General features: G+C 39.1%; 16 protein-coding genes, 3 long non-coding RNA genes and 7 other non-coding genes across 108 annotated transcripts in view; 3 read left to right on the top strand and 23 right to left on the bottom strand.

Annotated features, from left to right (window-relative positions):
- The window catches only part of elavl4 (ELAV like neuron-specific RNA binding protein 4), a 78,338-nt gene extending 38,620 nt beyond the window's left edge, over window positions 1-39,718 (top strand). For 6 of the 9 annotated variants that reach the window (XM_077716541.1, XM_077716539.1, XM_077716537.1 and 3 more), the window contains 6 exons: window positions 1-102; window positions 10,645-10,748; window positions 14,591-14,745; window positions 26,199-26,432; window positions 32,602-32,640; window positions 35,956-39,718. The exon at window positions 1-102 is cut by the window's left edge and continues 145 nt beyond it. In XM_077716541.1, coding sequence (XP_077572667.1) covers window positions 1-102; window positions 10,645-10,748; window positions 14,591-14,745; window positions 26,199-26,432; window positions 32,602-32,640; window positions 35,956-36,283 — 962 coding nt within the window. In that variant the 3' untranslated portion in view covers window positions 36,284-39,718. The remainder of the gene's footprint in view (window positions 103-10,644; window positions 10,749-14,590; window positions 14,746-26,198; window positions 26,433-32,601; window positions 32,641-35,955) is intronic. The other 3 variants (XM_077716533.1, XM_077716536.1, XM_077716535.1) reach the window with 3 other exon arrangements.
- Window positions 39,719-54,251: 14,533 nt separating this feature from the next.
- LOC144197285 (uncharacterized) lies at window positions 54,252-92,340 on the top strand. 11 transcript variants are annotated; one of them, XR_013326514.1, is made up of 9 exons: window positions 54,252-54,335; window positions 72,731-72,946; window positions 75,993-76,399; window positions 78,034-78,174; window positions 91,417-91,484; window positions 91,558-91,625; window positions 91,699-91,766; window positions 91,840-91,907; window positions 92,263-92,324. XR_013326514.1 is itself a non-coding variant. In XM_077717983.1 (8 exons), the coding sequence occupies exon 1, from the start codon at window positions 74,214-74,216 to the stop codon at window positions 74,733-74,735; it is 522 nt and encodes a 173-aa protein (XP_077574109.1). In that variant the 5' UTR covers window positions 73,054-74,213; the 3' UTR covers window positions 74,736-76,399; window positions 78,034-78,174; window positions 91,417-91,484; window positions 91,558-91,625; window positions 91,699-91,766; window positions 91,840-91,907; window positions 91,981-92,048; window positions 92,263-92,340. The 11 variants fall into 11 exon arrangements, 6 of the variants coding, with proteins under 6 accessions (XP_077574109.1, XP_077574112.1, XP_077574108.1 ...); XR_013326513.1 differs by lacking the exon at window positions 54,252-54,335 and adding an exon at window positions 62,035-62,199; XR_013326512.1 differs by lacking the exon at window positions 54,252-54,335 and adding an exon at window positions 62,035-62,439 and having other exon boundaries at window positions 72,731-72,818.
- Window positions 92,341-93,235: 895 nt separating this feature from the next.
- On the bottom strand, window positions 93,236-93,738 carry LOC144196669 (uncharacterized). Its single transcript, XR_013326366.1, has 3 exons — window positions 93,617-93,738; window positions 93,464-93,537; window positions 93,236-93,374 (listed from the first exon to the last, which is right to left on the bottom strand). It is a non-coding gene; the product is annotated as an uncharacterized LOC144196669 (long non-coding RNA).
- Window positions 93,739-99,102: 5,364 nt separating this feature from the next.
- On the bottom strand, window positions 99,103-103,145 carry dmrta2 (DMRT-like family A2). Its single transcript, XM_077717709.1, has 2 exons — window positions 101,331-103,145; window positions 99,103-100,635 (listed from the first exon to the last, which is right to left on the bottom strand). Exons 1-2 carry the CDS (start codon window positions 101,776-101,778, stop codon window positions 99,659-99,661), a joined length of 1,425 nt encoding a protein of 474 aa, XP_077573835.1. The 5' UTR covers window positions 101,779-103,145; the 3' UTR covers window positions 99,103-99,658.
- Window positions 103,146-110,493: 7,348 nt separating this feature from the next.
- On the bottom strand, window positions 110,494-152,883 carry faf1 (Fas (TNFRSF6) associated factor 1). The gene is made up of 19 exons (XM_077718004.1): window positions 152,585-152,883; window positions 151,743-151,811; window positions 150,472-150,518; window positions 148,646-148,908; window positions 148,455-148,546; window positions 148,036-148,145; window positions 142,181-142,286; window positions 137,472-137,558; window positions 131,739-131,834; window positions 131,453-131,573; window positions 131,279-131,342; window positions 131,116-131,197; window positions 126,208-126,362; window positions 123,223-123,359; window positions 122,934-123,022; window positions 120,611-120,691; window positions 120,146-120,223; window positions 117,811-118,026; window positions 110,494-111,117 (listed from the first exon to the last, which is right to left on the bottom strand). Exons 1-19 carry the CDS (start codon window positions 152,642-152,644, stop codon window positions 111,034-111,036), a joined length of 2,037 nt encoding a protein of 678 aa, XP_077574130.1. The 5' UTR covers window positions 152,645-152,883; the 3' UTR covers window positions 110,494-111,033.
- cdkn2c (cyclin-dependent kinase inhibitor 2C (p18, inhibits CDK4)) lies at window positions 152,236-155,843 on the top strand. Its single transcript, XM_077718005.1, has 2 exons — window positions 152,236-154,178; window positions 155,353-155,843. Exons 1-2 carry the CDS (start codon window positions 154,002-154,004, stop codon window positions 155,716-155,718), a joined length of 543 nt encoding a protein of 180 aa, XP_077574131.1. The 5' UTR covers window positions 152,236-154,001; the 3' UTR covers window positions 155,719-155,843.
- A 3,304-nt stretch (window positions 155,844-159,147) lies between these two features.
- On the bottom strand, window positions 159,148-167,941 carry rnf11b (ring finger protein 11b). Of its 3 annotated transcripts, none has more exons than XR_013326520.1 (4): window positions 167,327-167,940; window positions 162,557-162,726; window positions 161,205-162,336; window positions 159,148-161,144 (listed from the first exon to the last, which is right to left on the bottom strand). XR_013326520.1 is itself a non-coding variant. In XM_077718008.1 (4 exons), the coding sequence occupies exons 1-3, from the start codon at window positions 167,447-167,449 to the stop codon at window positions 162,165-162,167; spliced, it is 465 nt and encodes a 154-aa protein (XP_077574134.1). In that variant the 5' UTR covers window positions 167,450-167,941; the 3' UTR covers window positions 159,148-162,108; window positions 162,139-162,164. The 3 variants fall into 3 exon arrangements, 2 of the variants coding, with proteins under 2 accessions (XP_077574134.1, XP_077574132.1); XM_077718008.1 differs by having other exon boundaries at window positions 159,148-162,108; window positions 162,139-162,336; window positions 167,327-167,941; XM_077718006.1 differs by having other exon boundaries at window positions 159,148-162,336.
- A 486-nt stretch (window positions 167,942-168,427) lies between these two features.
- Window positions 168,428-181,558, bottom strand: ttc39a (tetratricopeptide repeat domain 39A). The gene is made up of 21 exons (XM_077718003.1): window positions 181,318-181,558; window positions 180,501-180,551; window positions 180,282-180,332; window positions 179,723-179,779; window positions 176,399-176,503; window positions 174,795-174,926; window positions 174,506-174,546; window positions 174,369-174,436; window positions 174,222-174,286; window positions 174,043-174,142; window positions 173,756-173,821; window positions 173,569-173,677; window positions 173,415-173,482; window positions 173,283-173,342; window positions 173,046-173,207; window positions 172,160-172,251; window positions 171,490-171,610; window positions 170,932-171,043; window positions 170,713-170,827; window positions 170,502-170,618; window positions 168,428-170,144 (listed from the first exon to the last, which is right to left on the bottom strand). Exons 1-21 carry the CDS (start codon window positions 181,365-181,367, stop codon window positions 170,030-170,032), a joined length of 1,857 nt encoding a protein of 618 aa, XP_077574129.1. The 5' UTR covers window positions 181,368-181,558; the 3' UTR covers window positions 168,428-170,029.
- Window positions 181,559-182,327: 769 nt separating this feature from the next.
- Window positions 182,328-196,800, bottom strand: eps15 (epidermal growth factor receptor pathway substrate 15). 4 transcript variants are annotated; one of them, XM_077717287.1, is made up of 25 exons: window positions 196,594-196,800; window positions 194,094-194,135; window positions 193,558-193,647; window positions 193,450-193,497; window positions 193,267-193,362; window positions 192,982-193,044; window positions 192,750-192,875; window positions 192,481-192,540; window positions 191,556-191,786; window positions 191,176-191,321; window positions 190,749-190,905; window positions 189,659-189,741; window positions 188,799-188,871; window positions 187,801-187,962; window positions 187,375-187,572; window positions 186,897-187,298; window positions 186,735-186,815; window positions 186,500-186,665; window positions 186,381-186,428; window positions 185,910-186,301; window positions 185,758-185,830; window positions 185,602-185,672; window positions 184,945-185,080; window positions 184,284-184,533; window positions 182,328-183,658 (listed from the first exon to the last, which is right to left on the bottom strand). In XM_077717287.1, the coding sequence occupies exons 1-25, from the start codon at window positions 196,618-196,620 to the stop codon at window positions 183,637-183,639; spliced, it is 3,243 nt and encodes a 1,080-aa protein (XP_077573413.1). In that variant the 5' UTR covers window positions 196,621-196,800; the 3' UTR covers window positions 182,328-183,636. The 4 variants fall into 4 exon arrangements, with proteins under 4 accessions (XP_077573413.1, XP_077573412.1, XP_077573411.1 ...); XM_077717286.1 differs by having other exon boundaries at window positions 184,337-184,533; window positions 185,758-185,827; window positions 196,594-196,798; XM_077717285.1 differs by having other exon boundaries at window positions 184,337-184,533; window positions 196,594-196,797.
- Window positions 196,801-197,622: 822 nt separating this feature from the next.
- Window positions 197,623-201,776, bottom strand: calr (calreticulin). Its single transcript, XM_077717457.1, has 9 exons — window positions 201,508-201,776; window positions 200,610-200,711; window positions 200,149-200,352; window positions 199,968-200,062; window positions 199,616-199,825; window positions 199,426-199,539; window positions 199,057-199,200; window positions 198,616-198,708; window positions 197,623-198,543 (listed from the first exon to the last, which is right to left on the bottom strand). The coding sequence occupies exons 1-9, from the start codon at window positions 201,599-201,601 to the stop codon at window positions 198,325-198,327; spliced, it is 1,275 nt and encodes a 424-aa protein (XP_077573583.1). The 5' UTR covers window positions 201,602-201,776; the 3' UTR covers window positions 197,623-198,324.
- Window positions 201,777-202,105: 329 nt separating this feature from the next.
- tor3a (torsin family 3, member A) lies at window positions 202,106-206,496 on the bottom strand. The gene is made up of 6 exons (XM_077717825.1): window positions 206,188-206,496; window positions 205,987-206,109; window positions 204,954-205,219; window positions 204,150-204,325; window positions 203,887-204,011; window positions 202,106-203,552 (listed from the first exon to the last, which is right to left on the bottom strand). The coding sequence occupies exons 1-6, from the start codon at window positions 206,363-206,365 to the stop codon at window positions 203,305-203,307; spliced, it is 1,116 nt and encodes a 371-aa protein (XP_077573951.1). The 5' UTR covers window positions 206,366-206,496; the 3' UTR covers window positions 202,106-203,304.
- Window positions 206,497-206,845: 349 nt separating this feature from the next.
- On the bottom strand, window positions 206,846-220,747 carry LOC144196420 (uncharacterized). 50 transcript variants are annotated; one of them, XR_013326271.1, is made up of 47 exons: window positions 220,605-220,735; window positions 220,187-220,234; window positions 219,806-219,853; window positions 219,407-219,453; window positions 219,025-219,071; window positions 218,665-218,711; window positions 218,254-218,291; window positions 217,628-217,672; window positions 217,427-217,452; window positions 217,226-217,251; window positions 217,007-217,059; window positions 216,793-216,834; window positions 216,595-216,616; window positions 216,317-216,371; window positions 216,046-216,103; window positions 215,772-215,829; window positions 215,502-215,559; window positions 215,225-215,285; window positions 214,951-215,008; window positions 213,855-213,911; window positions 213,626-213,651; window positions 213,399-213,451; window positions 213,202-213,241; window positions 212,972-212,997; window positions 212,752-212,804; window positions 212,529-212,569; window positions 212,340-212,361; window positions 212,074-212,131; window positions 211,807-211,856; window positions 211,531-211,588; window positions 211,270-211,327; window positions 210,993-211,050; window positions 210,717-210,774; window positions 210,446-210,503; window positions 210,181-210,238; window positions 209,915-209,972; window positions 209,708-209,733; window positions 209,484-209,541; window positions 209,252-209,292; window positions 209,061-209,082; window positions 208,790-208,847; window positions 208,513-208,570; window positions 208,245-208,299; window positions 207,983-208,040; window positions 207,496-207,762; window positions 207,267-207,321; window positions 206,846-207,076 (listed from the first exon to the last, which is right to left on the bottom strand). It is a non-coding gene; the product is annotated as an uncharacterized LOC144196420 (long non-coding RNA). The 50 variants fall into 50 exon arrangements; XR_013326269.1 differs by lacking the exon at window positions 214,951-215,008 and adding an exon at window positions 214,677-214,734; XR_013326272.1 differs by lacking the exons at window positions 214,951-215,008; window positions 215,225-215,285 and adding an exon at window positions 214,127-214,185 and having other exon boundaries at window positions 207,496-207,535; window positions 207,641-207,762.
- LOC144197310 (small nucleolar RNA SNORD79) lies at window positions 209,148-209,221 on the bottom strand. Its single transcript, XR_013326530.1, has one exon. It is a non-coding gene; the product is annotated as a small nucleolar RNA SNORD79 (small nucleolar RNA).
- Window positions 216,684-216,760, bottom strand: LOC144197311 (small nucleolar RNA SNORD79). The gene has a single exon (XR_013326531.1). It is a non-coding gene; the product is annotated as a small nucleolar RNA SNORD79 (small nucleolar RNA).
- LOC144197319 (small nucleolar RNA SNORD74) lies at window positions 218,374-218,458 on the bottom strand. The gene has a single exon (XR_013326539.1). It is a non-coding gene; the product is annotated as a small nucleolar RNA SNORD74 (small nucleolar RNA).
- LOC144197316 (small nucleolar RNA SNORD74) lies at window positions 218,783-218,863 on the bottom strand. The gene has a single exon (XR_013326536.1). It is a non-coding gene; the product is annotated as a small nucleolar RNA SNORD74 (small nucleolar RNA).
- LOC144197317 (small nucleolar RNA SNORD74) lies at window positions 219,140-219,220 on the bottom strand. The gene has a single exon (XR_013326537.1). It is a non-coding gene; the product is annotated as a small nucleolar RNA SNORD74 (small nucleolar RNA).
- Window positions 219,532-219,615, bottom strand: LOC144197315 (small nucleolar RNA SNORD74). Its single transcript, XR_013326535.1, has one exon. It is a non-coding gene; the product is annotated as a small nucleolar RNA SNORD74 (small nucleolar RNA).
- Window positions 219,927-220,009, bottom strand: LOC144197318 (small nucleolar RNA SNORD74). Its single transcript, XR_013326538.1, has one exon. It is a non-coding gene; the product is annotated as a small nucleolar RNA SNORD74 (small nucleolar RNA).
- Window positions 220,748-223,590: 2,843 nt separating the features above from the next.
- On the bottom strand, window positions 223,591-244,852 carry osbpl9 (oxysterol binding protein-like 9). Of its 6 annotated transcripts, none has more exons than XM_077716922.1 (24): window positions 244,699-244,852; window positions 243,839-243,889; window positions 241,636-241,714; window positions 237,566-237,642; window positions 233,625-233,720; window positions 232,844-232,891; window positions 232,305-232,334; window positions 232,174-232,224; window positions 231,758-231,796; window positions 230,050-230,143; window positions 228,748-228,852; window positions 228,507-228,666; window positions 228,327-228,442; window positions 228,133-228,251; window positions 227,835-227,920; window positions 227,554-227,737; window positions 227,377-227,482; window positions 227,040-227,150; window positions 226,559-226,622; window positions 226,334-226,474; window positions 226,163-226,241; window positions 225,431-225,522; window positions 225,209-225,344; window positions 223,591-224,697 (listed from the first exon to the last, which is right to left on the bottom strand). In XM_077716922.1, exons 1-24 carry the CDS (start codon window positions 244,807-244,809, stop codon window positions 224,623-224,625), a joined length of 2,250 nt encoding a protein of 749 aa, XP_077573048.1. In that variant the 5' UTR covers window positions 244,810-244,852; the 3' UTR covers window positions 223,591-224,622. The 6 variants fall into 6 exon arrangements, with proteins under 6 accessions (XP_077573048.1, XP_077573050.1, XP_077573049.1 ...); XM_077716924.1 differs by lacking the exon at window positions 244,699-244,852 and adding an exon at window positions 244,230-244,447; XM_077716923.1 differs by lacking the exon at window positions 231,758-231,796.
- A 327-nt stretch (window positions 244,853-245,179) lies between these two features.
- abl2 (c-abl oncogene 2, non-receptor tyrosine kinase) lies at window positions 245,180-265,932 on the bottom strand. Of its 5 annotated transcripts, none has more exons than XM_077716917.1 (11): window positions 265,285-265,932; window positions 256,985-257,149; window positions 254,477-254,772; window positions 254,128-254,400; window positions 253,438-253,522; window positions 253,090-253,267; window positions 252,830-253,014; window positions 252,582-252,734; window positions 252,384-252,473; window positions 251,902-252,078; window positions 245,180-250,671 (listed from the first exon to the last, which is right to left on the bottom strand). In XM_077716917.1, the coding sequence occupies exons 1-11, from the start codon at window positions 265,499-265,501 to the stop codon at window positions 248,924-248,926; spliced, it is 3,567 nt and encodes a 1,188-aa protein (XP_077573043.1). In that variant the 5' UTR covers window positions 265,502-265,932; the 3' UTR covers window positions 245,180-248,923. The 5 variants fall into 5 exon arrangements, with proteins under 5 accessions (XP_077573043.1, XP_077573047.1, XP_077573044.1 ...); XM_077716921.1 differs by having other exon boundaries at window positions 245,180-250,635; window positions 251,863-252,078; window positions 256,985-257,146; XM_077716918.1 differs by having other exon boundaries at window positions 256,985-257,146.
- Window positions 265,933-267,133: 1,201 nt separating this feature from the next.
- On the bottom strand, window positions 267,134-272,033 carry soat1 (sterol O-acyltransferase 1). The gene is made up of 16 exons (XM_077717899.1): window positions 271,868-272,033; window positions 270,801-270,961; window positions 270,627-270,685; window positions 270,387-270,535; window positions 270,211-270,270; window positions 270,026-270,133; window positions 269,583-269,868; window positions 269,427-269,505; window positions 269,150-269,234; window positions 269,022-269,067; window positions 268,804-268,933; window positions 268,637-268,734; window positions 268,352-268,450; window positions 268,135-268,270; window positions 267,905-268,050; window positions 267,134-267,632 (listed from the first exon to the last, which is right to left on the bottom strand). Exons 2-16 carry the CDS (start codon window positions 270,958-270,960, stop codon window positions 267,567-267,569), a joined length of 1,707 nt encoding a protein of 568 aa, XP_077574025.1. The 5' UTR covers window position 270,961; window positions 271,868-272,033; the 3' UTR covers window positions 267,134-267,566.
- An 869-nt stretch (window positions 272,034-272,902) lies between these two features.
- LOC144196943 (collagen alpha-3(V) chain) lies at window positions 272,903-276,019 on the bottom strand. The gene is made up of 10 exons (XM_077717456.1): window positions 275,916-276,019; window positions 275,788-275,841; window positions 275,435-275,452; window positions 275,194-275,256; window positions 274,894-275,037; window positions 274,694-274,826; window positions 274,243-274,349; window positions 274,015-274,098; window positions 273,754-273,951; window positions 272,903-273,684 (listed from the first exon to the last, which is right to left on the bottom strand). The coding sequence occupies exons 2-10, from the start codon at window positions 275,788-275,790 to the stop codon at window positions 273,532-273,534; spliced, it is 903 nt and encodes a 300-aa protein (XP_077573582.1). The 5' UTR covers window positions 275,791-275,841; window positions 275,916-276,019; the 3' UTR covers window positions 272,903-273,531.
- A 144-nt stretch (window positions 276,020-276,163) lies between these two features.
- On the bottom strand, window positions 276,164-276,748 carry LOC144196942 (uncharacterized). Of its 2 annotated transcripts, XR_013326425.1 has the most exons (4): window positions 276,638-276,682; window positions 276,506-276,559; window positions 276,309-276,362; window positions 276,164-276,218 (listed from the first exon to the last, which is right to left on the bottom strand). It is a non-coding gene; the product is annotated as an uncharacterized LOC144196942 (long non-coding RNA). The 2 variants fall into 2 exon arrangements; XR_013326424.1 differs by having other exon boundaries at window positions 276,506-276,748.
- A 149-nt stretch (window positions 276,749-276,897) lies between these two features.
- Window positions 276,898-280,940, bottom strand: LOC144196668 (uncharacterized). Its single transcript, XM_077717034.1, has 20 exons — window positions 280,920-280,940; window positions 280,790-280,843; window positions 280,643-280,696; window positions 280,505-280,558; window positions 280,392-280,436; window positions 280,204-280,248; window positions 280,014-280,121; window positions 279,505-279,558; window positions 279,351-279,404; window positions 279,163-279,216; window positions 278,977-279,084; window positions 278,853-278,906; window positions 278,678-278,785; window positions 278,514-278,564; window positions 277,982-278,035; window positions 277,813-277,866; window positions 277,636-277,689; window positions 277,428-277,535; window positions 277,058-277,111; window positions 276,898-276,981 (listed from the first exon to the last, which is right to left on the bottom strand). Exons 3-20 carry the CDS (start codon window positions 280,673-280,675, stop codon window positions 276,898-276,900), a joined length of 1,176 nt encoding a protein of 391 aa, XP_077573160.1. The 5' UTR covers window positions 280,676-280,696; window positions 280,790-280,843; window positions 280,920-280,940.
- A 311-nt stretch (window positions 280,941-281,251) lies between these two features.
- Window positions 281,252-282,750, bottom strand: LOC144196667 (uncharacterized). The gene is made up of 9 exons (XM_077717033.1): window positions 282,721-282,750; window positions 282,542-282,595; window positions 282,329-282,436; window positions 282,200-282,253; window positions 282,078-282,131; window positions 281,799-281,843; window positions 281,655-281,700; window positions 281,483-281,527; window positions 281,252-281,295 (listed from the first exon to the last, which is right to left on the bottom strand). Exons 1-9 carry the CDS (start codon window positions 282,748-282,750, stop codon window positions 281,252-281,254), a joined length of 480 nt encoding a protein of 159 aa, XP_077573159.1.
- Window positions 282,751-284,549: the final 1,799 nt, after the last annotated feature.

Below are 284,549 nucleotides of genomic sequence, written 5' to 3'. Positions count from 1 at the left end.
TCAACTACCTGCCACAGAACATGACCCAGGAAGAGTTCCGCAGCCTCTTTGGTAGCATTGGAGAGATCGAATCCTGCAAACTGGTTCGTGATAAAATCACAGGTAAGCAACTCTAGACTGTCCATGCTCTATATTAGTGGTGAACACTAAGTGTCAAAAACTGGATTTGTATTTTCTTCACAAAATACCCGTTTTTGCCCTTTTTGCGGTATGTCGCGGGAAACGGGGGAATACTGTAGAACTATTTCTCACAGTAAAACCTAGTTTTGTTATGGTTTTTCATTTATTAAAAGGGGGAATACTATACAATATGCAGATACTATTGTAATTCACAGGTCTGCACCTGCCTTGAAATGCTAAAAGTCACCCAAACAAAGGCAGATGAAAAGATGTCATTGGGGAGGTACTGGAATTTGGTGTGAATTAACGTGGAATGACCCCCATCCAAAGTATTACTTTAACAAAAAGATTGACACAGCAGACAACTGCCTCTGCCTCTTGTCACATCATTTTCCTTTGTCTGGATACAAGCTCTGCGACTCGGCAATGCAGCTAAGTGCCACATGTTCTCCAGAGTTTTTTGAATGAAGCACAACCTCCTGTTGCTAATCACAGCAGTAATCTTGTCGCAGTGTCAGTGTGGGTGGTCGTACGGCAGATGGATCACGGGGGGTGGAACGGATGCATCTTTTGGATAATGCTCCATAATGCCTTTCATTTTAGATCCTACTTACTGACACTCCTTTCCTGATAATCTCATTAAAAAGCAAAAAAAATAGCAATGATCACAGAGTACTGCTTGGATGGTAGACAGGGCAAACAAGTTATCTACACTGTAATAACTACGCGTTTTGTGGATTAAATCACTGGATTTGATTTCCCCTAAAGATAAGTTTTGGGAGGTATGACGAATGTGACCAAAGTAGTCCAAGCCAAGTTTAGAGGATACACTGCTATGCCTCTTTAGAGTCATTTCCTCTTTTGCCGTAATAGGCCAAAATATAGAGTCGGCCGTTCTAGGATAATGGAGACTGTGGAGTACCAAAATAACATCGGGATACTGCACTCTGTCATCAACCATGATCTCTCTCTCTCTGCCCAGTTTTTACCTAAAGTGCGATTTTTCAAGGGATGAGAAAGTGGGTTAATGGTAGATTTGCATGGAAACTCAATTTTGGTAAAAGTGCTCTTGTTTATTATTAGGCAACTGGATACTACCTCCCTAAAACTTTGTTTCATTTATTACATCTTGCTAAATTTTATTTCCGGGTGTGATAGAAGTCAAACGGATTGGACGTCTCTCACCAAAAACTACTCTTGTACCACAACAGAGATGGGAATAATTTCTGTATAATATAGCGGAGCTAGGATTCCCAAAAGTTCCTGTGGCACAGTATGTCTGGAGTGTACATGGGGGATACTGCAGGGGTTTATCTAATTTGACTTAATACGCCTGAAAAGTAGCATGAATTAGAATAATTGTCTTTGTCGTCTGATTTCCAGAAACAAATAGTGACAAGCAGAACAATCGCATGCTCTTCCTTTAGAAGTTACAATAAATCTTTTATATCCAACATCTACTATAAATACAACAAAACGAAAGTGCCTCCTAGCGAGTCTATCCGTTTTGGCCCAGATTTTTTTTCTGAAAAAAGTATTTTTTTAAGCAAAAATAAAACAACAGCACCCAAACGACCCTGGTGATGATAAGCGGTTCGGGAAATGATTACACGCATACCATATGCCTGAAAAAGGTGCGAGCGTACAAGCCGAGAGTGGGACAGCGGGAAGTGCTGGCGTGAGGCTTGGCTGGGCGGGGACCTGTCACACTAGTTGACTTGAACTGTTTGAAATGCTGCCTCTAGGGGTATGGTTTGCTGCCCACACTACTGCCGCCTGCTTACCTCGTGCCTGTGTCTCCTTAGTGTTCTGTTATAACACGCCAGGTACTACGAGGTTAGTCTTTTTTAATGCTTCTTTGCACGCAACCTACACACTTTAAGCATTTACCTGTGAATAGGCTGTCTTGCAGAATACTCTTAAAGCAAATTGTTTTCATACTTGAATCATCAGTGCAGCCAATGATGATTATAACTGTTAGAAGATTGTCAAAAGGCATGATGCTTTCAGACTGTGTCCACTTGGCCTTGAAAATCTTCACTTATGGTTAAAATGTAAAAATACTCTCATACAGAATTGAAATTATTTACTACTACTAAACTCATTGGATTGGATTGGATAACTTTATTCATCCCGTATTCGGGAAATTTCTATGTTGCAGTAGGAAGAGGGTGAGGATGTAGAAATAGGAAAGGCATTTTACACAAATAGGTATTTCATCAGAGCCATTATGAGAACTGAAAACATGTTATAGTGACTGCAATAATGTGCATTAATATATATATGGACTAGGCTGGCTGTCTGATGCTGAAAATGGTACTTTTTTTTCCTCTGGACAAATGAAATGAAAATCGCTTTTCAAGCTGGAATAGGTATTGATTTTTTTTTCTTTTTTATGGAGGGCAATTCATGCCAAATAACTTTTTGTCAACATGAAGGATGCCATCTGTAAGAACACTTCATGAATACCTCTTTATGCCTACTACTTTAGTCACCTTCAATGTGTCTCATTTATACAAGTAATCTGGTGAGCTGATGCAAATCATAATGACACTGTAGCAAGCCCAGCAGATGTTGGTTATAAAAAATAAATAGACTGTGATGTCAGCTGCAGAGTCGTTCAAGCCAAAGCTCCTCAGCTAACAGGCAGTACGTGAAAAACTGCCGCCAACACACTTTCAGGTACACTGGATTCATCACAAGCACATCTCTGTTCCATTAACTAGTTCCCTGCCAGGCAACTCAACATGGCTCGGCACTTAAAAGCATGTTGATAGATTTTTCATGACCTACGGAACATCCAGTTCTGTAATTCTCCTTGGAGTGAGGAGACATAAGTTACACAAATGTCTCTGTCTTGACAGATTGTTTCAAGTATGAAATTCCTCCCATAACTATTACACTGAAAATCTGGTGCGGCTCTTCTGTCTCCCATTCATCTGAGCTTGAAATGGTCTGAAGGGTAAAGATAGCGTGAACGAGGCTAACCGGGAACCGGATGCAAAAGGGGTTTGACGTCTCCAAAAGTCAGGTATTAAAAGACCTGCCAGGCTCAGAAGTGCAGACACAAGCAAGCAGACACACATTAAAGTTTCAGAGTCCCACGTCCCGGCAGCATCCTGTCTCGCTCCTTTTAGCGAGCACCCTTCCCCAATTCCACCAACCCCCAACCCTCCATCCTACTCCTTAGGACACAGAATTGTACATGGTGAAAGCTTGCTCGGCTGTACTGCCCCTCCCCTGGCCCTCATTTTAGACTGCCTCTGTCCCTTCTTGTTCCCGTCTGAGTGCCCTTTACATGAAACACAGAGGATGTGGCTGTCCCTTGTGTTGGCGTCCTATCTAAAGGACGGAAGTAGCTCAGGGTTGGTTTCCTCACCCGATGTCCCTCTGGGTGCCTTGTACCCGAGAGGTAAAGAGCCAGACGGTGGATTTGCGCCCTACCCCACCAGTGTTTTGACGCTTGTGGGTGAATAACTGAGAGCTTGTGGGCCTAGCTTTCTTATCTCAGTACTCTTAGATAGATTCCAAGTAGGTGAAGGAGGACAGGTTGCGCAAGGCTGACGTAACAGGGTTATCCAAGACTCAAAGGGGGCTTCACTCTTTGCCGTGAGCTCGCCTTATAGTTCTCTGCTCCAGAGCTAACCCGCCAGCCCACACACTGCAGGCTTCAGTCCACTGGCCCCCAGCTCAGGGAGCCACCGTGAGGGGGTGGCTTGCGATTGCATTTGTGTTTTGTCCCTGAGCTTGGAGGTGGGCAATTGTGTGTCTGACTGTGTTGGTAGAAGCTAGCTAGACCTTAGGAACGGCGAGTGGGAGCCTCCTGACTGCAACGTTGGCTGCTACCTTGGCAACCCAGGAGAAAAAGACGTGTTGAATGAGTGAGTGGGAGATGGGTCCACTGTGGATTAGTGCGTGTGTGTGTGGGGGATGTTGCCCTCTTTATGAATGCAACTATTTAACCTGCCCACTGTTCAGCCAGATATTTTTGAAGGCCCAGTGATCCATTGTTTTCATGGTGTCTTGTGCAACTCGACTCAAATTGTCTCTTTTTATTTTCTATGTTGCTAAACCAAATGAACCTTTCAGAAAGAAGCCAACTAGATAATTGAAATACAATGTACATGGCAGTGGTGGAAAAAGTCAACTTTCAATAAATGGTCTATAAGTACTAATTGAAGGATCAATGTATTACATTCAAAGGGAACAACAAGAACTCCATCAGAAACTTAAAAGATCAAAATATGTTCCTCTGCTCAACCCAAAATTTGACGTCCCCATAATATGCCTATTGCAGGTCTTCATGGAGTTTTTTTTAATGACAAAAAAACAAAAACTTGGCTTATACAGAGTTAAAAAGTGGATACTCTTTTCATAAAATGCATAACTAAAATAATATTCTTAGAAATATGTATCCTGTCAACCTCTTTAGTATGAGTTACATTTAAAGATGACAGACTTAATTTAACTTTAGAGGTACCATGTGCACCTTACATTGTCCCTCCAACAATGTTTTAAACAAAAGTGGTTTCAAAACTGCCAGAGTAAAAACACGACACTTGGCAGTTGGCTCAAATTTTACCTCAGTGGAACATTTCAAGGTTGAAATATGCTTTCCCAGATTTTTAATTGTGAAACCTCTTTTTCAAATCACGAATGATGGAAAGTAAAAACGCCGTATATTACTTTATTACGTCAGAAACTTTTCCTTTGTATTAAAAAATGCCAGAGTGTTTTGCCGACACGATGAGAGTAGTTCAAGCTGTTTTGTGACGGATAACTACATATTTCCAAAGAAGGGGTAATCACACTACAAGGGAACAACGTCAACTAAAATGTTCTTCATGGGAGAAATCACTCTAGATCAAAGAGTACGTTGTGAGCCTCGCCTGATAGAAGCAGATGAGGTTGCTTTCATGTCAGCAATACGGGGGCACTTATACTCAGAACAAAAGAAAAAAACACTAAATAATTGTGACCTTCACTGTGCAACGTACGTATTGGTGCATATAAATATGTCACCATTGGAACAATGCACAGTATCCATATACCTATCTTTGAAAAAACTTTGTTTATATCTTTACCTTAACATAATTTAATACGATGTTGATGTTCAAGTGACTTTGCAGGATACAACCACACTAGGGCCAAAACTCTCATTATTATGGAATGTCGTTTATGGCTTAGCCTCACGAGCCACTCAATAGAAATAGCAGCACTTTTTACTTAGCACGCCAAATTACCTTTATACATCTTTATAAGAGTGCCAAAATAACACACTCCCACTCTCCTCTGTAAAGCAGGCAGTAAGGCTAATGCACTGTTGTTTTTGATAAACAAACATTAATGATTATCATATACATTACATTTTTTGAGAAAACCTCCATTATCATATTTACTGTATGGACAGTGATACCATACCTGATTGTATTATTAAATAACAATGTAATTGAGCTTATTAAATGTATAAATTTTTGGTAGGTAGGCAACTTTTCTTACTGCTCCACATTTTCCTAAGTGGCGAGAAGAAATGGCAAAACTGGCACAGCAAGCAAGCAGTCGTCTAATCAATGGAAAATGAAAATCTAACCTCATTAAAAGGCCATTAAGAGGAGAAATGCATCATTTGGTTTCTTGGTTTTAATTGACAATTAAAATATATATAAGTTAGTGTTTCCATTAAGCTAATTTATCAGTGAAAAGACAATTCTTTGGTGAGCTAAAATCCCATTAGAGCTTATTCATCGTGCATCTTAATAGCTTCTCTCGTTGATGCCACGTGGTGTACTTAGTGAAATTATTTTTATGTAAGTGGCGTTACCAATATACTCACACTGACTAGATGAAATCTGGCAGTGGTTCTTGAGCTAAGTGATCTAAGACGGATTACCGTTACTACAACAGATACTGTATGGCCTTTTATTTTCTTTACACAAGATAGGGCGAGACTCTATTTTCAAGTGTGTGGATCCACCTGTTGTGGCCTTGAATGAGCCCTTTTGGGAACTGAATGTGATCAGTCAATCCTTTTGACAATATATACTGCTACAGTTCATCAACGTTTGGGCAATATTTCAGTAGACGACGAGCAAAAGAGCCCTGTTCTAGGCTCTAATTAATGGTTGACAGCGAATGAATTACAATTAATTTTGAACAGTAGTGCCTGCGGCTTTAGTAACCTTCCCACTCTTTCACTTTTAGAAATTACAAATGAGCACAATTAATTTCCAGTGATTAACCCTCAAAAAACAGCTTTCGGTTATTGTTACTTTTACGTTTGAAAACAATTGAGCAAACTTGACATACAAGTTGTCATGCTATATATGAAACTTGGAAGTGAGTCACTTCGAGTTCATTCATTGATTCATTCATTCATGTTCTTGTCAGATTAAATTTATTTACAGGATATATAGCCCATTGGCAGAACATGTGTTCCAAAGGGCTTCACAGACGGTTTTCTAAAAGTTATGACTTTCCCTAATCCGATCCCCAAAAAGAGTTCCAACAGGAGAAATTTGGAAACCTTTTGAAGGCCAACATATGACTTATGTATTGCTATCTTACAACAAAGTATAAAACTGAATTATGCCATTCTTGCTTAAGAAAGATGGAATTATGTAACAATCTGGGGGCGGGGGCATATTATTGCCATTTCTATTCATTTTAATACGGAACAAAAATGTTTTAGAAATGAATGCTGTACTTTATGAGAATGCTTAAAAAATAAATTTAAGGCATGGTAAAGCAGCATTTGGCAACCCTTTCTTCAAAAACGTCATCGTTACTTTTATACAAGTTCTATGAAGATGAAACTAGAGCAGTATTTATTAACTGGTAAGTTATAAAAGGAAAAGAGACATTTTCTAACTGTCAGATATTTTTAATGGTACCACTTGATATTTAGCTATTGTTTGAGATTCAGTGACCCATTTTAAAACGGAGTCAATATCTGAGTCAACTCAAGAGTTTTGACTTGACACAGATTTGAAGTAGAGGTGGAATGAAAGACTGATCCCTCAAGGAAGTCTACCTTTGGTCTGGGCCTTGCTGATAAATCCATTGGCTTCAAGTTTTTTATTGGAAATGTAATGAAAAACAATCATTGACTATAGAATATTCAATGAAAAGAAGACTTTTTGTGTAGGCATTACTTTGGTATTTGCACAGCAAAAACAAGGAAAGAGAATAAGATTATATTCAAGACGCAAATTTTGCACTTTATTAGGCTTAAGGATGGTGAAAAATAACTGGACCTTTTTCTTTGTTTTTCCTTGATGTCCCCAACTTAATAGCTTTGTAACAGCTTCTGCTTCAGGCACACCATGAGTCATTGACTGCCATACATCTTGCTTTTTCTGTCCTGCTGCGATGACACTTTAATGCTTGTGTTGTTTGTATGTGCTCCTGTGATTGGGTGATTAAGTACGTGCCCATGTGTGCATATCTGCCAGTCTATATTGCGTTGGTGTTGCCTCTCCCACCCTTGCATGCTCAATGTGGGCAGTCTACGGGTTGTTCCCTGCTGTTCAGTGCGCCTGAGCAGCAGGGAAGGGGTGGGTGGAATCCCCTCTTGGGCCTCTCTTGGTGCTGCAGGCAGATGTAGTATGTATACTTCTGTCTTCCCAAATCTACATGCTTACATGGGATGTGATGACAGGCTGCTAGTCTGTTTTCCACACTCATCCCTCAAGCACTGAAGACCCCAAGCTTTGCTACAGCGGTAATGGAGGGAGATAGCTATAGCGATGTCAGCCTTTGTTTTGCAGGGGCGTACACAAATGTATAGTAATCTGAAATCACAAACTGAACAGGCTTAAATTGGATTTGCACAAACTTGAGTCACACGTGGTGGGTCAAGTGATACAATTTATTTGTTGTTGTTGGTGTGTTCTGACTCGCATTGGACATGAGTTTGATGATGAATAATTAATTCTGAACAAGCTGCAATTGAATTGATGAGAGGTTGCGCAACCACATTATCCAGCTTGTTTTTACATCTGCTTTTAAATCTACTTTTGATCCGTTTGGATTGTACCCGTTATCAGTCATAGTGGGCGAAAGTTTGGGAAGGTTCTTGGTTGAAATGTTTAGATAGGAATACATGGTGGAGGGATGAGTAAACATTTTGTAGTGACGGTAAATGGGGACTATGTGTAACAGTGGTAGCTTTCACATGGTATATGTAGTTGGCCCAGTTAGGTCTCTTGAATAGCTGTGTGAGTGCAAAGAGTCTCGGTAGCATTAAGCACATGTCAGCCCCTCTAGACTACCCCACACAAGTGCTCTTCACCAGAACACTTAATTTCCAGCTAACCTTCTGGTAACAGTGCTTGTCAAACCTCACATTTCTTGCTAAAGATGATGGGAAGAGGGTGAGAAAGTGGGAGGCAAGGGTGAAAGAGATGGTAAAAGCTTGACTGAAGTGTAGCAAGCAATTGATGCATCTCTAGTTGTACGTATGTGCTCATGGGATCTGTGCTTCAAGCTTTTTCTCTGCTGGTCTTGGGGGTCAAAGAGATGGCAGCAAAAAGTCAACATGCCCAGTTTTTCAGAATAAATGTATCATTTATCTGATTAAAGAAGAGTAAAGACTAAATTTGTATTATTTGCCTAAACACCATTGGCCATTTGCTAAACTGGATCATACAATAATTTTTTCATTCCATGTCATTTTACTTATTTACAAAACGTAAAATGCAAAGAATTTTTTTGGTGTTTTAGTGCCATTGGCGGCAAACATCCAATCCATTTTAGCTTGATCTTATAAAGCAATTGCTTCGTTCCAAGTTTTATCCCAATATGTAAAACACTTTAGTATTTCCATCCCGCTTGATTGCCATAAAATAAAACAAATTACAAACCGGGCTCAAAGGATCGATGTGTAAACATCCCTTGAATGTACCAACCAAATATCATTCCAATTGTTAACAAATAACGAAAGAGTAGCAATTGTAGATCGTGTCCTCGGGGGAAAAAAAATACAAATAATAATCACAGTTATGAAGTCGTACCAATCTGTCCATCATTTTTCTTTTACTAAAATCAGCCAAATTGGGGTTAGAATCCATATCCACCTGTAATTTAGGTGAAGACTATACTATAAACAGACATGGACGGTTTATTGTGGCATAGTTTAATAAAATCCTCTTGTTCTATAGAAAGGTCCTTCATCTGTACATTATGTGATTTGAAAAGCACCACTTATTAACTATAGGTGAAGGGATGTAAGTAAATGACATGTTGAATTATATTTAAAGTACCAAAGTTACCACCTGATGTCAGCCACGAGGAGGAGGATGAGGAGCTAGAAGAGCGGATGGCTAGTTATAAATAGAAAGTGTCTCTCCAGGATGTCTGTCTTTTAATTAACAATAGAGAGCCTGCGATAATCCACATTAAATCCTGAAGAAAAGAGGGAGGAGAGCAAGGGAAGAGAAAAAAAAATCATCAGCTTTTTGATGTTGGAACTACAAGTCCCACCTGGCCTCTTCAATACACACTGCTGATACCCATAGCCCAAACGTATTTATTCGGTGAAACAGCCGCACTCTCTATTTTGCAATTCACTTTGTCTCCTACAAACCGCTGTCTGTTCCCATTAACATGAATATCTGCATGCTGCCCTTCTCGCACCGACGGGGATACGTTGCGCTCGCTCGCGTTGGTGGATCGGGGCTGTTTGAGCAAAACAAGCCGAGTGAAGATCCCCCATGGCTGCGGGCGTCTGCTTAAAGTCCGACGCCTGTTGAAAGGCTTGATCTGTAGGGGGAGACGTCAGGCTTGCTTCACACTCAAATGATATCTGCTGCTGAGGACACTTTACAGCTGCTCTAAAGAGAGCCAAATATGCTCTCAAATACACTTAGTGTCATGTTTTAATTGCCGGGTTGCTTGCTTGAGTCTCACTGTCATAGTGTTCGCTCGTTGTGCTTCAGTAGTCATCCATCTTAATGTACATACTCAAACTCTACCATGGCTTTAAGTATGTGTCTGTGTTCATCAATGAAGATGAACCAAATGACAAGGTAGAATGGAAAAAAAAAACATTTGTGGTTACATTTTTGTTAACAGTATTGTGCATTTATATAACAGTTATTGAAATGAAAGGCATGAATCTCTGTTTTTGTATTTTATAACTAGCAGCAGTATTTACACCCTAACCCTAACCCTCAAAATATATTTTTTCTTTTGTTGAATTGTATTTTGTTCTTTTTGAATCAGAATTTGACGAATAAACCAAAGTATGAAAAACTACTGTTGTACTAATCATACTGAATAATCAGTCGACTCATAAAGAATGGCAATCCGAATTTAGGATCAAACTCTGGGGCAGCAATCACGTTGATTCAATGTAGCCTATTATTTTCACTGTGTATAAAGTGTGATGAAGGTTTTTCATTATGAGATGCCAGCCCTAGTTTTTCCTTTCTCAACTTGTCTATATTGACTATGTGTTGCGTCATGACGACTATAAATGGCGATGTCGATGGAGGTCTAATGGCTACTTCTTCCTGCTTCATTCAGGTCAAAGTCTGGGCTATGGCTTTGTCAACTACATTGATCCAAAGGACGCAGAGAAAGCCATCAACACGTTAAATGGACTCCGACTTCAGACCAAAACGATCAAGGTAACAAAAGACTGTGTGTGTGTCAACAGTCTCCATATGGCCATACTGCCTAATCCAATACCTTACTGTAAAGTAGCCATTGTCTACTAGATAACAATACTCTTATCAGGTGCAGATGTGCAACTTTCATTCCATTTCTAAACCGCTTATCCACACAAAGGTCGCGGGGGTGCTGGAGTCAATCCCAACTATAAATACGAGCACCGATGGAAACAAAAACAGAACCTTGATATATTGTTTTTAATAGTATTTTTATACTAGTTTACCTCAATTTGATTTTACAATATGCATAAAGCCCAAGTCCATCCCAATGATTTTGTATTGTGGAATCCTACAATAAGTTATTCATTTTCCATACTGCTTATCCTCACAAGGGTCGAGGGGGTGCCGTAGCATATGCAAGACTTTTTTGGGCAGTGTAGGGTAGGGATACCCTCAATTGGTTGCCAGCTGTTGCAAATGCTATTTAAAATAAAGGCTATAGCTATTTTGGGATGTTGTTGGTAATTTATCTTGGAGGCAGAATTGTTAATAACATGCATGAGCCTCAGAAATAATTGGCCAAAAGAAAAAGACAAGTTGATTTTTACTTTGTGGTTTTCGATTTTTCATGTTGAAATTACTGAGGCACTTGTGGGAGATAACAAGATGTCATCATGCCAGTTTCCAAATGTTTGAAGTCTCTATTGTTATATTTAATACAATTGGCATGCTTGATGACAGTTGTCATCGCACTTCCACAGACACGTCACAGTTTTGTTGCCACTACAAATGCACAATAATAAATGTATTTGTTAGATTTATTTCATTTTTTGGGGGGAAGTATTTCCCTCTGAAGATCTGTGTCTGAGCTGCTTGCTTTCAAGGCGACCAGTAATCTGTGGCTCCGGGGTAATCCCTGGATGCACATCCTTGTCAAACTGCTCTAATCTGATCCAATCTAATCAAATTCATCACATCTAATCTGATGTAATCTAATGTAATAGGATGGGATTAGCCCACAGTTGTGAAAACCCTCTGAGGATCCCAGCTCTCTCCTGCCGATGCGCTCTGCCTGGCCCGGGTTCAGCACCGCAGCCCGCCTCTGGCTGAACCTCTGCCAAAGAGACACAATTATATGTGATGTGTGCGTGTGTAATCCTGTGATGAGCCGTTGAATGTGTTTGTGCGTGTGCTTCCGCTTGTTTGAATCCGTGGCGACGTTTATGTTTGTCATCCATATGTACAACACACAGCGGTCCTTGTTGGCATATATATATAGTATTTGCATGTTAGCTCCATCGGAACTCCCCTACCTTTATCTTTTAGTGTGAGTAATAGAGCAACAATTCACTTGTAAATCTATCATTTCATTTTTATGGTTAATTTTTTGCATTTCAAACTCCCAATTATAGATGTTGTGGAATTAGAGTAATTTATGGGTTAATTCAGGTCTGGTATTAATGTTTCTGTTGGTGTGTTTTCTTAGTTTGAGGCTTGTTAGTAGTAAAATGCAAAATTACAGTGTAGTCAGTTGAGTTTTTAAGCCACTGTAGTTCATTTATCAGCTTCAATGGCAACTAACCATTACAGTGTAGTCAGTTGAATTTTTAAGGCTCTGTAGTTCGCTTATCAGCGTCAATGGCAGCCAACCATTGCGTCTATCAACCTTGCCTTATACACGTACCTTTTTCATTCCCCGTCAAAGCATACCCAAGCGCCTCTAAAGCAAAGGGGCCAATTAAGAGCCAATGTGTTCTTTTATAATAAAGATTGCACCGCCGACTTGTTGCCAGGACACTTGTGAGGAAAAGCTTCACGTGTCCTCTGGCGATGTTTTTTGCCTTTTGAGTCTTTAAATCCTTGAGTATCTTTTTGTAGCTTCCTGCATCTTGACACCTCCGATGTTGTCAGCCTGCGATACCGCGCCCCGAATGAGGTGTGAGCGGAAGCATCGTGCCAAAGGTAGAGGAGGCTCCCTGTCACACGTGTGCGCACCTTCTCCGACACATTCAAACGCCCTGTTCTTGTGCAAACGTTAATCTTAACACTTTGAGTTTTCTCCCAACTTTTCCACACACATACATGCACATTCACGCACACATACACACCACATCTTTGCACCACACTTTTACACAATAGCGCTCACAGCTTGAGGAGGTGTTGATGGATTAGACATCTGCAGTTGGCTGACAAGCAGAGAAAATGAGGGAGCACGAAAAAGAGGGGAAAGTGCTGCAGAATGTGAGGAGGAAGGGAGAAGTTTAATGAGGCAGCAAGAAGGAGAAAGAACAGAAAGGGGGAAAAGGTCCAGATAGAGAATACTTTCACCATTTAGATCAAGGACAAAATGGCGCCAGGAATGGCACAGACCAGCAAAAGTAGAAAAAAATGGATGGAAAGCCCACTGTTCATTGAGATTTAACCTGTTCAAGGATATGACATACTACATAGCCACCGTATTTGCCTGACTTTAACCTGACTTGATGGCTCATGCCCCCCTACCCGTCAGTGCTAATGAAAGCACCGCCAGGCAAAGCTGCTCCAGTCGGCGGTAGAGGTAATGGGATTTCACTTGAAACTTTGCCGGAGCATGAAGATGTTTGGGGACATGGTGTGACAACTGCAAAGTTCACTGGCAGATAGCGACGCTGGCTACCATTTGGAAACGTCTGGGGTTGACACCAGAGCGGAAGTGGCTGCCAAGAGACTCTGAAAAGCTCTGTGTGTGTCTGGACATGTGCTTTCGTGTATGGGTGATAGTATGTCAGATCTTTTAGATGTGTACCTTCCTTTTTTTGAGTCATCCTTGCAAAATCCTACGACTGTTATTCATGTACAAGTGTGTCATCGTGGGCATCTCATCTTGCTTACACGTTAACTCTTGTGATTTTGAATTAGTTTGTCACTAGCATAAAATAAATTAAAATACTAACATTGCGAGAGAACGTCAACGATCACGCTGTTCGTGTTTTATTTCTCTATCATTGGATATTGTGCTGTCACATAACAAAACATGAAGTGGACGCCTTTCGGGTGAAGGTAGAAAATATAAGTCTATACGTTGTTTCTGATGATGAAACTTAGTGAGGCAATTCCTAGCAACATCACTTTTTGTGTGTTTATTTCTTTTTCAATTCTTTTGAAGTTCTTGTTCTGACTTTGTGTATATTTACATATTGGCTGCTATTTCCTGGGAAAATGGAGAAAATGCTCTGTTGTTGGAGAACAATAATCTGGTGTTGTTTTTGCTTTGGGACCTATTTTACCCTCAGAAAGGCCATTGTTCTCAAAACAAGCAGCCGAAGGGGCATTTTTTTCAGTTGTTACTTAAAAATTGTGTAAATGGACCTCAAATCTCAGGTGGGAGAAGCACCAAAGTAGGGGGCACAGCATTTAGTTCATACTAAGGCATTTCTCAGCGGCTTGTTATTTGAGTACACTGGTAAAAGTTTAACACAGTTTGTTTTATCCTTTTCTTGAGTTTCTTTTTCTCAATTGTTTTAAACCTAAATCGGAATTCAATTTTATGTTGACAGAGAAAGCAAATATCATAATTTCTTTATTTTTTTCATGATTCAAATGGTCCACAACCTGAAGGGAGAAATATTTCTTAAATTCAACCAGAAAATGACTTAGTAAGTGTTGTATCACTATTGTTCCTAGGTGCTGAATCTATTCCTCGCTGAGCTAATCCCCAATGTGATGTCTCATTTTCCTCCCTCCGCCTCTCAGCATCCCCTAACACGTTCATCCGCTTGCCCGTAGACACATCATTGTAGTCATTACGCTTTAATCTTATCAAACGTGGAAGTGATCTCATTTGTTGGTTCACCTAAAAGACCTTTTCTTCTGCGCCGCAGGTCTCGTACGCCCGACCCAGCTCGGCCTCAATCCGTGACGCCAACCTGTATGTGAGCGGCCTGCCCAAAACAATGACCCAGAAGGAGCTGGAGCAGCTCTTCTCGCAGTATGGACGCATCATCACCTCCCGCATCCTCGTCGACCAGGTCACAGGTATCCATGGGGCTAGCAACTACTTATTTTGGTGGTAGATAAAGCTTTTATGCAACTGATTTCTCTGATTTGTATATCCGTTCATTTCTTTACATCTTATTTTGCGTAGCAGTAAAAGGAAAAGGTAAACAAAATTTGATTCGTGGTAAAATCCTGGTAGCTGACAGATTTGTACCATCAGAAAAACCCTAAAAATGTAACTTTCAAATGAAAAGCTAACACTGCAAAATAATGACAGTTTAACTGTGGTTTTACAAAAGAAAGGGACTCTACTCTTAAAAAGTATGAATGTCTGGTGACATGACTGTTCACCCAGGGCTTGAATCCATCTTTTCAGTGTGGCAGTTAAGCGTGCTGACAACTGAGTCAACACTTCAGTCTAGTTACGGCTGCCTGTCCATTCTTGTAAATCTTTAAGGTAAGGGTTTCCTTGCCTAGTGTATTACAGAGCACTTCCTCCAAACAGTATTTAGCAAGCTTGCTAGTCAGCAGACTCCACTACCAAGATGCCGGTGTGGCTTCCAATTATTTACTCTCCTATTCTCAGCATCTGAGTAGGAATTGAGCCCATAATGCTCACAGCCAAGTCAGGGTTTAGGGCAAAGAATTGAGCTTTTTTTTTAATAATGCTACTCTGTGTTTGCTCATGGATTCAGGGGTGCTGTACCCAAATTGTTGATTGTGTTGCTTTAAAAGTAAGAGATGGAAATCCGACAACAGATCTGAAGTCTGCATATGTTAGTGCAAATGCGTAAATGTCAGTCAATGAGTGCATTTTTATCTCCTGCCATGTAAATAGTAGCCTTGTAGGAGCCTGTAGGCAATGGGAGCTGTTTAGTAACTATACAAATAATTCATATTTTTCATTTGTTTTTACAAGCTGAAGGCCTGTCTAACGTCTTTGATCTGTTCATGAATGCGATAGAAAAAATATATCAACAAATGTCAGGCTTCCTACAACATGATTGCAGCTGGGTATTTCTATGTAGAGTTGAATCTTAAATCTTATCACTAAAAAATCCATTTAAAAAATGTAATTAATTCAAAACAAACCCTAATATCGTCTTCCCCGAGAGGATCTCGACGACGCAGTGATCACTTAAGAATCACAAGATTTTGAACATGCATTACATGCTCACATGATACTCCACACTAAAAATTGAACCATCTCAACCCATTGTGTTTAAGATGGATCCCTCCAGCATCTCTTAGATTCATTTCAGGTGGTGCGTACACATTCTTTTGCAAGGAAGATAGTAGGTTTCCATTGCGCATGTGCCTACAGGCTGAAACCTGCCTCAGTGTTATGTGCAATGTGTACTAATGAAGCAGAATAAATCCGTAGTGGTAGTGAAGTGTTGGACCGCCTGTAGATGGCGGAGCGAGGAGGATAAGGGCTTGTCGGAGTGGGGAAAGGAAAACAAAGGCGATGCATAGGGGAAACCAATGAGGCAAAAATAAAAGGCACACTGGGTAGGCTAGATATCATATTGTATACAGAGCCTTTCCTTACCCATTAGTTCACATGTGAAGGCGAGTACATTTCCTACTTAAAGAAACGGTCATGTCGTATAACCGCACAACCGTGATAGACCACAGGGATTTCCAACAAAGCAACGCAAGCCAAATAAAACACACGGCAAGACCATAGAAAACACATCTGTTCACACCCACACGCATGTTCATCAACCATTTTTAGCAGCTCAGCTCAGGCCACATACTATGAATAAAACAAACCTGAGGCTGGTCACGCCAAGGCAACGTTCTTTATGCATTCACCGCAGCTCTGGTTCACTTCTGACTCAATAATTCATCGTGTTGCCATTCTTGACTTACAAGAGGTCACTTTTGCAGAGAAAGAGAAGCTTTTTTTCCCACATTGGCTCCCGAATAATGTACAATAGCAGTGGGGGAAAAAAAAATCTTAATCGAGCAACTTGTAATGTGTCAGTAACCCAAACACCTGCTTTGTGTTTTCCAAGAGTTAAGATACAGTGCTGTTTCTCGACTGTTTATAACCGGAACACTTTATTTTGAATTTAGTTTTTACGATTGGAGTGAAATGATAGATTGAAATACGATTAGGTAACTCTTAGGCTACAGTTTTTATGCTGAGCAAATAGTAACTTTCTTATATTACGACTTAAGTAAACACATCAACAACCTTCCTAGCGTTGTAATATCCTTTTAATATTCCCAATAGTGCTTCATTTTTTCAACATGTCAAAGTATACTGCATAATATTGGCTGGTTTTCTCTTTCGAATGGAGTAATCAACTAGTTTATCATCTCGATTAAAACCATTTTTCATTCGCAGTGAAATAAAAGCAATCAATATAAAATAAGTTTACTCCAAAATGCTTCTGCATTATTAATATTATGGGGTCTTAATATTGTTGTTTTTGATTTGTGTACAGTGACAAATACCTCCAAATTAAACTTGAGGCATCATGAATAAAAGAGAAAAAACTATAGAGTACCCTTGCACAATTGTTTTTGTTATTTTTTAAGGAAGTTTGCATCAGTTAGGATGGGGGTAATTAATCATACATCCAAATTAAAATGAAAAGGGGTTTGGAACTCAATTTTGTCATGGCCTCCATTGTAGTATTGTTTTTTTCAGAGGGCCATTTGACAAGAAATTTGACTTTTTGGCTCAAAGTGACTAAAGTAGATGTCCAATACAAAATCAATTAGGTGTAAAGGGTCATCAGTGGCAGTGAAATGTTGAATAATTTTAATATTATTGAGACTAGTGACTTTTTAAGAGAGCCTTATGGCATACCGATGTAAAATTAGATGAAATGGTGGTGTTATTTTTCGGAGGTCTTTCAGATTTAGTCTTAATTCTTGAGCCAAAAATACTTATTTATCATAGTCATATTTCCAAATGTTTCCAAAAAGAGATATTTCATACTAATTAAAATTCTCTTTTAACTGCCAAAAGGTCTGACACCATTTAAATGATAACAAATTGATTAGCAAATGAACCCTTTGGATTAAAGATGAAACATATCATATAAACAAGAACAGTACAGCTTCTGTGGGTCATAAATTGTACATTTTCATGACCTGGTTGGGTAAAAAAAAAGTACACCTAACAATGCTCCTTCTGTGTAGGGCTGGGAAAAGGATTTGTTTGAAATGTCCCAAGTCTAAAAGTGGGTCAATGTCGTCAGTCAAGTAAATTCTAGGTTGGGGTTGTTCAGTGTATGACGAAGAGATCCAATGTGCCCATTTGCCATTATTGCTCTTGCGACTATACCACCGAGACACACGTACACGCCAGGGATGTACCTGAAGGTGTCCCCAGAAGGTTAAGGATCAGCCGGAGAAATGTTAATGATTAATTAGGCGGTAGGAGTTGGTGGTGATTAAAAACATAGAGGATTTAGGAGGGTCCCCAGGAGTAATGCTTCAGTACTATTTCCTTATTGGCACACACAGGCAAAGACGCACACACAAGCAGACACACGTTGTCATCAAGAGAGATATTTCATACTAATTAAAATTCTCTTTTAACTGCCAGAAATTTAAGTATGGTGCAAGAAATAGGACAGACAAAGAGAACGGCTGTTTTACACAGTTTTGCCGGAGTAATTTATAAATTGGTAAATAAAATAAAAGTTGATCACAGTTGGAAATGTGCAAATTGGAAAAGGTTGTTGATATATATATAGGATGAGATATTGATTTTTTTTTCCAAATGTTTCAGTTCAGGGAGCAGTAACTTTTGTCTTGTCACTTCAGTAAGAGATAATATTTGATATATAAATATTCATAGAGGAATGAAAGGCGGAAAACTAGTGACCTTCTGGAGAATGTTGAACAATTTTGGTATTATTGAAACTGGTGGCTTCTGAACGGAGCCTTTTGGCATAGCCATGGAAAATGAGATGAACTATTGGTGTTATTTTTCAGAGATCTTTCGGGTTTAGTCTTAATTCTTAAGCCAAAAATCCTTATTTGTCATAGTCATATTTCCAAATGTTCCCAAAAGTCAGTGAAAAATCAAAGTTTCCATCTCGTTATAGGCTAAAAGTAAAGCAAAATTTCTACCAATTTCAGATCAATATTTACAGTCAACATCTGTTTTCACAACTGTTGTTTTACTTCTCCGAAATGGCTCAGGTGCCTAAATTAGTCAGTTAAGAAACATGTATACTCTTTATTTGTGTTGTGTATGGGCTGGTGAGACATTTAAGAAGTGAGCAGTGCATAAATCAAAACAAGCAAGGCTGAGTGACATTATGTTTGCCATAAAAGTCTTGAGTTCAGGAAGTCATATGTCAAAGGGACCCCTGTCAACACAGGGATTGCAGAATGAGCAAAAGTGGGAAGATTGGACTGTTTTCCATTCACTGGACCGTGACTTCCCATAATACATAATCTGAGGTATCTGAAAGTAAATCCCCCTAGATTCCCCACAGAGACTCACAAGGATCATCACTTTTTCTTCCTCGGATTTCTCGTTCTCTGTCTTAATCCATGTAGTAGTAATACAAGTCGGATTTCCCCCCTTCTTGTCTTTGATTTGAGACCCAAGGGAAAAGAGTCCAAGATGGGGGCCTAGTGACAGCTTTGGATCGATACTTGCCTGGATTTGAACAGAGGTCAACGGCAAATAATCAATGATTGCTAATACATTAGAAGCATCTGCGCCTTTGTGACCGTCGATGTGAAACTAAAGTGCTGATAACTGTAGGTTGCTTGGTTGTGCTGCTTCACATCTCCATGGTAACAACTTGCAAACACAACTCGAGATGATGGTGATTGCCTCTGTTCCCACCAACGAGTGCATTTTGCACACTGAATGAATAATTAGCTGGTATTCACTTTAACTTGGATGGATGGGAGCATTGTTCCTGATCAAAATAGCAATAAATTATGATTTAGATGATGCCGCCGCTGCTGGTGAAGCGTTTTTACCCTTCCGAAATTAAACAAAGCAACTGCAGCATAACGTGCCCGGACTACAAACGGCAGTTGCTCCTAGTTTCCCCCGGAACTGAGCATTTATTGAAGTATTTTGCTGCCACGCGTTGAAATAACCTCTTATTGAGACAAATGTTAATGGGTAAATATTCATTCAAGTAATTACAGGAGAAGTTGAAAAGCCTCCTGGTGCAATGGCTGCAGCCTTGATTCGCTTTGTTTTCCTTTGGTTGCTTTTCTATTATCTCAAGAGAACACACAAATCCTGTGGTGGCCAAGGCTTAGCGCACATTCACACCCACATGCAGATATCAACTCACACAGTTACACACGTGCGAGCAGACAGATGGTTGAAGCTTCCCTCTGACAGAGGCTAAAGCACAGGGCACCTCCACTCTTCAAAGTCTATGCTTCTCTTCACTGGCTACTTTTTCAAATGCCATCTGTAGCTCGGCACTCTAATGTTACTTAAAACAAGGACAATAACCCCCCTTCCCGTTTCACTTTAATTAAAGAACTGCATCAGAAGCATTTCTTTTTTGCAGCTGCCATACCATAACTCCTTTAGAAAAGAGAGTCCAATCATTTGATTTAGTTGGCACATTGTGCTGCTATTTTAATAGCTTTGCTAGGAGTGTTCTCTGTAAAAGGGATAGGGATGGAGAAAATGCTCTAGCATAAATTATTCTTGAACATTTTGGCAGTGGTGTCTTGAAATAGGTTAAACTCATTCAATGCCATTGACTAGATCCCTGCCAGCTCTCCCAGTTAAAAGGGATTGAACTTCTTTCCATCAATTGCAGCCGACGAGTTTTTATAGATAACAGTTTGTATTTGTAATGTAATTTGGTTTTTTTTATAAAGGAAAGAATTGCAGAATATTTCGTATGTAGAGGCATTCATGAATAGAGGCATTTATAAGTAGAGGCATTCATAAGTAGAGGCATTCATAAGTAGAGGCATTCATACGTAGAGGCATTCATAAGTAGAGGCATTCATAAGTAGAGGCATTCATAAGTAGAGGCATTCATAAGTAGAGGCATTCTTAAGTAGGGAACCACTGTACTTCTTTTTTATTGTGCATAGAAATGTTCACTGGCCCTAATAACATGAAATAATATTGAGATTAATATGTAAGCCATTACACTGAAACACAGACTTGGGTCAAAAATAGGCAAATGTGATTTAAATCGGCCCTGTTATAATTTTGAAGAGCTTACCAAAACTGCATAGATTTGAAAACTCTTTTTATACCTGTTAGTCATCACATATTCTCTCCTTCAAATTTGCAAGATGAAAATGGCTACAGAACCCATGAGGCATACTTGCTATTCAGAAGTCCTTAACAATCATCCTTCAGTCAAATAAACTGACTTCTAAACCTCATTTTAATCATTCATGAAGGACCTCCGCCACTCTGGAATATTGCATTAAGCAACCCACTAACATTCATTAGAGTCGATCACTATTCTGTAATTTATATAGCCTTTTTTTTCTAAGGGAGACTACCTATGTTTGTGTTGGAGTGAACAGAAAGAGCACAGTGTCCTTTTATCATCTTTTTAATGTCACCTTCTAACATTCTCCATCACCTTCTCTCCTTTTGCCATTTCCCTCCATCCGCATCGGTTGCCTCCTGCTCCTCCCCAACCCGCCCATCTCCACCTCGAACGCTGGCTTCTGTCCTCCAACCTTCCTCTTTCTGTTCCCCCCTCCCCGGATTGAGGTAGCGTGGTATTAGTAAGGCAGGCAATGCGCCTGTCAGTGTGTGTTAGAGAGAGATAAGCACAGGTAGAAGGAGTTACATAAGCCTCTGTTGATTACCGTGTAGGAGAGGGAGAGTTAAAAAAAAAAAAAAAAGAAAGTCTAGAAGAAGTGAGAGCGCAGTGAGAAAGAGACAGATTGCAGTGGCTAAAGTAAGTACATTGTGCTCTAATGTTGGCTCTATGGCTGTCAGGTGGGTGATAAGTAGCCAAGACTTCTGGGGCTAGTTGAAAGGACGGCCATTAGGGTGGACACCCGAGACGAGCTGCTCATTTTATTCATGTGCTATACAGTGAATCTGGGGTCATAATTGAATATTTTATCATTGCAAACTTTACTTATCCAAAAAAAAAAAAAAAAAAACAATGTACCTCGAGTTAAGAAATTAATTCATTCCAGAAGACGTTTTGTACCTTGGGTTTTTCCCAAGTAGAGACATATTTTACAATGAATTAACATAATTGGTTGCACATTCTTTAATACTCCCCCTAGTCTCTTCAAAAATGATAAAAGTCTAACAATTTTATATGTAACTGTGTGCAAATGTATGTATTCATCTCTAAAATTATGAAATAACAATAAGACAATTATTTATTAAGTCATCAAAATAAGTAAGAAACGCAAAGACATTTTTCCAACGCAAACCCGTCCGTAAACACACAACCAAACTGCAAAAAAAATGTTATGCACACTCAATAAGATTAGTATTACCACTTGCTATGTTTTATGTAAGTCTATTTGTATTATACAGCCACCAGGTGGCCAAAATCCCATAACATTATCCTGAGGCAGAATCTGATATTTTAAATAGTTTTGAATTATATAATTACCAGTTGCCAAGGTTTAAAAGTTTAAATTTAACCTTTTGTTGTTAAGGTTATAAGGTAAAGCTTAAATCTAGTGTTCAAGTTAACCTTTGGCAGCCTCACAGAACCGTACACAAAACACTAAAACTAGTTATTACTCTATCTCATTATGGCCAATTATGTTTTTTTTTCTTTTTTTGTGAGGGATCTTTTAACAGATGCATTTCTTCCAGAAAAAAATGATTTGAGACACAGGTTTTGTGGGGTAAAATGGGATAATTGTTGAAAACAACTCTAGTATCTTGTTGCGCCTTTAGAGTACATGGTTCTCCTGCAAAGTCACTTTGACCTGACATTTAATGTAGTACAGAATGACAATTTCACTACACCCTGGAGGTGAACTCCCAGCACAGACCAGTGGCACCTGAGCCCAAGACAGATAGAGTATATTATTTACCATCCAGTCTTATAGGGGGTGCTGGAGCCTATCGCAGCTAACTTCAGGCACCAGGCAGTGGAGAATAGTGAGGCCAACGCGCTAACCACTCGACCGCTGGGCCGCTGAATGTAATAAAGAATAAAAATTGGTTTTGTCCAGTCGTTCAATAATGTGACACATCCCACCCACCACAAGGCAATGGATGTGGGGGATCCAACATTTTATTGTGCCATTGACCTAGGTTAGCCCATACTTCTCTAGCCTTCAAATAAAAACAGTCTTGTGAACGTCCTCTCACAGGGAGAAGCAAATAAATGACAATATTTGTTTGCGCTGGGTGGATTCATATTGAATTTTCATTTTTGTGCTTCCGACAAGCTAATTAAAATTCACGGCTTGTGCGCTGGAGCAAGTTAAGAGGAGGAAATTGTGAGAAATCGTCAGGGGACATGGAGAAGAGCGAGTAGGGGGGCTTAGGACAATGACAGTGAAAAGACATCAATACCAAAAAAGGTAAATACTTCATTCTTTTTCCAAACAGATGAGAGTATTAGGGTTCATAAAGCAGGGGGCATCCCAGAGCATACACACAGATGCAACAGCTTGTGATAACATGTTTATTAGTTGTGGTGGATGAAGACCAAAGCAAAGGTTCAAGTTGACAGCAGTAAGCAACCTGTAATCATAAAACCACGCACACCTAGTAACTTTTGGGCCAGGAAGGAGATTGTCTATAACAGGGATAGGGAACCTATGGCTCAGGAGCCTTATGTGGCTCTTTTGGTGGGTGTAAATGGCTCCCAGCAACCCTGTCAGTTAATATATGCAGTTCTAGGAGCATATTTGGTCTATACCCCTGGTCTATACATATTAATTATTGAATTAATTGATGGTTTTGACCATTTACAGGGCTCTCCTTTAAATACAGTGTAGTTTAAAACAAATATAATTAGCTTTAGGTTACATGCACGAATAAAAATTATAAATACAACAACATATGTTATGTATAATGACTCTTATGAGCATATTTGGCATTGCAGATGAATTATTGTATGTGGAACTCCCATTTTGGGTCAGGTTGGTCATACTTGTTCATCAGATGCTAATAATGTGGCCCACATAACTCAGACTGTTTTTGTTGTTGTTTTTTTAATTATAAAAAATAATCACTCGCCCTATAGAGTTAACTTAATCACTTTTTCATCCAATACATGAGGTATTAAAACTAGAATGTGTCTCCAGGGCGGAATTTAGTCTCTAAAAGGCAATGTCTACCCTAAAGTGGGTCCTACTTAATCCTAAGTAATGATTATTGTCTCAATAGACTGTGGAAATAAATAATTTAACAAATAGTGAGGCAACGACAATAAAACAAAATACACAATATTTCTCCGTCTCCTTTGTCCTTTTATAAAATGGTGACCAGTCCAGGTTGTCATTATTTTTTCACCCCCAAGTGTAGAGGAAAATGCAGGGCTAGCGTACAAATAGTGCGTTATTATGTACTTATGAAAAACAAGTTATTTGTGAGCTTGCGGGTGCATGCATGTATGAATTTATATGATAGTGAGGAATCACTCCATTTCATTATCAGCCCAAATGCACGGTTGCACTTTTATTTAATCCGCCAGTGGGGTAAAAAAAAAAAGGTTTAATGGTTAGGGTAGTATTTTTCTACCTGTTGTGAAGATGCGTTTTTTGACAGCATGCAAATGTGTTTTCATTCCATTTCATGATAGCACATTATTTGACTTGTTTTGACTATATTTTAAGAGTTTTTGAAGTAGCCAAAAAAAATCACAACCTGTTAAATACTATTCCTTAATGTAGAAAATGACTTTTAACTCTTTTGGTACACTTTTATATTAAAAAAAACAGTATTTGAGTCCAACTGAACTTCTTCTAAAGTTTACCATTCAGCACTTGAACATCAAGCTTTGTGTTGCTTTTCAAAATATTACTTTCTTTTGGGGACGCTTGCCTAGAAAATAAATAACCTTGTGGTGTCAGCATACTGTAAAGAAGCAGAGAATAAAAAAGGCCAAGTGAGGTCTTCGGGGGTTCTTCCGTAGTTGAGAATTCCGGAGAGCGAGCAGAGCAGCATGTGAGGAAGCCGAGACAAAATAAAGTGTGGAGGGGAAAAAAAGAGGAATGGAGAGGAATGACATGTACAAAAATGTGGAATAACAATAAGGTGGGCCTTTTGTGTGTGAGAAAGAGAGACTGCACACAATAATGCTCAAAGGCAAAAATTCCCCCCCTCTACCTCTCAACCTTGCCTTTATTCGCTTTCCATCCCACAGACACGCCTGTACACACACACACAAACACACACACACACAAACACACTCACACACACACACACACCACACACTATTATGTAAATAGTCTCCTTGGCACCATGTTGCTGTCACTGAGCCAGTACCCTCTGGGCCATCCAGACAGCCTCATTAAAACAAGGCACAGCATCCATTAATAGCTAGAAATGCATGTCCTGTACAAACGCACACATTCAAACAAACGTACAGTAATATACTGTATGCGCTCATTAGACAACTCATTAGGTACACAATGTTTACAAAGTTAGTAAGGCTGAGTTGTACCAGATAGGCTTTTTTTTACTTTTCGACTGAAATGAGAACTCTATGTGGGATTTCTAAACCACTCCATTTAGGTAAATGAAGGTCTGTCAGTGTCAATCAAACCTGGACATTAATATTTAAGTCAAGTCTGATTTGTTGCTACAATCGGGTGTTATATCTTGTTAGAACCTAATGAATTAATCATTTTTCTGTGCAGTTACACTGTCAGAAACAAAAGATCACCCCTAACAGTGGCTCTAAATATTTTATACGCTTGAACAAATTACCAAGTAAACAAGTCAAATGTCACGAGATAAGAATAATTGAAGACCTGTTTGCATCTATGTCTATGTGTCAAATTAACATAATGTCCAACTAGACCCTAAAACATATACGGACAGTACACACTTTTAATAGCATACATTTCTAAATGTACTGTATTTGGAGAAAAAAAACACTGTGATGAGAAATTAAAATGTCATTTGTGATTTTTATTTATGATATTTACAATAGCATTAGACAAGCTCATTTTGTTCCACCAATTTTCAAGAATTACAAAATAGGCAAAAGTTCTGAGAGGGATATCAACTTAAAGAAACAAATTTGCAAGTGAGGTGATAGCTATTAATCCTTTAAAAATGTAAAAATAATGTTGAAAGTATTGTTAAAATATACACCTAACCTCAAGAGGACCTGATTTTATTTTGACACAAGAAGAAGTTAAATTGAATGTCTCTACCTATTATTATTATTATTATACCTAGTAGAAATGATCAAAGCTTCATGCCCACTCTAAGTAAAGTATACAAGACAAGCAACATGCTTTATCTGACCATTATGTTGTGATATGTTCATCTTCTGGTGATCTATTGGCTGTCCACACACTTTGTGAAGTAAAAAGGGCCCTTGTTTGTTTGTGATGTGCTGGCCCCACAGGCGGCTCCCGAGGTGTAGGCTTCATCCGCTTTGATAAGAGGATAGAGGCTGAAGAGGCCATCAAAGGCCTCAACGGACAGAAGCCATCGGGTGCAGCTGAGCCCATTACTGTGAAATTCGCCAACAACCCAAGTCAGAAGACCAGCCAGGCTCTCCTGTCGCAACTCTATCAGTCCCCTAACCGCCGATACCCCGGGCCCCTTCACCACCAGGCTCAGAGGTTCAGGTGAGTAGTAATGGGGCTTGGGCAGGAAAGAAACCCTTGAGGAGGGAGGAGTTATAGCGGCAAAGATCAGTCTCTTGTGTCATCACATATTTTAGATATTTTTGTTTTGTCGCAGTAACTAAAAATTTCAACAAAGGATGATTCTATTCTGTTTTTAAATGGTTTTAAATGGTGGACATACTCAATGATGATTGGCAATGTAGCAGTTTTAATCCTCAACCTTGATGGTTTACTTAAAATACTGGAAAAACTGTTTCCCTAACACTCAAATTCTTATTTTTCCTGACACTGAAAAAAAAACTTTGTGGTTAATTGCATTTTTTGAAAAGGTGACTTTATCTTCACCAGTTATAACAAGGCATAATTACTTGCAAAACCTGTTCAATCAAGAAATCGCTCGAATGGAACCTCTCTGACAAAATGAAATGCGATTAAATGCCATTAGTCAAATACATTCAGGAAAAAGATGAGAAGTAACGTAATTGACATTTGGGTTCTTGAGTAACTAAAAATTTCAACAAAGGATGATTCTATTCTGTTTTTAAATGGTTTTAAATGGTGGACATACTCAATGATGATTGGCAATGTAGCAGTTTTAATCCTCAACCTTGATGGTTTACTTAAAATACTGGAAAAACTGTTTCCCTAACACTCAAATTCTTATTTTTCCTGACACTGAAAAAAAAACTTTGTTGTTAATTGCATTTTTTGAAAAGGTGACTTTATCTTCACCAGTTATAACAAGGCATAATTACTTGCAAAACCTGTTCAATCAAGAAATCGCTCGAATGGAACCTCTCTGACAAAATGAAATGCGATTAAATGCCATTAGTCAAATACATTCAGGAAAAAGATGAGAAGTAACGTAATTGACATTTGGGTTCTTGACAAAGGCATTTCTATAGCATTTGTATAACCGCAATGACCTGACATCCACATACATGGACATCACATTTCTAATTGGATTCCTTATTCATGACATTAATCATAATGCTCATTTACACTTTAAAGTTTTTCTTTGGGTTGTTATTGTATTTTTACCATTCATTTGCTAGCATTGACAAAGACAGTCATCCAATCCTTTTAAATTGGGATGACTAGCTGTGAATGTTTCAGTGGCTCTATTGATATCAATGTCAGCCAACGAGATAAATGAGTGCCAAATAAAGGGTTGAGAGCTCTTGCAAACAATTGTGAGAACTATCATCCACAAATAGCCAAAACAAAGGACAGTGATGTACCTTATTAGGACTGACCAACTGTCAAAAATTACCCACATAACACAGTAAATCAGTAGAAGAACATTATAGCAAGACATGCTACACTGACGGTCTGCCGCTGCTTTCCTTTTATAGGACCTGAATGTCTTTCTGTAATGGATAGTGCCGTGAGTTCTGCTCGTTACCAGAAAATCATGAAAAATATTTTGCCATCAGTTCACAGCCTCAAACTGAAGAGCACTTGTGTGTATTCGGTACCATTTCAGCCTTTGAATGGCTTGTTTTTTACCTGAAATGTCTCTTTTAGTGCAGTGTTTCCCAACCACTGTGCTGTGAGAGATGGTCAGGTGTGCCACGGGAAATTACAAGAACTTATACATTGTTATGTCCCGAGAGAGACATTTTAATAATGCAAGAATAAAACTTGCTAATTATGAGATCAAATTGTAAATATGACAAACAATACGTCCATGTTGGAATACTACAAGATCCAAATCGTAATTCGATGATACAAAAGTAATTTAGTTGCTTATTTTTGGTCACGTTTTTGGCTTCAAGGGATTCAACTCTTGTCAATGTAAAGTCTTTGTGACCACAATATTGCTTTTGACGTAATATTAGAAAAATTTTAGTAACACGGGGAGTAAAAGGAATAAACATATAAGATTGAAAACGTCACATTACTTTAACATTGAAACTATATGCATCAAAGAGAGGAACTTATTCTGTGAGACTGTGGGGTTCTGTCATTCACATTTGTGTTTCCCTCGATTTCATCACGCTGTCATTATGCCAGCACTTTTCTGCATCCCTGGGCAAAAAATGCATTTGTTTATAAATGCAGTTAGAAAATAATCAAATTTTCTCTCCATGGCCATAAAAAACACTTTCTGCGCCCAGATTGTTGTTGTGCAATTAAACTCCAAAACGTTTTCATGCAAAAAAAAAAACAAATGTTTTTACAGTGACATTTTTCATGAACAAACCCAACATGGAATTGGCTTGATTGTACGAACATTGACATTCATTGTCAGCCATTAACCTCATAATTCAAGGTTTAAATCAATATAATGTCACTTTCATTTTCAGTGCACTACTGTAGCTTCTCTCAGTTATAAATTGAAGAACTGTATTTAAGGCAGAAGTACAATAAACTGTCATTATCAGGGGAAAAAAGCCCTTCCATTAATAGCAAAAATAAATAGTATTTGACACCTTCTATGAAATCCCTCTCATAATAGTTTACGCAGTAAATATACCTAAAACACTTCATTCTTATGTAATACTATTAAAACATTATCCTTAATACACAGTAGATTCAGGATTCCATTAAAAAAAAAATGAAATTCCAAGGTCAAACCATTCATATATAGTATTTAGATTAACAACATCATACAAAATCACCTGCATATTCAGTTGTCATATATCTTTATGGGTGTGTGTGTGGGGGGGGGGGGGGGGGGTGCTTAAAGCTCTTAATTCCAGGTACACAGCAAAGTGCAATGCTTCTCTCCCTTAAAGTTTTCGAAATCGGTTTAATAGTTTTGCATAATCCTGCTAACAACCAAACAAACGGCAACAAAAGCATAATCTCCTTGGCAAGGTGAAAAAAATGTAGGAGAAATGTATATTTAAATATTTGTTGTAGAATGTCCTCTGCTGACTGTGCCTTGTCACCCAGGACAGTATTTTCTACATTATAATTATGTAACCTATGAGGTTATATTCCGGTGGCTCACAGTTTTAGGTGTGGTTCTTTTAAATGTGGTTTCGTAAACACTAGCAAATATTAATAAGCTCATTCCTAGAGGTTTCATTTTATCTCACCACAGGCATACAATACAAAAGATGATACTCTAGTCTATCATCCAATACAACTTGGAATCTTTTGGGATTGTCATAAAATACAGAGCCCGAAAAATTGCTCTCTTTCAATAAGACTAAGCCAGTAGTAATGCTGTTTATTCTCCGTCAAAGTCAGCAGTGGGAAGCTATTTTTCTTGCAGTAGCGCTTTCCTGGTGTGACACCTGAGCGATGTAGCGTGGCTGTGTGTCTGTGATACGCCAAGCCAATTTACAGGCACGGCAGGAGATCTGTCGCTTCCCATCACAAATCACAACCACAGGACACTTCCTTGCTGTGTCCTTGTGCTCCAAACCTCACCACGCAACACTCGGAAAGTTGCAAACGGCCTTCAAAATGTGCATTTGTTTCAGGGTTGGGGTTTTTCTTTTGCCCCCATTTTTTCTAACTCTAGTGCTCGTGATCACTATAACTTTTAATTGACATTTCTTTAGTTGGAGACCTTCACGGGCATGTCCACTTTAGAGGTTCCACTGTATCACGTATTTGTTTATTGCTGGTTACATAACGCTGGATCTACTACAAACTAGTCAATATGCAGTCCTACGTGTCATAATAAAGCAAGCCTTACAGCTCAGCTTTTTTTTTTTTTTTGGCCCTTAACTAATGGTGCTGATTAGCAAATTATCCTTATTATATCCAGAGCAGGAAGCAATTATAGCTGACCAGATTTTTGATTCAAAAAATGAAAAGACAAAAACCAAAAACGCCCCTATTCTTTCTTTAACACGCATTAAAAGGAGTAACAAAGACCCCTATTGTTAGTCTAGTTTTGAGAAGCTGTGCACAAAAAGCTGAGCATGTGCATAGTCGGTATGATGGGGTAGCGTGCTTCTTTGCTTCTGTAAGAGGACGTTAGTGGCAGGCTATTCTGTTGTGGCCCAGCGGCCACAGATGTCTTCCTGCTCTTGGCTCAATTGCTCTTTCTGAGCGTTGTTGACAATTTTCTCACACTCTATTTTACGCCAACTTAACCCACGTCATTCTTGTCATATGCCATTTTATAATGTGCTTTTGCCCACTAGAGTGCATTCATGTGTTTTTAAATTTCATTTATAAAGAGTGTTTTGATGAAGGGAAGATTGTCAAAATGTTTCATCAGAAATATTAACAACAATGTTAATATGTTAAAAGTCAAGTCAAAAACAATTTGACTTGATTTTTTTTAATTTTTACTTCACCATAAGTGTCAGGAAAAACTGCAAAGCTCTCAAATAAAAGCCTAAGGGAAATAGGCACACTGAAATAGATAAACACCTTTTAACCTGTTCTGTTATCAATACAATAAACAAAATTAATACCAGAATAGTTTTTAACACTAGTTTTGAAAAGAAAATACTGAATTGGTTTAAACTATCATGATAGTAAAGCGACTGGAATATCAGTTTATCAATGTTTTCTTGTGTGAAATGTCATGTGCCTGTTTCATAGTTGCATTTACATCCTTTACATCTGAATAGCAATGATAACATGACGTCCTTGAAAACGGTAATTAAAATGCCAAAACAGACGTGAAGTAGACAGACCCCTTGTCACCAGGTTAGGTTTTATAGGACCAAGTTGTCTCTACCCAGCTGTTGCTCGATAAACCATTCCCTTTGTCCATTAGGATCTAAGAGCTAATAAGACATGAGACAGGCAAGGAGCAAGTGAGGAATGAAGGTCATTGTATCACCTAGCAGACTGTCCCCATCCAAAAGGGCCACCATTTTACATAGCCCACAGGTTTCCCAATCCCCTCATTTACAAATGATGGGCTCTAAAGGGATGCATAAATAGATGATGCCTCAGAGCAAAGTTATAACCACACCACTTTAAAAGTACAATGAACCTTTCTGTATACTTGCAATTTGGAATTTGCCTATATGGAGATTTTTGCTGGTATTCTCTGCAATTTATGTGTGCAGACCAAAGTTATACAATATACAAATATACACTGCTTACATTTTCGGATGGGTTTCTTGTTTAGTTTCAGTTTTGTGGGAACCTGTAGTTGCTAAAACTGTATCACCAAATATGTCAAGGACACTATGTGTTTGTTCATGGCCAATTTGACACTCACTTGTGTTTATGTTGGATTATTATCATCTCTCACGAACCATCCTTCAAACTCCATAACACTGACAGAACTCTGTATCAGACAGTCATAAATTTGAAACAAAAACTGTATTTCCCTATGTGTAAACTATAATCCATATTTTCACCAAAGCACATGCAATTTATTAGTCTATAAAAATAAACCAATTAGCCACACAGAACTATAAACAGCAGAATTAAAAACATGGGCTGGTGAAGTCACAGTTTACAGTCTGCAAATTCTGCTGCATATTTTTCACTGCTATCCCAATTTAATGATTACTCCATGGAACACAATTAATGTGGTGGCGCAAAATCAATAGGCTCAAACTCTTCCTGTGTGAAGACTAAAAGCGGGTGGCCTAGCCACTTCCGCTATCCCAGTGGTTTGCTCGGCCTCTGCCTAGCATTAGTCTTTGTTCCTTCAAAGCTGATTTGCTGGTGTAGGTCAGGGGTGGCGAACACGTGGCTCTCGAGCCACATGTGGCTCCCGGCCAGAACGAATACGGCTCATATTTTGTATATACTTTGGCTCTTTACCTTGTTTCGTGTTTTTCTTATTTTTATTCTCTCCTAAAACACAGTCAAGTTCATTAAAAAATTGACACTTTTATTTAAAAAATAATTTGCCAGATCCAATTATATTTTATCTGATGTAAGATGTGGCTCTTTGACTCTAAGAGTTTCAAATTTTGGCTCTTTGTGTCTAACTTGTTCGCCACCCTTGGTTTAGGTTGATACAAAAGCAGTTTCAATTTTGGTTATGTGTTGGTGACCGTGGCAGTCGCTAATGTTACTTACCGGAGCGCTACAGCCGTAGGAATCCAGTGCCATTAACCCTTGCTTTGACTGGTCAGATTCCTCAGTATAATTGGGTCTGTAACTCGAGATGGGTTTGGGTATTGAAGAGTGAGGATCATGAAGTTCTGACAGGGACTCAACATTAGTTCCATCGAGTAAGTCAACCATCTGCCCACCATTAACCCCAGAACCCTCCTTCTCTTTACAGGCTGGACAATTTGCTTAATATGGCCTATGGCGTAAAGAGGTAATTAAAACTTCACCCAATGCCGGATGTCCATGTTGACTCAATTATTTTCCAGTATTTTCATGTTTATTTTTGGTGCAGTTTTTGTTGTCATTTACGTTAAATCAATTTTTAAGGTGGATTGCATTTTTGTTGTTTTTGGTTTGATTGTTTTTACTTGTGAGCTTGAGTGTTTTTCTAAAGCCTAAACAAGCACTTAATAGGCAGAAAACAACTCGTCTTTGTTTTTTTATTTTTATTTTTTTATTATGACAAGTGCTGGTGTTGTATGGATTGTTTTTTTTGGGTTTTTTCTGTGTACAGAATGGATTTGCTCTCGACTTCTTGATTTCTAGGTGTTGTTGTTATTTATTTCTTTTGTTTATTGGGATTCAGGTTCACTGGCTTTGTCACTTCGTCCTAGCCTTGAAACATTTGACATTAATGCATTTGCTGCCACTCACAGCGATAGATGTTCAAACCATTGGAAACGGGGTTTCTGGCAGGGAGTAACCGCTCCTCCCCCCCTCCCAGTTCAAATGAATTGGGCTTTCATCGCAGTTAATCCTACTTCCTTGCACAGATTGTTGACACGTAACGTACAGTTTGTGGCAAACGTACAGATTGGCTGGTAGTCTTTTGGTAGCGGAAGCTATGATCCGAGCAAGCTTAAAGAATACAAGTGATGAGGCCGGGTGAACCTGGATCCTAGGAAACAGGAAATGTTTCACTGCAGTTGGCTCCAGCTTTTCTCTGCATTGCTCGAATTACTTCCTTTTTGCCTCCATTCCTCATTTTCCTTTGCTTCGTTGCTACAATACAGTCGGTGTTACATAACCAGGTGTGTAGCAACCATTGTTGTGATGTGCTGCTGACAGCGGCAATCTTGCATGTTGCAGCCACTTGGGACACCATTTGGAGACAGTTTAGCTTCTTACGCAATGACAAATTAGGAATAAAAGGAAAATATGTCAGAGATGGGATTGAATCAACAGTGCATCAAGTGGTTCTGTCAATTTTGTCCCAATGCATTTTAAGGCATAATTGATCAGGTATAAATTTTGCAATCAGTTCATCAAATTATGAAGTGTTATGCCTGGCCCTGGTGGGTCTTTCTCCAGCATGCTGATTGCAGTGCATGTCGTCTGCAAGTATTAGGCTTTTCTAGGGACAAAACAAAGTGGTCAGCTGTCGTTGTTGCTATGCAACCCTTTTCCTCGCCAGTAATATTGGTTAGGGTTTATTCCCTGATTTCACCAAACGGCTTAATGCAATTTTATGCTCAAACACTCAGCGTAGCACTCGATGCAAAGTAAAGTCCCAGAAAGTCGCACGGTAACGCAGAGATACAAATTCCAACCAGATTACTTCAAAACCAGTGTTGCTCGGCGACGTATCTTGAAAAATGCCTCTTGGCTAATACGATCTGTCCCCCCCCCCCCCCTAAAGATTGATGTATATTGTCAAGTATAATCTCTTTACCTTATCCCCTGCGGCACTTAATCGATGAAGGCAAATGATTGCAGTAAGACCTTGGAGTCAATGATTCAATCGTTCCAAGCCCTCGCATTGGCCAGGAACAGACTGTGCACCATCAAAGTCGTGTAGGAAGGTCATGGTGATTGCGGGCCATATATAGTCACTGGCGAGATAAGAATAAGGGTGGGGGCCTTGAGCAGCAAGCAGCGCCATCGATCAGTGCCACAAGCACTGCAATAGTACAGAACAGAACACCCTGCAGACTCAGAGACGAGTGGGAGGAATATGCTTTGTACCTTAATGCCCACTGGGCTGTAAAGTGCTTCCACTTTCCATTTTGCTCCCTACCTCCCTCCCTCCGTTTCGCCAAGAAAGCAGCCTTCCCAGACAGCTGCAGTAAGGCGGAAATCTCAATTAAAGCATGCCCAATAATGCCTATAGTTGTTTCTTACAAGAGAGGTGGCATAAGAAATGAACCTCTTCATCTCATTTACTTTTGATTTCAAAACGGGCGCTTTCTTTCCCCCTTTTTTCGCTTTCGTTTGAGCGGAAAGGCAATTAAGTGAAGTCAACTGAGGATTCAAATCGTCTTGCATCGCAAGAAAAAGGGGAAGATTGCGGGGCGAATGAGAGGAGATTTAGTAGCTTGGTGCGTGATCTTTGATGAATTTCTAGCAAAGATTTAATTCAACAACTTTCTGTAATCTGGCTTTTGAAGGAGCCACTCAAGGGCGCCTACATCTGCATCTCTTTAGGCAGATATTCCTGACAGGAGGCATTTCACAATGGCGCCACTAGTAGAAGATGTAGGACTAGAAGTAAACCAAATATCTTAGCATGTGATGATGAGATATCGTGGTTGAAAATGTCCAATGGAAATTATATGGAACAAATGAAATTGTGCCATGCCAAAAAACTCTTTTTTTGGTTTATGTTAAATCAAAAGAACCAAAATTTCAAACAATAACCTTCGGCCTGTTGTTACATCAAACATACAGTAACCATCAGTGCATATTAACACTGAAACTTAGAAAACACATCAGCGACCTTCCCACTGTTCTTACCTCTTCAATATTATCCCATAAATTGACCTATTGGCTGCCACCGACATCCAATTCATTTAAACTGGGATGACAGGCTGTGAATGTTCATGTTTCATTAGCATTAATGGTGCTAGACGTCCAATCCATTTCAACCCAGGCCGGAGCTTTTGTTATGGACCATTTTCTTCAACTTCCACCACATTGCACTTTCCATGGTAGTCGGAGTATCAATTTCGTTGCGCTTCTGCTCAATGACACTAAAGGCATTCCGATTACGATTTAGTCATCCCAGTTGAAATGGATTTGATGTCTATGGCTGATAATGGCCGTGAATGAGTTAAGAAGGAAATTATTTTAGAGCAGTCAAAAAAAAAAAACAACCTGATAACAAACAAACTGAAAACCTGGATTCAAAAGCGTTAAATTGAGTGTGTGCAGTTCTCCACATGCCCACGGTTCTCCCTACATTGTTTGGGCTCGCTCATGATGCGACAACAGATTGGGTCCTAGGGGGATCTGCTTCCCGAGATCGGCGTTCCCATAGTGAATACAAAAATGTTTAATGGAATGGAAGAATCTTTCTGAATCTGTAATCTGTATGCACTGTCTACAATGTCTGGGCAGCCTCCCGATAAGACGACGCCTAGTCTCGGAGGGACCTCACAAATGTTCTTCTGGGTGACTGGATAAATATTCCAGCAGACACGCTCTGGCGCCTTGTGGAAATACCGGAAGCTGTTTTAGATAATTTTCTCTTCCTTTTACCATCTGTTCAAATGTCTCCGTTTTTGTCTTTGCCACTTGTTTTTCGCAGGTTCTCTCCCATTACCATCGACAGCATGACCAGCCTGGTGGGGATGAACATCCCCGGGCACACCGGCACCGGTTGGTGCATCTTTGTCTACAACCTGTCCCCAGATTCGGACGAGAGCGTGCTGTGGCAGCTCTTCGGGCCGTTTGGCGCCGTCAACAATGTCAAGGTGATCCGTGACTTCAACACCAATAAGTGCAAAGGTTTCGGCTTCGTCACCATGACAAATTACGACGAGGCGGCCATGGCCATCGCCAGTCTCAACGGCTACAGGTTGGGTGACCGTGTCTTGCAAGTTTCCTTCAAGACTAACAAGACCCATAAGTCCTGAACTCGGACAAGGTAGAATCAGTCGCCCCGCGGCCACGGCTGCGTTCTGTCCGCTCCAAAATGAACCCCCACCAACCATCCCCCTCCTCCACTCCTCCCTTTAGCCCCCTTCAGTCACCGTCACGGCCACCTCCCAAACTGGAACATTAAAGCAACCATTCAACCTGATTGAACTAGAAATGGCTTATATCATAACTTTGGACCTATAAGCCAATGTTGCCTAAGTATTACAAAAATGAAGAAAATGTTCATAGGTTTTGGGGAAGTTCCTGAGATAATGCAGGCTTCTCTTTGTTGTATATTCTTTCTGTTTGTTCTGGTTGCTAAAATGAGTTTTCTCTTCTGTGTAAACAGTAGCAAATCCCCCCTAACTTTAGAGAAGAGAATATCCTTTTTAGACCACCGTCTCAATTCGGGATTAGCTTTTTTCTTTTTGTATATCCGGTTCCACTGTCGTTAGTATCCCGTTCCTCCCAGTGACTGTAGGGAGGAGGCTCTTTTTTTTAACAATTGGTCAACCATTCATTCATTTCGAGTCGTATTAAAAGGTCCCCTTATTGATTCCGGATGGGGGTTTCCGAACTCCCACCTATTCCGATGTAGTCGGGATAAACCAACAAACAAGAACAACAACAACAAAAAAGAATTTCTAACATTGTTTTTATTTTGTATCGCAAACAAAAAAAACATAACGTCTTTCCTCACAGGGAGATGGGGTGCGAGGGTGGGGGATGGGTTAGCTTTCCTGATGAAACATTAAGTAATTTAAGAAAAAAAAAAGAAATAACACTGTTGCCAAAGAGAAGAGAATCTCTTTGCTTGGAAAAAAAATGAGTTTAGAAAAAAAACAGATAAAAATAAATAGAAAGAAGAATCTATTTTTATAAATGATCATTAAAATAATAATTATTGAGAAATTTTTACAAGAATCTGGATTTGAAAAAAGAGAAAAATATTTTGACTGGCTAACTGGGAAGGGGAGGGGAGCCACCTTGTCTTGTCGTTCTGCCATGGTACTTTCTAGGCTCAGCGCTCGTTGTTTTCCAAGGAAGCCACGCCGGCGGGGGCCATTTTCTAGGCGGAAGGTTTTGTGAAAAAGTCAAACCAAGGCGGGTGATTTTGCTAATTTTTCACACATGTACTAGTGCGTGATTATTGAATACCCACAAGGGAAGGGAGAGGGGAACCATCTTTATTGTCCAGAGCCCAAAGCAAGGAGACCCTTTGTCTGCTTCTTTTCCTGTTAAACGTCAAAAGTCCATACGGACTGTCAGTACCTACGTATACGCACATCTATCCATTTAGACGGCATACTTACTATACATGATATATTGTTTCTCTTTGCTCAGCATTTGTGTGCAAAATTCCTTTTAGAGATCAACAGTAGGTGCTATATGGCATTATTCACATATCTTAAATATCCGAGTTGGTTGTTCTATGTGTTGTTTCAAAAAAAAAAAATACTATATGTTGATGTTGGCATTGAATTGAGCTTATTTGTTTATTGTTGGCCCAAATAGTCTGGTGAGACTATTTTGTTGCAGATTTAAAAAAAAAAATTGATCAACACATTTGGGTAGTGTAAAAAAAAAGTTTAAAAAAAATCTATATAAATATATATAAAAAAATTGTTAAAAATCACTGAACAAATTTAATTTCTTTTTTTTTTTTGCTTTGGTTTTTCTGGCTTGCTGGCTTTTGCGTTAACTTGCCGAGCGTAAAGCGTTTGTCCAAACTTACCGATGATTAGCTAGTTCCTTTAGTCTAGATATTGGTTTCCTGAAAAGGTGATCTATGACTACTGTGTCTTTCTTTGCTCTGTACAAATAGATGATCTATCTATATATATATATATCTATATATACATAGTCTACATTTGTTTTACAATATCTACTGTACTATCTGAGTTGTCACTGTTCTTTAGTTGGAGCTTGTCTTTTTCATATGGCAACTTATTATGAAGTGGTGGTTCAGTTACTTAGAAAAAAACTTGTGAGGAAACTGTTCAATTGTTGTCATGTTGCTTGTGGAGAAAAAAAAAGGTTTGGATTAACTTTATGTTACCTACCGCGGCAAAAGAAACCGAACAAAAAGCTTTGAATATAAGTGTATTTGGATTTACTTATCTATTTTTTCCTTTCAATTATTTATTTTTTCTATTTATTTGTATTTATTATGTATTTATGAACCACTTAATTTATCTGTGTATTTATATATTTATTTGTTTCATTGTCTGTGTTTTTGCGTGATTCTGGTACAGGGAGGGGGGCGTTTCTGAGCTTAAAGGGAACAAAGCGACTAGTGGAGAAGCTCTTCCAGTAGTCCACTGCACTGAGAGAACTTTTAGTACGTTTGTGCTTTGTACCAATATATCAAAATGACCATTATAAAAAGAAAAAAAATCTAAAAGTCAGGAAAACTCGAAAAAAATGAAAAAAAAAAATGAAAAAAAGTGTCCGGAAGGTCAGGGAACGCTCTTCCCTTATTACTAGAAACAGTTACTCGCTATGCATAACCTAGTTATTAATAGTTCAATTTGCTATTGCTTTTTTCTTGTCTTGTTCCAAATGAAATCTTTAGATCTTTTCCAATGAAGTTTAGTCTTAATAGAATGTTATAAACAGTCGTTCTGGTTCAATATAACCTGTGATAAGTTTGTGTAGTTCTCTAAAGCCACTCCGTCCACACCCTCCCTCCACTTACTACCGCTTTGTGATGAAACCTTTATGCAAAACTGTACGTCTGGAAGCATACGTCTTGAGTATTTACCGTAACATTCAACTCACGGAGGTTCGGTCGGGCGTGTTGACGTTTTTTAACGCCCGCCTGAGGGTCGACTCAATTGGTTTTCTCTTTTCGACTTTTCAAATTGCATCATCTTTAAAAAAAAAAAATAGAAGAAGAAAAAAAAACTACTATACTGAGGGAAGTACTCCAGAGGGATGAAAAGGGATTGTACCGATTCTATATTTTATATACTCTAATATGATATATATTATATATTTTGAAAGGTAAAAGCTAGGGTTTCAGACGTATAAATATATAGAATTGGATTCTTTTGTTACAAAACAGGAGGGAAGTGCGCGTGCGTGTAAAATGTACGCATCTCGCTCATGTGACATCATTTCCAAATGCGCCATCATACACACAAACAGACCCCCTTCAGGCCTCTTGACGCCGTAGCGCCGTCGTGGGGGGGCTCGAATTTATGCAACGACCCCAGTAGAATGTTGTTCTGTGTCATTTGACTACACCGTATGACCTCCTGATATGCGTGCCTGTGTTCCGCCTATGTGTCTGTATGTTTGTCTCCTTTTGGGTGTTTGTTTACACCGTTCAGCCATAATATTATGAGCGCTTCCACAGTCTAAAGAGATTCAAGATAGGATAGAATGGATTACACCTATTTTCTTCTTTAGAAATCACAATTTCAGTCACATTTCATCTCAGACACTTTAACTTCAAGTTTTGCATTATAGAGTCGTATTTAACTGTTCTTTTGTAGAGGAATCGCGGAATGGAAGACAAATGAATGTTCTTTTGTAAACATCCATTCTAAGCATTGGACAAAAGCTGACAAATTTGCATGGTTTGAGCAAAGCTTTCACCATAATGTAGCTGCTTACTCCAATACCCCCGGCAGCCAAATGCTAGGTGGGGCCAATTGCCATAAATGATCAAAACATGTATCGCAAGTCTATTTTTGCGACCAAAGGACAGATGGTAAAGCAGTTTAAAAGGCAAACATGCCACATGGCATCATTGGCCGTTTTCTCTGACTTGTTTTTTCTTTTTAATCTTGAATATATTTTAACCCAAGTGTTGGGTTTTGGTGGAAAACCTCAAATATGAGGAACATTTGTTAGAATAATACAGTTATGAAGATTCGATTAAATTACTTGACATAATTTTGACAAAAAGAGCAGCAAAAGTTGGCTAGATTTGAAGCTAATGCAACAGTTTTGAGATTTGGGGTTTAAAAACTCTTATTTTCCAGTGTGTTTTTATGTCAGGCAGAAATTGACTGGCAGTCAAAATGGATGGAGTTTCAACATTTCCGAATATTATCACGAAAACTATGTGGTGGAGCTCTTAAATCTGATATAATGTGACTGTTCTTGCGTTCATAATTGTATGGCAATTCTAGGTGTATCCTCCTGTGTGTGTGTGTGTGTGTAAGTGTGGTGCAAGTCGTGGGGCTATGTCACCTGGCTCCACGTCCCACCCCAGTGGCTCCCACCACCATCCTTGTAGCGCCTTATAGTCGTTGAGTGGCAGGCAGGCTGCCGGTAGGAACAAGGCAGCCAGTAGTGGAGGAGGGAAGGTGAACAGAGGAACTCGGCTCTTCTTGTCAGTTCTCTTTTTTTTTTATTTCTTTATTTTTTTCACCCCTCCCGAGACGTGTTTGTTTACTATCTGAAAAAAAATCTATAAAACAAAATCCTAAAAGACAAAAAAGACGAAAAAATGTTGACGGAGCCCCACGGATTGCGGCTCTATCGTTCTTTCTTTCTCTCTCTCTCTTTCTCTCTCTGTCTCTCTCTTTTTCTCTATTCTCTACTGCTTATGTTATTACTTAACAATTATTAACGATGATGATTATTCTTATGATTATGGTTATTATTGCTATTATTCTTAGTATTCTTATTCTTATTATTAATCCAATTACTGCGATGAATGACTTCATGTTATCCTTGCTAGTTTAGGTCATTTCTGAAACTGGAAACAAAATAGAAAATCTTGCTGTAAATGTTTGTTTTTTCTTTTTCATAAAACTGTTGTGTTTGAATTATTTGTACTTTTGAATGTTGGGACAATAAAATGAGGTGTCAAGAGCTTGACGGTGTACTTGTCAAGTTGTACATGCATGAACACCCGCACACAATCATATTTTGTTGTTGCTTTTAACATTGAAATCTACTTTTTTTTTACTCATGATTAATATTTTCTTTTTACCTTCCCATTTTCTTGTTAAGAAGAAAATGGCAGGTAGAAGGAAGATCATGCCAGCAGGTTGAACATCAGTATTCAAAGAAGAACAGACAAGGCAGTAATATCCCATAATGACAGCTATAAAATCGAAATCACACCAGAGAGTATTACTGCGCTTGTGCAGGAAATGATGTCTGTTAGAGAATGATATGTCCAGACACACTTGTCTTCCCTTTCGCTTTGTTAGAAACTTAATGACCTGACAGTCTTCCCAAGGTCGACACCAAGTGAACGCGACTCAACTGATTTGAACTAACCTCGTATTTTATAGTCACTGTGCAAAAAGCATTAAAATTTCAAGCCAAATTTTGAACATGCCTGAAATGGCCAAGAATTTATTGGCCAGAGGAAAAAAAAAACACTTTTCCATGTAGTATTTTTCGTATGTATTATGCCTCTGTGGAGTCTGCTGCTGTTTGTCATTTGCTAACCACATAGTCTTTATTATTTTAAGTAAACGTGTTCATTAAAATTACTTTTGTGTAGACGATATAAGACTCAGAATTTTAAAAATATATATTTATGGCATAAGAAAAGCAGCAGTTTTCTGCTGAAACTGTCATTTCGGCTCTGAATGGTCGCCCCGATGGGAACTGGGCAAGGTTCCAGCAGACTTTAGCGATCCTAATGAGGAGAAGCTGTACAAATGGATGACCCGCAATATCAATAAACTAACACCAATATGGTTGTAAAAATATTGATGTAATTTTTACAATCATGACCCTCTGAGGGAAAAGCAGAAAATGAGTTTGTAAGCCATGCTTCAAAGGCCTCCAACTACTTTTGTTTGGTGGGTTTTTCTCTCTGCTACTAACGTGTATTACCTAACCAATTATTCTGGTTAAAGCCTTGTTATTACTTTGCGAGGATAAGCGGAATAGAAGATGAAAGAATGAAACAAGGTTTCTTCTTTCTTATTAAACCCAGTATGGATCAATAATTGTTGACAAAGGATATTTCATGACTTTGTCTTGAATATCCGAGTGCCTATATTTATATATTTTATGTGGATAGGTTTGCCTTGCCAACTTTATAATAATTAATGATAATTTGACTCAAAACGTAAATGAATACAGTGCAAAAAATATGTCATCTTAATGCATTTTTGAGATACTAGAATACCAAATGGTGACAGAAAGTTTACTGTTGAAACCAGCTCTCAAAATTATGTTCATGAGAGAGAGTTTAATATCTAAGTATTGTTTAATATCTAAGAGAGAAAGTTTAATATCTAAGTACTGTTTTATATCAAAGTACTGTTTAATATATAAGTACTGTTTTATATCTAATTACTGTTTTATATCTAAGTACTGTTTAATATTTAAGAACTGTTTAATATCCAAGTACCGTTTAATATCTAAGTACCGTTTAATATCTAAGTGCTGTTTAATATCTAACATACTGCTGATTATCTAAGTACTGTTTAATATCTAAGTACATTTGATCGGCTACCAAAAGACCGGCGACCAAAAGACCGGCGACCAAACGTCCAATCACGGATAATAAGCAAGGTCTAAATAGCATATTGGAACGTCAGTAACGAATCACGGTTTGATGAAAGCTATTCATTCCATTCCAGAGTTAGCAATTCACACGACTGCTTGTAAATGAGGAGGCCAAAATAAAACACGCAGCGCAGGAGGCTCGTCGCCTTGTTCTGTCACCTGCTGCAACCATATGATAGTGACTCTCAGCTTCTATATAAACCACTTTTCATCTGCTTTGGTGAGAGGGAATCACACCCGCTCGGCGGTGTGAATGTCAGCATCCTGCCGTGCCACGATGCAGAAGGCAGCTCAGCCAAGTGACAAGCGAGAGGCGGCACAGTCGGAAGCATATCATATCATAAGGAGCTCCTTGTCTTTGGCAAATCTTCCTTAGTCAAATCTGCACTGGGGGAGCTATTGTTTCCCTCCAGCTCCCCTGGGTACTCTCTGACGTTAACGGCGTAGATTCTTTCACCCCTTTTGTCTGCTTGACTGAAGCTAAAGACTCATAACTTCAATGCATGCTATTTATTAAAAGGTGTTCTCGAGAGCGAGGCCCCCTTTTCCTTCTGTTCAAGCGTGCACACACACACAGTGATCACACGGATTGTTATATTAGCCTTTGAGACCACATTTCCTTTGATTTGAGGCAAGCTGCTCTTTATATCTTCAACTCTCTCCCTTTAGATAACTTATGTGCTTTGTTAAATATTGCTCAGCTCACATAGGATTTGGCGGGAATTGATTTATTGTGTTGAACATACAAAAATGTATAAGCTCCTGACTACCAGGATTTTTTTTTTGTCCAATCACATTTATTTTGAAATTCCCCAATCTTTGGCAAGTCATGAGAATACTGCAAAAGAAATTTGGTATCATTGGAAAGCTCTAAATGTCCTCTATAGAGCACTTAAGGATGTAAGGGGATTGGATGCACTAGGTGGGAGATATTTAGTTTTAAAAATGTCCTCTACAGAGGACACATTTGAACTACTGGTAGTCAGGAGGGTATCATTGATCCTCTAAAGTAGTTGAAGGGAGGTTAAAAAAAAAGTTGCAATATCAAAGATGATAAGGAATACCCGCCTTTGAGTTTTGATATTTGTATATAAAAGGCCACCGAGTTTTGCAAGGGTTAGTTAGGTTGCTTCGAAAATGCCAAAATAACTAAAATATCATTAAAACTGAGTATAATGCCTTATTTTCATGTCCATTCCCACATTGCAAATGTATTCATCCTTCTTAAAACTCTTTGCAATAGTTTATTTGGATTTTTGACTTCAGGAGAAAGGGGGATTACACCCCAAAATGGTCAACAGTCAGTCTTATTGGGATAAAATGCAGGATTTTTTGTTTGTTTGTTTGTTTGTGAAAACACACTGTGACAAGAGAAAGCCCTTAAAATAACAAGAACACGACCATATGAACGACCCTTTTGAAAAGATATTGAGTCCTAAACAGCTCTAACCAACAGAAATGAATCCCTGAAACAGCAATTTGTTAGTAGGCGTTTCCTCTGGAACACACACAAACTCATTAGCAGGTGTCATCATGTAAATATGACCACGACAAAGAATGAATCACATGTGCAAGACCAAATCAGGTAAGAATACAATGTGTAGTTCACCTTGGATCATCTTGTTCTTGCTTGTTCTCACGTGAAGGCAACAGTTTGGTCTTTTACAACTACAGGGTCACCGTGTGTGGGAGTCCAAGCTGCTGCGTCAAATTCAAACCAGACACACCGGGGTGCTCTTTTGAGAGCGTATACATTATTTACGCGCCATCTGTCTCTCATGCATGCTAGCATGTATTTTGCTGCACGATCCACACACAAAAAAGTCATAACTACACCCAAACTTCACTTCCCGGGCATTTGTATGGGTTTTCTAGGGGTACTCCGGTTTCCACATACCAAAAAACATCCAAAGTGGGCTGGTTGAATACCCTAAATTGCAACTAGGTATGAGAGTGAGCATAAATGGTTGGTCATCTCCTTGGGCCCTGTGATTGGGTGCTCGGACATTTGGTCGCCGGACGTTTGGTCGCCGGTCTTTTAGTCGCCGGTCAATTGGTGACAGAGTTTACTATTGAAACCAGCTCTCAAAATTATATTCATGAGAGAGTTTAATATCTAAGAGAGAGAGTTCAATATCCAAGAAGTTTAATATCTAAGTACATTTGACCGGCAACCAAAAGGGACCAAAAAAATGGCGACCAAAAGACCGGTGACCAAAAGACCGGTGACCAAAAGACCGGCGACCAAACGTGCGGTCACGCAGTGATTGTAGTTAGTTAGCTGGGGTAGGCTCGAGCGCCCCCTGCAAACCTTTTAAGGATAAGCTGTTGGGGAAATAAATGAATAAATGTAATGAGTAGCACTACTGTATTCTGTGTGGGTAACTCGTAGGGTGCATTGTTTAAAAAATGAGTCAATTTGCAGTTTTCACTTTTGATTTCTACTCCTATTATTCCTATTATTGCTCATTCTCACTAATGATGGCATGAAATGCATCTCGGCGTGAGCAACAGACAACAGATTGTCGCCCCTAAGCAAGAACAGTGTGATTTGAGAACGCTGGAAACGTCGCGCCGGAACAATGAAAGCTCCCAGAAGTGCCATATGACAACTTCCTGAAAAAGAAGCTGAGCTGATTAGGCCAATTTGTGTCACCTGCTCACCAACACTGGTGCAAAGAAGCTCATGAGCAGAATTGGACTCTTTTTGGAATAATCTAGCAATTTAGTAGGAATTCTGCATTGTCAACATGTTAGGTAAGAAATGATTTAAATTAATGTGCATTGATTGATAATATTTGCATGAATTGATTGAAGTGTTTTTGTGATTTGTTGTTGTGTTGTGAGAGTTCAAAACAACATGTCCATTTCCTCACTAGTAGAACACATAAATACTTTTTGTGAGGGGGAAATGTTAACAAACGAGAGTTCAAAACAATTACATGTCTGTTTCCTCACTAGTAAAAGATGGAAATACTTTTTGTGAGGGGCAAATGCAGTCAGCACAAGCAAGGCATGAAGTGTATTTAGTGCAAACTCATTTACTAAAGCACTTCAGTCCAGCATAAATCTTCTTTATAGGGGGCTCTGTTAGTACAAAGTCACCGCTTGGGCCTTAAGTAGCCCATGCGAGATCTAATCCAAGGCCAGCATTCATCCTGCTCCTGTTGTCCACCGCAACAGAGAATTATTCTTTCAGTTTATGATCACATTTTCTCCCTTGCATGTTTGCTTTTGGCGTGCGCCTCCATGTCAAGCGCACGGGTGTTATTTGTCGCTTGGACGCTGATGGCTGTGATAATGGTGGCAGTGACAGTGCGAGGGTGCCGTTGTTGGCTGGTGGAGGCAGCGGACCCCCTCTCGTCAGCCCCCCTCTTGTTTGCTCAGGGAGACGCACAGCAAACCCCCCACAGTCACAGCCAAATAGTGGCAGTGCCTGGAGCGCATGCATAGTGGTTGCTTGTTAGTGTTTTAATGTGCATCTGGCAGGAATGTGAGGGCATGCAGTCTTTTTTTTAACATTTAAATTATATTTTTAGTAGTAGTGTAATGATGCTGTCTAAGAATATTTTCATTCAGTAAAAGGACAAAGCTCCTCTTTGCATTTTTTATTGAATGAAATAGAACTAAGAGCAAGGATTTGTATGATTATGATGTTGTAGGACAACTTCTATCACTGATGTTGTTTTGATCTTCTTAGAGTGACAAATAAGAGCTTTTGTTTGGTATGACAGTGGAGAGAATCATGTTTTAAATGTTAAAATTAGATTGTTTTATTATTCTGATTTAAAAAACAAGCGTCCGCCATTAACGGAGGCAGTCATTTTATTAAAACTTATATTATTCTAACCAATAAAACTCCAGTATATTAGATTGCGCGCCCTTATTCGTAATGTCATTGATAACCATTATCAAGTGGACTTGTACTTGTTTGTGAGTCCCACAAAATAGCTTGTGCTCATAAGGTGTGATATTTAGTGTTAAAAGATTAATTTTTCCATTATCAGAGGTTTATAAAATGCTTAGAATCAAGTACTTTGACCAATATTTACATATTCTTTATAATAGGTGTTGTCTGTCCCTTTTAAGATGACCTTTCCATCACTAAACTTTAATGAACTCATGAATCAAATCAAATTACTTCATTTAAACAAATACATAGGGGAATATACATGGTACTTCAGGTCAATAGAAACCAATAATGCTGTCTACTATTTACCTATTTACTATGTACAAATGGCCACTGTGAAAGAGGTCACCAAAAAAAAAAAAAAAAAGCTGATCTTGGCCTAAGAGTTTTGCCCAAAACTGTATGTCAGTACATGTGCTTAGTTTTTTTTTGTCTTCCATAGTGCACATGTGTTGTTGTGCACACGCAAGCAAGTATCAGTTAAAGCCAAATACTGCAAGTGTGTGTGAGTGGGTGCTTTCAGCTCGGCGATTCCGCCACCCAACCATCTGTCACCACGGGGCCACCGTGTTCTGAAGCCAATCATCTCCTTCCAACAGCTTCTAGCGTCCTCGCTTTTATTTTCCAGCACTGCTCTGACCACGCCAGTACCACCACACACACACACACACACACACACATACACACCCACACACGCATACAATGGCAACGTCTGCCACAGGCTGCAATCAGCAGACGCACTGACTCACGCTCGCGAACTTAACTATCGCACAAAGGCCGCCCCTTGGACCTGGCTGTTGGAGAAAATGTGTCAGTTCCAAGTTGCAGCTTGTTTTGGAAGTTCACAGCGACTAAGATGAACCAATGAGGTACTAAAGTTGAAGAGCAGTCCAATGGGGCACGTATACAGCTTTCAAAAGATTGACTCTGTCTTCTTTGGACTTCTTTCACTGAACAAGCACAGTAAATTATTGTGTTGAAGTTCTGCATGGGCTCAATTCCCGCTGGTGGCAGTATGATTGGGAGTGTGGATGGTCGTTTGTCTCTGTGTGCCCTATGACTGACTGGCGACCAGTTAAGGGTGTAGTCTGCCTTTCGCCTGAAGACAGCTGGGTTAGGCTCCGGCAAATTCCTCAACCCTTTCGAGGAAGGCCGGTATGGAAGATGAATGAATAGAGCATTCATTTAATAATATGAAAGTTTTAAAGATAATGAAATACTTTCAAATCAAATAAATAGCTGGAATTGGTTTAGATGTGGCCTTGAAATTCCCCTAACTGACCAGGAAATCAAGAGCTCGTGACCTGGAACGGAACTAATATATCTTTAAAAATGCTTCAAAATTATTAGGAAATGACATGCAAATATGTAACAAAAGAGTGATACAAAAATCAACAGGTAGTAGTAACTTGTGAATACGTTTTTAAAAAGAGGAAGTGACCCATTGATTTTTTTTTTTTTTTTTACTGGCCAGAATAATGCACCTGCATGCAAGTTTAACTAAAATTTAGTAATAAATCAAGTAAGATAAAATGTGACTATCATTAATTATATTGGTGTTATTTTTTTAAATGAGCAAAAATGCTATTTAAAAACTATCTGGCTTCCATTTTCTTTCCCTGGGGGACATTTTTATCACTCCTTGAGTTAGGAGAGCATGCAGCAGCATCAACAACTCCTCACTCCATGGTCACAATTTCTTCTAACTTCTCCCCCTCAGGCAGACGTTTTAGGCACTTAAAGCTAGAACGAAAAGACTCAGAAATAATTCTCCCTTCTCTGAATGTGGAATAACTCAAAATAAGCATTTTACAAGGTGTTATTTTCAAAGCAATGCAATAGTGCAATGTATAGGGATCTCTTACCCCAAAATTCTAGATTACTCTGACCAGTGTCTTTACCTTTTCAATCAATATCAAGTGGTCCATATGTAATGCAATATTTCCCCCATATTTGACAAAAAAAAACGTGGGAATACAGTGAAAAATACTTTGACAGTATTCCCTCGTTTTTTGTGGTTTCCACAAACAACGCAAAAATGCAAAAATAGTGAAAAAAATTACAATCCTACAAAAACTAGGGATTACTCTAATTTTACATTGACTATTAATGTCATATTCACTCCACATTGAGAAAGCACATGTTTTAAAAAATGCAGCCCTTTCACCTCATAGCATGAGATCACATATAGAAGACCTTGCTTTGAAGGATTCCAAACACACTGATGTGAACAGTCTCGTGTGAGCTGCCTGTCATCTCATGAATAGTTCAATCCTCTCCTGAAAAATAGATCTTGCCTCGCCTGTCACGGAAACTTATTCACGCACCAGATAAAAGTAGTCAGTAAGCGTTTGGTTGGCCTGTAGAAGTGGCGTGATTTTTACCGCTGTCCTGATGCGATTTAATGGATTTTACAGTGTAGGATGGAGAATTTGTTGGCTAAAGTTGGACAAAACAATATTTGCCTGACATTGCACTCTTATTTTTGTTATTTGCTTTTGGAGTGGCGTTTCATTGAGAGGCTGAGACTACTTCTCTGCAACTTTCTAGTTAGTTAGGCAGGAAGGACTCTCCTTGAAACAGAGACCTTTGGACAAACAGACCAGGTTTTATTGATCGCAAACCCAAGCTAATAAAGTTGCAGTCAGAAATTTAAGGGCTGGCACCATTTAAAGACTTTTTCCATGTAGTAAAATGTAACCCTTTTTCACACTCTCAGGATGTCAATTTGTTCCTAGTCAACATAGGAAAATAAGACTAGTCCAAAATCCTTTTTGTCCTAATCCTTAAAACCCAATATAGATGATACCTTTAAAAAAACTATCAAGGCTCTAGATATGGTTTAAAATGGAAACCTGGCATGAAGTTTAGGGATGTAATAATCCATTACTTGATCAAGATATCAGTTTGTTAACCACAATCAAAACAAAATGGGTCAAAGTGCAATTCAATAAATAGCATAATTAGTTTTGTGGCTTTGTCTCAAGTATCTAAACATTATCAAAACAGTTTTCTTTTATTTATTTGTATTTGTTTTGCCTGAGGTGAAATATAACTGATTGCTTTAAAAGCAAGCATTTGTAGAAATATATATATTTTTAAATTAGTACACAAGTGTGACCTACATGATGTGTATCGCTGCCACCTTCCCAGTCAAAACTGAATGGACAACTAGCAACATTAATGACAGCCAATTAGTAGTGACTAGGGCCCAATGAAGGATTAAATTCAATCAAAGTGTGCCAGACTTTATACCAGCAAATATAATATCCTTGTCCAATGATTCATTATCCTTTCTTCATAAAATTGGTGATTTTGTAAATATGCAAAACTTTTAAGATGTAAAGTAATCCTACCAAGCATTCGAGTGTTGGCTAGTACTATACTTCTACTAACCAACATTGTTTGGATTTTCAAAACGTTGCTCCGACGACATTTTATACTTGGTCATTCAATCCCTAATTGCCAGAAAATGTCATTTCATAAAAAGTTGTTTATTCATGTCGTAATAGTATCGACTCCTTGTCCAACAAATCAATAATATTTGTGTGATTCTTACTGACGGGCACGTCCTACTATTCTTCCTCATTCCATTTCACTGGAAGAGGTGTCCAACTCTTTAAAGCAGGTTAATTAGAATTCAACCGAGTATTGCACTTTACCGATGGAGCACACTAAAATCTTTGACCCACCTGTGTGTCCACTAACAGTATAATGGGCTAAGAGTGCGCAACTACTCATCTACTGTAAGTGCTGCCCATTAAAAGTAGAGAGAGAATACCTAAGTCAATGTGCCCTGTGAAAGACATAACAGACACTCAGAGTTTCGCTTCATTCACGACATGGCACTTTAGCAGGTGTAGTGGTAATTGATTTTTTTAGAAAGCGCACCGAACCTTTAGTACATGAAGGTTCTTTTTCTTTGATAGTAGAATAGGATGCGCTTCATACTGGGAAATGATGCTGTTAAATCATCAGTTTTGAAGGGGTGCTTTCCAGTTGAGTGGAGACTGTTGGTTACATATACTATCGGCAAAAGTAGAGTTTTGAAGGGTTAAGATGTCAGATAGATTTATTCTGAGACAATCTGCAAGTAATTTGGACATTCTTTGGCTTTGCATAGTGATTTGAGGGCCCCCTCCAAAAAAATCAAGGGATGGTGTTGAGAAATCAAAAATCCAAATGAACCCTGGTAGACCAGACCTAGATTAAATATATTAGTATTTGAATGAGATTTTTTCAAAATATCATGTTATTTTTCTTTCATACCAATTAAAACACGGTGTCCCAACTTTTTTCTTCTAAAAATTATAATCCTTCCACTTTTTTTTTGTTTGTTAAATAGATGATTGGAATCCAATTTTTCAAGGTATTTTAAACTATCAACTTGTTGACTACTGCTATTGACTCCAATAGATCCCTCAATCCATTTTGATGGGAGAACTGGTCTCAATGTAATGTTGAAGCAACTTCCCAACTCAGCAATATCCTTCCACCGCGGTGCACACTTTTGCTCTTAAGTCGACGCAGCATGTGGCATGGTAAAAATGCCACGGTGGGAGGTGGCCATGTTCTCCGTCAGCGCCACGAGAGCTCTTCAGCAGTCAGCTCGGACACCTCGGCCGGCGTCATCTGACTTGTATTGAACGACTGTGTGATTCACTGACCTTCTGGCTGCCTCATGCCTTGCTAATGTAATCTAGTGCTTCTGCTGCCGCTGCGAGTGCTGCCTCATGGATCTACCTCCCTCTTATTTTTCTTTGCTTTATCAAAATGTAAGCACAATTGCTGGCGCACACCCAGCTGCTCTTTTGATTAGACTTTCTAACCATTAGGCTAAGCTGCCCAAATGCACCAACTTTGAAATGAATTTATCAATCAAATTAGAATATGCAAATTAGTGGATCCATGTATTATAAGAGGTTGAGAAGGAGCTGGGGTTTATTTGAACTAATTTTGAGCTAGCCAAAAAGTGGATTTAGACATCTTGGGTCTTTTTTTTATTTTATCATAAAACAATAAACAGTAAAGAAACAATATTAAAAAGGAAAACAACATGCAAAGGCATCTCTTAATATGATTTGGGTTTTTTTAGGCAAAAAAACAACAACATAACATTTGGTAGGTGGTGAAAATGTGTGATTGAAAGTCTGGAAAATACAGTACAATGAATTTAAATCACTAAATACACACATTTCAGTAGGCGTTTCTTTTCTTAAAAATTGTGCTTTGACAAAACTTGCCATTCACTTTCCTTAAAAACAAGTTCACATCAGGATGTAATCGTTTATTGATTGTTAAAAAAAAGATGAATCACATCATGGCCATCTTAAAGGTTTTATTTAACTGGAAACAAAAGGTGTCGAAAGATAAGTTGTTTTTGAAAGGAAAGAAGGTACCATAGAAGAGGAACTTATGGGAAAATGGGACTTGGAATTGCATAGGATTTGTTTTTTCTCTTTTCATTTTTTTTTCTTCACCCGGACTAGACTCGCTCACACACGCATGCACGTAGAATAAATCAGTGTGACCGTGGTGGATTTACATACATAATATAAATGCACATAAACACACCTAAGCAGTGTGGATTTTGTATGCATGGTTGCGCTTCCCTTAGCTGTGGCCACGGTTGCTAGGCTACCAGTCATTCCAGTTGTTGGAGGGGACTTGACATTAGGGAGAGCAAATTGACCACGGGAGGCTTTAATCTGCCATGAAACAGCAGCTGGCGCGCACATACACACCAACACACATGCCATTTGAACTTTATTTCAACATTTTTATGCCTCACACATTAGTTGATACAATTGTCCCTTCTGTGTGTGACTCTCACTGTCTTCACTGGCCAATTTACGTCACTTTTCTGGACCGATTATGTTCTTTCACTACGTGTGGACATGCTTACTTACACACATTTAATAATCCTGTTGGATGGGGATTGAAATGTTGGTTTATGTAGTGATAAACATAGAAGCCATGACTGCAATGCTATACTGTACTGTAGGTTCATTCCAATGTATGACGACGTAAAAGAATTGAGGCCGGCCGGGCAAAGGAATGAATTAACTCGTAGTTAACTCAAAGTAATTAACTGAGTTCATTATTTTAATCGGAAGTTAACATCAGAGGCACCAGAGAATTGAAGATTTTTTCCTGCTTCATCTTTGTCTGATTATGCACAGATGTAATTTAGAAACAAGTTTGTCAATTAGAGTGGTGGCCTAAACGCACAAGTTCACATAGCAGGCATGTTTTTGATTTTACGCCAAAAATACTGTTTTTAAGTTGTAATTGGGATGTTCTTTTAATGGAACATTTAAAAAGAAATAAAGGTATGCCAGGTACTGTTTTAAATGTAATAATACTTGGCAATATTATTGGAATACTGTGATATGAGGTGACACAATACAATGTAATGAGGAGTAATAATGAATAATATTAATTCATTAATATTTTTGAGTCATTTTTCCCTCACTACGACGTAACAGGCCAATGTCATAAATATACGTTATTCTCATTTGAAGCGAACAATAGACAATAAATAAGGTATACCTTCAGTCATCTTCCCACCAGAATTTATTTTATAACTTATTTTGCAAAATCGCTCCAAGACGCAATACCCATCTCCATTTAAATTTATGTTGGTGTTTATGACAATAGTCTAATTTTTACACGCTAATAAATCCCCTTTTTAAACCTTGCGGCTTCTTGTCCAGTGTTTATAATTTATTGATTTTACAGGCTAATGAGCTGCATGTTTTTTTTTGTTTTATCTATTTTTTTTAAATAGCGCTTTATACGATGTCACATGATGCAGTAATTTATTTATTTTTTTAATTTCAACAAAATTTAAACAGGTTGCGACCTTCATTTTTTTCAGAGATGTCACTTAAAATTTAATCTATTCCTGTCCAGATGCCTGCTTTTGTTACAATTACCTTGCATTTGATTTACTTGATGTCTAAATTATAATATGGCCTGTCTTCAATGAACCTGTAACACAATCTGATATCATAGTCAGACTGCTTCTGCTTTATGAGCAATAACCCATTCACCCCAGGGGTATATCAATCCTAATGCAGCTATTAAAGTCTGCTCGGGACATTATTGTGATTAGTGGCTTTATTTTTTGGTCGTTTTTTTTTTTTTTTTTTTTAACAGCACAAAATGTGACTATGAAAAGGGAAACATTGAAATGATTACCGGCCTTTGTTAATCACGGCTAATCTTCATAATTGTGATATTAATCAGAGTCGTGCATTCATTTTTTTTTTTGGAGACTTCCTCACCTTGTTTTTGAACGGCAGATGGTGAGAGTTGACATCATTAAATGATGTTTCCTCAGAGAATGTCCTTATTGTTGCCATCATGCAAAAAAAGACACTCATATTCATTACAGTTTAGGGGGTTGTTTATTAGATGAATGAAAATAATGGCACGGTGCGACCCAAAGTGATTTCGCTCAATATGCCTGTGGTTGTTTTAAACATCATCCCCATTTCATTGTTTTATTGTTGTTGTTTTTCCCCCAAAATAATACTTTTAAATGTTTTTATTTTTTTAGGAATCACTGCCAAAATGAGACCCTCCATTGGCCTTTCACCTGGAAAATGATAGCTGGACTAACAACCCCACCCAGTGGTCAGGTGAGTCACTTCCATAGCCGGAAACTTCCTATAGGCTCATTTCCTCTTGGATTAAAGCAACAACAATTCAATATAATTAATGTTCCTTCTTAGGGAACTGGAAATTGACCAAGAGTGCATTGAGCAAGCTTTTATGTTATTGATTAATAGGTGAGGAAGGGCATTAGATTCTTGCTAGATGTGATACTAGACTAATCACTTTGTTGATTTTCTCATAAGTTTAAATGCGTATCATAAGTACCAATATTTTTTTTTTTTTTTTGGTCTGATGGTTGTTTGGGAAGTTGATGAAATTTATGATTATGTATGCTTTTCTATTCACTCAGAATGTCAAATTTTTATTCAACCTGTTATAAAAACACATTATTTATCTAATATAATTTGACTTATTCATGTTGTAATATGTATAATGCATAGCTTACATGTGTGGGTGAATTATTAATTGATTTGGTTGAATCCACGCGTTTGTTCATGGATGAATGATTGGGCATATTTTCTTTTAATGTATAGGTGGGTAGTAAATTCTAGTCACGTCCAGAAATCGTTTATTGACATTTAAGCATGCCAACTACAGTAACATTGGATATTTGAATCCATAATCTTGTATTTGTGAGGCTGACCTGCTTTAACTAGCCCAACAAAAACATATCAATAACAATGTTTTCTAATTTATTCTGCATATCCAACCACATTTATTGATTAAAATTATTACCCATCTGCCCATTGTTAGCTGGGTTCTTCTGTCCATAATATGGTTTTACAAAGAAAGCTCCATAGAGATTTGAACCATAATTGGTATTGGCAAAGGTATTTTCTTTTCTTGGCCAAAGAAGATAAAACAAGTTACTATTTAGTAACTTAGTAACTACAGGACTGCTCTTAAAAAAATTAAAAAAAACACAAAACTTTAGATTTATAACCTTAAAGTGAATGTTTCAGAGGTGAGGGTTGATTTGTAAATTAATTTCATTTAGTCCAAAATGGTGTCACTTTTTGTTGTCTAGATTTGCCAGAAATACTCTTCTATTAAATCCTTGCATTTTGATGAACATTTGAATATATTTTACTACATTACAGTTCTATAAAGATGCAAATTTTGGGCTTGTACTATTTGCGGTAACTTGTGCAAGATGCAAGTACACTAAATCCCATCGACTGTCAAGGGACTATGTGGTGTGTGGGTATTTAAGATCATAATGTAAATCGCTAGCTAGCCATGTGAAGACGAAATGAAAAATTCCTGACGCTAAAGTCGTGATTAAATTTCCCATCAACTGTGATCTGCACTTCCCTTCTTTCCTAATACCCGCAAGCCGTCAGTGCCAACAGAACTGCGCATGTCGACGTGCACAACAGGCTGCCAAAAGGCAATCATAGCCACCGCAGAGCAGCAGAATTCAATGAGATGGATCATGTGGCTGTATCAAGTGCAGTTCATGAAAAGACTTTCAATGTGAGAAGAGGAACGCATGACATGATCACTGAACTGAGTAAACACACGAAGCTCCGCCTTTAGAACAAAAGTTTGAAACTTCTCTCATCTTCTAAACTGCTTTATCCTCATTAGGGTGGTGGGGGGGGGGGGGGGTGCTGGAGTCTGAATCAGTGACCAACCGACCCACAGGACAAAGGACACTCACAACCATACGTAGGGGCAATTTAGAGTGTCCAATCGGGCTACCATGCATGCTTTTGGACCGTGGGAGGAAACCGGAGTACCCGGAGAAAACCCACGCGGGAACATGCAAACTCCACACAGGTGGACGTGACTTGGATTTGGACCCAGAACCCCAGAGCTGTGAGGCCGACGCGCTAACCACTCGCACCACCGGGCTGCCCAAGTTTGAAATTTACTTCAATATTTAATTATTGCCAATAGGTTCAAAGTTTTTTGGGGGAAATTCCTGTAATAAGGTAGCTTGATCTGTTGGGTTTCTGTCAATGGTGGATTGTTGGCTTTTAGACAAAAAGTCATTGAAAATAAACGTATGAAGCGTTCAAGTATATTTAGTGTGATTCGATTTGAAACTATGAAGGTATTGAGCGGTTGAGGTGAACTGAGACCAGATGACTCATCCGACAGCTTTTGAATACATGCTTCAAGCACCTTGATAAACCTATTTGCTGGCTAATTAATTAGTTTTCCACACTCCCACAGTGTTGATATGTTATGTGATAGGATCACAATCACAAATGGCGCATGGACAGTTGACATCTACATTTATTGCATCTACATGGAGCGCATGTCAAACTCGTTTTTTATTCTGTTACCATTTCATTTGGAAGGCCGTCTTGTCTGCCAAATAGGCTGCCGACACCAATCAACTAATACATTTCCAGCTTTTCTGATCGTTGAAAGATCGTAATGAGATTTTCCCAAAATGATCTTTTTGAGCCTCTTATTAGGAAATATCCTTGGTTTTTTTTTTTCCGTTTACAAAATCCTCATTTGAACTTTTTGTCTTAGTAAGTTAGTTCTTATACACTAGTGTGACTGTTTTCTTTTCCTCTTCACTTTGCTTTTTCTGGTTGAAGCATCTTGCGGTCAGTATGATACATTATCATGACTGTCAATATGTTCATTTTCCCCATATTTTATACGTTTATTTTTTTTGGATCATTTCAAATTGTGTATGCCGTATAACAGCTTTTGTATGGGGATTTTTTTTTATGTAAAACTGATCTCGTTTTAACGATTTCGGCTTGAATCCAGATTGTCTCAGTCGGTGGTCGCAGACGAAAACCTCATCGTCAACTGCTAATATTGTCGTGCTTTTAGCATGATATGCCCATGAGCATTCACACGTCTGACTTTTCACTATATAAATATAGCGCGTCAACAAGCAATGCAATGTCTGCGTCAAACAGAATCTTGAATTTAGTGCATAAAAAAGTGGCCTATTTGAGGAAATTTGTGCCGCATAGCATTTATATGGTTTATTGTCACTTGATAAGGGAAATTGCAATCATTAATAAGGAGAGTAATCGCCCAAGGTTGCCAGGTATGCATTAAATCTCCTGTTTATTTTTGAAACCTCAGTCACAACACTGTGAATCGGCTAACAATCGGAATTTGGTTATTTTGTGATGTATTATATTTCGTAGTGTCCACTGGAGGCAGCGTTCGGCCTCTCGATCTCCAAAGACATCACGTGAGGTCGAATCCCTGAGTGCCTGTACACAGTGTGTGCTGCAGGGACCGTGGGGTTGTTAGCCTACTAATGGGCCCATATGGTCCCAAAACAAACAAACTCTCCCCTTTATTGCTCATAATGAGGTCATGAAGACAATGGTCTCACTGCGAGCACGCCAAGGCCAGTAGGGAACGTGCCCGAGGTTGCGGGCTGAGCCGCCATGACAGAAGGTCAATAACCTGCAGCCTCTTGTCTCAACCGCATATGGGAATGATAATGATGGGATGTCCGGTGCCTTCTCAGAATGTATTATGCGTTGCCATGTAAACAATCTGCCATATAAACCGAATATGATATAAACATGCAAAATGTGTTTTACAAATTCATAGTTGCCTCAAACAAGATGAATTATTGATATTTTTTACTGCTTTTGTTTTGCTTGCTTGTATTTATTTTTAAGGTCATTTTGGATGGCATAAAACAGTAAAGAAATGACATTCCCACTGTGGTGTGAACAGCAAATACAAATGTTTTTGTCGAAGAGCTAAATCGCTTCTTATTCAAATATGCAAGAAAATTGAGGAGAAAGCAGTCTCGTGTGTACAGAACAAAAAGATCACTTTCAAATGTACCAAAGTTAAAAAGACAGACTTAATGATGTGCTACCTCATTGGTTGCCATTGGTAGCGGATGACGTCCAATCCATTTGTGTTGAACCCACAAAGATTCTAGCAATGAAATGCTATTAAACTTATAAGTGGGGTAACATTGGTTCAGGTGGTTTTGTAGAATGATCGTGAGGTTGAATCCCAGTTATGCACATTGCCATTATGTCCTTGGCCAAGCCATGCAAAACAATGCCTCACTTTTGTCAGTCAGCCCCATGTCACCTGTGCTTATCATGGCCTACTATAGAGTGAAAGAAGAATAAAGCAATGAAAAGCAGCTTTGAGTGGCCTGAAAAGTGCAACATTTATTCTTTTTTAAGTAAATGAGGAAAATATGACATTTTTAAATGTCAGTTTATCAGAATAGTTTCAACCGGTGGATTCATCTGTCCTTGTCCACCTTCTGATTCCGTCCTATGGTGATATTTAGTTGGTTAGCAAAGTTTACTTCACCGTATAGATGTGTGGTATTACCCAATGATTATTTTTTGGAACTCACATTTTGCAAGTGGAAAATTGCCACCCAACAAAACTAAACTTGTCTTGACCAATTGTATGAAATGGACAATGGAATCATTTGTTCATGACGTACATTTTAACAGCGCCACCTGATCTGTCAGATCAAGACTGATTCACAAATTCTATTTATGAATCCTACGTGAAACATTCTCACCTATTTCTATTGGGAAAGCCGTGTTGGTACCACCAGAAAATTCTGTCATTTCACAGCTAACCCTCTTTTGGGGACTCTTAACATCACATTGAACATCCCCACTCATCACGTCACATGTGATCACATTTGCTGACTGCGTGAGTTGAACGTATGTCTTATTTTTCCTGAAATGAAAGTGAGTGAGTCTGATTCACTTCAATGCTTTTGGAGGTAGCACGTTGACCAGCTGGTCTGGCTTTTTGATGTTCCTCTCCTCTTTCATTCTTCGGGCTTTTTTCTCTTTTTCCGTCAAACCCTTCTGGGTACCAATTAGAGCTCAAAGCTGCTGCTGTGTGTGTTCACGTACATGCGCAAGAGACTTGAGGTGTGTGTGTGTGTGTGTGTGTGAGGGGGTGTATTTGTGCCTGACTTCATGTGTAATACTGCCAACTCAGAAAACAAGCTATAGGCTACCTGTCAACAAGCACTTCAATGTCCACCATCTGCTCATTTAAAAAAAGTCTCCTAAATACACCAGTTTTCACAAGCCTCTAACAGTAAAAAGGAGGAATAAACAGATTAGTCGTATATTTGTCTTGTGAGAGTCAGCAAATTTGGGGTTCAACCTAAATTGTATATATGTAAGCTTCACAGAAAGTACAAAAAGGAAGAGTAAGATTAGATTAGAACGTTATTTCATCTAGGAGATTTCTTGGTTGCAGTAGCAAGACAGACACAAGACACACAAGACATTGTAGACGTAGTTAAAAAAACTGGAGTCATACACAGGAAGTCTACAAGAGCAAATGCTTATGCGCTGAAAACCTTTTAGGACGGTTTTATGCCAAAAAGGCATTTATTCTGAATTCTTTCACTTCAAATTAGAACGAATCATAAAAGGAACAGACATTATCACACTGGCTATCTTACTGTTATCTTTATGAAACAGCTACACCCCTTTCTTAGGGGTGCATTTTAAATATTTATTTAAAAGACAAAAGCAATCATTTCTCCCTCCAGTTAAAAATCAATTCTCAATCAATCCTTTTAATCAATTCTCTTCCTGACTACTGGAAACCAACATCTATCCACTTTGAAATCTGACATCTAACTTGGATTTTGGATTCTGGTGTCATTTTTATCCATTACAGATAAATACGTAGTATGTCTGAAAGTGCTCTCATTGTTATGTTAAGTGCTGTCTGCATTTTGAGGAAATTTGTGAATAATCAGCATGAATCAATGAATGAATCCATTTATGAAACCATGCTCATTCTGTGCCGGGCTTTCAGTGTCATTCAAGTCAAACTAAGTTTTTCCTCTTGTTGCTCAGATGCACTCTATTATCAGCTAACAGCGCTTACTTCTCCACTCCAGGGACAGCACGTCCCCGTGGGGGAAAGAATGACACATTTTGAAAGCGATCTTTTATTCCAGCCATCATTTCCTTCTTTTTTCCCTTGCTCAATTTCCTGCCATTATCGGCATATCATGCCTCCAAAAGGAAATTGTCATCTTCAGCCACTTTGAGTAAAGACAATCTACGTAAAACCTGGCCTGTAGAATTTGTTATTTGTATTGACTTCCTATCTAAACCGTTCACTGAATCACTGCGAGCCCTTCCAATTCAAATGGATTAGACGCCTATTCCCGTCGATACCGGCCCGATGAGTTAACGTGTCCCTTTTCAGGAGACGCTGACTCATTGTTTCTCTACAAACCTCATTTCAAGGGCTCTGAGGGTACACTAAACAACAACTTAAGCAGTCAACAGGCCGTTCTTAAAGCAACCTGTCAGCATTCCAGCACTTGATTCACTCCAACGACTTTGGCTCACTTTCTCACTTTTTTTTTTTTGCTGCGCAGACAATTTCCATCCAAGTGGGCTGCACTTGCTGTCGTTTTCCCCGAGTCCCGTGGCGGGCAAAGGGCCTTTTGGACGCCCCTCTCGGCGGACAGTGCACTCAAAGAGTGCACCTCTGTGCCCTTGTTATTGGAAACCCTTTCAGGATGAATAACGAGAGGCATCACAGTGCCAAATGTCCCAGGCAGGAGAGCGTAGGCATTTCTCTGCTTACAGGACGGAAACTACATCTGTTTGGCAGCTAAATAGCGTGCCGAGTCATCAATCTGGACAGAAGCACCTTGCTTTAAACTGGTTGGTTGGTTGGCTAAAATAAACATGGAGGCGACACACTGTTGCTGATTTTGATTGGATGGAAAAAGACTGAAATTTGGCTGAAAAATTCGAAATGATCATGTCATCTGATCCTATATATCAGGGCTAGGGAACATATGGCTCGCGAGCCACATGAGGCTCTTTTGATGAGTGCATCTGGCTCTTTGCTAACCTGCGAGCTAAAATATGGCAACCACAGAACTGAGATAATACATCTAGAACTGCTTTAGTCTTCAATTTTTTTTCACTGTAGAGTCTTCAGGAATGTATCCTCTCATTGATTGGCAACGGCATAAGAATCTTTTAAAAATATTCATTTTTTTCCACTTTAGAAGTGGTGAAATTACAAAAAATAATTGAAAAGACACTTGTTTACATGTATGTATTTTGACTTTTGAATTCATAGTATGGCTCACAAGGAATAATATTGGAAAATATGAATTGTTTGTGGCTCTCTTCGTCAAAAAGGTTGCCGACCCCTGCTATATATCAATATTTAAAGGTGAGGTAGGGAGAACATAAATACAATAAAACAGGATTGTAGATGTTAAAAAACTACTGCCAGCTGTAATATGTTCTGGTTTTGTTGTTCTTTTATGAATTTTATAACTATAAATCAAATATGCTGGTCGGCAATGCAATTACAGGCAAGATAATCTGCAATGCAGGATGCTTACAATTGTTAAAAAAAAAAATTGTTTTAATTATGCCTTATCGTCCAAAATATAAGATAACACCGATACTATTAACACTAAAATATGGAAGATGATCTTTAAAAGGAATGGAACACCCTGTTTTTTTTCTTCCCACTCCAATGAACATTTTCCTTTTTAAGAAAGAAAAAAAATGTCGCCTTCATTTAAAAGCCACAACACTCATCAAAAAGTTTTTAGTGGCATAGAGAAAACGGCTGGTACGTGACCCCCAAAGTAGAAAAACTGTGACACGTAAGGGAGGTTGTCATCGTCTTAATGGCTTCACTGCCACCCTCGTTTAGTCATTCAGTGGATTAATGTGAGCCTCTTTGCTCCGTCACTTTGTTTATCCTCGTGTGTGACGGGTCAGGTCCAGTCATGTGAGCTCAAGGCGGATGAAACGTTCTTTTTTTTTTTTTTTTTTTTTGTGCGGACCGACGTTTTCTCTTGACACCTCGCACGGATGAAGTCGCTCTCACGGGCCTTACATCCACCAAGACGGTTCATGCAAATCAAAAGTGCAAGAGGATCATTATGTGAGCCTAGCTAAGTCTGCCAGGGTGTGATTGAATGAGAATATGCACATTCTGTCTTGAGGAAAGAAGGAAGCGGGTGAAATGGGGGTTAGTCGAGGGCTGATGCAAATAAGTCACTCTTTCGTCGCCGTTTTTATTTTTATTTTTTTTCAAAGCAGCAATTTGCTCTATTTTATGAGCGGTGATGTGTTCAAATATCTTCTCATCAAGCAGGTACAAGCTCTATTGTTGTGATTCCGGGTAAGTGGATGACCTGTTAATGTCGAAAAGAATGTAAACACACTAGTCAACATTCCTGCTTTTTTTAACCCTCTCAATTGCTGGTAAAGAAGAAAACTATTTCAGGGATAGATGTGCGACAGGAGGGCTTTGATTTCATTTGATTCATCTTAGTTTAACCACTACCTTTTAATCCAAGAGTGCCTCTTTGCCTCGTGAGCTATTTTTTTGAAAGACCGCCTCCAAATCAACCAACCAAGCCATCCGGTATCTAATGTATATCACTGTGTATTATCAATCTAGTTTATTTTTTTTTTTTAAACACACAAAATAGACTTGATAATTAATATTTTTGCCCATTAAAATTGTTGGAAAGTTATTATTTACCTGGCAACCTCACAATTTGAGGGATCAAGAATTTGATCTTATTTCACATCAAGAATGTGAATGTAGCTCATAATACCAAACATATTGTACATCTCTGCTCAAAATCTAAAAACTCTACAAATTTTGCCAAAAAGACCTAAGATAACATTCACCCCTTTGTTTTCATTTGTAAAAATTCTTCTAATCATTGACTGGCGTTGATGGTGATAGGCATCCAATTCATTTGGATTTGAACTCATTCCTTGCCGCTAGCCTCCACTAGTTGGAATTGATTTGATCCACAGTACATCACATTAATGATACACGGTAACGTGAATGAATTTCTTTGTCATCTATGGGGGAATTTGGGTTTTATTACTGTAATTTAATCATCTTTCACTGGCTGTTTGATAAACAACCTGGCCTTTTGGTTTGATTTTCTCCCTCTCAGGCTCTCTTGAGCAAAGCCGGGTATGTTGTTTATTGTGTCCTTGCTCTTTTCATCATTGTAAACACTGATGGTGGACACATGATCTGTACTAAATTGAAACTCTTGTTTTCCTCCGATTCTCCTTTTGCCTCCTTCAATTTCTGTGTCCTTCTCCATGACTGTTTACGTCTGCGCCCATCTATCCAGTCATCCATCCACCCCCCGCCCCCCTTAGGCCAAGATGTCGAGGGAGAGGGCTGTTTATGAGCATCCTTACAGGAAAGCTACAGATAAATGTCACTGTCTGCGGCAGAATTAAACATTTAGTGGTAGGCCTTGGAAAGGGCTTTGGGATAAAAACGCTGCATTGCATTGCAGTGCAGTAAACTCACACATTTATGTTAGCTGTTAGCTTCAAGCAACTATCTCTGTTGGATGACTCCATCTGGAAAATGTTCCACATTGCCCTATTGTCAGGAATGCCATTTTTGAGTCGATTTAGTGGTCCTCAAACCAAATCTAGATTGCATGTTAAATATCTTTGTTCTTCTCCATTAGGTTGAACATAGTTTGCAAAACATGTTCTATTTTTAACACTTTCTCAACTTCATTTGAATTGGGATTGTAAGTAGAAGCATCCATCGTGTGCCTCTCGCAGTGTTGATCGTTTTCTTGGATAGTGAAGAAGAAGAAGAAGAACCGGACTGTCACGACTGTGTTTCTTGGCCTCGGGCTGCAGATGCATCCCGGTACCCAGAGGAGTCATTTAATGGCTCAGCCAGCGCCAGGCTTTTATGGGCTCACATCTTTTAAAAGAGTGCTTTTTTTACCCTAGAATTACAGCACATTGAGGTGTGGCGAAGAGGTACGTTGAGAGCTCTCTCTGGCGTTTTGGAAGGGGACAGGTGTTTTATGGTCTGGACCACTGAGGCGTATGTGTGTGTATGTGTGTGTGTCTCCTGACAGGGGTAATCGCTCAGAGCGACGATGAAGCCTTAAACGCCAACTCTGCGTTCGACTTGACTGCATATCCAAATAACACTTCTAGCGTGTGGAGACAAAACTAATAAGGCATATTCTTTCTCTGAGCACTTCACAGGGAAAAGAGCCTTGAACTTCGACAATGTACAGACTTGATTTGCCCCCGTCCCGAAGACAAATAGTTTTCTTCTCTTTCGGTGCAGTCAAGAAGAGAAAGGGTGCAATTCATTGCCCTCACAATGTCTTCATAGATGGCTATTTGTCAGGAACACTCACTTAATAATCCCACTGTACTGATGTAATGTCTGCTTTATCCCAGGTGTCCTCCTTCTAGCTTTAAATCCTTTAAGATTATTACATGAAATACATTATCGCTTACACTTGTTCTGCCAAATGAGCTCACTTAGTATCAAGGCCCTTTGGGGGGGAATTACAGACTTTCTCTGTTTTTCACAGAATTGCACTTCCGAACACGTTAATAGTTTGCAATAAAGTTTTAGATTAATGTATCTTTTTTCTCCTTTCCGTGTTTCGACACTGTAATTGAAGATGGAGATGAAAGATGGTCATAAATGGCACTTTTAAAGCACTCATTTTATGATTAATGTATTGTCAATCTTCAAGTTGGAAAAAAATGACCTGTCTATTAGCAGCAAATAGGCTTCCTTCTTGACGTTTTTGGGCAATTTTGTATTTGTCTCTTTTGACATTACTGCCATAGATTCAAGTAGTAGCTTTCGCACTCGGCTTTAAAAAGACAGACAACACCACTTATAAATGACCTTCATGTGAAAGAGTTGCTTAAAGCATTTAAGTGGACCAATGTTGAATTTGCTATGCCTCTAATAATAGAAAAAAATATTTCTCAAACATACACTACAACAAAAATGACAACACTACATTAACTTTTGTATTGTTGTATAAGTGCAAAAACATGAGATTGTTGATCTGTTTGTGTTAATATTCCAATGTCAGTTTGATCACCCTGAAAAAAAACTCAATTTTTGTGTTTTTATTATTGTTATTGGCACTAATTTTCTTCCACATAAAAATAGAATCCCATTTGAACCACAATGCTGCTTTAGCTGATAGTATTGTGGTATTCATAATAGGGGTTATCCTACTTTGCAGTTTTTCAATCATCTCGGCCAGGTCTGGTGTACATTATCCACGATATCCGAGGGATTACTGTATTAATGTCGCCATGGGGAATGGGGGGGAAATATGTTATACTATATGATTGTCAAAAACAGAAGCACCATTAATAAAATGTCCGCCACCTTGTTGTCATAGTGAAAAGGCATTTTATTGTTCTGATAATTCATCATCCTCTTCTACAAGTGCGTATATTTTATCACACATACACATTTAGTGTTTGTTTAAGCATTTCTCGCCTATCGGTCGGCGAATGCATTTATCTGCCTTTTTGATGACTTGCATGCCGCAGGGAAACTACGCCTCGTTCAAGGGAGGCGAGGTAGGCGCGTGATGGAGTGCTCCTTTCGGCAACCTGGCACCGATGTGAACACATTGATTTTTGTGACAGATTAAAAAACATCAAATCGACCATAAGAACAAGAAGGAAATTGCTAAATGGACCATATGTGCGCAAGACGCTTTTATATGTATTCGTTCACCACCATCCATCTTATTCATAGCTATAGATCCCAAGTCGGACCCCTCACTTGTTTTGGTATGAGATCCCGGGACCTCATGAACGCATGTTCATATATTGTGCCAAATACATCCTGTTAAGTGATCATGCAATGGTAGTTGATTCAACCCAGTTGTGATTCCAGTAATAGTTATTCTAACCTTCTAAACTATATATTGAACTTTTTTCATAGTGTGGATGATAATCAGGTGCGACTTGTGTTTTAATTTTTCATTTATTTACACCGACAGGCACAAATATGGCACTTGAAGTGAAAACTTTACACGTAAATACTGAAGATGAATGTTTTTATGGGTTGGTAGGAAATTGGAGTGAGTTTGAAAGTTTGGTAAATAATATTGTGTGGTGCGGTTGACTCCATAGTTATTGAATCAGTGTCTACATGTTGTATTAACAGTCACCAATTTAACCTGTTGCCCTTTCTTTACTGTATTGTGTAATAATTGTTCTTGGTAGTCTTGTTTCTGGTTGTACAAATTCCCCCCAAAATGCCACTTATACACTAGTGAGACTTTTTTCGGCTTATAGTGCAGAAAATACGGGCTGCTTCGTTTAATTTCATTGTATTTAAAATTCTTTCTCTTTTTTTTACTACCCATCACTCAATATACGTGGACCACATTAATCAGAGGTGAAATCGGGGCCACAAAATATTAATCAATGGGCCACAGGTCTAAGACAAAAAAAAAACATTTAAATAAAGATATCACAATGTGCAAATGGAAGGGTTAAATACAATTTCACGCATTGAATGGTAATGTTTTCATGCTCATTAGTGAATTTAAGAAATAATATTCTAGCGGGTACAACAGTAGGAAGGAAGGTTGTTGATCTGTTGTTTTAGTTTGAGTGTTTGAAGTAGCGATATAATTGAGTTGATGTGTTCAGTGGACTAATATTTTTTAGAGCAAGCCTGATTCATCTATCACCGTCAATGAGTTAATGAGGATGTGGGTGAGTTTTTGAGAAACCTATAATTAAGTTAGGCATTCTAAAGTTTAAAGGATGATTTCAGTTTTTGACCCTGCAATGATTACCTCAAGCAAAGTAGCTGAAGTTTTTCAGCAACTGCCTGTCTGCTCTAAGACTATGACCTGTGTAAAGATGTAATTAACCAGTAATTAGCCCGGGCCCAGCTTTAAAAGCCTTAATGACACGCTTTAAGTTAAGTTTAACGAAGGCTTCTGGAGTTCTCTGCACGACAAATGAAAGAATCTGTGTACTTTCCCAGCCCATTACTAGTAAGTCCCCACTTTATCCATCCATCAGACTCAAAAACAGCACATGAAAGCACCTTCTGTCTCTCAGCAGAAGATTTACGCTTCTTATTCTCTGATCTTTTCAACTTCTTGTCTGCCGTTGGATTAAGATAGAAGGAATGCAAATGAGTACAATTTTGTCACAACCGTATGTCACTATTTTATCATAGGATTTACTGAAGGAACACGCTGGACAAACGGCAGTACTGGCTATTTGCTGTAATTGGACCATCAAACATCAGTAGTGCAACTACACAACAGACAGAAACACAGATAAGGCAAGCCAAGAGCACAATGTGTGAATTTGTGTCTTGAAGCTTTACAGGCAATTTGGGAGTAAACGTCTGATCCCAAAGTTGTCGGGTACTTTTTACCACCAGAATTTCGAAAAAATGTCAGTGAAGTCCTTGCTAACAAAGTGGATGAAGGCGTGTGTGTGTTTCTTCATGTAAGTGAATATAGGCTTTGGTGAACAGATGGTACTTGGGGTATTTTTTTTCTTCTGTCCAGAGTTGCTGCATAAGGGATTTGAGTAGAGAGTTTTAGAGGTGAGTGTCAGGACTCTAGCAGAGGAAAAACTAGAATCGTCTGTGAAGAACTGTAGTATTGTATAAAAAAATGAGAATAATAATACATTATTATAATAAATTTTTACTATGAAAGACAAATACATTCTAAAAATATACTTCCAACTATGCCTGCCAGAATTTTACCATTCAAAAAAAAAAAATAAAAAAATGGGACAAGCATGAATTTTACAATCCAAAAACCAATTTGCAATTAACAACTAACTGTCATAAAAGCACTGTATTTTCATCATAGTTTTCCAGCAAACCTGTGTAGAAAGTATGTATCTGATCTGGTGGTCATGTCAGAGCATGTCTTTTCTTCTTCTTACCTGGGCATTGAATCCATGATGTCACTGAGACAGTCGAACGCACTATCTGCTGAGGCAATAGCCCGCTATAGTTATCGTCAACATGTTCTTTTAAGTTCCCAAGGTGTGAAGTTTTCCTGATCTTCTACGTACATAGTCATCAAATGCCATTTTTTTTCTTTTTTGACAATTGAGATGAGAGAGGTGTGTCGCAAAATATTTCAAATCATTGGCTACCCTTGACAGGGATAGACATCCAATTTGTTTGAACTGAGAGGATCAGTCTATCCCAGACAAGAGATTGAATGTCTATCGCCGTCAAACAATGAAAGAGCTCTAGTCTTACCATCGACCATGTCCTTGCAGAAAAATATACATTTCAAACTGTAGTTTTTCCTTCAGCTGCTCTCGAATTTTGTCCTTTGTTTGTCTTCACCATTCTGCAGCATCTTACCAGATGCCAAGAAAGTACCACACAGCAATTGCTTGAAAGCTGGATAAGTTGTGGACAAAACCTCCCAACAACAAAGCGGCAAAAGCAAAGACAAAGCGGGACACAATGTGTATTTTAGGCACTGACAGCAGCAGAATGTCAGCATTTAATCCGTCCCCAGTCCCTATTTTCCCCTTTTTATTTCTTTCTCCACCACTTTTCAGTTTGATCAATCCTCCCTTCCGAGCTCGCCGTTCCCTTTCAAGAAATGAAGCAGGCTGGCTTCCCAACAGACAACAAATCTGGGTTTGTCACTTCAGCTTGAGCGTTTCTCTGTATCTTCCTCCAATTTGCAGTCAGTTCTGGGCAAACACAACATAGTCTTATACGGAGGAAAATATTAGCGACTAGGAAAGCACATGGTGACAGGCGGAAGAGGGCGATTATGGGGGTGCGGGGGGATCCGGTCACCTCGGCTACTAAGTGCTTGTTTTGTGCGAGGACACAAAAGATTCGCACTGTTTCGGTGATCCCGCAGCATTTCTAGCTGGGCGAGAGTGTCGTCGCAGTGTGCGAGCGCCACACTCTGTCACCATGCCTCTTTGGCATGCTGCCTATCAAAACGCAGCAGCCAACACTTCCTGATGTGATGGAATCCTGCCTACTTCTTCTTTTTTTGTTAATAGTTTTTTTTCCCCTCATATTTGCCCTCTCGGGAGCATCCTGGTCAATGAGGTGTTTGTTTTTCGGATTCAGATGCGTCCAAATGCCGTCAAAAGCTATTGGCGCTGAGCCATTAAAAGTCATCAGAACATGTGATGTTTGTACTTTTGAGCTTATTTCCAGTTAAGGAAGTTCAAACTGAGTCAGGTTCACAGACATACTATGCAAATTAGGAATTGTTTGACATTTGAACATGTTTAATTTTAGGAGTAGCAGATTATTGAATCTCTTAAAGTTCAAATTTGGTGTACACAAGTGTCCACTTTTCATTGAAAATTGCCACCAGTGATGACTTCATCTAAAAATAGTGTTTATAATAAGGTCATTAGGTCAGTTTAAGGTTAAGCTTTAAAATCACATTGTACTTGTATAACAACAATGAAGGAATTTAATTCATTACAAATATTTCTCAATTGTAGCTCCAGTAAGTGTATATATCTAGATCTATCTATATATATACACACACGTACAGAATTAGTTTGTGTCTCCATCAAGAATTTAAGGACAGTGAATGTAATGTACTTTTCTTCGTGTTAAAGCTCTAAAGTAAATTGACTTGAAGTCAGCCCTTGTCCAACGTGGAAAGTCTCCTTGAACAAGGCCTTTACTCAGCCACTCCAGATAATAGCATCAGCTGCAATGCCTAAAATATAAAAGACAATTTGTCTCTGATGATTCCATTAATTTCTAAGTGCAAGGGATTAAATTGAATCACATTCCTGGACTTCAAGACAGGTGCCGGTTTTACTGTAAATGGACCCTGTAGGCAATAATGCCATTAGCGGCTGATTCTGCCGGGACAAAATAGTGTTTGCCTTCACCCCGGCTCGGCCCCCAGGACCTCCAAAAAGGGATGCACTCGTGTTGCTGTCCTTGAACCGTCGTATGTCTTGTTCCTGGGTGCTCCATCAAACACAATAAACGGTCACGTTGAGGACAACGAGGGAGCCGTTTTCCTGTCAGTGTCGTGGTGACGCTTACTGGAAGAATATCCTTTTTTTTTACAGTCAATCTATAACTTTATTTTCATCTCACTTTTATTTTAGCTCGGTGCAGTACAAATATGGGTTTAGAATTCAATCCCATTTGTTTTTGGCAGTTAAGGATATGATGGAGGAGGATTTTTTTTCCATTGTTTTCTATTTTGCTCGTGTCAATTCTCACTCAGATTTAATACGATCACAAAGTCAAAATGCGTGTCGGTGCATTCGTATTTTTTTATGCTGTCAATACCTTTGTGTGAGAATTCTTTTGTTTGTATGAGACGCTCATTTATGAGCTGTGTGTTTGCTCGTGAGTACAAATCTATTCTAGAATTGTTTTAATGCATGAATCTAAAAAGTTTAGTTTTTCTAACAGCAATTTCTTCTACTACAAGTACGATCATTGAAATCAGCTATTAGACTTAATTCAATTCTAGTACTCAGAAGCTAAATTCTAACTTTTGGGGGGTGCTGAGAAAGAATGGGTTCATATTTTCAAACCAATTGGTCAAAAACTGCCCTTAAAGTTAAAATAAAACAAATTCTCTCATGTCTCTCGTCAAGTGTCACCATCACCACAGGACGTTGTCCCTATTGATTTAAAATAAATCGTTTTCTAGTTTTGATGAGCAATTGGTACTGAAAGAAATGACCTCCAGTTAATCAAAATTGTACAGAATATGATTGTTTCCAAGGAAAATTATAAATTATTATGCAGTATGCAATTTGCAGGAGGAAAGGCGACCCTTCCGACCCAATTTGTGTCAGTGCTTTCCAGTGGAGCGTGACTCTTGTTATCTAATAATCAGGCGCTCGGACTGGAAAGGTTTGTGTGTGGTCATTATGCTGTAAGTTAGTATAAAAAAAAGATAAATAAAGACTTTCTTTAAAAAAGCATGGCATCCCTTAGGGAAACAATAGGGAAAATGAGACCAAAATCTGTTTTTTTTTTGTGGCAGTGGTCTCATTTTGTAATTGTATTGACTGTACCAAATCAAGGAAAACTACATTCCCGTATAGAAAAGTAGTTGAGAAAAACTGCCTGAGATATTGCAAAGGCACAAAAAAATCCTTTTGGAGCTGGTATCCTATTGCTTTTTTCAGACTCGGGTGAATTGTGTGTGTGAGTCACAAACTCATTTGCCGTTGAAAATCATGTGACGTAATAAGAAAAGGAGGGAGGGAGTTTACAATGAGAGAAATGATCTTTTATCAACATGCACTATGACCATCTTCTCACTCCTATATTGGTAGATGATCAATACACATAGCTTTTGCTCCATGTTGGTTTGTTTTTGTTTATCTTGAAGTGTATTCCAGGAAAACTTCCACAATCCTCTTCCATGGCAACACACCTCAAGGCAGCCCCAGGCAGTGCTTGCATAATTAGCAGCTGCCTCAAGGACAAAGCCATCTTACAACTGCTAACATTTTGGCTCCTATCTGAAGTATTCTGCGCCACATTCTGTTCCCAGTTTATATTTGGGAGATGCATTCATATCAGGGATTGGATTATGAAATGGCATGGGTGTAGATTATATCGTTGTCAATCACCTGGCGGTGATGGCGTTATGAAAACGGTGTCAATTGCTGACAATGAGTCAAGGGCTGGTGTTCATTTGTTTTAGCAAAGAACCAACTGAACTTATCAGGGTGAATATTATTCAAGCAAATATACATTTTGATTTCTTTATTTTGATTGATTACAAAACTTTCGGGCATATTGGTTTCCTGTCAGAACGCAAACACGGATTGTTTATTTGCCAAGCCATCCAGCCAGCACTAATGTAGAAATCATGTTTGACAGTCTGAAAAATGTAAAGCAAAGCACAAATAGGAAGCGAATGCCACAACTCATATCGAAAAAGCTTTTTCAATTGGGCGGGTTTCTTCGCGGACGCATTATATATATAGGTATGTATATGTATATATATAGGTATGTATATATATGTATGTATATATGTATATATATGTATGTATATATATGTATGTGTATATGTATGTATATATATATGTATTTATATGTATGTATATATGTATATATATGTATGTATAAATATGAATGTGTATGTATATATATATATATATGCATATGTATATGTGTATGTATATATATGCATATGTATGTGTGTATATATATATATATATATATATATATATATATATATATATATATATATATATATATATATATATATATATATATATATATATATATATATATATATATATATATATATATATATATATATATATATATATATATATATATATATATATATACACACATACATATGCATATATATACATACACATATACATATGCATATATATATATATATATATATATATATATATATATATATATATATATATATATATATATATATATATATGCATATGTATATATGCATATGTATATATGCATATGTATATATATGTGTATGTATATGTATGTGTATGTATCTATATATGCATGTATATGTATATATGTGAATGTATATGTATATATAATTTGCTGATGATGGATCAAATTAATTTTCTTATGCTTATTAATTTTCTGTGGGTCTTTTCATTTCCAACAGATCCCCTTATGGCTTCCTGTGGGATCGCTAGGCAGTTATGCTGTTATCCTCCCATCTGTCAAGGCAACTTTCTCCATATACATCCTAGGTATGAATTTATTTCAACACTTGCACAGCGGCAGACACGCCGAGCCACAGAAATGCCCGTTGAGATTCACACGCGCCTTTAGCAGTCACGCTTTTCTGTAGGAATCTCCTCCGGGTTCTGCGTCCAAGGTGAGCGCGTTGGCTGGCAGCTCCTGAGGAGTTGCTAGGAACAGATAGCTGAGCAAAGCTATTAAAATACGGGCAGGAATTTCCCTTATCTCGCCCACGGAGGCAGCTTGCGCCGCTTTGTGCTATTATGGAGATAAAATGCGCAGAGCTCGGAATAAGGGGGAGGCGGGGAAGGGGGGCGGCTGAGGTTGGCTTGGGAAGGCGTTAGAACGTCAGATTTATGGAGCTAGGGAAGCTTAAGGTTATTAAATTGGAAGATTACTGGACTGCGAAATTGTTGAAGTTTTGACGAGAAGTTGGGGGATTTAACCCGCATTAAACAGCACTGCATTAGAAAAGCTGCGATATACATTATTACCGATTCTGTTTTACCTATTCAAATTCTCTTTCTTGCACTTCTCTCGGTCAGAGTCAAGTTCTTGGAAATGTTCATTTAGAGGCACGCAGACAACTCCCACTCGTCCCCGCTTGCGTTCGTTTGCTCGAAATGGCGCGCTGACATTCGCCGGAGAAACTATTGTTTTTTTTAATCCAGCCGTACTCGGAGGACTGCTTCTATTATTGAGGCAGGCTTGGAATCTAACAAACGACTCTATGCGAGCATAAACAACAAGCAAAGCATTTATTGTGACAGTTCTCTTGGAAATCAATGTTGTTCTAAAGTGTATTTTGGACTCCAGAAATGTTTGCTTCAAGTTTTCTATCCACGTTGGCTTCCATTGACTAGACCTCCCTGGTAAAATGGTTTCGACGTCTAACGGAGATGAATCCATTTCAATTAACAGTAGAATGATGAAAGGAGCCACGTGATTGGATGTCTATAATTGGCAATTGGTGGCACTAATTTTCCATGATGGATAAAATGATTTTTGGGGGGGGAAACAATGCTTGCTTGGCCCTTTTGAAAGGCAAATCTATCTCATATTTGAACATTTTTTAGCTTTAATGATCCAGAGTTTTCTCAAATATCGTTTTAATGTTTCCACTCATGAACCAACTATTTTATTTCAGCCAACTAGGTTACATATTTTGGTACGAATAATTACGTGGATGCCTGAAGAGACATTAGTTTTTACCTTCTTCCGTCCACTTTAGAGAATTAAAGAATAGGTGTTCATTAAGGCACACACAAAACAATAGCATTTTCGACAGTGCATTACAAGTCTTAAAAGAAACCAGACATAAACAATACGTTTACAAAATTCTTCAACTCTTTTTTTTTTTAACTCGATGTTAATCGTGTTGCATAAGTCCAAAGGTCTTTACAATGCTGTGTTGGATATTCATTCGGACTGGAGGCATTCATTTTCCACATGACAAACTAGCAGCATGTTTACACTGCATGATGCCTGTGCACTTTTTAAAGTACCTACTCAATTTGATTATCAAAACTTTTAGATTTAATTCTCTGAAAATAAGCAGTGGTAATGCAGATTTGGACACCTACAACTACACCACCTACAACTACACCACCTACAACTACACCAACTGCAACTACACCAACTACAACTACACCAACTACAACTACACCAACTACAACTACACCAACTACAACTACACCAACTACAACTACACCAACTACAACTACCCCAACTACAACTACCCCAACTACAACTACCCCAACTACAACTACCCCAACTACAACTACCCCAACTACAACTACGCCAACTACAACTACGCCAACTACAACTACACTTACACCTACAACTACACTTACACCTACAACTACACTTACACCTACGTGTGCATGTATATATTTATGTATATACTACGATATTTCATTGCATAGACATGGCATATTTGTTTCGTTGCATTTTTACTTTTCAAGAGAATGAAGACCACAGTATAAGGCTAGTCTTGATCATCTATTTTTTATATAAATTCTTATCTTTTATTTGAACAAAAGACAATTTGATTTTTTTTTTCATGTGCGTTTACGTTAGTCTTTCAGTATGCATGTAAACTAAGTCAACACAGCGTGCCGCCCTCTTTGAAAGATCAGGAGACCTTGAGCATATTTTACACTTACTTTGTACTTGTATTCTGCTCATCTTCTCTTCACCTAATTTGCACAATCTCCCTCTCTCCATCCATCATGGAATGCGGTGAGAGGGAACACGCACCCCCAACTGTGATCTGAAGCTTTGGGAACTTCTTTTCCACTGGCCAATAAACTTATTTGTCTGCATATATTTGGATGTTTATGCATCGTCACGGATGTGCCAGCGCCGATGGAACTATTTTACAAATGATAATGTATGAATGTGTAGTTGCATTTTTGAGAGTGGCAAGAAGAAATGACTTCACAATGCAAGCTTTTTAAAGCCGTTGACCTGTTTTCCTAACACTGTCATTCTTACCCACAATATTACAATAATGACCAAAACGTGGTATTGATACATGACAATATCAAACTGAGATTTTGATATCGTTTCCTCCCTAATATTTTTTTATATCGGATTGTATCTTCACGTGTCTGTTTTTCTTAATGTGATGAAAACGGAAAAACTTTTTTTTAAATATAGATATAACGTGATTAATTTATCAAACAGTACAGTAATTGGAACACAAGATTGTTGATATGTTTGTGTTAATATTCCAATGTCACTAACAGTATTGTGGTAGTAATAATCCCACTTTGCGGTTTTTCGTCTATCGCGGCCATGTCTGGTCCAGATTAACCGCGCTATTTGAGGGATGACTGTACCAAAAAATCTAAACTTTAGCTGTCCAAAACTTTTCCTCTGTTTGAGATCCACTGAGGATGCCTTCTCCTGGGACTCTACACCCACCATGCCTGGGTGGTTGAGCTGTATAGCAATGTGTATATCTAGGAACATATGGATCCATCCCGAGAGGGGAGCCGAAATAACTCGCCGCGTCTTCATAACAAATTGTTGTTGATAATTAACTGAAAAGCAGAATATAATCATTATGGCTAACTAATGACTTTGGTAGGACACACAGGCAGAAATGGCGCCCAGCGTACGCTCTGTGCTGGGAAGCTGCCTGCTTGTCATTTATTTCCTGCTGTATCTGCTTCCAGCACACTCATGCGTAGCAGCCAACGGTCTCCTTCTGTTCCTTTATCAAGCGCGCTGATATTCACGCACTGGAGTGCAAAGGGAGTAAACACACGCACACACACACATTCGCACAAAGAAGAGCGTTTAAAAAAAAATAAGACAGAGAGAAAAGAGCAGGCTTAAAAATAAGAGTGTGGAGATTGCAGTTTAACCTTTTGACTCCCCCGCAGAGTAGCGGTGACTCTCCCGAGCCTGGCTGATATTGCCAGGCGATAGTCATCTTCATGTGTCTGCCGACAGCCTCAGTCAACGCAAAACCCACATCAGCAAACTTCTACCTCACAAACACACTCGCCACCGATAAGTGGGCGATGATGAGAAAGGCTTTTTGAAGTGGGAGAACTGCTAACATCTCCAACACTAGAAGGTACACTTTTAGCTTGTACTAGTTTGAATACAGTTTGAACTGGATGAACCATTGTGCCAATTCTAATCTTGTCTCGGTGCATTCCGCGTTGACGAGATCATTGGGAAGTTTTCGCAAATTAACTGGAGTAAGTAATGAATGAATTAATTAATTGTAGTAGTAGCTCAAAAATGGCAGTTTATGTTGGTCTGTCAAAAAGTTTGTTTTTTAATTGACACTCCTAGATCAAATTGGGTTGTTTTTAGGTCAACATTTGTATTGTGATGAACCCTCAATCATTGAGTTTATTCTCATAGGTATCACAATAGAATCTTCAGAATTGCGCTTTAATTTTAAGGCTTTATAAACTTGGCTGTCGGAAGCATCTTGAACATTTTTTTTAAGGGAGTGAACAATAAATGGCTTCAGAATCGGTCTCAATATAAAATAAGTCAGACAGAAATAATTGATTCCGTCTCAAAAACGACGTCTGAATCTGTAAACTAAATCTGGTCTTAAAAACTAGCAATTTGCCAAATGGTAGTATTTCTTTGCTTATCATTATTTATCTGACAATTAGGCCTGACTAATCTGAATAATCTTCACTCAATAAAGCTAACGACTCCTGTCTAGCAATTTAGCTATAGGTCTCTTATTAATAATTTTCCCTTCAATTTCATTTTCATATTTTGTACTTATCGCAAAGCCAAGCACATTGCACGCCTCTTTAAATTCATTGCTTGACAAGTGCGCGTCTGAAATTCCGTTGATGACTTCATTATTGTTTAATCCACCAAGCCGCGATTCATGTATTGCAAATGGATTTGTATGGACATTAGCGAGCAGTTTATGACATTTTATTGGATTCAAGGGCCACCTGGGAATCTAAATATTATTTATGTATTTCCACCATGCAGCCTCCAAGTGGGGTCAGTGATCACGCAACTGGAATTTAGCAAAATCCAAAATCAGCTCTAATGTATTCCTTACCTTTATTTGCTAAAATGGGTTGTCATTGCCTAAAAGTTAGGGATTGTCTTAAATTTCCATGGTAGCCCTTCCCCAAAAAAATAACTAAAAACAGTCACTGTTCCCAACATGTTGTGGGCAATGTTCCCTCTAATTTTTCTTTTGTCTGGGCAGAAAGACAACCTCCTAGGCAACCTACTAATCATAATAATAAATAAATTAAAATAAAAAATAAATTAAAAGTTCGGATTTTATTTACTGCGCGTCATATGATTGCTGCTGCGCAGAGAAGACAAGAGTAGTGCGCAATGGCGAACCCGCGCAGCTTAGAGGGAACATTGGTTGGGGGACCTCAGAAAGTAACTAAAAACTGTCAGTGCAGTTGCAATACCGTTCCCAGATAGACTGGGGGACCTCAGAAAGGGGTGCTGGTGTTTTTTTTTCTTCATGGCATCCCGAAAGAAGAAGATCTAAAAGCGCATCTTTGGTGCTCGTCTGGTTAGGTCAATAGCTTCCCCTTGAGGTGACAGTTTAGCAATGCCTCCCCTCCGTCGCCCCCGTGTCATCATTCAAAGCCACTTTTACAACATCAATTCCTTGAAATCCTCTCACTTCTGCACCTCTACCCACAGCCTTCTCCCGTCCTCAATCCATCACTGTCCTACTGATCAATAATCAATCTGCAGGGGCCGAGGCCAGCGGCCCGGTGCCATCCGTCTCCATCGGCCGGCACGGGGGCGAGAGGCGCCCACTGCGGGAGAAAAAGATGGGAGAGGAGGAGACAGAGTTCAATCCATCCCCAATCTGCGGTCAAGTCTGCTCTGCTGGTATGGATCATCATTTGGTGAGGTGTAATTGCTGGTCAAAAAGGTGAGAGGCGGAGTGGATTCTACAGGGGGGGGATGAGAGGCCGCATCAATAATGTTTCTACAGGCCGCCGTCCCCCCCTCCTCCGCTCGTGCTCCTGCCTGACCCACTTTACCTCCATTTCTTCCTCTACCGTATTGCCTTTTCGACGTTCAATTTAAAGATTCATCCAGGAGAAAAAAGAACTTCATCGATCACCAGGCCGGTAAAGTTGGATCTTTTATGCTTGGCTTAAGCACAAGAAAAATGATGGCCTCTAAAATGCCTCTAAATAGTCCATTCATCTATCTGATTTTTTTTTTTGTCACGCATCCTCATTAAGGGGAGCCCGTGTCTATTCCAGCAGGCTTGGTCAATATGTTTAAGATCACTTGGTTTTTTTTAGTAGTGGGGAATCAAATACAAGCCAGTATTCCCAAGAAATTGCCACTCGATATGGGCGCAGGCAGTCTATCAATGCTGGTTCTATTTTGACCCGGATTGGCCACCCTTCTTTGTGATATCTCATCTCATTTTCTAAAAGGCTTTTACCTCACTAGGGTTGCAGGGGTGCTGGAGCCTACCCCAGCTGACTTCCAGACAGAAGTGGGGGACACCCTGAATTGGTAGCCAGCCCATCGCAGGGCACAAGGAGACGAAAAAAAAATAAAAAACATTCACGCTCACATTTATACCTAAGGGCAATATAGAGTGTCAATCAGCCTACCATGCATGTCTTTGGAATATGGGGGGAAACCGGAGTACCCGGAAAATACCCCGGGAGGCCCAGGGAGAATATGCAAACTCCACACAGAAAGGTCCAAACCCGGAGGATTTTTGACAATGTATAGTAAGGCTTTGTCCGTCAAAAACGACAAAGTATATATGGTAAGGCTTTTTGACTTAAAAAAACGACATAGTATAGTAAGGCTTTTTGTCTTCCAAAACGACATAGTATAGTAAGGCTTTTTGTCTTCAAAAACGACATAGTATAGTAAGGCTATTTGTCTCCAAAAACGACATAGTATAGTAAAGCTTTTTTGTCTTAAAAAACGACATAGTAGAGTAAGGCTTTTTGTCTCCAAAAATGACATAGTATAGAAAGGCTTTATTGTCTTAAAAAAACGACATAGTATAGTAAGGCTTTTTGTCTCCAAAAACGACATAGTATAGTAAGGCTTTTTGTCTCCAAAAACGACATAGTATAGTAAGGGTTTTTTGTCTTGAAAAAACGATATAGTATAGTAAGACTTTTTGTCTCCAAAAACGACATAGTAAAGTAAGGCTTATTTGTCTTAAAAAACGACATAGTATAGTAAGGCTTTTTGTCTTAAAAAACGACGTAGTATAGTAAGGCTTTTTTGTCTTAAAAAACGACATAGTATAGTAAGGCCTTTTGTCTCCAAAAACGACATAGTATAGTAAGGCTTTTTTTTCTTGAAAAAACGACATAGTATAGTAAGGCTTTTTTTCTTGAAAAAACGACATAGTATAGTAAGGCTTTTTTTCTTGAAAAAACGACATAGTATAGTAAGGCTTTTTTTCTTGAAAAAACGACATAGTATAGTAAGGCTTTTTTTCTTGAAAAAACGACATAGTATAGTAAGGCTTTTTTTCTTGAAAAAACGACATAGTATAGTAAGGCTTTTTTTCTTGAAAAAACGACATAGTATAGTAAGGCTTTTTTTGTGAAAAAACGACATAGTATAGTAAGGCTTTTTTGTGAAAAAACGACATAGTATAGTAAGGCTTTTTTTCTTGAAAAAACAACATAGTATAGTAAGGCTTTTTTTCTTGAAAAAACGACATAGTATAGTAAGGCTTTTTTTCTTGAAAAAACGACATAGTATAGTAAGGCTTTTTTTCTTGAAAAAACGACATAGTATAGTAAGGCTTTTTTTGTGAAAAAACGACATAGTATAGTAAGGCTTTTTTTCTTGAAAAAACGACATAGTAAAGTAAGGCTTTTTTTCTTGAAAAAAACGACATAGTATAGTAAGGCTTTTTTTCTTGAAAAAACGACATAGTATAGTAAGGCTTTTTTTCTTGAAAAAACGACATAGTATAGTAAGGCTTTTTTTCTTGAAAAAACGACATAGTATAGTAAGGCTTTTTTGTCTCAAAAAATGACATAGTATAGTAAGGCTTTTTTTCTTGAAAAAACGACATAGTATAGTAAGGCTTTTTTCTTGAAAAAATGACATAGTATAGTAAGGCTTTTTTTTGTGAAAAAACGACATAGTATAGTAAGGCTTTTTTGTGAAAAAACAACATAGTATAGTAAGGCTTTTTTTGTGAAAAAACGACATAGTATAGTAAGGCTTTTTTTGTGAAAAAACGACATAGTATAGTAAGGCTTTTTTTCTTGAAAAAACGACATAGTATAGTAAGGCTTTTTTTCTTGAAGAAACGACATAGTATAGTAAGGCTTTTTTTCTTGAAAAAACGACATAGTATAGTAAGGCTTTTTTTGTGAAAAAACGACATAGTATAGTAAGGCTTTTTTTGTGAAAAAACGACATAGTATAGTAAGGCTTTTTTTCTTGAAAAAACGACATAGTATAGTAAGGCTTTTTTCTTGAAAAAACGACATAGTATAGTAAGGCTTTTTTTCTTGAAAAAACGACATAGTATAGTAAGGCTTTTTTTCTTGAAAAAACGACATAGTATAGTAAGGCTTTTTTGTCTCAAAAAACGACATAGTATAGTAAGGCTTTTTTGTCTCAAAAAACGACATAGTATAGTAAGGCTTTTTTTCTTGAAAAAACGACATAGTATAGTAAGGCTTTTTTCTTGAAAAAATGACATAGTATAGTAAGGCTTTTTTTGTGAAAAAACGACATAGTATAGTCAGGCTTTTTTTGTGAAAAAACAACATAGTATAGTAAGGCTTTTTTTCTTGAAAAAACGACATAGTATAGTAAGGCTTTTTTCTTGAAAAAACGACATAGTATAGTAAGGCTTTTTTTCTTGAAAAAACGACATAGTATAGTAAGGCTTTTTTTCTTGAAAAAATGACATAGTATAGTAAGGCTTTTTTTCTTGAAAAAACGACATAGTATAGTAAGGCTTTTTTTCTTGAAAAAACAACATAGTATAGTAAGGCTTTTTTTCTTGAAAAAACGACATAGTATAGTAAGGCTTTTTTTCTTGAAAAAACAACATAGTATAGTAAGGCTTTTTTTCTTGAAAAAACGACATAGTATAGTAAGGCTTTTTTCTTGAAAAAACGACATAGTATAGTAAGGCTTTTTTCTTGAAAAAACGACATAGTATAGTAAGGCTTTTTTTCTTGAAAAAACGACATAGTATAGTAAGGCTTTTTTGTCTCAAAAAACGACATAGTATAGTAAGGCTTTTTTTCTTGAAAAAACGACATAGTATAGTAAGGCTTTTTTCTTGAAAAAACGACATAGTATAGTAAGGCTTTTTTTGTGAAAAAACGACATAGTATAGTAAGGCTTTTTTTGTGAAAAAACGACATAGTATAGTAAGGCTTTTTTTCTTGAAAAAACGACATAGTATAGTAAGGCTTTTTTCTTGAAAAAACGACATAGTATAGTAAGGCTTTTTTTCTTGAAAAAACGACATAGTATAGTAAGGCTTTTTTTCTTGAAAAAAAGACATAGTATAGTAAGGCTTTTTTTGTCTCAAAAAACGACATAGTATAGTAAGGCTTTTTTTCTTGAAAAAAACGACATAGTATAGTAAGGCTTTTTTCTTGAAAAAACGACATAATATAGTAAGGCTTTTTTCTTGAAAAAACGACAGTATAGTAAGGCTTTTTGTCTCCAAAAAACAACATAGTATGTTACTATACTATGTCGTTTTTTCAAGAAAAAAAGCCTTACTATACTATGTCGTTTTTTCAAGAAAAAAGCCTTACTATACTATGTCGTTTTTTCAAGAAAAAAAGCCTTACTATACTATGTCGTTTTTTCACAAAAAAAGCCTTACTATACTATGTCGTTTTTTCACAAAAAAAGCCTTACTATACTATGTCGTTTTTTCAAGAAAAAAAGCCTTACTATACTATGTCGTTTCTTTCTTGCCGTTTTTTTCTTGAAAAAACAACATAGTATAGTAAGGCTTTTTTTCTTGAAAAAACGACATAGTATAGTAAGGCTTTTTTCTTGAAAAAACGACAGTATAGTAAGGCTTTTTGTCTCCAAAAAACAACATAGTATAGTAAGGCTTTTTGTCTCCAAAAACGACATAGTATAGTAAGGCTTTTTGTTTCCAAAAACGACATAGTATAGTAAGGCTTTTTTTCTTGAAAAAACGACATATTATAGTAAGGCTTTTTTTCTTGAAAAAACGACATAGTATAGTAAGGCTTTTTTTCTTGAAAAAATGACATAGTATAGTAAGGCTTTTTTGTCTTAAAAAACGACATAGGTTTCTTTATAGGACTAGGTGTTAAATATCCCTAATGTTCAGCACATCAATTGACAGAGATTGGAGATAACGTCTTACATGGGGTGGGATTTGGCTAGGATCACGCGGTGCCACCTGCACGCCACATCATCAGTTGTTAGCCCCACACGTCATTGGGTGTTTCAGCCACTTATAACAAGACACCCTCTGCAGAGGTTGGCCCACCACAGGATGATCAGCCCCAGGTGTGTGGCGCAAGGTGGAACCACGCGGTCACACCCCAAATCCCTCCGAACCATAGCTCCCTTTCAGGCCTTCAAGATGGACAAGGTCTGTGTCGGTGGACTCATGTCCGTTGGTGGATCCGTGCTTGGTTGAGCTTCGTCTGGGGTTCTGATACCCTGTGGACTGTGGTGAGTGTCCCGCCACTGGGCTTCACTCGACTTATTTGTATAGTAAGGCTTTTTGTCTCCAAAAACGACATAGTATAGTAAGGCTTTTTTTTCTTGAAAAAACGACATAGTATAGTAAGGCTTTTTTGTCTTAAAAAACGACATAGTATAGTAAGGCTTTTTGTCTCCAAAAACGACATAGTATATTAAGGCTTTTTTTCTTGAAAAAACGACATAGTATAGTAAGGCTTTTTTTCTTGAAAAAACGACATAGTATAGTAAGGCTTTTTTTCTTGAAAAAACGACATAGTATAGTAAGGCTTTTGGTCTTCAAAAAACGACATAGTATAGTAAGGCTTTTTGTCTCCAAAAAACGACATAGTATAGTAAGGCTTTTTGTCTCCAAAAACGACATAGTATAGTAAGGCTTTTTTGTCTTAAAAAACGACATAGTATAGTAAGGCTTTTTTGTCTTCAAAAACGACATAGTATAGTAAGGCTTTTTTGTCTTAAAAAACGACATAGTATAGTAAGGCTTTTTGTCTCCAAAAAGCCTTACTATACTATGTCGTTTTTTCAAGAAAAAAAGCCTTACTATAATATGTCGTTTTTTCGAGAAAAAAAGCCTTACTATACTATGTCGTTTTTGGAAACAAAAAGCCTTACTATACTATGTCGTTTTTTCAAGAAAAAAAGCCTTACTATACTCTGTCGTTTTTTCAAGAAAAAAAGCCGTACTATACTATGTCGTTTTTTCAAGAAAAAAAGCCTTACTACACTATGTCGTTTTTTCAAGAAAAAAAGCCTTACTATACTATGTCGTTTTTCAAGAAAAAAAGCCTTACTATACTATGTCGTTTTTTCAAGAAAAAAAGCCTTACTATACTATGTCGTTTTTTCAAGAAAAAAAGCCTTACTATACTATGTCGTTTTTCAAGAAAAAAAGCCTTACTATACTATGTAGTTTTTTCAAGAAAAAAAGCCTTACTATACTATGTCGTTTTTTCAAGAAAAAAAGCCTTACTATACTATGTCGTTTTTTCAAGAAAAAAAGCCTTACTATAATATGTCGTTTTTTCAAGAAAAAAAGCCTTACTATACTATGTCGTTTTTTCAAGAAAAAAAGCCTTAATATACTATGTCGTTTTTGGAGACAAAAAGCCTTACTATACTATGTCGTTTTTTAAGACAAAAAAGCCTTACTATACTATGTCGTTTTTTCAAGAAAAAAAAGCCTTACTATACTATGTCGTTTTTGGAGACAAAAAGCCTTACTATACTATGTCGTTTTTTAAGACAAAAAAGCCTTACTATACTATGTCATTTTTTCAAGAAAAAAAGCCTTACTATACTATGTCGTTTTTTCAAGAAAAAAAGCCTTACTATAATATGTCGTTTTTTCAAAAAAAAAAAGCCTTACTATACTATGTCGTTTTTGGAGACAAAAAGCCTTAATATACTATGTCGTTTTTTTAAGAAAAAAAAGCCTTACTCTACTATGTCGTTTTTTCAAGAAAAAAAGCCTTACTATACTATGTCGTTTTTCAAGAAAAAAAGCCTTACTATACTATGTCGTTTTTTCAAGAAAAAAAGCCTTACTATACTATGTCGTTTTTTCAAGAAAAAAAGCCTTACTATACTATGTCGTTTTTCAAGAAAAAAAGCCTTACTATACTATGTAGTTTTTTCAAGAAAAAAAGCCTTACTATACTATGTCGTTTTTTCAAGAAAAAAAGCCTTACTATACTATGTCGTTTTTCAAGAAAAAAAGCCTTACTATACTATGTAGTTTTTTCAAGAAAAAAAGCCTTACTATACTATGTAGTTTTTTCAAGAAAAAAAGCCTTACTATACTATGTCGTTTTTGGAGACAAAAAGCCTTACTATACTATGTCGTTTTTTGGAGACAAAAAGCCTTACTATACTATGTCGTTTTTTCAAGAAAAAAAGCCTTACTATACTATGTCGTTTTTTCAAGAAAAAAAGCCTTACTATACTATGTCGTTTTTGGAGACAAAAAGCCTTACTATACTATGTCGTTTTTTGGAGACAAAAAGCCTTACTATACTATGTCGTTTTTTCAAGAAAAAAAGCCTTACTATACTATGTCGTTTTTTCAAGAAAAAAAGCCTTACTATACTATGTCGTTTTTTCATAAAAAAAAGCCTTACAATACTATGTCGTTTTTTCAAGAAAAAAAGCCTTACTATAATATGTCGTTTTTTCAAGAAAAAAAGCCTTACTATACTATGTCGTTTTTTCAAGAAAAAAAGCCTTAATATACTATGTCGTTTTTGGAGACAAAAAGCCTTACTATACTATGTCGTTTTTTAAGACAAAAAAGCCTTACTATACTATGTCGTTTTTTCAAGAAAAAAAAGCCTTACTATACTATGTCGTTTTTGGAGACAAAAAGCCTTACTATACTATGTCGTTTTTTAAGACAAAAAAGCCTTACTATACTATGTCATTTTTTCAAGAAAAAAAGCCTTACTATACTATGTCGTTTTTTCAAGAAAAAAAGCCTTACTATAATATGTCGTTTTTTCAAAAAAAAAAAGCCTTACTATACTATGTCGTTTTTGGAGACAAAAAGCCTTAATATACTATGTCGTTTTTTTAAGAAAAAAAAGCCTTACTCTACTATGTCGTTTTTTCAAGAAAAAAAGCCTTACTATACTATGTCGTTTTTCAAGAAAAAAAGCCTTACTATACTATGTCGTTTTTTCAAGAAAAAAAGCCTTACTATACTATGTCGTTTTTTCAAGAAAAAAAGCCTTACTATACTATGTCGTTTTTCAAGAAAAAAAGCCTTACTATACTATGTAGTTTTTTCAAGAAAAAAAGCCTTACTATACTATGTCGTTTTTTCAAGAAAAAAAGCCTTACTATACTATGTCGTTTTTCAAGAAAAAAAGCCTTACTATACTATGTAGTTTTTTCAAGAAAAAAAGCCTTACTATACTATGTAGTTTTTTCAAGAAAAAAAGCCTTACTATACTATGTCGTTTTTGGAGACAAAAAGCCTTACTATACTATGTCGTTTTTTGGAGACAAAAAGCCTTACTATACTATGTCGTTTTTTCAAGAAAAAAAGCCTTACTATACTATGTCGTTTTTTCAAGAAAAAAAGCCTTACTATACTATGTCGTTTTTGGAGACAAAAAGCCTTACTATACTATGTCGTTTTTTGGAGACAAAAAGCCTTACTATACTATGTCGTTTTTTCAAGAAAAAAAGCCTTACTATACTATGTCGTTTTTTCAAGAAAAAAAGCCTTACTATACTATGTCGTTTTTTCATAAAAAAAAGCCTTACAATACTATGTCGTTTTTTCAAGAAAATAAGCCTTACTATACTATGTCGTTTTTTCATAAAAAAAAGCCTTACTATACTATGTCGTTTTTGGAGACAAAAAGCCTTACTATACTATGTCGTTTTTTCAAGAAAAAAAGCCTTACTATACTATGTCGTTTTTGGAGACAAAAAGCCTTACTATACTATGTCGTTTTTTAAGACAAAAAAGCCTTACTATACTATGTCGTTTTTTCAAGAAAAAAGGCCTTACTATACTATGTCGTTTTTTCAAGAAAAAAAGCCTTACTATACTATGTCGTTTTTTCAAGAAAAAAAGCCTTAATATACTATGTCGTTTTTGGAGACAAAAAGCCTTACTATACTATGTCGTTTTTTAAGACAAAAAAGCCTTACTATACTATGTCGTTTTTTCAAGAAAAAAAAGCCTTACTATACTATGTCGTTTTTGGAGACAAAAAGCCTTACTATACTATGTCGTTTTTTAAGACAAAAAAGCCTTACTATACTATGTCATTTTTTCAAGAAAAAAAGCCTTACTATACTATGTCGTTTTTTCAAGAAAAAAAGCCTTACTATAATATGTCGTTTTTTCAACAACAAAAAAAGCCTTACTATACTATGTCGTTTTTGGAGACAAAAAGCCTTAATATACTATGTCGTTTTTTTAAGAAAAAAAGCCTTACTATACTATGTCGTTTTTTCAAGAAAAAAAGCCTTACTATACTATGTCGTTTTTCAAGAAAAAAAGCCTTACTATACTATGTCGTTTTTTCAAGAAAAAAAGCCTTACTATACTATGTCGTTTTTTCAAGAAAAAAAGCCTTACTATACTATGTCGTTTTTCAAGAAAAAAAGCCTTACTATACTATGTCGTTTTTTCAAGAAAAAAAGCCTTACTATACTATGTAGTTTTTTCAAGAAAAAAAGCCTTATTATACTATGTCGTTTTTGGAGACAAAAAGCCTTACTATACTATGTCGTTTTTTGGAGACAAAAAGCCTTACTATACTATGTCGTTTTTTCAAGAAAAAAAGCCTTACTATACTATGTCGTTTTTTCAAGAAAAAAAGCCTTACTATAATATGTCGTTTTTTAAAAAAAAAAAGCCTTACTATACTATGTCGTTTTTGGAGACAAAAAGCCTTAATATACTATGTCGTTTTTTCAAGAAAAAAAGCCTTACTATACTATGTCGTTTTTTCAAGAAAAAAAGCCTTACTATACTATGTCGTTTTTTCAAGAAAAAAAGCCTTACTATACTATGTCGTTTTTTCAAGAAAAAAAGCCTTACTATAATATGTCGTTTTTTCAAGAAAAAAAACCTTACTATACTATGTCGTTTTTTCAAGAAAAAAAGCCTTAATATACTATGTCGTTTTTGGAGACAAAAAGCCTTACTATACTATGTCGTTTTTTAAGACAAAAAAGCCTTACTATACTATGTCGTTTTTTCAAGAAAAAAAAGCCTTACTATACTATGTCGTTTTTGGAGACAAAAAGCCTTACTATACTATGTCGTTTTTTAAGACAAAAAAGCCTTACTAAACTATGTCATTTTTTCAAGAAAAAAAGCCTTACTATACTATGTCGTTTTTTCAAGAAAAAAAGCCTTACTATAATATGTCGTTTTTTCAAAAAAAAAAAGCCTTACTATACTATGTCGTTTTTGGAGACAAAAAGCCTTAATATACTATGTCGTTTTTTTAAGAAAAAAAAGCCTTACTATACTATGTCGTTTTTTCAAGAAAAAAAGCCTTACTATACTATGTCGTTTTTTCAAGAAAAAAAGCCTTACTATACTATGTCGTTTTTTCAAGAAAAAAAGCCTTACTATAATATGTCGTTTTTTCAAGAAAAAAAGCCTTACTATACTATGTCGTTTTTTCAAGAAAAAAAGCCTTAATATACTATGTCGTTTTTGGAGACAAAAAGCCTTACTATACTATGTCGTTTTTTAAGACAAAAAAGCCTTACTATACTGTCGTTTTTTCAAGAAAAAAAAGCCTTACTATACTATGTCGTTTTTGGAGACAAAAAGCCTTACTATACTATGTCGTTTTTTAAGACAAAAAAGCCTTACTATACTATGTCATTTTTTCAAGAAAAAAAGCCTTACTATACTATGTCGTTTTTTCAAGAAAAAAAAGCCTTACTATAATATGTCGTTTTTTCAAAAAAAAAAAGCCTTACTATACTATGTCGTTTTTGGAGACAAAAAGCCTTAATATACTATGTCGTTTTTTTAAGAAAAAAAAGCCTTACTATACTATGTCGTTTTTTCAAGAAAAAAAAGCCTTACTATACTATGTCGTTTTTTCAAGAAAAAAAGCCTTACTATACTATGTCGTTTTTTCAAGAAAAAAAGCCTTACTATACTATGTCGTTTTTCAAGAAAAAAAGCCTTACTATACTATGTAGTTTTTTCAAGAAAAAAAGCCTTACTATACTATGTCGTTTTTTCAAGAAAAAAAGCCTTACTATACTATGTCGTTTTTCAAGAAAAAAAGCCTTACTATACTATGTAGTTTTTTCAAGAAAAAAAGCCTTACTATACTATGTAGTTTTTTCAAGAAAAAAAGCCTTACTATACTATGTCGTTTTTGGAGACAAAAAGCCTTACTATACTATGTCGTTTTTTGGAGACAAAAAGCCTTACTATACTATGTCGTTTTTTCAAGAAAAAAAGCCTTACTATACTATGTCGTTTTTTCAAGAAAAAAAGCCTTACTATACTATGTCGTTTTTGGAGACAAAAAGCCTTACTATACTATGTCGTTTTTTGGAGACAAAAAGCCTTACTATACTATGTCGTTTTTTCAAGAAAAAAAGCCTTACTATACTATGTCGTTTTTTCAAGAAAAAAAGCCTTACTATACTATGTCGTTTTTTCATAAAAAAAAGCCTTACTATACTATGTCGTTTTTTCAAGAAAATAAGCCTTACTATACTATGTCGTTTTTTCATAAAAAAAAGCCTTACTATACTATGTCGTTTTTGGAGACAAAAAGCCTTACTATACTATGTCGTTTTTTCAAGAAAAAAAGCCTTACTATACTATGTCGTTTTTGGAGACAAAAAGCCTTACTATACTATGTCGTTTTTTAAGACAAAAAAGCCTTACTATACTATGTCGTTTTTTCAAGAAAAAAAGCCTTACTATACTATGTCGTTTTTTCAAGAAAAAAAGCCTTACTATACTATGTCGTTTTTTCAAGAAAAAAAGCCTTACTATAATATGTCGTTTTTTCAAGAAAAAAAGCCTTACTATACTATGTCGTTTTTTCAAGAAAAAAAGCCTTAATATACTATGTCGTTTTTGGAGACAAAAAGCCTTACTATACTATGTCGTTTTTTAAGACAAAAAAGCCTTACTATACTATGTCGTTTTTTCAAGAAAAAAAAGCCTTACTATACTATGTCGTTTTTGGAGACAAAAAGCCTTACTATACTATGTCGTTTTTTAAGACAAAAAAGCCTTACTATACTATGTCATTTTTTCAAGAAAAAAAGCCTTACTATACTATGTCGTTTTTTCAAGAAAAAAAGCCTTACTATAATATGTCGTTTTTTCAAAAAAAAAAAGCCTTACTATACTATGTCGTTTTTGGAGACAAAAAGCCTTAATATACTATGTCGTTTTTTTAAGAAAAAAAGCCTTACTATACTATGTCGTTTTTTCAAGAAAAAAAGCCTTACTATACTATGTCGTTTTTCAAGAAAAAAAGCCTTACTATACTATGTCGTTTTTTCAAGAAAAAAAGCCTTACTATACTATGTCGTTTTTTCAAGAAAAAAAGCCTTACTATACTATGTCGTTTTTTCAAGAAAAAAAGCCTTACTATACTATGTCGTTTTTTCAAGAAAAAAAGCCTTACTATACTATGTCGTTTTTCAAGAAAAAAAGCCTTACTATACTATGTCGTTTTTTCAAGAAAAAAAGCCTTACTATACTATGTCGTTTTTTCAAGAAAAAAAGCCTTACTATACTATGTCGTTTTTTCAAGAAAAAAAGCCTTACTATACTATGTCGTTTTTTCAAGAAAAAAAGCCTTACTATACTATGTCGTTTTTCAAGAAAAAAAGCCTTACTATACTATGTAGTTTTTTCAAGAAAAAAAGCCTTACTATACTATGTCGTTTTTGGAGACAAAAAGCCTTACTATACTATGTCGTTTTTTGGAGACAAAAAGCCTTACTATACTATGTAGTTTTTTCAAGAAAAAAAGCCTTACTATACTATGTCGTTTTTGGAGACAAAAAGCCTTACTATACTATGTCGTTTTTTGGAGACAAAAAGCCTTACTATACTATGTCGTTTTTTCAAGAAAAAAAGCCTTACTATACTATGTCGTTTTTTCAAGAAAAAAAGCCTTACTATACTATGTCGTTTTTGGAGACAAAAAGCCTTACTATACTATGTCGTTTTTTGGAGACAAAAAGCCTTACTATACTATGTCGTTTTTTCAAGAAAAAAAGCCTTACTATACTATGTCGTTTTTTCAAGAAAAAAAGCCTTACTATACTATGTCGTTTTTTCATAAAAAAAAGCCTTACTATACTATGTCGTTTTTTCAAGAAAATAAGCCTTACTATACTATGTCGTTTTTTCAAGAAAAAAAGCCTTACTATACTATGTCGTTTTTCAAGAAAAAAAGCCTTACTATACTATGTAGTTTTTTCAAGAAAAAAAGCCTTACTATACTATGTCGTTTTTGGAGACAAAAAGCCTTACTATACTATGTCGTTTTTTGGAGACAAAAAGCCTTACTATACTATGTCGTTTTTGGAGACAAAAAGCTTTACTATAATATATAGGGCTTTTTAACTCCAAAAACGACAAAAAAATATTTGCATGCACTTGGATTTGAACCCAGTTCCACAGATGTGGGAGACTGATGACATATCCACTGGGCCACCACCCTGTGAGAGAAAGCAGTAGTACTTATACATTTATCTCATTCATCTACCTGAATAATATTGAGAAAATCTTTGCAGGTGCTGGGATTTGAACCAACAACCACAGATGTGGGAGACTGATGGCTTAACCACTGGGCCAGCACCCTGTGAGAGAAAGCAGTAGTACTTATACATTTATCTCATTCATCTACCTGAATAATATTGAGAAAATCTTTGCAGGTGCTGGGATTTGAACCAACAACCACAGATGTGGGAGACTGATGACTTAACCACTGGGCCAGCACCCTGTGAGAGAAAGCAGTAGTACTTATACATTTTTCTCATTCATCTACCTGAATAATATTGAGAAAATCTTTGCAGGCGCTGGGATTTGAACCAACAACCACAGATGTGGGAGACTGATGACTTAACCACTGGGCCAGCACCCTGTGAGAGAAAGCAGTAGTACTTATACATTTATCTCATTCATCTACCTGAATAATATTGAGAAAATCTTTACAGGTGCTGGGATTTGAACCAACAACCTCAGATGTGGGAGACTGATGACTTAACCACTGGGCCAGCAACCTGTGAGAGAAAGCAGTAGTACTTATACATTTATCTCATTCATCTACCTGAATAATATTGAGAAAATCCTTGTAGGCGCTGGGATTTGAACCAACAACCACAGATGTGGGAGACTGATGATTTAACCACTGGGCCACCAACCTGTGAGAGAAAGCAGTAGTACTTATACATTTATCTCATTCATCTACCTGAATAAAATTGAGAAAATCCTTGCAGGCGCTGGGATTTGAACCAACAACCACGGATGTGGGAGACCGATGACTTAACCACTGGGCCACCAACCTGTGAGAGAAAGCAGTAGTACTTATACATTTATCTCATTCATTTACCTGAATAATATTGAGAAAATCTTTGCAGGCGCTGGGATTTGAACCAACAACCACGGATGTGGGAGACCGATGACTTAACCACTGGGCCACCAACCTGTGAGAGAAAGCAGTAGTACTTATACATTTATCTCATTCATTTACCTGAATAATATTGAGAAAATCTTTGCAGGCGCTGGGATTTGAACCAACAACCACGGATGTGGGAGACTGATGACTTAACCACTGGGCCACCAACCTGTGAGAGAAAGCAGTAGTATTTATACATTTACCTCATTCATTTACCTGAATAATATAGGGAAGAATCTTTGCCTGCACTGGGATTTGAGCCCAGAACCACAGAGGTGGGAGACTGATGACTTATCCACTAGGCCACAACCCTGTGAGAGAAAGCAGTAATACTTGTCGTTTTATCTCTTTCATTTACCTGAATAATATTGGGAAAATCTTTGCAGGCACTAAGATTTGAACCGAGGTCCTCAGATGTGGGAGACGGATGACTTAACCACTGGGCCAACTCCCTGTGAGAGAATGCAGTAGTACTTGTACTTTTATCTTCTCCATTTACCTGAATAATAGTGGAAAATGCTTTGCAAGCATCAGGATTTGAACCCAGGACCATAGAGGTGGGAGACTGATGACTTATCCACTGGGCCACCACTTTCCAATATTTAAGTGGTAGTATTTGTTGTTTTCTCTTTTCCCTCCCAGATCATACTTAGTACTTGATGGTACCTTCAAGTGGGAAAAGTTAGGTAAGCAGAGCAAACCAGGACTTTAACCCAGGTCCACTAAGGTGGGAGGCCAATAACTTATTCACTGGGCCACAGGTTCCCAAAAGTAAGCAGTAGTATTTATTTACTATGATGTTTTTTTCAAAGAAAGAAAAGTCTTATTATACTATGTTGTTGTTTTTTTTTTGAACCAACATAGTATAGTAAGGCTTTTTTTAAATTTAAAAAAGACAAAGTAAGACACGTGCGACGAAAGACAAATTACCTTATACTAAAAAAAACTTTAAAAATTAAATTTTACATTTAATCATTACATCCAAATGTGTTCAAATAATTGGCCTAAAAAAATCAAAATACATTGGCTATTACCTAGGTTTTCAAAGAAGCCTCCCCAACACTTTTATTGGACACGATCATAATGTGTAGGGAGGTGGTTTGCACACTTGGCCAAATTACTCAAGCTCCTTCTTACCAAATATAGCGGGAAGGTGGTACGTCGGCTGCACACCGTTCTTCTCCTCCTGCTCCTCTTCCACGTTGTCCAATGCATCTTTCATGACACAAAAGACAATTATTTCTGAACAATGCCTAAAATGACAACTTTTTTTTCTTTCTTACAATCACAACACAGTCTTTTACCTGGGATGACGAAGGCGGTGGCGACGTGCATCTGTCCCAACTGTTCCTGCGGCCAGTCAGCGAGCTCTTCCCGACTGGACGCCGTGAATGACATAAAGGTCAATTGACCAAAGTGATAATGTCGACGATGACGACGACGACAATCGGACTTACAGATCAGTGAGGATTTGCCATCCGGCAAAGTCGTCTGCGCAAGCCGTCCAAAAGCACGATTGTGTCAGCCTCCGCTCACTGGGGCGCCGGAGACTCCTGGATGAAGGCATAATATAATACATGGTCATGTTTTTTTTTTATAAATAAAAGACTTACAATACACGGTCTTTTTTTTTCTAAATAAGCCTTACATTACTATTTCCTCTTAAGAAAAAAAGCTTTACTATACTATGTTGTTTTTTTTATATAAATAAAGGTAGGTTTTACTATATGGTGATCTGCACCTTAATCGCTACTTTTTCAAATACATTGAATATAAAGGCACAATATGTGACATGCAAATGAAGTCTTAGCACACTTTGGAATGATTCCGGCCTCCCCCGAAGCCCCTCATTCCCACTGTTCCTCATCAATGCTTTCTGCTGAAACATACAATTTGCAATATGCAGTTAATGACTTGTTGAAGGCTGAGAATGAATCCCATTCTAGACATAATTGTGTGAAGGTTTCCTGAGGGAGTGTGTGGGTGTGTATTTGTGCATGTATGTGTGTGTGTGAGAGAGAGAGAGAGAGAGAGTAGTGAGTGAAGGCTCTTTAATCTTCATTTGATGACTCTCAAAGAGGAGGAGGGAGGCTAGAAGTGCTGTGAGATGAGGAAAAATGGCAGCAAGCTAAGATGAAGGAAGAGACAGCAGTGGCGTGGAAGAGTGAGAACAACAGAAAATAGCGTGGGCGGATTTACAGTAGACACTAAAGGCCGGCGTGATGACTGACCGATGGCTTGTAAGAAGTCCAATCCAATTGAAAAAAAAGGGATGGGGGGTGATTTAGACGTCTATTGCCGTCAATGGAAGAAAATGAGTGGATACTTCAGGTTTAGTATTTGCTAGGGGCATTCGGGTTGATGTTGGCAAATGGAAACTATTGCAGTTTAAAGAGTATCAGTTCAACATTGTGTGGCCCAGTGGGATGAGTGGATAGTGTTTTGGACTCACAGCTCTGGGGGTCCTGGGTTGAAATCCAGGTCATGTCCATCTGTGAGGAGTTGGCATGTTCTTCCCAGGCCTGTGTGGGTTTCCTCTGGTTTCCTCCCACGTTCCAAAAGCCTGACACTGGACACTGATGAGGATAAAAGGGGTTCAGAAAATGAGATGAGAAATTAGTTCAATGTTTATTGATAAAAAAAAAAAAGTAGTTTTAAGGGGTTTTTTTTAAGAAGCAGTTTAAATTAGTTTGAAATGTGGTTTGGTACTAATAAGAGATTACATTTATTTAAACAGAACATAAATGAAACAATAACACAAGGAATAAAAAATAAAATTTGAAGATCAAACAGAAATTCTGTGCATAGTTCTACTAATCTATACAAAATCAGATTACTTACGAACACTTCAAGTTACGAAACCACTTCTAGAACAAATTAATGTTATAAAAAGAGGTCTCACTACTGGAAAATTAGGACTACACAATACAACTGCCAGCTTCTCTTCCCACAGACAAAAGCATATTTAAAGAGCGTGCATGCCCTCTACTGACTATCATGAAACCTACATTCAACAACAGGCCGCAATGATATTCCTTCATTCGTTTTCTAAACCGCTTATTCTGCTCACAAGGGGTCATTGGGTGGATGCATGGATTCTATCCTGGTCACCCTGAACCACCCTGTCCAGCCAATCACAGGGCACAAGGAGACAAATGGACAACCATTCACTGACTGATATACATATATATATATTTTTTTTTTTTATCATGATCACAATTATTGTCATATCGGCCAGTCCTACTATGAACTCCATCATGGAGATGAAACGTACACATTCTGCATAGGCACAGCTTGACACTATTCCAGGCATAAACTGTCTCAGAGTGGTTGCCGTTAGGGGGCCGGCCGGTCCAAGTGGGAATACAGAATGCGTTTTTGTCGACCTTGGCCGACTTTGTCAGAAATACACAAAACTTCACGGCGTGGCGATAATTCACAGGAATGACTGGGAAATGCATTCATGTATGAGACTGAAAGGACGATGATAGGTGGTTAGGAGGAGCGCTTCTACACCAGAATGAAGAAGGGAGCCTTCCAAGGACAGATGGGAATGAGATTGGTCAATCAATACCATCCAAGGGTGTTTTGTTATTACCGCAAAGAGCGAGGAGCTCTGGTTTAACACTCGTCTAACTACACATACTGAGCATTCATCAAAAGGTACACTAAAGTAGCTCGAATGCACGCCCAAGTAACCTTTATCATTCGTGTGATTTGACAACAGTTAACCTTAAACTACTAACCTTTGAGCTTCACTTTCAAATGTCTTTTTAATCAAAGGATGAGCAACTTTTAAGGACAGTAGCAATGACAGATGCAAACATGACCCTATTTCTGCCTTTGATGACAAACTCTTTTGCTTAAATTCCAAGAAAATCACCATTACTATGGAAACCTCCATCCATTACTAGTCTGGTGGATACCTTTAAATGGCGCTGACACTAAACAACCGACAGATGGCGCTACGGTCTTTTGAGAGGAATAAAATCAGCTTCCATTATCTCATCTCATTTTCTCAATCGCTCATTAGGGGGTGCTGGAGCCTATCACAGCTGTCCCAGTGCCAGAGGCAAGGGACACTCTGAATCGGTGGCCAGCCAATCACAAGGCACAAGGTGACGGACAACCATGCACACTCACTCATAACTAGGGGCAATTTAGAGTGTCCATTCAGCCTACCATGCATGTTTTTTTTGGAATGTGGGAGGAAACCCAAAGGAAACCCATGCAGGCCTACTGAGAACATGCAAATTCCACACAGGTGCACATGACCTGGATTTGAACCCAGGACCCCGGAGCTTTGAGACCAATGCACTCAATCTAAATATATCGTCCAAAATAAATGTTTGTAGACATCGAGACTGATTTGAGAAGTTAAAGAAAAAAAACAGCGGGGCTCCCGCTGATGAAATGATGTGTGCACATAGTTATTTATTAGAATTGTTTTCTGATTCACTTATCCTCACCTTTTCACCAATCTGGGGGTCCTACAAGTGCAATCAGGTGCTTCTGCAGAAATATCGGTTGGAACAAAAACCTAAACGCTTGACATCCATTTTGCAGCTGACTTGAAAACACTGTGTACAGGGAATCTAATCATTCCTTATTATTGCTTTCTTCTTGTCTCCCACCACACAATCAATCACACTACACAGTGCATTCTTACCTTTCTGCAAAGGAACAGCATCTGTGAATCCAAAAGCCAATGCTAGTATTGAAATAGTCCAAAGCAAGCAAGGGTCAACAAATGGGGTCTTCGAGGGCCTCTATCCCATCTTTTTCCCCACCTCCTTCCTCTACTACTTGAATCAAATGATCAACTCAACAACAAACTATCCAAAAGTCTGATAACGATCCTGATTATTTCATTCTGGTGTGTTAGAAAAAAGACCAACAGGAAACTATCAAGAAAACGGATAACGATCCTGATTATTTCATTCAGGTGTGTTAGAAAACAGACCAACAGGAGTAAGTGACCCCCACACTACTAAAGTTACTATTGTATTCTTCAGATTATAAGACGCAAGTATAAAACGCTACAACCAAAAATGAACAGGAAAAAAGTACATAGAAGTCATACTGGAGTATAATTCACACTTTAAGGAGGCCAATTTTTGTATTCATTCATATTTTGGACCAGATCCTCTCAAAGGTCACAGGGGTGCCGGAGTCTCAACTCACTATGGGTAGCAGGCAGGGTCCAGCCAATCGCAGGGCAGAAGGAAATAGACAGCCATGTACGCCCACATTAATATCTAGGGGCAATTTAGAGCCTACATTGCATTTGTTTCTGGATGTGAGAGGAAATTAAAATACCTGGGGAGAACATGCAAAATCCACACAGTGAGTACTAACCTGGGATCGAAGCTTTGACTCCAAAACTGCGAAGCCGATGCTCTAACCACGCTTTCATCGTCCAGCCGGCATTTTTTTTTATTTCATCAGTAACCTAGAAAAAAAGAATTAAATGAACAACAACACACTAAGTAGGCCCCTATTAATGTAACATTTAGTTTTTGGAACAACTGTATCCTAAAGGGGAAAAAAAACAATCCCATGTATGTCTTAAAAATTGGATAGAGCTGAAAATAAATACCACCCTGGTCTCGATTGTTGCTCATTCACTTCTCGGAGATATGAGACGTGGGAGATATCTCATCTTTCTATTATTTCATTTTAGTAATTGTCTTGTTTTAAAATTACATTTATTATTTCCAGCATATTCATACAAAGTGACAGCACATTTGAAACAGACTTGATTGAGCACTTTCATGTCACAAAAGATGACATGTCAAGCATGTCCTCATACTAAATGCAATATAAGATTATACATAGAGTTGGAAAATAAAGAGATACGAAAACTAAGTGATTTTTTTTTCCCTCCTCAAAATAACACCATTAGTTCAACTTTTACAACATTAACATTTCATAAGGGGCTCATATGCGATTAAAATAATTTAATGTTACTGTAAAAACAGGAGTGTCATTTGACAAAAAAGGGTTTTCCTTGTCATTTTCTATCTTGCACAAATGGCATGAGAATGAAAGAATAAAAATAAAATGGATGGCCTCTTTACAAAGCCATTTTCATCATCAAATAAGAAATCAATAAAGATTTCCATCTTTTGCCTACAAGCCAGATTTGTGTATTTACTGTCGTCCTACAGCCAAAAACACAAGACACATTTTTTTTGCCAAGATTCAAACACTTGTGGCCACGAATAACTATGGAATGTGTGTTGAGGGCAAGCTGTGTGAACATTTACTTAATCGGCATCTGAAACATTCAGCTTTACAGTCCATGTACTAGCACGCTTTTGTTTTGTATGGCTGCCATTGGCTGTGATAGCCATCAAATGAGCTGGACGACGTCTATCGCCGTCAGAGGTGATTGAATTTGTGCGCAATTAAGTGGTTTCCCTTCATTCTTTACAGAAAACTTATTGAAATACAATGATTTTTAAATTATGTTTAGAGTAATTATTGGGGCTGCATAACCTGCGTATAGGTCTTTGTTTTCAGTTTAACAATTGTATTATGTTAAAAATTGGTTTATTTGGGTATTGCTAAAGAACAAGTATACAGGGGGGAAAATGAGGTCGGTGCTAATTTACACAGAAAAATTAGGAGTTTTGGAGATAGTCCATACATTCGTTGATTGTTTGTTCCTGACAAAATAAAGTTAACATTCTACTAATTTGCCTATAATTCAAATTTATTAATCTATAAATGCATTTATTCATTTATTTAAATTATAATTAAACACTGACAAATAATAGAAGTGTAAGAATAATAAATCATTTTAAGTTTTATGAAATTCCCAAAATAGTTACCCTGAAAATGGATAAGAATGAAAACTATTTAGAATATTTTAATAGATTTGGTGGGGTACTTTTAACAGACTTGAGAATGTAAAAGAACCTGTCTAATGACATGGAAATACTTTCCATAGTTTTCATTGTCTTTGAATTTAAACAGAAATTGTGTCATTAAAAAGGAGTGCAACAAAGTCACAATACTCAGTACTGACTTGCAAACGTACTAGGACATGAACTATAAACTGGAATTTCTTACATTTAAGCACAGTATACTGTTCAAACTATGCATAATGTAACATGCACTGGCTGAAACTGTACATTTGTTGAGTAAAGTTCACTTGTATTTAACGAAATATTTTACATGTGTGTGTCATCTTTTGCGTACTATTTATTTTCAACATGTGCAAGGCATTTTAATGGAATCATTAAAAAAAAACTTTGTATATAGTACTCATTTCTTAAAAAGAATTATCTTGTTTTCATAAACACTTGGGCCTATCACACTTGTTTTTTTATGTTGATCATGATGGTAGTATTTAGTGTGTATTTTTTTTTAACTATAAGTAGCATCGAAGTAATATGCATGAAAGAGGGTGTGTGGAGAGATCCGTATTTATAAGGATTATTTCGAAGTGTATAAGGGCTGAAAGGACTTTCCGTGTTCGAGTCCGGCTCCAGTCACTGTTTGTCCGGCGTGTTATTGACCAGAGGCCCGTAGAGCCCTCCACCGTAGCCCTGCTCCTTATGCAACATGGTCCTGTCCCGGATGAGGTCGCTGAAGGCATATTCCATCGGAGGTCGGAAGCCCAGCGCGGGCATGAGGCCCGCGGTCGAGTAGGGCGTCATGAAGGCCAGGCCCCGGCTGTGGGCCGAGTAGGCCAAGCGCAGCGGGTTGAGTCCCAGGTGGGTCCCCAGCGGGTAGGCACTGGGCTCGGCGCCGAAGTGGGGGGCGTTAGGCTGCAGGGGCGAGAAGGCCGAGCGGTTGCTGAGGGCCATGGTGCCGGGCAGCATGGGCCGTGTGGGCCGCGTGGGCGCCGGAGCCGAGGACGAAGAAGTGGAGGCGGAAGTGGAAGGCGGCGGCAGCGAGCTCTGCGGCACTCTATCGCCGCCCCAAGGCTCATCGGAGGCGGCGGCCTTGTGCTGCCCCGCCTGAGCCGGGTTGTTGAGGATCTGCTCGATGGCCTGCACCACGTCCTTCCCGCAGCCCTGCAGGACCAGCTCCAGCACGCTGCGCTTGTGGCTAGGGAAGACCCGGCTGAGGATGTCGAGGGCGTGCGTTTGCCTGGAGGAAGGCGAGGGCGACGCTTCTCGCTCTTCCCGGTCGGTCTCGGAGCCGGAGTCCGAGCCGAGGGAGCTGACGGAGCGGGGGGTTTCCCCGCCGTCCTTGGAGGGCTTGCCCCCGGCTGCTGTCGCCACTGCAGTCGCCGGCGAGTGGGTGAAGGACTCGCTGTCGCCGTTCTCGGAGCCGGAGCCACAGCCAGAGCCGCAGCCGGAGCCCGAGCCTCCTCCGCCCCCCGTGGGGCGGCCTTCCGGGGATGACATGCCCGGGGCGGAGTCGCTCTCAGCGGGCGTCTGCTTGCCGCCGGCCTGCTGCGGGGTGGAGGGACCGGACGCTTGACCCTTTGGGAATAATTCGAACTTTTGCCCGCTGGAATCTAAAGAGAAAAGGTCCATTAAGGCAAGAGCGACACACACTTTGACTTCAATACACCGTCGGTATAAATGTGATATTATGAGTTTCTGATCTATGGTGGAGTCGTTTGGGTTAATCATTTCAGGGTTTTGGGGACAAAAAGGGCTATTGAAATCCGATTGAAAATTATGCTTTACTATCGTTTATAGCTGTCATAATTAAAATGTGTGTTTTGCATCTAGGCAGCATTTAAAATGAACACAGAATAACTATTAATTCAGTTCATTGTGCAAATGCTTTGTGTGAATATATTTGGGGAGTAAATTATGTACATACGCAAATACAAACACACCAATAAATATTTTTGTACATTTTCGTATTTTTTTAAATAACTGCGGGTATGAAAGTAATTATTAATTCAGTGTGTAAATATAGAGGGGGAAGAAGCAACAAAAACTTTAAAAGTATGTATATGAAACAAATGTTTCAGGATACAAATTGATGTGACAACCAGTCACGAAAATTCTATACATCCTTTCGCTATACTTACAGTACGTTTATTAATCAAATGGCACAATGGCTTCTAAAAAATGAAAACAAATATTTGTTATATTTTTAATGGAAATTTCGTTTAATTTCGACTCATTGCAGTTAAGAAGTTGCGTTTCTTTTTCTTCCGAGATTTTATTTATTTTGTTCTGTTAGGTTAGGACTTACCAGTAGCGACGGCTTCTCCGGCCACCGAGGCAAAGACTTGGTAGCTGGGCCTGGGCGGGATGATGCCGTTGGCGGCTGCCAGGGCCAGACCCTCGGCTGTGCCGTAGAGGAGCTGCAGTTCCCGGGCTTCGTTCTCCTCCTGCGCCTGCTGCCTGCGGAGCGCCACTTGCGCTGCCATGACGCGCTGCCTCTCGGCAATCAGCGTGCACTTGGCGCACATGCAGTCCTTCCAGCGGCAGTAACGCTTGTGGCCCTTGAGCGCCGACACTACGCCGTGGTTGCGGCAACGAGCGCACTTAGGCGTGCGCGGGTACTTGTCGGCGGCGCGCAGCAGCAAGGGCGGCCCGCGCAGCAGGTTGCCGGCCATCGACACCGGGATGGAGGTCACGGTGGTCACCTGCGACGGCGCCGAGCTCACGGCAGAATGCATGTCCGGTCTCAGATCCATGATGGCAAAGGGGGTAAAAAAATGAAGACTAGGCGAGGGGAAGCGAGTCTCAGGTGGAGCGGAGCGCCTTCTACTTACTTCATGGAGCGAGAGAGACAAGAGGGAGGAAGGGAGACACTCTTGGCGACCCCCCCTTTGCCCGAAAAAAAAAAACACTCAAAAAAGTGGAGCTCTCTCCCGTGGGTGAGACACTAACTTCCTCCACAGATCGTCAGTGGCTACTGAGCGCTTTCTCCCTTTACTATTGTTGCAGCCGTCGTTTTCATTAGCGCAATTTGACAACAATGTGGCGCCTGTCATTGGCCAAAAGGGGAGGCGGCCTTCCCATTGGCTGTCGAGCTTTTTCAACTGTGTCCACCTGAGTGTTCTTCTTTCATTTTTTTTCTTCCATAACGCCCATTTTTAATAAGCAACTCCAAGATGTCCAGGGTTAAGAATGAAAAGTTCCCAAATTGAATGTGACATGTTTTCAAAAAACTCGAGTGACTTTTATCCAAACTTCACAGGTTTTGATATTTAGAGTTTCTCTCATGAAATATGATCTTGCCTTTCTATCATCTTCCGATAGGTAAGTGTCATCTATTTCTTTTTCAAAATCATACTTTTTAAATCATTTCACCCACTTGGAAAGGTTTCTTGAGTGTCATGTGATGGTCAATGACACCTAATATTGATCAATAATAATAAATATTTTCATTGCAATTTAAACTAATGCCCATTCAATTTCAAACTTTGTTTAAAAAATCCAAGCCCTATTAATAAACTCAATTCTATGTATTGTTATTATTTAGTCGGTCCAGAATGTGTCGCGACTGGTGAATCACTTCATGTACTCGTCAGTAACTGTAGTTTTATTTTCATAAAACTACATTTTTAAAAAGTTTTTCCCCTTTCTTTGTCCTTTTGTCATTCAGTCACGTTTGAAAACATGAGAAATGTAGTTTTTCCATTTTTTCCTGTATGCCTAAACACAACAAGAGAATAGTCATGATTGTGTCTCATTACAAGAAGAGTTGACCAAAGAGTGAGCACGTCTGCGCATGCACACACGAACAAAGCACTGCCAAAGGGCACCTTGGCAGCCCAAACACCTGTCATGCACCTTCCTCACCTGCTCAGCCGAAGATCAAGGCTCTCTGCACAGAAGAGGAAGAAGAAGAAGAGAGACAAAAACGTCCCTGGCTGTCGTCTTTGTTGACTCGGTGAATCACTGTAAGCAAATGCCATCTGTTTCCTCATCTGCACCTTAATTACCCAGCCAACAGGCTAATGGAGACGATATTAAAACGACATCTTTTTGACATTCAAAGTAATTAACCACTGCTTCGGCAGGATGAAATTGAGAAGAAAAAAAGATCCACTCCTGGTAGAAATGCGTCTACTGAACATTTTCATGTCGATGGTATTGTAAATTTGTTTTTTCAAAAATAATAGTCCAGTGTTTGAATGTTTTAGACAGATTTTGACCAAGTTTAATTGGTGAATAATGTCAGATTTGGATGACTAACTAATAACTATATCTTGAGTTTATTTTTTTGTCAAAGTCAAATAGAAGCGTAAACAATTTTCACGTGTTAGTAGTTTGTAATAGTTACAAAATTAGGTACAGCTTATTTTTTTAAATTGCCTTTTTTGTTTGAATCCATTTTAAAGTCATTAATTTAGCTTTAGTTGATATTGTATGTCTGTATTTCTAATTATATTAATCCATGCAATAATAATTCACAAAAAATGGTAACTTGGCCTACAAAATGTTGAAGGCCAAATGTCTCCATTTTTGAATAGCTGTCCATTATAGACGTCTGTGCCTGAATGGGTTAATAATGTCACCCATTTTTGGCACTTCAAATTCTCGATCGAAGATTGGGAGGAGTACAAATTTCGAGGGAACAGAATCAAAACAAATACTCTAATATTATGATTGTGAAATAAGACAAAAGCAAAATACAGGGTGTTCTAAAATGTTTGACCCCACTTCGTAGGTCAATCATTTTGACAATCTTTGTTGGAATTATCTCAAATTTTCACATCTTGTATGGAAACGTTTCAAGTTATTCTTATCTTTTCCGGCATTTTGCATATTAGAGTATGCTTGGACAGTGGAACAGGTTCGTGAAGCCTTCCTGCATATAGGCCAAGGAAGCGTGTTGGGAAGAGCAAGTGTGGAAAGCCACATTCCAGCTCTTTTTTTCCACTTTTTTTGAGGTCATTCCAACAAAAAGCATCAAAATTGTTGGCCTATGAAATGAGATCAAACATTTTGGAACACCCGTATAATTGCCGTGACAGCTTGTATTAAGGTTATGGTCTTTCTACTGACTATTAATACAAATGAATGACTGAAATACTCATTTGTGGACAACATTGGATCTTATCCTGAGATATTTTGTTAGTCATTTAACAACGTTTGCATTCAAATGCATTAAAACGGGTGTAAAGTGTTCTCATTTTTCAGGGGGGGGGGGATTAAAGGAAGTACATTTGAGAGTAAATCATTATTATATACCTTTATAGCGCATCAACCATTGTTATTATTAACAATTCTAACATCAGCGATCGATTCAACGAGCATGAAATTAAATGAATACATTCTACTTGCTAGGACTTAACCAAACAAAAGTAGAATCTTCTTTTCTGTCCAAGTGCTACTCTAACTAACGAACGACTTAACTACGGTCAGGCAGGGGGGAAGGAAGGCAGGCCGGCAGGCAGCCCGGTCGGGGTACAGCCCGGCCGGGCTGACATCAGCGGGAGAGGCCGCTCCCCATGGCCGCACATCGGGGGTGCGGGACAGCGGAAACATGCTGCTACATATGTCGGCTCAAGCATGGGCCTTTTGTGTGAGAGCAACGCATCAATGCCATGAAAGGCCGGACGCACTTTGGTGGCTGCATAGGCCTAATGAAGCGCTTCAAAGACCATTGGCGGTGCGCAGTCACTTTTAATGCGCAGGGGGCTTTTTTAATTGGGGCGTAGAGAGAATGGACGCTGTAATCCCGATCATAATGCCGTTTTTTTTCAAGGGACTCATCAAAGGCTTAGACCAGGGGTGTCAAACTCTTTGGTTCGCGGGCCACATATGTAGCCGCTAGATTGCTTGGGGGCTGGACCAATTTATTATTTTTTTGGGCCATATAAAGGTTACTGAATGACCCCAGTCAAAATCGATAGGACATCTGATAACGTCAAAGGTACTGGAAGATGAGCATCTCCTGCTAGTTAAAGTGAATTGGTTCTCTATTGTTGTCAATGGCAGGCAGTGATTCTATTTTGAGCCAATTTCTTATCATTTTAAGATACTTACAGGTCAGTTACTTTAAGTTTTGGATCATTTCCTACTGATTTGGGGGGAATTTAGTTAGAGGCTACTACTTGTGTTGGTCACTTTCTGCTGATTCTTTTGATAGTACCAATATGACTGCGGATGAGAAATTGAGTATGATGCAATACTGTACACAGGCAATGACAACTCACAAAATTCTAATTCTACAGCGCCTATGTCAGAAAAAAAAATTCTGTATGTGCAGTATGAATAAGCTACAAAGTCAGAGGGGAAAAAAACAATAACTGTAGAAATCAATTTGAACTTGTTGTTCCCAACACTGACCCTTAATATAAAAGAAAATGTAATGCAACTCATTTGAGGGGTAAGGGACTACTTTTGGCTATTAACACTTATCATACAATTATAATAAATTCTTAAAGGCCTGGCGTTCACACATGTGGGCATCATATCTGGTATTTTGTAGACCACAATATTAAAATTAGGAAATGTACAATTATGGGCAACATGACATCAAATTATGTATGTGAAGGGCAGATTATTATTTTTATAATTCTAAATTGACCAAATATCAACAGGAAATAAGACAGAAATGCTCAAATCAAAAGGAAGTGATTCGCAGGAGTTTACTGACCACGAAATAACTAAAATATTTTATCAATAAAAAAGTGTTGATAAATACTACGAAATAACATAAATATTTGTATCAATTAAAAAAAGTGTTGATAAATACTAAGTTTAAAAAACTGAAAAACACTGTTTATGGCCTCCAATATCAACAATAGAGCTCCAATTCATTTAAATGTTGAATGCTATCTTTCAATGGCCTTGACTACGCCTGCCTCGATTGCCAGGGAGGACTGGCAGCGACCATTCACAGTCCCAATCAAGAATGATTGGACGTGTAGCGCCGTCAACGGGAGCCAGTGAGTTATACGAGTAGCCTAAAAAAAGGGTTAAGATAAGAACTTTAATGTCGAGTTAATTAGAGAGCATGTATGGCGTATGAATATTTTAAACACACACAATGGCGTTTTGAGGCCTGGAGCTATCTTGGCGGGGATTATCTTTGTTTAATGAATGGGCTACAAGTATTCATCAACACGGCCAGATTATTGGACTTCAGCTCAAGGCATAACTGCGGTGTGTGTGTATGTGTGTGTGTGTCTAGCCAATTAAAAGGCGCACACACACTCCGGCTCTCCACATCTGCCTCCCTTTCTGCGCTGAATAGAGCCTCATTGATATCACAGATGGAGGATGTCTTTCTTTTTGCGGGAAATTTGAGCAACACTTTTGTCCCAAATCCAAACTCAATGTGTCGGCGCACAATGGCGTTGCCTTTGAGCGGGACCGCTTCAATTGGCCTTGTTTTTGAAACTTCAAGTGTTCCGCACAAAGGCTCGACACTCCTAAATGTCACTGCCGCCACGGTGTATGTGTGTGTGTGTGTGTGTGTGTGTGTTGGGAAAATAGGAAGGGATTTAAGTATTGGCTGCCACTGAAGGCAATAGACGTCAAATCCATTTGCAGGGAGGGCGGCAATGAAGTATTATACGCTGGTCCATTTTGACTTAATAATGGTTTTAATGTCTAGAACTGTGCATTGTAGTCATAGAGTTAAGGTTAAGTTAAAAGTACAATATATACATATACAGTATTTTATGTGCTATATTTAATTTATATACTAGTGAAAGAAAGTGCATAACAAAGAGAGGATAAAAGTAAAAATGAATTCATGAGTTTAATTCATCACATTAGACTATTTTTTCATGTATTAATCTATGAGAACAAAATATTTAAATGTAACTTGTTCATAACCGTATTTTATGCCAGACATTCATTTTTTAAAAGATCATTTCAGCTTCCTAAAGGTCAATAAGTTTTAGTTTTTTTGTCCAAATAAAAAATATTACAGAAGGATATTTTGTATTTAAAGCAGGAGCCCTATTTTATTTGACCCCTAATGGGACAATTTGGGGATGAACAAAAGGTGTGAAGGATTTCTTTTAACATTACAAGGTGTGAAGAAAAGGATGCAATTTAATAAACTTCTCCAATTCAAATAGACAAGTTTTTCTTTAAAGCCAATCAATATCTAGTACAAAGAATGAATATTGACTGCAATTAATAAATAGAAGCCTGAAATGTTAAAAGTCCAGTTATATTGTAAGCTTGAAAAAGTCGAGTTGTAATCAGATTGGTTACAGCTCTGCGTGTGTTTGTGTGTGTGTGTGTGTGTGTGTGTGTGTGTGTGTGTGTGTGTGTGCGTTTTGTGTTTGCGAGCATGAGCATTGTGGGATGACCAAATAGACACAGAGTGAGAGAGGGCTGACCCCCCCTTTGTGCCGTGTCTCTAACAGTTTAAGCCTCCCAGATTTCATGGGCCACCAATCTCTGAGAAAGTAAACGACGAGCTGACCCTCCAAGTTTAGGCTAGTCTGGGATGGAGATGCCGCCATTGGGACATCCCCGCGTTTCCCTCTTCAAAAGGAGGGAGGGGTTACGGCTTGCGTCGGGAATTTGCTCCCCTCCGCCAGCCAGTGACATGCTTGACCCCAGTTGTCCCATCCCGATGGGACAACTAACTGGTTACGGGCATGGATGAAGACATCCAGCTCTGAGATTTGACTTTTGTGTCAAAGGGCAACTATTTGATGAGATTTGGTGCCAAAATACTAAATATAAAGGCTATCATAATCAAACTGCAAGTCCACAGAGAATCCTTATTATATTGTTTTGTTTTTTTTAATTATGAAGGAAGCCCACACCAGCAGAAAGGAGGGATTAGAACAGGGGTAGGGGAAGCTATGGCTCGGGAGCCCTATGTGGCTCTTTGGATGGGTGTATATGGCTCTCCGCCTTTTTAAATTATAATTTTTCTTCATTAGACTCTTCTGTATGCATACTCTCATTGATTAGCAATAGTGAAATAATGTTTTCAAAAGAATTCAGACTTTTTTTTACTTTCAAAGTGCTGAAATGAATAATAAATGCTCATATTTTCATGTATTTGTACTTTTAAATTCTGAGTATTGCTCTCAAGGAATAATGTTTGAAAATATGAATTGTTTATGGCTCTCTTCGTCAAAAAGGTTCTGGAAAGATAGTTGAATGATTCAGAAAACCACTGTTTTAACCAGAGAAGGAATTTACATGTACATGATTACATGGTGAAAAAAGTTATATTTGCATGCAACCCCTCGTATTAATGAAGCAATGAAATAATTTAAAAAACATTAAAAAAAATTAAAAAACGAGTTTTAGTGGGGCCATAACCAGTGTATCTCTATTATTTTAAATGTAATTAATTTCTTTTTATTAACAATGCGTTCATTCACACATGTATTTAATCAAAATTTCCACTTTGATGCAAACTCCAAATATTGAAAAAGCAAGTCCTTGACCTATTAACATTTGACAGAAAAGATTGACGTGAAGTATCATTATGTCTCCGTGGCATTTCCGAGTATGGGCAAAGGAACATGCCCAAACCTATGGAACGAATGGCGCTGCGTGATAAGCAACAGTAAACTTACACTTGACGGGAGATGCACTATGCACGCGCCGTCCCCCCGAGGAAGACTGACAGCACATGCACCTGTCTGACAGTTGCACAAACAGACTACACCTTAGCCTTAAGCGCCCGCCACATGTCCAAATGATTCCATAGAAAGCCAAGTCTCACTAGAACTCTTCAATGGTTATCACGGTAAAATTTGGAAACTCTTGGGAGTGAAGAATATTTTTCCAGATAATCATTTTCCAGATTCACCTGAGATGTGCGACCATATTGAAATCATTGGCTGGTATTGATGGTGACTGATATTAAATCAATTTTAACTAGGACGTCTGGTGATGGTGATTGACTGTTTTTAGTGAATTCCATGTGTATGAACCTAGTTGAACCTGTTAAAAATATTTGGAACTTATTTGAACATGTGAAATAACTTCAAGCATAAACCAAAATCCATGACCTAAATGACTTAAATTTCTGCATAACACAAAAAAATGTGCTCTGATATTTGAAATGATGGCCAAGCAAAAACAGCATTTAATTTGGAAGCCAATTTGGAAGAAAAAAAAAACCTCCTAAAATGTCCGTTCATTTTTACAACAAACAACTTCATGCCATCCAGCACAATTTCAAAAGTAAGGAATTGAAAAATAGTAGTTAAAATTCAATTCCTCAAAGACACTTTCAACAACAGTAAATCTAGCACCCCACGGGAACCCTGTTCAAAAGTCACCGACACTCCTATTATATTCATCGCGTGAAAATGCTGCAGAGTCATTCATAACTAACAAATGCATCATCCATCAGTATCGCGTCTTTCCTCCGACACGCACGCTTACTGAGAAATACGGAATTAATCAAGCGTTACACGAGTGCTGATAAGCAGACAGAAAGTCAGAATTCTCCCCCACGGCTCTTCCTCTAGCCTCGCCCTGCTCGCCTTCAGCCAATCCATCTCGTTTGGCCCGAGCCGAGGAAATGAGCACGTTAACGCCACTCATTCCTCGCGTGAGAAAGCAGACAAGCGGCGAATACGAGACGAGAACACGCGCAAGCAGAAGCAAGGAAAACACAGCCGTGACTGCGGATGACTACATGGATGGAAGGATTGACCTTCTAAACATTCCGAGACACAACAGGAAGGAATGACAGCGCTCAGCCAGATTTATCAGATAATTGTCTATTTCACCCGCAAGGATTAAGTTGAAGCCGCGAGAAATCATATTTGAGACGCGACTAATTCTAAACAGCTTCCAGCAAAATAAGCGCTAGTAAAAATGATTCGCAACACCATTTTTCTATTTTGTGTTTCTATCCTCTCCACTTTGTTGTGGAGATTACGGCTAATCAAAAAGGCCAAAAGCCAAATGATTGCCTTTTTCAAAAGCGAATATTTGTATTCCATTGTTGCTTGGGACTATTGTACATGTTTCTGCTTCATGTGTGCTAAGGTAGCAGCCGTTAAAAGATTCATATTACCCAAACATGGCAATTTTTTAGTTGGGCCTTTTTGCTTCATTGATTGAGTACGTTCACCATATCCAATTTCATATTTTGGTTTAACTTTTTTTATGGCTAAAGGGAAAGAAAAACCCTCTAAATAATGTTAAATGAATTTGAAAAACAGAATCGGTAATAGGAGGTATAAATATGGAAGAATATAATAGCTAATTAGTTCTCCCCAGGCCTGTGTGGGTTTCCTCCGGGTACTCCGGTTTCCTCCCACATTCCGAAAAAAAACATGCATTGACCATCTCTGGCCGGGAGACAGCTGGGATTAGCTCCAGCACCCCCTTCGACCCTCCTGAGGATAAAGCGGTTCAGAAAATGAGAATAAGGGGTGGAGATGGATAAATGGCAAACGGAATGAAGTATGATGGGTGGTTTCGGGGAATAGAAGCGGACATGAGACGTCTTGTCTCTTCTCGCTGGCTTTTATTGAATCTTTCAAACGCAAAAACCATGTAACAAAGGGAAAAACAGCCTCGTTTGAGTCGAATGCTGTGAATAACGGACTGTGGGCAGGGGAGGGGAGGCAAGTTTGTATTCCTGTGATAAAGGTCTTTCTAGTTAGGACCTCCATGCCGTCGCTGTGTTGTGTTTGAGGCCAAGTGATGACACACATCATGTGGTGAAGTATGTAAAAGAGCAAAAGATTTCCGATTGGGGGAAGCTGTAGCTTTTTTTTTGGAGGGGGAGCTTGGCTGTGTGCTTGTGATATTGTCTTTGCTCCTCTGTGCAACACGCTTACACCTGACGGTGGTGTACCATGACCAGGCCGAGGGCAGAGAAGCTTATTTGCACTTGAGTGTCACTGCATGTGCATGCCAGTGTGTGTGTGTGTGTGTGTGTCCATGAATGTTTGCGTGAGTGTCAGTATGGGTGTGTGTATATCGAGACCCAGATGGGTTTTGGGCCCGTGCTCGTGTGTTTGGACAGTTCTGTCAGTCACTTCTTACTCTTTGGCCTCCAGGAAGAGAGTCTCCTGTGGGAACAACTTGGCTTCCAATAGAGTTGAACTTGGATCCAACTGGGTGATCTGTGGAGAGGCAGGAGGAATATGAGACTGAGATACATTTAGTACCTCAAGGTATAGATACTGCCTCCTCATTTGTTGTTTAAACACATTTTTCGTTTGAATGCACACGTATTAGAACCTAATCCACGTGGAATGGATTCCTAACATTGCATTTCGGGAATCCGAGGAGCAAAAGAGTCGAACAAACCCACTCGTGCTGTTAATGTTGACGACTGAGTCGTTGCGAGAGTTAAGGTAGAACATTGTGTTTTGCTGGGCTTTAATAAAGACTCATTTGGTCAAGTTTAACCAATGAAGATGAGAGAATTATTTGCCACCCACCTCGGCGCTGATTAAGTTAGCTGACATGAAGGGGGTCCGACCTGTTTTTCTTTTTTTCTTTTTCTCCAACAATCTGACTCTCCTTGACACCCCGTGGGCCTCTTCGCTTATGTGAGCTAATCACTGGAGGGGTTGTGTTACATCGGGCCAATCTAACACCTGGGCTGAATGGGCTGTGTGGCAGGGAGGTGCTGTGACAATGAGATGTGTCCAGGGCTTATCTGATGACTGCAGTACCAGCCCCTCTGATTAGAGCTCCTATTCTAACCACACGGTGGGTTAATTAAGCGATTCCCTATACCTGCTCTCGTGGGTCGAAGGGCAAACCCAGTGCAGAAAAGGTTGACCTCATAACAAAAAGAGTGACATGTCAAAGACAGACTATTGTCGGGAACGAAACGTGAACTCTGACCATGAACGAGTCACACCTTGTGCTTTTCCTCCTTTTCACCAGATCAAACTTTACATCAGATTCAGTGGGATATCTCCAGTTTGCAATATTATTGGTTTTTCTCCATTTTTCCCCTACTCATCTACATCCTATCTTGCTACAAAACATATTACTTGTAAATAGACACTGATGTCGACGTCTCTCTTTTGTTGTGAATAGAGAATGTATTTATTTTCAATATCTAGAAACGTCAATGGCAACGAACAAGTTAAAGCACAGACTCTAAATTACAAAATAGAAAAGAATTAGGTGAAGGACATATCAACATTAGGCAACCCATTACATCTCCCAAGGGTGTTTGGAAATGTCACACCAATGTGCACAGCGGCGGTCTTTGACTCCCCGTCTTTTATGTCCCAGCCCTCATTTCAACGTGCCATTTAGACACTTGACTTCTCAGCGGGAGTCCCGAGAAGGCTCTCATATCACCTTGCTCCCCTCACCTCGTCAACTAACTCGTGGCACGGGGTGATGGCTGTGTCGCACTTGGCGCTATCATATAGCATCCCAGCGGCGGGCCGAGGCACCAACTGGGCTGCCGCCTTACTAGAATTCTCCCCACCTCCGAAGCGGGGCGTCGCAAATGGCTGACATGCTAATGAGCCCAGCAGGTTGTTGTGAAACAACAACAGCAAGTAGGAGTAAATGAAGCTTTGGGGTGGGGAAAGTGCCTGTGCGCAATTGTCAGTCTGAACTAAATCCAACTATGTGTAGGGTTGGGTGATCCAACCCCAAAAACGGATCACTGTTTAATTAATATGTTAAATCATACGACCTTGATTCTTAATCAAAATATGCCAAAGTGTTCACAAATGTTCCATCACTATTTTGATTCTCTAAGGCAGTGTTTCCCAACCACTGTGCCGCGGCACACTAGTGTGCCGTGAGCGATGGTCAGGTGTGCCGTGGGAAATTGCAAGAAGTCATACAATGTGATATTGAGAGAGAAAAATTAATATGAATATAAGGAGATTAAAATGGAACTATTGCAAGGTTCAAATCAAAATATGACGAACGTTAAATTGTAGATTATACTATTATTTGATTCAAGTTGTGAAACAGTAATATTGTTGCTTATTTTTCTCTAAGTCGAAACGGAGGTTGTCTGGTTTCTAGGGCATCAACTTTTGCCGACGTAAAGTCTGTGTGAGCACAATTTTTTGGCGGAATATTAGGAGATTTAAGTAATATTTAGAGAAAAATCATAAAATGATGCGATCAATAGCTTTACTTGTTTATTTGCATCACTCAAACCGGAAGTTGTTCAGGGTCCACAGGCTAAATTTTCGTGACATTAGGTCATTGTGAAAAATTAGATTTTGGAATAATTTCTGATGCGATTTCTGCTGATAAAACTTCGATGAGAATAACTACTATAAATATAGGCGACAAAGATTTTCAGATGGTGGTGTCCCTTGAGATTTTTTTCAATGCAAAAAGTGTGCCTCGGCTCAAAAAAGGTTGGGATACACTGCTCTAAGGAGGCATCAGGATAGCACTCTGTTGTTATTTTAAGCATGTCCTTATTAAACATTTTTTATTCCTTAACGTAATTTTAGCGGTCTTTCCAAATTCTTGTGGGATTTCGTTTATTTTGCACTGAGATGGTGACGAACATACCTTTTTGTTACGTTATCAGGTATGGACATAAAATACCTAGAGCAAAATATTTACAAATAATCAACTATTCTTTTCTATACAATCAGATATACTATTCAATCAGAGGGTGACATGAAATGGGTCACACCACAAACGTACATCGGTGGCGTTTCCGCTAAATGCATAGTGTACTCCCCCGCATCGGGTCATGCAAAAACATAAGAGTACGCTGTGGGCTTGCTGATATGAAATTTTCTTCACATATTAGTTTCGTCCGCAATTGACGGTTCCAATATGTCATGGCCGATCGCCAAGACCCACCTAATTATTGTTCCATTGACCATCTCGCTCTTAAAATCAGCTAGCCCTCACTGTGTGTGTATGTGTGGATTCACATCAAAATTTGGATGAGAGGCGTGACGACAAGGGGAAACGCAGCATCTGACTCTGAGAAGGAAAGTAGGGAAACAAGATGCCACACTGACACAGGAGACGGGCGCCATCGGTGATTGTTTACATTGTTATCCAATTAACAGACCATAAGCATGGAGGCATCTGTCAACAAACAAAGCTGTTGTTTTTCCCGCCGCTCTGCCTAAGCCATACTTTCTCCTCCTGTGCTGCCGCATTCTCACATGCCAGTGTGCATGCATACGAGAGACGTGGACGAGCGCTCCGATTTGTTATTCATTTCTCAATGCTGTGTCAATAAGTTTTCAACATTTACATTTGAGTCCAAAACCCTCATGAAAAAAAAAAAAAAACGATGCTTCTGAGCAAAAATGCTACATTTTTGGATGGGATGGTGATTGAATGTAAAAAAATATTGTCATGTGTAAAGGTACGTATAAATGAAAGCAAATATACAAGAAGTAAGACTTGGCCCATATTTACATGTTAGGAGTTATTAATTGAGAGGAATAAATTTAATAATATGATCATTGTTGAAAATGGTGCAGAAATATATATATATATTTTTAATTACGTGATATTCTTTTAAAGAATTTGTTGAACTAATACCTCTAATTGTATACAAGAAGGTTAACATTACCTTTGCTTATGTTGATTGTCTTATTTTTAAATACATTTCACAGATGTAAATGTAATATAGCCCTAACAGCTTAAATGTATATTTATGTATTTTGAATGGCTTTTATGTTTAGACTAAACCCCCAAAAGAAACAGCGCTCAAGATGTAATTATATGCACATAATAGCCTTTTAAAATTGAATTGATATGATTTTACATTTATTTCTGTCAGGTAAAATTTGGCCCTAAGGTGAAAAATAAACTCTTGCCAATTGTTCGGATTGTATTGTAAAACAATGAGGCGGCATTGAGCAAAGCTCAGCGTGAGAGAAACGAAAGACAAAATAAACACAGTCCTACGACATGTTCGATCCAAACATAATTAAACGTGCGGCTGTAATAACGCATTTCTAAGAGGCGATTATAGCCCCTCCTGAGTTAATTAAAACCAAATAGCTTGTCCAGTTTTAAACTAATGTTGTGTAGTGTTTATTTGACCAATTACAAAAGCAGTAGGAGATCATTATCAGCTGGAGCATTGGCAGCATGACGCGCCAGGGCAGAAATAGAAAAAAAAGGCTAAGTAAAGTTCTAATTTATAAAATGATATGATTTAATAACCGAAAAATAATAAATAAGGGGGAGAGAAATTAAATTGAGACAAAGAGAAGGGAAACTAGAAGATTTGGGAGGTGAGGAAGAGGTGGTCGAGGGTAAAATGCAAAGATTGCAGCTTTCAAAAAGTAGTGATCTTTGCTGCCCTACATCTCACATTTTATTATTCAAAAAGAATTTGGGAAAGGAAGCCACTCTGGATGCATTAAACTACTTTGAAAATAAACTCCTGTAGATGTTTAAATGAAATGTTCAGATAACAAGAAAAAAAAACCCTACGTACAACAGATGTAAAATCGATTCCGGCTCCGTACAGCCTTCTTTTGTGCGCCTGTTTATTTTTACAGAATCTCAGGTTTTGTCTGAGACTCGTGCTGGAAGACTGCTTAGTAGAGTGGGAAAGAGTACAGTATCAAGAGTGAGGAAAATAAAATACTAGTTTGACAGTGTTTGGATGTCTGAGAAAGACAGGATGGCCAAAGGAACAGTCTAAACATGTCCATTTTAGTAATGAGGGGAGATGACCTCAGGCCATTAAAAAAAGAAAAAGCTGGAACATTGTTGAATGGAGTAAAGTGAAACATTAAGTCAACACCCCCTTCTCAAACTTGCAGACAGTCGTAGAAAGGGTTAGTTCCCTGAGCACGGCTAAGCCCTCTACAAATGATGCCAGTGTAAGGCCTGCTGTAGTGCTGAGGAGATAAGCCATTGGGACCAAAAGCTGATGAGGAGTCCAAAAAAATGGAAACGCATGGGCACGGATTGGCGCTGTTTTCCGAAGGCGGCTTAGGCAAGAAATTAAGACATTTAATTTGTCCTATGCATAAAAGTCAATTTCACAGGCATCTAATAATCACATTATTTAACTGGCTGCTATTTAAGGAAATAGACGTTTACTAATACCCCCGTGGCCATCTATCGCCATCAATTATTTTGCAAGCATTAATTTAGGCTGGTGGCTTTGAGACATTTTACAGCAAGTGGCACTGCAAGAAGTACTTGGCTCTTTAACAAGTACTATCATCTTGGCGAATATTGACTAGAATATGTTATTATTGAATTGCACCGTAGGTTGAATGGACCTGATTTTTTAAATGACACAATTTCAAACGAATGAAACTTATGTCCATCACCTAATCTGTTTAATTTCATGCAGCCAACTTTAGTAGATTGCGAAAATGTTATTTTGTAGGTTTGTAGGTGTATTTTATATGTTAAAGAGATCTAGGCGACATGGGCAACTCGACATTACAACAAGCGTGACACCCTGAAAAAGCTGTAAATAAGTAGAGAGAACTGAGATGTCAACAGTTGTGTGGCATTACAAAAGCAATAGTTCTCTATCCTCCGATGCTGGCAGAGCAACATTGAGAGCGTCTGGACAGGATGGAGGCTTTTTCTGCTCTCCCTCATTTAATTACGACTCAGAGCTGCGGGATTAGACCAGGGCCTGTGTTCACTGGCGCTTCCACTCATCGGCTGTCTTCTTTGAATCTATCATTTTTTTTCCCCCCTCAATCATCCATTTTTTTTCACTAACTACTCCATGTGTCCTATTCAGTCATTTCCTCATTAAGCGGCTTCTTCTCTGATTGCTTTGTTATTGCAGATTTCTTTAGCTGTCTCCAAAACCTGTTTCCTCTTGATTACGAAGAAAAAACTGTGAGTACTTTACATAACAAAGTTGTGAGCTTTGCATGTGTTTGTATGAAAATATCAATGCGTGTGAACTGCGTGATTCTGACACAATAAAGTGCGAGGTGTGTGTTTGTTATGTACTGGTCTCTAAAGACTGCCTGGGCAAGTCTACACAGAGGTTAACACACACACACACACACCTTAATACTGACATCCCATCCACTGATTAATGGAAATCTCAGTTTCGTTTCCAACGGCACAGCTAATTAAATGAGTAGTTAATATAGTGTTCATTAACTCGTTACCAAAGAGCATAACGACCAAGCACGCTTAATGATGTGGGTTGCAAGAAGCTGACGCCTGGTCGTCAGCAGAACCGCAGAGATTGCTGCTGACTACTGTATCCTCATTGCCATCGTGTACTGTAGTCATAATTGGGATGCTAGGTAATTGTTATGCACTGAAGTAGGTGGTGAAGAAAATAAAAAGGAAATAAAGTATGTTAACGGCTGAGTACAGATGAATTAGCAGTTGTTTTTAGAAGAAAACCGATATATATATATATATTGACACTTTTTGACTTATTTTGGATTGGATTTGATTGGATAACTTTATTTGATGCCATTTAAGGTTTTATATATAGTATCTGTTTGGGGTAATGACTATCGTACTATTCACGCTAAATGATAGACTTGGGAGTCTTAATGCGTTCTTTTATAAGTGCCTAATTAGAAATGCATAGCATATATATATGACCAATTGAACCCACCTTGTGTACAGTAATAGAGGGGGAAAACATGCACTTTTTTTATTTGAACTAATTGATATGTTAATATTTTAAAGAGAATTGTAAAAATGGGAACGTCAACTTATTAAATTTACTTGGATCTTGTGTTAAATGTCAGCAAGACAATGTTCTTGTGGGATTTAGAATAAATGATAACTGGTTGGAAAATATTGCTGGTGCACACCAATGCTGAAATTGAATACTATTCTGACACCGATTGCAGTATGCGAGAAAAAAAGAAGCCAATACTCACATTTCTACGAGGAAAGGTGGTGAGGAGCTTGAACTCTTCGAAGGGGTATCCCTTGGAGGCCACAAAGTCAAAGAGGACCTGGAGTTTACAGCTGCCCAGGAAGCGCCTTTCCAGAAATTCGCCACTGGGTGTACGGATTCGTAACTTGCTGATTTGTTCCAGCGACTCGTCTCCGGGCTCTGGTGGTAGGGTCTGCTCCAGTGACAAACGTATTGCCTGAGAAAAAGAAACCATTTAGTCACTTGTTGTGGCAGACTTTAAATGTTGCATTAAAACTGCAGGCTGAAATGTTGCAAAAAAGTTTTCCAACTTTTTTGCAGCTCCAAACCAACCAAAAGCTAATTCTTTATCCGTTTAAACAGCTAAATGTAGACATAACATGTTATTTAAAAGATCAAGGGGGACATTTTTCTGTGCAGTAGGTACGTTGCCATATACAGTAACATATAACGTGCCTGTTGACTGAAGGCAGCAGGCTTTACATACAGGTGGAGATTAAATACAGCTGTTTCACGTTCCCCCTCACACACTTATTAAGGCAATACAGGTGATGTGACATTTGTTTTATGGAAATGGAGTCAAGTGTGTGATACTGATCAGTAATTCAATTGCACTATTAGTCTCGACTAGATTCCATCAATAGCTCAAGAACAGTTTACAAGGGGGAAAAAGATATTTACAAATTCTACTCTTAACTTTTGTACTTTTAGAAAACACGTGGCTTTTGTTGAAACAAAAGTCTACCATCACCTGTCAGATTTCACAGCACAACTAATCAACTCTCATGTGTTTGGGAGACAGCGTTTCAGCTGCTCCCAGGGGCCTCCCTCTTCATTCTGCTTCTGCCCCTCAACTCCGGCTTCCCCCCGCTTGTTGTTCCTGTTTGGCCAGCCGGGGAGCATATGCTGTGACAACACGCCCCGGCTTTATTTACACACCATAATGCAATTATATTTCATAAGAGTGTACAACAGTAGCTCATTAGCAGCTTCTGGTGTGAGGTGGGCTGGGTAGCGCTCGTGCCGCGCCATCAACAGCTCCCTCAGGTGCAAGAGATGATGCTGACTGAGTTCAAGGGACCCCGGGGAAAAAGTAACACACACACACACACACACACACACCAATAACAGATTGAGGTTGTGTATGATAGTGGCAGGACAAATGGAGTGAGACAGTCAACCACAGACACAACCATAAACACCCAACAAACGTGAGCGCTAGCGTCCCTAAAGAAACCACGGAACGCGCGTCTGCTCAGGTGCGGTGCTTGGTTTGCTTAATTCAAATAATCAAAAACATCTAGCTATTCATGGATCCGGCAAACCACAAAAAAAGCAAACAATAGATGAGTGGCAGTGCACCTGAAGGCCGTACAACTGAAAATTAAGGCCCCTACAAACGTTTGGAAATAGTAAATTTGTTGAAACATGAAAAAAGTGCACCCCCCCTCCCTACAAGATTACTTTAATTTATTGGGAAATATTTTAGAATGGGAGCTATTTGGCATAGAATTAGTGAATAGTAATTTTCTAAGGGGCTCAACAAGTTTTTGTGATATTGATTTGTATTTTGGCATAGTAAAACACTGACCACAATATATAAACTCTATAAAGCTTGGGCATGGTAATGTGATATATGTATCGAGCCGTAGTGCTCAGTGTTGTACAAAACACACCGGTGTGCACACAGGTCTACAATGATTTAATCATGGTGGGCGGCCAGAGACTCTTTTGTTGTTTTCTGTTTAACTTAAGTGACAAATCACCTGAGCGAGCAGCGTCACCCAATACCACTTGGTGCCTTGAGGCGTTTTGCTGCTGAGCAAACAGCAATCAAGCAGCACTACGCCGTATCACTACAAAGCGCATAACGCCATTGGCGTCGTCATTGCAGAATCATTGTTTTTCCCATATGCGTGACAGTGTATGTGTGTGTCTCACCCCCCATTTGGCATACAATAATTGTTTTCAAGTGAATATATGTGTTTGCGCACAGGCCTGCGAGCAAGCCTCAGTCTTTTGTTAACTTTGGCTTCAATATGGGCTTGTGTGCGATACCAATGCAAAGCAGCTAAACAGAACAATAACTGTGGGTAAAGTTGGGTGATGTGGGTGGGAGGACTCACTGTCAGTAAACTATGGTGTTCTTTTCAAAGGCCTGCGTGCCTGATAACATCCAGTCTTTTAAAGGCAAAATTTAAAAAACATTACTAATAGAGTCATTGTTGAGAACTGATTAACAGAAGGCAGCACGACACTAAAGGTAATGCATCTGCAAAGGTGAACATTTTGACCCCAACTAATAATTGAGTTATAGGAGCGTGATGAAAACGAACCTCCTTCTCTTCCTCTTGTTCCTTTCTCATCTGTTCCAAGCGAACTTGCTCAGCCTCCTCTCGCTCTTGAGCTTCCCTCTGAGAAGGAAACCAAGAATTTAAACAGAAGGGACCAAAACATAGCTGAGTGGGGAAAGTAGCTCTTTCATTGAATCATTTGTGATTTAGCTTTTAGTCTATTTAGTCTATTTAGTCCATTTCTGGTTGATTGAAAATATGTGTTAATGTTTACCAAATCTGATTAAAAAATGATTCACCCTTGTGATGCAGTTAAATTGACATTTAAATTACTTCTGATAGTACCAATTGTTCCCACAGTAATCTTATAGACAGTACAGTATATTTAATACTCTTCCAATGTAATACTTTAGACTTGCCATTAGTGATATCTAGCTTATTTTTGCATTTTACACCTGTGTTCCAAGCAAGCCAGTGTAGATGGATTTGCTTTCATTAATATATTACCTTTTTCCGGTCAGCCTCCAGAGACAGACGGTAGGCCTCGTCCTGTTCTCTCTTCACCATTTCCCTTGCTTCCCGCTCGTCCTATGTGAAATGAGAGAGAGAGGACGTGTCAAATAGAAAGTGAAAAAGCACGAATAAAAGGGATGAAATATAAATTGGGGTGAAAAAAAGAGTTAGAAAGAGAAAAAGGGGCATAAATAGAAAAATAGTGAGCAAAAGATAAAGCAAAAGAGGAAAATCAATACAAAAAGAAAAAAAATGGACAAATCAGGGCTAAACATGTGAGCTTTGGCAAAGAGGGTGTGGAACCAAAAGGAATCGAGGCAAAAGAAAACGCAGCATGTTAAAGTGTGGTTACATACAAAGACCAGATATATGAAAGAGTAGCAACAGAGGGCAATTCATTGTGACCATAATGTCATTTATCAGACTCTGAACTGCTTTTATGTTTCCTCCTCGCATCCTTTTTTTTTTTTTCTATTCCCTTGACTTCTCTCTTCCTGTTTGTACAGAGGGAAGGGGAGCGACGGCCTTTCTCTATGTACCTGCTGCGGCCGCAAAGTGCTTTAGAAAGACCGGGACTAAATGTGAGGATCTATTGTGTTAACAGTGAACAGCCATTAGTTTTCACTTTTCTGAGAGCCCACGCTGTGTGTCCACCCGGATATGGCAAAGGAAGCTTATTGTGATAATCCGAGGAGGCCACTGTGAAACTAAGCAGTGGGTAAGCAAAAGGACGGTGTGTATTGTTGCGTTGAGGCAGCACATGCAAAGGATACATTTGCGGGTCCAGGTCAATATAATGGACGAACAGAGAAAGGAAACAATATAAGTGGTTGAAGGTTACATTAGAAAAACGCTATCGTCAATGACTGGAGATGATTCACGCAAACAGTTGTAACAAAACATTTGATACATCAGAAACGACTATCTGGAACTACCTTGAAGTTCTTTAATTAGTCCCATTGATACATATTCCAGATTGTATCTTCAGTGACACAAATTAACTTTTACTGAACTCCCTTTTTGCCAGCATTATTGCAAATTAATTGCTCATCATTATCATTTATGAGATACCTCTTGTTATTCACATTTTCCCAGTCACTTAAGTCAACCAAACTGATTGAAGCAGACGTCCCATCAGTGCGTATTCAACTGAGATGAAAACAGAGACAACCACTGGAATGACTTTCGAGGAAGCCAGAAATGTTTAAAGACACAAAATGGCTATCTGGTCGCTCTGTTTCCAGACATTTTGTCATCACAAAATGTCTGCTAAGTGAGTGGATGTCTGTGTTTGCAGTGTGTCAACTAGTGTAATGGGAAAATAGAATAAAAGGCGAAAATTGTAAAAGACACAAAGAAAAAAGACATAATAGTAAGTAAACTATTACTACTATACTTGGGACAAGTCAACATAAAGATTAGAATCATAACAATGTCAAGGCTGACTTCACTCACTCAGCCCTGGAGACGAGAACAGGTCCTGTCAGTAAGAAGATTGACTCAATTCCTGTGGTTATTGGTCTTAATAGATAACCACACAGCTGTGTCAGGCTTTCAAAACAACTAAAAATCTATGCTGTCTCATGTGACAATTTTGCAGGCTTTTTCCTTCAGGCAGGCTTGCACCTGGGTTATGAGCCAACGTAAATGTGTGGTTTCTTACTGATTGAGCTGAGCCATTGATGAGATTAAGGCACAATAACTGCTTGATATAGATGTATTTGTGTTTGTGGTTCCCATAACTGTCATGAAACAGCTTTTAAATTAGCATAGTTGCTCAGAGACTAATTATTAGACTCCTAATACTGAGTGACATCTGTCATTTATAGATACTGTAGTCAAAAGATAGGCAAACTGGCGAGTGTGGGAACCTATCCCTTAACTCCTACTTAAACAAGAATGAGGTGAAACAATGTCTGTGTGTCATTAAAGTTAACAATGCATTCTGTTCTGCTCAAGCGTGTTGCTATTCATCCACTAGTTACGGCCCAGGTAAAGCAACAAACTTCTTCAGGCCTCCCCATTGTTACAGATGAAAGAGTACAATGCCAAGCAAGAGATTCTGAATAACAGTATGAATACCATTCTTAAATAAGATGTATTTAAGCATGCAAAAAATGAACTTCTTAGACCTCTAATAATGAAAAGGATGTTAAATCAGAAAAGGATAATGATTTTGTGCCTACGCAGGAGACATTGCTAGACTTTTATTTACGTTTTACTGACCTGTGATAACTCTGATAAATTGTATTCTGTGTTTCGATTTTTCAAACAATATTCTTCTTTCTGCTGTGATTGACAGGGAATGTTCATTTACCTCATCTTTTATGTCTTCTTGTTGCTGTGCCGTGAAGATCTCCATTGCTCCCATTAACCTCATCATTAGCTCGTCCACTGTCGTATTACCTACGAGGTAAATTGGAGCCACAAACATAAATCTCTAACCCAGTAACTCATTAAATGTCCTTAACAGTGATAGACATTGTCAATTGTAGCTCATGAGTTAATAGTGTAAGTTATTGGCAAAAACAAGGTAAATTAAAAAAATCATTGCTCTTACAAAAATGAAACATTTATTTGACATACAATATTGTTAAAACATTTACCTTGAATAACATTTAGAACTTCATTGGAGGTACGTTTTCCCATGACTATGAGGAGCAGAGGGAATTGATCTGTCTTGTAAGTGCGTATAGTCTGTGCCACCACACTACCAAAATGTCTCGTGCACATGGTAAGTAATCTGAAAGCCAACCAAAACATCAAGAATAAATGCATTGTTTCCATATTATTTGCTATCATTTGTTTTAAATCAATACAGGTATATTCCTAGATATCATCTCAATTATTCTCAGCAAGTTAAAACTATACAGAAATACTCACAAAAATATGTGAGTGTGCTCATTTCTGCTTTTTTGATCATACATAATAAAGACATGCACACAAGTGATGGCATTAAGGACTTTAAAACCAATTCCGCATTTTCTTATTCCATCAGAATGACATGCTACTGCGATTGCGTGAATTAGTATGCCTCGCCAGACTTCCACAATTGATAGGGTAAGAGAGGATTTCTTATTCCATTACTAGGAGGGAAGTTTTTAAATTAACATTTCAAGCAGGGAAAAGGGTAGCAGCAAGCCCGAGCCCACCGAGCTCCCTCTAAATGTCATAATATTAATGAATTGCTATAGACTGAATGCAAATATAGATTACTTTTTCCCTCATGCCTTTTAATAAGATCTACTTTAATAACAGGCTGATAAAAGAGAGAAATAGAACGAAGGGGAATGACAACGGGTCAGAAAAGGGTGATGAAGTTGAAGGATGCTGTGTGGGAGGAGCTGCAGCTCATGAAAAGATCAAGTTAAAGCAGAGTTACTTCCAGTACTGTTAAATAGTGTTACACTGGTACAGATTGCCCTCATGTATTGTGTAAATACCAATATAGACTGATTGATTGGTTTAAAAAAAAGAGACAATAAAGCAAGAAAAGGAAAAAAATATGTTTTTTAAATCATGAAAAGAGAAAATGGGACAAAAACTGTAAGGAAGCCTTTAAAAAAATGACATAAACAAAAGCAAATGGGATATAATTACTGAACTTTGAATGACCTACATTTGGCGATGAAGTTGGGTACCCAAAATCCTACTGATCATTTTGCCCTAACACTTAACAATAGCCCGTGGAGAAACTCTAACCTGTAATGAAAGACCAGTGCACAAAGGACACTAACTTGAAGGGTAACTCAATCTAAAATCTCCCCTCAACACACAAGAAAACCTGGTTTAGTCAGCCATCTCAAAGTCAAAGTACTGAAAATCATTATAAAAATGCAGTTGAGACGGAATTGCACTTTTTGGGGAACTAGCACACCAAGAGGTTGTGAAATAGGGGCAAAATATACATTGTAATGCTTATCATTTAAAAAGCTCCATTAAATTAACGGGCATTTAAGCCTTGGCACTTTTGGCCAATATATTTTGACGGCTTCCAATTTGTCACACATGTCCAACTCTAGCTGAACACGCAGACAACTAAAATAGCAAATGTTTCCCCGCAATGTCACCTTGCATTTCTTGCCATCAACTTGATGACTGAGGATTTAAGTAGACAAGCCATGTGCTTCAGTGAGCAGGTGATGACTCAGGTTAGCACAGTAGTGAGTAGCAGTGCAGGAAATCTGACAAACACTTGCACTGGAATGGTTATGGACGTGAACTGGATGTTCTGACAGCTTGCTGCCGTGTCATAAGCAAAGTGTTTCTGGAAGCCAGCGGAAATGCTTTGTATTTAAAAAGGATGGTTTGGTCTCTGTCTCGACAAGTTAGGCTTTCAGATTAGGATTTGTTGAGATGAGAAATCAAGCAAGAGGGAGATGGTTTGTTTTTATGACATTTTAAAAAGCCAGTGGTGTGAGACATGAACTACAGTAGAAGTAGAATCAAAACAATGAAATAAGCATTCATTCTCACAGCAGTAAAGGTTCAAAGTTGTTATTTTCAACAGTAAAAGCAAGGCTCCTTTAAACTTTCACCAAATATATATGGCAAAGCACCAACTGGATTAAGGAATATAATTTTTATCCAGCCCTGCAATATACACTAAAAATACTGTTTTTCAACTTTTAATTGTCTGCTGATGCAAGGACACAACAACAGTTCAGTATATCAATCAACATTTTCCTTGAGTGACAACTATATTGGCATTCAGTTGGCAAAACTGTACTTGGGTATAATTAATCTTATGACTGGGCAGTTTGAGAGGATACAGAAGGAAAACACATTCAAGTTTCAGCAGGTTTGTTGCACTGGCTGTGATTGATGCCAATCAGCAGTCACTCCGGATCAAGCCGGGAGCGTGAGAATGCCGAGAAGCTGTGTTTGTGAGAGGGAGCAAAATGTTCATTTGTGCATGCATGCGTTAGCGGCGAAGCTGTGACTAGCTGTGTGTGATGAAAAGCTCCAGATGTTGCCTGCCTTTAATGTGTAATAAAAAGGCTCAGCTGGGGCAAAAAGCAAAGGAGGCCATTGGAAGAGAAAGGAGAACAGAATGAAGGAAGGAGGGCATTTCCTTAAAAGAAATAATGGAGGGATGGGGTCAGGGTGCGATTCTTTCTTAAACGGCTCCTACCAGAGGGCAGGCTTAACTCAGGGGGTTCTTGCAAGTGGAAAAACACTTGGGTAAGTGGGATATTTATAATGAAAATTAGCAAAGAGGGAAACTGGACGATTGAGGGGGGAAAATGTAAGTCCACCTAAATCTCCTTTTTTGAGTAATTAATTTTTTTGGGGACATTTAGTTAATTCTGAAATACAGGTACTAACTAGCAGCGTACAATTTTTATTTATTATCACAATCTGCAGGACACTGTGGGGAAAAATATACTAATTATTAACTATAAACCAGGAGTGACAAAAGCACTGGACTCCACTAGACTGTCAAACTATCCCACAGAGATGAAACATTAGTTATTGAATAAATCAAAAGCATTCTTTGGAAATGTTGGTGCCATGGTTGGCTCTTGTAATTTATACCATTCATTACATTACCCCAAGAACTGGATGGCGTTAAAACAGAACTTTGCTACCTGGCTTTGTTGGCTTCTTTAGTAACGTCCCAAGCCCATGTGATGAAGTTCTGGCTCAGGTAAGAGACAATGGAGTCAGCACACATCATTTGGGAACAGAAGACATTGCTGAGGACACTGTCATCATGGTGGAGGTAGATGGCCAGCAGCTTTCTCTGCAGGAGGGACACAATTTATTAAGGATTTTAAACGGTTTTCATACAAACTGACCAGTAGGAAAATCCAAGTGGAATAAGTACAAATTTGCAAGCAACTAAAGAGACTCGAAGACTTCTATATAGGCAATGGCAAGGCCAACACTGGCAAATACTACACGCAATCAAGTGGAGAGTGGTGTAAATAAAGCTTCTCTCAGAGGCATTAAAGATATGGCGAAAACAAAATAGACTGATCACTCTATTTATTTTACACCAAATGCCAACAGCCTACTCAGGTTGGTAGCAGCAGCAGGGGCAGACAATATTGACGAAGCTTCAAATCCAAAGATATTGACACCTTGATATAAGCCCAGCATTTTCCCCGCTGACTATCTAATTAAAAAACAAACACACCCACAAGCATAAAAGGTTCCAAAGGACAATGTTGGATATAATGCTTTCTAAATTAAATGTCACTTTTCTTGCAATGAAAAGAACAAATACATAAATAAAAAACTCTTGGCTTGTTTTTTAGTGACAGGCAACGTCAGAAGGTGCCTTTCTGCGGAATGGTAATCAAGGCCACGTCCAACAAAAAGCGTGAAATAAAATGTAAAAAAAAATCTACACGGGGCGTTAAATGCAAGAGAGAGAGTGAAAGACCAAGTTGTGCTATACTGTGGCCTGTGTAGAATAGGAATGGGAGAGCACTGCTGTGTTTGCTCAACGATTAGAGCTTTAGAATAATCTCCAGGGCTCCTAGAGAGAAGGAGCCGGGGACTCATTCATCGGGCCGATTCAACGGTCTGAAAAGATTAAACACTCATGCTGAGAAGACAAGCAAATTCAGTCTTGAGAGAGGAATGAGTGAGAGGGGAGGGTGGACTTTTACAACATGAAGAAAAAACAACAACCCGATACATGCCCGAACGCTGTCATCCCAACACATGCACAAAACCAAACTCTGTTGCAGCCACCGGCGAAGTACTCACATTCGCACACATGCATGCTCAATTAGCGTAAGTGTAAAGACTAATCAAAGTGGTCATTTGGGCCAACTGAACTCCTTCATCTTAGTTAAACTGTCCGTACCCCTCTGTTCGCCTGCCGCTTTCAAGTTGGATCTTTTGTATTGCCTGTCTTAGCAGGGAGGAGCAAATCCCCGTTCAGCTAAATTACTAGGTCCAACCTGAGTTAGATAGTGACCCCCATAGCCTTTCTTCACACCTGCTCACCTAAATCTGAGCTTGCTTTATGTGTGCGTGCATGCATATGGGTGTGTTAGTTACAGGTTAAACATTTCAAATTGAGTGGAATGTCTTGGACATAATTGAGATAAAGTTTTGCATTTTATTTTCAAAAGAAAAATGAATTCAAACACCAAGTAATGAGTACCACTGTAGAATTCAAGGAGATTTTGGTTTAAAATTAGGCAGCATAATTGTTCTTCACTTTTCTAATTTTCTACTACACATTCATCAACAATAGATGCCTCTTACAGGCTGTATTAAAGATAATTGGTACAATTTTGATCAGAAAGGCCTGCGAGGGTTCTCAAAAACTCGCTAACTCTATTCTATAAACTATATCTCGCCTCGGAATCTAAATGACATTAACCAAAAAAACTGAATAAGAAGAAGAAGAAGAAGAAAAAATATACAAGTTGCACTGGGATATAAACTGCATTGGGTGGCTACAACCCATTTATAGTAAAAAGACATGTAATCTTGTGACCTGCCCAGGAAAGTAGAAATTAAATCATTACAACATATCGGCAATGACGTGACAATTTCTGCAGAAATATGTGGTGGTGATGGCAGGTGGCGATTACATATCACAGGCTGGATTGGATTATATAAGTAATACCACTGACAGACCCTAAAATATAGATAAAAATCATATTCTAACATGTGGTGAGATCAGCGGCTTTTTGAAAATGTGGAGGGTGTATAAATGGCAACAGATAAGAATCAGGTGTTGGGCACATTTTTAATGGGGATGTAATCACTTTTTAACCAAGCCACAGCACTTTAGTGTTCTTTTATTAAAGAACAAAGAGGGACCAATGCAGAAAGTTAGCAGGAATGAGTGTGAGGAAGACCAGATAGTCATAGTAATACAGATGGCAGCTCTGTCTGGAAAAGCAAACACTTCAAAATGAAGAGCTCAAATGACTGATCTAATGACCTTGCAGACACAGTGGGAAAACACATTGAGATCAATGAGCAGCCACACAGGAGGTTGGCTGAAAACATTTGACGTCGTACAGACGGAAACGTCGTCGACTTTTAATCTCTCCAACTTTCTGACTTATCTTACTGGTTTGGACTTCATGCTTATAATTTAACCATTAACTGCTGTTGACGCCGCCGATACATGTCAAATTCATTTGAATTTTGTGGGCTGATAGTGATTGCTCATGTTTCTGTGCCATTGAGAGTATAAAAGTGGGTGATCACTTTCCTTATCTTGAGTGGTATAAGTGGTAACATGCCTAAGTTACCGGTATCTTATAAGCAGCTGATCTAGTATAAAAAAAGAAATAAAAATAACATGTGGTCAATGCAACAACAGAATATTTTTATAGCAACTTTGGTGCATCTATTGTTAGTTAACTAATGGAAATAATTTAGATGGGTAATGTTTTTTTTTTTTGGGGGGGGGGGGGGGGGGGTTAAATGAAATCCAAGTAAATTTTCTGTCATAATCAATGAAAGATTGACAACTACAGAAATCATAGATAATTGAAATAGCTGATTATTAGGACAATAAATAAAAGGTAGGTTTCCCTACTTATTATTCAGTATGCTGTGTCTCTTTTAAGTTGACTTATTCAATCAAGACAGAGTAGCATGTGAGTTTGAGCTCTACATGGCATATGCATACATCAATATGCCAGATGCCCTTCTGGTTGTGCTCTTTCCTCTTGACTCTGAAAAGACTATTGCTGGGTTCTCAAGCAGATACTTGGCAAAGATAAATCCCTGAACTCCCCACTCCAGCGAGCTATGAATTTTGATGTGTCTTTGTGTGTGGCAGACAGCGTAGGAGTGGCGAGCAGAGAAGAGAGGGGTTAGAGTGATTAACCGCTGCGTTGATGTGGATTTAGCAAGGACCGTGGTTAGTGATGGGTGGCCTATCTCTCTGTTCACTCTGACTAACCGCTGATCCCCAAGAGAGTTCAGCTCAGGAGTCCAAAGCATTTTCATTAAGGATGGATTGAGTGCATCTCAACAGCCATACGCCCGCACCAAACACACACCTTCAGAAACACTTCATCAAATGTAGTGTTTTGCTTAGTGATTAGCCTCTCCCAGGCTTTGAGAGAGTGCCACTGATTCCTCTGTGAATAAACCCACTGTGTATTTCCAGTTCAGTTCAATATGGCATTAATGAGGTAGGCTCCTTTTGCACCCAGAAGAGAAAAATAAGGTAGCTTTTTAAATAAGGGGGGGTCTAGACCATCACGCCAAAGTGGAAATAGAATCATACGCAAATGTAAGTAAACTACACAACTACAGTTTTGTTTCTGCTGCTTTTGACAAATCATGACAAACAAAGAGATGCTAAAAAAAGCCTCTGTTTTTTTCCCAAATGCTTTGCATATATCCATCTTCCCAAAGTCACACTAACCACAACATATACAGTTGGGAGGCTAAATTCAAGCTTTTCACCAGAGTCGAACGAAAAAATTGAAAATGGTTTTGACCCTGAACGCAGTACAAAAAGGGGGAACAGAACACCAGGGAGAAGGAAGGCGACCATATTGCGCTGGCTTAGGGGGAGGGATCAGCTGAGAAGGAGATGAAACGCCAAGATTTCCCGCAAATTTCTTTTTTTTTTTTTTTACCTCTTTCCTCCACTGTCACTATCTTTACCACTGTCCTCTCACCCTAATTCCCTCAACTCCACATTCCTCAAATGTCAGAAGTGTGCTCAAAAAGGGAGTTCCTTTAAAAAAAAAAAACCCTATTGTTTACTACAGCATATCCATAACTGCCCATCATAGTAAAATTCCGAGTTACACAGCTTTTGTTTTTCTTCCATTTATTGTTATTTCCCATTTTCCATGTTTTTTGTAACTGTCTTTAACATTTGATTACTTTTATGCATCATTTTATTTATTTTTCTCTCAATTGTGTCCTGTCTATTTTCATATGATGTAAAGCACTTTAAATGACCTTGTTTTACATTGTACTTTACAAGTACAATGTGAACTTTACAAGTTCACATTATCCATCACTCTCTGTCTCGGTGTGTACTGGGTGATCTGAACTCCCCTAACATCTTGCTGTCCTCACACTCTAATACAAGTTTAATCCATACAAGCTGTCAGGTGATACGAATGTCCTTAAAAGGACAAAAGACGGAGAACAAGAGGGGGGTTAAGTGGTCATCTATAAGTAAACTCTGCAGCCAGGGTGACCAATTTTCCCATTTGGGTGAAATTATCATTAGTGTAGCTACAAAGCCTTGGTAGTATTTCTGTTGCTGACCTCATGAGCTTTATTAATGCACTGTATACAAGTTTAAAACTATTCGTCTGTGTTGACTGGACATTTGTATTGTCCCTTAAATAGCGTCGTCAAATACTTTTCAGTTTAGTGGCACCAGTGGTGTTAATGATGATGGCCAATAAAAAGGTAAAAATGTTAACAAGACAATTGTGTTGGACTAAAGAGGTTAAACTGTAAAAATGCAGTATATTTCCTTGGGTTTATAGTATAACATTAAATAAAAAAACTAAATTATGAGGATGTAACTGACTTACTTCTCTTGCTTTGCCATAAAAGGACTCTTGAGATGCTGCCTCCAAAGATCCAATGAAGAACATTGGGTGATTTTCTCCGTACCTACAAGAAAGACACAAATGCATAAGCACAATCTGTCATTATAACATATTTTTTGAGACAAACAGTCATCACCGAGCTCACCTTGAAGAAAATTCAGCAGTAAAGTGCAGTAAGGCATCACCTTCATTTTCACTATTCTCCGGCACTGTACAGGTAAAATAATTGCATCTTTAATTGATGTGCTAGCAAGTCTTCAGCACAAAACACTTTCACATTGGTATATTTTCATGTATAAGAACAATCTACTTTACATACTCATAAGTGTTTTCCGACAGCTTGTGGAGCCTGTTCCGAACATCTCCGAATCATCCACACTAAACTCGGGAGCATCTTCGAAATCTTCCTCGCTGTCGCTTATCATATGGACATCTGAACACTGGGAATGGAAACTCTACTTAACAAATGTCAATATGAGACATATTTGATGATCTCACAGTTTGTATGAACAGCATTAAGAGCACAAAAAGGGAGAGTACAGAAAAACATAGCTCCATGAGTGCATTTGTGTGTGTGTGTGTGTGTGTGTGTGTGAATAAAATACCCCTTCTGCGGGCTCCTGGGCATTGGTTGTGGAGGACTTTCGACAAACAGTGAGGTGATGGCAGGGATAGTTGATCCCAGAGGCAGCTAGCGTCATCTATGAGAGGAAATAAAAAGACAGATATCTTAGATCAGACAGCACCATCCAGCAAAAGCAACAATTTGTATGTTCGGGGTTGCTAAGTTAACAACATCCTCATTATTTTTAGTACCAAACCCATGAGAGGTCATGGTTCACAGGAAAAGGGACATTTTCTAATAATAGTAACTGCTTATAATATCCTGGAAAGGACCCGCTCCCAGCTCTTTTATCCATGAGATTGAGCCTGACCAGGTTGAAATTTTTCCTCTGTGCGGTGTGTGATTGGATCCCAATCATGTTTTTGTCAAAAAAATCTGCAAAACTTATTGACAGTAGGACATCAAGTATCTGTCCCCATAGTGCATCCTACACAACCAATCTGAGTTTAATGTTAACATTATATGTTCTAATTTTATTCAGTAACTCAAAGCCTAATGGAACTCAACAATATAACCTGTACAAAGTAAAGTAAAACCAAAAGGCACCTGTTTTAATATGTATTTTATCAGAGACAAAAGAAAAAATTCTGAGTCAATATTTTCTCAACAAGATAACATCTTAATTGCCGTCAACAAAAGCCTATTAAAAAGGCATGACTGGCAGTACTGTCTTGCAATGGCTTGCAGCCTGAATGATACCATTGTCCTAACGATACAACACTACATTCACCGACATGTGCTAATTGTAAAGAGATAGTGAATACAGAAAGCCCAGATGCAAACTCTTTTTTATGGGAGAGTGAACTTCTAAACAACAGGACTGAGTCAGGGCATGCAGGTTGGGCTGCGGGGGGAGAAAAGAGGTAGTAGAGGAGTTGTCCGTCCCCTGCAGAGGTGCTGGGATCGGTCCGGACAACACAAAGAGCAGCTGGACGTGGTTGAATCAGGACACGATTACATGCAACGCCAATTGAGTCTGAAAAGGCTGACAAGGACTGCAGGGAACTTGTGTGTCTCTTATAAGAGAGTGGCCCTTCACGCAGGTCTACTCTTCTTTGGCAGAAGAGAATACAATACAATAACTACTCGAACGAATCAGCTACATCAACCTTTTGTTCTGTTTTTCAGCGAAGCAGAGAATTTTTTATTATTATTTTTTAAATGGTCATAACTTCTTACTGTATGGACAGCAACATCCTAAAAATGGATTTGGCTGCTACATTTATTTGGGGGGCCAAGAGAAATTCAATGATTATTCATCTTATTTTGTCAATTTGATGTTTTCATATCAATATTATCATTTGGTATGTACTAAGACAGGTAAAGTCCACTCATGAAATTGATTTCCAGCAGTAAAAAGCAAGCCACTGAAAACTTCATAGAATTTTGATCAAATCCAGGTCTTCACGGATGTGACACACCGCTGGTTGGTAACAATTTCAAATCAATTCATCTTTACACCTATAATTCTATGCATTGCGCAAATGCAGAAGATTCATTATTTGTGTTGCATGTCACCTTCTTCACACCCACACACAATACTAGTTCAAACAATAACACAGTTAAATAGTTCTAAATCACACGGTGGTGACGTGACAGAAAAATCGGGTTTTTAACTGCCAATGGGAGGTGAATATCCCAGAGGGCCCGTTAGTTGTGAGTGTACCTCTTGACTCTTAGCGTCACACCCCAAGAACACTAAGAGAGAACAACACTTAACTGGATTGGCTCACGTTACTCATTTAACTTAATTCTCATCTCAGTTAAAAGTTTAGGCCTGGCCGTAGCAGATGTGCAATTCATATTTCTCAAAGCTTAAACTGATTAAAAAAAGGATGAAATAAACAGGATTTGGCAGGCGATCTTTAGCCGCAAGTATACTTTGAGAGGTGAACTAGAAGTGGGGGTAAGAGATGTAGTTGTTGAGTAAGCCAAACACAAGGGGTGGGAGTCTTAAGGATATGAGGAAAAGGGCCCGACTATTCTATCAAGTTCCCCCATCGAGTGGCAATCAAACGTGAGAATCTTAACAGCAGCCTTTCGAGAGGCTCTCCTTAAACCCTTTACTCACACTGCCCACAATGAAGGGCTTTGGTGTGAGGGCCTAATAAGTGTATAAATAAAGTTGATCACTTCCCCTGTCAAAAACAGCCTGCAGGCTTTGCAAGCTGACATGGATGCAAAGAGAGGGGGGGGGAATTTTGGGAGTGGAGAGCCTCTCACGCCTCTTCCTCGCTTTGACCCCACGGCTTCGCCTGATGTTGAGGGACACAAGTTCAGCTTGAAGGCTCAGTGGTAAAATGTGGAAACAAGGCTAACGCGCTGCGGGGCATGTGGGGATGGGGTGATGAGGTTAAACCCCCCACCCAAATTGGCCTCTCCCACATTTCCACACAAAAGGACCTGGCTCCTCTTTTTTGGATTCTTTTAATTAACACTTGCATTGAGGATCCAAGCATTCACTGGCCAATACAGGATAAGAATGTTCTCCCCCTCCCCACCCTCCTCTGTTACCCCTCTCCTTGTACTCTTTTCCCTTCTCTACCTTTCTTTTTCTCCCTTCATTCTGTCTGTTTCTTTTTTTTCTTGTCTTGTGTACACAGTGTTTGGACTAGGGAGCCTGGCAGTTGTGTGAGATAATGACTGCTGACAGCTGTGCTAAAGGCAACCACAGTTCTACCTTATTCTGCAATTTCTTTGATGAGCCAAAATGAAAAAAAGCTGAGAGAATGAAACTGATGAGATGTGGTTTTTATGCTCAAATCTAATGTTGTGGTTTTTACAGTTCAAGTGAAGTTTACATACACAACCTTATGAAATGACTTTTTGAATAAATGGAAAAAGGCCTTCCTACAGAAGGGGGGAAATGAAAAATGCAACAGATGGAACTTGAATCTTAATGTCACCTGCAGGCAGAGATTCAAACGAGGGAGGGGTCTCTTGAGCTAAGAGCTCCGTCGTGTTGTTATGGAAACCAAAGCCCCCTTCTCCACTTCTAAACAATAAAACTATGATTTCATAGGCCACCGGCAGGTAGGGGAGGATTCCGTTAATGCCAGCTGGGAAACGGAGAAATGGGCTGGCCTACAAGGCAAGGCAACTCTGGGGCTCAGCATCATTAATACATTAGCAAACACCATGAAACACTACATAAATGTCAGCAATTACAGACCCGCAGGAAGGGTGTGTTATAAAAAAAAAAAGGGTTGAGAGCTTGAGAGGATGAAGGTATCTAATAAAAAAAAGATCCTGTCAATCAATCCCACAGGTCTATAAGCACTGCTGGTCATAACAACTGAAAAGTCTCCATAAGGTAACTCCAGCTGAACACAGCAAAGTGAATAAACCGTTGTTCAGTGATACATGAGCATTATCCATCCTGCTCTAATTTCAAGGTTCCTTAGGACTTTGAATAAACTGCAGCACAATAAACAATGAAACACATTGAGTACACAGTACCAAGGTGACCCAACACTTAGTAAACTAGTTTCTCCAAAACGTGAGAATTTCCTACACCTAACAATACATGACACAATTAAATGCACAATAGCACAAATCCAAAGCTTCTTTCTTGCTTCACAAAAAGAAAGCAACCAAAGAGTTAGTATGCCAATGCAGGTGCATTAAAACTACTTCCACACAGACAACTACACAAATCTTTAAACTATATATATGACAGTAAAACCTTAATAACTTCTTTTCTGAACTAACCTCCACTGTAGTATAAATGGCACCAGCCAAAAAAATGCATGCCGAAGAAGAATTTTAAAAAATGCGTTGCAGTAAAACATAAGTTACACTTTTAGGGGCAATTTTATCCATCAGACAACAAGAACAAGTATCACACATTATCATAACTACTATAAATCAGGGCAACAGCCCAAAGAGGCATCTTTAAATATAACAGATTTACAGTTACTCCAATAACTATACGCAAAACCACACAACAAAATGCGTTTAGTAAACTCAAATCTCACTACAAATCAATTGAAGCTTGACATAAATGAGTAGGGGTGACAGCAGAATCCCCCGAAAAAAATATAAAATAAAAACTACAAGTAACCCAATATTTCTTTTCATTTAAAACCGGCATCAAGAGTTCAATTTAGGATTTTCCACTAAACTTGGCACGGAACGTTACAGACACATTTCTATGGTACTGATGTATTGGAGTCCGATATGCAGCCAGAGACACAATGTGTAATACGAATAATTACAAAAGCAAATACACACTAATGTAAACTCAAGCAGGCAAACACTGTAATATAACAAAATTAAAGAAGGGAAGTAGACTTAAGTGGTAATCGATTCCACTGAAGGCAAACTGGTGTGCGGAGTGAAACGTAATCTAGAGCCTCTGGGCTGCCATGTTTATTGGTCCAAACCCCGGGAGATGAGACTGGGCTAATGAGGTAGACACTAACACTGGCTCCCTACCCACCTGCTCGGCCAGCCAAGTCCCAGGCTTTCTCTGTTAATACCTTTAGACGTTTCAATAAGCGGGCTGTGGCTGAAGCAGAGGCCATTATTACACTTCAGTCTCTCTGCTTTTTTTAATATCACCTCATCCAGGAGACACAGAGACTGCATTCGGAGGACTTGCCAGGTGGTGAACAAACGTGAGATGCCTCAAAAGGCTGCAATGGTCTTCACCAACTACCAAGTCCCTGATCACTGCTACATTTATGAGAGCATTTTTAGAATATATGAAATTTTCTCATGATTAACACTAATTTATCTTATTGACTATTCAATTTTGAGAGGCTGGTAGCGCGCCTCTAGTTAAAATTGATTGGGCGTCAATCACTGTCAAAAACACTAAAACATGGCCTTTGTGAGCCAGTTTTCCCAATTTAAAGGAAGTTTTTGTCTATCATTGTAACATGCAAGGAATGGGTTAAACATAACTATACTCTAAAAAAAACTCAATCAACTTTAGAGTTTTATTGGGGCCATAATGTGTTTCTGTTTTTATTAATTTCCAGTTATTATTGTTCTTATCAATATTTTATCAATGTAGATTATTTTCATTCATAATACATAAAATCAATACAAAAAATACAATAATTCATTAACAATTGAAGCTATATTAAATTCATTAAAAATACATATACCTGAGCTCTAGAGTACATTTCACATATGTGGAAATGTATTTTTTGGTTATGGATTTATAATTATAATCTGGGGGAAACAAGTAGCCAATAGCTATCCTTTAAACTAAACAACAATAAGACGTCTTAAAAGGAAAACGTTACCTCAAAGTGAACCTCCACAGTGTAGCATGGTAACCCATTCCTTACACTTAGCATGGGAACACATAGGCTGTCAAAGACAGCGCAAGACAAAAGGGGTCAGAGGTTTCTCGAGTTTCTCCTTCTGATCAGCTTGACTGTGTGTAGAATGAATGGCTAGGACGAGCGACCTAGGGATGAGTGAGGTCAGCGGGACTCAATGATGGGAGCTAAAATGTCCACAGATAGAGGGCACGGGACGGGAGCGGTCTTTGACATCTTAATTAGCTCCTGACAGACGGCTTCGGCATGGCACCATTGCAACGCATTCTTACGAATACGAAGAAAACCATAGACTGGTATTGATATATTACTACCAAAGACTGTTGTTTGAAAATCACTTTGGATTCTTAAAATACGGTTTCATCACAAAACTTGAGTAAACCTTGTATATATATTTGTCTGTGTGCGTGTGTTCTTACAGAGTCATCAGAGGCTGATGCCGGCCACCCTTCCCACTGTTGATGCCGTACTGGGATGTTGGTTAGGTCCGAAACGTTCCTCTTCACCTACAAACAGACAAATCAGATTTATACATTAGCGCTTGCATACAACTAATGTCTAACTACACTGACCAAACTGGTAATAAATGCAATATACAACAGTCAAATTGGGTTCAGATGCGCCGTCGATGTCAATACCACTGAAAGATGACTATCACTGTCAATGGCAATGACTTAGGAGTATTGATATGTTGACTATTATAGACTAACATAGAATGTGGCACTTACAGTGTAGGAAAAGAAGAACTGAAAAGACCAGATAGGGGCCAAAGGAGAAAAGCACACCAAGAAGAAAAAAAGGGGGGGGGCAGTGTTTTTAGCATTCCTCAGATGCCACAGCTAATGCCCTGTATCAACAGCCCCACGTTCTGAAATGAACAGTATTTCTCTGCCCCCATTCATGCGCGGATGCTGTATCTGCATCAATTAATAACATTCCATTCTTTTTAAACAGTTAGCAGCCGCCAGCGAGTAGCCCAAAGGGTGCCGCGGCATGCCGTCCAACACATTGTTGGTATAAAGGCCTAACGCCAGCCTGATGTGCGCCAGCCAAAGGTGATCAAAGCTCGTCGGTGTCTGAATGCTGGCAGCCGTGGATTCTACAGAATATGTTTAGCAAAATACACAGTTTTCAGGTCCGCAGGGCTGGACACTGATGCTGAGAAAACTGCCCATTGTAGGGCAGAGCCCACAGGTCAAATCCCGTCTTTGTAAAAAGTACTAAAGGGAGATGGATCCCTAAGTATGTGAAGGACTGCTGGTCATGCAAGTGGAAACTTAAAGAACACTACAAACACAATGTCAATGTCAATGTCGGGTACGTGGGCTAAACACTGGATTGCCAAGACTATGGGGGCAAAGTTTCTACAAGGGTTCGACATACTATATTGCAACAAAATTATGCCCACCAGCTATTTAGTCAGTCCCAATACATGATTGGCAAAAAACATTAACACTTTAAATGACCATAACAATCACAGACCTTGAGATTGTCAATCAACATTACTCATTATTTAAATAAGCTTTCTTCAGATACCCATTGTGTCCTATTTAATTTATTGGCACAGGCACCATTGAGAATGACAACTTGCGCTAAAAATTAGACAAAAACTAATAGATAAGAGGCACAATTCACCCTTTGTCTGGTACTTTTAAAGCCCTCATCCAAGTGCTTCTAGCTGACCCTCATGATGAGAAGCCTTAGCCAAGATGGAGGGCTAGGGGTCAGAGCGGGTGGCCAGTGTTATTACAGAGTGTAATATCTGTGTTTGACCAGCCGCACTACAGGGATTTGCCTGACCGCCTAGCCACTCGATGAGAAGAGGGGTAAAGGGAGGAAAGGAGAGGCATAAACACTAGTAATGAAGAGACTGCTGTCAGAGGTTAAAGCAGCCTGAGAGAAACAACAAACTTATACCCACCGCAGAGAGAGCGAAGGTGTGAGGTGGGGACAGAGGAGAGTGGAGACAAAAATTGAAAGTGGAGAACGCGCTGCTTCCTTTGAGCAATGGGAACAGCAACGTAATGAACTAGCCAACCAGTCCGTAATATTTCAAGAGCACAAGTCAGAACATTAGAAAAGACAATATTATAACAACGTTCTCATTGGCTAAGATAATTTAACTGTACGTTGCAGCATCTTCGTGCTTTAAGGACAGCATGTAGCAGTATCTAGCACTGTCCAAGGCAGAAAAAAAAATAGCAATGGTGTCTAATACTGCCCCCTAACTTTCATCAAAGGAATCTAACTGGTGTAGAAATAAGATATTGGGTTTTTTTTTCCGCTCAACGTTGTAAGAAACTTGCAGCTCATGCCTGAGTTGAGATAAATAACAGGGTGGAGTTGAAATTTTAGGTGGGAATGTATTTGATTGAGGTTGCATCATTTTAATTTGGGAATTTTATACAAGAGCTTTTAAAAAAAAAACGGATAAGGATGACGGCTCTAGTGCTCGGCGGCAAAACATTGCTTTAAAAAGCTAAATAAATGATCCGATCATTGTAAATGCCAATTGCTTGTAATCCCCGGCTGGAAGAGAATCAAAGAGTTTCCGATAAACAGTCACAAGCTTTCCCCCTCGTGCTCTCTTTCTTAATCTCCCCAAGGCACCAGATGTCTTTCATTCTTTTATTTTAGCCATCCTTCCTTTTCTCAGGTCTGTCGCCTAGTCATCTTTTGGTGGGTATATGACTCCCAGCTGCGAAACATGGATGGGCCCCAGGCCCAACCCGGAGGGGGTGGAGGGGGGAGCAGAGGAGGAAAATCCCCAGGACAACGGGTCTGGTCACGGACAACTTGGAGCCCAGCAGCCATCTCTATTCTACCCGCTACTTCCCTGGCAAACATTTGCTCTCCAGCTTAGCTCACATGCTAGCCAGCTACTTACCCCCACACTCTTGTCTAGTAATGCCAATCAAGAGTGTACCCAGCCCTGTGCTCGGGACACGTAAAAGAAAGAAGTTAGAGAGGGGATACTGGGAGAGACATGGAGAATGAAGGCAAAGAAAAGGCGGGGCAAGGGCAGATCCCATAGAGCCACAAGGCAAAGCTAGAGCCTTGTGCAAAGACAAACAAGAAGACAGGACCGTCCCTATTGATATGCACAAGCAGGACCGTCGGCTAGTTTTCACTGGGACAAAAGAGGGAGCGGCAAGTGAAGGGTGCTCAGTGGTGGTGTCCATATGTCTGTGACTGGACACAGTATGAAGAAAAAGATGTGCCAGGCTGACTGAATATGGTGTTACTTCTTTGTTGCACTCTGGAGTCCTGAAGAAGCACAAAAACACTCCACATGCAGAATATGTTGGTGTAGCGATTCACCGGTCTGACTAATGTCTGGCAGTCTGGGTTTGCTCTCAGTGATGGTGAGATTCTAAATGATGAATGGTCTCCACTGTAGTTGCTCCTTGATTGACTTGGGACAAGAACTAATAGCAGAAGGAGAAGTAGTAGTAGTAGTAGTGCTGTCCAAATTTAGTTTGAGTCTTTGTCACTGTCAATTTTTTATCCAAAAATGCAAAAGAATGATGCAGAATGCAGAAAGGTTCAGCCACTATTAATTTATGGCTAAATTAACTGTTGACAAGGTTATCGTTTTCACTTTTAACTAATGATCATCTCTGTAGATGTATTAGTCAGAGGTTGCTATCTGTGTGATATGCGAAATGTGGAATGTTCAATGACATTTACTCCTAAAAATGTCCAATTGAATGCCAAAATACAGTGCTAGATTTGTATTTGACTTGTTTTTGAAAATGGACCTTGTCAATAATCCCCTACGTAGTGTGACAACATTATTTAATTCATCATCAGGGTAACAATAAAAAAAAAGCAAAGCTCCTGTGTTAAAGGGGCACTGTCAACAAGGGGTAAGTACAATCCAATTCTATTCAGGTTAAAGTTCTGGGCCTCATTTTCTCTCCAGGGGTCCCCCGAGATGCCTAAAGACAAGCATGCATAAGGAAAAGACCAAAACATAGAGCCCCGTTAAAAGCCCACATTGTCCCTAGTCGCTTCCCTACGGCCTCTTATAGTACCACCACCATGCCGACAGTCAAGCCTGCTTTCTGGGACTATGGATTTGCCCCTCCCACGCCACAGGGTACCCTCCCCTGTGTTTGTAATCCCAGTAGAAACACTTAAGTTTCACAGTGGGTGCTCATCAAAACCATCTGGCTGAGAAGAAGAGGAGAGAAAGATGACAGCAACAGAGGAATAGCACAACTCAAATAAGGAAAGAGAGCCAGGAAACCAGAGAGGTGAACTGCCTCCCTCCAGCTCAGAGGCTAGCTATACTAATCTGGTCAATTAGCACCATTACAAGCCCGGTTTGTAGCCTGATTATTATCAGTGTGATCTTCACACTCACGGAGGAGCAAGGGCCTGTAGTGGCAGCAGTGAGCAAGCGGTAACTTCCCGTTGCGGCCCGGGAGTGAATAATTGGTTGGAAAACTTGTCAAAAGGGAGAAAAAAGATCAAATTTGAGTCTAACACTGGATATGATTTATGCGTTTGTACTTAATCAAGTGTGGGTATTGACTAGAATTATGTTTTACTTGTTTTATTCCGTGATGATGTTTTATTCTTATTAGTTATTTGGTATTTTTCTTACTCATGGACATCTATGAGTATGACATCATTCAATCTCATTGTACCAGTACAATGAGAATAAAGTGGCTCTGTTCCAATGTATACAATAGAAAACGACACATTTTCATGTTCCTCAGAATCTCTATTTCTAGAAAGAGACTAGAATTGCAAAATACACTAACAAAAAGAGCTTTTCAAAAGGAAAGCCTATTTGGTATGTGCAAATTAAACAAGGTTGAATCATTTAAAACTTCCTCGAGCACCAAAACGTTTGAGGGTATAAGAGAGGTGGGGAAGAAGTGGATGTTTTACTAGGCTGCAGCTGCGAGAGTAATTATCTGCTTGGAAATGTGATCATTGGTAATGAATAATGAATTGTTGGTTGAGATAGACTAGCAATGTTCATCAAATGGAGCAAAAGCTACGTGATGGCAAACCAGAGTGGCTGAATATTGAATACACAAAAGGGGCATTTAAAAAAAAAAAAGAAGAAGAAAAAAAAAAGATCATCTACTGATCTATTTATTTTTCTACTCACCTCCTGTATGGTTCTAGAACCGGGGAAGTTGAGGTTGTAATCCTTCTGGGCCTCTTGATGATTGATGACCAGTAGGAAGTTCTGATTTAGCGAGTCTGGGAGAGCACTTGACAAAGCGTATGAGAGAGAAATGGTGACAGAAAAAGAAAAAAAAAACATAAGTCATCATCATACAAATATGAACATGCAGGTATTGACAACAGTGCAGATTTTTACAGGTATGTTTTGTGCTATCAACTAAATAAAAGCCTCTGTAGCCTAAATCCAATCAATTTCATGGGTGTTGTATGATTGTGCGAAATGGCACCATCCAAACAACTGTGATATAACATAGCCATGACGTGAGTGAAAGAAGGGGCTCAAAGATTACTACTAAGAGCAACAAGTAATAATAAGGCAAGCACATACATGCTTGTAAGTGACATGTTGGTCCATGGGGAGGTGGAACCTCCTCTGGGAGTTTGTCACCTACTTCACAGGTTATGTCTAAACAAGCCTGGCCAGAGCTCCACTCATCACAGCAGGAGAAAACCAGTGTGAGCACCTGCACAATGAATGCCCAGTTTTTTTTTCATTCAATCACTATGAGAACAAATTGTATACTCATTGGTTAGCTTCAGTGACAATACGCATCAAGTGCATTTGAATTTGTTGGGCTGACAGTCAGTCAATGATAATGTTTCAGTACCACGGACAGCGAAAGACCTCCAAACCATTTTGCTAGCGAGAGGCTGGAAGTGTTAGTTTAGCAACATCATAAAATGGATTTGGTGATGGTAATTACCAATTTCAAACAAGCGCGCTTGCACAATCAAGTAATTCAGAATAAATGTCAGTAACAGCCTGAAATCCTCAGGGAAAATGCAATTAATGCAGTTCACCTCTGGCAGAGAGAAGCTCTGGGGGGGTTTGTACAATTACGCAAAAAATTCTTGAAATCAAACTTTGTGAAAGCCTCGAATACGGTATAAGAAAGTCATTTTCCCATTTAAAATTGATATTTGACTTCTACAACTGTTTAGATTCCATTCAACAATGACCCAAGATTGTGGCAGAAACAACACAGTCTTTTGGACCACATTCACATCAGGTTTAGAGTTTGGGTATTTACGGCATGGCCAATTTATGTAGTTGATTCTGCAATTTAAGAAAAGCCTGTTGCAGTAGCCCCAATGCAAAAACAAAAAAAAAGACAGTTTGTGTGCCTCACGTGAAGAAGGAGGCAGTAGAGAATCAACTTTTGGAAGCTTCATTTACAATAAGCTTGAGGTTAAGTAGCGTTTTGAGCAAACGGCGGGCCTGTGCGACTGAATATCAATGGGAGGCTTAAGGCCCGAAGCAGATACTTAATCAGGGCTCAGAACCCAAGGAGAGAATAAGTCTTGGTAGAAAGAGAAGGATGGGGAATTAATATGTTGCATACACATTAATTATGCAATCACACTCTTAATCTGAGCAGATCTGGACGAGCTTATGCTAACAGAAGCTCAAATTTACTGTAATGACAGCATATTTACATTGACTAAAACTACGGAATCAATATGTAAATGTAATGTTTGTTGTAGCTAACCGAGGAAGATTGGAAATGTGTGGAGCGGGAAGGATGGATGCATATGTAATTGGCTTGAGCAGAAGGACGAGAGAGGGCTGTGTGCCTAACAGCGAGGGGGAGCAAGCGAGTGAGCATAAATGGTTGGGGTAGGGACACATAAAGAAGGATCTCACTAATATCATGATTATGTTTGGACACAATCCTGAGATACTGCTGGCAGGCAACTCCATTTCTAAATAGACAAAGATCGAGGGTAAACTGACTGGAAGTGTTACTCTGTCCTTCCAGCAAAGAGGGAACATCTTATCGAGTGGCGATGGCAGACTGACGAGCCATTTGGTGTTTGCCTGGATGGAATTCTGTTGACAATTTAACTCGCTCGTCGTGTTCAACGGTACACATATAATGACTTGAAAAAAGATCACACACAAAAATGGAAAGAACGCCATTTTGCAGTGAGTTTATTTTTATGTTACGTTCATTACCCTCTAGTGGGGCCAGATGCTTCTCACACAAGGTGTAAACTTGTCTATATCAGCCATTGGATGGATGGATTTTTCGACTTTAACGGCATTGTGTAGTTGCCAGTTTTTACAACAATTAAGGCATTTGCTACTTGACGGAGATAACCAGAGTGCACGCATAATTCCAAATCCAAATCGTTCAAACTGGCCGCCATTTACAATATAACAGATTCCTTTTTTTCGGCAGGGCCTGCGAGATTCCGTTTTATTTTACTTTAATTTTATTTTGTTTTTCTCCACATTGAACATTTTTTTTTTGGTGCGACCTATTGTCTGAAAAATGCGGCAATTTGAAATATGGATTTATTGGAAGACTATTGTTAATTAAATTCTCAAGATTCATTGGGAGCATTTTAGAGGCTTTTACCCTATAGTGCTTTATAAGCCTCGTGGGCCAATAGGCTGGCTCTGTGAAGTGAAAACATTTTTTAAAATTAAATTCAATTTTTATTTGTCTGGTTGTTAAAAACTGTCTTGACATTTTTAGAATTGAATTTATTTTTAAAAGCAGAGTCAGCCATTAATGAGCTTCGCTACCACGAGGCTTTTTATAAGATACTGAGGAAATCCCTGTTTTCAATAAGTAGATATTGCTGTTTTTTTTCCACTATATTATCGTTGTAAATTAGACTTTAATTAAATACTTGATAGCCTTGAAATTTTCAAATCAAAAGAACTTCACAAAAGCCTCATTTCTTTAAATGTCTGCTACCAATCCCTATTGCTTTCTCCAATCTCCCACTTTAAGGGCTATATTGTCACCTAAGTGTTTGCTTCTGTCTGCTTCTCACTTAACTCACGCTATGTGACATTCTAAGTTGACTGGCAGCATCTTAAGGTTCTTGACATGACATAAGGGTGCCGAGTGGAAAATGTCATTTAACTTTAAAGATAAAGAAAAATGGAGCAGTTTGCCGGGGAGAAGGGCAGGCTAAACAGATTGGTTTCATTCTGAGGTAAACCCATCTCTTAAGCTGTGAGTCCCCGTGGCACAGAGCAGACTCTAGACCTTATTAAACTTGCACTGCCAAACACGTCCATGCACACAATGTGGCATGTGCATATAAAGTACAAATGCCCGAATACACAAAATGGCAAATACATCCTTTCCAATCTTTCCATTCATAAAAAGTGTCTATTCTTTTTTAGTCCAAAGCAAATGTAACTCAAACTAAATGAGGAGGTCAGGAAGATCACAAAGTGTTTTCTTACCTCCTCCAATTTTTTCCTCCACAACAAAGAAGGAGAATGCGAAACCATTCAGGTTTTCTTGTATTTTGCTCAGCCATGGTGTCCGGCATTTAAACAGCATGCTCACGGTTCAAAACTTTCCTTCAGTGTTTTATAAGCGTTACCCCAATAGTATGTATGCACCAGCTGCTGATTACTCAAACCAGAGTTGAGGGATGTATATGTACAAAAAAAGCCCACATCTAATGAGTCACTTTTGCAATGTAAAATTTCTTGAGCAGGTCAAATGAAAATAACCATTCTTTGGCAAACAGCCTGTATGCAAGTTTGAGCTCAGAATAAACAGAGAAGAACGCAAAGAGGCTCACTTGAAATATTTATCGGGTCATCATCATTTATGCAAGAGATGAGCTCCTCTTCGACAACCGCTCTTATTCATCAAGGTAGCCAAAGAGAGCACGCTTCAACTATGTGATGCCAGCAGATTATCATATCACTAACTAAATATCTAGCAGAAATAGATATGTGCTCAGAAGAGAAGCTCCAAAAAAGCCTTCAAATTTATTTCTAATCAAACAAAGAAGACTAAGAAAGGAAGGAGGAATTTACTTAGCAGGATCGTAATGACACTACAGCACTGTTTAATCAGTTCGTGTGGTCTAGACGTGAAAAACGTGTGAGCCTAAATCAGCGTTATGAGACATTTGCATTTTTAGTCAACAAAAGAGAAAGAATGAAGCAACAATTTTGGTGGGTACATTAACGGCCTCAGTATAGTAATCAAATTAAATACAATACAAATAAAAAGCCTCATTAAGACCTGCAGTCCACGCATGTGGACAATCACCTAAATCAGCCACTTTATCCATACAAAGTGAAGAACTAACATTAAATATTCTTATTATAAGTTAAAAAAAATGGGTTGGTGCACCAATAATCCAGCAAAGTGCATGTATTGGATAAACAAAAGGTGTGAGTATAGTTTATTTTGATTGCAGGCTGACAGCTTGCCTGGTCCCTCTGCAGGATACCAAACCCCCCTTTTGCTGTGATCAGTCACCTATCCTCCAACAGCATGACAGCAGGGTCATTATATGAGCACAAATTTATACACAAAACACGTGTGTAGTCATAGAGGGGCCACCCATTTCAATTCAGCCCCAACTGTCCTGCACTAAAATAGCTCGACACAGGATAATGAGCTTCCAACACCTAAAATGATATCGATGACACTTGGCGAAACGGCAATGGTGCTGTTAAAAAGACACTGCGGTTTAGCAAAGGAGTGAGATGATGACAAGCGGCAGACACGCACGACAAGGGTGTGGGACAACTGTGGGGATGAAGGCAAGCTTGTATGGGCAATTCAAGCGCAGATACTTGGTAGATGGCATTTGTGAAAAAGAGGAAATATCCTATAGATATGTGTGTGTATACTAACTGAAATAATCTTGTTTAATAATTGAAACAAATATATAAAATTGCATTTTTCCCCAATGTCTGTTAGTGAAGGGGAGTAGGTTAGTAGGTCTGTTTGCAAGATTCAGATAGTAAAATGGAACAGAGGTAACACACACACACACACACGTCTCCTCTCTAGAAGATTAAAGGACAGGCGGAATTAATATTTGGAAAAAGAAAACATTTTTTAAGCAGTGCAAAATGTAAGAACATGTAGCTTGAAGGCTAAAGATACCTTAGGTAACCAGTGCAGAGGTTCACAGCACTGACAGATAAATGTGACTCTTTTTAACAATGCAATTCTAATCTAAATGTAGAGTACATTTAAGTGTAAATTCTATGAGATGCAAATGTGCTCCCCTGTAGTTGCACACAATTAAAAATCAATAGTGTGTTTTAGCAAATAGTGTATTATTAGCAGATAATTTAGATAGTAATATTAAGTATTATCAGTGGCCATGTGAAATTTTACACTTTATGGGTAAAACCTTGAGAATTTTTTCTCTCTTTTTCCAATAAAAAAAAGTGCTTTTTGTCCTTTAATTAGTGTGAACTAGAGGGTCGTTATTCGGTACAGGCCTAAGTTTACGTGGCAGTAATGAAGACCAAGCGTGTTCGGCTGCCAACAAGCGATTGTATTACTGCTGTGGCTTTACTGTGAGGTGTGTGACATTATAGAGAGAAAGGCTGTTAATGCTGAAGGGCATTCAGAGAGATGAATGGGGCAGGCTGGATTAATGAAGAAATCCTACATGATCTCAAGTAGCACAAATTCTTTAAAAAAAATGGGTGGACAAGTAAAAAAATATATATATATATATATTTAGTCTGAAAAGATGGCGAGCAACAATGTCAGGCGGAATAAACACAGAAAGGAAATAAAACTATTATTGACACAAGATATTGCAGCAGGAGACGTTCTTTTTTTGAAATGTCACAGGGAATGAGAAGAAATGAAAAGAACTGCTTGCCACGTGTCTCTTTAATGGACCAGTGACGTTTAGATGTTTTGGACCAAGTCAAAGGTTCCACTGGTAATCATAGACTGCCACCTGGTGTACTTTCTTGTGTGCTACACGACTTCACGGGCCTTATTGAATGCATCCAAATGGTTTAAAACCAAATACCTGTTTTTGCTGGTGCTGGTGCTGGTGCTGGTGCTGGCGGTGGGGGCAATGTCAGGGGTCAGGACATATAGGCTGATGTTCCTGGGCAGGTGTAAGCTTCGTAGCACCGCCTGAAGTCAAGAAACAAACTTTAGTCCGTGTACTTTTTTGGCAATTTCTTGATTCTATTTGGACTGTTCCGCTTGTTATTAAACATTTGATATATGCAATTACAATAAGATTTGAAAAAAACATTAATGATGCTTAAAATTGTTAACAGATTTTGTCATCAAAATTGACCTTTTTCTTTCCCTTTGCTTTGTAAAAGGCAATTGATAAAGCAAGCAGCAGCAGCAGCAAGGAGTGTTTTATTAAATTTTCCTTTTTGTTTTTATTTTCCGGTTTTATTTATTTCCCTTCATTGATAGGCATGAACTCACACTATCAGACACATCGCCACTCTTCCATCCTTTCAGCTGCATTTTGGATACAGGAACTCCAAACTCTGCCTCGAGGATTTGTTTAATTTCACCTGGGGTTTAAAAGAAAATAAATACCGTGTATGTCGTGTTCTTTTGTGTTAGAGAGCTCGTTAGAGCCATTAGGATGCAAAATGAGCAATACCACCTACCGACTGTGCTGCCTTCCTCCACTACTAGATCGACAGTGCGTTGCCGGTACTCCACCCGGATGTTGAGCATCCGAGGCAGTCGCTCAACAATGTGTCGCGAGAAAGATGCGCTGGGACAAAACGTGGAAGCGGAGGAAGACACTGAAGGCGGGGACGACGACAACGAGGACTGTGAAGGAACCTCTCCTTCGGCTATGTCGGCTGCGTCTGATTGGTTGTGAGGTCCGTACATGCTGGCCTGGTTGGCGTCGCTGGAAAAGTTGCTGTCACAAGGGTGGGAGAGGGGGCTCATTGTTATTCTTATCAGATAGACCAAATATATGATATCAAACAACCCAAAGCAAGAAGGACAATTAGATGTTTAGCCAAAAAAATAAAAGGGAAAATACACTTAATAGGCAGAATTACATTTTTTAAGAGAGCATTACATTTTACTAAGCAAGTTCTCCCATAAAAATGCTCTATTTTGTATGAAACACTCCAACCAGAAGTGCCAAAGGGATAGAAATAGGTGTACACGCAAACAGCGTGGGATAATTCACAAAGCCGCACACTAAAGGCTCAATTATAACGAGTGCAGTTTGTTTACGTTCAGGACGTCATAGAAATTCAAGCATTCTAAAATTTCCCTCCTCGCTAATTGTAGTCAAAATTGAACATTTTAACATTGCTTTCCATGTAAATTGCTCTGTTTTAACGCAATCTCAGGTAGGCGCAAGCTAATAAAAGATTTCCTGGGACTCATTTTACCCGACACCGGAGATTGGCCCTTAGCAGCAAATAGATGTCCAATGCACCCGTTGAAGGGATGAGGTGAAAATGAAAAGAATTCAAGTGGAAAGATAAGTGTATTATGAAAGAGGGGTGCTTGTGTAACCACCAACTGGCTCCAAATTCGTCTTCCTTAAGTTTGTAAACTGGCCAAAGACTGCTCCACTCCTTCCAGTGCCAGCCACTTAAGTAATTGTACTGGTTTCTGGTCACACTGCCAATCAGCGTCCATTTACTGCAGTGGGTCCCTTTTTATAGAGTGGCAATAATCTCATGGCCTGAGGGCTTGAACCACACGGCAGCACATACATACACACTAGTGATGTGAATACGACACAATGCCATAGAAGAGAGAGTGGGTTCAGATGGGCTTTGTGCATTCATGAATGTCAGCTAACCATAGAAGGAGTGCGAGAGATACAAAAGAATCTTTGGAAACTGTGTACAACGCCAAGTTCGGATCAAAGTCTCTTTCAAAAGCGTTTTGTTCATTACAAACAGGGAATTTGTTTGAGTGGCACTGTGACAGAAGGGATTAGGTAAAAGAAGGAAAATTGATTTTAAAATTTCAACAAATAAGACATTTGTGGTCTGGAACTGAGTGTTTTCTAGTGTCTTTTTACAATGTGACAACATCTATTTTAAAGAAATAACACTGATGGAAGTGATGACGGCCCCAAGTCGTATAAATATCAATGGCAGTCAATGAGTTGCCCAAACTGCGTAAAAAAATTATTTAAATAAAAAAATCCTAATTTGTGCTTGAGGGGACCATTAAAAAAGGTTGGCACAGTGTACAGCTGGATGTAAACATTGTATTTCATCCTAATGTATTTACAGTGACAAACACGCTTGACATGATTTTTGTTGAAAGATATTTTCCAACTAATTAGTATGAGCACGATGACACATATTTACTTCATGTCACTCATTCTACAGTGTCTAAGGTACCAACGCTGTGAGCTACTGTGCAAATATGCTCTCCAGACTGTTGTGCAGGCAGTCACGTCACATTAGATCACGTCAAAATGACTGTGTAAAATATGTCTTATTACCTTTGCAAGATGCCATTCTCCTGTGGTATCACTCCATTGATGGCTGCCTGTTAAAAAAAAAAAAAAACAGACAAAGGCATGACTAAAATGTGAACAAACGTCATTAAATCCTCTATTATCAAGTGCATCAGCACTAGAATGTAGAATTTTGTGTAACACCAACCTGTCTCTTTGTGGTCATTAACTAAGACAAATTTAGCTTGCTTAAAAAGATGAACAAGTGAATAGATTGGACCAAAACACTGTGCTACAAAAGGCAAACCACCATCAGTAACAGTTTAGGATTTAATAAATTGGGAACTTGAGATTGAACCTATAACCGTCCTATATTTAGATGACTCGGCTAAACGTTTAGCATGAATGAATGGCTTTCTTTTAACCGTTTAATTTTGAGTTTGAGGGGAAGGAGACGTCAGGCTGTGTTGGCTTATAAAAACTTCTTTCAAAATTCCTTGTTATAAAAAAAACAAAAAAACTAAACAGAATTGTATCTGTAAAGGCACACAAAGGCACACACTTCTTTTGTCAAGTGTTTACAAAAAAGTGCAAGTCATGACATTCACCGGGGCTTGCGCTGTCACTATGCTGCTCACTTTCAACTCCTGCCAGCATTGGGACAAATATACACACAGGGCTTCCAAAATGGTTTCCCCACAAAGGCTGCTGCTTTTTATTACCTGCACCAAGGTCATGAGTATTGTGCAACGTCAGCAAATATAGTGTCCACCTGAAGCACAGGTGTGAGACTCAAGCCAGATTCCAAAGTATGTGCAACAAGTTCATGTTTCTTGCTTTAAAAAAAATCAATAAAAAGCAAGATTTCAGACTGTAGTCAATTTTAAAAAAAGAAAAAAAGCAATGTGGCAAGTAATTTTTGGTTAATAATCCACATTTAAAATACACTCTGATTAAACTGTATCCCCGAAACCTTAACACTGCACAAAGAAATCTACTAATGCCTGTACAACCTTTAATTTTGCTCCAGAACTGCTTTAATCAGTGGTCTAATAGAAATAGGAAGAATTATAAATATGTATTTGATTTACATTTACTTTATCAGTAGCAAAATCACTTAGTCACATGTTTATTTATTCAGCCTTGATAGTGAGTTGTGCCAAACTTGAGATTGCAGTTTATTTTAAAGCACCTCCTATCATCCACCAAAATGTATAATAAACATACTATAATGAGTTATTACCAATCATATAGGTGACTCTCTAGTGTTGTGATTGAGAACTGTGAAACATCATGTGTAGAGATAAAGGACTTACCACTAAATCCCAGTTATTAAGCTCTAACAAGGTGATTGCCTCTGCAATGTTGTCGATTCCAGTGCAAGCCTGCGTGCATATTAAAGCAAATTACAATCAGTGTCAATGTGCATTGGTCAAAATAAACATTTCTTCAAATCAGACATTGATTGCATAAATAATGCATAATATATAATTTTAATGTATAAATGCTCAATCCATTCGAACTGTGAGGGCTGACAGTGAATGATCATCAACAACACTCACTTTTTAAATGGATTGGACGTTTATCGATGACAATAACAATGCATTTTCTGTCTTCTTTGCCTGTTTAACCGCAGATTATGGGAATTTGTTATTCTTCAATTTGTACACTCCCACTTTCCAAATACAAACTCAAGAGTCACTGTCCAATATCGATCATTATACTTGCATAGGGGGCGTTGTATTGCGTAGTTAAACAGCGTCACAAACTACTCAACTAGCTGTCCTTTAAAGTGAATTATGAGCTTTGCTGTGAAAAGATCTTCATCTTGAGTATAGTGTGTGTGACGGGGGCTAACTAAACATGTCAACATTGAACAACTATTAAGAGCACCGTAACTCCACTATCAGTCCTAGAGGAGAATGTCTAACACGTTAAAAAAAAGACTAAATAAAAACCATCTGTCCCAAGCGTTTGATATGGCTTGAGCCAGCAAGATCTCCGTGCTAGTAACAGCATTCAGTTAGCAAGCTGTCAGTTGGTTAGCTGGATTGGTTAGCCGCAGAAAGCAGAGGCAATCGGCACCGTGGAGTGCCGTCTCGGATTCAGATCGGGTCAACGGCACCCCACAACACGCGTCATTTTGGGGTAAACAGACCTGAAAGTCGGCCAGAATCATCTCCCGGTCCAGGTTGCTGTCGCCGCTGTCGGAGGCCATGGCGATGACTGGCTAAAAGCAGCACTTCTTCCGCGGGCTCTCGTCGCTTCCCCGCAACACAGGAGGAGACCGATTGGGGGGAAATACGCGACCGAGACGTGATGAGCCTTTTGAAGCGGATCGAAAGGAGAATATTAAGTGAAACTGGAATGGGACCGCTTCAGGCAATCATTCTACAAAGTAACAGAGGTTCGACGCTTTACGGCAGCTGACGTAAAGCGGTGACAAATGCTGCAACATAGCCGGAACGCAGTGAAACAGTCACGCAACCCCGGTTTTCGTGGTCTAAGAATTTCGCGTATTTTTTTAAATGTGATATTAGTAGCGAGGGCCAACCGCTGCTGAAGTGAAGTTGATTCCCTGATTCGATGGCTGTGGGATTAGGCATGTGAATGGTTGTCTGTCTATATGCCTGCCCTACGATTGACCGGCGACCAGTCGAGGGTGCAGTGCTCCTCTTGCTTGAAGTCAACTGGGATAGGCTCCAGCACCCCGTGACCCTGTCAAAGGTGTTGGAAAAAATGAATGATTATTAGTTGCTACTTTTAAAAATAATTTTAGTAGTTATTAATCCCTTCATTCATCCATTTGTCTCCTTGTGCCCACTGATTGGCTGCACACCAATTCAGGGTATCCCATGACTGGTGACTAGGATAGGCTGCAGCACCCTCTGCGACCTTTGAGTATAATATACATATCGCAGTACCTGTCAAAACCATCAGAGGGCAGACTAGTATTTTTCTTCCTAAATATCTGAAATAAATCCGTACTATATATTTTTTAAAGAAAATAACGGTCACAACGAAGTTTTTAATTCTATACGAAAAAACAATAGTCAAAGATAACTAACTCAACAAAAAATGTTTGCACCAGTGTATTCAGAAGTAGTAGTAATGACATAATTATACATTTTTACCTACCTTATTAAATTAGTATTTGCAAACAAAGAAATTATTGAAGCTAGTTGAAATATGAAATTCTAATGTTGAACAAAATTTAGTATAAACCATTTGTGCAAGGAGTTCTGGCAGCAATCATTTGCTGCAGGCCCCTCCCAGTTCAAATAAATTGAACGTCAATCGTTGTCAATGACAACCAGGGATTGAAATAAATGTGTGGAATTTGGGGCTTATATCATCCAACAATAAAACTATTACAAAAATTAGCATTACTGATTTCCAGACCCTTATGGTCTTCGCCCATACACAGAAATATCACAAGAACATACTCACCGTAAGAGGAAAAAGGGCATGCAACTGTTACACATTGGTTCCCTACCCCTAGGCTAATGCAACCCTGACATGATTGTGGGAGGAGACACTGTCTCACTCAATACTCTGTTTGCACCATCCTGAAAATGACAAAGAAACAGCCATCTTCATCTTGGACCTCATGCACAATGGCTGGAGTTGTAGCATTAGCTGATCAACTGTGCAGTGCCTCTGCCAATGGAAATGTACCCACGGTTTTATTTCTGCTGCAAAATGGAGCTGATGTCAATGCGAGGAATGTTTTCCATAGGACTCCATTACAGGTGGGATCTGCTTTTTTCACCTTTCATCTTTAGAAATAGCTTCATTTAGTTGAACACGTGTTCTTGGTTTTTCCTTACCTTCTTGTTGTTAAGATTTTTATTTTTTTCATCATGAAATAATCCAGAAATAGAGGGGTCATGTGTAAGGAGGCAACCGGAAAAAGTCAAATTTGCTTATAATAAAGCATTAAAATTACTTTCACACGTGGTAGCAAGTATGATACTTTCTATTAAATTGTTTCAAGTGAATACATTAACATAAACAAAGTGTCAAGTTGTCATATATTCGAAATCTCATTCATTAATTTCCTGATATGGAACCTTACCTGTATAGTACTTACAAGCTATTACTAAAGATAACCTAGTGCATACAGTTGAGCACTGTTTTTCCATTATAATTTGTATCGATATATCAGGCTGAAGGCTGCTGGTTAAAGGTATAAATATTAAGAAAACAAGCCATAGAAGCAAAATAGAAGGTAGCAGGTAAAATGGCTGCTAACATTGTTGCATCATATTGCATCAAATTCAAAGTGTGAGTGGCAAGCATAATTCAAGAGTGCTGATATTTCAGATGGTAGAATAATTTGCCAACTGTGATTATTCTGATTACCATATGAACATTCCCAGCTCTATTTTGACACATGTCAGAGATGTCAAAATTTGTATAGCTAAAGACTATTATTACACATTATTTATATTTATATTTAATCATACTACCACTTGGTGCCACATATTTTATGCAAAGAAACAAGGTTGTTTTTTTTAAGCAAAATGAAACAAAATGCAAATTATTTAAGATAACGTGTTTGGCACTATAAATGTAAGTTGTTGTTTTTTTCTTTAAAAAAATCCATACTTTATAATTAAAATAATAGAAGATATTAGTGAAAATATATAATATTCATGTAGAAAAAGTTCTCTATAGAATCAATGTGGACAACAAATGACCCCACTTTGTCGTTTTAGTCCCTGAAATTATCATTTGAAAAATACCATTAGGCTACTTTTGCGCATTATAAAATACATTTTGATGAACAGATGACAGCCTATCGAAATTCCGGAAAACTACAAATATACGAAAACATGTCCTCCTAAAACACTGAATAAATGTTTGCTTAGCGTCTATGCATTTTTGCTCCTTCACTTGTATTTTTTTCAAACCTTTGCTCAGGTGGCGAAGTTAGGCACGACGGCGGTCGTCGAGGCCCTCCTGGCGGCCGGAGCTGACCCCAACCTCGGGGACACGGTCCTCGGCTTGACGGTCACCCACGACTCGGCCCGGGAAGGCTTCGACGACACCCTGCGAGTCTTGCTGGCCCACGGGGCGGACGCCAACGTCGTGGACGAACGGGGGGACCTTCCATTGCACTCGGCCGCCAAAAGCGGCAGCGTCCAGGCGGTGCGTGTCCTGCTCCCGGTCACGGCCGACCCCCTGCAAGTGAATCGGGATGGCGAGAGCGCCGAGGAGTCGGCGGTCCTCCGTGGGTGGCACGAGACGGCCGCCGTGATCCGCAGTTACCTTCGAGGCTCCTCGTGATTATGTTGCACTGCCGTCAATGGAGCCATTAATGTTGTTTCTCGGTTCGACAATGTAAAAAAAAAAACTCCCACTAAAGTCATCTCATTAAGAAGAGAAAAACACGAATACATATTTTGGAAGGATTTTTGTATTCACGAAGTGATTTCTTTCAAATAAAACTGAACAAAACGCGGATTACCTGCACAGTCATGATGAATTGGCGATTGGGGTAGTTTAACCCATTATATCACAGGTGACAAAACAGCGGCCCGCGGGCCAAATAGGGCCCGAGAAAGTAAAATTTTATGATGAAATTCAAATGCAGATTGTAGATTATTTTCGGTGTTTCCTCATTTTACATCAATTATTGCAAACAATTTGTCCTAATTTGAAGGTTCAAAAATGATCTATCGATTAGCACGGTCGAGAAAGCTGTCAATTTATTAATCGATTAATTTTGGCAGCCGAGTTGGAAGACATAACGGCCCTGCAGATGTAATTGAAACTACCGTATGGCCCACGCCAAAAAATGAGTTTGACACTCCTGCTTTATATGGAAAAGTGAAAGTCGAATCCAGGTCGGTTCACCTGTGTGGAGTTTGCATGTTCTTGCCGGGCCTGTGTGGGTTTTCTCTGAGTACTTCGGTTACCTCCCACATTCCAAAAAAAAAAACATGCATGGTGGGCTGATTGGACACTCTGAATTACCCCTAAGTATGAGTGTGAGTTTGAATGGTTGTCCGATCCTCGTGCCCTGCGATTGTCTGGCCACCGATTCAGGGTGTCCCCCGCCTCTGACGTGAAGTCAGCTGGGGTGGGCTCCAGCACCCTCGCTAACCTAGTGAGGATAAAACACTTCAGAAAATTAATGTTTTTCAGTTGTAAAAAAATACTCAATCAATAGACACGATACAAGAGGTGCAATATACTTAGAGTGGGAAGACAAAGTGCTGAGTGGACTGGTGAAGTCACACTGGTGGAATGTCTGGGACAGGGACACGCCTATTCCTCCACCAGACATGCAGGAGGTCAGACACAGGGGGATTACTTGGGCATTCTGCCATGGGAGTAAGGCCTGGGGTGGCTGGCACCTGGGATAAGATAAGAAAAAGGGATTCAGTCCAGACACCAAAGTAGAGCGAGACACAAGCTCGGGCAGGAATACCCACAACATTCAAAAGGTTGAGGGGGAAAACCCTGTGGAGTTGGGAACAATGCAAAGCATTCTTCTGAGAACGTTGGAAAGCATGCAGGTAAATAATTGCAATATTATTGCCAACCCACACACACAGTCATATTGGGGCATTAACAATGAGCCTATAGTATGTGAAATGTGTCATTTCAGTCTTTGTGAAACAGTCACCGTGATAATGAATATTGGAACGCTTTTAGTCGTATTGACTGGCATACAATTATGTGGCTCTTTTCATCCTCTAGATGTGAATTTGAATTAGTTTGTTGGTATGGATTGGACGTCGTTTGCCATCAATGGCAGCCATAAAGTTATTTTTGTGCATGGTAACATTGACAGTCAGTATAGCAGATTATTTGAACAATTATTATCCATATATTTCTAACATTACAACTTATTTTCGGCAAATAATGATGGAAAAGTAATATTACGTGGTGCCGCTATAAAATTGAAATAAGAGCGTAAAATTAGTAGTATACAGTAGGGCATTTTTTTCAAAATAATTCACGTAAACATAATGCTGTTAACACATTACGTGAATCGTAAAGCCCGTTTAATTGTAACGTGCAATTCTTTGGATAAAAAATAATGACGTTTTTTTTTTTAAATATTGGTCGTATCGTATTGACTTTATAGTTTCCACGTCAAAATAGGTTACAAGATAGAATTTACAAACGCGTGTTTTTTAGTCCGTATTTTCTTTGCAATTTAACTTTTCGTTTAAGATCAATCAAGAAACACAAGAAAGTGGCCTACAATATTTGGTGTAATATTTTTTTTTACGTTTATTCGTTGTAAACGAGTTAGAATATTATGTGCATGGCGGAGGCCGTAAAATTGAGGACAGAAGGGGCGTGGCCATTACAAAGGGCTCACGTTGGGATAGTCTAGTAAAGATAAAGATATTTCTTGTTATTTTAAACACTTCATTTGAAAATTAAACACTAGATACAAAGTTTTTTTTTAAAGAATAAGAATATTTAATGTTTTTCTAAAAAATACAATTCAGAATAAAGAGAATATCTAAGATTCCTCCTTAATGAAAAAGTTAAAACATGAAATAAGAACATAGTATTTATTATGAAATGAGTGCCATGCAAAGAGTTAAATGAACTCACCCCGTTTTTCCAACTCCTCTTCACAAACTGGAAAACTTGAATGAAGATCTGGATCAGCACTTCCATTCTGCTTGTTGTGGATACAACTGAAATATTTGCAATGTTAAATATCCAAAATAGGACAGGCTCCAGCACCCCTGCGACCCAAAAAAAAAGCTTTTACCTCTTCTATATACATGACATCATCATACAAGTTTTCCCAAACGGCAAGGAATAGTAATCCAACTCTAAGTAAATTTGGGAATTTTAAGGACGCAATAAAATATGGCATGTATTTGCTTCATTTAGCAAATAGACATTTTCCTAATCCTAAATGTTTTGTTTCATGCTACAATTGGATTTGAAACAATTGGCCTGAAATAGAATAAAATATGCAGTTTCTGAGAAAATGCAAATGTTCTGAGACCAAATCTAAAGTAAAAATAAATGAGAAATCCTTGACAATATTTTTTTAGGATACTAAATAAGTGTTTGGTAAGCCCAAAAGTGGCATTATTTTCTCCTATCCCTGCTAATGACCCCATTGACCCTAATAATGTGCTTTTGATTCATACAGTATCTCAGAAATAGCACGTGCAATGATTTTTCTAAAAGTTTTCCCTTCAAAGTAAAACATTTGTAGTCCCTATTAAAACCAGGAATATGAAGGTAAAAATTGTGAATTGGGGGCGGCTTATAAGCGAGAAATTGTAAAATTCAACAATTTTCAGGGGCGGCTTATACGTGGGCGCGGCTATATACGATTAAATACAATATGCATTTTTCAGTCTTCCTCACCCCATAAAACATTTTTCTCTGAAAGTAATGACATGAGCACTGAGCATGTGTTCAGTTGCAGTGTCTATTTAGTAGTCATTTGTAGCACTCTGCATATTTCTGTATAGGCAAATATCTAACAAGGATCCTGACACAAACATACAACACCCAACCCGTTCACATAACCATACAGAAATGGATAGTTTGGTTCTGAAAATAAAAGATAACAAACCACCAACAATTAAACTAAAGTGAGGCAACTTCATGTGCAGCTGTTTCATTGTCAGTGAATTTCCGGTCTAACCAGTCCGTGGCGGGGAGTCATTTTGGGGAAATAAACAAAGAGCGGCATAACTGAAAAATAATGAAGTTCGCCTCCAAATTGTTGTAACGGCTCCAAATGTTCAAGATTTATTGGATAAGGTTGGCAGTTTGAGGGTATCCATTACACGGTGTATACAGACAGTACTGTGCAAAAAGCTGTATGTTGTTTTAGCAATTCTTTCACGGTGGCATACAGTATGACTAGAATTTCCGTTACCATTGTGGAACCGCAAATACATGCGGGCCTTCACTTTTACAGTGGTGCCTTCAATTATAAGTTTATTCATTCCATGATGATACTCTTATCTCAAAGCATCTTTGCCCATTTAAACCCCATTAAAAAGTAAAATAGAGATGATATTTGGACTTTTCAATAGCAATTAAAAAATAATCATCCCGATTGAATGAAGATTAAACTTTTCTATTGATAGGCAGTATAGTAAATGTGTACAAATAAAGGGACATTATTAGTACTGCCAGAGACTTGCTGAGATGCAATATTATCGGTTGTTTTATCACATGGGACACAAACACGCCAAGGATTACGATTATTGTGTGTCTAAATGTTTGGCTTATGTTGAAATATCCAGTCTACAGGGTTATTTTCATTTGGTTTAGTGTTATGATTCACTGGCAGTGTTCCCAGTTGACACAGATATTTGACTTCTATAGGTGTCAATAACAGTTGGAATTGTTAGCATTAATCCAGAAAAGGCATTTCTAAAGCAAAGTTGTTTTCAATACACTAAGTGTAATTATGGGTTAATTTGACCGTAAACTTGAAGGTGGCTTTTCACTTTGACCATTAAAAAATTAAAAGGAATTCTACCAATTGCTGTGTATTGTTAAGTAAAGTTTACTGCTTCCATACAGCGCTCCTATCTCATTTTCCCAGCAAAACTTAAGTCTGCTCCTATGAAATCATAAAGCCAAGTAAAACAACCAAGCTCACGTGCACAGTACTGTACTTCTATTTGCAATTTCCCTTTTGCTTGCTATTCTCAACAGCGCTAGACAAGATCCTGAATAAGACATGAACATTTTATACATAAAATTAATCCTAATCCAACACAAATATCCAACTGCCCTCCCTAAATGTTTGTTGTGTTTTTGGTTAGTCGAGCCATCTTAAGGTGATCTTGTATTGCAACTCGGGCCTCCGTTACCCTAAAATGATTTTTTTATCTAATTTGCTACGATGTTTTAGGGATCACATAACTGGGGGCACCAAAAAACCAATGAATCCTCCCTGCTAGCTTAATTCTGGACCAAATAAAGGCTGTTATGGTTGTGATCTGAAATCTGTGTATAGTTTCAAATATATTTTTAGTACATTTTAGTGATAGTTTTATTTCATATTGAAAGTTGAATTACTATTACAAGACAAGTTTGATTTTTTACAGAACAAAATATGCATTCTGTCATGATTTCACTGAGGGGTTTGTAAACCAAACGGGCTGCTAGGCCAGCCAGGTTGAAACTGTGCTACGCAAGAAAATAGAAAAAGAACTCAAATTTCAAGCGTATTTGAATGGGCAAAGGTGGCATTTTATGTTCGGTAGTTGGATACTCTCTGCCTTTGCACTGAATTGAACTTAAATCTACTTTAAGTATTTTTTTAAAAATGCTAACAGATAGTTTTCTATGGATTGGGCTTTGAGTTTCCTGGATGGAATATTGTATTTGGTATCCCGCTAAAATGTTTTTGTTATCATAAAAGAGACAATTTCACTCCTATTGCAAAGGCTGGCATGGATTCAAAGAGCGTTGCAGAAGGGGAAAAATATCTGATTCGTATACTTCAAAAACCGATGTAAGGTAGTGATGTGGGTAATTCGACCAGCGAATTGGATCAACAATAGAAGCAAGTGTTGAAAGCACTATCGTTAACTGTGAACTGAAACGGATGCATCAGTTCTTTCCGAATGGGAGTAGCGAGTCAACATTGGTTCTACCTTGATGCCTCCAACGCGAAAACCTGTGGGAAAGGCAGTTTGGGCCCTTTGGATTAGGAGGCATCAGCTTGATTGACACGTAACATTTCCTTTCGCCACCTGGGGGGGAAATCGAACAGAAGCCCTTTACAAAAACACAATCAAGTTGACATTTCTCACCGAAGATCAAGACTGAGTGCTTCTGTCATAATCTAATCGCAAAACTGCAACGGGCGGCAGCTCGAGGCCCACGACTTCTTTTATCTGGTCTCAGCAAGGATCCTAGGCGGTCTGAGGAAAGACAGCACGGTGGGCAGACGGGCCATGTTGTGTGTCACCAAAGTCCATGTCAAAATGACACTACTCCCCGAAAAAGTTTGGGATATTGGTCTTGAAAATTTTAGGATGCACTGAAAAGGTGCCAAGTGAATGAATTCACTTAAAGCACGTTTGTCCAAACCGGTTCTTGGGGGAGGGCACGAAGGGTGCAGGTATTTATTCCAACAAATATAGAGGATAGATTTCAATCAATCTGGTGTCTTCCTAGTGATGTCATTACTACTACCCATCATTACACGGGTCTGTGCTTGAGTAGATCGACATAAGGTAATTGATAGGTGTTGTCTCTCTCTTTAACCTGACCTTTGAACCTTTAAACGCACAGGTTCAAATGCATCAATATATTTTTCACAATTCAAAAACTATTCAATAAATAGTAAGACAAGTGCATTGGCATTTTAGAAAGGTACTACATAAGCTTACCTGCAGAGATGAGAATGCATTTCAGATTCATCCTAAAAGTTCACCCGCAAGCCCGATACCCCAAACTTTTTGTGTGAATATGTGACAGTAAAAAGTCTCCACCTTTTTTTTTTTTTCAGAAGTCCGCTGCTTCTTGAAAGGCAGCTTAATTTCTAACTCTCCCGATCACAATCCTGACCAGCAGGTCCACTTGTGAACACTCTCATGGTTACTAATCCTGGATATGTCCACGAGTATGCAGTCTAAGTATGTGTGTTTGCATCAAGTGTGGTCCACGTTTACGCATATGTGTGTGTGTGTGTGTGTGTGTGTGTGTGTGTGTGTGTGTGTGTGTGTGTGTGTGTGTGTGTGTAAGTGGTGGTGACGTGCAGTGGCTTGTCAGTTGGTCTCGTAGGAGGAAAGCAACGCGGCATCCACCGGTTCCATGCAGGACGGGCAGGTGAAGGACCTCATGAGCCAGTCGTCGATACAGTCCATGTGGTAGATGTGCATGCAGGGCAGGAACCTGATGGGATCCCCATACACAAAGTCCATCATGCAGATGACGCACCTGTGGACCAAAATGCACACGTCTGACTTTTATTTACCTTTCATTGACAGTTACAGAAGTTTCATCCGTTTCAACAGGGAGGATTAGCATGGAATAGTTGCCACGAGCCCTCCCAAATGAGATTATTTTACATTCTATGATCTCCTAAAATTACCCAGTTCAATCAATATAAATTTGAAAGAAGAAAAAGTTTGGGTAATGCAGTTCCATTATAACTTACTCTCTGATCTTCTTCTCAGAACCGTCCCGACCAGGGTCAAAAACACCCCTGGGAAGGTGCTGGATTAGTCCGATTCGTTGGGCGATGCGCACCTGCTCCTCTTCGGTCAGTTGGGTGGCTAGTCTTGCTTGGTTGGGTGTCGGGTGGTAGATGGGAACGTGGATCTGCTCCTGCATACACAAGGTAAAAAAGCCAATAAGGAGACGGACAACCAGTCACGCTCACAATCATAGCTAGGAGCAATCTAGAGTGTTCAACCAGACTACCCTGCATGTTTTTAGAATGTTTGAGGAAGCCAGAGAAAAACCACACAGGCGAGGGGAGATCATGCGAACTCCATAGAGCAAGGACCAACCTGGGACCGAACCCTTGATTCCAAAACTGTAAGGCAGACACCTTGACCCAGTGCTTCTCAATTATTTTCTGTTAGCCCCCCCCCCTCCCCCCCCCCCCAGCAAGAAGAAAACTATTCGCCCCTCCCTCCCACTTCCCACCGTGACTATAAATAAAATCATTTTATAAAATTGTTATAAGTACAACATTTTATCCTTATTAACAATAAAGAAAAGGGAAAAAAGAAAGAAATATAGTCAAACTTACAAAGAATAACTTTATTAAATCTTGTTTTAAGTCTGCAACAGAAAAGATTTTAAGTGCATCAATGCCTGAAATAAAAAAATAAATGAGAGCACCACTGCCAGCTACTGTAGTGGATGCGCAATTACACTTTATACTTGTACGGCCAAATAAAATCCTGTTCCCCAGGGTTATCCCCCCCCCCCCCCCCCCAGGTATAGCACCACGCCCCCCAGGGGGGGGGGCGCGCCCCACTATTTGAGAAGAAATGCCTTAACCACATGTCTGCCGGGCCACCCTTGATGTTTCTGGTATACTATTTCAATTCACTACAATTTTGGATAGGGTTCAACATTTTGAAAAACAATAAAAAATTGGCCTTTAAGGAGACCAGAAAAGGCCAACAAAGTATGACTTGATAAAATTGTCAGGGTTACAGAATGAGTGAATGCTGTATTTGAAGGCACCAAAATGAAATATCTTGAAATAGCAATGACTCACTCATTTCATGATGACTGCAGAGGAGGTGTAATTTCGTTTTAAAAAAAAGATAGAGTAAAAACGCATTTAATGTACTTGGAAATTCATTCTGAATGCAGTTTGCAAAGTCCATTTATGTGGTGCAGTAACATGAGTGAGTACAATGAGTCAGCGTAATGTGCCCAACAGCTTGGGTCCTTTCACCCGTGCCAAAGATGGAGAGATGCCAAACGAGCAAATGTGTGAGGGAGTTGCTGCCATACAGTGTGCGTGTGGGTGTGTATATATGTGTGTTGTCCGCTGTGCCAGTGGTCAGCAGTCTTTATTGTTAGCAAAGGCCTCTCCCTTCGCTGTGCGTCAGCTGGGCAGGGGCTCATTATGTAACTTCGGCTTGACCGGGAGCACATGCGGGGTTGGAAGGAGGGGGGTTAGAGAATTGGGCAAAGGGGGGCATAGTTGCCATGTAGCGGGCACGCTTTTGGTGAAGTGCTGTGGCTTTACCACACGTAACGATGGATGTCCAAAAACACGGAGAATGGCAATCTAAATGTCCTTGCAGACTGAATAGTTTTAATGTGTTTTCCCAAAAGTATATTTTAAATAACCTTAAGTCAAGAGTTTAGAAATGCATAATTGTACTGCTGCACACTTACAATATTTGCAATCTCATAGTTAACGTTCCAAAATGGTATGTAGCTGGAAACAAATTAACTTGGGCAGCTATCGTCTAAGAATCCCAAACATTTCAGGCATGGCTGGTAAATTGGACTGCAGACAGAAGCAAAATAAAAAACGACTTTAGCAATTCTTCAGGGGAAATACAATCCAACTATCAGCATGCAAACATGAAATTCTTGAATGTTTACACTGGGATTATTTGATCTCATATTGTCATAACAAAACAAAAAGACACTCACTACCTGCCGCATGTGACACTATCCGGACAACAGCAACACTTGTGACAAGTCAGCTGACTGTCTCTAAGACTCCCAGCAACCAAATCTCCAGTCAATACCTGTGCGTGTAGGGTGGCCCAACCTTCAGTTTTATGTAGGTCGGTCCATAATTCAAAAGACTCATTTGGCACCCAGCACAGCTTCAACCAAGACACTTATTGTATTCTTTTTTTGGAGTTGCACTGTCCCTCATTTTAATGTTGTGGAAATGAGCACATTACATGCATTATTACCGATGAAAGCAATAAATGACAAAACTGCAGTGTCACTAATGAGTTTTTATACTATGCTAGCTCCAACATAGACCATTCTTTGCACAAGAGTCATCGCAGGTCACACATGCTAATGCAAACAGCCTTATCTGTCTTTGTCTGCTTCCACTGCAATGAGTCAGCACTACTTTCACCAGCTGTTTGCCCTTATGACCAGAAATGAGCGTCAGTATACATAACCTAAAAAAAAAAATCAAGAAGATCAGCTATTATCTGTGATGAACCACTCTTGTCTACATACTTGACATCAATAAATTGGATGCAAAATATTTTGGTTGCCTAAGTGGTTTGTTCTGCTTAGAGGACCTATATTATCCACTTAGTCTGGCAGGTTCTCACAAGCGAGGAAGTTGTAAGTAAGCACAGTCCTTCTTCCAAAGAACCTTCCTCTATGTTGTGTGACAAGAGCCCCATGTGCTTTTTGGCAAGGAGAGAGAGACTCCCAAGTGCTCACTCGATGATGATTATTGAATTCCTGAGAAATAAAGTCTGATGGGTGTGGTTGTTTTATATTTACTTTAATTGCACTCTGTTAACTTCCTGAAAATGCAATTTTTAAAATGTCTATCATTCTTCCTTGCATGACGAATGCCCAAAATTAACTCCTGAGGAAACAATTCGACAAAAGAAAGACACTCACGCTCCGTGCCAGGAATGCTCTTGGCAAATATGAGTCAATTCGAATGAAAATGGGGAAGCATCATTTGACTCACCCACCGCTCACAACGACTTTGTGAATCTGTGTATTTCATTGTTGAATAACAAACATTCTTAAAGACTCTGTATATTAGTCCAATGTCATAATCACAACAAGTTGCCGATTTTTGCAGTCTGCTAGCATGCGAGGCAAAGGACTTCTGTACTGTTATCACCGTGTGCCGTCAATCTTATTTATTTATGTCTAAAATGTCTTTTCCTGTATGTGTATTCTCACCCTCTTGATGCTGCCACAGTGAATTTCCCAAATAAGGGATGAATAAAGTTATCTAATCTAATCTAAGTAGTGCAGTAGAAGCAAGCAAGGTACCATTATTACTAAACTAGAATGAGCTGCAGATTATTCTAGTCTGCTAGCATGCTATACTGGTATTGTCATGATTTTTTAAATTTTTATGAGAATTACACATACCAGTATAGAATTAGAGAACTATGAATGGTTAAAAGAGCATAGGATTTGTCTGTCAAATTTGCTTTTCTAGATTAAAATGAGCGCCGCCGTGAATGGCACTGGAACATGATCATTCACTAAAAATCGCTGCGTGCCAAGCTTTGAAGAAGGAGCCGCATTCAATGTGAAACAGCACGAATGAGGACTTGGCGCCTCTAGAAAGCGTGTTATGCTGAACTGTGCAAGCCAAAAATGAGTGCCATGTTCCCAGCTCAGGAAAGGTTGTGCTCGCTTTGGTCTACTGGGAGCATTGAGGGATGTTGGATATGGCTGTTTTGAATGAGCCATTTATAAATGTAGTGTTTAACTAGTTGGTTATGGCTCTTTTGAAATTCTACCGACACCATTGATCTGTAAAACCTATTTAGAACTCTATAAGAGAATTAAACAAGCATATTATAAGGACTCACTAACCATTTCATTATGTAAACCTCTATCTGAAATTCCACATTTACAAAGACTGTAGTGCTCATTGATAATGATTTAAAAATGTGCATTTTAGGTTAATTAAAGTCTTGAAATGTAGACGTTCTTTTGAGCAACTGGGTTTGTCCTAAGCTAGTTTACTCTACCGTTAAATACAAATACTTATCTTAAATCTTGGATAAGGCTTAGCATATTAACCTAGTAACTAGCACATGAGCTTATGCAAGACTCATCAGATACTTGTTTAAGGGAAAATTCATTCATGCTTTTTCCGTATTCATCCATATACAAACGACACTAATATTCATTCATCGTCTTTAAAGGAATTGTCTCACAATGCAAAGGCCTAACTAAATAAACCCAAATTTCATACTGAGTAAGAACATTAGTGAGCAAATTGAGATCACGTCCTTATTATTTCTCTAACAATTGTAATATGGTTAAGATGTTAAGGTTTTTTTTCAAATACCAAAATGTATTTCTTGATTTATCTGTGTTTTTTTGGCTGAATTTTATGTTGTGTGACACAATTTAAATAAATAGTGTGGGGATGTGCGACAGAAATACATGAGCTTTACCAATAACAACACAAATTGCCAGATTATATATTTCAATGTTTTCCAAACATGATTGTTTTATTTAATCTTTTATTATTTGCACTTTGTACACATTAATTGCTAAATATTTACTATAACCCTCATTGTTTGTGAGAACAGTTTTGATTGTCTGGTTACATATTACCCATTGTGATAGTTTAAGAATTATTATTAAATTGTGTTGTGGACCACTATTCATAAACGTCATAGGCAGTACGATGACATACATATTCGAAGCCGATTAGGATCGGTGTTTGGTACCTTATTTGCACGCGGAGGTCTCCTTGAGAAGTTACCTGATAAGGGGGCGGCGGCTCCAGGTCGGGGTCCACTCCGTCTCCGTAGCTGGCCCGATCCGATTGAGATTCGTGGAGCAAAGACATGTCGTCCGAAGTTGGCGACTTGAGGCAGTTGCCCATCTTCGTCCGAACCCACTCACTTCTGGATCTCTCGTTTACTCTCGGCGTCGTTTCCCTTACGTAACAAAGCCAATATTTCACAGCACTACTTGTTTCAAGGAGATGTTGTTGTTTTCTGTTGGTTTGTTTGTTTTTTAAGAGTGACGGCGTCGTTGCAAGACGAACGGATGACGTCTGTTCTCACCCAGACGACAGGAGGGCTGCCTACGGCTCAACAACACAACATCCCCCTCCAGCTAGTCGCTTGCCATACAAAGAGCTAGCTCGTCTTGACTAGCTAGCCTGTGACGCTCGCTTTTAAGATAAATAAATATGCACACAAAGCCGTCTCCTTTGATCCATGTAGATAAAATGGGCTAAAAAAGAGCCATGATTTAAGATCAGGGCCGTTTCTCCCGGAAACCCTCCGCTTGTAGATTACGTCAGGGACTTTCCAGTTTTCAGTCGCACTCAACATCGACCAAAAAGACGGGTAGCTGTAGCAACATAAAACCCCGCCCACTGAAAATAACAGCCAATCGGCGTCAGAGAATGTCCACGCAGCCAATGTTTGCAGCCAATTGGAATATCGACAATGTTATTCTCCGCAAACATAAACAAAAGCTTGGAATCTTAACATCACCGTTTGAGGCGGGGACATATTCAGCATATTAACACATCTTTTAGTCCCAATATTGTTTTATTATTCACCACTTCAGTACATCGCAATTATTACAATATTACAAGCAAAACAAAGCATACCAGTCAACGAAAACTCATTTTTCCCCAATATCTTTTCCGGTCTCACTTCCGTGTCAACAATGTGACGTCAGTTTAGGGAACGCCCTCGACATTTTTTCCTTTCTTTTTTTAATATAATAGTTTGAAATGAAACGAGAATGAGAAGTGAGAAGGACAGATGTGTAAAACGAGGTCAAATTTAAGTCGGATTTTGAATGGTACAACAAGGTTTATAGTAATAATAAAAATAATGATACCTATATTTTTAATGGACATTTTATTTTCATAATTCCATTTTAAATTACAATAAAAACATTTAGTATTTACAGAAATGTCATTATACCTTGCACATTCCTATTTGCAGGATGTAAATATCACAATGCCACAATGTTTGATGTTTAAATGTCCAGGTAAAATCAAAAGGAAAAAATACAACATAATGTAAGATGCTAAACAAGTTGTTATTGGAATGTTACATTTAACAGAAGCCTCATCACAATCTTGGACACCAAACCTTGCTCGCAAACACGAATAGTTTGACTTTGCAACAATTAAGACAATTCCAATTTAGATAAATGAAACCATATATATTCTGTCTTAATGCTACTAATTACAGTACTGTATTGTACATTTTCCCTGGTGTTCTGCCAAAAATGCAAAAGATGAAAAAGTACAAAGAATGGTGTTTTACTGTGAAAATTGTTGTTCGTTCTATATATCCAATTCAAAAGTATGAGGGGAACTACAGTTTTGATTCATATTCTCCAGCAAACCTTTAGTTGAGCTTTTAACCAAGTAGATGCATTGGGGTTGATTGTCACACATGATGTAAAATTGGAAACCTGTTCAAATTCAACAGCAGTGTTTAAATGTATTTTTGTCAATGTTACTTATTATTAAAGTACCAAACTAAAATCACTTAAAATCAATTAACATTTTTAATCCTTTTCAAATAAAAGAATACCCCATAGTGTTGAATTACAAACCCAACATGTCTTTGGATGATAATAAATTACTAAAGAGAAATAAGAGATGAAAACTGAAAAGGATGCTAATTCCAACCCAACATGTTAAGCTTTCTCGTAAGAAAATCAGTTTTCTTAGTTCATAAATCAGTATTATAAGATGGGATAATAGTAATATATTCAGGAAAGTAAAAAATGTCACTGGCAACCCTACTCTCCCCCACCTTATATCAAATAAACACAGGAAAATAGCTAATTCCTTTGAATACACACTTCTCCATTAGTACCACCACCTCAACCCTGCATAGACCAATATTGTTTTTTTCCCCCCAGTACAGTAATCCCTCGAGTATCACGGTTAAAGTAGACCAGATATGGCCGCGATAAACGAAAAATCGCCAAGAAGATTCTAACTACCTTTAGTATGTATTTTTATTTTATTTTTTTCTTCAGTGCTGAGTCCTAATAGCAAGAGTGGCTTACAAGTTTCAGCGTGGATTTTCACATTTTTATGAACCGATATATACATTCATATAATATATATTTTTAAAATAATTAATAGCAGGAAAAAATAGCAAAGAAGTGAATTCGCAATAATTGAGGGAAGACTGTAATAGTAGCAGCTGTTATTAAAAGGCACATGCTCAGACATACCTGGACTTCCAATCAATGGAGGAGGAAGTTAAGGTCAGCAAGTGAACGCAACATCGCCATCAGTGCCACGTTGGCGCGCCATCAGCGGTGTTTACCGTTAAAAGGAGACGGATTAAAATCTAAAACAAAAAAAATGCCAAAGATTCCTCTTCCGCCAAAATTTGGCCATTGCAGGCTAGAGCCGAGTGTTGCATTATGGGAAAATGCAGACGTGGAATCCCAGCTGTGCTGTCCTCCATCTTTATGGGCTTAAGGGCACGGAGACTCCGTTTTGTCTGGCACCCTTGGCTTTGTGGAGGGCGGCTTGAATACGGAAGTGAGTTCGGGATTCCATGGAGTAGTTTTTGTAATTTTGCCTGCAGACAAATCATTTTTAAGTTAGTGTATAAAACTGAGTGACATTTTCATAGAAACACCTGGTTTAGTTCTTATGGCAGATAACATTTCTTTATGCGCAAAGCATGACAATATTAGCAGTCGACGATGAAGTTTTCGGCTGCCACCAGTGACCAGGATGATCCGAATTAGAGCCAAAATGGTTCAAATGGGATTGTTTCCTTACATAAAAAAACATGTTTAAAAAAAAAATAATAACCCGCACAAAAGTTGTCATATGGCGCACACAATTTAAAATTATCAAAGGAAAGGTATAAAGTATGGGTACAAGTTGACAGGTATGTAATGGATCCATCTTGTAATGCAAAACTACTTACTTTGCTGCTTCTAATAGTTTCACAGCTTCCTCGTTGCGACCTTGATCCAGACATAACAAACTGTGCTCCAGCATTGCATTGGGGACGAGGTAGTGGTCATACTTGATCTGGGTTTCACTGTAGAAAAAATGAATGAGATTCATTATTAATCACTATAGAAAGAACTAATACATTATATGTGTACGTTAATAATTGTCTGCATAAGGCTTACTTGCAGAGGACAAGAGTAAAGTAGTGTTCGGCCTCATCGTTATGCCCCAGGTGCTTAAGACACAGTCCCTTCAGCAAGCTGAGCAGACAGTGGTCATCAAATGAGAACTCCGACCCTGACAAAGCACCAAATTGAAATCGAAACTGAGAAGGAGCATTTTCATCTATTTGAACGCTGTCAAAAGAGATCAAACTTCCGACGGATTCCGATTCCTCGTACTTTCCAGGCTTTCGAGTTTCGCCTGCGCCTCGTCCAGTGTCTTCAGCATGTTTTCGGTCAGCTCTTTTTGCTTGCCGATGATGGTGTAGCCGTTCCAAATGTACATCATCTCCTGAACATGAAGTCAGTCTTAATTATGGAAGTTTGGATCTCATGCAATGTTCCCTCTAAGCTGTGCGCGTGCGGAATTGCACAATACTCTCGTCTTCTTTGCGCAGCAGAAATCAATAATGCGCGCAGTAAATAAAATCCAAACTTTTTTTTTTTACCCCTTTCCCCATGATGGCGCCGTTTACGCGGCAGTCAGTGGCAGGTCGTCTGTCCACTTTTATGTTTTTCGTGTTTTAGAGCATGTTTTACATGAAAAATTATGGCAGGTGTGATACTGGTGTGCCCATCGCGAGCAATGATGATGATGCTGTCTTTCTGCCCAGACCAACGAAAAATGAGAGGGAACATTGATCTCATGTTTTCTTTATCTCGATTAACCGATTAAGATGTTGGTTTAAGTGTCAAATGATGTCTATTTTGATGTTCAAACACAGAAGCAGCACTTACCAGGGGAGGGACAGGCAGAGGAATGTGGTTTTCTGTGAGGTAGCGACGTGCTTTCCTGATGGCAAACTTCTCAGTGGGTAAGGACTTGCCGGCAATTTTCTGCTTTAGACCTTGCACTTGCCTGCAATATATAGCATATGGGGCATTGTATTCATTTAAAAATCATAAATAATACAGATACAAAATGCTAAAACATGAAGTTACTAAGCAAATTGACTTGTCCAGCTAGAAAAAGTAAACCTAGGAGAAAACATTTCTCACGAATAGGGAAAAAAGTCTAGAGTAACCCCTAAAAAGCATTTTTTTAATCATCCTACCACCAAATATCCAAAATAAATCTAATATGAAACTGTTAAATAACATTTAAATTATTTTCTTGGGGGTTGGAGTGCAGTACTCTTTCATTGCTGTGTCTTGCAACTGTGGGAGGATGTTTGAAGAAATATAATACTTTCCCCAAAATCTCGAATTGTATAAAATAGATGGTTTAACTTTTGGAAATAACATTTAAAACAACATAACTGTTTCATTTCCCACTACAAAGCACAGGTGTTACCTCGATAACGACATTACGATGGCCCTTCTTAATAGCGGTAGCACAGTTAATGATTCCCGTTTCACTTCAAATGAGAAAATTTTATAAAAAATAAAAATAAAACTCTTGGACAACCTGAAGAGAGTGAGCGCAGTTTCCCCGAAGGTTAGGCAATCATCCTCTGTCAGCATGCTGAGGTAGGCTGCTTTCATATACGCATAGGTGGCCTGAGGGTGGAAAATAATGGTTAGTGCTGCAATCTCACATAAGCCATTTTTTTTAACAGAATGACGAGGGAAGCCATAAGAAGAAAATTGAGGTCCCGAGGCTTTCCTTGCTCAGCAATGCTTGCATGATAGTTTTTAGACTCAATGAAAGAATATGGAAGGAACGGACAGTTCCTTTATAGAATTCATTTCAAAAGTACCCTAGTCCCCATTTCCAAAGTCTACATTAACCACGATATTTGAGGGATTACTGTAATACTTCCTTTAGAACTGAGCATGGGCATCAAGACTGTGGGTGTGTCACCCCCGCCACCGGAGGAGACTCACCCTAAGTCTTGATGTTGTATTCCCAGGCTGTCTCCCATCCAAGTACTAACCAGACCTGACCCTGCTTAGCGTCCAAGAATAGACATAATCAGGCATTTTCAGTGTAACATGGCAAAATGAGAGCCGATAATTTAGCAAAAGCAAACTTTTACCCTTTTAAGGCACATTTTTTCATTAATAAAGTGTGTTCCAAAATGTTTGACCCCATTTCATAGGCCAATAATTTTGAGACAACAGAGACAGTGGAACAGGTTTGTGAAAGCTTCCTGTCATCCTCTGAAGTCTTAAAAGAGCATGTGTGACCGGCCACATTCCAGACTTTTTCATAAAACTTTTGGTGTCAAATCCTAATAAGTGTTGTAGTTGGTGCCTTTTCCAGCCAATTTCCATTCTTGGCATTATTGGAAAAGCATGTTCTTGAAAGATGTAGCACAAGAACACACAACTGTGCATTGAGGAACCCCTACCTTAGACCAAGAGTTCTCTTTGCTGAGCAAGTCAGCATAAAAGTATGCCATCTTCCAATGTCGCTGATAGGTGAAGCACCACATGAGCTCCCAGTAGCACATGTGATGGAACTGTTTCCATTGCTGCTGAGCCTCGCAGCACTCCTCAAAACGTTTTATAGCCTTAGAAATAAACACATATACCAAAATTTAGTGTGACTTATGTTTTTGGATCCATCAAAAAAATGTCTGTCTTACTGCATCCAGATTGCCTTTGATCTCCTCGATTCGACCAGCGAAGAACAAAAAGATCGATCCCTATGAGATGAAAAACCATTTTTCTAAACCATGTCACAAAAAAACGAAGAAAAACAAAAAACACTCAGCCACCTTAGGATATCTCTTAAGATACGGCTCCAGTAGTTTTTCCGCATCTTCCACATCTCCTTCTCCAGTGCCTGCAGGTCACAAATAATATGAAATAGCAGAAAATGAGTGATTTCCCAACCATTTGTGTCCATTTTTTGTGTGTATGTTTACTTGCCTAGTATAAAGCTCATGAAGGTATGATAGCAAAGCAGCAACATGTTACATAAAAAGGACCGAAATGTGCTTTCTGTACAACCCTCCTGAAGCTCGTGGAGAGCAAATTCCTGCATATAAGTACATGCAATATTTCAATTAAAAAAAAACACTTTTTCTATGCAAAAAAAAAAATGACAGGAGCTTACCTTATTACCCGAAAAGCCGACAAATTCCAACAACTTGAGCATGCGTGTGGGCAGCATGGAGATCATCTATAATAGGACGAGAGGCCGAAAAAATGCAAGATCAGATTGGTAGATCTAGAAAATTGAACTTGTGGATGTAATATTACAATTTGGGGGCTAGGAGTCACATTAGTATTGCATTTATTCTAAAAACTGACACTGACAATAAAATGTCTACCACACTTTCTGGTGGCAAAAATGATAAAAGTGTTGTCTTTCCTTTTAAAAAAGACATTTTACCTTCTTACCAGATTAAAGGCTCCAATTCCCAATTTGACTCCACCCTCAAAATGACAATGATTTTCGCCGTGAGTGTACCCAGCGGATTCGAGGACTTTGTGTAGTTCTCTGAGTATTAAAGCAAGTCACATCAGTGGGGGGGGGGATTACATATTTACAAAATGTTGAGGCAGTTTGACTTGCTTACTTGTATGTCTGGTAGCTATTTCGCACTTTGATTCCTCCTTTGATAAAACTGATCATATTTTCATCCTAAGTAGACAAGATAATCATGGTTATGTGATCATCACTGATAATTGGAGGAAACATTAAAATAGAGGCAGCCCTTACTAACCTGAAGGAAGGTGAGAGCTGCCCTCTGCAGGAGACACTCGGCATAACAGACTTCTGCATGTATCTCGTCTGGAGTGAAAAGTGTCGTTTTTTTTCCTTATAATATTGAACAAAGAACAAAAAAACAAACGCACACACCTTCTGTGAACCCTTTGGAGAAGCTGGATTTCTTTCGGTGCCTGACGAGGAGAACAAACAATCACATCTATGCACACACAAGGGATTTCTGATGGAAAATATATAATAAATATATACAATTTCTTCACTTGGGATTCTCTCAAATATATGTTATATAGTTATGAACAAACTGGGCTAAACAGATTATTTCGAATATTTTTCAAAACCAGAAATCTTGTGGTTGCTTCACCGTTGTTGATTGTTAATGAAATATAGAAAATGAACATGTACAATAAAGGCAAAGTCTCACCGCTGACAAATAGCTTGTGCATCTTTCATGGTGTTTCCTGCATCCAGGATGTGTTGGGGTTCAAAGGTCATCATGGCCTGCATTTCTAGGAAGGTGGCGTAGGTCAGGGCATGATACATGCTGTCTTTAATTCTGTCAAAATGAAGTCAAAATTAACAAAGTGAAAGGGGAGGTGTCTCACACGCTGATTATTAAGAATGTATACGCGAGATTAAACTGCCATAGCCGTACCACAACCCAAATATAAACACAATTTATTCCTGGGGCAGATGGCCTAAAAAGTTTGTCCGTAAAAACTGAGGAGGCCTTGACGTCATTCATCATAGTTCTACTGGTTGTACCAGTTGTTAAGCATTATCAAAAGATGATTACAGATAGAAAGAATTTAGTTGAACAAAGAAAAAAGAGAACACAAAAGTCAGTCATTTGAGGGCTAGGTTAAACTTTGGACATACCAAATGATATCCAAACACAAACCTATTAAGCTACTGATTTTTCCGCGCAAACATTTCATTGTTATTTATCCACACCCTAAGAAAGTGAACTTTCATATAGGCATGTTTCAAAAGGTCGAAGAAAAAACATCTTTAAAACAATCACTATAGGAAATCTGAGGGCCCCCAAGGTTGGATGTGTTTTTATCCTTCTATCCGTCCCTCCCGGTTAAATTGGATTTTACGTCTCCCGCCGCCAATGGCAGCCAATGAGATTATGAGTGGTGCAACACTGACACGAGTCCAATAAGAAAGCTTTTAGGGAGTAGTTGCGAGGCCAGTTACGTTGCTGGTGAGAACGGGGAAGAATTCTAAACACTTCACAGCCATGTTACTTCAAGACGTTGAGATTGGATCCGCCTTATAATTACGACTGCTAGAAAAGGTTGTTTAGCTCTGGCTGTTTATGTAAAAAAAATATATATATATATACACATACAATGATTTTTTTTGGCTGATAATGAGTGTGAGAAGTTAAAAGGAGTATTAAAGTTATTAAACACGTCTAAAAAAAAAAACAGAGACAGGAAAAACAATGATGGTGGTTCTTTGAAGATATACCACATGATTTTAGGCCATTAAATTGAATCACAATTGAATTGGGACAGACTTAATATTTGTAATCAAAGACTCAATCTCAATCTTCACGAAGGTGGTGATTTGCACTTCTAAAAACAATGTCTGTCCAATGATAACATGGCATTGTCAACTCAAACCAGCACCCACAAAAAGAAAATGAGAGAAGACAGAGTGAACAATTGGCAGTAGCATCACCAAGACTCTAATGATGGAGTAGAAAAGAAGTGAGGAATAGCTTAGTGGAGGAGGCAACAGGTGTTGCAAACATCTCTCTCGCATAGCAATTTCCACAGTGTGCTAGTTCATGTGTCTTACTTATTATGAGCAGTGCAAAGGAGGCCCTTGTTGTGCTTTTTTCAATCTGACCATTGTAAGCAGCATGCACAATTAATTGAATTTCCTCCGGGGACAAATAAAGGAGGTCTTCTTTATCAGTGCAAAACACGTGCGGGAGAGCGCGTGGCTTATCACGTGGGATAAAAAGCTGTTGTTGCAGTTTGCTCTTGCTGCAGTGTGCACTCTCACTCCTACCTGGGTCTCAGGCGGGCCTGTGCTTCCTCAAAGTCATTCTGGAGGAAAAGATCCAAGGCGGCCATGCAGTCTTTGAGATCCAATGACAAGTCTGACCTTGAGCACCTGCGTGGGCAAAAAACAGTAAACAAACAGTGACTCACCAAAACTGGGCATTTCGCTAGAAATATAAAGATCAGTCCTTCTAATTTGCAACCAAAATAAGTTTGGTCTTAATGTCTATGCTGAAGTGAAATGTGACTATTTTTCAAAGTCTCTACTAATCATGTCGCCACATGCACATGACTGTCATGTGAGGAGCATACATTGGTTGCCGTTTTATGCTCCCTTCCGCTCTGCTGCCGCCTACACGGATGCAATCACAGGGTTCATCATTGCATATAAATGGGACTTTTATTTCTCCATTTCGGTTTGAAATGTGAACCCCTCATTAGCGTTAAGCATCTGCACACTGAAGCGTGTCTATCTTTTGGCATGAACTCACTGGCTGACATTGACAGATGAAACAGTTACTTTAAAAAATGAACTGTAAACTACACATACTATTTTGGAACAATTCTAGTACTTCAAACTAAGGAAACACGTTATAAATATTCCTAATGGTGTAAAATATTATGTTATTGAATGGAGTTGTTGGATGCCATAACCCATAGTCTTTATCTTCTGCAAAGACATCAAAAATAAAACACTAAATATATATATATATTTTTTTTAAACACATCATTAAGGTCATTTAAATTAGGGAGGATAGGCAATAAGAGAAAATGAATGAATATGACCTAAAGGCCTGCTTGTTATTACCACTGTTGTGAATAGAATTTACAAACCACAGCTTTATATGTGCTGATCATGTGATTTTGGAGAAAAAAAAGTCATGTTTTTAAGAAAACGCCTCATTCAAGACATATGAGACCACCGGAAGAGAATAGAAAAGCCTGGTCAGCTAAAAACACTAATTTGGGCAATAGTGATGACTAATGTAATTTTACATTCCTACCAATTAACAAACAAACACACACAGCCAGGGGAACGTACACTAGCAATGGACTAGCTAATGACATAGGGGTGACTCCTGTCCTCACCATCTGACCAGCAGCTGGTGGGACTGCCCGAATTAAACGAAGGCTAAATCCCAAAAATGAGGGGTCTTTTTTGTGACAATGTTCTCACCCATCCGAGGGTCTCTTTGTGGTTTGATAACACTCACTGCATCCATTTTAGACAAAAATGCTGCACAATATCAGTATGAAAAATACCAATCTGTAGATATTTAATCTTGAAATCAAAACATTCTGTCATTATTCAAGAAGTAGAAATAACGTCATTACAAAAATAAAATTCCCAGCTCATTTTTCTCAGCAGCTGCCACCAGATGTTCAATGTTTGTTTTGGGCCAAGGAGGCAAACAGTCAAATTAAGCTGCTCAAACAAAGAGTTTTTAGACGTCCTGCTATGGTGGATGGACAAGATAATCAAATATTTGGTTTACTATGCAAAAAGAAATAATTATTTTCATCCGACAAAGTAAGAATTCTCGTGCATTGTATCGTAATAGTAGCAGCAATCCAAAAGATGCGCAGAAAATGTACAGTAAAGATTAATAAACCGTTTCAATCCCTCATAATCATTTTAAAAAAGTAAAAGAATAATGAAATAAAATTAACGATAATAACAAAACATCATTGAGTATTTGTAATCAGAGCACTGACTACATTGATACAAATATTAATTGCCATTCATTGGTTGCATTATTTTTTGGCATTCATTTGATTGGTCTAAACCACAGGTGTCAAAGTGGTGGCCCAGGGCTCCAAATCTGTCCCACCGCAGAAAGAAGTAAAACAAAAATAATAATAATAACTTTGAGATTTCAAAAATAAAACGTAATTATTTGATTGAACTTAACAACAATAGGACTTTATGATGATATCGATTTGCTTAATTGTATTACAAACCTAACTACCAACACTGAGGCCACATATATTTGAAATCCTATCATTAAGCAGACAATAAAGGTAAAGGTTGTGTCATTTCTTGGCAGTCCAAAAACCGACTCAACTGGTAGCAACCTTCAAGTAGCCAAACTCCTGACAGCATTGTGAGAAAAGTACAACAAAGACACTGCACGCAGTACACACACAGCTCATTTCTGGTCATTCTCAGCCACCATGCACGATATTGTGCCCATCTTTCTCAATTAGCCAGGAAGACAAACCACTCCCATTCACACCTATGCGCAACATCCCCAGTTGATAGCGTCCCGTTATGGACCCTGCCTCGCCTCTGTTGCCTGCGTCGCTCGCTCGCCACTATTCTATGAGGTGTTCCGTGCTGCGGCACGAGACGACCCGGCAAAACAATCCCAGCAAGTTTGTTCACATGCCTGAGCTGCGCCGCGCGCATTAAGGAGATGAGCCACGCCGACTAATTGATGTCTCTTACCCGTTCGACAGTGGCTGTTCTGCTGACATTTTCATGTGTGTGAGGAAAGGCGGATTAAATAAGACGGCGTGTCGTGTCTTTCCTCCTCAGAAAGAAGCAGCAGCTGGGCAGCTGGCGTGAGAGGAGGCGGGGAATGAGGGATGGGAGGAGGAGGAGCAGGAGGAGGAGGAGGAGGAAGAGGAGGAAGAAGCAGTCAGCAGCTCCAGCAAGCCCATAACAAGATTGGGATGACTATCACACATCAAACAAGGGGACATCTTATCAGTGACGTCATCTGTTCAACAAACAGCTCAATTTGAGGGAACGCTCATAAAATCGTAAACACCCTAAATAAGGGTTTGGGAACCTTTTTGACAGAGAGAGAGAGAGAGAGAGAGAGAGAGAGAGAGAGAGAGAGAGAGAGAGAGAGAGAGAGAGAGAGAGAGAGAGAGAGAGAGAGAGAGAGAGAGAGAGAGCCATAAACAATTGACATTTTATAATGTTATTTCTTGAGAGCCATTCTCAGAATTGAAAAGTAAAAATATATGAAAGTGTGTTTTTTTTCTGTCATTTTACCACTTTTAAAGTACAAAAAGTCTTTGAATTCTTTTGACAACATTGTTAAGATGTTGCTAATCCATCACAAACAAACTTAAATGGCATTTAAGGGTAAAACTGGTTGTCATTTGTTATAAATAATATAAAAAAGGACACTTTCCAAATCTCAACTTCCTGATTTAAATTATTTAGTTTTTTTTTTACTTTTAACAAAAGCATGCGTTCCCATTCGGCTGATGACCTTCTGCTGACATCAGCGTGTCACAAGCCACTATAATTCAGAGTCACGTTGCTCTCGGAAAGTGTTGCCATGGCGATACAGAGAAGTCCACTGACTGGTCTTACCCGTTGGAAGGATTCGCTTGTTCCGGGCCATCTTTGTTGTTGTTTTGTAACTCCAAACTAAAAAAGAAGAAGGAGAACATTAGATAAATCCATCTCCAGGGATGAAATCCATCCTAGAGAACAACAATTGCTCAAGAGAAACCAATTGTGGGACTTGTTTAGCAGGTGGACGCTCACATTACAGCTGGGGTTCACGTCTACGGCTCAAGTGGCCTTCAAGAACAATTGGGTGGAAGTTACAGCCAGAAATCAAACTTAACTTTTCCTTTTTGAGGTATATTAGGATTTATTTTTATTCCTAAAACCAAATTATAATGAAATTGACTTTTGCCTCATGTTTAACTTTAAAATAAGGATTCTTAAAACCACTTGGAATAAAATGTAATACCAATTGAGGTCAATTTTAAAGACAACCTCACAGGGAAAAAATATTATCTAATGACGGTAAATTTCTCTTCAGAATTTTTTTTAATGATTGACAGAATTATATATTTAATGAATTTGACACATTTAGTGTATTGGATTATTGTGAGTTATAAAAAATGTTAAATCCCCTTACTTGAAGTCATTGATGATAGGATCCAAATTTGGTGTGTTTATGACGGATAGCCTGTTGCATAAAAAAAAAAAAAATTACTAAAGTACTAAAAAGTACATCCTTAAGTCAATGGTTGCCCCTAACAACAGTGATCTCAAAGCAGTAAATGATTTATTATGCTATTTTATTTTCTCTTTAGAAAAATGTCGAGAACCCCTCGGGGGGTCGGATTGGAAGTACCTGCTTGGGGAGTCCGGGCCATCGGGGACAGTTTGCGTCTTTACGACATTCCTGTGAAAAGGTCAAAGTGCATGTTGGGTTGACAGATCTTGCAACACCAAGAAAACCACAGCGCAACTAGAAGAAACCTTTTTTTTGGGTCACATTCACGAAAAAAGCGGTCAATGGGAAGCAGTTGGATCACCATTTTCGGACAACATTTTTTGTCTAATAAATAAATAACAAAATGATTATAAATACACTGGATACGGGTCCTGATGATTTTGTGTGTGTGATTGACGGCGCTAGACGTCCAATCTATTTTGACTGGACAAAATGGATCAGACGTTTAGCATGGTTAATGGCATAAAGAAAATCATCTTTCCATTTCAAATGGACGTCCATCCCTGTCAATGGCAACCAATGAGTGGCGTTTAAAGGGTTAAATGGAAGGCTCAAATTTTGACTGCCTAATGTCATTCGAATGATTGACAGATTTACTTCCTGAACACAAATAAAGCACCAGAAAATGTTTTCTTTAAAAAAATATATTTTAAGCCAAACATTTAGCTTCGTAGATGTATTTAGTCGTGCCGAATATATAAAAGTAGCCACAGTATGCCCGCCTGACCACTTTAGACACTACAATGTCGTCCAACAGGCGGTCGTTGCTGACAAAACACGGAAAAACTCAGATCAGGACACAAAACACATAACTTAACGTAAATACAACGTAGCCTTCACTTTGAACCATGCTATATCCAACTCTACGTGGCCACCGTTTGAAAAAAAATCCTCATTTGGCGACACTTTAAAGCGCGATCGCGTCCGGACTCACTTGTTGCCGTCGTTGATCTTCACGCTGCGTCTCCACTTGAGAAAACTCATTCCGCAGGGGACTGGGGGGCTTCTTTTAGGGGGTGACACTCGAGGAGGTCCCGCAGACTTTAGGCTGAGATGGAAGAAAGGGTACCGGCAAGCAGGGCGGATATTAGGGACGGACGGACGGACGGGTGCGTGTCTGCCAGCAAGCAAGTTGCTCCTATCCCGCCCGCCTCCTATCACGTGACCTGGAACAAGGTGCATTTGCTGCGGTGATTGATGAAACCAGCGCAGCCATCGCGACCACATCAATACAACGCTGTAAAATCGCCCCCAAAAAGGTCAAAAGAAGTGACATCTGCTTGTATAAACAAAACACTCAGATTCTTAGTTGTGCCTAGTGGAAATAGATGAAAAATAAATAAAATAATTGAAAATGGCCCACATAAATGGCTTGAGTTCAGAATACATTTTGTTGCATTTCCCAGCTTCAACACTAGGTAGTAACCCAAAACACTGTTTCAACGTTGCAATGTTTTTTTTTCTTTTTACTCCTGACAAATGTCAGAAATCGGTATATTTACAAGGAGTCACTTTGCACTCCCTATTGTATTCAACTAGAGTTGGTTCTTGGCAATGACACGTTTACAGTTCCTGCCTCTTTCCACTGATTGGATGGGAGCTCAAAAGGCAGAGAGCTGATTGGAGGACTCGAGCTTGTCTAGACATACCTGTCAGATGACACACAGGGGGAAAGGCAAACTAAAGCTAATTACAAAGGTTTTGGAAGGGGAATTAAATTGAACAAATTGTTGGGGGGGGGGGGAGTGGAGAAGTCAATTTTGAATACATAAATAAAAAATACTAAATATGTCTTTAAAATCAGATTGTCACATCCGTGCCAGGTTCCTGTAGGCGTGTCAAGGGCAGCAGTCAATGACATGTCATTTTAAACCCACCAAAAAGAAAAATGTCAAAAATCACAAGAGCTTCTGCCTAAGAGTTGAGCATTCACTTGTTGTCATCTTATTTTCAAAGAGAAACATATTTCCCACATTTATTCCACTTCCAGTTAGTGGGTTACATGGTTATTAGAAAATTTCATGAGCAAGCATGCCTAGAAACATTAGCGGTTGTCGGTCTGGGAATAGTTTGGGCAAAAGCTGGGGTGTAGAACTTCTCGGGCGGTTTGCAAAAATGACAAGCGCACTGTGGTGTGGAGGCACCACATGTAAAGAGGAAATTACAAGTGAAAAAGCAAAGAAAAAAGAAAGAGAAGAGCAAGGTGCTCTTTTTACATAACAAAAATGGAACAAAAAAAATCAACGAATCAAACGTTCGACTTAACACATTTGGCCAAAATCTACAATTTCATTCATATAAGTCTGGGATTATATCCCTATATTTCAAAGTTGAAATGTTAATAAACACCTGTACATGTACTGAACTAAGCATTTATTTGTTCCATTTTCCTGTACAAAGTTTTTAGATCCGCGTCCAAATGAGGTCTGCCATTATTTTTTGAACAAACGCACGACCAAAAATGTCGTTACCGTCCAGGCACACCATGAACTGACGTCTTTAAAAAAATAACAAATCAAAATTCAAGTTATTACAGTATTTAAAAAGATGCCGAAAAAGATAAAGTTCTTCAAAAGTTACATTTAGTTTACATGTGGAAATACAGAAACTTGAGTTGAATCTTATAGTTCATTTCATAACAATTATTATTTATATGCATTTAATTTCATGCTTTTCTCACTTCAAGCATGATTTCCAACCTTTTTTTAATAAGAACCTGGCATGCACGTCACACCTGCTTATGAGATCAAAACTGCATTCAGTCATGATGGCTGCTACATTCCAGTTGGATGATTTTCTATTTTTTTATTTTATTTTTGGCTGCTAATCTACAGAAAACGAGCGAGAAATGAACTGTAGTGGGTTCAGTTAGTTTAGTGGATAAAGCCGTGAGTGCAGGTTTAGAATAAGTTACATTCTGGAGTAAATTCATAAAAGGGACTAGAATCTCAAAAGCCCTGTTTGTCCTTTTTTCTTCGCCACCGTCCTCACGACGAGACCGTTTACAAGTCGTTGCTTTGGACCAAGAGTCCTAGTCGGTCCTCACTTTGGTGCTAAAGTGGCCACGTGTGGCTGTGCCGGCCGGGGGGGGAGGGGGACTTTGGGGTAGGTGGGTAATTTGTGTCAAGTCCCTTTCAGGATAGTTCAGACTTGCTGAGAGCGATGGCCAATTCTAGGTCTTCTTGTTCCTGCTGAGTGAGGCGGGCCAGTCGCTCTTTCTCCTCCCGTTCGCTTTCGCGTTTTGCCCACTCGATCATGTCTTCCTCCGTCGGGTACTGACACAAAAAGACAAGAGTTTGAATGGAAACTGACGACTACAGCAAAGGCTTTCTGGACAGTAGTAGATGAACTGATATGCTACATCTTAAATCATTGATGGCCATAAATTCAGTTAATCTGTGATCTGTCTATCACTAAAACTGTCATTTATTTTGTCTGTAGACTGGGTCTAGCTACTATTAGTTACACTAGCTTGTTAGTATTTGGTTGTGGTCATTTCAGGTCATTCATTTAAAAAAATTCAGTCAGATTATACCAGCTCACGTTTGGCTCATTTTCCATTTCCATGTTTTGTCTTAACATTTTTGCAGAGGACATATTTTCATTCAAACGGCAGGGCATTTAAATTAAGGATTTTATTTTAACTGGAGTTTCCCAGTTAAAATAAAATGGATATACATCAATCAGTACAGAAAATGAGTTAGGATTGTGAATAGAAAATCGTGCAAAGAGGATTAGATCATTGAAATGCTTTTAGTTTGGAACAATGCAAAAACAAGATAAACTAAAGAAATATGCTGAAATAGTTGATTGGGCGCTAAGTGGAGGGTCGAGAGATAGAGAGAGAAAGTGGACAAGAAAGGCAAAAGAGAGGATTTGTGTGTTTGTGTGCATTCCTACTGAGAGTCAGGTGGAGGTGGAGGTGAAGGAGAAGGCGGCGGGGCGGTGCTCACTTTGTCAAAGCTGGCAAAGCGCTCGGCTTCCTGGACGTGTTGACGGGGAGGGGAGGACGGGGCGAAAGGGTCGGCCGGGGGATCCTTGGCGGGCAGGGAGGAGGAGGAGGAAGAGGAGGAGAAATCTCCCGAGGCCATATTGCCTCGCCGGTGAAAGGAGTCCGAGGACTCGGTTCTGGAGAGGGAGGACCTCTTACCTGCGTGGATGAGGCCCATGCATGGGAGAGTCATGCTAATTCTTGTCTTTCTGATCAAATAGTAGCGCGTGGCTTTTAGCAAAAGAAAGGTGGGTTCAACTCTTTGACAGTGGCAGATGCCCTATTTGTTTGAGGAAGTGCCATTGGCTGCCACAAAGGAAGATATTCATGGCCTCACCTGCACTTGACTAGTTTCTTAACAGTTGTATATTACTTTAGATACTTATTACTATTCCAATGTGACTATTATTCTTGACTAGGAGTATTAGCCAGCACTTTGTAAATCTTAAATCGCTATATTTATATTTTTTCTAAATAAATTCTCTGAAGTCAAATTTTTGTACTTTGCGTCTAGGCTTACTGACTCATTTGAGATTTTTTGACACGACAAAATAGGAACTAGTTACTCACCTGGAGGTGGCGGGGGCGGTCTGGTCGGTGTACCCGTTTTGGGAGGTAGGGCGGGGGGAACGTCTTTTTTGGCAGCCTCGCTGTCGTCCTGGAACAAGTTCTTATTGTTGACGGCGAACTGATCGGCGCCGTTTGACTGCCAGAAGGAACGTGGAGAACTTTAGAATCATTCACAAGCGTAATGTTTTGCATATTTGTCACACGCTGGCTTTCACTATCTTGTCTTTGCTATTTGCTATTATGGTCTGTGGGAGTGTGAAAGTGCACAAGCTCATTTCAGATGACTAAATGACGAGGAAACAGTTTCAAGCTACAACTCCTCACAACCATCTTTTTAATGAAATGTGCCATATCTCTTGGCTTTGCCTCGAATGGATCATTTCATTTTGCACTTCAGGAAATATTCTGTTTATTGCATTCAATATTGGAACACTATTTCTTTCAAAATAATGTGTCTTTTCTTTAAATATAGATTTTGGGCTGCTCAAAATGTGTTACAGTCTCAACTTGGCATCACTAAACTAGCTGCTATTGTTGTTCTTCTTGTGGGCAATAACTTAGAACCCATTGTGGAGCCCCATTTAGAAAAAAAAAATATACATATATATTTTTAGTTCCTTTAAAACCTGTTCTACCAAGCTACAAAAAGAACATTACCTTTGCGAGGGCAGTGAAATCGGCAAAGCCACCTCCGAACATTTCATTGCCAAACACAGCAGCAAACGGATCTAACGATTTAGAAAGAACATGTTAACATTAGAAACCTCATTTGTGATGGTATCCCAATGGGTCACACCCAATGAAAAGACCTACCAGGATCAGAGTTTGCATTCACTGTGGTACCTCCTGGAGCAAAAGGGTCATTGGCTGCTGCTGTGGTGTCCTTCTAAAAAGCAAACCAATACTAAAGTTGGCCTATTTGAACTCAAGTTGTCAATGCTAGAGTTAGAATAGAGTAGACTTACCAATGCCAGAGCAGCGCTGGGGGGAGAGGTGCTAAAAGGATCTTTGCCCGTGTACTGAGAAGCAAATGGATCCGAATCACAAGTGGCATTCAATTTCTGAGCGAAGGGGTCTGCTGCGTCAGCGGGGTTTTCGCTTGCTAGGGTGAACGGATCTGCGGCCGGCTTGGTGGGATTCGTGGGCTGGGATGAGAAAGGGTCCGCTTCTGGAGGGGCGGCGTCGTTGCGTTTGGTCGCAAACAGGTCGGGCTCCGGCGCGTCGGCCGTAGTACCGAATGGGTCGGCCGAGCCGGAAAAAGGATCGTCTGAGGGAAAGTGGCCACCGGTGGTCTGATTGAAGAAATTGTCTGCGGCAAAGGGGTCGGACCCTTTGAATGGATCTCCGCCAAATGGATCTGATTGGAAAACAATGTGAAATACAGTACGTGGGATTCAGCGGATGAGTCGTCTATTGCTGTCAAATGTCAAACTCACCAGCTGCAGCATCCGTTTTTCCAAACATGTCATCTTTGAATGGATCATCTATCAAAAAAATGTCACATTTTCAAACCAGAGGCAAGAGAAAACTACGTCCTGAATCTGACAGGACTCACGTTCTGTAAAAGGGTCCGAATGGAAGAAGTCCATGTCGGGCAGAGAGGGTTGGCCGGTCAGAACCGGCGTGGAGTGAGACGACGCAAGCGCTTGCGTTGCTAATGAGCACTGCTTGACTTCGGAGGAGGCCGCACCTTCTTGTTTGACGTCGGTTTGTGAGGCAACCTAGGGAACAATGATAAATTCACAAAAACTCTTAATAAACCAAGGATTCATTACCACGTGATGGTCTACCTTTGGTGGGCTTGTTTTAGGTGACTCTGCTGCATCTTCTTGGACTTCTGAGGTGATGTCAGATGAAAGTTGATTCATTTCCTAGAAGAGTTCAACAAAAAAAAAGTATTTAGTCCAATTCTCATTCAGACATCGAATTAAAAAGTTGTTTTAGAAACGTACAGTTTGCTCTTGTTGCTTGACGAGCGTCGTCGATGCATTTGTGTGTATTTCCGACGAGGCCAAGCTTGTATAAAGGTCATCCAAAGCATCTGGTTTTGGTTTTTCCTCATCTGGTGTCTCAGGGCGGTCTTCCTGCTCCACTTTTTCTTCGTTAACTCCTTTCACTGTTTGTTCTAAGAGTTCTTCTTCCTGAGCGTTTAAAAAGAGAACTGGTTCTTCAACCTTCAGCTCATTGGGCTGGTCCTCCTCCTGCTGCTGGAGATCCCTGCGATGGAGCTCCGGCGTGGGCCCCGCCGATCCGTTGACCATGACGGGGGAGTCGTCTTCCAGAGCTCTCTTCCAGCTCAGCTGGGCTGCCATCGATCTCTCCTCCACTTGAAGGTCCTTCAGTTTGTTTTGGACCTGAAAAAGACATGGGGATAAAAATGTGGGAAGCTGAGAACGACGTGACAAGCGAGATTAGGCATTTTAATCGAACCTGAGCAACTTGTGTGAAGGAATCCCGCACAGATTCCTGCAGGGGTGTGAGTTGCTCCTGTGCGGCTTGGACCTTCTCCTGAAGCTTCCTGCTCTCCTCCTGTAGAGCCAGAAGCTCCTCACGGGCCTGGACCAGCTCCTCCTCGTACTGGCATATCCTCTGCTCTTGTTCTTCGTGTTCCGACTGGAGTGACGTAATCTGACAAATGGGAATTTAAAGTACACATTCTTGGCAGAAGATAAAGAATGTCGTTTTTCCAGAGAAGCTGAAGCCTATCACAACCTAAATTGGTTGCCAGCCAATCACAGGTCACAGCTCCCTCTATATTATGCAAATATGTATATAAATTAACGGGGTCAGCCTGGTTATGTTTTGTAACCTTGTGGTTTTATAGGGAGGTGACAAAAGCGATTGTGCCAAACCTACCAGCTGGCTTTCTTGGCTGGTCTTCTGGCGAATGCCTGCTAACTGCTCTTCAAGCGAGCCCTTCTGTTGGTCCAACTCCTCCAAAGCCTCCTGGACCTTCTGACGTTGGGTCTGGAGGTGCTGAAGCACATCGCTCTCTCTTGACACCTCACCCTGCAAGTCCTGGATAAGATTGTATTGAAATACAATTACAAAATGCAAATAGTTCATAGATTTTCTGCTCAACTTAAGTTGGCATTTGATGTGACTCTAACGAGTGGAAATGGCGACAGGGATTTTCACAAATGGTATGCCTTTTAAGCCATACAATACACATGCATCTAAAGTTGTGTATTTTTAATCCAAATAATCAAAAAATGCTGTTCAAGTAAATCACTGTACCCTTGTGAACACGTTTTTCTCCCTAAAAAAAAATATCAATCTGTTCATTCTTTCTTCAGGATTGAGTAAATCTCATATTTTTTCATTGTGTATGAGCTGAAAAAGTAACAAAGTGAGTCAGATCTATTACCAGCACTTTAAATGACTAAAAAAAATTGTCAAAGGCTTGTAACCAACCACCAGGTCTAGGCATTTCTACCAGGCGTAGAATTTTTAGTAGTTTGAAATTCATAAACTAAAAGCCATGCAGTCATTTGTGCAGCTGTTGGGTGAAAGATGACTGTGTGGAAATAGCAAGAGTACAGTCAAAATGCTATTTAAGCTAAACATCAATAAGAAGGCTCCACTATCCTTGACTGAAATAAATGGCTGGCCCTTTAAGCGCCGAAAATAGCGCTCATTTCTGAGTCTCAGAACATTCTGACACACCCACACAAGAGCACCAGCCTCTTGGATGTGTTTTATTTAAACACCTTAAGTAAAAACTGGCATTTAAGCATATCTTGTTCAACTTACATTGCCAAATTCAAATCTGCACTACCAAGAGTGTTCTACTAAAATGAGATGCAGGAGAACCACCACAGAAGGTAAAGACACGGTCCTGAAATTGGCTTTACCTGAACCTCGTTATTCCGTTGGCTGATGGCTTCTTCTTTCTCCTTGATCTCTTCTTCCACTGTTGTTTTCTCCCTGGGGGTCCAGCAGAAGAGAAAGGAACATTTTGTCACTGCAGATAAAGAGGCGACATTTCGGAAACTGAGAGGCCACGGCCAGCTCTCCGTGTCAGATTGCTCCTCGGCTACAACGCCTAGTTCTCCTCCGTGGACAACCATGACAACTAGTTCAAATGGCAACGCGAGTGTGAGGGCGACAATCGGATGCTGAGCTGAAGAGGAGAAAAGTGATCTGGTGGAGAATGTGGCAGATGAGACGTGAGAAGCAGATGGCTTGCGAGAGGGAGGAGGAGGAGAAGGAGGAGGAGGAGAGTGAGGACCAATTTACATCCTTCTTTTGCTTCCTGAAGACCTTTAAAAAGGTCCTAGAAAATGGAATTTGATATTCAAAAACCAATTTGACAGGCCAAGGAAGAGCATGGTATTATTAAATCCAGCTAAATTTGAGATCATTAAAAAAATGCTTAAACAAAATGCTTAAACTCCAAAATGCTAAATGGGTAGCTCAAAACATGCAGAGCCCTCTGCGACCAATCATAAATAACACCTCCATCTGATATGCTATTGATGATTAAAAAATAATTGGCCCTAAATCCTACATGGCTTTGGAGTTCAATAATTGGCGAGTGAGTATTGTAAGTTGGGTGGGTCAATTTAAGGAAAATGGTAGGGGGCCATGTATTTATATCCTTGAAATAAACAGTTTGAAGGTATGTTGAATAAGCACAGTAAACATACTCCACTGTATTGTTACTATAAATTAACACTAAAATATTTTGAAAAACATCTCTTCCAAATCTTACCTTTGTAATTCAACAATTTCATTACTAAGAGAGTCCAGCTCCTTAATGGCAGAGAAGTCAGCTGCTAGGTTGGCAATATTGTTCTGGAGCAGAGGAAGCAGAAATTAGTTAAAAAAGAAACAATGAGCCAAGAGATAACAACACGGAAATTAATATTACACGGCGATGAGCAAGTCACCGTCGGAACTGCACAAACAAACAAATGAACAAGGACTAATAATCTGATGAGTTCAGTAATGGAGAAAAACTGCCAAAGACAAAAAGATGAATATGGGCATTTTTTCTGGAATGGGATTCTAACTAAATACGGAACTAAAAAATAAAAAGACCAAACATAGAAAAGCAAAGTTCAGGCTTGAACTGAATGGCCATTTATTTGAGGAAATAGCGTGTAGAAGGTGGAAAGGTGACAAAGTGAGGTGGCTCATACAGAGAAATGAAATGGATAGCGCAAACTCACTTAAAGGCTTGCGGTTCCATCCGCATGAGAAGGGGGGGGGGGGGGGGCAGAATCAAAATGTCAAGTGCAGAAAGAGAGGGATTTCAAAGGAAAAAACAGTTGCAATGAGAGCAAAGGAAAAGAACTAGAAAAAGGCAGACTAAGGACACCTTCAAGCATTTAGGGGCCCATTCCAAAAGAAAACCATCTTCCCTTCAAATTGGAAATAATCCACCTAAATTTGATTTATACTCTCGTGTGACATATATTATTTTTCCCCTCTTTGTTGTACATTATTTGGCTGATGCAAAAAAATATGATACTAAAATATGTACCATCTGAGGAAATGTAGTACTACTAGTCCTACTTGTATGGAGTCTCCACTAAAACACTGTTTAATATTATCTGCGATTTGCAAAATACTGCCAACACCGAATCTTTCAGTATTTTTTTTATGTATTTACTGATTTGTAAGATAGACTATTCAAACTACTAATAGTTAACCACCTGACATTGGTAAATGTGGAATGACACATTTGGTAAACTATACAGAAAGCTACCTTTTTGAGACCACTACTTCATGACTGTCAAACCACAACCTAAAAAAGATCAGAAGAGAAAAAAATGGACTACTTAAGAGGAAAATCTCACCTGTTTGATGTTTAGCCTATCAGATGGCGGAATCATCTCCGGGGAAAGGTTCTGCGGAGGGTCCAAACCTCTCGTCAACTTCTGATTTATCAGATGGAGCGCCAGGGCGAACTGCTCCCGGGTCAATTTTCCGATGTCGCCAATGTCACAAAGCTCCCTGAGGGACGGATGTCGCGCCGGTTACACAACACATTAACGATCCACGCCTCGGGCTGCAATTGATAGCGATCAGGTTTGCGACAAAACAGAGCGGAGATAACTCGGGGAAAATCTATAAAGGCTGAATTTTTCCAGCTCTCGACCCACGACGGTGTCAATTTTTAACTCGGGGATTTTTTCCCCATGTGAGCAATTGAATCTTTCTTCATTCCAAGTGAAAAAAAAAACAGTAAACAACTGGCCTTCCCAAAAAGGTTTAACTTCTTACCAGATGCGCGCTAGCGTGGCAGAAGGCAGCCCCGTTTTTAGAAAGATATCTCGAACCTCTGGTCCGGAGACCAATCCGTCCATGTCTCCATCTGTTTTGCTGAAGACTTCATCATATTTGGCTTTGTCTGCTGGCGACACCACCCACTGAGGAGGAAACCAAAAAGTGCATTTGAGCAAAAAGCGCTGCGAAATAAACGTCAATGGCCGACTATCTAATCCGTACTTAAATAACAGCGTCCTCTACCTTTGCATTCCCTTTGGTCTTGCGCTTTAGAAAAACACACGGCGCTATCCAGTTTGAAATCATTTTTAAGCGCTCGACTCAAAAAAATACAGCTGTAAAGACCAGGATGGATTGGGAGCGTACTATGTACTCACAGGGGCGGCTGCTGGCGTCGGGGCGGGAGCAGGGGCGGGCTTGTTGGGGAGGGGCATGACCTTGCTGCCAGCGTTGGAGGCACGACTCTCTTTGGCGGAGGGGGGCGAGGGCAACAGGGGCATCACGGGAGGCGCCGAGGGTTTTTTTCTCTTGGAAGGTGGGACCAGTGGAAGTGGGAGGGACATGGGAACGTTTTCTCCTTCCAGGGCTCTGTACACCAGATACATGGCCTGCCAGAGCAAATTTGAAATCCATCATACATCTGCTATTATCATCTACAGAAGAGTATTTTCACTAGAGCAAGAAGGGCGTCAGACTCGGGTTGGTTCGCGGGACCATTTTAGATATAATATTTCGATTTTTTTTTAAATGGATTAAAAACCCTGAATATTCCGTATTTTATAGATCTAAAACAATGTTTGAGCTTTTTTATATATTTTTTTTAGATTTTACAACATGATTTTTGAACTAAAAACATAGAAAAAAAATGATTACAAAGTTAAACCTATTGATTTAAAAGTGGGAAAATCAGGAAATTTAATATACATCTATACTCTTCATTTTTATTTGATCCTAAAACAGAAAGTCGGGTTTACTTTCTCGGACCGCACAAAATGAGGCGGCGGGCCAGATTTGGCCCCTGGGCCGCCACTTTGACACCAATGCAGTAGAGCATGAGAGAGAACTGTTTGGTTAACGGGCCACTGTAATGCCAACTAGATCTCATGTGGGCCAGGCCAGTTTAAATTTAGGCCTAAAAAGTTAACTTGTGGCCATTGACCGTGGAGGAGGTCCAATCCATTTTGGCTGGAGTCAAAGTGGATTGGATGCGTCTTTTAACAAAATTGATTTAGTACAAAACTGCTCTCATTTGGAAGCTGTAATTGTATTGCATAGCGATCACACTAGCTCACTAGTTCTTACCACAGAGAATTCATCTTTGTCCAACGTGCCGTCCCGGTCGATGTCACTTAGCTCCCACACCTTCAAAACAAAGAAACAATACTTTTAAAATATTATTGCAAACTCATGTACTGTATGTGATGTAAATAACGAATTGTACTTTTTTCACTTTAACAATCTCATGATGAAATATTTGCTGTGGTATATTGACCTATTTCTTAAGATTTGGAACCATCAATTAAAAAAAACTGAAAACAATAAAACATTGTTCTAAAGCAGGCAGTTCTTACCCGGCCTAAAATGTCAACTGGCAGTTTGGAGTTAAGTAAGACAGGCTTGACTTTGTCGCCAGTTAGCATCCCACCAACTGGACCGAGGCTCTCAAAGATGGCGTCAAACTTCAACTTCTCTTCAGGCTGGAACAAAATAGGCAAAAAAAATCTGTGTTAAAATCATGTATTGTTTTTTTTGTTATTTTGACATTTTTGTCACCAGTAGGTTCAAGAGGTATAAAACTATCACCTTGACAACCCAAGGAAGCTCCGTGTTGAGTCCCCCTGCTAACAGCGGGCTGCTCGTGTCATGCTAAGAACAGAAAAATCTTGTTTAATCCATTTATGAAACCACAAAATATCCTCCAATTCAAAATGGATTGACATCCCTTGTTGTCAACGGTAACCAATAAATTATTACTTTAAAACTAATGCATTGACCCCTAAAATAAAGCAACCATGGTTCATATAAAGATCATTTACATTTTGTGTTGTCTGTACCTTGATGTTTTTTTTGCCAAAACAGCAAACTTACAAATTTTGGTGGCGGAACAGCCACATTAAGACTCTTGAGTGCCACCTCCAGGCCATTCTGAGCACAAGCCACCAAGCGTAGAGCGATGAAAAATTGCTAAGGGGGTAAAAAATATATATATATTTTTTTTAAATCACCATAAGCATTTATTTTATAGCACATTATAAGGCGGATAATACATACCTGTTTGTTAAGAGAGCCCTTTCGCTCAGAATCAGACAGATCCCAGACCTGTGGAAGGAATTTTTCATCCATCAACTGAACACTGAACTGCTTTTAAAGTGCACTCACCTTTCCCAAAATCATATCAGCCAGGCCGGACCGCTTCAGGAAGAGTGCGGCGTCAGTTGCTGCCACCCTCCCGCTGCCTCTGGGATCAACCTGAAGGCAACCAGGCAAGCCAAACGTACCATGAAAAAAAAAAAAAAAAACATACAAATTAAAGGCCCGAGTGGTTGCACAGGATGAGTTAGCAGCCTTTCATGATAGTCACAGCTGGCCCGCTATGATATATTGGGCAGAACAGTCATTAATTATTCATAGGCTGACTTCCTGTCTAGAAAAAGGATGAGGGGAGAAGTTCCTGTAACTTGATCATTATCAATGACACGGCACTACTCAGTTCTAGTGTTAGACTAGGTGCTAGACAGGTTTTGCACTTCATTTACATTACTTTTGCTCTACATTTAAATTCTTTGTAGCTGTCTCAACACAAGAATAATTAACGGTTATCAAAATAATAGTTTGAGGCATGTGTACATGTCTATCAGAGCATTAATTAAGTTGACTTTTTCAAGATGGACGAATTAAGACAATTGTACACATACCTGCCGATAGTATTTGTCATAAATGGGATTCCCACTCGACAGCTGTTGAGGAAGAACAAGACAAACAAAAATTGTAAATTTACATACATAGGAAGAAAAAAAAAACATTTGCAATAGTAGTCTTATAGAGTGATCTTCTAATTTTTAAAAAAAATGATGCCCTCCAATTGTCAAATTATCCTCCAAAGGCAGAAGATTTTCAAACTAAGATTATGGGGGAATGGAGGAAAAAAAGGTTTCACCTAATAATTGTCAGAACATCTTACACCACACACTTCAATCCTGCACCTTTATTTTAGATTCTTATTTGTCAGACAATATTAAACTATGAATGTTTTGCAAATACACATATGATAAAGAGCCAGTCTCTACTTTTTCTCCACTATACAGCAGCTTTTGGCCTTGTGTATGATCTGTCTTAACCTCCCTAAAGTCACTTTCCTCTTTCAGTTTAGCTGAGCGGCCACAGCCGGCCAGGCCGGCCGGGCTGAAGAGGAAAACAGTCAGCACTTCCTTCTTTCTTCATGTCGCTGATGTGGTGCCATTCTCTCAACAACAAAAAAAGGAGGAGCAGGTGCAACTAGGAACAACATAAGATCTTGCGAAATGAGCCTCTTACAAAACTTTCAAAAAGGACTCCAGTAAGATAAAAGATCTGGCGGACGTCTCGGTGACGTTTGCCCACTTCACACTTAATGTTAACGACTAGAAATGGACAGTCTGATAACTGGGGGCACACACACTTATCTCTCTATGGCCAGGCCTGTTTTTTTGTTCTACACAGTAGTAGTGTGCCTGGAACTAATTGTATCCTCATACAACGTCAACATTGTACTACTAGCGCATCCACTTAATCTTTACTGAGTCTTCAATGATGCTCGTACCTCCAGAGTACAGTCATTCATGGTTAGAGGACACAAATATATATTTTTTTGTTGTTGCTCTAACTTGGAAAATTTGGCTACAAGTCATAGAGACAGAAAACTAATATTTAATTTAGGAGCAAAATATGACCTCTTCCAAACATGGAAACAAGAACATAGAACTTAATTCTCTATCGACCAGCATTGAAACAGAGTTTTAAAAATGTCTAATTCAGGTGAAGGAAGCCAAGACAACAAATTTCAATCCATAGTCTCATGCTCAATCTCAATCGTATGCTAAGGCTGACCTGTATTTTACAGCTTTTTTTTTTAAATGTATTTTTTGTATCTTTTTCACGTGTGTAAACATACACAATTGCTCCTTGTAGCTTGAATTTGGTATCATTTGTCATAACTATATGCATCATTGACAGTTGGTCATTGTATATCACATCAGTGTAGCAATATTGATATATATCACAATAATTGATATTGATATTTTTATTAACTAACATTTTGGACTGAAACATCCTTATAGTAATTTGAGGAAAACAGTTTTGTTCCCAAAAGTATGAAAATAATTTTTGCATTTATTAATACATTTTAATAGTTCACTTTCATTAATTTTCCATACGGCTGATCTTCAGGGCCTCAGTGGCAGGGGGTGCTGGAGCCTATTCCAGCCAGTCATTCAATCAATCACCCCACCCATTCAAAATAAGTTGGACATTAAGTACTGTCAAGCCAGTCTTCCACAAAATAAAAGTTTACTCAAATTGGGATCCATTGTTATGGTTTCCCCAAATCATACCTCACAGCCTGCCATTGACGGCTATGTACGTCCAATACATTTTGACCAGGAGGGTGTAGGGAATACTTTAAGAAGGATGTAATCACTCTGATTGTTTATTGGCTACTAAGGCGACAATATTGCGCAAGTGTCAGAGGGAGGAACCCACTCAAGTGGTCACGCACACCACTCGGATGTGTTGTTAGAGGCAACAGTGGCTCAGGTGACACCTGCGACAAGCCTTTTTGACAGCTCACTTGTTTTGTGCTCCAAATCAAGTGTCGCAAGGCACCCAGTCAAGAACCCCGTTTACTCCAAATGGCAGAAACAAACAAAACGTACACACGGACGTCGTTCTATAAACGATCGACTAACATTCGTCCACAGTCCCCAAAAAATGATCATACAGGACAGCCACACATGTCACGTTCAAAACACACTTCCGAGGAACACACATTGCGATGAAAACAAGACGCTGGCCTACAAAGAGTGGATTTTCCAAGTACACAACTAAAAAAACGGAGCTTTTCGATGCGACATGTTTTCACTTTAACGCGTAGTTCGAAAAGGGTAAAATACAGCAATAACTAGCTGGGATCTAGCGGGCTAGCTAGCTAGCTAGCAACGCCCTTATGCAGTCCCCAAAGAGATTAAGCACAAACTTTTCCCAGTCACAAGCAAAGCGTTGTAAACTTCCCCACAGAAAAAAAGAGATCAATAACGGAGGGAGGCCGCGTGAAGGTCCGCCGCGATCATCGCCGGTTAACCGAGACTTTACGCGTGAGGGAGACAACGGATGAGACGCGCTGGGTCTCGCCACGATAAGAGTTTTGAACGAAAGCGTTACCTGAGTCAGAGACAGAGAGGCGGCCATAGTCTTTCTGCTTCCCACCGCTGCCTTCAAGCCGCGCTGTTGCCACTCTTACACGCCAAACTTGGGGCCTTACAAAACATGGAAACGGATTTCCAACACGACTGGATTTAGTGCGCAAACGATTGGCGAGTCTACGCACGATTGTGACGTACGCTTCGCACTTAGAAGCTCTCAGGTTCGAATCTCAGATCGGCGTGCTTTGCATGAGGACACATCTTAAAACGACGTTACTTATTCAATTACGATGCCCGATTTTTCATTTTATTATTTTATGCAAGAATATATAGAAGAGCAATTTATTCACATACACTTGTTTGGAAGAGGACGCACAAATTCCAAGTTTTTAATGTCCCTCTTGGATGAATGTAATTTAAAATATTACTTAATGAAATAAATACTGCAAGGATAATATACTATTTGTTTGATTTATTGTTATTTAGAATTAAATCAAAAGCAAATGGTCAATATCAATTAACATGTGCACCAATTAAATACTGCAGTAGTATTGTCTCGTTATTATAGTTTGTCAGGCAGGTTGTTGGGCAGCCAAAGGGTTCTTGTCCATGCAAACGTGGCCCGTCTCTCCTGCTTTGTGATTAATCAGTATACGAGTATGATAACAACAATACAATCAATCACTTGTCATGAAGATAACAAAAGACATCAAAACATGGACCCAATAAATAACGCAGCCGCAGCATAGACATTTTTTTCGTTTTAAGACTTTTTGTTTACAAGTTACCTTAACGATAAGAAGATAAAACTTTTTTATTAGGCAAATATGTAGCATAAACCGAAAATATGCTCCTTTTAATTTGATGGTGGAAAATGTGTGCATGAATGTGTGCGCACTGAACGCTAGAGGGCACTCGTGTACGTTTTAACGGTTTACTCAATTCATATTGAGTAATAAAATATATCAAGCAAGATATCCCGAGTATATTAACTTAGGCTTTATAATACATGAATTGTCATTACAGAAAGAAAATGAAGACTTTGAAATCATTTTCCCGTGGTTGTCTTTATTGGACATAATTAATTTCCTTGCACTGTAACGACAAATCCCTTCACTTAAATTACCAGCAGTATTAGTACAAAATGTCTTTTACAAAAAGGACCAGCGCTCAGCCTTTAGTGGGCATTCAAGATGAAGCAGGTTGACTGCATACACATCAAAAACATAGAATAAAGCCAAAATGAGACTAGTATTCAGAAACGAATATCTTATGTGCACAAATGTGGAAGTGGCTGTACAGCGCAAACATATCGGCCAACAGGGGATTTCCTCACAATATTTGTAGGTTCAGGTCATCCCTCGTTTCACGTGATCCTTTTGAGTGAGCTCTTGAAATGAGGGATTGACAAAATAGAATGAGACAGCATTACGAGACGAAACATGAGGTAACGAACGTTTTTATGAAAAAAAAAAAAAAAGTAGTTTTGTCACGTCGGAACGACCTGGATTTTGGCCCAACAAACTCCCCTGCTGCCATTTTATTAGAATACTAAATGCAAAAAAAAGGTGGTTTTCTAGTCTGGACGTTCACTGTTGGTTTCCATTAGAGTTATCACAGCGCTCTATTTTTATGGTAAAGGTTAATTTGTATATTTTTTAATCCTTTCGCTGTTTTGTAAACAAAAAAAGAACTCTTCCCACTGGGTGAGTTTTTTGCTGGGTCACGGACAGTCTACCCACTCAACTGTTTATAACTCATCCTTCATGGGGGACTCTTCATCGTCCTCGTCTTCATCCTCTTCGTCCTCGTTCTCTTCGCCGTCTTCCTCCTCATCTTCTTCGTCCTTTTCTTCGCCGTCTTCGTCCTCGTCGTCATCCTTGGTCTCCTCTCTCCTTTGCTTGTCCTCCTCCTCGCGGATTTTTCGCTCCTCCTCGTCTTGGCTGTCTTTCATCTTTTTCTCGGCATCCTGGGAAGCATATATGAGAAATGTTTAGAGTGGAAAAAAAGCGAACGAGAGATGCAGGGTGACCAGTCGTACCTTAGTTTTGCCCCACGTGTCGGCGCCAACTTCCTCGGCCAGTTTGGGGTCATTGGTGATCAGGAAGTTGTCAAAAATGGTGCCGGACTTCACCTACGATCAAGATTTAAGAGAAAGAAAAAAAATGAGATTTGTAATTTAAGCGAGAATTTAAATCTGTAAATGGGAGGGGAAAATTTAAGTTCAAAAACATAATAAATACCTTTCTATGTTATAATAGTTTATTTTTTCTACATTCACTTTCATTTCAGTTTCTGAAAAATCTCAATTTTTAATGTATTTTCTTTACATTTTTTTTTCTCAATTGGTCTTTAGGAATCTCAGATTCAGGGGGTTAATGGTCTCTTGATATAATAATATATTTATTGTAATTTTAACAATTGAAATCTATTCGCGGCCAGCCTCTCCTGATTGACTTATGCATGCACTGGTGAATGTTACCTGCCACAGGTCGAGTCCAATCACACCAACACTGTCGTATTTATAGATCTCGGCATCGGCGCTGTACTCGGGGTTGTCAATCTCTGGGTGTACCCATTTGCCCTTGAAGGCGGGGTTGTCGATCTCATTGGGTTTCCACTCGCCCTGTTTGACACAAGAAAAAGAAAAAAACTCATGACTCAAGTTTAAAAAAAGACTTCTTGAAAACCGATTTAAGTTTTTAGCCAAAAAATAATAACAGTATGTCTGAAACAAATGATCATATCAATATATTTGAGAGAAAAAGCATGTTTTTTTTTTTTTTTTTTTAAATGTCGTCTTATATTCGGCCCAATACGGTACAGCTTGGGCTTTTGGTGATTCCTGTACCTTGTAGTCGGGGTTAGCGACCATGGGAGGCTCCCACTCGCCGTCCATGTCGTCATCCCAGTCTTCCGGTTTCTTAGCGTCTGGGTCGGGAATGTTCTCCGCCCTGTCCCAGTCCTGTCATAAGGCAAAGCCCACATCAGCCAAGTCGTACCCAGTCCCAGAAGCGGGCCGCTGCCCCATCCACACTCACCTCCGGTTTGACATCGTCGGGGTCGGGGATTTGCTCCCGGTCATCCCAGTCCTCTGGTTTCTTGGCTTCGGGGTCCTTAATCTTCTTGGGGGGCAGGAAGTCCCAGTCCTCCTCTAGGCTGCCAGACTCCACTTTCTTGTTGTCAATCTTCACCTCATATGTGTTGTCGGGGTTGACGATTAGCGTGTACAAGTGAGTGAATTCATCATCCTGGAAGAGAGAGGGGGGGGGGTATTTCATTAGAGTGACTAAATTCAAATATTTGAAAAAAAATCAAAAAGAACATTTTAAAATAGATTTCAATCATCCAAAATAAATGGATTATTTTTTAATGGACACGTCTTTGACTCACCTTGCATCTGATGTCTTTGTTAACCAAATGGTTCTTGCCCTTGTAGTTAAAAATAACGTGAACTTTCTTTGTTCCGGGCCCGCAGATATCAGGACCTGCGTATGTGAAACAAATTGGGAAATTCAATCCTTCTGTCGGCCAGGTAACCGAGCGGAGGAAGGAGCCGACGCGCCCCCCTTACCGAACATGATGTTGTAGACCGAATCCCCGTGCATTGCTTCCTGCTTAAGGTCCGAGGGGAAGACTTTGACATAGCCACCGCCGCAGTCAATATTTTGCTCGTGTTTGACGGTGAATTGGATAACGAGGGGTTGACCGGCGTTGCTGAAGTCGTCAAAGCGAGCCGAGAGCGCGTAGAAGCGAGCGTCCTGGCTGGTCTGCAAACCTGGCCCGACAAATCAGCACAAGTGAGTCATAGTGCTTCGACCAATTGATGAGCTCTTTTGTTCCTTGATATTTGTTTGACATCGGCAGATGGTGTCAGATTCTTTTGAATTAGGGAGAATGGCAGTAAAGGCTCAAGTTTGATTGACCTTGACGGTGATAGATGTCAATTCATCTGTCATATGCAATAAGGGAAATATTGTATAGGCACAATACATTTGCTACATTCCGCTAATACGGATCTGACCCCCCACTCACCTTTGTCCTTCTCTGCATCGCCGTAAAACTTGCCCGCGGTCAGGACAAAGTTGCCATAGTCAGTTTTGTGCTTGGATTCATCCCAACGCTTCATCCACGCATCTGCAAAACAAGACAAGGTGTACACACTGTTAAGTGTACATTTTCACAGACCATCTTTTTGCATCGCTTCTACGGAGGTCATGTTTGTGGTTTCGGAATGTCTCCACGCTAACTCAAGAAGGAATAAAGGCATAACCAAACTTGCGGGATGTTTTTAATACAAACAGATGTGATCCATAACTGCCCCCAAAACAACTAATGGTTGGAAATGAAGCAAATGACCTCTAATGACCCGAGATTATCACATAGGTAGCGATTAACAGCCATGACAGGTCATTTCTTGTTCATTTAAAGTCACTCCCAATTCCTTTCAGGAGATTACCATGCTGGATGATGCTTTTAATTACAACCTAAAGTTTTTCTGACCGGTCTTGGTAATTGTTGTACCATCATATCGCAACAAGATTGTTATCGTTAGCCTTGTATCACAAATCATATTATATCATGGGGTACCCAAGGAATCGCATCCCTAGGTATCTATATTATTTATTTTTCTATTTTAAAAGGTCTGCACACATGGGGGAGGGGCAGGGGGATTTGACTATACTTGGGGGAGGGTGTATTAAACAATACAGGTTGACAATCAATAAATGCGTGCATAATTTACAACAAAATAATTGGATAAGGGGGCAAAAATGAGCAAATATCAGTCTACATTATTACATGTAGGAAACCACGTTCTTCTATTACCATGCTTACATGCAACCTAATAATAGTCGATTTGTATTCAAGGAGGACATATAAAAACAATAATTTATACAGCAAAAATGATAGAAATGCTGCTAAATGAGCTCACCCCCGTCTTCAAATTGCTCTCGGAAATAGACAGTAGATTCAGCCAGGACACAGGCCGCCGACACGGCCAAGAACAGCAGCGACAAGGCGGTCATGGTTAAGTGACACACTGCGTCAAACTATACCTAAAAATAACCAAATTAATGATGAATTAATTAAATCTTTGCCGTCCCTCGACACAGCGTAGCGGCTACAGACTCCCGTTAGTGGCGTTTCAAACAAGACATGCAGTCTCTCGCCTCTCGGCTGGAAACAGATGTCTCCATATGATTGGCTGGCGGCGTCGGAGTTACCCAGGAAGTGAGACTCTTGTCGACAAATCAGAGAAGAGGAAAAGTTGATGGGCGGGTGTACACCCAATAAGCGACGACCACGCGTTAGCTTTATACACACCCAGCGCGTAGTGCGTTTGATGTACATCATGAAGTCACAATGACAATGATGACTGAATTCTTACTGTATATAATACAGTAATATTTTGAAATAATGTGATATACAGTGTTTAATCAATGCTATTTACTGTCTGCCTTCCCAGTTAATCAGATAAATGTTATGAAATGCTAGAGAAAAAAAACTTTACTCTTATTGGTGGTCATAACAAGAGTACATTTCTGATTTTATTCATTTTGATTAATTCTGTTAAAAAGGTCAAACCTACACGCCATGAAGTTGGGCTAAATGATTTTTTTAACTCACCAAAACAGCCACTTGCCCTAAAATGGGTGTAATAATTTAATTTCTTAAACTCACGAGGTGCAAAATAGAAAAAAATCAAAGCAAAATCACATGACAAAAAATAAACAGTGCCATTTTTTCCTGATAAACAATTAAAACGTATACTTTGAACTCATTAAGACATTTTTCCCACTAAAACATTGCCAAATAACAGCATTATTTGACCAACCACAACACATGGGACAATGTAGTTTAAAAGTCAAATATTAAAAACAGGGAAATACTGACTGCATTTTTGGGGATATGACTAGATAAATAGCAATGTGCAATGGTTTAGGTAAAAAATACAATATGGCATGTATTAACTTACTAAACCAGGAAATGTGGAAATCTCTAATCTATAAATTAATCACAGTAATAAAAGCTCCAATGGTACATAGTGGAACAAAATGGTAGTTAGTTTGCATCACAAAAAAAAAAAAAAAAACTTTAAGCTGTGATAGGACTTCATAACGTCCTTTAGGTAACATAAGTTAAGCAATGTGTTGGTCGTTTTTTGTTTGTAGAGATGGTGAAAGCCACGGTGGACTTTGGCTAGGCTGAGACTGAAGCAAGTGAGGTACTCACGTCATCGTCAAGATATGGATGTGTTTTGACTGAATTCTTATTTATTTTACATTGGCTGTTGACAATATAGATTAACTTAAGCAGTGGTTTTTAACCTGGGCTTAAACTTTTTTTCTCTGAGGGCCACTTCCAGAAAAAGAAAAGTAGTAAGTGAGGGCTGAAAAACGAAAACAACAACAACAATAACAGAAATGGCCAAAAATAAAGCAGTCCAGCCCACATGAGATGTTGGCATAAAAAGTGGCTGGCGAAGTTTGACACCCCTGCTGAATGTAAACTTTGGATTTATTTCCTCCACTTGTCATTGACCACATTTTAGCTCTTCATCTTAAGTGCGCAGCCGCAACAAGGCGGCGCTTCCGCTTGGTTCATCTCGCTCACATGGGAAGCGCGCTTGTTGTTAAACCTGGCACGAGTGACCCGGACAGTGGCGTGTTTTGCACCTGAACTGGAGGAGTGAGGTGCGAGCTTTTTCACAGCTTGGCTCTCTGGCTTCTTATGAAAGAAAGAAGTTGATGCGCTGGGGGATGGATTTACACCCCTGGGCAGAGAAGAGTCGCTCTTCTTTGGGGATGTACAACATGGCCTTGGCCACCTCGTCCAGCGTGGCCACGTCGGCTTCCATGCCTCTGGCGGCGAAGGCGTCTTTGGCGCACAGCTTAACGTGGTGGCTCTCCAGAGGTAGGAAGGGTACGAAGAAGTCGATCAGGTGGCCGGACATTAGCTCGCTCTTGGCAAAACCGCCTGAAAGACAATTGAAAAGAAGCCGACATCTTCATCTGGATAAAGCAGTATAGATTGCTGTCATTCTACTATGCTTTTCTCAAATTGTTGTCCATGAAAGAGGTTTACTTTAGTGCTGAATACATTACCAGAAATAAATGGATGTAAATGTCCTTTCATGTCCATTTGAATTAGTTTTTGTGATGTACAGAAATTGCAATATCGTCTTAAAGTGTATTATCGAGATATGAGGGCCATAGACATTAATACAGATCCTTTAGTTAGTAAAGCAGCTGTTACTTGAATTTAAACAAAATAAACATGTTTTAGCCAGTTCTTCGGAAAGGATGTGCACCTTGCGCTTCCATTGTTTCAGCACGTAGTCTGTGTTCCAAATCCTCCATCCCGATGTCCTCTCTGTTCTGACCGGAGTGCCAAAAATCCAACGCCACCTCATTAATTGTGGCTCCTCCAATATTACTGCACGGGGAACAAAATGGAGATCAATCACCCCTCCAAACATTGGCGGACATTGACATCAGTTGACGCCCGTTCCCTTTGAAAATGGCTCAAAAAATGGCGCTAACGTTCTAGGGCATCATTTCAGAAATGTCAAACCTGAGGAATAGAAAGATAGCCTTTCGGTAGTTGACTCCGTCCACATTGTCGTAGTGGGCCATGTAAGGCTTAATTGCATCGATGAGGCCCGGGTGGAGCTTCTCGGCTTCGTCGAAGATGAATAGCGGCTGGGAGCATCGCAGTACCGTGTCCCGGATTGCTTCTCTTAGCTGACCCTGAAGAGCAGAACAATTTCTGATGACTGAATCCATCCATTTTATTGTGCTGAAATGGTTGTACGGTTGAGAACGTACTGTATTTCCATGTCTATTTTTCACTATGCTTTCGTTGAAGACATTTCAAATTGGATAAGAAAAGTTGGTGTATGTTTATAATACAAAACCACTGTTGTTTATCTATTTATTTATTTCCATGCTGGTGTATTTTGGAGATGACTGATGGGTCATAAGGTCAAAAAGGTCAGAATAGGATTTTTGGAGTAACTTAATAACAAATTTTCCCATTGAATTCAAACGATAAGAGAAAGCGTGAGGACAATTTTAGGGCTTGAGGGTAGCAAACATGGGTAGCGTGCCACTTTTTCACCCACCACCGCCTTGAATTTGGCTCCTTTTTCAGAGTGCTGCTCTAGTAGAATGTATTTTGTGGGTGAAAGTTGAATACAAAAGCTTGCTCTGTTTGGACTTTCCAATTGACCCGTGTAGTAATATTGACCCAATATTATTCTTCATCATTGTGCAACGTTTGGATCACACTCAGTGGTCGACAACGTTATCTTTCGACTTTGGCCGAGAACTTGACCGGTACGTTCTCGGTGGCAAGCCCTCACCTCTCGTGTCTCACCTTGTACATGTCCACCATCTTGGCGTGGTGGAAATGGAACGGGGCGATGAATAGGCGGACGCAATCACTCTTCACCCCTTCACGATAAAGGTTATCCGCCACCATCCTGGCCACAAAGTTCTTGCCGGTGCCCGACCAGCCGTGGAAGGAGAGAGTCAGGGGCTTGTTGGACTCTGGGTTGTTGATGAAGCCTTGGACTGCTTTTAGAACTACAGATTGGGCCAGGTGCTGGCCGTGGAGTTTGGTGCGAAGGTCTTGGGCCAAACCTACACAAAAGGAAATGTTTAGCATTGATTTGATCCTCGTGATCAAACTCATACCAAGGGACCATTTAGAGTGGTCAACAAGCCCACCATGAATGTTTTTGGGATGTTGAAAGAAACTAGAATACCCAGAGAAAACCTACACAGGCACTGAGAAACTTTAAACAAACTCTAAACTGGAAGGTTGGAACCCACCAGGAATATAACCCTCAATCTCAGAACTGTTAGGCTATCTCATCTTAATTCATCATTAATGATGACAATGACTTGCATTGAAGACTTTTTTAAATTTGATAATGTATGTTTGTTTTCAAGATAAAGGAAATTATCAAGGGGAATTGTTGTTATAAAAGATAGAGAATTTAATAGAGAAATAACAGGGTACCCTTTTCACCCAAATTTGGAGGATATTAAAAAGGTGAAAGAGATCAGAAATTTGGCAATGCTGGAAATATACCATCTTTGATTTCAGTTACCATTCTATTCGTTGAATGGCGGCAGTCCTGATTTAGCATAAAATATCAACCAAAAATGCAGACGATATGACACTGCAGTGCACACAAACATTTAAATGAAATTATATCTCCTGACAAAAATTATATACGCACAATATTTGTAAGGCGGTATGACAGCCTTCCCGCTAGCACCTTAAAGATGTATTCATCCGCCGACTCGCAAGCAAACTAGTACATAAGCATGGCGTGAAACGAGGACTGCCGGCCGTAAAATACATTTTTTAATAAAGCCTGATAATGTAGTATCATACATACCAGTGATATTGTTGGTCACCCTGCAGTCCCCCGAATCGCAGCACTGACCAAGGTTACAGTATAGACGGTAAAGTAGATCCGTGCAGTCATGGGTGAAACCGGCCCATACATCCTTGGCAGGAACTGTCCACAAACACGAATTAAAATGTAGTTTTAACTTAACAAAGGGGGTTTGAATCTGTGTGAATAGTAATATCTTACCTTGCTGCGTCGCATCGTCCTGGTGGGGCTGACAGTCGCCCTCCCAAATGTTGCAGTATATGTAGTTAAAGTAGTACGAAGACACGTTGGACACCGTGTCCAGCTGAAGGAAATGCGGGTGTACGGGGACGACCAGCAGTAGTAGCGGCAGAAGCGGCGTCACGAAGCGGGCAAACATTAGGGAGGAGAACGGTGAGGCTTCGAGAGCCGGACCCGCGTCTAATGTGGTGCCATCCGTTTACGCGCTGCTAGGCTAACATAGCGGGATGGAAGAGTCGTGCGCCATTTAAGGACCGGAAGTACAACCTCCCAAGCCGCCCCCCCCCCTTCCCCGAAAATACCGACAAGTGATGTCATCCAGTGTACTCTTCAACACAGGGGGCACGTGACGACACGTAGCACCGCTTTGCAGGCACAAGTATGGCGTCCGTTAATTTCAGCTTTATTGCAATTCAGGTGCACAGCACGGGCAGTGTCTTTGAATCAAACCATTTAATTAAAAAAAAAATTGTCCATGGTTACTAGTCACAACGATCACCATAACCATCTTGGCCGAAAATATTTCAGCAAAATATTATGTATTTAAAAGCCAGTTGCTAATTTAAAATTTGACCTTTATTAATATCATGCATGGGACAAAATTCATTAGAAGCCAGAATTAGTTTGAAATTTTATTTAAAACCACATTTCTTTTGACATTCATATAACAACTCAGAGCCTTTAATTTACAAGTCTTAAACAATATAAGCATGGTGACAATGTAATTCAGCCGGGTGCTTTGAGGTTGCATTTAAAACAAGACTATACTACTCAATTATCTGGAACCCAATTTTTCATTAGTCGTGTAGATTCAATATCCCCCACATGTCCATCCTATGTTTCCTAGCACCTGGAGACAAGGAAAAAATCTATTTTAATTACAGGCAAATAACCTAAAGACACATGTGACCTTATATAGCCATATGATCAGAAAATATTGGAACGGTTGGGTTATAATCAGTTCAATTCATTTAGCGGAATCTGGTCATCATGTACAATGGCCTCTTAATGATTACCAAGGGGTAAGATATTCTTCTTACCAAAGTGCCTGTTTTCTTTCATCTCCAGTAACAGCAAGCAGGGTTTAAGAGCCTACTGGGGGGAGAAAAATAGCATTCAGTCAAAAGGCTCTACTACATTTCCCCAATACAACAACCCTCCGACCAATCAGACAGAGCTAATAATAATCCCCATTGTATTGTTGTCAGTAGCATTAAATCATCACAGGTCTGCATTAGTTGTTTAACTTTATTTAAACTCTTGACATACCTGATGAGAGTTGTGACCAGCAGGCTCATGCTCTGGCAATCTGTGGGAAAATTTTGATTAAGTGGACTTGCCTACATGGTATTTTCTAACATAGGCAATTTGGCCATGGGTCAGTCACGTTTTAATCATCAACTGGTTCAGTGACCTGATTCTGATTGACACATCCTTCCCGACAATATTCATTACCAGCAGCCATTTCAGCCCTTGTACTAACCAGATTGGTTACATCAGCTTCTTTCCTTCCAACTCCTGCTTCATTGATCAAGTCTGAATAGAAGTAAAAGATACCATTTAAATATATAACAATGTCTACAAATATTCTTAACTCCCCATGACAGGTTTGTTATAGACTAGGCAACTCTTCAGATAGGAGCGAAAATTCTAATCTTTATAGATTGACAATTTCTTCATAGGGCACTTCTATCATCACTCAAATTGGCCATCTGTAAATTGATGGGTAGATAAAATAAGAAAATAAAAATCTTACCGGAAGAGATTAGGTACTTCAGCTTCTTTCCTTCCAACTTCTGCTTCATTGATCAAGTCTGAATAGAAGTAAAATATATAAAATGTAAATATATAACAGTTAAATATTTTTGTCATCCCATAACGGGTTCATTATTCCAGCCAACACTTGTCAGATGACACGAAAATTCTAATCCTTATAGATTGACAATTTCTTCATAGACCATTTCAAATCACTCAAGTTGGCCATTTGTAAATGGGTTACCACCATTAAAAAATCTTACCTGAACAGATTGGGTACTTTCTCTTTTCTTCCAACTTTTACTTCAATGATCAAGTCTGAATAGATGTAAAAGATATATAATGTAAATATATAACATCGACAAATATTTTTGACTCCCCATGACAGGTTTATTATATACTAGGCAACTCTTCAGATAGGAGCAAAATTTCTAATCTTTTTGGATTGACCATTTCTTCATAGACTATTTCAATCATCACTCAAGTTAGCCATTTGTAAATTGATGGGTAAACACCATTAAAAAATCTTACCTGAACAGATTGGGTACTTTCTCTTCTTTTCTTCCAACTCCTGCTTCATTAATCAAGTCTGAATAGAAGTAAAAGAGTTACAATATAAATATATAAAACAATGTTGACAAATATTCTTGAACCCCATGAAAAAGGTTTATTCTTCTAGCCAACACTTGTCAGATAAGAGCGAAAATTCTAATCTTTATAGATTGACCGTTTCTTCATAGACCGTTTCAATCATCACTCAAGTTGGCCTTTTGTAAATTGATGGGTAGAACAGATTAAAAAATCTTACCAGGCCAGATTGGGTACTTCAGCTTCTTTCCTTCCAACTCCTGCTTCATTAATCAAGTCTGAATAGAAGTAAAAGATATACAATGTAAATATACAACCATGTTAACAAATATCCTTGACATCCCATAACCGGTTTTTTATTCCAGCCAACACTTGTCAGACGACACGAAAACTCTAATCTTTATAGAATGACAATTTCTTCATAGACTATTTCAATCATCACTCAAGTTCGCCATTTGAAAATTAAGGTAGAAATTTAAATTTTTTCTTACCTGCACAAGATCAGGAAATTATCTGCAAAGAAAAGAGAAAATTAAAAAAAAAGGACAACCACAGGCAGGTAATGAAATTTATGCCACAGCTGCATCAGTATCAATTCATCTTTCACTCTTTTTCAGAGAGATTCCCAATGAGACAATCATCATTGGCAGCTTTAACATATGATTCTGGGAACATTTTGTACCTTTTTTTGCCCATAGTAGGAAGTGTGACCATGACAAGGACCTGTAAGGGGGAAAACCAGGTGAGTGGTCTGATTTAGTGGATGTGTTTACATGGTATTCTCTAACAATGGCAATAAGGCCATGGCTCAGTAATGTTTTGATCATCTCAACTGGTTCAGTACCTGATTCTGATTCACACATCATTCCCGACAATATTCATTCCCCAGCAGCCATTTCAGCCCTTGTACTAACCCAGATTGGATACTTCTGCTTCCCGTCTTCCAGCGCCTACTTTATCCATCCATCAAGCCTAAATAAAAAAAAAAATCATTTGACAAATTTCTTTCTCAAGATGATTGAAATCAACATTAAAATTACACATCAGTTAACTACATTTATCCTCATTAGTTTTCAGTTGAACTATGCAACATCATTGTGTATAATTTAGTGGTAGAAGAAACAAAAAGTCAGCTTACCATTTTAAGTAGTTTCAGTGCTTCATCTAAAAATAAAAAATATTGTTAACAAATATTTCCACCTCCCCATGACAAAGGTTTAGTTTTCCAGCCAACACTTATCAGATAGGGGCAAAAAAATTGATTCTTCATAGGTTCTGACAATTTCGATCACTCAAATTGGCCTTTTGTAATTTGATGGGTAGAAAACATTAAAAAAAATCTTACCAAGCCAGATTGGATACTTCAGCTTCTTTCCTTCCAACTCCTGCTTCATTAATCAAGTCTGAATAGAAGTAAAAGATATACAATTTAAATATTAACAGTTAAATATTTTTGGTATCCCATAATAGTTTATTATTCCAGCCAACACTTGTCAGATGACACGAAAATTCTAATCCTTATAGATTGACAATTTCTTCATAGACCATTTCAATCATCACTCAAGTTGGCCATTTGTAAATTGATGGGTAGAACAGATTAAAAAATCTTACCAGGCCAGATTGGGTACTTCAGCTTCTTTCCTTCCAACTTTTGCTTCATTGACCAAGTCTGAATAGAAGTAAAACAAATATAATGTAAATATAACAGTTAAATATTTTTGGCATCCCATAACAGGTTTATTATTCCAGCCAACACTTGTCAGATGACACGAAAATTCTAATCCTTATAGATTGACAATTTCTTCATAGACCATTTCAATCATCACTCAAATTGGCCATTTGTAAATTAATGGGTAGATATAAAAAAAAATCTTACCGGAAGAGATTGGTTACTTCAGCTTCTTTCCTTCCAACTTCTGCTTCATTGATCATGTCTGAATAGAAGTAAAAGAAACAATATATATATAAATGTTGACAAATATTCTTGACTCCCCATGACAGGTTTATCATACTAGGCAACACTTCAGATAGGAGCGAAAATTCTAATCTTTATAAGATTGACCATTTCTTCATAGACCATTTCAATCATCACTCAAGTTAGCCATTTGTAAATTGATTAAATGAAAACATTAACATGAAATATTTACCCGAACAGATAGGGTACTTCAGCTTCTATCCTTTCAACTTCTGCTCCATTGATCAAGTCTGAATAGAAGTAAAAGATATACAATGTGAATATATAACCATGTTAACAAATATCCTTGACTCCATGACAAAGGTTTATTATTCTAACCAACACTTGTCAGATGACACAAAAATTCTAATCTTTATAGATTGACAGTTTCTTCATAGACCATTTCAATCATCACTCAAGGTGGCCTTTTGTAATTGGATGATGGGTAGAAAACATTAAAAAATCTTACCAGGCCAGATTGGGTACTTCAGCTTCTTTCCTTCCAACTTTTGCTTCATTAATCAAGTCTGAATAGAAGTAAAAGATACACAATGTAAATATATATAAATGTTGACAAATATTCTTGATTCCCCATGACAGGTTTGTTATATACTAGGCAACTCTTCAGATAGGAGCGAAAATTCTAATCTTTATAGATTGACAATTTCTTCATAGGGCACTTCAATCATCACTCAAGTTGGCTTTTCGCAATTGGATGATGGGTAGAACGCATTAAAAAATCTTACTAGGCCAGATTGGGTACTTCAGCTTCTTTCCTTCCAACTTCTGCTTCATCGATCAAGTCTGAATAGAAGTAAAATATATATAATGTAAATATATAACAGTTAAATATTTTTGGCATCCCATAACAGGTTTATTATTCCAGCCAACACTTGTCAGATGACACGAAAATTCTAATCCTTATAGATTGACATTTTCTTCATAGACCATTTCAATCATCACTCAAATTGGCCATTTGTAAATGGGTAGATATTAAAAAATCTTACCGGAAGAGATTAGGTACTCCAGCTTCTTTCCTTCCAACTTCTGCTTCATTGATCAAGTCTGAATAGAAGTAAAAGATATACAATGTAAATATATAAAACAATGTTGAAAAATATTCTTGACTCCATGACAAATGTTTATTATTCTAGCCAACACTTGTCAGATAAGAGCAAAAATTCTAATCTTTATAGATTGACCATTTCTTCATAGACCATTTCAATCATCACTCAAGTTGGCCTTTTGTAAATTGATGGTTAGAAAACATTAAAAAATCTTACCTGAACAGATACTTCATCTTTCCTTCCAACTTCTGCTTCATTGATCAAGTCTGAATAGAAGTAAAAGATACCATTTAAATATATAACAATGTCTACAAATATTCTTGACTCCCCATGACAGGTTTGTTATATACTAGGCAACTCTTCAGACAGGAGCGAAAATTCTAATCTTTATAGATTGACAATTTCTTCATAGGGCACTTCAATCATCACTCAAGTTGGCTTTTCACAATTGGATGATGGGTTGAACACTAAAAAAAATCTTACCAGGCCAGATTGTGTACTTCGGCTTCTTTCCTTCCAACTTCTGCTTCATTGATCAAGTCTGAATAGAAGTAAAAGATATACAATGTAAATATATAACAGTTAATTTTTGGCATTCCATAACAGGTTTATTATTCTATCCAACACTTGTCAGATGACACAAAAATTCTAATCTTTATAGAGACAATTTCTTCATAGACCATTAGAATCATCACTCAAGGTGGACATTTGTAAATTGATGGGTAGAAAACTTTAAAAACTAATCTTACCTGCAAAAGACCAGGATATCATCTGCAAAGAAAGGATAAAATGTTTATTAAAAAAATAGCTCCTGCAGGAAAATTACCAAATTTAGGATCTGCATCAGTATGAAGTTATCTGTCACTCTTTTTCAGAGATTCCCAATGAAACTTAATCATCAGCAGCTTTTAACAAATTATTTTGGAAACATTTTGTACCTTTTTTGCTCGACAAGTTGGAATTTGGACCATACAAAAACCTGTAAAGAAAATACAGGTGAGTATTCAGATTCAGTGGTTATTCTCACATGGAATTTTCCAACAATGGCTATATGGCCATGGCTCAGTCATATTTCGATCTCAACTGGTTCAGCACCCTAATTCACACATACCAAATAATTAGCATTCATTCACCAGTGGCCAGTTCTGCACTTGTACTAACCAGATTGGTTACTTCAGCTTCTGTACTTGCTGCACCTGCTTTCACCATCAAGCCTGAATAAAAGAATATTTCATTTGACAATTTTTTTCCCCCAAGATGGACTAAATCAACATTTTAGTTACACATCAGTTAACTACAATTATCATCATTGGCTTTCGGTTGAACTATGCAACATCATTGTGCAAATTTTAGTGGTAGAAAAATCAGAACATCAGCTTACCATCTTGAGCATTTTCCACTCGTCATCTAAAAAGAAATAATATTGTTAACAAGTATTCTCAACTCCCCATAATAGGTTTATTATTCTAGCCAAAACTTGTCAGATAGGGGCGAAAGTTCTTTTCTTCATAGGTTCTGACAATTTCAATCATCACTCAAGTTGGCATTTTGTGAGTGGCATTAACTCACAGCCCAGCCATAGTAACCAAACAGATTTAAATTCTGACATACCTGATTGAAGACCTGACTGGTGTCCCAACGTTCTGACGATCTGTAGGAGAATTCTGATTTAATCGACTTGTTTGCATGGAATTGTCTTACAATGGCACTATGGCTAGGGATCAGTAATGTATTTATCATCTCAATGAGCTCAGCGACTTGACACATCATACCCGACAGTTTGCTGTCATTTCAACCCATGTACTAACCAGCTAGGGTTCTTCAGCTTCTGTCCTTCCAACATCTGATTTATTCAGCAGGCCTGAATAGAAGTAAAAGATAGATCATTAGACAATTTTCTTTCTCATATCTATGTTTAATCAACATTATAATCACATCAGTCAACCAAATTTCATCTTCACAGGTTTTACATTGATTTATGTAACACCATTTATGCATAATGTAGTGGCACAAGAAACAAAAAAAGTCAGCTTACCCTCTTGAGCATTTTCCACCCTTCATCTAAATAGAAAAAAAAGCATGTTGACAAATATTCTTAACACCCCATGACAGGTTTATCATACAAGGCAACACTTCAGATAGGGGCGAAAATTCTAATCTTTATAGATTGACCATTTCTTCATAGACCATTTCAATCATCACTCAAGTTGGCCATTTGTAAATTGATGGGTAGATAAAATTTAAAAAAAAGAAAAAAAACTTACCTAAAAAAATTTGGGTACTCAAGCTTGTCCTTCCAGCATCTGCTTCATTGATCAAGTCTGAATAGAAGTATAAGAAACAATATAAATATATAAATGTTGACAAATTTTCTTGACTCCCCATGACAGGTTTATCATACTAGGCAACACTTCAGATAGGAGCGAAAATTCTAATCTTTATAAGATTGACCATTTCTTCATAGACCATTTCAATCATCACTCAAGTTAGCCATTTGTAAATTGATTAAATGAAAACATTAACATGAAATATTTACCCGAACAGATAGGGTACTTCAGCTTCTATCCCTTCAACTTCTGCTCCATTGATTCAAGTCTGAATAGAAGTAAAAGATATACAACGTAAATATACAACCATGTTAACAAATATCCTTGACTCCATGACAAAGGTTTATTATTCTAACCAACACTTGTCAGATGACACAAAAATTCTAATCTTTATAGATTGACAGTTTCTTCATAGACCATTTCAATCATCACTCAAGGTGGCCTTTTATAATTGGATGATGGGTAGAAAACATTAAAAAATCTTACCAGGCCAGATTGGGTACATCAGCTTCTTTCCTCCCAACTTTTGCTTCATTGATCAAGCCTGAATAGAAGTAAAAGATATACAATGTAAATATATATAAATGTTGACAAATATTCTTGACTCCCCATGACAAATTGTTATATACTAGGCAACTCTTCAGATTTGAGCGAAAATTCTAATCTTTATAGATTGACAATTTCTTCATAGGGCACTTCAATCATCACTCAAGTTGGCCTTTCGTAAATTGATGGGAAGAACAGATTAAAAAATCTTACCAGGCCAGATTAGGTACTTCGGCTTCTTTCTTTCCAACTTCTGCTTCATCAATCAAGTCTGAATAGAAGTAAAATATATATAATGTAAATATATAACAGTTAAATATTTTTGGCATCCCATAACAGGTTTATTATTCCAGCCAACACTTGTCAGATGACATGAAAATTCTAATCTTTATAGATTGACAATTTCTTCATAGACCATTTCAATCATCACTCAAATTGGCCATCTGTAAATTGATGGGTAGATAAAATAAGAAAATAAAAATCTTACCGGAAGAGATTAGGTACTTCAGCTTCTTTCCTTCCAACTTCTGCTTCATTGATCAAGTCTGATTATAAGTAAAATATATATAATGTAAATATATAACAGTTAAATATTTTTGGCATCCCATAACAGGTTTATTATTCCAGCCAACACTTGTCAGATGACACGAAAATTCTAATCTTTATAGATTGACAATTTCTTCATAGACCATTTCAATCATCACTCAATTTGGCCATTTGTAAATTAGATGGGTAGATAGAATTAAAAAAAAAAATCTTACCAGGCCAGTTTAGGTACTTCAGCTTCTTTCCTTCCAACTCCTGCTTCATTATTAATCAAGTCTGAATAGAAGTAAAAGATATACAATGTAAATATATAACCATGTTAACAAATATCCTTGGCATCCCATAACCAGTTTATTATTCTAGCCAACACTTTTCAGATAAGAGCGAAAATTCTAATCTTTGGAGATTGACAATTTCTTCATAGGGCACTTCAATCATCACTCAAGTTGGCCTTTTGTAATTGGATGGGTTGAACACTAAAAAAAATCTTACCAGGCCAGATTGGGTACTTCAGCTTCTTTCCTTCCAACTTTTGCTTCATTGATCAAGTCTGAATAGAAGTAAAAGATATACAATGTAAATATATATAACAGTTTAATATTTTTGGCATCCCATAACAGGTTTATTATTCCAGCCAACACTTGTCAGACGACACAAAAATTCTAATCTTTATAGATTGACAATTTCTTCATAGACCATTTCAATCATCACTCAAGTTGGCCATTTGTAAATTGATGGGTAGATAATATAAAAAAAACTTACCTAAAAAAAATGGGCACTCAAGCTTCTGTCCTTCCAGCATCTGCTTCATTGATCAAGTCTGAATAGAAGTAAAAGATAAACAATGTAAAATATAAATGTTGACAAATATCCATGACTCCCCATGACAGGTTTATCATACTAGGCAACACTTGTCAGATAAGAGCGAAAATTCAAATCTTTATAGATTGACCATTTCTTCATAGAGCATTCCAATCATCATTCAAGTTGGCCTTTTGTAAATTGATGGGTAGAAAACATTTTAAAAAAATCATACCTGAACAGATTGGGTGCTTTCTCTTCTTTCCCTCCAACTTCTGCTTCATTGATCAAGTCTGAATAGAAGTAAAAGATATACAATGTAAATATATAAAACAATGTTGAAAAATGTTCTTACTCCATGACAAATTATTATTCTAGCCAACACTTGTCAGATGACACGAAAACTCTAATCTTTATAGATTGACAATTTCTTCATCGACCATTTCAATCATCACTCAAGTTGGCCATTTGTAAATTGATGGGTTAACACCATTAAAAAATCTTACCTGAACAGATTGGGTACTTTCTCTTTTCTTCCAACTTCTGCTTCATTAATCAAGTCTGAATAGAAGTAAGAGTTACAATATAAATATATAAAACAATGTTGACAAATATTCTTGACCCCCATGAAAAATGGTTTATTCTTCTAGCCAACACTTGTCAGATAAGAGCGAAAATTCTAATCTTTATAGATTGACCTTTTCTTCATAGACCATTCCAATCATCACTTAAGTTGGCCATTTGTAAATTGATGGGTAGAAAACGTTTTAAAAACCAATCTTACCTGCACAAGACCAGGATGTCACCTGCAATGAAAGAATTTTTTTTTTAAAAAAATAAGCGACCACAGGAATTTGATCAAACTTAGGCCACAGCTGCATCAGTGTCAAGTTATCTTTCAACTTATTTTTTCAGAGAGATTCCCAATGAGACAATCATCATCAGCAGCTTAAAAAAAATAATCTGGGAACATATTTTGTACCTTTTTTGCTCTTCAAACAGGCATTGTGACCATGACAAGGACCTGTAAGGAAAACACTGGTAAGTATTCTGATTCTGGAGATGTTTACTTGGAATTTGAAACACGGCAATGTGGCTTTGGGTCAGTTATGTTTCAATCATCTCAGCGACCTAATTACCACATAATACATAATTGACATTCATTCACCAGTTGCCATTTCTTTACTTGTACTAACCAGATTAGATACTTCAGCTTCTGTACTTCCAGTGCCTATTTTATCCATCAAGCCTGAAGAAAAGAAGATCCCATTTGACCATGTTCTCACTCAAGATAGTAGAAATCAACATTTTAGTCACACATCAGTTAATGAAAAGTTATCATCACAGGTTTTCAGTTGAACTATGCAAACATCATGGTGTAATTTAGTGGTACAGCAAACAAAAGTTTAACTTACCATTTATAGGATCTTCCACTCTTCATCTAAAAAGAAATAACATTGTTAAAAATTATTCTTGGCTCCCTATAACAGATGTTTATTATTCTTGCCAAAACTTGTCAGATAGGGGCGAAATTTGTATTCTTCATTTATTCTGACAATTTCAATCATCACTCAAGTTGGCAATGTGAAGAAAAATAAAATAAAAATAAAGCTTGCCTGCACAAACGCCATCAGGAAATCACCTGCAGTGAAAGGACAAAAATTAAATAAAAAGGGAGCAACTGCAGGAAAATTACCCAATTTAAGCCCTGCATTAATCAGCATCACATTATCTTTCACTCTTTTTCAGAGAGATTCCCAATGTAACATAGTCATCATTGACAGCTTTAATTATTCAGAGAATATATTATTATCAACCTTTTATTTTGCTCATCAAGTAGGCAGCATGACCACCACAAGGACCTATGAGGGGAAAAACATGTAAGTCAATAAAGTAATTGTCGCCCGACTTAAAAGCAATTATTTGGCTGCCTCAGATTTCAACTTGGTGGGTTGTTTTTCCTCGTCATCCATCTTGTCAAGAGTAGCAAATAATTGTCATCATGGCAACAGGGAGCACTTGGGTGTAGTGTATTTGAAACAGAGAGTGGCAAATTCTGACTTGAAAAGTTACTTGCAGTTAATGCCAAGTAATTGTGGATTTTTGTAATTGTTTGCGTGAATTCAAGTTAAAAATTAGATATTTAGTCGAGGTTTTTTTTTAAATTGCCTCGTTTTGTTTTTGGTGCAACACAACCATCTACTTTGATTTGTCAAATATTAGTCCATAGTACATCTAAAAGATACCAGATTTGATTTACATAAACTATTTAATGCCACACTGAATACCAATTCACCCAAAATGCACTTAGCAGAACATAATCGCCCTTTGTCAACTTATAAATGCCACTTTCAAGCCATCATTTGCCCACTCCCGTCTTATACTATTTAAATTTATTCACACAATCCACCCTAAAGAAACTAAACAAAAAAATTATACCAACCATTTCTCCACTTAATTCTTGATGCAGAGTCCAAAACCCTAGAGAAACAAAAGTAAATATAAGCCACTCACACCAGAAGTGCAATTAATTTTCATATCTCAGGATTAACTTTCTTTTAGTTCCCACAACTTCAGTTAGGTTGGCGTTTCATCACATCGATTCAGATGTCCCTACCAACGCTTGTTAGTCATCATAGAGCACGGGATAGTAATAGATTTGGCTGCACTCGGGAAATAAAAATTAAATGCTGAATGGCAACCAAGACCAGCCTGATCAAGGAAGAGAGTACACTTGAACAGTCCTTGAAGTTTCCCACATTGCTTTTCAACATTTCCCAATCACATTAAAACGTTGCAGTAATTTAATATTCAATAATGAGCTATGGGATTTCAAAGTGAAGTTGTGACTTACTTGATCATCAAGGAAAGATGGAACATTTTGACAGGGTGAAGAATGGCCTGCAGGAAAAAAATGCAAACATTAGTAAATGGAATCAACAAAACTAAATGTTAGCTTAACACAATTGGTCCCCACGCTTTCAGTTCAGTTGGCGTTTCATCACTTCAATTCAGATGTCCCTACCAATGTTATTTCATCAGAGTATGGGGATGGTAATTCATTTGGCTGAATTCGGGAAATTATTATTAAATGCTGAAACGTGACGTTTCCCAGCTATTCAACATTTCCTTGTCACAATTAAATTAATGCGGACAAATTGTAGTAAATAAACATTAAATAATGAGCTTAGAAATATCAGTAGTTACAACTTACTTGATCACCAAAGGAAGGTGGAATATTTTGACAGGGTGAAGAATGGCCTGCAGAAAAAATGCAAACATTAGTGAAATGGAATCAGCATAACTAAATGTTAACTTAACAATTGGTCCCCACGCTTTCAGTTCAGTTGGCGTTTCATCACTTCAATTCAGATGTCCCTACCAATGTCATTTCATCAGAGTATGGGGATGGTAGCAAATTTAGTTGAATTTGGAAAATACTACATCTGAAAGGCGACAAAGGCCAGTTTGAAGGAACCTAGTGCGGTCCTTTGAGTTTAACACAGCTATTTAACATTTCCTGTCACAATTAAACTAATAAACCATTGTAGTAAAAATTCAATAATAAACAGATATTTCAAAATAAGGTTACTTACTTGATCACCAAAGGAAGTTGGAAAATTTTGACAGGGTGAACAATGGCCTGCAGGGGGAAAAAAATGCTAACGTTAGCAAAATGGCATGAATGCAAATAAAGGTTAGCTTAACACGAGGTTGGTCCCCCATGCTTTCAGTTAGGTTGGCTTTTCCTCACATCCATTCAGATGTCCCTACCAACACTAGCAAGTCATCAAAATAGTATGGGGATGGTGATAAATTTAGCTGAATTCAGGATAGATAAAATAAAACGCTGAAAGGCGACAAAGGCCAGTCTGAACACGGGCACTTGGCGCAGTCTTTCAAGTTTGGCACAACTATGAAACTGTCAAAATTAAACTAATGAGAAAACATTAGTAATTAATTATGATCTTTGAGACAAGTGAAGTTAGACTTACTTGATCACAAAGGGAAGGCGGGAAAAACTTGACAGGGAGATGAACGGCCTGGGGAAAAAAATGCTAACATTAGTAAAATAGCATGAACGTAGATACTATTAGCTTAACACGAGGTTGGTCCCCCATGCTTTCAGTTGAGTTGGCGTTTCCTCACATCAATTCAGATGTCCCTACCAACACTAGTACATCATCATTAAGTATGGGGATGGTAGTAAATTTGGGTATTGAAAATAAAATGATGAAAGGCGCCAAAGGCCAGTCTGAACACGGGCACTTGGTGCAGTCTTTCAAGTTTGGCACAACTATTAAACTGTCAAAATTAAACTAATGAGAACATTAGTAATTAATTATGATCTTTGAGACAAGTGAAGTTAGACTTACTTGATCACAAAGGGAAGGCGGGAAAAACTTGACAGGGAGATGAACGGCCTGAAGACAAAAATGCTAACATTAGTAAAATAGCATGAACGTAGATACTATTAGCTTAACACGAGGTTGGTCCCCCAATGCTTTCAGTTGAGTTGGCGTTTCCTCACATCGATTCAGATGTCCCTACCAACACTAGTAAATCATCATTAAATATGGGGATGGTAGTAAATTTGGGTATTGAAAATAAAATGATGAAAGGCGACAAAGGCCAGCCTGAACAAGGCACTCAGTGCAGACCTTGAAGTGTCAACCATAATTACAATTAACATTTTCCAGTCACAAACTAATTAGAACAACATTTAAAATTGAAGATTAAAATAATAGAAGGGAGAGTTTAAGGGAGATCATTCAGAGTTAGGATTAGACTTACATGTTCACCAAGGGAAGGAGGAGAAGAGAGATCGAGCGAAGAGTGAAGGGCCATTTTATAACAACTAAATTTCCCATCAGGCCATGCGAGAAAGTCTGCGGAGGGGGAGCGGACAACGCCCTAGAAACAATATGGCAAACTAGATGTGCGATGTGCGCTAAAGGAATGTCTAGTCACTAGTCACCCATTTTGGGTCAAAAACCATCAAACGCGAGACACGTGAGCAAGTATACTTTGAACCACCCATTAAACGCTCAATTCTGAAATATGAATACAAGTAGTTTGAGTTTTTATGGAAGGAAAACAGCGTATTATCCCATCATACGGAGGCCATGTCCTAATGTAACCTAAGTTCGGATGGAATCTGCAGGTTCCGAGCACTTATTCAAAAGTTGAAAGTGTTCATAAGTTGAAATTGTTCAAATTGAAGTTGATTCAGTGCTATATCTTGTATTATAATTTATGTTTAAGGCCTATATAAGTATATTGAAGGTTTATATAAATGCATTTGTATGATTAAGGCTTGTATAAGTAACTAGCATTGGTTTGTGCTGAAAGAAACACTAAACAAAATAGAGAAAATACATATAGTACTGTACACAATTATTAGAGAGATAGAGAGGGATTTACGAGAAAGTGGCCAAAATTAGTTATCTAAAGACGATTGCAGTTTTCTTCTTTATTTTCTATGACATATTTTAACCATATAATCTAATGAAGCTTTTGACATATTTTAACCGTATAATCGAATGAAGACTATGACATACTTTACTCATTCATTTTATTATAGCTCTTCATTTTTATATATTACCATACCTGTCAACCTCGAACCATTTGTGATCTTACCAAATTTTGTTTTCGCCCTTACATATATGTATAAATACATGGAAAATCTTACCACTTTACTTTTTTGTAAAAAATCACGAACAACAAGTGAAAATGAAAGTAAACATAAACAAGGGAACAGGAAACGGAAATCACATGGTGAAAGTGTTACAAAACGAAATGTTTATCATGATCTTTTTTTTTTAGCCAATCAGAGGCGCCGGTACATATATCACTTGGCAGACATGCGTTTTTTAGCCAATCAGAGGCGCCGGTACATATATCACTTGGCAGACATGCGTTTCCGGGAAGAAACAATGGCGGATGGTGAAAAATGGCTAGAAAGTGCCTTAATTTATTTTTTTTTCTCAAAATCACCGTTTAGCGTACCATTTTCATGTGTACAGCGTACCAATATAAAAATGGGCTTTCAGTTGTACCAATTACGGCGAGAACGTACCAGTTGACAGGTATGTATTACTATTGTATGATTAAACTGGCAAGGTCCCCCTATAATGATGCCTGTACAAAGAACAAAGGCTCTCTTTCCATTATCGTCGTGAGGTTCAATTACAGGCAGCTCCAATGCAGTGCAGGCTGATAAGGAGGCAAGCGGTGCAGGTCTCCAAGACCGGCCAAGTTGAGACGAACGGTGCGGTTCTCCAAGGCCAACAGAATTGCGGGGACAATGGACAAGTAGAGGATCCAAAAAAGGATGACCTTCCAACTGTCATGGATCAATCCACATCTTATTGTTAATCAGCTAATTAATATTCATCTTTGTATTACAATAAATGGGCAAACTTGAATTTGGACTTTGTCTTTCTCATCCTCCGCTGTGCATAGAGACGCTCTGCGGGCCTATTACCTGGGAGGGGGACCCGGAGCTCTGTATAGATCAATTTATCAGGAAAAAATCATATGTGGATTAACTCGCTCTGCCATGGTCTGTCTCCTCTGATGCTGAACACGCTCCATTGTTAGAAGGGATAAGACAGAGTTAAGGAATTGGAGACAGATGCTAAAACTTTACGTCTAACAGACTCCAGGACTATATGCCTGATGTGGTAGCTTCCAGGACGGGGGCCCCACAAGGCACAGTGCTTTCCCCACTACTCTTCTCCCTCTACACATCAGACTTCCAACATAATACAGACAGACACCTGCCACCTCCAGAAGTTCTCTGATGACACCGCTTTTGTTGGACGAGTGACGGATGGGAACGACCTTGAGTATAGGGGAGTCATCACAGCCTTGATCTGCTGAGGACTTTCTATGACACTGTGGTGGCATCTGCAGTGTTTTATGCAGTGGTCTGTTGGGGATGCGTGAGCACGGAGATGGACATGAACAGGCTGAATAAGATGGTCAGCTCTGTCCTTTGGACTCTGTGGAGGAAGTGGGAGAGCGGAGGATGCTGACCAAGATCATGTCCATCATAGACAGAACCTCCCACCCCTTGCATGAGTATGTGGAGTCCCTTTAAAGCTCTTTCAGCAATGGACTGCTGCACCCTCATTGCAGGAAGGAGCGCTTCCACGGATCCTTCTTCCCATCAGCTGTCAGGCCCTTTAACAAAAAAAATGGCTGTGTTAAGACCTACCTTATGCATGCATGTACATCTGTGTATGTATATATGTGCTTATACATGTATGAATATGTATATATGTGCTTATATATATATGTATGTATATATGTGCTTGTATATATGCATATATAATATATGTGTATGTATATGTATATATGGGATTGTGTATAAGTACATATGTATATTATATATATATTTCAGCAACACGCTTACTTATATATATATATATATATATATATATATATATATATATATATATATATATATATATATATATATATATATATATATATATATATATATATGTATATTCATATATTTATTTATTAACTTACCTAGTACCTATCTATTTATGTCTAAAATGCCTTTGCTATTTCTGCATCCTCACCCTCTTGCTACCGTGACAACAAAGTTTCCCGAATACGGGATGAATAAAGTTATCCAATCCAATAAATTGCATACACTATTAATGTAAACAAAAGGCTGGTTTAAAAAAAAACATTGATGGTCAAGGTACCAACCTACAAACCTATTTCCACAACTACGAGAAAATACCAGATTATACTGCAAACATGGTGTTCCTTCAGGTGGAATTTATTTATTGTTGCATCTCATCTGTTGCATTTTGATCCAGCATCTACTTCACTGTAAATAAGTAACGCATGAACACTTTATGAAAAGTATATGCGGGGTGATGAGTAGATTATCCCCCCAATTGTTTAAAAACCTAAATGCAGCAATAGAAATAAAAAAAAAGTGGTTGTTTACACCCTCCACCACCCCAAAGCATGAAAAGCATCGTTATGGACAAAAAGGAACAAAAAAAGCCACACAATCATTTGTTCATAAATGCTTTCAGGTTACATAGAAACATATTCATAGGATTGTTCTATGTTTATATCTTTGACAAGCATTGTTGATAACCATTAGATTGCATAAATATACTTCCATTAGTGTATTTAGATGCTATGGCTTTCGCGGACTATAATTGTGTCCCACCAGATGGAAAAGGACCAAAGCAACTTGAAATGAGAGCCAAAAATCGAGCGTGATCATTGGATGTTTCTTTAAAAGTTCATACTGCTCAAATATTTTACAATATTGCCAGAAAGAAAAAGAAAAAAAGGAATATATGCCTCATATGATTATCTATATTTATATATAAACAGTTCTAACTAGTTTCAGGCAAGCAGAGAATGGCTTCCCGGCCTAGTTAAGGTTTATCCATTCCACCGCCACCACCATCGTGGTCATAAGGCTGCCAGACTTTCTTTCGCGGTCACCATATTCCCTGAGATGTCAAGCTCTGTTTCCCGCATGGAAAACGTTTCTCATTTCCACGCAGGATGATGAGAACTGGCGGCCGCTTTGTTAAGGAGTCAAGTGTTACTAATTGTCTCGGAAAATTTCCGGCGCTCTCCTTATCGTTCGGTTTACGGTTGGATGCAAAGCTGCGTCCGCGACCCCGTCGGCGGTCAGTCGGTCGGTCGGTCGGTCTGAGGTTCGGCGGACAAAGAGTTCTTATAAAGACTCTGCAATGTGCGTTCAATCTTAATGCGTGTCGTGGGGGGAATCCGTTTAAGAAGAGTCCGTCCGTCGTCCCGTTCAGGGTCGCGGCGAGGCCAGTCTTTTTAGTAGAGGTTCGTCGTACACCCAACACTCGCCATCCTCGTGGAATAACTGTGGAAAATACAGTGTCATTGGGAATAAGAAAACTTTCACTTCTTTGCCTGTCAGCTACATATGTATTCATCAATGCTAAATAATAATCTATCAACGGCTTAATTAGTTGAATATTTGGCATGATCCAAGATTATTATGACCATCTTCAGAACACCCTTGCAATAAGGTAGACTGACACATTCAATTAGGGATAAATGTTTTGTGACCTATAGAAGAAAGTGTGGAGTATAGAATGTATTCTTTATACTTTTTTTCAGTGTAGTCACTAGGATAGATCTGTATAGCCTAGTGGAAATTTCCACCTTGACACCTATGAGTTAGGGGCGTGTCATATATCATGACACGCCCATTTCTTTGTTCACCTTTTCCCTCCTAAAGTCATGATCCTTTGTTAATAAAACTAGCTTATCTGTTGGGGGTAGGAATTCGAAGTGGTCAGGCTGGGGGATGGGCACATCTCCCAGCCAGGCTACTCTGATTTTGGATCCTAGAAGTGGTAAATCCTCACCCTTGTCTCCCACTGCTGCTCATTCTCCTTTCTTTCCCTAGCTTCCAATCTCTGCTTCTCCTCCAGCCGATGTTTAGCTTCCGTTGCTGCGTCGATGTCTTTCAGCTTCAGGTTTAGTGTCACGTCTCTCCAAAGTCTGGAAGCAGAAAGCTGTTATTCGACTTGTGTGATGTACACAAAGCGCAGTAAGAGAGTGGTGGGAGAAATAGAAAAAAACCTCACCTTCGAGACTCGTACGCTAGCTGGTCTTCAAGCTTTCTCACTTTTTTCTTCATAATACCCATTCGCTTAGTGTCAATGAATGTTGTGTTTTCCTGCAAGACAATAGATGACCAATCAGAGCATGTTTAACGGCAATAGAAGTCCAATCTATTATGATTGGGACTTTCTGATAGCTGGTCCTTGTCTACAACCTTAGAGTTTAAGAACGGCACAGACCAAGTATTGGGCGGCCATTTTGCGACTCTTTCAAGTGGCTAAAGTATGGTACTAAAATGTTGCATCAGGATAGTGTTTCACCGATATTAAAATCCAGTAGTAAAATTCTGTCCAAGCAATAACGTGACAGTGACCGAATAAATCAAGCTGATTGGACGTCTCCTTGCGATAAATCAATTCAAAGAGTTATAACTTGGGTTTACAGAGGCACGAGATTTGAGGTCTACTTATCGTTAATGACGCTAAAAGAGTTCCTTCAAAAATATATATTCATGTAGTACTGAAAATGATGGAGTAATTTTTGGATGATTATATTCAATAGGTCTTTTTGTGTGTTTTTAAAATGATTTTGAAATTATTTGTCATTTAAAGATGTTAGTTGTCCTGAATTGCACTTTGTTAGAGCTTAAATAATTCACTGAATGATTTACAAACATTAGCATGAGAATGAAAACTTGTCTCTCAGCGGCGCGGCACAAAAAATGTATTTGTAAATAAGCCGGAGGGTCAACTCACCCCAGAGGCCCACTTGGCAAACATCACTCCATTCCACTCGCCTTCAATAGAGCAGAAAGACTTCTTATCATTCGGTGCACTGAAAAAGACAATCAAGAGTCAAGTTTTTCCTTATTAAAAAAGCCTGAGGGCTTTTCAAGTCACTAAATCTTTCATGATTTTTCTTCTTACAAAATCTCCGCTGTGATCCGGTGCTTCTTTCCTCCGTAGAAGGGTTTAGTGTGGAATACGATGGTGGCGCTGTATCCCGTTTTGGAGCAGGAAATGTTGCACTCTCCGCCCAGTTCCACCCAGGGAACATTCAAAATGGACCTGGGCAAACGGTTCATGTCAGTGGGGGGGGGGGAAAAGCACGACTCTGACACGGTGGTGGACGGTCGGCGAAAAAAAACGCACCTGCCGTATCCGTTGGGAAAGTTGAGGATGTAATGTTCATCATGCTCCAAGCATGACACGCAGCCTAAACAGAGAACGGCACACATTAAATTCCAGTCGCATTTTTGTTAAAGAAGATAATGAAAAATATTTGTTGATGAGCCATTTTTTTTAAAAAATCCAAGATAAGTGTAAAAAATGTTTGCCATACTGATATTTATTCTAATTGTAACAAGTTATCTTATTGTAGCTGTACAATTTCATTCAACAAATGCTCTGTTATAATTTTAATGATTAAACGTTTGTCCAAAGTTTGTTGTGAGTGGAGTATTTGTCAACTAAAACTAGATTTACTCATTTAAAAATGAATAAAATAGGACTAATTCTATTTTTGTCCAGCTTTTGTTGATTAAAGCATTAAAAAAAAAAAAAATCGCAAAAAACCCGGGTCAATATTTAACGTGAAAAGGAACATTGCTTGTGTAGGAAAAGCCAAACTTACCCTGGCCAATATTACAAACACCTATAGAGATGCCAAGAAATTTGGATTTGGTCCAGATGTGAGCGTTGAACTGGATCTTCTTACTTAAACATTCTGCGTAGAATGCAGAAACTGCAGGAAGAAGGAAACAAAAACATTTATCAAGTGGCATTCACAATGAAAAAAATGTATATGGTATGTTAATAAGCAGTTCTTCAGTTATTGCGAATTCTGTCGAGTGATTCATGTTTTTCACTCATTAATCAAAGAGAACAAGTTACTAAAACAATTGCCTGAAAGTTCATTTTTGAATTAAAAAAAACATGACGACTACTGCATTTGAAGGAACATCACTCACTGGGGGGATGATGAGAGACCTGCTCTGCCACAAAAGACACATTGTTGGGTGAAGACCACGGAACCGGACCATCCGATAGCGAGTCCTGGACAATAACGGGAGATGGCTGCAAAAAAAAGGACACGGCACGTGACGTCAAACCCAATCTTGACACCTGAGAGATGTGGGTGGGCTCACCATTGGGGAGGAGGAGGGCTCGTCAGTCTTGCAAGGCAAATCCCAATGACATAAGAAGACCTCTCCCAAGATGGGGTTGTAAGGCTTCTTGGCCACTGAGCCTTTCCTCCCCGCGTGGAAGGCCGAGAGGTACCATTTGACCACTTGAACCATGCGCTCCCGGGGTTCTGGTTGTTCTGCGATACTGCGGAAATTCAAAACAGTGAGTGACTTGCCATTGGTGATAGTATTTGAGGGATCAGTATTTATGGGGCGTAAGCTACAAGAAGATTATACATTACCTTACAAATAAGTCTGGATGTGCAAAGAAGTCAGCATACATTTCTAACAAAGATCTCCTTTCTAGGATGAAAGTAGGCAGGACCACCTGGGGATAAGGATGGAGACAAACTACATCTCAGAACCAAACCCCAAAAAACATTAGGTTAAAATTGGGACTCAGGGGCGTTTTATACGAGAGAAATTGTCAAATTCAACAATGTTATGGCAATTTTAAGGGTATGGCTTATGCATGGAGGTGGCTAAAATGCGGGGTTTGTTTTAGCAATGAATTCCCATCGACACCAAGCGGCCCATTACCTTGGTGAGATCCATGCCCAGACGGACTTGCGACAGGAGGTGCATGATGACGCTTTTGTGCTCCTCCACGGACTCGCCCTCGCCGTCATCGTCACGGTCGTCGACGCTGTCGAACGGATCTGAGGGCAACCAGATGCTCAATTTGGCAGATGTCAAAAAAAAAAGGACTTCACAAAGCCGTGTTTGGTATTAACCTGCTTCTGTTGTGCCATTTGACATTGTCGAGTTGAGCGATTCTGTTGTGTCTGGTCTTTTCAATGCCGCTTTGTCATTATTGAGGGTCGACAATGCCGCCGGGGGTCCCGAGGGGCTGCGATCATCCGGAGAAAATGAGACGTTGCACAAATAGACACAAATGCGTAGTGGCAACTCACTTCATGCAGTGTTTAGGGGAAGTAGTGCTCTGGTAGAACTCGTCCGCGTCGTAAAACTCATCCTCACTGGAAGAATACGAGAAGTCTGGTACCGAGTGCGAGGGGATCTGGATGAGAGATGGGGAGGTGACGCCGCTGTTGGGGCCGGACGGGCCGCTCCCTGCAAAACAACAACACAAGTTTGATGTACAAACCAATTTAACATGGCCGGTTTATCACCAAGATAATTGGGATGCATTACCTGTGCTATTGGGAGTTGGGGTCTGCAAACTGCCCATCACCGTGACCACAGGACCAACGGGTAACGTCGAAGGTCGCTGGTCCGATTTACACACCTGAGATGTATCTTTTGTGAGAAAAGGGGAGGGGGGGGAGAGTAGATTTTATTAGCTTCATTATGCTGCGACATGATGTCATTCTCTACTAATGAATGGATTAGTCACATTTAAAGACATTCCAGTCTATGAGGAGACCGAAATTAGAATGGCCTACTTGGAGGTTGAAAGAATTACATCATTTTCTGGTTGCATTCGTCTAACCCAAAATAGACGTTACGTTAAGATCTTGTCGAACAGCAAAAGGTGAAAAAAAACTCAATATATTATATAAAAATTGGAGTTACAACTGATCTGTCCAAAATAGAATTGATGTGGGTTTGGCTGAAGGAGGACTTGGCTATATTTACTTTATGACAATGTTGAGAACAAATAAATAAAATATTTAAAACAAAAACAGATCATAAACATCATGACCACAAGGGGATGGTGTTGTTCCATCTCAGAAAGCCAACTTATTTACGACAGTAGAACCATGATTTTACTGTTTTCTTGTTTAATTGAAGTTACCAGTTTTGCGGGATGACACTAGACAAACTAAATTTAAACATTTGATTATTTTTTTAACTTTTTGTTCCTTTCGTGCCAGCAAATCATTTCAAACATCACAGACAAATACAGTCTGTGTGTGCATCAGCCAGCTGTTTTCTCTTGTAGACGGCACTAAGGGCGACGTTTATTTATTTATCAGCATTACTTATGAGCTCCAAAACAACTTTGGGCACGATACAGAGATGCTAGAACTGTGAAGCAGACACGCTAAGCCCTAGCGCACTATCCTGCCAAACAATACACGCAAAATACTTAAAAACTAGTAGGCGAAAGTTACTGTAATTTAAGAAGAATGTAATTGGTTAACCGTTTTATACACGGCAAATTTGCTTTAAGTAACTAATGTCATGTCAGTGCTTTGTTTAAATTATTTACAATGCCAAGCTTGTCTGTCAAAGTTTTGATGACAGAGGTGAAACACAATGAGTCGATTTCTACTAACATTAGGTGCCAATACATTGTTTAAAAAAAAAAAAAAAAAAAAAAAAAGAAAAAAGGCATCAACAGTGGAACTCAAACCTGGGACGAAATGAAAAAGAAAAAAAAAAATGGCACTTTCAATCTTTCAAGGACAATCCAGGAGCCAATATGAAATCTTTCACTTGATAAATCAGACTTAGAAGAGGGAAAATTCCCAAAGACATCAAAACATATACCTGTGGGAAGAGTGGTCTGTGTTGGCATTGTGTTGTTGTCTACAGGAGTGTCCAGAGATGGCTGGTATATCCCATCCACAGGGTTGATGGTGCTCTAAGGGCAAACACATAGATTGGTCATCAATGTCATCAAGTACGGACACGTGCCTGACATCAGCAGCAATCACTAATGGTACCAATGCTACTCATTTAAAATGTTCACGAACATACAGCTACTAAATCAGGTCGATACACCTCATATCCTGTTGTCCAAAGGGCTCATCGATATTAATTTCTATAACCACACATGCGTGCAAAGTACACTGAAACATTATATTCTCCCTAAATTATCGACTTAGAGATCACCTTAACGGTACCCCCAAGTAGATTTTTTTTTTTTTTTTAAAGCATGAAATAAAATAGAACCCCCGTGAGGCGGAGATCAATTTTCTTTCGCTCCACTTCCCAGAATGACATCCGTGAACAAATTTCATGATTTGGATCAATAGCCAACAAACAGCGGCACCTTTACACAACAAATCGACAGCGGCTTTTGAACTCTGAACAACCTCTCGTTTTAAAACAGATATTTCACTGGCGCTTCAAATCGGTTGCACATTGACATCCCTGTGGTGAGAACCAGTTGGGCCATTGGCACTTGTATTGCGTATTGTATATATTTAAACTAATTGTTTTTTTGGGGTACCCACCACCTTCCTGTTGTGTAACACCTCTACAAAAGTGAGATCGTGATGAGTAATAATAGAAAATGACAGAAGCAATAGCCTGTTATGATGATACCACAAAGCAAGACTTAGAAGAAACAGGCCGAATAGCTGACCATAGAAAATGTAATATACATGCAGAATACCTCAATATGATCCGGTACATAAATGAGGAAAAACATTCAAACACAGCCATCCACGCCATCAGCAAACATTCTGCTAGCATTTCCAGTAATATAAATGTATGGTATAAGAAATGCAATATTAGAGGCATGCAGACAGATGTCACAGACATTTAAGGCCTTAAAAGTATATACAGCATGCAGCTTAAGGAAAAATGAAACATGCACATGTAGATTTATGGTAAGAACACACTGTGTGATTCGTCAGTTAATACTGTGATGTACGTAATGTCTCGGAGATTAATGCAGCCATGAGAGCAATGCAAGCCTGTGGATTGTCAGCCCCTCTGAGGTTCCAGCAAAGTTTCACCACAGAGATGGTGTGAGTGTTATAGGAAACAATAATTACATAATACACCAAAGTGAGTGACACCTGCATACCCCCTCCTAAAAGTACTTTAAAGTTGCCTGGTTAGCTATTAGTCCCAGTGGGTCAATAAGCAGGCAGGCAGGCAGGCAGTGGCTGCATAATAAATCAATGTTGCATCTCATACTGTGCCCTTCATACCATTCATGGAAACCACCAAGAACACACATTTTTTTAGGGTATATACCATATACACATGATAAAGAATAGTTCCCAACCAAAAGTTATTGAAGACTAAATTATAGATGAAATCAGGAAGTGATCAAGAGAGGAAACAGTGGCAGATGTGAGGAAAGAAACCCGAGTAAGAAACTTAAATCTCCAAAATGTTTGCATGCACTAGGAGATTGGAATATATCTACTTTTCCTACAGTGGATTGAATTAAGAGGAAAAAGAAAGTCAGCAGCTAGTTTGATTTCAATCCTTTTCATGGACAGAGAATGTCAAAACTTACTATAAGTCCGTTTGCGTGTTGCTGTTCGTTACTTTGGTCCTTCAAATTTGAAGAAGACAATGTTAGACTATTGGTGGAATTGTCATGATTTCATAATAAGCAACTTGCCATATAAAAAAAATCAATGTTCTTGCAAGCATGCAGTAGATTAAATAATTCTATTGGTACATTATTTTTTTCTCAGTGGCTGCCATTGACAGCATTAGACGTCCAATTCATCTAGCTCCATCAATAGCAATGATCCACGATTATTCAGCACTAGAATTTGACTTGTTAAAGTGATTACTCGACTATACATCCTCACTGACCCCAGCAGCAACCTAAGTTGGGAACTACCTCCGAAATGAAAACAAATATGATCATGAGGTGACCCAAGCAACACCAACAAGCAAGCAAAAAAATAAAAAAACGCTTACCTTAGCAATTTGCAGCAGAACAATACAATGCTTGATGGATTCTACCATACTCTAAGAAAGAAAGCCCAGAAAGGAAATAAGTAAGCAGGAACTGAAACACAGGAAGTAGAGTGTGTTAAGTTTGGACTTACACAAGTAGTCTCCTTCAAATGTTCAATTTTCTGAAAAAAACAAAAAGAAAGAAACAAGTGGAATGATGTAAATTATAATATAGTCCAAAAAAGGGAGGATGTTAATGTTGATTTGTTATGCTGACAGAGTAAATTAAACTTTCATACTAAAAAATAAAATAACTACCGTATTTTTCGGCCTATAGGGCACATCTTCAATGAATGGCCTTTCTCAAATTTTCTTTTATATGTAAGGTGCACAAGATTATAAAATGCAGTAGTAGTAGTAGAAGTAGGGGATTGAGTTATACATCCACTAAATGGATGGAGTACTTTGACTAAATAGGGCTGTGCTATAAGGAATTTCATACAGTTATTAACCAATATTAATCCATATATAAAAGGCAAATCAGATAAGACGCAATTTTCAGAAAATTGAAGTCTTTTAGTTGCGTCTTACCATGCAGATAATACAGTATTCTGTATAGCTAAGGTCAGACTGCTTTCAGCTGATTTGGAAAAAGAGGAATGGGACACAAGCTTGCACTGATGGTACTCACCCTGCGTGATTCATCTTCTTTACAGTCCTTGATCTTCTCATCAAAAAGCTGTGAATGACAGAAATCACAATGAGAAAAGGCTGAATCAACCCGCATACTGTGATGATCGGGGGTGGGGGACGGGTCACATGCTAACAGCTAGAGCAATTAAGTGCCATTTGAAGTACTAGTACTCGTTCAGACTTTGAAACCAGTAAAATGTAAACAACCATATCTTGATCAAGATTGTCTGGAAGAACTAAGCACTTAGAGGCACTGCTATGAATAAAATATTTTTTTTTATGGTCTCAGGTCAGTGTGCATTACTATAGCATTGATTGTTGCCAACAGGTGGTGTTCAATGTAAAATATATATTAATATACTATGGTATGGGACACCCATTCCAAGTATGGGATGAATATAGTTTAATCTAATCTAAACTAGTAAAACTGTACGTCTGTCCTCATGAGCTTCATCACAAAACTATTTTTTAAAGTTTTTTTGTGCAGCTAAATAAGAAAATAAAAAACTAAATGCTGTGTTATTTCAAAAGACATTAAAGAAACATGTTTTAGAAAATACTGTTAAAAGTTTTAGCAAAGATTTCCCTCTTTTAAAAGTCAATTGCCAGCCAGCAAAAGTTTTGATTGTATACTCTGTATTCTGTGTACTTGCCTGAACAAGTACATTGTAAATAAATACTTTGACAAAAAAGCATATCTATTATATACGTATACATACATATAGTGCATGTAATTGAGGTAAGCCCTATGCATACAATGAGATCATGTGCCATTTTACCTTTAACTGGTCAATCAGAATCTGTAGGTAGGCATCAGCTTCTGCAAGTTTTCTGTCGAAATCTTGGACACTGGGTACGAATCCTGTTTCTGCCTCCTGCAAATGAAAAATGAACGACAATGTCCATCATTTCAATGGTGGAGCCCAAAAAGAAGCATTGTCTGATCTTGTATTTGCACTTCCAAGTAACGTGAACAGTTTCTAAGAAAAATGTACTTGTCCGTCTATGTCGGTTGGCTCTTCAAATACATGTCATGACAAAAAAAAAAAAAAAAAAATCAACAGTTTTAGAGAATCTTCAAGCAACACACCGAACCTGTCCTTCTTGAAAGCACTATTGTTTACAGCCTTGCCTACATAACAGAACAACAGGCCTGTCTGGGATCAGTGCAGTCAGGCTTCCACAAACCAAGGCAACCAAGACAGGAGAGCTGCTTACAGAGAAGATAGTGTGCACTCAAATCGACCGCGCCGTGCATAATTGTCGCTTGATTAAAAACAGACTTAATCCAGGCACAGAGCAATCCAGTTAGGGACAATTTAATCACAATGCCCATTATAAAGTCATTACTAGACTACTGGCAGAAGGGATGAACTGGGGCATCTGTCTGGCATCACTCCAAATACAAGTGCAGTAGAACCTCTAAAGTCCAAAGTCAAAGTGGTTGAAAATTACAAGCGGAATGTTCTCGAAAAACGTGCCTACAAAACATAAGAGATCCATCTTTTAAATCACATTTCAATTCAGCAGCAACCAATAGAGGGGCAAAGTTAATGGTTTAAATGTGATGACAACCATTGAATCAATGAAGGGAAACTGAAAGTACAGAGTGACTTGTTCCGCAGTAATACAACTTAAGTTGTCGTATCCTTTTTTTTATCGGAATCATGCCTGCCTACAATTTAGTAGGCTTCATTCTTATTATATTCACTCATGCACCTAAATCTTTTCAAATAGAAAAAAAGCTCATTGGGACTAGGTTAAAGCAATTAAAACAATCAATCAAGAAAATGCCTAAAGCCTTACCAATTATATTTATATATTTTTTTAATGTAGGGCCACCCCAATTATTTCCTAAATAAAAAAAAAAAACGTCTAAGTCAACCAGTATCACAAAAAGATTGTTAGAGTTGAGAAGTTCCTTTTTCCACTGACATAAACAGGAAAAAGTACAGATTTATGTGCGCTGAAACGAGACTTCCCGAAAACATTGTTTAAAAAAACTGGCCAAAAAAAAACCCTACAAAAAACAAAGACAACAACATATTAACGTCTGGATCTGTTCACCAGTCGGGAAGAATAACAGCAGATGTTGCCAAGCAGCTGCACAGAACACAGCAACACACGCATGGAATTCAATCAAGCTGTAATCAAACCTTTGCGACCGATTGGCCGGCTCTGATTTCACTCTGTCGCTCAGTTCTGGTGTGTGGTGGACCCGTGGAGCTTTTTCCTTCTGCTAAAGTGGATCTCATAGGGACGTGGAGAAAAGCCATGAGCAGCAGAGGGCCACTCTGTGATCTATTTTAGACCAAAAAGTGCACTGGATTTATAGAGAACAAAGTCTGCCTTAGCCCAGCTATCATTGAGCGTGCAACTAAATGGCCACACTTCCTCAAAAGGGTCAAAGGTGCTTTCAAGCGTCCTCATGACTGAAGGACGGACGGTGGCTGTAGAGCAATTTACGTTCAATATTACATTTTATGTGATTAGGCTCCATCATGTTGCTTTTAAAACTAATGCATGAAATTTCAGTCCATACAGTTATATGGTGAACTATGTTTAAAAGGTTCTTATATTTTATTCTGGTATTATGTTTGTCAAGGATATTATTCAGTTTAAAGTTCTATATAGAATGATCATTTGTTTGCATTCATACATCACGGCAATGATTTTAATTTAGTGATCTCACTGACAGTTTTTTGTGTGCCGGCAGACAGGCAAAATTTAAGTTGGTTAGAAAAACATCCTGTTTGTTTTACTGTTATTGACAGGACACTCCAATTGGGAGTGGCAATATGCAGTTAGAAGCGAGCTCAGGACTTTGTTTATTTTGAGTCCTGTCTGCCAAACAGCTGCTTTTAGTGAATTTTACAGCAGCCGTGTAATCCTTGAAAAGAACTGCAAGCCTGTATCTCAAAGAAGAAGAAAAAACACTCATCTATGTCGCACTTTAGTAATTATGCAGTAATTGACATTTTGAAGACCCATCAACGCTACCTTACATTCTCATCTTAATTCCCACTTGGTTGTTCCCACTGGAAATGGCACCAGCGCCACCACGTTCGCAGTGGGAATATTTTCAAAAAGGATCTTAGAAAGTGTCAGACAGCAACAGTAAAAAAGCTTCACGACACAAGACTCAGCAAACAACCCTGCTGGCGCACCCTCCCCCTTTCTATTTGTCTTTCCATGCTGTTTGACCCACATTGAAGCCACTGCCCCAACACCGCACTGCAGCCGGCCGGGGAAGTTGTTGTGATGCAGCAATGTGTTTGTGTGTCTTACTTACGAGTTGTCGCCCTTCAATAGACATGCTGGACTAAACTGTGCACATCCTGTCCATCAGGCCATTTAAACCTGACACAGGTTCTTTCCTATTCTGCATCGTCATATCCATCTTGTGAAGGCTCTAGTCCAAGTTAATGATCCTCCTCACTCAGTCTTAAAGGACCAGTAAAAACTCCTTTTGTTCAGCACCACAATATGATGATATTTACCACAGAAATCTTCCCAGTATAGCCATGTTTGATTCAGTCTTATCTTCTCTAAGCAGAGCGTTTGCTATGAGACGCAGAGCAGAGTTAATCCAGGACCCCCCCCCTGGCAGGAAAGGCACACTTCCTCTCACGTCAGCAGAGGAGAAAACAAACTGAGCGTTGCCAATGGCCGCCCTCATTGGCTGAGGCAAACGGGGCAGAGGTTTGGTTGAGCCGACAAGCGGCTCTCAGATTGGTATGTGGGCGTCACATGATGCAACGACAAAAGTGTGTTAAGTCTATGTGTGTGTGTGTGTGTGTGTGTGTGTGTATACAGAGCAATGCACTTAGCTCATCTTTAGGATTTGCCTTGAAGGGTGAGCTGATGTAAAAGATAACATTAAGAAAAAGAGATATTGGGTTTTCCATTAGATAATATGAGTAATTCATATTGGAAATGTGGAAAGTCGGTATCGTCTAAAGTAAACTTGATAGTGACTAAACAATCTGTCCAAGGACGCCAGCCAACCTTTAAATTGTTTATCGCAAAACAATTGTCGCAAATTAAATAAAAATATGTCTTAAGGTCTTTGAGCAAACTGACACCATCGTAACACAGTCAATCAATCTTTCAAGTAGTAGTATAATATACTAACTGATATATGAGCATAGTGAAGCTCCCTTATTTTGTGGGATGGATTCCAGACCCACCTGCAGTAAGTGAAAATTTGCTTTACAGAGAGACCCTACAATACTTGGATAACAAAAACAACATGAAAAATGACCACTCTATCACTTGCATAGTTCTCCAAATAAGGTCAAAGTGTGCTTGTGTCAAGTTGTAATTTGTTACTCCTAGCCGTGGGTTTATTATAAACAGACACAAACCAAAACAGAATGATTGACGGCACATTCAAACACAAAAAATCTAAAGATTGTGGTGGACCACACATTTTGACTGACAGAGAATAGTATTACATTGACGCACACACACACAAAACAAAACTAAAAATGACACCATGTCCGTCCAGATTAGATCTCTGAACATCATGCAAACACAACCTTGACAGTGTAAGATTTCCACTAGTAGATTGTAAAGAGCAAACCGGGATAAATAACCCATTTGCATAAAAAGGCACTAAAGAAGCTGAAGAGCTAAGTGGGACTTATTTTACACAACTGAAAAGGATTAAAATCATGCAATACGACATGTTTGATAAAACACGAGTGCATTTTCCTACCCGGAGTTGATGGGTGTGCCGCAGGATGGTTCCCTCTAAGGCGTGGATCCACTTTTCTCGCTCGTCTGCATCTCTGGCTGAGGGCACAGGCATAAAGACACGTCCCAGTGAGCTATATTTCTTACAGAGTTGTAGCGGTGTATTCGGCAATCATTATCACGGTGATGTCACGTGCTTAAAATGTTGACACTGTGTAAAATAGAGCAAGACAAAGCTACACCCTCATTGGAAACACGTACACACACACACACACACGGGACCTTTATAAAAAAAACGAACACTGAACGTCGATGAAATACAGACCATAAAGGCACCATATTTGTGATATCAGAGGCACGTGTTTTAACACAGATTTATGATTTTACAGTTTGAAGTCAAGGTGAAAGATTTCTTTTGATCATAGACAAATTACCAGGTACAATTTGTAGCTAAGTGACTGTTTAATCATTTTAAAAAAACAACAACAGGCGTCTACATACGTGGACATCACATTTTGGGTGATGCAAGCCACAATACTGTAACACTATACAAAATATATTGGCCTGCAAAAGGAAAATTGGGAAAAACGAGATTAATTTTGGATTCAACAACGATAAATTTGACTAAAACCAGAAAAACACTGTTTTCCATGGAAATAGTCAACATTTTAGCATTACAAATATTCTGTACTAAACATTGCCATTACTGTAAATTCAGGGATTTTATTGCTTAGAGCCTACTTTGAGGGTCTGTGTAATAAATTGTGCCACAACATTAAGACAGCACAGTAGCAGATGGATTGATTAGTTAAGACAAGTTGAGGAGGGCAGAGAAGCTTTTGAACGAATGAAAGCGACAGCCTAGGCTTAGGCCAACCCACTCAGACGTGCCCTCGCTTTGCCGTCAGCCTAATAGACTCTCAAGAGGAAGAGGTTACTGAGGCTAATGTTATTTCTTTCCATTCCTGATGAGAGTAGTGCGGCGGCCTTTATGTAGATTTTGTCACACAACAATGCAACCTTTCCCTCACACATTTATAGGTTGATTTTACCCTGAAGGAAAAACAAATACATTACTTGTACTCTGTTCAGATGGGTAGTACATAAAGTATTTTTATACTGTTGCTGTTTGAACTGATAGTTTTTAAACAATTCCGTCTGCCATTGTTTATTAGCATCATCTAGCTAAAATAGTATGTATATTTGTGCACAATTTGCGTATTTCTGATGTTTAGCTTTAGTTTTACCTCACTGGAAGTGCAATAAACCACTTGAAAACCAGCATTGGACTGTTGGGCGTCTGCCAAACTCGTTATTTTGAGTCTGCTTATGATTGATTACAAATGACAAGACAGGTCCCCATCATATCATTGCCTGGACGTTGCAGTCCGACCTAAAGTTATTGATTCTTGATTAATATGGACAAAGTGGCCTTTCTGTGTGGTGATTTCATGTTCTATGCAGTGGATTCTCTCTGGGTACGTATTCTTCTATCCATAATTCATAGCCATGCGTCCTAAATTCTAAAACCATAATTCAGGTTGAAATTCTTCATTTCAGTTCAGACACTTTTTTTAAATCGCTTTATTTGACTATCTTTGGAAAATATGATGTAAAGAGGTCAGAGTAATGAAAAGCATTAGTATCTGCCTGCTATCTTTTGTCTGTCCAAAATGCTTCTGAATTATTCATACCGACCTTTCCACATGCTGATGTTTGGCTGCACGTTCCTGTGGGACCGAGTCGGACAAAACCCTATCTGCATTGCTTAGACATGTGGTGTTTTGCGATGTCAGTGCAGCATTTTGGATTTAAATGTGTATATTTGAGTTGAGTTGCTCATGGTTAATCCACTAATCTTCACACAACGTACTGGGGTGAGAAAAAAAACAGTTTAAAGCTGAGGACCAGTCAGACGGGCTGCTGAGAGAGTGAATGGGGAAGATAGGAAGAACGGCAAAAGTAGATAGAAGTGGTGGTGGATGAGAACGGAGGTAAAGAGGATGCTAAAAGGCTCTCAGGTAACTCCACCAATGGAGAAGGCCTAATTAATAATGAATGCTCTCTAAATAAAAGCACAGTAGAGACGCAGATACAATCGACTCTGGCCCAGCAGAGGAATAACAACTACACTTTTGCTTCTGAACTCGATTACCCTGTTGAAGGCATTGTGTACTAATCCCAGAAAAGAATATTTAGCGTAGCATGATACTGTATGTAAATTAAAAATGCGGTCAGAATCATTCTAGAGGGATACTCCTAGTTTTGCAGCTCTGTAGAGACTGACAAATTAGCATCATCAAAGCAGCCCCACTTCATTGCGACAGAGGAATCTCCTTGGCACACCATCCAATGCTAAAAGGCCGTCTCGTGTTATTCATGCAGTTGGAGAAGGAATGCTTCAGGGCCAGACGAGACATCATTGAAACTAGGATCTTTTGAAGTGCAGGGAAAACTAAGGATTCTTTCAATGACAAAACTTTTGTTAATGACAAAAAACACTGCCAAATGTAGCCAATTTGGAACTTTTTGGTCATTTTTTTAAAATCTCACAATCCTAATAAACAGGGGGCCTGTAGATTCCATCAAACGAACCACAGAAGCTTATACAGGAGGCTGGTTACAATGGGGCTAACACAATAGCAGATTTACATGACCTGATAGTCACTTTACAACAAGTTGATATATCTTTCACCTTGAATAATTCTTAAAAAGCAGAATATAAGCACCTTCAGTTTTTTAGTCCCATTGCCAGTTTATCGCCAATTAGCTCCATGTAACCATTTGCAATATTAACCTTGAGTTGAATTAAATGCGTGACCAAGTTTGAAATGCAATTACCCCACTTAAATGGATATAAATTACATTCATCATTGGAAAACTCTCCCATTTCGAATAGGTCGGATGTCTAGAATCGAGCCACAGTACCACTGCATTCCCCAAAAACTAATCAACACACTATGACGCATAGAGAGCACCTGACTCTGTGATAAGATGCTGACAGGCCTTATCATGACCTGACTTTTCCAAATAAATCATAATACGTTCCTGGTAAATTCACTCCCTAATAAAGAAAAACTGTTAGCATAGTCATACCATGAGATTGAGCCAACAATGTGCCCATGCCCAACTAAACAATAGACCTTGTATTGCTAAAAAAAAAAAAAAAACCTCCTGAACCACAGAAAAAAATACCCAAGCGACACAGGACGCAGGACAAGCCGCTCTTGGCGAGAAATAATCACCACCCTCTCCTCGAGTCGACATGCATGCGGACCGAGCTTTGGGCGGCTGTCTATCCTTACCCTTCCGTTTGTAGAACCACAGCATACAGCTTCGAAACACAGACATGGGAGAGGGCATGGAGGAGGTGAGAGAGGCCCAGGGCCCATGGACTTAGGTGGCTTGCTGTTAGTGATGAAATGGGAGGTGAGGTGAAAATCAGTGGCGGGATGGAGGAACACGTGTAGGAAAAGTAAAAACCTGACTGATCTTAGCTCAAAAAGTGTCTGTGGGGTGATAGCTCAAGCGCAGGTAAAGGGTGGCACAGCGAGATTGTGGTGAGGGAGGGGGGGAACCGATGGCGTAGTTGGCTCGGAGGGATAGGTTGTTATAGTGCCAGCAAAGACGAGCTCTTAGTGAAGGACAAGGCGCGGCGGCGGCGGTCAGCAGAGACCTGAGCTCAGCTTCCGGCTCAGCAATATTCCATTATCGCTCCCACGGGCGCAGCTGCAACGCAGGCAAGCGGCAATCTTTGCGCTCGCTCGTGTCAGGAGTGCTGAGGAAAACACATTCCTTCCTCGTCGACCGTTCCGGGAATCAAATCAGCGGGCGTCGGGACAAATCTCGATTATCCAACTTGGCCAGGGCTAAGAGAGGCTCACCGTTCTAAAGGCTGATGGCGCACTTTGACTGCACGCGTGTTTTCTGGCGTTTGACAAGACTGACCCGAGTCGGGGAGGGAAAGAAAAGAGGCGAGGGAGGGAGAGAGCTCGACGGCGCAAGCCAGCAAATGAACAGCAGCGATGGAGGGGGAGCCAGGGATGCGAAAAGACCACGCGATCTGGACAGATCAAAAGTGAATGAGCTCACCTTGGAAATGAAAAGTCTTCTGGTCCACTGTGATGGTGAACGTGCTGTCGTCCTCGTCATCGATGCCGATCACGGCGCCCTGGGGGAGAGAGAGAGAGAGGAAAGAGCGTGTGAGTGAGAGTGAGGAAGAGGGAGGGAACACGTCATATATCACTTTCCTCCACCTTCTAAAAAGCTTCATCTCCCCCTGTGCTGGTCTCACACGCACGCAAACTATATATCGCGGGAGTGTAGTCTTTCGGGAAGAAGGAGGGAGGGAGGGAAAAGTGGGAAGAGGAGAAGGAGGTGGGATTCTGGAATGCAGAGGAGGAGAAAGGCAGGGAGGGGAAGAGATGAACAGACACACAAGGGACAGGCAGCCTACAGATTAAAAGGACTGCAGAGAAACAAGATTGCTGGCAACCTAAAGAGGGGTGTGACTCACAAATGCTTTTTCTGCACTAAAACAAGGAAGGCGGCATCAATCGACCACCTCCAAACGGTGGACTTGAACGGAAGAGTGGAACGATGAAAAGTCATTCACATTAACAGGAGTGGCCAGTCAACAGGAGGGAAACCGTTAGATGGTGAAGCAAAAAGTTGGCTGAATTTGGCATTTTTAGCCGACCAATTTCATTGGAATCCTTCTTTTTTGACACAAAACTGAAAAACTAAGTGCAACATTTTTGGAAAACTGAACTTCAGTTTAGTAGTAATTCAGTGATTTAAAAAATGATAATAAAAACTAAAGTTTGAAAAATAAAGCTACCCACTGATACACAATTACAATGAAGTTAAGTCTTTATTACTCATGAAATATTTACTTCCTAGACTTAATCCAATGTAAACAACAAGCCTACCAGGAATTTTCCAATTCATGAACAACTAAATTGTAAATTTCCATCAATAAACAACCACAGGGCACAAAGTCTTTGTCTTGGTTAATCATGTATTGAAGGGTAATGGATAGTGCCCTGAACTGGACCTCTCACGTCGATGGTTTGTTTATGTTGTTGGTGTTGCTCTGTACTTGTGTTTGTGTGAACAAGAGATATATAAAAATAGCATATCTAACATTTTATCACTTTATGGCTGTGCACTTGGAATAAGTCCAGTGGAGCGATGAAAAAACATTCCACAGTGAAAAGGTGAAACTGTTTTCTCCAAACTATTGTGAAATGTGGCGAGATGTTTAAATTAAAATGTGGTTCTGCAATGGTCCGACTTTAGTGAATCTTTCTCAAATGTGGGTCCTGTCTTCCACATTTCCACGTGATGAAGTGCAGGCTGAAACATGTGACTCAGATATGTCACACTAAAACTGATGCCATTTAATTTTGGGTTTAAAAATCAGTTGGGTTACTATAATCTACTGCCATCTAGTGGATAGACCGCACAAGAAACTGTCGAAATGGACCCCTTTCAGCACTCAAGTACTTCACACTCACTTATATGTAAATTATTCCCCATTGTGACTTGGTCAGACACTGATTAACTCAGTTTCTGCCATTGCCGACACGGATCAGACACCTGTGTTTTTAGACATGCCAACACCTGACCTGAGAAATGTGTTCTTATAAAATCCACTAGAAAATGATAAGAGGGGTGTTACATGTCACATCACGTTAGCCTGCCTTGCGGATGGAACCAAACACCTTCCATATTCAGATTTGTTTCAAGACTCTTGTATATATTGTTATTATTTGTTTCAGATGTACTGTAATTATTTTTGTATAACATTTAATTTGGTGTTTAGTCTTTTTGCAAATTTGAATGTTGTAAAAGAGGGGGTCGTTTTATAATCGGGGTCAAATAATAGTCAGGCCAATACGGTAGTTTCTTTTCACGTCAACATTTAAGGCTCGAGAATGAATAATCACAATTTTGTCTTTGAGCTCCTCGTCTCCAAATGGAACAATTTACTGATGTTGCGCCTTATGCTGTTATTGTTGTTGGCGTGTACACTATTATTTTGATATATTTCTCAGGAAATCATGGATAGATCGGAATGGAATTTGGGCAGTATATTCTAGACATGTAGATACAGTTTTGTGTAAGGACTGATTCAATAATTGCAGACTTGTATTTGTTTGCCAGTAGAGAGCAAGTGATCTCTTCGTCACAGCCTTCCGTCTGGTTGTTATTACCTTTTGGCTGTAAGGGGGTATTGGCGTAAGTTTATCAACATGTGAGACGGTTGAAATTCACTTTTAAGGAAACTTACCTGAAGTCGCACACAGCCTCTTCTCGACCCTCGCATCATCTTATCCTTTGACTGAAAACAAACAGAACAAACCTGTGTTTATACACAACAGGGCAACCATTTCTCGAGGTTGAATTCCAAGCTGAACTAGATTCAAACAGTGGTGATGCGGGCAGAAGAGAAACTACAAACAAACAGCAGACTCCTCTGTGCACACTTAAGGCTTTTCATGACTTCCTTGTGAATATTGGCAATGACAAAGCTAATAGCATGACTTTGTCATGGAAACCCTTGAAAAAAATCAGATCAAGTAGGCATGTTGGTTTGCACTCAGATTTCACAATGCATGAGTTGCATGAGAATGCCAACTGGTCCAAGGTGATTACGACTTGCCATAGAAAAAAATACATACCACACGAACACATTGGAACAAATGATGTGGCAGTCTTGTTTGCCAATGACTTGGTTCGTCATTCTCATGCTATTTGTACTAAACTAACAAGTGACATGAGCAACCCGATCTGTCAGTTTAGTCTAACAAGTCCCAAATCAATATGCAGTCTTTAACGATGACTACAATAATATCACATTGTCGCTCAAAACATTTGACAGCTCTACCACCGGTCTTAGACTCGAGCGTTTGCTAGCAATAAAGCGGAAGCAGACGGGACATGCCACCACTTGATTGGTCAGTCGGACTTCAAGGAGGAATGTGACTGGTCCATGTGACAATACGTCACACGCCTGTTGGTACTGGAGAGTACCGAACTCCTGACAAACACCCAGGCCCTCATCTCCGACAGCGACAACTTCTACCACACCGCTTCCAAGCCCACATCGCGAAAGCGATCAGAATAAACAAGCGGACAAAAGCGACGTACCGTATAGTAAGACAGCAGTCCGGCATTGTAGTCCAACACAAACCAGCGGTACTGCCAACCTTTCATGACGTTGGTCCACTTGCTCAGTGGCCCTTCCATGATCGACGCCATCTTTCCACCACCGACGCCTGGGAGGAGTCCAATAAACCCTGTACTGACGTCATGTTAAACCACTGTTAACGAGAGCGCACTTCTTATCAATAAAGTTGGGCGAAAAATATTGAATTCATTAAGTCTGGCTTTTGAAATCCTGACAACATATTTATTTGTATACCTATTTATCATTTATTTGTTTGTTTATGTTGGGTATTTGTTCAATTTGTGGTGAAGCTTTAGTTCATTATACTTGTACAACAACAAAAGCATAATGATAATGACAAAGATAAATGTCTTTAAATTATAAACAATATCAAACTAGCCCCCCATTCATACATATTTTTTTCCACCACAAAATGAAAAAGAAAACAGTAAAGTGAAACAATAATCATCAATATCTTTATTATTTACAATAGACTTAACACTGGGAAACAAAACTTCACAGTAATATATGTGAGCTTTAAATAAAAAAGAAACAATATATAATTTGTACAATAAAAACAAGTGTTTACATTTGACTTTTTTTTAATTCATGGGTTCACATATTCCATTATGGCATGTCTGACTTAGCATTGGCTTTCATTGCACTTTTACCACTTTGGTATAATGATGAGCTGCAGAGCACTTTGAAAGACAAAAAAAAAATTGAAGGCAAGAGCGTGAGGAAAAAAGCAGAGAATGAGCATATTGAAAAAACTTTATGGTCAACTCGGCATGGGGAAAAACTGGAGCTCAATGTACACATATACCCTGTAACTCCAATTTAATCAAAGGGTACTACTTTAAATTTTGCCTTCCTAAGAGTCAGAAATGCACTGAACATGTAAATACTGTCCATCAATAGACTGAAATGAACGAGGCAGCTCGGGATAATTCTGAAATGTGTAATGATGTGAATATGGCACGTGAATATCTGCAAGGAGTCATTTGCAAGTAGGTTGCTCACATTAAAGGCACCAAGAATCACAGAAAAAAAGGATATTTTGCTCGCGTTACTTGAGACTCACAGTATGTGTAAATGTTCGTGTTGTGGACCTACAGCGTTCTCATTTGCAAATCGTGTCTTCGACATGCAAGATGTGCCAATGATTGACTGTCTGAGGCCTCATCCAGTGTACATTAACCTGTGCACCCAACTAAACATGACTTACTATGTGTGCGCAAACATAAACAATTCTTGTCTTTTGTGCCAGAGAAAACAAAAACTGCAATATGGACAAACAAAGATGGGTCACTTATTATATGTAAAAAAAAAAAAATAGTAGGCTTATTGGCAACTTTAACATATTGGCTGCCATTGATGTCCAATCCATTTAATTCGTTTAAATTTGTTTTTCTAATCTATTTTAACTGATATTTTTTAAGGATCGGACGTGAAAACATAAGCCAGATTGTAGTAAAAATATTTTCTTCACACACATGTAAGTAAATTGTCACATAAAATTAGGAGCCCTGGGTACGTAATCTACTTCTATTAAAAAACACTAATTTGATATACTTAATTTTGCAATTGTGTGCTAGTATAACTATAGCTTAAAATCAATCTTGTGATGTTTGCATTTTGGATATCCGTCACTGTCAATAGCAGGCAGAAAATGACTTAAGAGATGAGTGATTCATAATGATGCATTCCGAAATGACTTTAGACTTGCAGAATACATTCAGGAAGCAAATGGATAGGCCTCAGTCGAAAACGGGGCACCGAACACACAGTATTGCCAATAAGGGACCACTTTTTTTGACTGCAGTTTTGCGTGAATGAAAGAACCTCATCAAAAATAGCTCTGTGCAAAGAATAATTTAAAAATTCAAGTTCTTACATAGACATTCCAGAAATCCTTTTCCTTTCTTTCAATCAAAATCAGGTACAAATCACTCATGTGCTGAAGACAGACTGTAGATTAGGCCACAGAGAGCGCTTAGAGTTGTTTCAACGCTGTTTCAAACACGGCAGACATGTGAAGCAAGGAGGCCACAAAGGCATTGGGTTGATTCCTGCACCATCCATAAATACCACACAAGGACACTTGGAAGGAAAGCTGTCCCAAACTGGCCTAACTACCCTGTGCTCTTTTCAAGGATAAAGGGACATCCAATCATCAATTTTGAAATGCTTTTGAGGAGATGTTAAATTCATCCATGTCACAGGTAGGAAGAAAACATTCATTTTGTTTGGCTTTAGGGAAATGAAGTCAAATATATTTCGTCAAAACTTTGGGGAGCAAAAAATAAATAAAAGACCGGGAGCATTTTTGACTAAGTAGTTTGAGTAGTAAAGTTGATATTTACGGCTCATAAAAAAAGTAATGTTCTTAAATAGGGATAGGCACTAGCTTTGATGAATTCTTAAAATATCTGAAAAGGGAAAATAGTGTCAGTAATCCTAATTAGGTATTATTGATGTTATGATCCAGCAATTGCATACCTGTCAACCTCGGCCAATTGCTCCCCTTATTAATGATTGCAATTCCCCTTATGAAGCAATAAAAACCATATAAATGCAACGAGGCACATTTTCTCACATAGGGTGCACTTAAAAGTCTTACATTTTCTCCAAAGTGGACGGGGTGCCTAATATTAAATTCATTCATAGGAAAATTTGAGGTAAAATATTGCATTATAGGTGTATAACATTAATTTGTGTTTGCCAATATCTGGTAGTATATGAAATATGACTTCAATATTTTATAATTATAACCTTCTTTGCTAAAGATTAGAAATCGCATTGTCATGAATTTTGCTGGCTAAATTGAGATAATAGGTTTAAGAATGACTAAGCTTTCTAAAAATAATTGTAATTCACCCCATAGTCAATTTAAGTTAAATTGGTCAAATGCCCATACCTATTTAAAAAACAAAACAAAAAACAAAAAATGTGAGCAAGTTTAAAAGCAAGCTGCAAAAATGGAAAACTAGATTCAATTACAATGAAGTTTCCTATGTGTTGGTTGAAATGGCTTTTAAAAATGGCTTATGGTCCCCTCAGTTGCAAAACACTGAGCAAAAAAAAAAAACAAAAAAAAAAAAAAGAGTATCACACATTCATGAAACATTTGAGTTCAACTTGGGAAAACCACCGGCGGCTGAGGGCGACCGACAGACGGACAAACGAGCGACGTGAGCTGGGACTTTAGCGACAATCCACGCTCCACATTCATTTTTACGATTATGGCCGGCGGCAGGCGAACATTTCACGTTTTGGACTTTTGAACTGCGTTAAGCTCGGCGGACTCGCTCGTCGGTTTTATGTACAGGTCTGACAGAGCCAAGCGGATGTGTCCACACTGACGTTTTATGAAACAGATGTTTGTAAACATTTAAAAGATTACATTGTGTTGAGATTTCGCTGAGGTCCTTTACATATTGTTCTCATTTCCAATCAGGCAGTGGGAAACTAAACATAATTCCTCTACATTGAATGTGTCTCGAGTGCCGTCGCGAGCCAAAACCTGAATATTTTTGCTTTTTAACAAATCAAATCTCTTTTTAAAGCCCTTTTTTTATGTGCATTCTGGAAAAAAAATCAATTTTATCAAATTTGGGGGGGAAAAAAACAACAGTTGAAATTTGTCTGATGTGCAATAGTGGTTGAAAACAAATTAATTGCACCTTTTGTATGTATGTATGCACTAAATTCAAGATTGTGTAATTTAACTGATAGCGTGACTGCCTGGGTACATTGCTTGCTGACGCGCTATATCTTTGTATAGTGAAAAGGCGGAAATGCATGCGGATATCATGCTTTTTATATCAGGCGTTTTTGTGACCGAGACGATCTGGATTAGAGTCGAAATGGGTAAGAATAGATGGGTTTTACCAAAAATTTACTTTTTCCTGCACTAAAGTTGTCATACTGCGTAAAAATTGAAATAATAGAGGAAAAAAATGGGAAAACGCATACATTGAAAGGTACGCAACTATAACAATAATTTCTATTGCCCACCACGCAACAATTTGGGCTTACGATCCCAACTCGAGGGTCCACTGTACCACCCTTCTCTCAAAAAAAAAAAAATCAGTTTTGACCTGTGACGGCACAGCCAACAGATTCTTGGAGGAAACCATGTTTGGATTAGTGACCCTTTAAAGGAATCTGAAAGATATTTTACTGCGGAGTGTTTAGCATTGGCTACCTCTGAACTACATCGCTAATCTCTTTAATGCAGCTGTGCAGGTTGTCTAGTACACTGTTGAAGCCCACGCAGCCATGTCCACTGCCGCCCGAGGACGAAGCCCTCAGCTCCTGGAGGCTGAGCTCCAGCTTCCCCACGGCCTCGCGGAAGGCAAATTTGTTTCTCATTTGGGGGATGCAGTCCACGTAACCCGAGCAGTAGCCCAGGAGCTGGTGGCCGGCGTCGAGCACTTGGCTGCCGGACAGGCTTTCCGATCCGGCGTGGAGGACGTTGCTCAGGCACTCGGCGCACTCCAGAAGGGCCTCGCGACTAACCCGCTCAGGCGGGATTCTTTCCGAAGGCTGTCGGATTCGCCGCAGTGCCAACTTTGAGCCGGCGGATGTCGCCGAGTGCGTGGAAGCGGCGGTGCCCGGTGCCCCGTTGGCCATTTTTGCGGGCGTTGTCGAAGAAGCGGGAGGCACTTGCGGCGGCGGCACAGACGGTCTGCTCGTGCCCACGCCTCCCGACAACCGCCCCGGCTTGTGGCATTTTAACGAATCTCCGTTGAGTTCCGCATGTTCCTCTCCCTCACCGACGTACAAGTGTTGCGCCCCACGTAAAGTGGGCGGGGGAGGGGGAGCGCATTTGGGCTTGACGAGCCGCGGCCTATCCCGGTCGGCTTGGTGCTCCGACAGCAGTTTGAAGCGGTTCCCCTGAGAGTCCAGCCCGACGAGATGTGCGTCGCCCTGACTGTTTTTTAGCGTGGGGGAGATGAGAACCGGAACTTTGTGGTTGTGAGTTTGTGAAGCGTTTGACGAGACGGCGGCGGCAGAAGCCTTAGAGGGCGACGACCAGCTTTGCTGCCTTTCTAATCCCGGCCCACCTTCCTCGCCGACTTCCCCGCCGACCCCTGGAGCTCTTCCTCCTGCTGCAGCACCCCGGGGTAGCAGCTTGGCTTTGGGCCTTTCCCTGATCTGTGCCGTCCCCTCATCCATCCTCCTGAGCAGAGTTTCGGGGGGACGCACGGTCCCGTTCTCTGGTTGGGAAGTGGTGGAAGCGGTCCTCTCCAGGGGGGTTTTAGCACTGCGGTTCCTGGGTAAAGTCAGAGCGATTCGCTCCAGGTCCGGAAACCCGGCCGACATGGAGGAGGTAGAATTGGACCTAGGTAAGGCTTTAGGCCCCCCAACCGTGTTTCCACCATCCCCTGAGCAAGCTGCTTTTCCTGTCCTCAGCCCGAGGGTCTTTTTGATTAGCCTGGGAGTAAAAAATCCGGCGAGTCCTCCCCAGCTGCTGCCGCTAGTGACCTGGGAAACGAGGCCCCCGGTCGATGGCTTTTGTCCAAATGCGGCCCCGCAGCAACGTGACTGAGTCTGGGCGGGCTCGCCTTGGGAATGAGAGGGGGATGCAGAAAAGCCCCCTATACTGTCAGACTGTGGTAGCGGAGGCGGAGGGCTGAAATCTGCAGTGGGCTCGTATTTCTTGTGCGGTTGCGTCTCCATCTCCCGAAAGGAACTGCTTCTTTTGGGTGGCGTCGGGAGGTTCTGTTGGTGCTGGGAAGATGGCGAGGATGAAGATGAGGACGAGGAAGACGACTTTTTCTTGATGAAGGAGCTGAAGAAGCTTGTCTTTCGGTCTCGGGTGAACGTGCCGGTGTCCAGCGCGTCCTCTAAAAGGCTGCCGGGGGATTTATCACGAGGTTGCTGTTTTCTGGGCAGGGCCGGGGATCCTCCTGAGCGCCCATCGCCTCCTAATAAAGAACACCAGCCTAAAAAGAGAAAAAAGGAGGCTGGTTAGGCAATGAGTAAAAGACGTGGACAAGTCAGGTCAAGTTTTTTTTGCCCAAAGAGTCACTCCATTAATCTATTTTCCACATCGCAAGTCCTCATTAGGTAAGATGTACTCAGTCAGACATTGAAATGCGAACATTAATGACCCCTGCAATATATATAGTCTATATTTGGTTCTGTAAGTCTCTCTGGGTTTTTCTGGGATAATTTTAATTCAAGGGAGTCAATCAACAAATGACCAAACTAGCAGAATGTTTGCAATGCTAGAGTTGACTAAATGTTATGCAAATGAGAACAAAGTCACCAATATTAATCTTAATATTGAGAAGCATTGACGACTTCTTTATTTACGGTGATAGGCGTAGCCATTTAAGGTTTAAACACTAAAGGTTTTTCCAAAAAAATCTAGTAAAAAGTTGGGCACATCTGAAGAGGTCTACTATATGCAGTGATTCTTTTGTGTACTATGAGTTGTGTTGGTGCCATTTGACAGTTAGAATTCATTTCAACTGGAAGGACTAGCTGTGAATGCTCATGCATTCTTCATTGGACATCAGTATTTTTGAAGCATAAAATCTTAGGACACTTGTTTTGTGGCTTTGTGAATTATACCGTATGCTCACAGAAATACAGTGGATTCAAAAGCAGAGTGGTTTTATTTCAATGGTTTAGTGAGATTACTGTTTGTGCTTTAAAAACTAGAAATGGGTTGATTTGTTAGTTGGGGACAAGGACAGCACAGGGACACAGATATTTGTCTGCGACATGGACAAAAACAAGGGACCATAGTTTTATTTTCAACAAGAAGAAAAATAATGAAACTGAATGTATTACAGAATAACAAAACCGAACTTAGACAAACAAAGGTTGGATTGAAAATGAACTTAAAAGTGATTTGGAGATAAGCGAGTGTCAGTTGGGAAATGTATTTTTTTTTGTAAGTATATATTCAATTAAAATTTGGACGGATGTGTAATGAAAACATTTGGAAAAGCTATTAATAGCTTTAATTCAATTGAAAACCATTCATTTGAAAGATTGACGGTTAAAGGGACGGTCAATCGACGGGAAAATGACCGCCATTCCCCTCAAACGACGGGCTCGGCGACGGTGCAGACTCCTGGTATCGAGCTGGCTTGGGACACCTGTGGTCTCGCAATCGGATGCACCTGAATGCTCAGCAGCGAGGTAAGCGGGTCGAGCTGTACCTGAAGGACTGTGAGTGCCGTGGTCCGGCCGGCCGTCGAGCCCACCCTCGATGTTTTCCTTATTTTCCGTGTGCTTGAGCATTGTGCGAGATTTGGAGGGCAACAGCGGGGTGTCGAAAGAGTGCAAGGGACCTCCATGGCTGGAGGAGGCCGTCTTACAGAGCTCCTCCGCCACCTCTGCAAAAAAAAAAAAAAAAAAAAAAAAAAAAAACAAGAAAAAAGTCAAATCCAAAATACAATAAAAATGATGCATTGGACTCATATAGCGCTTTGCAAGACATTTAAGGATGGTTTGCTTTACATTACTTGATCCCTCCATACTGATACTTCAATGGTAGCCATAGCAGTTTCTCCTTCCCCCAAATTGGAAGAAAATATGAATAGCTTAGTTTAGACACCCTTGCACTAACCCTTTCCCGCTGAATTGCCAAAAGATTTTTTACTAGGCCCACAAAAACCATGTTTCTCTCATGGCATGCTACCTTCTGAGATGCTGGAGTCATGGAACATAGTTTCAAAAGCTTGGTGAATCTCTGCAAATGATGGCCGATCTAAAGGACTCCATTGCCAACCTGAGAGGGGGAGAAAAGTGTTTGCATTTATGTTAAAGTAGTTCTCATGCTAATCTTAGCATCAGCTGATGAATCATTTGTAGAGAGACGAACGACAGATGAACTTACATGCCCTCATGAGTTCATAAACCTTTGGTGGGCATCCCTCAGGCTGTTCCATACGATAACCCTTTTCAAGAAGGTCGTATACTTGAGACAAATCAATGCCTGGGTATGGAGACATGCCGTACGTAGCAATTTCCCATAACAGGACTCCGAATGCTGTGGGACGAACAAAGCGGGTCGTCAGTCAAAACGCTATGAACATCACATCTGTACTGTGAAGAGGAAAATGAATAAATTCACGAGTTACGCACCCCATACGTCCGACTTGATGGAGAAGGTGTTGTACGCGAGGCTTTCCGGGGCCGTCCATTTGATGGGGAACTTGGCCCCGGCATGAGCGGTATAGGTGTCACCAGTCATCAACCTGCTCAGACCAAAATCTGCCACTTTGACGACGTGATTCTCCCCGACCAAGCAGTTTCTTGCTGCGAGATCCCTGATGAAAGAAAGTGAAGACTTCAGAATACTTTGTGTAGAATGCACAAAACAGGATTTGGACATTTCAACCTACCTGTGTATGAAGTTCTTTTTCTCCAAGTATTCCATAGCTGAGGAGATCTGCGTAGCCATGTAGAGTAGAACCACAGCGTTCACTTCCTCTTTGTCACAGTCCCTCAAGTAGTCCAGAAGGTTGCCGTGAGGCATGTATTCTGTCACGATGTAAAATGGGGGCTCCAATGTACACACGCCTGGAGGAGAGGCAGCTTTGTTAAAACTTGCCAACAGTAAATGATTGTGTTGCAGTGCAATTGACAGGAATAGACGTTAGAGCTATAATTCATTGCCAGCCTCTCCCACTTTAACTAGATTGGAGGTCTATCGTTGTCAATGAGTTAAAATTGTAAATGTAGCTACTGACCAAGAAGTTGAACCAGGTTTGGATGTTTAACCTCCTTCATGACTGCAGCTTCTTTCAGAAATTCCTCAACTTCCATGGTGTCCTCCTTTTAAAATCGGAGGAAAAAAAGACAACATTTTACATGCGGCACAGGACACTTGCTAAGCTTAATAAATCTCTTACTCTCTGTTTTTTTCAAACGAACAGGTGAAAACTAAACACGAAAGCATGCATTATCTAATTTTTAGGGACCGGATTTTCAGAACTATAAATCCACTTATCACTATATCACTTTTTGGCACAAACTTGGCTTTGGAGGAAAGCAATTTGGCGTCTGGAAAATGGTAACCAAAGCTTGGGGGTAATATAGAGAATGCAAAGCTACAACAGAATAATTTAACCAAAGGGACATATTAAGCCCAAACTCTTTAGTTTTCAATACTTGTATTGAAAATACCAGAATCCACAGACAGGTGGTGACATACCACATTTTTAGTCAGGCGCCCTCTCCCTGGGAGTTGACGAGGAAGCCAAATTAAGTCATTGGCTGCCAATGAATTTTGACAGTTAAGAGTGGACGAATGAACGAGGTTGGACGCCATTAAAGGAATTGAAAAATGCACATTCACAGCCAGTCTTAAATACATTTGAAGGTCTATCGTAAATGGCAGGCAAGAGGTTAAAGTACACAATCCTAATAAAGTTTCAAACCTTGAGTGTTTTCACTGCCACAGTGAGATTGTACTTCTTCCACACACCCACGTACACCTCGCCATATTGGCCGCCTCCCAGCTTGTGCTTCATGGTGATGTCCGTGCGCTCCATCTCCCACTTGTCGTGGATAGGCGACACACCGTATACGGTGGGCTTGTTGCATTTGGGCGCCGGGTAGTGCAGTGTGGTGACTAGGCCGTCGGCTACAGTGGAGTGGTGGTGGACCAGCTCGGCCAGGGTGGCAAAGCGGCTCTCGGACGTCACATACACCTGGATGGCGAAGGCGAGGTTAGAGATTCAGACGATATCACAAGGCGTAGAAATACCGCTTGATATCGAAGTTTACCTTTCCATCCGAGGAAGTGTTGATGCGATAGTGGTAGACTCTCCCTTCGTAGCGGAGAGAAATGGATAACTGTCCAGGACTGCTCTCACTTTCGCGGACGAGGAAGCTGCCGTTGATGAGGGATGAAAGCAGGTATTCGGCAGCGCTGCGTGAAACCGGTCCATGGTACCAGCTGTGCTTCTCTAGGCTGTTGACGGGTGTGATGTAGTTGGAAGGGACCCAACCCTGGCCGTTTTTGGAGCGAACCTCACTCCACTCCCCATTTTGGTTGTAGCCCAGCACACAGAGTTTTTCTCCTAGACACACAGAGGGAAAAGATCTTTTTTTGCTTCCAATGTCACATCAAATAGCAGCTACAGCTTGGATTTTTTTTTTGTCTGTCAACTTGTTAGGTGCATTATGTCTGCTGATCCACTAATTGATTATCAAATAGATGAAATACCATATTTTTGGGCTATAAATTGTACCCGAGTATAAGTCACCAGGGAATACCCAAAGAACAGGGAGGGAAAAGTTTCATTGGAGTATTAGGGTATATTTTTTGTCATTCCCAAAAGATTTGAAAAGATCACTTCATAAAAAGTACACAAAATGCAAAATAATAATAATACTAAAACAATATTAGTGGAGAAAAAAAAATCTGTATTTGAGCGCCATTGAGACTAAATCAAATCACAACAAATGAAAAGAAGGTGCTCGCTTAGAGTCTCCACTGAGTCTTGTCATCAGGTAAGAATGTTGCTTAGGATACCTTACTCAGAAAACACAAACAAAAAGGGCAACGCAAACAGATCGTGAGTCTTGGTTAAACTACATCAAAAAGTGCGCAACAATAATAACACCCAAGCTGCCATGCAAGCGCCGGGCAAAAGCAGACATGTAGCGACTTGGCGTCCCGCCTTCGTCCTTCTCTTTACGTCAGCGCGGGAGGTGAGAGGGAGCGGTGAGACGTACGTTTTTCTCGAAAGCAGAGGGTGTGATTCAATCATGAAACATTTGCGTTAAACAAAACATGAGAAACACTGTCATTCAGTATAATACAGTTGACCTCATTGCTCCAGAAAGGATGTCAGTTAATTTTATTGCCATGATTGCCATTTTTTTTAAGTAGTCCCACCCCCCATTTGAAAGTTCCTTCAATTATTAAACAGAAACTCAGCATCCGGTCTCGAGTGAGTCACTGAAAATGACGCATCTTTTACATAAAGTAAAACTCGGCATGCAGGAAATAGCAAGTGTTCCTAGTAAACACTTAAGACTGTGAACAGCACGTTTGCCTGTCAAGGAATCGAGTCAAATACAGCTAAAATTGCTGTGACTATATGCATGAAAAGTACTTTGAACAGACTGCTGTCCAGTCTTCTCTAGTTTCCCCTGCAGGACTGGAAATACTGACTGCCTTTAGACCGACCAGGAGGAGATAATGACTCCGAAGAGCTAATTTGTCCTTGTGGTCGACTAGTGCCTGCTCAAAGTAGCCACCTGTTGATGTAAAATTCCATATTGTCAAAGCATTAGAGATATGATGGGATCTTTTCTTCGGGAGATGCTTAACTAGATTGTTGCTAGCTTGCCTGTTTAGTGATTTAAATATTCCCAAAACTTGGGGAAGGCCCTTTTCTGTTGTACAAAATAAGGCTAAAAATCAAGCAATTTTCAGATGAAGATGTGTGAGTGGATTTTTCCAACGCATTTACGTAGGTGTAACTATCCAGGTGTCCCAACATTTCATGACGCCTATAGCTTTATTGACACATAACATTCCAATGTTCTAACTGTAAAGCTACACATGAAACAGTTTCTTCCCCCTCAAGGTTTATTGACATGCCAATCAGCGACATGGCCTCAAGGCTCTTTTACTGAACACTCCAGTCTCCACAAAAGGAAATCACTACGTACTCTTGTTGCAACACACGGGCCTCCACAAATGATGTGAGAAGCATGTGATGGAATCAATCATGCATTAACAATCTTGATGATTCAGACAAAATGCAAATATTGACTTCCGCCTGTAGATCAAACATATGGTGGAAGGTGGAAGCAATGTATTGGATTCTGTGTGTCTGTTTGTTTATCAGCGTGATTGTGTTCTAGATCATTTAAGAATGAAGAAAAGGGTTATAATCAAACTTGCGGGAGGTTTTTGCAATTGGAACAAGGACGGGTGAATCAATTTTGGAGTAATGAGGTCAAAAGTCACAGAGGTTAGAAAGGAAACTCCCATTAACACTAACATTTACCTCATATCTGCAGGGTATGTGATATGATAAGGAAAATCAGTCACACTTTATGGTGTGCCAGGTCATTGTTTTCCAATTTCCAAAAATAGTACTCTAAGTAATGTAGGGGTCATTGCCAAAAGGACAATTTCATGCCTTCCTTTATCCGACCAAGCAGGTTTTGGGATTTGGATGCCAAGGTTTGTCTCTTAAAACATTCAAAATGCGTTCTTTTTAGATTAAGAAAGATGGCGTTGGACTGGTATCCACATTGAAAGAGTGTGCTTACCTTTAGTGATGCTGAGTGTGTTGTCTCCACTGGCCACAAAGTCATAAAGTGCAACAAAGAGGTTGGGGTCACTTTCAGCTGCCCCCAGGAGGTTCTCCTTGGAGCTCCAGCGCACCGCTTCAGTCAGCGCCGCAGAGTCCAGCCCGAATGGCCTGTGGAGAGCTTCTGGAGAAAAGGGAAGGGCAGAAAGGTTGAGAGATAAAAAAAGGGAAATAATGAGACAAGAGAAAACATAAACAGGAACAAAATGACTTCAAAACCTTTCCAACCAAACTACCTCCTGATTTCTACCTTTTTGTCCAGACCCAGGAGGACACCTGAGTCCAGTGTGGAGATTGTGGCCTATCTGGCCGTCCCAGTCCTCGTCAAAACTATTTGCCTGTAGGCACCTCAAAACCATTACTGTCCCAAAACTGGTGTGTAGGCCTCAAAGATCAGGTATGATCTGAAGCATAAGCGTATGCGATTTTAAATAGCGCAAACAGGGAGGGGCTACAGAGTTGGGATAAGAGTGACGCCACTACCTTATCGGGGCGCAGCAATCATTCTCTCTATATGCACACCCACAGAAACTGACAAACAATTGATGAAGCAGCACATGAGTAGTCCAGATGAACAACACTGGCAGCTGCTGCCAAAGTCACAGCGTGCCTGGACAGCTGCCTCAGGAGTGGGAGAGGAGGATGACGAAAAATGGCTGCTGCTGATTCAGAGCAGCTCGAGACTTTAAAGCTCTACATTGTTTCAGTGATTTCATTTTAGCTTCATTCTGGCAGAGAATATCCAAACAATCAATCTCAAGGAATGAGGATGTACAACTGTGTGAACGTTTTACCGGTGGACAAAAAAAATGCAGATGGCATGCCTTTCAGGGTTGAACAATCCTAAACATGTCTGTATGATTCGTTGGAATGACAAATCCAGATTTTGCCATGTGATAATGTTGCATCAAATATCTTTTGTTCAGTGTTTCCCAAACTATTTTAAAGTCAAAGCATGTCATTTTCATTAAAAATCAGTTTTTTAGGCAGACAAAATCAATTCTGATATCTGGCTGTGCATTTGCTAATGCAGATACTGCTTTTTATTATACTTATTTCTTACCCTTTTTATATTAAAATACAGACTCAAATGCAGAATGAGTGCTATCATAGCTTGGTCAAAAAGCACTTAAAACTCTTTATAAGACTGTAAAGAAAGATTAATACAAAGATGAAGGCAGTCTTTTTTCAATTGCCTACCTGGTACAATGAATGAATACACTCCCCTAAAATCCATGTTTGTTAAATTTGGTAACAAGTTGTTCTGCTTTAAAAATATTGCCATCAGTTGCAATATGATAATTTTGCTTATCTTAGACATGATTTGATCCAAAATTGTTTGTATACACAGTGTGGAGGGCACATGTTCCACAAATAGCGGGTGAACAAAGGACCCAAAACTCGACCAAATAGTTTTCTCGCCTACACATCGCAATGAATCATCTTGTATGTGTACTGTGCCAAAACACACAAAAAGCCCACCTTTGTTCTGGAGCAGCATGCACTGCAATACAGCACTGGCCATAACCTAGCTCAGCCACAGTTCCCAGTACATCTCCTGGCCCAGTATAAGTCTCTAGTGATCCCTTTGTTCTGGCTTCAAGTATATTATCCGACCTCTTGAGAATGAACAATTTGTACACCAATCCCGCTGAAGGTATATCCCACCCCCCCCAACAACAGATTTTGCACGAAGAGAGCAAGAATCATGACTGGTGCCCCCTGCCAAGCAAGCAACACACTGTGAGGGATGGTGAAAGTGGCAAATGGAAGGTGGGAGGATCCTAAACGTGCTCAAGTGGTGAAGTAGGAAAGCTGAGTAATGTGTGAGCTAAAGTGTGTGTGAGGCCTAGACAGGAGCTGCAGTCAACAGCAGATGGTTGGTGTTGTTCTCTTGGGAGTGAGAGTGTGTGTGTGTGTGTGTGTGTGTGTGTGTGTGTGTGTGTGTGTGTGTGTGTGTGTGTGTGTGTGTGTGTGTGTGTGTGTGTGTGTGCAAGAGCAAGTGAGGCAAGCCACCTGTCATAGTTATCACACTATTATACTCGAGGAATGTTTTATTGAGATTAATGCTGGTCAAATTAGAAGTGGCAGGCCAAATGTTGAGTCATTACAGAATTGGAGGACAATATGGCTTCAAAAGAAAATCTATGAAAAACTCTTTATGTCGAGCAAGCCAAGAGTGGTCTTTGGAAATGAGATGGGGGGCAAGCCAGGCTTGCACACCCCCTACTGAGACAGCCGGGACAGAGGTGACCCTGATCCGGTAGCACACACTCGTGCCGCTGATACAGCATATTTTGTCACACCATTTATTAAGCTATCCACTATAAAGGGATGGGGCTGCTTGCAATTTTCGATGAAAGAGTGGTGCTTGTTTTTGTGATTAAATATTACTTGGCCAATCTATTTTCTTGAGGCAAATACAAAAAATAAAAGATACCACACATGAATCATGTTAAGGGGAACAGTTCAAGCATACTTGGGAGATTTTAATCCCACTTGAATGCAACTCTGCACTTTGATAGGAAGCAGATATGGACTTCTCCCAAGCTTGCCAAGTTAGCATGCATGTATAGTGAAGATGTGAGCACACAACATTTGTAACAGTACAACTCAAGCCTTTTGTTGGCTTTCTCTTCAAATGGTAAAAGTAAAGCAGACAATACAGATGTGTATCAAATCTGTGAACATTCTGACTATTGCGTCACATTTGGCAATAACATTCACAGCGTTAAACAACAAAAATATAATGACATATCCAAAGCTCATGTAGGTAGGTGAATATTTTTAGCAGCCTTAGAACAAAACAAAGCAGCATGACAACAAAAATAACTGCAACGTGCGATGTTGGTGAAGACAAAAGATGGCTGCCTGCCTGTAAGAATCCCATACTCAAACTTGATACAATGATCCCCACATGCACAAGACATTACATAAGCTAGATTTGGCTCCATGCTGTCCTGCGGCAAACAAAGACAGAAAGGAATCAGTTACAAGCAGAAGAGGATAAAGCCAGATAAGCGAGACAGAGGTGGTTCAAAACAGAGCAAGTACTTTTAACTATTTACAGAGACTCTTTGCAGAACTCAAAATGCAGACGAAAATTAACATCCAAATGCTCAAAAGGTTATTTGGAGTATTACAGTAATGCAGTAGTTTGCCAGTGTAATTACATGAACAATAACAACAATTAGCACTCAGCAGTAGAACCTTCCCATACACTTTTACAAGCATCCACGCATGTACTTGCTTCAATGAAATTCAGAACTTTATGACCTCGGAAATGTTCCACTTTATAAATTCCACTATAGTACTATTGTACTTATAGAGATAATATACTATAGTACTCAATTTTCCATACTAATCCTCCTAAACTGAAGCGAGAACACATTGCATGGTGGCAAATGTGTGCCTGGAAAAGCTCCAGAAAGAATCACAAAGCTCCAATATCTGCTATGAAAAATGAAGTGTCTGTATGAATGTGAATACATGGCAATACACACATGCTCCCAGTAAGTGTGAGTAGAGTAAAGTTGATGTAAATTCCAAGCCAACTCTCCAGCCTGCAACCCAGAAGATAAGCAGCAGCGATAATGCCAGCAGAGAACTGATCCTGGAAGCCAATCAATGTTTAACAGGCTTGGCAGGAGAGTTTGCCCTCTCCGACGCGATTTTTCTCTCTCCCCGCAGCACCATTGCAGTTAAGCCTTGTAGTGAAACCACTACTTAACCAAGAGCCACTCGAGCAATTTGGCTGGATCTTTTCCCAAAGTTGAGAATGTTTTGTGTTCTTAAGATGACAGATGCATGAAATAGTTTCTCCATCTGTACAGCCAAGCATGCTCTCTTCTAATTAATCCCTCCTCTTTAATGATATAAGCTGCGAGAGAGTCATTGGAGACTAAAATACTGTGGTTTTTAGGAAACTGAAGATGCTTGGCCGGTAGCCGATACAAATGCTCAAGGCAGCGGCATAAAACAGTGACAAGAACGTTCCACTGAAAAAAACAATATGTTAACTAATGAGTTGACTAAGTGACTATTTTTGGTTATTTAAAAAGAATTAATCTGATGTGGCTCTTATCTCTCTTGATGGATAATGGCAGTTAGAAGGATTGATAAACCAATCCATTTTGGACAAATGTAGTTTCTATTGGTGTATCACGCGTGCAGTAGCTAAATATAGGACATCTCACACACTATGTTGTGGCTGCTGTGTGACTTTTGTATTCTTCTTAAGGCTTTAGAAGAGAGTCCAAAGAAAATTGGATTTGTCTGTAATCCAATTTCCCGCTTGATGCAAATCAACTCAAAACCCTAGATCCAAGCATTCTCCTTAGCCTTTTACTTTATGCTTATGTTCAAGTGAACAAAAAAATATTAAGTGATGTTACAATTTTCCTGTCTTTCAAACCCTTAAATTCAAATTTCCAGGACCAAGTACAATGAGTCACTCAATGGCAAAAATACCATGTCAGAGGTCCCACAACCAATTAAAACGAATCCTAACCTGAAAAATGACTTTTAAATTAACAGATTATGTCACAATCAAATTTCCTAGGAGTGAAAACCACATCACGTAGCTTTACATTTGCTTAGTATGCTAAAACTTGGCATGGCTGAAGGACTGGAAGTGAGAAAACAATCGTTGAGCAACTAATATTTCACATCAACCAAAACGGATAAAGGTGACAGTATCCTTGAATCAGCACTCTGGTGTTTCGCTCCATTAAATCGTCTCTTTTCCAGCTCTCTCATTCTCTCTCTCCCTTCTGTGGTTCTCTTTGTGCTCTTTTGGTGAGGTGGAGGAAGTCTTGTTAGAAAGCAGAGCTACTGAATTAATAATGTTCTGAGAGGAAGAGCAACACACCTGAGCCTGGAAATGACTCACCTTGTCATGAAAGGATTAGGTTTGGAAGCAAGTAAAATTAGCAAGATTTTCTCTGTTCTTTATCTTTCCATAAAACTGTTTTTGTAAAAAAAAATTAAAAAAAACAGGAGAACAAACGTGCACAAGTCTGTGGCATTCTTACACTAAACAGGCAGAAACACACAAGCATGACCTCAACAAACAACCATGCATTCTTCAAAGACTGGCACCGTTCAATTATGACCTGAGAAGGCATCATTTGGTTCAACGTAAGCTTTCTCTATCAAACCCAAGACGTTTATAAAATGGATTTTAAGAAAAGTAAATTACGTTTGAAAACATCTGACTGCAAAGGTTCATTTCTATTCATCTGTCTTTCAATGAATTTGTGTCTAACGGATATGGGATGAGATTATCCATCTTTTTTTTCTTGGTTTAGCCAGACGATTAGTCATGCTGATCGAGAAGGAACAAAAGAAGTTGGTCAATCTTGATGGGTGAGCAAACTAATCTGTTGTGAAATATTGAACATTTTCTGCAAGCAGAAGCAGTAGAAGGATCAGGATACGCATTACTTTGGTTACTCTGTCGCAAATACCTAATAACCATGAAACTGTTAGGCTAGTATCCATAACAACCATATCAGACAGCTTTCCAGACTGGAGTGAATGCATGTTTTCATTGCGACTTATCAAGAGGGAACCTTTTCACCAATCTAGTGATTTACAAGGGTAATCAGTTGATTGCATGTTTCAGCAGATATTTCATTGGTCTTTGATAAATTGCAACAAAAACCTGTAAACCACTGCGACCCTTTTTGGAATATCTTGAACACACCAACATTAATGTGGACAAATTCTCAAATCCAAATGCAATCAATCTGTGGAGGCAAAAAATATCATATAAATAATTTAGTTTTATTTCAATCAAACAACCAGTTATTTAAATTCCAGTCAGCCAAAAGGCTTGTGATTAAAAAATAAAACCAAACTCTGCTGCTATAACAAAGAGCAACAGTAAATCACTGTCACAGAATTTCGATAAGAAAGAAAGCACTTTAATAGCCACTGAAAAGACTTTAGTCCTCACATTCTCTTAAGACTCCTTGTTCTATTATTGCGCGCTTTAAAACTAAAAAGACCCTCTGTGTCGCGGCAGACAGTATGACTGCCATAAAATGACTTGTCACACAGCATCAGAAAGCATTACACTTATCAATCTGAGTCCATCTTGCATTTAGTTTAAAAAAAGGCCAGGGACGGGAAATCCTATCCATTCCCCAAAGTCCCCATTGTCTCTATGTCCTTCTCCACTGCACTGCTTGTAAGGCAGGATGATTAAACTGTGATTGGTTTGCAGGCCACTTTCGTTCCAACTAGATCTCATGTGGGTTGGCCAGTTTATTTTTGGGCAAAAAAGTGAAGTCACTGGCCACCATTGACGGCACTTGACGTCCAATCCATTTTGTCTAGCGGCGTCAATGGCACTGAAAGATGAGCATCCACTACTATCTATTGTTGTCAATGTTTTGGGCATTTACACCTTATTCCCAATTAGTTTTAAAGCATTTTATGGTTCTTTAATAACATATTCATAACAACTGATCAATGACATTTGATTGTTGAGGTCGAAAGAAGAAATGTGACCGCGGATGGGGAAAAAATAAAAAACAAAAAAAGCATTTGATTGTTTGTACAGTATCACTGAACTATGAATTTTCCTTTAGGCAGAAAAACCCAGTGGGCCGGATAAGACCGCACACGTCTGGCCCCGGGGCCTTATATTTAAGACCCCTATTGTAGGGATTAGTAGAACCGTCACATGTCATGCCTCTATTATCATACTCACACCAAAAGAAAGGGCTTCTAAATATAATGACACATTTTAATATGCATGTGCTCTTATCTCTTTAGATGGCCCTTCAATCCATTTTGACTGGTTGAGATTCAACTGTTAAAAATATAATAAGTTGTTTGACAAGGTTTATCTTATTCATAAACAAATCAAGTTTGTCTCATGTACGAGGTCAAGGAAAGCAATGATCCTTCTAATCTCCCCATAAAAAGAGGGCAGGCGTTGAGAGATAGCAACAACAACAACAACAACAAAAACAATTACTTGAGCATCATCTTGAAACGACAGAAGGTGACCTAAATTATTCACCTCCGGATCAAACGAAGCATTCAGCTTGCCGAGTGTGCTGTAACCGTAGACGTGAAGAGACAAGCAAGATGCAAGTGAGCATGATAAAACCACTCGCTATTGTCGCGACACCATTGCCGTGGCTCCTATACGGAGTTAATGGGGTGGAATGGCTCCACACCCTCCCGAGGCCTGGATCACTGTTTAGCAAAGTGACTACTAGATGCAGGCATCTAAGTGGGAAATCATAACTGGGCCAGAGGCCATGAAAATTGGACTTCCTCAATAACAGTCCCTCCTTTTGCCACAGCCAGGTCACATGCATCTTAAGCACAAGACACAACTCGCAGTGTTGTTTTAACTCTTTATAGGGCACTCACTTACCTCACTGGCTGCAATTGAAGCAACCAGACTTCCAATTCAATTTGGACTAAATGACCATAATTGGTGTTAAAAGTTGAAATTTCACAGCCAGTCGTCATATTTTAAATGAATGAATGAATGGAAGTGTAACTTGATGCAAATATAAAGCAGAACACACAGTTCGATTGTTAATATAAATACTATTAAAATGACATTAATGAAGATTAATTCATTACAAAGTCATTAAATACAATTCCACCTTTAAAGTACCAGCTACACATTTAATTAATGTGACTTTTATTAATTTTGTTTGCATAAAGATGGAAGTATATACATGTTTGTAGTATATTTTTTTATATTCAAATCAAGATGAGTTATTTTGATTTTGTTAAGATTTTATCCATTTATTAACATAAAATAGATGTTTAAATATATTTATTCATTCGTTTTGAATACTGCCTATCCTCACAAGTGTTGCAAGGGGTGCTGGAGCTTATCCCAGCCAGTTACTGGCATGAGGGAGGGGACACCCCCAATTGGTGAGCAGCCAATCGCATGGCACAAAATATATTTAAATGTTAATATTAAAACCTGATAATCATTTTTGAAAAATTAAATATATATAATATATGTAAAGTTTGTAAAAAAAAGAAGTACCTAATTTCCCAAATGATCAGTTAATCACACCTCCATGCAAAAATAAAGAAAATAAAAGCAAATGAAAACACAAGAAAGTACAAGGAATATAAAGGCTATGGAAAACATATTTCCGCTAACGTCAAACTAGCAGGACCCCGCTAAACCAATGCTAATAAGCGGCAAGAAATATTAAAGAAACTCCACACACCTCTTCCAAAAAAAAAAAAGACTTGTTCGGGCTTTACCTGAATGCTTAGTGAATATATTAATCGACGGATCAGGCACGTTGATAGCAGCGATCCTTCCCGGCGGTGTCCCGGCGCTGCCGCCGGCTTCTCGGGGTCTCCTCCCGGCGACGCTCCCCCGGTTCCCCTTCACTTGGTGTGCTTGGGACGCGTGGGGCTGTGGCGGCTGGAGTCCGGTCGATGTGCCCTCACCGACGCGGCCTACCTGCTGTCCCATTCCGGTAGATTGTCGTAAGGACGATCGGGACCAAGCGAGCAAATCCCCCCGTGCGCCTCGGGCTCACATTCCCCTGCGCCGGAGGAGCCTGCGTGCAGAATAGCGTTCCTCTATCCGCCTCCGCCTCCTCCTTCCCTCCGCTAACTACCCCCGTATTAGCTCGCTTGGCTAAACAGCTAGCTGCTGTTAGCAGCAGTCACCAAAATCCACAACTCCCCACCTTTAAAACATTCAAATAGAGTCCCCACGACGCGTGACAGCGATCGTCCTTGCTCCGCAGAGGCCAACGTCGTTCCGGCGGAGCATGGATGAGCGAGAGATGCTCAAATTGGGAGCGATTTTCAAAACGCCGTCGCCGTGGTCCGGCTGCTGCGCGCCCCCTCTGACGCCGCCATCTTTACCGCAGAACAGAAGATGTGCAGCACAAGGCGGCGGGGGGTTGGACCTTTTTCCCCGGCCGTTACCGGGCCAACACATCTTCAGAACTATACCATATATACTATATTCTTGCAACTTCATCCCCATCAGAGGCTTCATCTAGCCGCGAAGACCCTCATACTTTGCCCATTCAGAGTAAATAGGGTTAGTTCCAATTGTTCTGATAACTTTTGGAACTCTACAAGTCCCCATCTTTAGGGGAAAGTGGGGCGAATAGTCAAAAAGGTTGGTCATGTATTTTTTTGGGGAAAGTCATTTCACTTATCCCGCAGAGAAAAGAGACAAATAGTTTGAGACAATTTTGAAGTCAAGTACACATTTAACCTTCAATGGTCACCTGTAGATTCATTCATTTTCTGTACTGCTTATCCCCACAAGGTTCGCAGGGGGTGCTGGAGTCTATCCCAGCTGACTTCAGGCAAGAGACATTATGAATCAGTGGTCAGCCAATCGCAAGGTACAAGGAGATGGACAACCATTCACGCTCACATTCAGACCTAAGGGCAATTTAGTGTTCAACCAGCCAACCCTGGATCTTTTGGGCATGTGGTAGGAAACATGAGTACCCAGAGAAAACCCACACAAGCCACCAGTCATCCCACTTTAGTAGTAAATTAGAAAAGACAAATCAATATGATTAACAATATGTATATCATTATTATATTACTTCCCTTGTCATAAATGTTCACTACGTATTTACATGTACAGTATTACATATTATATTCTAATATGAACACACGCTCCATCTTTTCTCCAAACTCAAGTCTTTTAATACAGTGCCATCTCGTGTTCAAATATTGGAATATACATGGCTTACAAAGGTTGTTTTTTTTTTTAACTTCAAAAAGAACATATTGTACAGTTATATACACATCTTCCCTGTATTGAAATTCAACACAGTTGGCAATGCACAATTAGTGATTGTCAAAAGTCAATGAGAAAAGACAACTCTGTAGTCAAATTCAAGTAATTGAATCTCATCCAAACTGGGATAAACAAAGCCGTAGCAAATAACAATCAATATTATTAAAACTGTAACCATATCGCGTCGATAGGTGGCAAAGGTTATCTAATTTGTGTGCATAAGAAGCTTTTATGATTCTAATCTCAGACTAATCCTATTCTTCATTAAGTATACAAAGTTGACACTATATTTTTATGTATACTACACGGTTTGAATAATGCAAAATGGTCTATGCCAAACTGACAAATTGGCCTTTATTGCAGAGATTCCATCAGTGCCTTTGTTAAATATTAACTATCACAGTCCGTGTAAATGATTACTGCACAATGTTTGTATTATGCTTTCACTCTCATTTTGGCACAAATTGTAACCGCACAATAGATCACATCATATAGACAATAAATGGTATGCGCAAAAAAATTGCTTGCTTGCATTCTATTTTTATAAAGTGCTTTTGAAGACAGGGGGAAAAAGTCATTAAGGCTATAGTGTTATTTGGAAATGAAGAACATTTTTGGCTTATGGAATCTCTTCCCAACATTCATTTGACAACTCTGTAGTGCAATCAACTAGAATAAATACCAGATGTCAAAAGTCGTGACAGTAAGAGACAGCGAGCTGGTCAGCGTGATACGACAACGATCAGGTTTCGGTCACAGCTTTTTAGTTGATAATGGCACTTTTCTTACAGGTCCATGATCGAGGCTGGAGTAACTCTAGAAAAGAGGGCTAGAAACAAAATAGACAATATATAAGGAACACTCCATTCTCCTTAATGTTTAAGATATTTTTTTTAAAGGAAAAAAAATCAAAATATGATGTTTTTACTTTGCATTTATATTTAATTTTAGTTTTACATCTAATTAAAATAACAAAAAGGAAAAAATACATTACAAAATACTTTTTTTTAACTGTTGATGGGGAAAACTGAAAATAATTATATTTTATAATAAGTTATCTATATATATATATTTTTTCCTTAATTAAAAAAATATACATACCTCTTTCAGGGGGCAGTAGCGCTGGGCATACCACTCCTGAGAGTACAAACAGATGATGACTCCATGACCCAAGAAAAGGGACGTCCACATGATGATGTTCCAGATGGGGCCTTTCCTTTGATCATGGAGGATGAAATTAAACATCACTGCAAAAATATGGAAGATAATTGACAGTTAAAAAAAAGGTTCAAAAAGAAGAAGAAAACGGCAAAGTATGTTGGATACATTACTTCCAAAACACATAAACAGGCAGAAGAGGACCGGGTAGAAAAAGCCAAAGCAGATTGCGAGGATGTACTCGTGGACTACTGCTGAAATCGTAAACACAAACAGCATGGCCGCCGCTCGGAAACGCTTCTGGGAGATCTTGAATCGTGAGACATGAGACTCGAATCAGTATAAACTTTAAGATCTGTCAAAAATGAAACAAAAAGCAGCCTAACTTACCAACAGAAAGTCCCGATACACGTAATGAAACAGCCAATCGTGAACGACAACATTCCAAGTACGGTAGTAATTGGCAAAGGATGTCGAGTTCCACCAATCCTGTGAGTTGGAAGTCAAAGAGAATTGCTTTATCCCTCAACTCATAGACCTCCATTGACGGTGCTAAACACGCACATATTTAAATATACATAAATACTGCATGTGCATTTTAAAAATAAGTACAGTTTCTAAAAGGTAATGTTCAAAGTTTTACAATTAAACACGATTGATAATAATATTCCCTACATTATAGAACATTCTGTCACCAAAACGCAGCATCTCTGCAAATGCATTCAGCCAACAGTGGAGGAAGGCAAAAAAACCCAGAAAGAGAACCAACACTCCTGTAAAACGACAAAAAAAAAACTCCATTAATTAATCGACTAGGATGATAGGCGCCGAATGGATCTTACCAGGCAAGATAGAGTTAAAGACGCCCAGAACCATGGACCTTAGGTCAAAAAACTGAAGCCTGATGCTGTGGAACTGAGGGATGCAGAGCCGCACAAACACATAGTATGCGTAAAAAAGACAGCCCAGTACCTGGGAAGTGAAAAGGATTGGGAATGGTGGTGAGTGAGATAAATAGGCGGACAATTTGTTTCAGTTAGTACGGAATTTGAATTGGTACCTGGAGTAACTTTGTGGCCACGTAGCCCCATCTGATTATAGGGTTTCTAAAACAACATAGGCAAGAAAGTTGATTTAGATGCTCCATGTTTAATTCTGGCTATTTCACAAAATTAATGTTTGGTTTACCTTGGGTATTTATCTCTGTAGATAAGCGTGGGTGCAAATAAAAAGTAGAGATATTGAGAAATAAGGGGGACCACTGGGCCTTGGCCTGGACACAACAGGACACTGGTTGAAATAAACAGGCAAAGTACACTTCCTCCTTACAAAGACCATTGTCAGATATACATTTGAAATTCATTGTTGGTGTTAAAAAGCAAAAAGATGCGAGTTGTATTGGTGTCCCAATATTTATGAATCCACCAATGACTTACTAATAACGTGGGTAAAAAAAGAGACTTACTGGGCTTGTCTTTAGTCCAAGCCTGGACTCTTGGCACGTTCTCTCTTATAAAGGAGTGCACTTTCATCATGAGTCTCACCTAAAATATGACATTGGCAGCAATTTCTGTAATTATTCAAACTCCCCATTTTGAATATTAGGGAATATTGAAAATACCTGTTCTAAAATGACGATGAAGCATGAAGCTGGGGGCAAACTGTTGCTCACCACCACATATGTGGGTAAAAAACCAAGGCCCAAAGATTGATAGAGAAGATACAAGGCCCCAAAGAAAAAGCTGTAAAGCCGGCTGTGTCGATATGAGCCAGACTGGGTCTGTATCCACAGCTTGAATAGGGGATATGGAACCACGAGAACGGAAAGGAACATAAAGATCCAAGTGCACACCACTAGGGGGAACTGTCCAAACGCGTAGACAAGCAGGTCAAAATCCAGCACCAACCTCAAGACAAGAAAATAGGGAGAGTTTATTTTGGCATTTTCTCATTTTTAGCTGCATTTAATTTTTGCATTCCATATTTTTTAATCAATAGTAAAGGATTAGATGTCTACAAGTGACAGTCAGAAACAACAATAGTCAAACCTGTCTTTTCCATTACCTGCCTTCATCTATGAAATCAACCACCAGAGTACTGAGGATAAAGAGGATGAGCAGAGCAATAAACATGTGGTAGATAGTCCGGATGTGGTTCACCTCAAAGAGCTCACTGTGGGAGAATAGGGGAAAAAAACTTGCCTCATGCATGTAAAGCCTTGGTTGATAGCAATAGAATTGTCCACTTACTCAAGGAGCGACCTACGGCTTAGAAACTGTTTGCCCTGGCCACGGGGAGAAAGGAAATTCCTGAAAGAAGATATGTCCAAGCTTATATTAAACCCATACAGGCCCATCTGTCAACTTTTTAAAGTCAATGTGGCCCCCGGGCCCAAAAGTTTGCCCACCCCTGATCTAGTGCATACCCAAGTCTGCTCTTCTCCTTGTCTGTGAGAGTAGGGGAGAAAACAGTGGGCATTTGTGGGGGCTCCAGCCGAGTCGACTCTTCAATTAGACTGTCCATGAAGTCGTTGACCTGGTTGTCAAACTCCTGCATCAAGTCTTTCTTCATGTACTGAGAAGGAGAAAAAAAAGGTGACCTCACTTTTCTTTTGCAACCACACACCTCCTCCCAAAAAACAAAAACAAATGATTGAAATTATAACCTCGGCTTTCAACTTTAGTTGGAGCTTCTTGCTGATCATGTGCTCCATCTCCATTATCCCTGAGAAAGCATACACACTTTGTTGCATCATCATACTTTTGGGAGCCTACAGTTCCATATTAGCGTCATTCATACCAGCAATTATCTTGCGCTTTTTAATTGAAGCATTTCCTACCGTTACTGCTGATGCTATTGTCCCCAATGGACTGACTTTGTTCCGTTCCCGGACTAGTACATTCGCCATTCCCTGGGTATTCCTGGTCCTTCAAAGTTGACAATTTGGGAAGACTTTGGGGTCGGAAGCGGACACCACTGCTGTCATCCCCCTTTTCCATCCTAGAAAGCAAAACAGTAGGCTCAAAGTTAGAATTGAAGTTGATTCACATCTCCCGTTGACAGTCAACGGACAAGAATCTCAAGGATGTTTTGTGACACACAAAATGAGCCCAGGAAAACAAGTGAATTAGTTTCACATGACTCTGAATCGGCGGCTAGCAGCACACATTTAGTAAAAAAAATTCATTGCGTAGTTACGATATTTAGGAATATTTTCTTTGGTATATTTAGTTGCCTCTAATGTTTTTCTCCTGGTCAGAATTAAGCCGTGCATCGACTGATGTTCTTATTTCTTCCGAGCATCAAACAACGACAACACCCTGAAAAACTGAAATGATACAAACATTACAGAAAAAAAACATTGTTATATTTACAACTGAGGAAACAGAATAGACAATTATTCCTACCGTGTGTGCCTTCTCACTGGACAATTTAGGAGCTGCAAAAGGCCTTAACAAATTGTTGCACGCATCTTTCAAGTACATATGCTCAAGTCTGAACTCAGAGCACATCCTTCCCTCCCAACAGCCCCGAGTTGGTCAAATGACCATTCTTTCAGGTCCTGAAGTCATGACCACTTTCACATCCTCATGTCAAGACCACGCTTTCACGTTCTGACGTCATGACCACACCTTCACATCCTGACGTCATGACTAAACTCAAAATTGCACTTCAGTTTACATTGAGAAATTTAGAAAGAAAAGGATCCAAAAAAACACATCTTAAAATATTGTAAGAACACAATGCACAAAAAAAAACTAATTGACAAACGCCTTTAAGGACGATATTTAAGATGATTACATTTGGTATATATATATGTATCAATACCGTTCACGCCACGTTGCGGTTGATCCAAACAACAGGTTCATTATTCATGATCATTCGAAATATTATGAAATCGCTCACCTGAGAACCACTCGGGAAATGTATACCCCACTTCCACGATGCTACCAGACGTCCACGCGGCAGTGCGTTTACCTTACAAAGGATAAATGATCAGAAAAAAGTGAACACTGACAGGCAACGCACTCAACACCGGTGATGATCGCCAGCTAGACTTGGATTGGATGAACGTTGCTAGTCTTTATACGTCATCAGCAATCTCGGGACTTTATTTATTTCTTACCATTTACTTAATTTTCATGCTAGAATAAAATTGGGTTGCATCATGCATATTTGATTTCAAACTTCAATTTAGCTATGTGTATATATTTACGATTACACTATAGTTTCAACAGATTGCACATGTACATTTCCTATTAATTCAATTTAAACAAATAATAAACATAATGTATAATATATTATTAATAATAAAAAACATTCAAAGGAAAATTGACAGCAAACAATATTTAAAAGGTGATGTGAACATTTACAAGATTATTTAGCAATTTAAATGTTTGTTTTCAAATAATAAGTGTTACAGTTGAATGTTTCATTGCAAACTAAGTATTTCTTTATTTAACCATTTAATATTTAAATTGAATTGAATATAAATGATCTGTACTGACCTAAATCTACAATTTGCTATAACGGGGGAGTAGCAAATAATGATAGTGTACACAACAAGAAACACTGCAAGATGCGTGGCCAATTGACTGGCTGGAACACAAATATAGTGCCATTGAGAATTATTCTGTTCCTCGCTCAAACTTTGAATTAAGTTTGAATGCTATTTGAAAAGATGTGTTGTGGGCTCTGGCAAGTCGGTCTTATGAGTGCAGCGTGTCAAACACAATTAGTTACGAAAGACACAAGGCCATAATTGTGAGAACACAAGCATCTGTAGTTTTATTGCATCTAAATCCCCCTGCTGACATTTTGTGGTCCGTTATATTTGTGAATGAGAGTAGCGAATGAATGCCAAAATTTATTGGCGTATTTGTTTATTTGGGTAACTATGAATTCAATTGCAAACATTTCTTTTGGTCCGACGTTGCTAATGTATGTAATGTTGTAATGTGCCACGGTAAACAAATACAGGGCAAGCAAATTGACATCACATTTTTATGAATGAGTTAACTATCAACTCGTCTGATGTCTTTTTTTCAAATGGTATGATTTTAATGCAAAGAAATACAGGGGACGAGTGGTTTGCACGTTGGCCTCACAGCTCTGGGGTCCTGGGTTCAAATCCACTTCATGTCCATCTGTGTGGAGTTTGCATGTTCTCTCCAGGCCTGCGTGGGTTTTTTCCAGGTACTCCGGTTTACTCCCACATTCCAAAAACATGCATGATAGGCTGAATGGATACTCTAAATTGCCCCCTGGGTATCGGTGTGAGTGTCCCCGGCCTCTGGCCTGGAGACAGCTGGGATTGGCTCCAGCACCCCCGTGACTCTAATGAGGATAAAACGATTCAGAAAATGAGATGAGATGAGACAAAGAAATACATTCTTACAAACAAATATTCTGTGTGGAATGTTTTTAAGAGCTGCAATGTCAATAAATATACACAATAGAGCAGCAATAATGCAGACTGCAAAGAATTCGTACATCCTTACTATAGTTATTTACAGGGAATTTAACAAACACACCCACAAACATTACACAAACACCCACACAATCATACATCACAAGAAGCAGATGGGTCCCAATTCAGCTTTGAGCTCAGCGACGTGCGCACAATGCGATGCCGTTGCTATCCCCAAATCTCGGATAGGAAGTAATTGCATATCACCTCGATGTAGTTCGCTGCTGCCCCAAACTTTTACAACCAACTCCACCTGCAAAGGGGTGTGAAAAATCAATAAGATTCATGGTAGCGAGTCTTTTGGGAAAAAAAAATCAATTACCTCAAGTTCTCGTGTTGACACGTTGGTGTGGCGCCAATTTATGTCTTGGAGGGAGTCCCCAAGTAAGTGGACTAAGTCTTTCATGCCATCCAACCCACAGGGGTTGGATGTCCATTTGAGCTTGATACGCTGGGAACACGTGAGGCTGTGTAAACGTAGAAACCTCATCTGGACGACGTCCACGCCCAGGTAATCAAACTTCAGAGAATTGGACACACTATTAGCTCAGATGACGTTTAAATTTACAAAGATCAGACTTACCTTATCGCCGCCATATTGCTGGCTAAACCACTGAATTGACGATGGCCTCGTCTGGTTCTTTGTCAAATCCCACTTGAAGTTTATCTGCAAAACATAATATCAAAGCATTTTTTACATGACCTCGGCATTTTAGTGCATTTAAATGGAATAAGTGCATGATGTCATGTGTCTGATAACTCATGACTAACATTTGGAAGATAGTCTTTGCAAAGGCCCTTATAATTTTACCTGCGATTTTTGTGGCTTTATACAGGTGCTTCCTCCTGCTGTGAAGTTACAAAACACTCTGAAAGCATCATAGGGACAACCTTGGTTGGGGTCCATGTAAAAATAACCTAAAAAATAATGAATTGAGAGTTTTTTTTTCCGACACCTAAAAGCAATCCAAAGAGCATCCTATTTCTTGGACTATAAGTTACTTCATCCAAATAATGCACAATGAAGAGGCAAAAACTATAGTACTATATACATGTTGTACTATTAGTCACCCTTTTTGAAAAGAATCAAAAACAGACAGAGTCACGAATACTAAAGTGGTGGAAAACTGACTTTTGTAAGACTTCAAACAAAAGAAAAGAGAAAAAAGAACTCTAGAGTATTAGTCAGAGGCCCAGCCAAACTATGAGCAAAAAAGTATGACTGATAGTCCGGAGAATACGGGAGTCAAAATTCTCCTCACCATCATTGAAATTCGGGTGAATGAGACTCAACTCGTAACAAGAAGTACCGGGGTCGTCTTTAGTGCCTTGAGGCAAGTGTACAGCTTCTTCATCTGCTTCATCTTCTAGATACACTTTCACTGGACTGGGCTCCTACATGAGATTATGTTATTTATTAACCATTTCATGCAATTATTAGGAGGAGAAAGTTTATACCTACTTTTTGCTGTCCTTGTTTTTTTGTGACATGTGTTGACTCGAGTCTTGCTTTAGAATGATTTTTATTACTGGATTCGAATATTTCAACTGATCTGTGCTCCACTTGTGAATAAGTGCTGCTTTTTATTGGCAAACCTGCTTTTCCCTGAGGAACAAATGACAGTTAGAGACCAAACATTAAAAAGTAAAAACTTTACATAGCCACAGACATCAGACTAGGAGGAACTGCAATAATCGATCACTTGAAATGAATTGGAGGTATATCACTGTCAATATGAGCGAATAAGTAAATACATCTTACTGGAGGTCCTTGTTTGCCCTTAACTCCCTTGGTTCCACTGGTGCCTTGGATCCCTTTCATTCCCTGGAAAGGGTCAAAGGGCAGGTAATCACTAAATATGAAGGTAGTAATCACAAAAATTCACCCAAACTAGAGATAATGCAGTAACAGGCGACCACATTATAGGAGTTGTGATTTATTATAATTACTCTCCTAAAATTGACTAAGACAGAATTGCAGACACAAAAAAATCAGATCTCACCTTCAGTCCAATCTGGCCCTGTACAAAGACAGAATAGAAATGAGTACAAAAAATAAAAAATGACTTCATTCTAAGGAAACATGACCATTTCAAAATAAGAGTATTGGAATTTACGTTACTCTGGTTATTAACTATTTGATGTGTATTGAGTTCATGTCAATAGAATCTTGCTTTTAAAGTGGGAGTTAACCATTTGGTTCTGTATGCCAGTTTGGTGATAACTCGAGAATGAATGAAGGTATTATTAAAATGATGGGGTCAGAAAAGGAATTCTGCGATAACGTGATAATAGTATTTGATTCAAATTTGCACGGTTCGTGAGAATGTGGTACAAAACTCCATAATGATCCTACCATATGGCCAGGCTGTCCTTTTTGTCCAGGTGGACCATGAGGACCACTATCCCCCTTTAAAATAAAAACATTATAAAACAATCAACAACCATGAGTCATTTTATAGGAAAAACTCAAAGAAAATATACCTGCTTTCCTTTAGCTCCCGTTACACCGTAAGCACCTTCCACACCAAATTTCCCCTATTATGATGACAGATTATTATTGTATTCAATCACTTCAAATAAAAAAATAAAAAAATATATACCACCTTCATCCCTGATTGACCAGCAGCCCCCTGTAAGCCCCTTTCACCCGGTACACCCTGTATATAAGCATCAAATGGATAAATAATTGCTCTCTTTATGTAACTTAAACACATAGCTGGGGGAATTCACCTTGAGACCTGTTGCTCCAGTCACTCCTTTACCCCCCATCAGTCCCTGAATACCCTGGATCAAAAAATATTATTGTTATGTAAGGCCATGTGACAATCATATCATGGGTCACTGTTTAAAATAGCTTGTAGTATACTCAAATACCTTTGGGCCAATTGGTGCAGGAGGTCCTGTCTTTCCTGGTGGTCCACGTTCACCCTAGAAGTGTAAATTATAAACAGTGACAACAATATACCTTTCATTTACTATGGCAACTGATAGATGCCCAATCCATTTGGACTTAGAAAGATTTTTCTGATTCCATTAGTGAACTCCACTAGGGTTGACTCTACTGCAATTACCTTAACGCCTTGTGTTCCAGTATTTCCCCTGAGACCAGGTGGACCAGGTATACCCTGTATATGAAAAACACAATTCAATATTGATTGATAAATCCAAAGCAAACGTGTTGTCAAGCGACTGTGGTATTTGACCTGTTTACCAGGCCTGCCTGGTGATCCTGGAGCTCCTGTGTGGCCAGTAGTTCCCTTCAGGAGATTTATTCAACTTTATAAAACATAACTAAAGACTCAATACTCATTCCAGAAAATGATATTTCTCTTACCGGGTAGCCTTCATTCCCCTGCACCCCATGTAATCCGTCCAATCCATCCAAACCCTAGCGTTAAAAAACAGGAGTGCACCTCAGTTTATTTGTTCAGATTTTTTTTTATAGTATGGCTATGCACTGTATTTATGGTGATTTATCATCAGAAATACTTGCAGGTATTCCACGCCGTCCCAACGGTCCTTGGTTCCCTGGGGGGCCTTCAGCTCCCTAATAATTGGATAAAACAATCAAATACTTCTGAAGAAGATTTCTACTATTTTATTAGGTATGAATTGCAACTTACAATTTTCCCTGGTGCTCCTTTGTTTCCTTTAATACTTAGTTGACCTGGCAACCCCTTAATTAAGACAACATTCACAATATAGTCAAGCAAATATTAACAATTCAGTATTAATATACTCAATAGGTTTTCTCCCAGAAAATTCCATTGCCTGGTGGTAGAGTTTTAGGAGGAAAAACTATTTTGTTTTAATATAAGTCATTTATGAGCAAAACTTGTATCAATAGACTCTGTTAAAATATGTAAACTTTGAATGGACTTTAGTTTGTAGCACATCTATAGCTTTGTGGGGAGGGGTCAAGAGAAGCCTGACGGCCCACCAGGCTTATGAAACACTAGTGGAAAACCTGCTTGAACATGGTGACATTCTTACTGGTGCCCCACGAAATCCTTTATTGCCAAGAGTACCAGGTGGACCAGCAGCTCCAAGTGGACCTTCAGAACCAGGGACACCGACAAAGCCGATTCTTCCTTCTTTGCCCTGGGGGAAAAAAATCAGCTCTTTGAATGTACAGTTCAAGATCATTTCACAAAATAAGCCAATCAGAAAGGAAAAATTTTAGATTTTTGAAATACGTCACCATTGTGCCTTGAGTTCCAGGTTCTCCTTTTGCCCCCTTTTGGCCGTTTCCTCCCTAGGTAATGCAAAGCGTTATTTAAAAAAATCCAAGTGCGTCATTGTGGTCAACATTGAGAAGATAATCATTAAAAACTGTAGGCAGGTTTAGAGTGATGTGCGTCACATCACAAAAACTCACCATGTGTCCTTTTTTGCCCGGAGGCCCAAGCTCACCCACTTTTCCATTGATGCCCTGATAAAGACAATACGTAAAGTCATACATAACAGTTCCGCTGGACACCAGTTGATTACACGGACAACATGAATGGATACTCTGTAGTATTTATGCAACTAATGGGACATTTCACCTTTGCTCCAATTCTTCCAGGTTTGCCATCAGTTCCTTTCTTGCCAGAAAAACCCTAAAAAGCATCACAGAGGCTCATGACAGACGATATTAGGTGCCATTTAAAAGTGTTTTCCATGCTGAACTAAAATCACAAACCTAAGTAACACCTTCATCACATAAAACTTAAAATATATGTGTACAAGCAAGAGACAAAAAAAAGCATCCATTTAGTTTGTCTAATGTTAAGATTTGCATTGCGAAATGGCAATTGACTCATCTTTGAGGAGATAATTTTGTTCCTTATGTTTGCCTGGAAAGGCCATTTCGGAGAAATTACCGCAATGCACAAGATCCAGCATAAAAGGAAAATAGAAATACTGATGTCTTTGCTATTGTTCGACTTCAGAGAAGTTGCTTGTTCAGTCTAATTAGCGAGCGGAAAATCAGCCTGGAGACTCTTAAATGAGTCCTTTACTGCAACAGTGAATTTGAGCAATATCTGATTTCTGTAATCGGGCCGTGCCTTATTGAAGCCTAACTATAGATCTTACTGGTGCTGCTGGTCCAATATTTCCTGACGGCCCAATAGGACCAGGAGACCCCTGAAATCACATTACATTATTTCTGATGTTAACACATTTAAACAAAAACATTTGTAAATGGATTGTGTGTCTTTTGTCAATAGAAGTGAAAGTGCCAACAAGAAGATACTAACCATATCTCCTTGAAGACCCTTTTGGCCTTTGTTTCCTGGATTCCCGGTGTCACCTCCTGCTCCAAACTGTCCAAGCATACCTTGGGGACCCCTTTGGCCTGGTGAACCCTGGTGAAGCATGTTTGTAATAAACATCTTGCTGTCAATTAAATAAATATCTAAAGATTCTACTTACCTTGAGTCCGGGAGATCCATGTTTGCCTCTGTCCCCTTGTATGCCAGCATGGCCCTGATAATGAATACAACTTGACCACTTTTGAACTCCCACTAAAACTTTGAACAAAAGTGTGCTCAATAACCTGCTTCCCTAGACGTCCCCTCACTCCTTGGTAACCTGGAACACCGTGGACACCCGCCATTCCTTTTGGACCTCTTGGACCAGAGGTTCCTTTTCTCCCTTTATCACCCTTAACACATATCATCAACATGGGGTGTAAGTGTGCATGTTTGCATTTCCCAAAACGCAGCCATTGACATGTACTCACTGATGTCCCGTTTTGTCCCGTTGGTCCATCAGCCCCCCTTTGCCCGGGTGGACCCTAAGAGAAGGTTGAAGACAACTTTGGTCGATAAAAGTACAGAAGATCTAAATTCAAATGAAATGAATGGTAGCAACCTTACCACTATGGTGGAAAGTTGATATTTAAAAACAACACAGTCTTAAACTATCTACCTCCTCACCATCGAGACCAGCACGTCCTTCCTCTCCTATGCTTCCTTTAAGTCCCTAAAAAATAGAATAAGAGCAAACATTTATAATCAGAATATTTTGTCTGAGTAAAAAAATATACACATTCAGTGTAGTTACATAAGTAGAAAATGTTCACCTTGCCACCTTTGATTCCAGGTGAGCCAATTGATGCTTGAGGTCCATCTTTACCCTAAAGATAAAATAAAAAAAATAAAAACGAATACATTTACTGCTTCCTCTATTTTGATGTTCTCTCTTGTTCGAAATGGATTGGACGCATGTCACCATCAATGGTCGCCAAGGAGATAAAAAACATACTAATTTAACTTCTTAATGAAGAGACTTACATTCAAAATAAAATACATATTTAAACATTCTAAGTGCAGTGCAATATTCTATTGGTTTGACTTAAATAAATTAATTAATGAATGGAGCTCAGTCAATCAAGTTCAAAATATGAACTTAATGAAATGAGTTAGAAACACTCTGAATAAAAAGTTACCCAAAAATTGGGAACAATTAAGGGATGTCTACTTAATCTATTTAGTTAGCAGGACTAAAAATTACATTTTATAATTTTCTTACAGTGTAATTTTTACACAGTACCATTTCATTCCAATGTAATGGAAATAAAAGCAGACATACAGGGTAACCTATCATCCCAAGGGGGCCGGCAGCTCCTCGTGGGCCCTGTTCACCTGAACGTCCTTGTGGTCCAACCACTCCATATGGTCCAATGTCACCCCGTGTACCCTACAAACAGAGAAAAAATGGACTTCAGAGTATTTTGTTGAACTCCGTCAATAATTTACTTTGGATTATGTATTGCGCATACTGGGGGTCCTGTATGTCCACGTGGGCCAGCTAAGCCCATCTTGCCCTGAGGGGAGAGTGAGATGTCATTTTGAGTGATGACTGCCGATGACGGGGATCGACGTCCTGTCCATTTTTACTCGGCGTCAATGGGAGTCTGAGAGCGTAAATAGACTTGCATAGAGTATTTTTCAAATAATAAAATCTTACCTTAGGACCTGTTTTCCCTTGTGGCCCCCTTTCACCTCTCTTGCCCTTCCCAACGAAGAAAAGCAAGCATTGAGAAATCCCTACGAATTGATGTTTGAATCCGCTGCAATTACCTTGTTTCCTTCCATTCCTTCTCGGCCCTTTGATCCATCTATTCCATTTTGACCCTAGTAAAAAAAAAAAAAAAACAATATAATGTAACGTTTTTGCAACTTCAAATTTATTAAGTGGCATCTGGAATCATTTCTCACTCTCTTTCCAGGCTTTCCGGGTATTCCATTCATTCCCGTGCTTCCAGCATCCGCCTGTAAATAAGCGTCACGTCTTTAGATAGATGGACTTGACATTTTTTCATTTTTCATTTGAATGCAAACTGTATGGTTATTGTTTACACTCACATTTGTCCCAACAGGTCCCTGGGGGCCACTTGCTCCTGTCTTCCCCGAAAATCCCTGTCAAATATGGCAAAAGACCATTGGAAATGTTGTTGTGAAAATGACTTACACTTGTGTTAATCTTTAAACTCACTTTTGGACCTACTGGTCCAGTGTCACCAGCTATTCCATTTTCACCAGTAAGGCCCTAATAAGAATGTATGGTTCATATATTTGGTGATATGTACTTAAACCACTCATAATTAAGAGCCATCCTAGAATTGAAGGACATTTAGGATTTAAAAATCATAAAATTTAAGCCTTTTTCCTGGTAAATATGTACAGTATTGATCACCATCTATATTAACATAGATTCTTCTTAATTTAGAGGGTGTGGCAAACAATGCTCTCCAATTCTGGAATGACTTTTAAAAAGCAATTCTTGAGGAGGGTTATCCTAAAGGGACTGGCTTTACCATGGCTCCATCAATTCCATCTTGTCCTCTGACTCCTGAATAACCTTTTAGACCCTAAAATAGGAAACAAAATTCTCATATAAGTAATTAGGCCTCATTTTTGTGAGCTAGAATGTAAAAATCACTACGTCTTAGTTTTTGAACAGCTTCCCTTTATCAGGTTGGGAACTTAGTAGGCATATGAGAATAAACCCTTGCTTAATTCTAAATCAGAAAATCTATAAAGACTCAGAAGCATTACCTTTTCCCCTTTGGGTCCATTTGTGGCTGGGACTCCTAACCTCCCCTTTACAAAAGTCATATATATATACACATCAAAAACAAAAAGACAATAAACATATATACTGAATTATAATTGCAATGTAGTCAGGAGGGATCAGAAAATAAGTTTAGACAAATAGGAACCTTAATACCAGGTTCTCCTTGGGGCCCTCGCTCTCCAGATTTTCCCATCTCTCCCTGCAAAAAATAACAAGATAAAAAAATACCCAATTTGTATTTGATAACTATAACAAATGAATGAAGAAAATTGATTTTTAGCCATTTATTGTACTCACAAAAGGGCCAGGCAATCCAGAAAATCCTTCTCGACCCTCGCGACCCTATATTGAAACAGCAACATAATTGGTTTAAACATGGTTACTCTATTGCAGCATATATAAAAAATTATCCAAAATCAAGTGATCTGGAATTGCTCTAAAATCATGAGGTAGTGGCCCAGGAGCAACAGGGAGTGAAATCAAAGTCACAGCATTTTATTGAGTGCCAGAAATTTTCTGGCTTATCAACAATATCACTACAAGTATGTCAGTGGATGACTGAATTCAATGTCCAACCTTGTCTCCTCTTGTTCCAGAATTTCCTTGATTTCCTGGAAGCCCTAGATCTCCCTATAAAGAATCATTCACAGAGTTATCATTATGAAATATCACAAAAAAAACTTTATGCATCATCTTACCTTCAACCCATCTTGGCCTTGCTTGCCTTGCTCGCCCATGATGCCATCAATTCCCTGGAGGTAAATCTTGAATGACTTGGAATTCTTCAATTAGTTCTAGTTTAATCTCAAATGTTTAGGTATACCCACGCTGGGCCCAGCAAGTCCTGCTGGTCCTGGTGATCCTACAACACCCGCGATTCCCATTGGACCTCGACGTCCCTTATATCCCGGCTTCCCGGGTAGCCCTGGCGGGCCCTGCACAAAAGCACAACAAATTGTTGAACCTTTATAGGGTTTCCCAGTCAATCCAAGAGCTTCCCAGTAAAATATTTCTCCGGTTGATCTGAATCAAGAACCTGCCTGGTCTCCCTTGAATCCTAGAACACCTCTTCCACCACGCGTGGCTTTGGCTCCCTATATGCAAAACACAAACACAACAGGGCTGTTATTTTAGCCTCAAAACCCCCCAAATGTTCATTGACATAAAAACAACATTTTAATCAACAATGAAGTTGCTTTAAATAATCTTACGGGATCACCTGAGGGTCCAGGCAATCCTGGATTTCCATTGTTTCCCTGAAGTAAACAACATTAATACCATTTTCAGTTTAAAATGATTGAATAAATGACAAGGGATTTGTTTTCTTTTCGTCTTACATAAGCACCTGGTGGTCCAGGTTCTCCTATGTCCCCATCATCTCCAAGACCACCCTGATGAAAGCACAATGAGTCAAAATGGCTGCAAATGATGTATCACTTCTCTGTTACTGTACTCACAGTGTCTCCCTTTGGACCTGGGGGTCCGGCAGGCCCAGCTTCCCCCTAGGGGGAAAAATACACTTCATTTCTTGGGTCAGAAGATTACATTACATTTTTGTCAAATCAAGTTTACCTGAGGACCACGTACACCAGGAAATCCAACTGCTCCGACAGCACCAGGCTCTCCCTAAAGCCAGAAAAACAATTGAGCCAAGTTCTCCTAAAATGTTACTTGGTGTTCTTTACCAGTGGTCCAACTGCTCCCCTCAGACCAATTTCTCCTTGTTGACCCTGACAGTGATAAACTCATGAATATCTCATCAACAGCGATCGACTATTTTAAAAAAGAGCGCCCGATGTGTCAACTTACAGGAGGTCCCTTCACTCCTGGGACGCCTTTTCTTCCTTTTGGTCCCATTTTGCCCTAAGAAGACACATTAGCTCAAAGTAAACAACACAAAATGCACACTTAATTGGAGTGCAATGCTTTCTTACGTACATATATGCCAGGTGGTCCGGAAAAGCCTATCGCACCAGCTGTGCCCTGGAAATAGTATTCAACAGCTTACCAAATACTCGAGTATATTTAGAATAATAAGGCCCAATTATTTGCAGCAGTTCTTACCCGTGGTCCTGTTGTTCCATGGAAACCTGGAGGACCCCTGATGCCTGCCAATCCCTTCAAACAAAAAGACCATATCAGATTATGCTTTTTCTACTAACAATGTTGCTTAACATACCATGTAACCTGGAATCCCACCAATGCCTCTCGTACCTTTATTCCCCTGGTTAAAAGAAAAAAATTGAATGACCTGAATAACAGTAATACTTAAATATTTGATGGATGTTCTTTGTAACCTTGAGTCCTTTTCCACCTCTATCGCCTTGTGGTCCAGGTTCTCCTTCATAACCCTAATGGCGAACAAAACACAACATCATTAATAAGCAAATACAGTACAGCCAAAATATAGATAACAATTTAATCTCTTTAAACATGAAAAAATATCCAAATATTCTTACCCTGTCACCCGGCTCCCCTATGCTGCCTTTATCTCCAGCATAGCCTTGCAGTCCCTAAAGAGCCAATGAGACAATAAGTTTCAAGCAAAATGACATATTCAACTTGCAGACTAAACTAAATAACATAAAAACTTCAACATTAAAAAAAATCTTTTGAATTGTCACCTGTTCTCCAGGTGGGCCTAGGGGTCCTGGATCCGCATCCACTCCCGGAGTCCCATCATTGCCAGATCGGCCCTGCGGCCCAGGCCCACCCTGTTCCCCAGGGATTCCCTGAGATACATTTACAGAAACAATTATATTTCCTTTTTTGGTTAAATTATTTCATCTAAGAGGAAGCACTACCTACGATTTTTCCCGGCAATCCTTTCCGACCTTGCTTTCCTGGAATTCCAGGCAACCCCTATGGAGACAAATTTGGCATATTCTTATTCCTTTCTATGGGCTAAATAGCTTAAACACTAAACTTTTCCAATTTGGGGAAGGGAAAAGTTTCTTTGTCAAAGGTTCCTCACAAAATTAGACATAGAGAATTGCTTGCAGAACTCAGCAAAAGATGTCCAATCCAATTAAACTGGAAATCAACAAG

The sequence above is a fragment of the Stigmatopora nigra genome, chromosome 5 (assembly GCF_051989575.1).
Source record: "Stigmatopora nigra isolate UIUO_SnigA chromosome 5, RoL_Snig_1.1, whole genome shotgun sequence".
Taxonomy (NCBI): Eukaryota; Metazoa; Chordata; class Actinopteri; order Syngnathiformes; family Syngnathidae; genus Stigmatopora; species Stigmatopora nigra.
Note: the sequence above shows the minus strand (reverse complement) of the source record. Positions and strands in the feature narration are given on the sequence as shown.

Excerpts from the sequence above, each read along its gene's own strand:
- LOC144197285 (XM_077717987.1), top strand. The coding sequence starts at position 74,214 with ATGCTGTGTTGGATATTCATTCGGACTGGAGGCATTCATTTTCCACAT.
- dmrta2 (XM_077717709.1), bottom strand. The coding sequence starts at position 101,778 with ATGGATCTGAGACCGGACATGCATTCTGCCGTGAGCTCGGCGCCGTCG. Across the intron at positions 100,636-101,330 it reads CGGAGAAGCCGTCGCTACTG|ATTCCAGCGGGCAAAAGTTC; the intron begins GTAAGTCCTAAC and ends TTTTCTCTTTAG.
- faf1 (XM_077718004.1), bottom strand. The coding sequence starts at position 152,644 with ATGGCCTCCGACAGCGGCGACAGCAACCTGGACCGGGAGATGATTCTG. Across the intron at positions 126,363-131,115 it reads TTTATGGCAAAGCAAGAGAA|AGAAAGCTGCTGGCCATCTA; the intron begins GTAAGTCAGTTA and ends TCCCTCCTGCAG. Across the intron at positions 123,023-123,222 it reads AGTTCTAAATGTTATTCAAG|GTAATACGACAGTGGACGAG; the intron begins GTAAATGTTTTA and ends TTTACCTCGTAG.
- cdkn2c (XM_077718005.1), top strand. The coding sequence starts at position 154,002 with ATGACAAAGAAACAGCCATCTTCATCTTGGACCTCATGCACAATGGCT. Across the intron at positions 154,179-155,352 it reads TCCATAGGACTCCATTACAG|GTGGCGAAGTTAGGCACGAC; the intron begins GTGGGATCTGCT and ends ACCTTTGCTCAG.
- rnf11b (XM_077718008.1), bottom strand. The coding sequence starts at position 167,449 with ATGGGCAACTGCCTCAAGTCGCCAACTTCGGACGACATGTCTTTGCTC. Across the intron at positions 162,727-167,326 it reads AGCCGCCGCCCCCTTATCAG|GAGCAGATCCACGTTCCCAT; the intron begins GTAACTTCTCAA and ends TTGTGTATGCAG. Across the intron at positions 162,337-162,556 it reads TCTGAGAAGAAGATCAGAGA|GTGCGTCATCTGCATGATGG; the intron begins GTAAGTTATAAT and ends TTTGGTCCACAG.
- ttc39a (XM_077718003.1), bottom strand. The coding sequence starts at position 181,367 with ATGAGTTTTCTCAAGTGGAGACGCAGCGTGAAGATCAACGACGGCAAC. Across the intron at positions 174,547-174,794 it reads GCACAAGCTATTTGTCAGCG|GCACCGAAAGAAATCCAGCT; the intron begins GTGAGACTTTGC and ends TCTCCTCGTCAG. Across the intron at positions 170,145-170,501 it reads AAACTATTAGAAGCAGCAAA|GCAAAATTACAAAAACTACT; the intron begins GTAAGTAGTTTT and ends ATTTGTCTGCAG.
- eps15 (XM_077717285.1), bottom strand. The coding sequence starts at position 196,620 with ATGGCCGCCTCTCTGTCTCTGACTCAG. Across the intron at positions 193,648-194,093 it reads ATGACAAATACTATCGGCAG|GTTGATCCCAGAGGCAGCGG; the intron begins GTATGTGTACAA and ends GGTTGCCTTCAG. Across the intron at positions 187,573-187,800 it reads CCAGCCAAGAAAGCCAGCTG|ATTACGTCACTCCAGTCGGA; the intron begins GTAGGTTTGGCA and ends CCCATTTGTCAG.
- calr (XM_077717457.1), bottom strand. The coding sequence starts at position 201,601 with ATGACCGCCTTGTCGCTGCTGTTCTTGGCCGTGTCGGCGGCCTGTGTC. Across the intron at positions 200,712-201,507 it reads AGAGCAATTTGAAGACGGGG|ATGCGTGGATGAAGCGTTGG; the intron begins GTGAGCTCATTT and ends CTTGTTTTGCAG. Across the intron at positions 200,353-200,609 it reads CGATGCAGAGAAGGACAAAG|GTTTGCAGACCAGCCAGGAC; the intron begins GTGAGTGGGGGG and ends TTGTCGGGCCAG.
- tor3a (XM_077717825.1), bottom strand. The coding sequence starts at position 206,365 with ATGTTTGCCCGCTTCGTGACGCCGCTTCTGCCGCTACTACTGCTGGTC. Across the intron at positions 204,326-204,953 it reads AGATGGTGGACATGTACAAG|GGTCAGCTAAGAGAAGCAAT; the intron begins GTGAGACACGAG and ends TCTGCTCTTCAG. Across the intron at positions 204,012-204,149 it reads GCTATCTTTCTATTCCTCAG|TAATATTGGAGGAGCCACAA; the intron begins GTTTGACATTTC and ends TTCCCCGTGCAG.
- osbpl9 (XM_077716922.1), bottom strand. The coding sequence starts at position 244,809 with ATGGCGTCGATCATGGAAGGGCCACTGAGCAAGTGGACCAACGTCATG. Across the intron at positions 228,853-230,049 it reads ACAGACCACTCTTCCCACAG|ATACATCTCAGGTGTGTAAA; the intron begins GTATATGTTTTG and ends TTCTCACAAAAG. Across the intron at positions 225,345-225,430 it reads CTAGCGTACGAGTCTCGAAG|ACTTTGGAGAGACGTGACAC; the intron begins GTGAGGTTTTTT and ends TTCTGCTTCCAG.
- abl2 (XM_077716917.1), bottom strand. The coding sequence starts at position 265,501 with ATGGGACAGCAGGTAGGCCGCGTCGGTGAGGGCACATCGACCGGACTC. Across the intron at positions 253,268-253,437 it reads AAACCTGGTTCAACTTCTTG|GCGTGTGTACATTGGAGCCC; the intron begins GTCAGTAGCTAC and ends CCTCTCCTCCAG. Across the intron at positions 252,474-252,581 it reads TTATGAACTCATGAGGGCAT|GTTGGCAATGGAGTCCTTTA; the intron begins GTAAGTTCATCT and ends TCCCCCTCTCAG.
- soat1 (XM_077717899.1), bottom strand. The coding sequence starts at position 270,960 with ATGGAAAAGGGGGATGACAGCAGTGGTGTCCGCTTCCGACCCCAAAGT. Across the intron at positions 270,271-270,386 it reads AAGGAGAAGAGCAGACTTGG|GAATTTCCTTTCTCCCCGTG; the intron begins GTATGCACTAGA and ends ATCTTCTTTCAG. Across the intron at positions 268,451-268,636 it reads GTGACAGAATGTTCTATAAT|GATTGGTGGAACTCGACATC; the intron begins GTAGGGAATATT and ends TCCAACTCACAG.
- LOC144196943 (XM_077717456.1), bottom strand. Across the intron at positions 274,827-274,893 it reads AAAAACAAGGACAGCAAAAA|GAGCCCAGTCCAGTGAAAGT; the intron begins GTAGGTATAAAC and ends AATCTCATGTAG. Across the intron at positions 273,952-274,014 it reads AGCAATATGGCGGCGATAAG|TTTGATTACCTGGGCGTGGA; the intron begins GTAAGTCTGATC and ends AATTCTCTGAAG.
- LOC144196668 (XM_077717034.1), bottom strand. The coding sequence starts at position 280,675 with ATGAATGGAATACCCGGAAAGCCTGGAAAGAGA. Across the intron at positions 279,405-279,504 it reads CTGGAATCAAAGGTGGCAAG|GGACTTAAAGGAAGCATAGG; the intron begins GTGAACATTTTC and ends TCTATTTTTTAG. Across the intron at positions 276,982-277,057 it reads AAGGAGCACCAGGGAAAATT|GGAGCTGAAGGCCCCCCAGG; the intron begins GTAAGTTGCAAT and ends TCCAATTATTAG.
- LOC144196667 (XM_077717033.1), bottom strand. The coding sequence starts at position 282,750 with ATGGAAATCCAGGATTGCCTGGACCCTCAG. Across the intron at positions 282,596-282,720 it reads AGGATTGCCTGGACCCTCAG|GGAGCCAAAGCCACGCGTGG; the intron begins GTGATCCCGTAA and ends TTTTGCATATAG. Across the intron at positions 281,296-281,482 it reads ATGGACCCAAAGGGGAAAAG|GGTCTAAAAGGTTATTCAGG; the intron begins GTAATGCTTCTG and ends TTCCTATTTTAG.